The 233,222-nt window shown below is 40.7% G+C and overlaps 8 protein-coding genes and 2 long non-coding RNA genes across 15 annotated transcripts; 4 read left to right on the plus strand and 6 right to left on the minus strand.

The window, feature by feature from the left end:
• Positions 1–14,707: 14,707 nt before the first annotated feature.
• LOC148389476 (uncharacterized) lies at positions 14,708–16,842 on the minus strand. 2 transcript variants are annotated; one of them, XR_015861795.1, is made up of 5 exons: positions 16,682–16,842; positions 16,303–16,361; positions 16,151–16,209; positions 15,252–15,290; positions 14,708–14,880 (listed from the first exon to the last, which is right to left on the minus strand). It is a non-coding gene; the product is annotated as an uncharacterized LOC148389476 (long non-coding RNA). The 2 variants fall into 2 exon arrangements; XR_015861794.1 differs by having other exon boundaries at positions 14,708–15,290.
• Positions 16,843–19,505: 2,663 nt separating this feature from the next.
• On the minus strand, positions 19,506–35,722 carry LOC148389477 (dynein axonemal intermediate chain 2-like). Of its 2 annotated transcripts, XM_088392204.1 has the most exons (14): positions 35,581–35,722; positions 33,781–33,856; positions 33,369–33,476; positions 22,982–23,179; positions 22,742–22,903; positions 22,549–22,670; positions 22,152–22,474; positions 21,966–22,096; positions 21,779–21,901; positions 21,442–21,665; positions 21,203–21,338; positions 20,984–21,130; positions 20,741–20,911; positions 19,506–20,669 (listed from the first exon to the last, which is right to left on the minus strand). In XM_088392204.1, the coding sequence occupies exons 4-14, from the start codon at positions 23,162–23,164 to the stop codon at positions 20,658–20,660; spliced, it is 1,734 nt and encodes a 577-aa protein (XP_088248330.1). In that variant the 5' UTR covers positions 23,165–23,179; positions 33,369–33,476; positions 33,781–33,856; positions 35,581–35,722; the 3' UTR covers positions 19,506–20,657. The 2 variants fall into 2 exon arrangements, with proteins under 2 accessions (XP_088248330.1, XP_088248331.1); XM_088392205.1 differs by lacking the exons at positions 33,369–33,476; positions 33,781–33,856; positions 35,581–35,722 and having other exon boundaries at positions 22,152–22,265; positions 22,332–22,474; positions 22,982–23,249.
• Positions 20,170–22,923, plus strand: LOC148389478 (uncharacterized). Its single transcript, XR_015861755.1, has 2 exons — positions 20,170–20,455; positions 20,529–22,923. It is a non-coding gene; the product is annotated as an uncharacterized LOC148389478 (long non-coding RNA).
• Positions 24,431–38,443, plus strand: lpar1 (lysophosphatidic acid receptor 1). Its single transcript, XM_088392206.1, has 3 exons — positions 24,431–24,740; positions 29,851–30,599; positions 35,634–38,443. The coding sequence occupies exons 2-3, from the start codon at positions 29,861–29,863 to the stop codon at positions 35,948–35,950; spliced, it is 1,056 nt and encodes a 351-aa protein (XP_088248332.1). The 5' UTR covers positions 24,431–24,740; positions 29,851–29,860; the 3' UTR covers positions 35,951–38,443.
• A 2,321-nt stretch (positions 38,444–40,764) lies between these two features.
• Positions 40,765–51,140, minus strand: musk (muscle, skeletal, receptor tyrosine kinase). The gene is made up of 17 exons (XM_088391653.1): positions 50,252–51,140; positions 49,239–49,365; positions 48,706–48,857; positions 48,512–48,639; positions 48,311–48,452; positions 47,829–47,953; positions 46,955–47,114; positions 46,601–46,607; positions 45,660–45,923; positions 45,400–45,593; positions 45,104–45,127; positions 44,934–45,022; positions 43,469–43,643; positions 43,185–43,371; positions 42,936–43,127; positions 42,669–42,817; positions 40,765–41,686 (listed from the first exon to the last, which is right to left on the minus strand). The coding sequence occupies exons 1-17, from the start codon at positions 50,331–50,333 to the stop codon at positions 40,986–40,988; spliced, it is 2,898 nt and encodes a 965-aa protein (XP_088247779.1). The 5' UTR covers positions 50,334–51,140; the 3' UTR covers positions 40,765–40,985.
• Positions 51,141–51,372: 232 nt separating this feature from the next.
• rassf6 (Ras association domain family member 6) lies at positions 51,373–55,380 on the plus strand. 2 transcript variants are annotated; one of them, XM_088391650.1, is made up of 11 exons: positions 51,373–51,508; positions 53,234–53,310; positions 53,384–53,462; positions 53,531–53,691; positions 53,821–53,915; positions 53,987–54,177; positions 54,357–54,458; positions 54,526–54,577; positions 54,677–54,795; positions 54,871–54,968; positions 55,042–55,380. In XM_088391650.1, exons 2-11 carry the CDS (start codon positions 53,240–53,242, stop codon positions 55,067–55,069), a joined length of 996 nt encoding a protein of 331 aa, XP_088247776.1. In that variant the 5' UTR covers positions 51,373–51,508; positions 53,234–53,239; the 3' UTR covers positions 55,070–55,380. The 2 variants fall into 2 exon arrangements, with proteins under 2 accessions (XP_088247776.1, XP_088247775.1); XM_088391649.1 differs by having other exon boundaries at positions 55,070–55,380.
• Positions 55,381–55,397: 17 nt separating this feature from the next.
• On the minus strand, positions 55,398–56,905 carry LOC148389482 (cystatin). The gene is made up of 5 exons (XM_088391652.1): positions 56,764–56,905; positions 56,492–56,680; positions 55,917–56,068; positions 55,719–55,820; positions 55,398–55,621 (listed from the first exon to the last, which is right to left on the minus strand). Exons 2-5 carry the CDS (start codon positions 56,577–56,579, stop codon positions 55,517–55,519), a joined length of 447 nt encoding a protein of 148 aa, XP_088247778.1. The 5' UTR covers positions 56,580–56,680; positions 56,764–56,905; the 3' UTR covers positions 55,398–55,516.
• Positions 56,906–58,573: 1,668 nt separating this feature from the next.
• Positions 58,574–74,813, plus strand: il11ra (interleukin 11 receptor subunit alpha). The gene is made up of 12 exons (XM_088391648.1): positions 58,574–58,708; positions 67,306–67,402; positions 69,308–69,374; positions 69,444–69,610; positions 69,886–70,000; positions 70,087–70,250; positions 70,584–70,747; positions 70,847–70,991; positions 71,252–71,344; positions 72,090–72,192; positions 72,297–72,376; positions 73,230–74,813. Exons 2-11 carry the CDS (start codon positions 67,306–67,308, stop codon positions 72,373–72,375), a joined length of 1,194 nt encoding a protein of 397 aa, XP_088247774.1. The 5' UTR covers positions 58,574–58,708; the 3' UTR covers position 72,376; positions 73,230–74,813.
• Positions 74,814–75,473: 660 nt separating this feature from the next.
• Positions 75,474–77,379, minus strand: tmem267 (transmembrane protein 267). Its single transcript, XM_088391651.1, has 3 exons — positions 77,293–77,379; positions 76,392–76,838; positions 75,474–76,275 (listed from the first exon to the last, which is right to left on the minus strand). The coding sequence occupies exons 2-3, from the start codon at positions 76,773–76,775 to the stop codon at positions 75,940–75,942; spliced, it is 720 nt and encodes a 239-aa protein (XP_088247777.1). The 5' UTR covers positions 76,776–76,838; positions 77,293–77,379; the 3' UTR covers positions 75,474–75,939.
• A 1,203-nt stretch (positions 77,380–78,582) lies between these two features.
• Positions 78,583–226,958, minus strand: cntfr (ciliary neurotrophic factor receptor). Of its 3 annotated transcripts, XM_088391458.1 has the most exons (14): positions 226,741–226,958; positions 211,653–211,729; positions 202,350–202,432; positions 181,565–181,633; positions 165,660–165,700; positions 141,837–141,918; positions 126,274–126,507; positions 94,766–94,883; positions 94,250–94,416; positions 90,334–90,497; positions 82,485–82,553; positions 82,295–82,415; positions 79,784–79,910; positions 78,583–79,718 (listed from the first exon to the last, which is right to left on the minus strand). In XM_088391458.1, coding segments are annotated over exons 6-14 (1,083 nt in total). In that variant the 5' UTR covers positions 165,660–165,700; positions 181,565–181,633; positions 202,350–202,432; positions 211,653–211,729; positions 226,741–226,958; the 3' UTR covers positions 78,583–79,717. The 3 variants fall into 3 exon arrangements, with proteins under 3 accessions (XP_088247584.1, XP_088247582.1, XP_088247583.1); XM_088391456.1 differs by lacking the exons at positions 181,565–181,633; positions 202,350–202,432; positions 211,653–211,729; positions 226,741–226,958 and adding an exon at positions 178,030–178,273; XM_088391457.1 differs by lacking the exons at positions 78,583–79,718; positions 181,565–181,633; positions 202,350–202,432; positions 211,653–211,729; positions 226,741–226,958 and adding an exon at positions 178,030–178,274 and having other exon boundaries at positions 79,783–79,910.
• Between the last annotated feature and the right edge of the window lie 6,264 nt (positions 226,959–233,222).

Here is a 233,222-nt window from a genome sequence, read left to right on the forward strand (position 1 = left end):
ATTAACGATGTATGTTGGACCATACAACGACACACTAACACTAACCCTAACCATTCATACATAAAACAAATACATTCATTTATACGTACATACATTCGTTAATACATAAATAACACACATACATTCATTAATACATACAAACATACGTACAAACATACATACATACAAACATTTTTATGTTTTAATTGGCGAATATAAAAACAAGGAATAAGACGCCGGACACGTTTTAACATAAATGTTTATTAAAAATAATAATATCAAAAGCAAATTTCAAACCAGCAATCTAATGTGAAAGATATATTGGATAACAATATTTAGGTGTATATAGGTACACACGTTATTTAAAAACGACCATAAGTGTTATACTACAATACAAGTGTTTACCAGCTCAGTGGCCTAAGAGGAGAGTGTCCGCCCTGAAACTGGGAGGTTGTGGGTTCAAACCCCTGCCGAGTCATACCAGTGACTATAACAATGGTACCCATTTCTTCCCTGCTTGGCACTCAGTGTAAGGGGTTGAAATGGGGCCCCCCCCTCCTGCTCACTTATACTCCGGTGCGACTTACAGTGCGAAAATTACGGTAAGTTAAAAAATATCAGAGGAAGTGATAAACAACTGAGGTGATTTGGTTGCATAGCACAGCAAAAGCGAGAGCAGGCCTAACACAAACCCTAACCCTAAGCACAGCAAGAGCAAGCCTAACCCTAAGCCTAAGCACAGCAAAAGCGAGAGCAAGCCTAACACAAACCCTAACCCTAAGCACAGCAAGAGCAAGAAAGCCTAAAACAAACCCTAACCCTAACCCTAAGCACAGCAAGAGCAAGCCTAACCCTAAGCACAGCAAAAGCGAGAGCAAGCCTAACACAAACCCTAACCCTAACCCTAAGCACAGCAAGGGCAAGGGCAAGCCTAACCCTAAGCCTAAGCACAGCAAAAGCGAGAGCAAGCCTAACACAAACCCTAACCCTAACCCTAAGCACAGCAAGAGCAAGCCTAACCCTAAGCCTCAGCACAGCAAAAGCGAGAGCAAGCCTAACACAAACCCTAACCCTAACCCTAAGCACAGCAAGAGCAAGCCTAACCCTAAGCCTCAGCACAGCAAAAGCGAGAGCAAGCTTAACACAAACCCTAACCCTAATCAAACAAGAGCAAGCCTAACCCTAAGCACAGCAAAAGCTAGTGCAAGCCTAACACAAACCCTAACCCTAACCCTAACCCTAAGCACAGCAAGAGCAAGCCTAACCCTAAGCCTAAGCACAGCAAAAGTGAGAGCAAGCCTAACACAAACCCTAACCTTAACCCTAAGCACAGCAAGAGCAAGCCTAACCCTAAGCCTAAGCACAGCAAAAGCGAGAGCAAGCCTAACACAAACCCTAACCCTAACCCTAAGCACAGCAAGAGCAAGCCTAACCCTAAGCCTAAGCACAGCAAAAGTGAGAGCAAGCCTAACACAAACCCTAACCCTAACCCTAAGCACAGCAAGAGCAAGCCTAACCCTAAGCCTAAGCACAGCAAAAGCGAGAGCAAGCCTAACACAAACCCTAACCCTAAGCACAGCAAGGGCAAGCCTAACCCTAAGCCTCAGCACAGCAAAAGTGAGAGCAAGCCTGACACAAACCCTAACCCTAACCCTAAGCACAGCAAGAGCAAGCCTAACCCTAAGCACAGCAAAAGCTAGTGCAAGCCTAACACAAACCCTAACCCTAACCCTAAGCACAGCAAGAGCAAGCCTAACCCTAAGCACAGCAAGCTCTTGCTGTGCTTAGGGTTAGGGTTGCTCTTGCTGTGATTAGGGTTAGGGTTAGGGTTTGTGTCAGGCTTGCTCTCACTTTTACTGTGCTTAGGCTTAGGGTTTGGCTTGCTCTTGCTGTGCTTAGGGTTAGGGTTAGGGTTTGTGTCAGGCTTGCTCTCGCTTTTGCTGTGCTTAGGCTTAGGGTTAGGCTTGCTCTTGCTGTGCTTAGGGTTAGGGTTAGGGTTTGTGTCAGGCTTGCTCTCGCTTTTGCTGTGCTTAGGCTTAGGGTTAGGCTTGCTCTTGCTGTGCTTAGGGTTAGGGTTAGGGTTTGTGTCAGGCTTGCTCTCGCTTTTGCTGTGCTTAGGCTTGCTCTTGCTGTGCTTAGGGTTAGGGTTAGGGTTTGTGTTAGGCTTGCTCTCACTTTTGCTGTGCTTAGGCTTAGGGTTAGGCTTGCTCTTGCTGTGCTTAGGGTTAGGGTTAGGGTTAGGGTTTGTGTTAGGCTTGCACTAGCTTTTGCTGTGCTTAGGGTTAGGCTTGCTCTTGTTTGATTAGGGTTAGGGTTAGGGTTTGTGTTAAGCTTGCTCTCGCTTTTGCTGTGCAAGCCTAACACAAACCCTAACCCTAAGCACAGCAAGGGCAAGCCTAACCCTAAGCCTCAGCACAGCAAAAGTGAGAGCAAGCCTGACACAAACCCTAACCCTAACCCTAAGCACAGCAAGAGCAAGCCTAACCCTAAGCCTCAGCACAGCAAAAGCGAGAGCAAGCCTGACACAAACCCTAACCCTAACCCTAGGCACAGCAAGAGCAAGCCTAACCCTAAGCCTAAGCACAGCAAAAGCGAGAGCAAGCCTGACACAAACCCTAACCCTAACCCTAAGCACAGCAAGAGCAAGCCTAACCCTAAGCCTAAGCACAGCAAAAGCGAGTGCAAGCCTAACACAAACCCTAACCCTAACCCTAATCACAGCAAGAGCAAGCCTAACCCTAAGCCTAAGCACAGCAAAAGCGAGAGCAAGCCTGACACAAACCCTAACCCTAACCCTAAGCACAGCAAGGGCAAGCCTAACCCTAAGCCTCAGCACAGCAAAAGCGAGAGCAAGCCTGACACAAACCCTAACCCTAACCCTAAGCACAGCAAGAGCAAGCCTAACCCCAAGCCTAAGCACAGCAAAAGCGAGAGCAAGCCTGACACAAACCCTAACCCTAACCCTAAGCACAGCAAGAGCAAGCCTAACCCTAAGCCTAAGCACAGCAAAAGCGAGAGCAAGCCTAACACAAACCCTAACCCTAACCCTAAGCACAGCAAGGGCAAGCCTAACCCTAAGCCTCAGCACAGCAAAAGCGAGAGCAAGCCTGACACAAACCCTAACCCTAACCCTAAACACAGCAAGAGCAAGCCTAACCCCAAGCCTAAGCACAGCAAAAGCGAGAGCAAGCCTGACACAAACCCTAACCCTAACCCTAGGCACAGCAAGAGCAAGCCTAACCCTAAGCCTAAGCACAGCAAAAGCGAGAGCAAGCCTGACACAAACCCTAACCCTAACCCTAAGCACAGCAAGAGCAAGCCTAACCCTAAGCCTAAGCACAGCAAAAGCGAGAGCAAGCCTGACACAAACCCTAACCCTAACCCTAAGCACAGCAAGAGCAAGCCAAACCCTAAGCCTAAGCACAGTAAAAGTGAGAGCAAGCCTGACACAAACCCTAACCCTAACCCTAATCACAGCAAGAGCAAGCCTAACCCTAAGCACAGCAAAAGCTAGTGCAAGCCTAACACAAACCCTAACCCTAACCCTAAGCACAGCAAGAGCAAGCCTAACCCTAAGCCTAGGCACAGCAAAAGCGAGAGCAAGCCTGACACAAACCCTAACCCTAACCCTAAGCACAGCAAGGGCAAGCCTAACCCTAAGCCTAAGCACAGCAAAAGCGAGAGCAAGCCTGACACAAACCCTAACCCTAACCCTAAGCACAGCAAGAGCAAGCCTAACCCTAAGCCTAAGCACAGCAAAAGCGAGAGCAAGCCTGACACAAACCCTAACCCTAACCCTAAGCACAGCAAGAGCAAGCCTAACCCTAAGCCTAAGCACAGCAAAAGCGAGAGCAAGCCTGACACAAACCCTAACCCTAACCCTAAGCACAGCAAGAGCAAGCCAAACCCTAAGCCTAAGCACAGTAAAAGTGAGAGCAAGCCTGACACAAACCCTAACCCTAACCCTAATCACAGCAAGAGCAAGCCTAACCCTAAGCACAGCAAAAGCTAGTGCAAGCCTAACACAAACCCTAACCCTAAGCACAGCAAGAGCAAGCCTAACCCTAAGCCTAGGCACAGCAAAAGCGAGAGCAAGCCTGACACAAACCCTAACCCTAACCCTAAGCACAGCAAGGGCAAGCCTAACCCTAAGCCTAAGCACAGCAAAAGCGAGAGCAAGCCTGACACAAACCCTAACCCTAACCCTAAGCACAGCAAGAGCAAGCCTAACCCTAAGCCTAAGCACAGCAAAAGCGAGAGCAAGCCTGACACAAACCCTAACCCTAACCCTAAGCACAGCAAGAGCAAGCCTAACCCTAAGCCTAAGCACAGCAAAAGCGAGAGCAAGCCTGACACAAACCCTAACCCTAACCCTAAGCACAGCAAGAGCAAGCCTAACCCTAAGCCTAAGCACAGCAAAAGCGAGAGCAAGCCTGACACAAACCCTAACCCTAACCCTAAGCACAGCAAGAGCAAGCCTAACCCCAAGCCTAAGCACAGCAAAAGCGAGAGCAAGCCTGACACAAACCCTAACCCTAACCCTAAGCACAGCAAGAGCAAGCCTAACCCTAAGCCTAAGCACAGCAAAAGCGAGAGCAAGCCTGACACAAACCCTAACCCTAACCCTAGGCACAGCAAGAGCAAGCCTAACCCTAAGCCTAAGCACAGCAAAAGCGAGAGCAAGCCTGACACAAACCCTAACCCTAACCCTAAGCACAGCAAGAGCAAGCCTAACCCTAAGCCTAAGCACAGCAAAAGCGAGTGCAAGCCTAACACAAACCCTAACCCTAACCCTAATCACAGCAAGAGCAAGCCTAACCCTAAGCCTAAGCACAGCAAAAGCGAGAGCAAGCCTGACACAAACCCTAACCCTAACCCTAAGCACAGCAAGGGCAAGCCTAACCCTAAGCCTCAGCACAGCAAAAGCGAGAGCAAGCCTGACACAAACCCTAACCCTAACCCTAAGCACAGCAAGAGCAAGCCTAACCCCAAGCCTAAGCACAGCAAAAGCGAGAGCAAGCCTGACACAAACCCTAACCCTAACCCTAAGCACAGCAAGAGCAAGCCTAACCCTAAGCCTAAGCACAGCAAAAGCGAGAGCAAGGCTAACACAAACCCTAACCCTAACCCTAAGCACAGCAAGGGCAAGCCTAACCCTAAGCCTCAGCACAGCAAAAGCGAGAGCAAGCCTGACACAAACCCTAACCCTAACCCTAAACACAGCAAGAGCAAGCCTAACCCCAAGCCTAAGCACAGCAAAAGCGAGAGCAAGCCTGACACAAACCCTAACCCTAACCCTAGGCACAGCAAGAGCAAGCCTAACCCTAAGCCTAAGCACAGCAAAAGCGAGAGCAAGCCTGACACAAACCCTAACCCTAACCCTAAGCACAGCAAGAGCAAGCCTAACCCTAAGCCTAAGCACAGCAAAAGCGAGAGCAAGCCTGACACAAACCCTAACCCTAACCCTAAGCACAGCAAGAGCAAGCCAAACCCTAAGCCTAAGCACAGTAAAAGTGAGAGCAAGCCTGACACAAACCCTAACCCTAACCCTAATCACAGCAAGAGCAAGCCTAACCCTAAGCACAGCAAAAGCTAGTGCAAGCCTAACACAAACCCTAACCCTAACCCTAAGCACAGCAAGAGCAAGCCTAACCCTAAGCCTAGGCACAGCAAAAGCGAGAGCAAGCCTGACACAAACCCTAACCCTAACCCTAAGCACAGCAAGGGCAAGCCTAACCCTAAGCCTAAGCACAGCAAAAGCGAGAGCAAGCCTGACACAAACCCTAACCCTAACCCTAAGCACAGCAAGAGCAAGCCTAACCCTAAGCCTAAGCACAGCAAAAGCGAGAGCAAGCCTGACACAAACCCTAACCCTAACCCTAAGCACAGCAAGAGCAAGCCTAACCCTAAGCCTAAGCACAGCAAAAGCGAGAGCAAGCCTGACACAAACCCTAACCCTAACCCTAAGCACAGCAAGAGCAAGCCAAACCCTAAGCCTAAGCACAGTAAAAGTGAGAGCAAGCCTGACACAAACCCTAACCCTAACCCTAATCACAGCAAGAGCAAGCCTAACCCTAAGCACAGCAAAAGCTAGTGCAAGCCTATTACAAACCCTAACCCTAACCCTAAGCACAGCAAGAGCAAGCCTAACCCTAAGCCTAAGCACAGCAAAAGCGAGAGCAAGCCTGACACAAACCCTAACCCTAAGCACAGCAAGGGCAAGCCTAACCCTAAGCCTCAGCACAGCAAAAGCGAGAGCAAGCCTAACACAAACCCTAACCCTAACCCTAAGCACAGCAAGAGCAAGCCTAACCCTAAGCCTAAGCACAGCAAAAGCGAGAGCAAGCCTGACACAAACCCTAACCCTAACCCTAAGCACAGCAAGAGCAAGCCAAACCCTAAGCCTAAGCACAGTAAAAGTGAGAGCAAGCCTGACACAAACCCTAACCCTAACCCTAAGCACAGCAAGGGCAAGCCTAACCCTAAGCCTAAGCACAGCAAAAGCGAGAGCAAGCCTAACACAAACCCTAACCCTAAGCACAGCAAGGGCAAGCCTAACCCTAAGCCTCAGCACAGCAAAAGTGAGAGCAAGCCTGACACAAACCCTAACCCTAACCCTAAGCACAGCAAGAGCAAGCCTAACCCTAAGCACAGCAAAAGCTAGTGCAAGCCTAACACAAACCCTAACCCTAACCCTAAGCACAGCAAGGGCAAGCCTAACCCTAAGCCTCAGCACAGCAAAAGCGAGAGCAAGCCTGACACAAACCCTAACCCTAACCCTAAGCACAGCAAGAGCAAGCCTAACCCCAAGCCTAAGCACAGCAAAAGCGAGAGCAAGCCTGACACAAACCCTAACCCTAACCCTAAGCACAGCAAGAGCAAGCCTAACCCTAAGCCTAAGCACAGCAAAAGCGAGAGCAAGCCTGACACAAACCCTAACCCTAACCCTAAGCACAGCAAGAGCAAGCCTAACCCTAAGCCTAAGCACAGCAAAAGCGAGAGCAAGCCTGACACAAACCCTAACCCTAACCCTAAGCACAGCAAGAGCAAGCCAAACCCTAAGCCTAAGCACAGTAAAAGTGAGAGCAAGCCTGACACAAACCCTAACCCTAACCCTAATCACAGCAAGAGCAAGCCTAACCCTAAGCACAGCAAAAGCTAGTGCAAGCCTAACACAAACCCTAACCCTAACCCTAAGCACAGCAAGAGCAAGCCTAACCCTAAGCCTAAGCACAGCAAAAGCGAGAGCAAGCCTGGCACAAACCCTAACCCTAACCCTAAGCACAGCAAGGGCAAGCCTAACCCTAAGCCTCAGCACAGCAAAAGCGAGAGCAAGCCTGACACAAACCCTAACCCTAAGCACAGCAAGAGCAAGCCTAACCCCAAGCCTAAGCACAGCAAAAGCGAGAGCAAGCCTAACACAAACCCTAACCCTAACCCTAGGCACAGCAAGAGCAAGCCTAACCCTAAGCCTAAGCACAGCAAAAGCGAGAGCAAGCCTGACACAAACCCTAACCCTAACCCTAAGCACAGCAAGAGCAAGCCTAACCCTAAGCCTAAGCACAGCAAAAGCGAGAGCAAGCCTGACACAAACCCTAACCCTAACCCTAATCACAGCAAGAGCAAGCCTAACCCTAAGCACAGCAAAAGCTAGTGCAAGCCTAACACAAACCCTAACCCTAAGCACAGCAAGAGCAAGCCTAACCCTAAGCCTAAGCACAGCAAAAGCGAGAGCAAGCCTGACACAAACCCTAACCCTAACCCTAAGCACAGCAAGGGCAAGCCTAACCCTAAGCCTAAGCACAGCAAAAGCGAGAGCAAGCCTGACACAAACCCTAACCCTAACCCTAAGCACAGCAAGAGCAAGCCTAACCCTAAGCCTAAGCACAGCAAAAGCGAGAGCAAGCCTGACACAAACCCTAACCCTAACCCTAATCACAGCAAGAGCAAGCCTAACCCTAAACACAGCAAAAGCGAGAGCAAGCCTGACACAAACCCTAACCCTAACCCTAAGCACAGCAAGAGCAAGCCTAACCCTAAGCCTAAGCACAGCAAAAGCGAGAGCAAGCCTGACACAAACCCTAACCCTAACCCTAGGCACAGCAAGAGCAAGCCTAACCCCAAGCCTAAGCACAGCAAAAGCGAGAGCAAGCCTGACACAAACCCTAACCCTAACCCTAAGCACAGCAAGAGCAAGCCTAACCCCAAGCCTAAGCACAGCAAAAGCGAGAGCAAGCCTAACACAAACCCTAACCCTAACCCTAGGCACAGCAAGGGCAAGCCTAACCCTAAGCCTCAGCACAGCAAAAGCGAGAGCAAGCCTGACACAAACCCTAACCCTAACCCTAAGCACAGCAAGAGCAAGCCTAACCCCAAGCCTAAGCACAGCAAAAGCGAGAGCAAGCCTGACACAAACCCTAACCCTAACCCTAAGCACAGCAAGAGCAAGCCTAACCCTAAGCCTAAGCACAGCAAAAGCGAGAGCAAGCCTGACACAAACCCTAACCCTAACCCTAAGCACAGCAAGAGCAAGCCTAACCCTAAGCCTAAGCACAGCAAAAGCGAGAGCAAGCCTGACACAAACCCTAACCCTAACCCTAAGCACAGCAAGAGCAAGCCAAACCCTAAGCCTAAGCACAGTAAAAGTGAGAGCAAGCCTGACACAAACCCTAACCCTAACCCTAATCACAGCAAGAGCAAGCCTAACCCTAAGCACAGCAAAAGCTAGTGCAAGCCTAACACAAACCCTAACCCTAACCCTAAGCACAGCAAGAGCAAGCCTAACCCTAAGCCTAAGCACAGCAAAAGCGAGAGCAAGCCTGGCACAAACCCTAACCCTAACCCTAAGCACAGCAAGGGCAAGCCTAACCCTAAGCCTCAGCACAGCAAAAGCGAGAGCAAGCCTGACACAAACCCTAACCCTAAGCACAGCAAGAGCAAGCCTAACCCCAAGCCTAAGCACAGCAAAAGCGAGAGCAAGCCTAACACAAACCCTAACCCTAACCCTAGGCACAGCAAGAGCAAGCCTAACCCTAAGCCTAAGCACAGCAAAAGCGAGAGCAAGCCTGACACAAACCCTAACCCTAACCCTAAGCACAGCAAGAGCAAGCCTAACCCTAAGCCTAAGCACAGCAAAAGCGAGAGCAAGCCTGACACAAACCCTAACCCTAATCACAGCAAGAGCAAGCCTAACCCTAAGCACAGCAAAAGCTAGTGCAAGCCTAACACAAACCCTAACCCTAACCCTAAGCACAGCAAGAGCAAGCCTAACCCTAAGCCTAAGCACAGCAAAAGCGAGAGCAAGCCTGACACAAACCCTAACCCTAACCCTAAGCACAGCAAGGGCAAGCCTAACCCTAAGCCTAAGCACAGCAAAAGCGAGAGCAAGCCTGACACAAACCCTAACCCTAACCCTAAGCACAGCAAGAGCAAGCCTAACCCTAAGCCTAAGCACAGCAAAAGCGAGAGCAAGCCTGACACAAACCCTAACCCTAACCCTAATCACAGCAAGAGCAAGCCTAACCCTAAACACAGCAAAAGCGAGAGCAAGCCTGACACAAACCCTAACCCTAACCCTAAGCACAGCAAGAGCAAGCCTAACCCTAAGCCTAAGCACAGCAAAAGCGAGAGCAAGCCTGACACAAACCCTAACCCTAACCCTAGGCACAGCAAGAGCAAGCCTAACCCCAAGCCTAAGCACAGCAAAAGCGAGAGCAAGCCTGACACAAACCCTAACCCTAACCCTAAGCACAGCAAGAGCAAGCCTAACCCCAAGCCTAAGCACAGCAAAAGCGAGAGCAAGCCTAACACAAACCCTAACCCTAACCCTAGGCACAGCAAGAGCAAGCCTAACCCTAAGCCTAAGCACAGCAAAAGCGAGAGCAAGCCTGACACAAACCCTAACCCTAACCCTAAGCACAGCAAGAGGAAGCCTAACCCTAAGCCTAAGCACAGCAAAAGCGAGAGCAAGCCTGACACAAACCCTAACCCTAACCCTAATCACAGCAAGAGCAAGCCTAACCCTAAGCACAGCAAAAGCTAGTGCAAGCCTAACACAAACCCTAACCCTAACCCTAAGCACAGCAAGAGCAAGCCTAACCCTAAGCCTAAGCACAGCAAAAGCGAGAGCAAGCCTGACACAAACCCTAACCCTAACCCTAAGCACAGCAAGGGCAAGCCTAACCCTAAGCCTAAGCACAGCAAAAGCGAGAGCAAGCCTGACACAAACCCTAACCCTAACCCTAAGCACAGCAAGAGCAAGCCAAACCCTAAGCCTAAGCACAGTAAAAGTGAGAGCAAGCCTGACACAAACCCTAACCCTAACCCTAATCACAGCAAGAGCAAGCCTAACCCTAAGCACAGCAAAAGCTAGTGCAAGCCTATTACAAACCCTAACCCTAACCCTAAGCACAGCAAGAGCAAGCCTAACCCTAAGCCTAAGCACAGCAAAAGCGAGAGCAAGCCTGACACAAACCCTAACCCTAAGCACAGCAAGGGCAAGCCTAACCCTAAGCCTCAGCACAGCAAAAGCGAGAGCAAGCCTGACACAAACCCTAACCCTAACCCTAAGCACAGCAAGAGCAAGCCTAACCCCAAGCCTAAGCACAGCAAAAGCGAGAGCAAGCCTAACACAAACCCTAACCCTAACCCTAGGCACAGCAAGAGCAAGCCTAACCCTAAGCCTAAGCACAGCAAAAGCGAGAGCAAGCCTGACACAAACCCTAACCCTAACCCTAAGCACAGCAAGAGCAAGCCTAACCCTAAGCCTAAGCACAGCAAAAGTGAGAGCAAGCCTGACACAAACCCTAACCCTCAGCACAGCAAAAGCGAGAGCAAGCCTAACACAAACCCTAACCCTAACCCTAAGTACAGCAAGAGCAAGCCTAACCCCAAGCCTAAACACAGCAAAAGCGAGAGCAAGCCTGACACAAACCCTAACCCTAACCCTAAGCACAGAAAGAGCAAGCCTAACCCTAAGCCTAAGCACAGCAAAAGCGAGAGCAAGCCTGACTTAAACCCTAACCCTAACCCTAAGCACAGCAAGAGCAAGCCTAACCCTAAGCCTAAGCACAGCAAAAGCGAGAGCAAGCCTGACACAAACCCTAACCCTAACCCTAAACACAGCAAGAGCAAGCCTAACCCTAAGTCTCAGCACAGCAAAAGCGAGAGCAAGCCTGACACAAACCCTAACCCTAACCCTAAGCACAGCAAGAGCAAGCCTAACCCTAAGCCTCAGCACAGCAAAAGCGAGAGCAAGCCTAACACAAACCCTAACCCTAACCCTAAGCACAGCAAGAGCAAGCCTAACCCTAAGCAGAGCAAAAGTGAGAGCAAGCCTAACACAAACCCTAACCCTAACCCTATGTATTAATGAATGCATGTATGTATGTATGTATGTATGTATTAATGAATGCATGTAATTATTAATGAATGCATGTATGTATTAATGAATGCATGTATGTATTAATGAATGTATGTGTGTTACGTATGTATGCATGTATGTATGTATGTATGTATGTATGTATGTATGTGTGTTATGTATGTATGTATGTATGTATGTATGTATGAATGCACATTCATTCATTAATACATACATGCATTCATTAATACATACATAAATGCATGCATGCATGCATACACACATACATACATACATAAAACACATACATTCATTTATACATACATACATTCATTAATATATACATAACACAGATACATTTACATACATACATACATACATACATACAAACATTTTCAAAAGTCAAAGTCAAATTCAAAGTCAGCTTTATTATCAATTTCTCCACATGCCAAGACACACAAAGAAACCGAAATTTCGTTCCCCGCTATCCCACGGTGACAAGACATGGCCCACAATAGACAATCAAGTAAACAAGTAAACAACAGCGTGCTGAATAAATAATGAATATATAACACAACAATAAATAAGAGGAGCAAAAAGGAGCAAGTGAGCGTACAGCAGACATTCCAGAAAATAGCGCAACAGTGCCGCACTCTACGCAGAAGGTGGTAGCGAGTTCAGGGTCCTAACAGCCTGGAGAATGAAGCTGTTGGCGAGTCTGGTGGTGCGTACAAACATACGTACATACAAACATACATAAAAACATACATACAAACATACGTACAAACATACGTACAAACATACATACAAACATACATTCATACATACATTCATTCATTCATTCATTCATACATGCATTCATTCATTCATACATAACACACATACATTGAATACATACTTACATTCATTAATGCATACATGCATTCATTCATTCATACACAACACACATACATTCATTCATACATAACACACATACATTCATTAATACATACATGCATTCATTCATACATTCATACATAACACATGCATTCATTAAAACATAAATACATTCATTCATTCATTCATTCATTCATTCATACATGCATTCATTCATTCATACATACCACACATACATTCATTACATACTTACATTCATTAATACATACATTCATTAATTCATTCATTCATACATAACACACATACATTCATTAATACATAACACATACATTCATTATTACATACATGCATTCATTCATACATTCATACATAACACATGCATTCATTAAAACATAAATGCATTCATTCATTCATTCATTCCTACATGCATTCATTAATTCATACATGCATTCATTCATTCATTCATACATACCACACATACATTCAACACATACTTACATTCATAAATACATACATGCATTCATTCATTCATACATAACACACACTTCATTCATACATAACGCATACATTCATTAATACATACATGCATTCATTCATACATAACACATGCATTCATTAAAACATAAATGCATTCATTCATTCATTTGTTCATTCATTCATTCATTCGTTCATTCATTCATTCATTCATTCATTCATTCATTCATTCATTCATTCATTCATTCATTCATACATGCATTCATTCATACATGCATTCATTCATTCATTCATTCATTCATTCATTCAGTCATACATAACACACATACATTCATTCATACATAACACATACATTCATTAATACATACATGCATTCATTCATACATTCATATATAACACATGCATTCATTAAAACATAAATGCATTCATGCATTCATTCATTCATTCATACATAACACACATACATTCATTCATACATAACACATACATTCATTAATACATACATGCATTCATTCATACATTCATACATAACACATGCATTCATTAAAACATAAATGCATTCATGCATTCATTCATTCATTCATACATAACACACATACATTCATTCATACATAACACATACATTCATTAATACATACATGCATTCATTCATACATTCATACATAACACATGCATTCATTAAAACATAAATGCATTCATGCATTCATTCATTCATTCATACATAACACACATACATTCATTCATACATAACACATACATTCATTAATACATGCATGCATTCATTCATACATTCATACATAACACATGCATTCATTAAAACATAAATGCATTCATTCATTCATTCATTCATACACACATACATTCAATACATACATACATTCATTAATACATACATACATTCATTAATACATACATGCATTTATTAAAACATACATGTATTCATTCATTCATTCATACATGCATTCATTCATTCATACATGCATTCATTTATTCATACATGCATTCATTAATACATACATTCAGTCATGCATGCATGCATACATACATACATACATACATACATACTTTAATACATACATGCATTCATTAATACATTCATTCATTCATACATACGTACAAACATACGTACAAACATACGTATAAATATACATACATACATACATACATACATACATACATACATACATACATACATACATACATACATACATACATACATACATACATACATACATACATACATACATACATACATACATACATACATACATACATACATACATACATACATACATACGTACATACGTACATACATACGTACATACATACGTACAAACATACGTACAAACATACGTACAAACATACATACAAACATACATACATACATACATACATACATACATACATACATACATACATACATACATACATACATACATACATACATACATACATACATACATACATACATACATACATACATACATACATACATACATACATACATACATACATGCATGCATACATACATTCATAGATTTTGACATTCATTAATACATACATACATACATACATACATACACACATTCATAGATACTGACATTCATTAATACATTCATTCATACATCATACATACATACATACATGCATGCATGCATACATACATACGTACATACATACGTACATACGTACATACATACATACATACATACATACATACATACATACATACATACATACATACATACATACATACATACATACATACATACATACATACATACATACATACATACATACATACATACATACATACATACATACATACATACATACATACATACGTACATACATACGTACATACATACGTACATACAAACATACATACATACATACATTACATACATCGATACATTATCAATACATATATACATTCATTAATACATACATACATTCTTTAATACATACATGCATGTGAATGAATGCATGAATGAGTGTGTGTGTAAGTGAATTACCTACCCTACCTCTCCCTACCCCTAAGCCCTGTCCATCGCGGATTTTCTTTGCTTGAGAAGCACAGCAGTCAGCACAGCATCACAACGGGTGGTCGATCCACATCCTCCCCTCAGCTAGTAAAACAAATAGCTTTTCATCCAAGAATGTCTCCCTGTTTTGGTGCAGACTGTGTGTGCCTGTAAGAACAGACATACATTTCTTGACCTCTTCTCACATAATCAGGTGTGTACATTTACAAGTAATACACAAATGTGATGTGCACGTCATCATATTGCCGAAGTCAGCACAAGAGAGGGAGAGAGGACACCATCATCTTCTTCTGAAAGTAGTTCCTAGTTGCTGCGGTTGGAAGGACAAAACCAAATGTGTGTGAATGTTCAAGATAATACATTTTTTGCAGAGTTCTTTCACTTCCACTTTAACACCTCTTTCGAGAAACAAGCCTTCATCCGACCAATGTGTGAAGTTCGAAGTCAGTGAGTTGTTGATTAACACACATATTACATAGGGAAGTCAAGGCATGCACTTCAGAGACGTAAGTACTTACTATATTTGATCGACACTTGAGTAAACTGAATGGATTTGTCTGCTGGGAAAAAAGTGGAGAGGAAGACAGATCACTACAAGTATTTTTCATGAACACCAAGTACTCCATTTCTCTAACAAAGAATCTGCCGAGCAGACAAGAATGTGCTGAATGTCTCCCCGGTGACAGGTCAAGGTGTAATTTTTCACTCACAGTACAACATTATCTCTGTGGGTTTTTTTACATTATGCACAGTAAGCTTGAAGACGAGGTAAAGGGAGTTGTGGGAACCCGGCAAAAGCTGGGTCGGAGGGAACAAAAAATGGGGAGTGGAAAAAGACTTGAAAGCCGGTGCAGAAAGATCAGTGGAAGGGCGGGAGGTATGGAGTGAAGAGGAATGAGTCAACAGGTTTTTTAAAAAAAGTAAGGTACGTTTGGCAGGAAAGGGTGGGGTGAGAAAAGAGCGAGGGGATATAGAGACAGGAAGGAAAAGGAGGGTTGGATAAAGAGTGGTGGTGCCTGCGTGATGCACGGGAAAGGGAGAAAAATGGAGGAATAAAAAGTGGTATAGAGGATAGCGCTACTGGCCCAGGAGAGAGAAGACGAGATGTGAGGAAGAGGGGGGGGGGGGGGGGGGGGAGACGAGCACTTGGAAGTAATTGGTTCCTCATGTCAACCTGAGCTTAGATGTGGAAAGAAAAGGCACCTCTGTAACATGTTAATGTTTTTTCCACGATGATCTACTAGACGCTACATTAGCATTTTAGCTTAGAGTACAGTAAAAGACTACAGCAGATGTTAGTATCGTGACTAGGATAGAAATGATGCAAAAAAAAATGACCATCCATGTTTGTAGTTTTTCTAACATGTACATGGTACAGGCAAAAGTATTTTAAAAAAGGAATCAAAAATATACGCACATTTGGTCCAGTTCCCTTTGGCATTCCCTCTGGCATATTAGTCATTGTACCAAAGGTTGCTTGGTTAAAAACAAAACAAAAAAAAAACGCCTGTCACAAGGTTGTGGTGTCCTGGATTAAGGGAAATGAGGCCCTTTGATACACCAAAATACCTTCGAGAAATGCCAAGGCTTCTTTATCTACTGAGCCAAATGTCAGATGGCGGAGTAGCCTGCAAATTTGAAAGGATAAAAAAGAAACATGTTCTCATAAGCAACACTTGGAGTTTGCACCATGACTTACATAATCACGACTAGTTTTTAGATGCCAATAAAACTGAAAGTGAAGACAAATAATTAGTGTTGGCTCGTGAGTGAACAATGCGTTCAAAAGAACGAATCTTATCAGTGAACGAGAATGACCGAATCACTTCCTGAAGTGATTCGTTCTTTTTCAGTTCATATGACTTCAACCAGTAGGTGTCGGTAATGCCCATTGAAGCTGGTGCCACCTCACCGTCAAACTAAACGAAGAAGAAAATGACGTACTTACAGTTCACGAACGCATTTCCAGTTCATCGCGAGAACGGATCAGTGAGGGAACGAATCAATGGGTCAACTGCCTTCCTCCCCGTGCATCAACGGATAGTGAACTATGTAAGCCAGAATGTCGATTTACGATTTGCAAGGAAAGAACCACTTCTTTTATGCGCGTTTTCTCCAAGCTAACAGCTAACTTTATTGCATGAAAGGATGCGTCGTTATGCAACAAGGGGGAGATTATGCTTCTCTTTGGGTAATCTTGATTTTATAACACTTATAGTCGTTTTTAAATAACGTGTATGCATATACACGCCGAAATATTGTTATCCAATATATCTACTGCAATTTCACATTGGATTGCTGGTTTGAAATGTACTTTTATTATTATTATTATTGTTATTATTTTAATAAACATTAAAACCTGTTAAAGCTTGTCTGGTGTTTTATTCCTTGTTTTTATTTTTTGGGGCATGAAAATAAAAAAAAGTGTTTTACTTCGTGTAATATGTGTTGGTGTCCCATACAATAAAAAGCAAGTAGTCAAATACACATTCTTGACACGTACAAAAAATGCATAAAGTTATTAGGTACACCTGAAAATGGTGGTGTACCTAATGGAGTGTCCAAGTGACGTCACAGATCAAACAGCCAATCAGAAAGTGGGGGTGAGGGCGGGTGTGGCACTTTTCACTTTCAGTTAAGCTTTGACCATGATATTTCCCTAATAAAGTGGCCTGTTATTAGGTACACTTGAAAATGGCGGTGTACCTAATTGAGTGTCCGTGTGACATCACAGATCAGACAGCCAATCAGAAAGTGGGGGTGAGGGCGGGTGGGGCACGTTTCACTTAAACCAGGGGTGTCCACCTCCAGTCCTCGAGGGGCCGCGTTCCAATATGTTTTCCAAGTGACCCTCGTTAAGCGCACCTGCGTGAAAAGTTTTAGCTTCTTTCACGTTCAGCAGGAGCTAAAACTTTTCCCGCAGGTGCACTTAACGAGGTAATCACACGGACACTCCATTAGGTACACCGCCATTTTCAAGTGTACCTAATGACAGGCCACTTTATTAGGGAAATATTATGGTCAAACGTCAAAGGTGTGAAGCTCTAGTCCTCGGGGCCGCGTTCCAACATGTTTTCCAAGTGACCCTCGTTAAGCGCACCTGCGTGAAAAGTTTTAGCTACTTTTACATTCAGCAGGAGCTAAAACTTTTCCCGCAGGTGCACTTAACGAGGGAATCATACGGACACTTCATTAGGTACACCGCCATTTTCAAGTGTACCTAATAACAGGCCACTTTATTAGGGAAATATCATGGTCAAAGGTCACAGGTGTCAAGCTCTAGTCCTCTGGGCCGCGTTCCAACATGTTTTCCAAGTGACCCTCGTTAAGCGCAGGTGCGTGAAAAGTTTTAGCTTCTTTCACGTTCAAAAGGAGCTAAAAGTTTTCACGCACCTGCACTTAACGAGGGACTCACACGGACACTCCATTAGGTACACCGCCATTTTCAAGTGTACCTAATAACAGGCAACTTTATTAGGGAAATATCACGGTCAAAGGTCACAGGTGTCAAGCTCTAGTCCTCTGGGCCGCGTTCCAACATGTTTTCCAAGTGACCCTCGTTAAGCGCACCTGCGTGAAAAGTTTTTGGTCACTTTCACGTTCCGCAGGAGCTAAAACTTTTCCCGCAGGTGCACTTAACGAGGTAATCACACGGACACTCCATTAGGTACACCACCATTTTCAAGTGTACCTAATAACAGGCCACTTTATTAGGGAATTATCATGGTCAAAGGTCACAGGTGTCAAGCTCTAGTCCTCTGGGCCGCGTTCCAACATGTTTTCCAAGTGACCCTCGTTAAGCGCAGGTGCGTGAAAAGTTTTAGCTTCTTTCACGTTCAAAAGGAGCTAAAAGTTTTCACGCACCTGCACTTAACGAGGGACTCACACGGACACTCCATTAGGTACACCGCCATTTTCAAGTGTACCTAATAACAGGCAACTTTATTAGGGAAATATCATGGTCAAAGGTCACAGGTGTCAAGCTCTAGTCCTCTGGGCCGCGTTCCAACATGTTTTCCAAGTGACCCTCGTTAAGCGCACCTGCGTGAAAAGTTTTTGGTTACTTTCACGTTCCGCAGGAGCTAAAACTTTTCCCGCAGGTGCACTTAACGAGGTAATCAAACGGACACTCCACTAGGTACACCACCATTTTCAAGTGTACCTAATAACAGGCCACTTTATTAGGGAAATATCATGGTCAAAGGTCACAGGTGTCAAACTCTAGTCCTCGGGGCCGCGTTCCAACATGTTTTCCAAGTGACCCTCGTTAAGCGCACCTGCGTGAAAAGTTTTTGGTCACTTTCACGTTCCGCAGGAGCTAAAACTTGGGAATCTTGTAAAACATGTTGGAATGCGGCCCCGAGGACTAGAGCTTGACACCTGTGACCTTTGACCATGATATTTCCCTAATAAAGTGGCCTGTCATTAGGTACACTTGAATGAACTGATTCTAAAGATTCAGTTCACCTAAGAACTGGAATGCACATAACTAATACAAAAGAGTGCAGACACCCATGTGAGGCCAGGTTGAAACAGTCAACTGGTTAGTTACATGGGCTCTTGCTCAGTAAGAACTTGGTTCGATCCCTCGTGAGAGAGTATAACTGAATGTGCAATTACCCCTTAATTCTTTTTTTTTTTTTACCTCGTGTAGTGTACCTATTAAAGTGTCCATGAGGTGTACCTACACATATTGTTATATAAAGCAGTTAACCAAATGTCTGATTGTTGTTTTTATTGGCCAATATAAAAACAAGGAATAAAACACCAGACAAGTTTGAACATGTTTATTAAAAATATTAAAAGTAAATTTCAAACCAGCAATCCAATGTGAAATTGCAGTAGATATTTTGGATAACAATATGTAGGCGTATATATGCATACACGTTATTTAAAAACGACTATTACACGTTATTTAAAAACGACTATAAGTGTTATAAAATCAACATTACCCGAAGAGAAGCATAATATCCCCGTTGTTGCATAACGGCGCATCCCTTCATCCAATAAAGTTAGCCGTTAGCTTGGAGAAAACGCCCATAAAACAAGTGGCGTTTCAGTGAGTGGTTCTTTCCTTGCAAATCGTAAATCGACATTCTGGCTTACATAGTTCACGCCAGGAGGGAGACGCAACAGATTCACTGACTGATCCGTTGATGCTCAGGAAAGAAGGCAGGATTCGCGCCCTCGCTGATCCATTCTCGCGATGAACTGGAAATGCATTCGTGAACGGGAAGTTATGTCATTTTCTTCTTCGTTTTGTTTGACGGCGAGGTGGCACCAGCTTCAATGGGCATTACCGACACCTACTGGTTGAAGTCATAAGAACTGAAACAAGAACGAATCACTTCAGGAAGTGATTCGGTCATTCTCGTTCACTGAAAAGGGGGGGGGGAGACGATTCGTTGAACGATTCGTTTGAACGAATCTTTTGAGTGAACTGATTCTAAAGATTCAAAAGAACTGGAATGCACATCACTACACATAATTGAGTCTGAACACGGAGAGTTCTTTGTCTAATAACTGCAGATAGCCTTGAACTCTTCCTTCCTTCTTCAAGTTTTACTGTCAGGAGTCGAGCAGTAGGTCGGTTTTTCCCTTCTCTGGTGTTTTCCTTTTTTTTTGTATGGGCGTCGCCTCTGCTTGCTCATCTTTGCCACAATATATCAACGACTGTGACAATCATTTCAGTCTTGGACTTCTTGGACTTCCCACGCTCAAGGTACTAAAACTGTCCTTGGAAAGTATTCTCTGAAATGTCTGTCTGACATAAATTGTTTCTGGGTTTGACAAAGAAAATCTGCAATGGAAGAAGACTTCTTGATAATATCTGGTCGAGCGACTTGAGAAATGATGACCATCTTGCTGAGCACCACAAAGTTCTTCTTGGACTCTTGTCGTCATCTGCTGTCTGCTTCTCCGATCTATTTGTAATGCTGTGACAAGAAGATAAAGATGAAGATGGGCTAACAGAATTTTCTACAAATTGATGTCAATGTGGCTCTACCCGCTGTCTGGACTCCCATTGCTTCCTCCTCTGCTCCGAGTCCAACAGATTGTAGAAGTCATACTCAGGTTTCAGGATCAGCTCCTTGAGAGTTTCATCGTCGGTCTCGCCCTCGTCCCCTCCTCTCTGAGCCCTGAGGACCTTTTCGCGCTTCGCCTCACGTTCTAATATCTAAAAAATAAAAATGGAGGCATCACCTTTAGCAAAAACGAATCTTTGCTGTCGACATTTGGCATATCTCACTTCGCTCAGGAGGTCCTGCTCATTGTTCTGTTCGGTGCACAGTCCTGAGGAGATTTTCATGAGCGAGATGACACCCAGCTGAGAACCACAAGCCACCTTGGACCCAGCCTCATGCACCTTGACGGTACACACAGGTTCTTCCCGCACCTGAAATCAACGTCAACAAGATTAAGCGAGAACAAAATACCGTCACAGAAACATGAGAGAACTTCATAACACCTTGAAACTGATCGTGGGGTCGTTCTGCTTAAACAATATGTCCCAGATGTCCAGCCATCCATCCATATTCACGGTGACGAAGACCGAGGGTCTGACAGGACTCCAGCAGGCATCTGTTAGATTTGCATTCTGGTGCCTGATCACAACAAAGACTCATCACTGACCTCTCCCCAAAAGAACCAGAGAATTAAGCAACCAACAATGGTAAAGACAATGACACAGTGAGATTAAAATTGTACTTTGTCCACATGATTGCTGTCTCCTTGATTTCATCTGACCAAATTCGGGCCCCCCAGTCTCCCACAGTTAGGAAGTTCTGGGGAAAGAAAGGGTTCCTCTGGAGGGCATAGACAGGTCCATGGTGGCCATCGTATGTACATATGATCCTCTCAGTCGGAATCTCAGCGGTCCTTTTGCAGGACAAAACTGCCCCCTGTTGTGTCCCCACGATGAACATGTTTGGCTGTAGACACAAAGGGACGGTTTTAGAAAGAGCTTCTGAAGCAACCCGAATTGATCAAGGGTGTGACCTTCTTAACATCCAATACGCTGAAAAGTGGAAGGTCAGGAACTCACCGAGGTAGCGGTGTAGTCCAGAGAAATGGCTCCTAAAGCGTTATCGAGGTCGTCCTTCCTTTTGATGTCTAGAATCAGCCGTTCTATGGGCTTGCTCAGGTAGCGAACATCCCACCACAGAATCTGGTTCAGAAGACTCAGTTGAATGATCCAAATAAAACATTCAGAATGTCATTGCTCTATCAACCTGTCCATCTGTAGATGCAGAGAAGGCTTCATCAGATTCCAACCAGATCGCTTTGTAAACAGGATCTGTGTGACTCTCCTCCAAAGGGGAAACCCCCGTAGCTTGATGGCCAGCACGGGCATCCCATAACACTGAAAGAAACAAAACATCATTGAGGGTCAAAGAACCTCTTTGAGGAGAACTCACTAATCTGTCCATTGCGGCAACCGCTGACAAGAGTGTTCAAGTCTTGAGGGTTGTAAGTCAGACATACGAGTTGAGACGTCGCTTGGAGAACAGCCTGAGGGTAGTTGGGGCTCTCTGGAAAGCAGAGATGGTTATCAACAGATTGTCGCGTGTGATTTTCAATCTGTCCATTTGACCCACCAATGTCCCAGATGTATGAGTCTTTACTCATATCTGCTGTAAATTTCCGCGGGTCGAGGCAGGAGTAAGCAGCCGCTAGTTTTGCGCCTCCTTCAGGTTGCCAAGAAAAACAGGTGATGCTTCGTTTCGCCTTGCTGCGGTCTCTGAGGAAATATTTGATAACGTTTAGAGATGGAAAGTGTCAACTTGGAAAGAGCTCCTTGGAGAACGTAAGTGCCTGTATTTATTGACAATCTCGATAGAAGGGACTTCCTGAAGCTCATCCAACAATTCCTCATTCTTAAAGTACTCTTGGTAGATGTCCACAGCGTTGTTCTGTCCAACACATTGTCCTATAAGCTGAATCACAGAACATTTCGGAATTTGTGGTAGCAAAAATCAGGTGCACATGGATTCATTTGTGAATTTACCTCGCCGAGCACCAGGACGCTATTCATGTAAATTTCATCTTTCTCCACCTTCTTTTTAAAACGAATAGTTTGTTCCATCTCAAGTGAGTTGATATCTTTGGGCCAGCCTCCTTCCACGTGATTTATTCCTTGGTTTTCATGCTCAAATCGATCTGTGTTTACCTGGAAGGAAATATAATCAAGGGGTCTGTTTCAAGAAGTTCTCCAAACATATCTTTTGTGATGATGTGATTTGGTCACCTCATGCTCAGACATTTCATAGCAGCCTTGCACTCCTAGGTCTCTTGTCGTCTTCAGGATGAACTGCGATGCCAGCTTTGGGTTGGGAGGCATATCGACGAGCATCTCCACATGACGATCTGAAAAGAGACACTGACGGCCGAAGTCACTGCGGACCTTCGCGTATTCATGGACGATCTCCATCCCGCTCAGGAATGCCTTCAAAGAAGATCAGAAAGGTAGGAAGGATTGCAATGGAGGAAACCGGGAATTTATGAGCTTCTACTTTTATAATGAAAGGATCACCTTCAAGGGAAAAATGACATCAAACTTGACTAAGCCTTGAACTAAAGGTCAATAAAAAAATGAGGGCACTAATGTCATAGAGATACAAACAGCATGTCAAAGAGAGGAACTATGACATTTGTGATGTCGATTTTTTTCAACGGTAGTTTCAGTTCAAATGCAACGTGAAGAATCGATGGTTTCAGGTGCACAACTTTGAAAAGAGGTTGCAGAACTTTCAAACTAATAAATGTAACATGTCATCTTGTTGTGAGACAAATGAACAGCACATTTTTCCGTGTTTTGTGGCTTTAGCGCTTTTATAATACGCGAGAAGCTGCAGGTTAAAACACCTTAGTAAGTGCTCACAGATGGCGCTCGCTCAGTTGGCAGATGAAAATGGCAAATAGTTTCTCATGGCAAGGAGAAATTCAATATGAGACCATTTTTAGGATCAATGGGACATATACAAGCTGAGCCAGCATAGTCAGACAGGAGGAAATATTTTGATAATATAGAAAAGGTTAATCGGGAAGGAATATAGAGTCTCACTTTTGAGTCCCCCCCTCTAACCCCTCCCCACTCCCTTCCTGTTTCTCTCGTTTAACAAGTTACTGGGAAGAATAAAATCTGTTTCCAATTAAGCACGGGGGGGGGGGGGGGGGGGGGACTCGCAACTGCTGGGCAATTTTAAGGGACGAAATGCTGATTTTGGTGTACTGTAGGAAAAAAAGCAATGCTTGGCTATTTCACTTTTAAGAATATTTAGTTGTATTGTTTTTACTGGAAGCCATTTTAGTTGGATGTTAGCTAGGCCACATGGAGATAAACAACAATTCACACCTAAGTTCGATCCCCGCTGAGGCTCCGCTTAGTCCACAGTATCTCCAGGAGGTACTTTTGTGAGATGACTTGATTTGACTTTTGTGTGACTTTTTCTCATTTATTTCTTGAATCAGTTCTGCACGTTTGCATGCAGACAAATGATCAGATTTCCAAACAGGCAAAATGTTTGTATTTGTTTGCACACATGGCAGCAAACTCCAGTGCGTCAGTTTATTTAGCACTCATTTTCCACAGTCTGTGTGCGCGTCGGTGACGTCATAAGCAGACAACAGGGTCTCTTCCTGGAGCGTGCGCGCGCGCGCAACGTTGAGCGAAAAGCAAGTGAGGGAGGGGGAGAAAGTGAGTCGCAGGGAGCGCGGCGCGCCAGGCACCAGGAGGAGAGCATCAAGCGACTTCATGTGGGAAGGAGAACTGCAACTTTCTGCAGGAAAAACAAGTGCTGCGTGTTTTTCGGGACATACAATGCGACTACTTGGCTTTATGTTGGATTTTGACACCTCGCCACTTTGACAGGAGTGCAACCCGAGTTTGTAAACTCCGTGGGAGGAATTTCGGGTTTTCCCCTACGAATCAAACTTTTGGGGTCTGGACATCCAGGAGCCACTCGGGAAGTAGCATCTTTCTACAACTCTCACTGGGAAAACAAAGTGTAGGTATAAAAATATACTTGATTCATAAAGCGGAAAAAAAACAATTTGATTATTGGGCATTTTTACCTGCCACGTAGACGTGCATTTGGTTCTGATAAAGGCTTGTTTGATAATGGCATAAGCAGATGCCTCAATGTGCCCTGTGCTTTTTTTTTTTTTTTTTTTTATGAGATGACGCTTGTTTGTGCGCAGTTGTGAAGCACAGCAGCGAGCGACTTATTGCGCCACGGAGTCTGGGATCTTGCGTGGATCCAAATAACTGCTCTTAATCATCTAAACAGATTACATTCAGTTGTGTTGGAAATTTAGGAATTTCAGGTCACTGTTTACTTACCACCTAAGACCACAACCCACAGGGGGTCTTTGATGATATTGAAGAGTGTGAAAAGCATTTACACTTTGGCTCGGGGTGAGGGGTCAGTGCTTTTTCAAGATGTTTTAATCATGGAGATTACTTTCACCTCCCCCCTTTCACCTTATAATAATAATTGGCTGTGCTGTCAAGGATTTTCAGTTCTTATTTTCTGCTTGACACTGTGTCGCCACCACAAACCAGCGGCCAAAATATGATGTGAGAGTTTGATGTGAGCTCACTGGTTTCCTTAGCAACCAGAGAAGCTGCACAGACATTAAATCTACTTGAAAAGTCTCACTCAAATAAAACCAAAAGTGACGGGATTATTTTATGTCTGACTTCCGACATTGGTAATCAAACAAAAGTCGCTTGCAAAGACTGATTGTCTCTTCTTGGAAAGAATGTTTTATGTTTCCTTGACTTTTCTTGGGATGACTGTTTTATGTTTCCTGACATGGACTTTGACATCCGTCAGAAGAAAAAAAAAAAAAAGTGGGTCCTTGAAACATCTGTGTTGTGATTATTCCAAGCTTCCTCCTCCTTGCCTAAAGACTTGCATTCCACCCATTCTTCATCTTAGAGTGCAGATTGCTTTCACATTCATGCAGGTAGTAAGCACACAGTAAAAAAAAAAAAATCACAGCTTGTATTTTGGGGCTTAAAACAGTAAGAAAAAAATATTGTTTGCAATTTTACTTAGTGTCTTTAAATTGGGAGGACATTTGTTTCCCCAAACATATCCAACACACTCTTCAGTGTTTTCCTCAGCAGTAAACAAAATTTTTCCAAGAAGCTTTCCAGCAACCTCCAGTATGTCATGATACATGTTTAGAAGCTGACCGATGCCACGCGTGCTCAAAGGAGCCTGAGCCGATGGAAAATGATGACAGCCAAAACGGAGCTTCGCTCTGTGTGGCATCGGATGAGCTTTGCAAAGACGAGCCAACATCATCAGGAGCACGTCTGTGCCTTTCGCTTGAAAATAACCGCCTCCATTTTATAGGTGGAATTAAATTTGGGTGGTGTTCCTTTAAAGATGAGCAAAGGTTTACTGTTAAAGCACATAATGACTGGAAGAAACCCAAGAAAGCACTTTGGTGCTTTCAACTTCTGTCCCAAAGCAGCTGTAAGAGACGCTTTCTGGAAAAAAAGCTTTTTAGAAAATCCAATACTTGAATATGTGAAGTTCTTTGTGATGCGCTTGCTTGCCCTTAGTCTACACCAGAACATGAAAAACCTACGTTGACTGACAGACGGCCTGAGGGGAGCTAATTGGAGCAGCTAGCCAGAAACATTCCATGGTCAATCCCTGACAAGAAGATCCTGGTTGTCTTCTATTTACAGTTTTGCAAAAGGTGTAAGCTCACGATTAGGAGCGATGTCAGCAATCTTGATTGATTCCAGAACTGTCCATGAAATATTTCACTGACTCTTTGAGTTTCTGCTTATGTAATCTCTGGAATCTTCTTTCGAAGACGAGATGACACGCTGACATTACACTACCGATAAAACTGACACGCATAGTGAAGTTTATCTTGACCTGAGGGTGTTTAAATAAGCTGTCTTGTCACAATGTGGCTATTTAGAATGAAAACAATGCAGACGGATTTGGCCGTTTGTCAATCTAACTGGCAATTAGGGTGTGACTGTGTACACTCGCAATTATATTTTGTCTTGTCTTGCAAAGAGCGGGTTTTACTCCAAAGACAACCTCCGTATTTCTTTTGGGCTCTGTAGATTGTCTGGCTTTTACTTTTTACACTTTGCAATTGTAAATCAGATTGCTGTTAGCAATGGTGGGAAAACGAAGCTTCAAATATGCTTCAAGAAGCAGTTGTGTAGTTTTTATTTTAGTACACCTCGAGATGACACTGCATGCCAGCTTTGTGTTTTGTTTTGGAGACTTTTATGGAAAAAAAATGCAAAAGCAGCACTTTCCTCCACTGGGATACTTTTTTTGGCTTGAATCCATTACATTGTGTTGTCATGGGACAACAATGGCAGCCTTGTTAATTGTGTTTCTGCAATGGAGAGTGGCAGAGTAGTTGAAATTGTTTTGCTGAGAAATGTTTTATATGTTATTTAAACACCCTCTGGAATCAATCAATGCAAGTGAGCAGATGAAAGAATCACTTTTAATGGGTCGAATTCTGGGAGGTCTGAATGACAACATGATGTCACCACCGTGTTAGGATATAAAATGCAATCCACGCAATATTTGCCGGTTTCAGCAAGTTGCTCATAGAAACCAAAAAGTGGAAAAGCAAAATGAAAGGGTTCGACGTTGGCTTCTCCAACCCCCCGTCGGTCGGTCGGTCAGATTGCAGCTGTCACCATGATTTCCCAAGATATCTTAGAAAAAAAAAACGGGAAGCTAAATTAAAGGGTTTGTATGATATATGAACGACTGGATGTTTTGGAGAAACTCGACAACACAGCTAGAGACGCTTGACGAACCTGAAGCAAATGATGATTTTACAAACTAGCTAGCTCACACGCTATTTAAAAACTAAACCACGTGTAGTCGTAGTAGCTGGTGGAAGTGTTTTGGGGTATGGTACGATGACGAGAATCCCGTCACGCTGGCAGTCACGCGTGACTCACCTCTGACTCTCAATCCATCCCTTGTGCTGAGCGCTGCCACTAATCAGCGGAGCCTATGTGTGAGTGTGTGTGGTTTCCGCGCACTAGAGAAACTTAGAGAATGAAAAGCTTGTATGTACGTACTGTATATGTGTGTATGTGTGTGTATTCTGGGTTGTTAGACGTCGCCGTTTTTTGGCTTTCTGGAGTGGGGGGAATGCGAACAATGTGCACATTGTGTGAAGGGCAAAGTGGACCGGGAGGGAGGGGGTGAGGAGGGTTGGAGGGGAGGTGTACCATGGAGCAGCAGAGGAAACACAAGGAGAAAGGGAGAAGTTTGAAAGGCAGTGCGCCATTAGATTAGAATTCATTTTTGTAATTTTGTATCGTGTAACAAAAGCTCCCAAGGTGATAAGTAAGTGAGGAGTGAGGCAAAGGGAGCGCAAGGTCACACTAAGCAAATGAAACGGAGAGTCAATGAATGATTGAAGACATATGGCCGAGTTGTCACTCTATGTTAGCCCCTCCGTGACAAGGCGGCTCGGATAGAATTTACAGATTATCCTCACAGTCAAAGGTTCACTTCATTATCATATTGTTTCTTTGTTCAATGGTGACGCCACACACGCAGAAATCTCAAGAGATACGCCGGAACCCAGGGCTCGCGTGTCGTTGTGAACCGTGACCTCTTGACCTTTGGACTTTTCTGTGAGAAGCACCAAAAATGCTCGTCCAATTGGGAGTCGCGCGAAAGGCCATGTTTTACGTGCAAGGACTTTGGATGCTTTGAAAATGACCTCATGCAATTTGTGGGTGGCCCTTTCATTTTTTTTTTGCCTGTCGGGCTCACATGGACACACACACACTTTATTCTTTCTCCCCGCAAAGCCAGACCTTATCACACATTGCTAACAAGCATGCAACGAGTGTGTCGACACAGTGAGCATTTTGTTCTGGGTCTGTCTAACACCTAGGATTCAGAATACACACACACACACACACACACACTTTTCTTAATGTTCCACAATTCCTGTAATGGCACCAAGTGAATCAAAGTGGAAAATGCACTCTGATGATGTCACCTCCTCATCCACTTTAATCCTGACAACTGGCCCGAGACATCTAAAAGCGAAACTGCTCCCTCCAGATACTTAATGGCTAAAGATGACAAGTGGACGAAATGGGCTTTCATCTGCGTTGTCATAGAACCCGCCTCATTATGGATCTATCGGACATTAGGGCTGCCGCTGTCACTCAGACTCTCATTTGAGTGCTTTTAACGGCCAAGCCGCGACTCCCTCTGGAGATGCAACAAGTGCAGTTTACAGGAAGGCTGGATAAAGTATCAAGATCGATATTTACAGAAGGCTAAAATGTGTCAGGAAAAGTTCAGGATGCAATTTGTTCCATTGCGATGAGGCTTTCTGTGTTTTGAAATTCAAATTCTCCCTGAGACTGATCATCCAATAATCTGCATTATTGCGGTTGTAGAATTTATTCAGCAACTGAAATGGGATTTCACATCCATCACAGAATAAAGTTTATTTGATTGATTAGAACTTTTTTGCTATTATTGGTGGACTGCCATGCCTAACACACACACCCGTTTTGGCCGAGGAATACTGGAATATATTCCGCTGCCAGCATTCCCAGCCGGCATATCGGTCAGTACTGTATTGTCTTTGGCTTGCTAATAACTGGGCCACATTTGGATTTTATAATGCAATGTGGGCAAAAAAAATATCCATTCAGGAATTGTGTTATGGTTTTTAAGCTAACCATAAATGTGTTAAATATCAGGAACTTCTTTTACAGTTAATAAGCAACAAACAAGAAGTGTATGAGTTCCATGTCTTTCAATGTGGTCTCATTATGCTGCCTTTTAATTAGCAAAGTATTTACAAAAATGAGTCCAAGAGGGGGGAGGGCTGTTCTTTTTGTTTACAGATGAGTGGAGTTTGGCAATTTGGAAGATCGGTCTCCGCCAAGCTCGGCTGGCGGGTGCGGTAAAAGGGAGTGTCCTAGACAAGTGGTCTAATGAGACACATTTTATTCCTAAGTGTTTGTGGGATGGGGTGGGGGCGAGTATGATATATGTACCATTATGAGATGTTCCACAGCCCCCATATGTCAAATGCAAGGAACTAATTCGATGTGACTCTTCATTTCAGAGGCTTCAGAATGGACGAGGAGCAGTGCTACTACAACGAGACCATCGCCTTCTTCTACAACCGCAGCGGCAAGTACCTAGCGACCGACTGGAACACGGTCAGTCGCTTGGTGATGGGCTTGGGCATCACGGTCTGCATCTTCATCATGCTGGCCAACCTCCTGGTGATGATTGCCATCTACGTCAACCGAAGATTCCATTTCCCCATCTACTACCTGATGGCCAACTTGGCAGCTGCGGACTTCTTTGCCGGATTGGCCTATTTCTACCTGATGTTCAACACGGGACCAAACACGAGGCGTCTGACCGTTTCCACGTGGCTTCTCCGCCAAGGCTTGATCGATACCAGCCTGACGGCCTCGGTGGCGAATCTCCTGGCGATCGCCATCGAACGCCACATCACGGTTTTCCGAATGCAACTGCACACACGCATGAGCAACCGCCGCGTGGTGGTGGTCATCGTTATCATCTGGACCATGTCCATCGTCATGGGAGCCATTCCAAGTGTGGGCTGGAATTGTATCTGTAGTATCAAGTCCTGCTCCAACATGGCGCCGCTTTACAGTAACTCCTACCTGGTCTTTTGGGCTGTCTTTAATTTAGTGACGTTTGTTGTCATGGTGACGCTGTACGCGCACATCTTTGTTTACGTACGCCAAAGGACAATGAGGATGTCACGTCACAGCTCCGGACCACGACGGAACAAAGACACGATGATGTCATTGCTGAAAACCGTGGCGATCGTTTTAGGTAAGCATCATCCTCTCGTTCATATTAATCTGTGGATTGTATAGTTCCTGAATTTACTGAATATGATTTGAACTGACATATTCCATACTCCACACCAGATGATAAATTCTTAAGGCCAGAACTATGTATACAAGACTCACTTTATATTCAATCATAATTATGTTTAGCTACATTTCACTGCTTTGGCATTGTAAATTACCAAGGCTGTACTCTTGAGGGTGCCTGGATTATCTTCCATCTGAGCAGTGTGTAAAGTCTTGACAGTTTTACGTCCAAGCATTCCATGGAGAAAAGGCTCCCACTTTGCAAGGTTCCAAGACTCTTTGCTTGTGCAACAGCTTTTTTAAAATTGGCTACAGTTCGCTAGCAAGCTTAGCAAAAAAAAGTGAATTCAAGTGGTGGGAAAAGCACATGTTGGAAAAGCAGGATGTGTTGGTCCTAGACAAAACATACCAGAGGATTCCATGTGATTTATCTCTGATGTGTTTGCTATCTCATCCTGTTGTCACAACCTCCTAAAACTATGGACACAAGGTGGGAATTTGTTGCTAAGAAATACCAACATCTTACTTAACAACTACACTGTTACCAGAACAATGAGTCCATACTTCTAATCAGGAAGGCTTCCCAAAAATCACACCGCTATGTTCTAAATTCTGATGAGTGACTTCATCTTGACACAGCTTAGGCTGAGGCAGAGAATTTTCCAGAATACGCCCATCACACATTTCTCAATTTCACAAGCAGCGCCGGCAGCCGGACGGCGTCAAAGCACCTTACAGTCTCTTAACAATTTACTGATCCAATCCCGTGTTGAGTTCCTAATGGCTGATTTGAACAAAGCTATAAATCATAATAACCAAGCCAAAAGTAGAACTACTAAAATGCTTTCCAGTCTTTCAAAAAGTTGCCAAAAATGACTCGTTTTGGGCGAAAGATTAAAAATCTGAATATCCCTCCGAGATGTCTTGTCAGGCTTCTCCCATCTGTTGGCCAGACCGCCCTGCTTGTTCCCTTTCAGGATGCCGTAAAGCTGATAGATTTCTGAAGGCAATGAAAGAATGGGAACGTAATAGGCCAAAGTTTGTTTTGCACATTCAAACACATCCATAAGCATAGACATATGCTCTATTTGTGCCCTATCACAACTTTTTTTTTTGGGCTTAATATAGAACTGTGGGATGCCAGATCTGCTTAGTTCTCATCAACTCTAATGCAGCTGTAATGTCGTCCAGTGATGGGAACACAAAACCACTTGATTAGTTTAACCATTGACAGATGAGCTTGTATCCTGTGCGTTCGTACAAAATCACGGGACTGGAAGACATTTTATGACATTTTCAGAGAGGGGGGGGGGGTGCTATTGTATAATCAGCAGGAAAAGGTGGAAATGGTTCAAATGGAATTTGCCATAGGCAGCAAATTCACACAATGACAATGAGGGTTCTCGAAAAACTCATCATGTCAGTTTTGGATCTCAAAGATTTTCAGAGCTCTTCCATTTGATTATCAATGGGCACTATCACTCTAATGGGCAATCGTACTCTAAGTGCATACTGGTCTTATTGTAACTCAGAATTGTGAGTGACACCAACAGAGATGATTCTTTACTCGATTCACTTCTGAGTCAACAAGTCCAACTAAATCCTTTATCCATGTGTGTGGTTTGTGCGTCAGACAAAAGCCATTCAGTGAATGAATTCTCTGGATTGTCTTAGTGTTTGGTGCGTGATCAAATCACAGCATGTGGTGTACCCAACACATTGCACAAGTGTGTGAAACAAATGTGGTGAAATCTGCCGCAGTATCATTAAAGACTTTTAAAGCGTGTCCACTTTCTTAGTGGAGGCGGAACCAATCAGACATGGTAACAAGCAAAAGTCTGCCATCCACTGTCGGAGTGGAAACATGCCTGGTATGCAGCTCACACTGTCACCTGTTGTGTGTGCGTGCGTGCATCTAAGCTCTCATTGCAAAGAATTCCCGTTCACAGTGCGTCTTTTCTAATCAGGCACAATAGTGTCCTTATATGTTCAAGCGTTACATGCGCATTTCCACCACATGCTGTAATCTGGTTAGAAATGTAGCATTAAGAACTTCTAAAACAAATTGTGTACTTTTTTTTTTTTCTTTAGGAGTTGTTCTGTGCTATACTGGAATATCCTAAGTACTATATTGCAGGAAATTCCTGTTCACCGTGTGGCTTTTTTAATCAGGCACAATAGCGTCATTATGGTTTGGGGTTTAAGCATGTCTAAGTTGCTAATTTGCGGCTATAAGATATAAGCTTCTTTGAAATGTATCATTAACGGCTTCCCCAACCAGTTTTACTCATTTCTTTGGCTTTGCTTCACTTTTTTTTTATAGAAACATAGTAATCTTGCAATTTAGGAGCGGCTATTCACTAAAATCTGAAATAAGGGATTACCGTATTTTCCGCACTATAAGGCGCACCTAAAAACCTCCAATTTTCTCAAAATCCGACAGTGCACCTTATAATCAGGTCCGCCTTATATATGGACCGATATTGAGCCACTACAGCAGGCTTATATATGGACAAAGTTTTAAAATGGACCATTCATTGAAGGTGTGCCTTATAATCCGGTGTGCCTTATATATGGACAAAGTTTTAAAATGGGCCATTCATTTAAAGTGCACCTTATAATCCGGTGCACCTTATAGAGCGGAAAATACGGTACTCATTTTGGAGGGGCAGGTGGAACATAATTTACAATATTGTACTACAACATACCATGTCATTGCACTCACCTGATATGGCGGAATGTATATTTTACATGATGGACTTCTGTTGAATGGAGTTGTGGAGAGATTGCCGATGATGAGATTGCTAGAGCTGGTTTGGCCAGAGTGTAAACGCTACAAAAAAATGAGAGAATAGTTGGTTAGACAAATATTATCTGCTTATACTATCCAAGCCATTGCCAGCTAATTCTATTTTGGCCATTTTTTGTTGTTTTTGTTTGAATGAAACTGAAACATTCTTTGTGAGCATCTCAAAGAAGTCACTGTTCACTGTTGTTTTTTAGGCACGCATTTAACATTCATGCTGAAAACGTAGCAATGCTTTGTGATTGTATCTAATCTACAGTGAGTGGAAGAAGTGATGTGGAGAAAGGGAGAGCGAAAAGAAACCACAGAGCCATTTTAGTAGTATACGTACAGAAATGGTTTCTGCTGACTGCTTTATTTCAATGGCATCACGGTCATGACCTCGGATGATTACTGGCTTAGGAAATCTTAGAATGAGATAAACACAGAAAGAGAAGGTTAAGAGGGCTGAACGATTTGGAGAAGGCAGATTGCTGGAAGTAAAGCTTAGCCAGACATTATGTACAATGGACAGATGAAAAACTGTGACTGTGGTCCTGTCTGAGAATCTTATTGCATCAGTTGATGATTATATAAGTGCTGGCGCGTGTTTGGCCGCACATGTGTTTATCTTGTGCCCGTGAATTCATGGAAGGATTTGATGATTAATCCTGACTCATCAATCTTAGTGATCTGATTCATCCCTTGGTATGTACTACGTATGCGAGCTGGAGTTCATTAACACCGAGTACATCGGTCCTGTCTGGATTTGTCGTTGTCCCAAAGCCAGACATGACCTGGGAAATTTCAAAACGCTTTTCCAGACATTTCAAGATTTTCCAGTCACTGCCGAGGCGCCGTGTTTATTTACATTTCTCCGCAGACAGCTCGGCTTCTCCAATTTCTTTCCCCTATAGTTGACGTTTTCGAACAGTGACAAGGCAAAAGGGGTTCACTTCCTCAAGGCGAATGGATTTTTAGCAACTGTCACAATGAGGTCAATTTCTGAGATTTTTTTGTCATCCTTCAGAAGAAGGAAGGCAATTTTGTGTCGGGTGGAGTACCAGTAGCTACATTCCCCTGGATTTACAACGGAAATGAAAGATTTTCATGAGGGGAACCTTTCAGAGATGCAGACTCTTTACTTTTGGGTCATTGATAGTATATTTCAGATTTTGTTTTCCTGAAGGAACGAAGGCTCATTAATTGTGTTATACTATATGCCGAATCTTAACCCTACGGAATAGCATGGTGGGCTAGCAATTAGCCTCACAGTTTCGACACAAGTGTTGCATTCCTGAAGTTCCTATCAGTTAGATGCAGTTCTTTTCATTTACAACTGTTTATCATATCTGCTTGGAGATTTACATTACATCATAGAATGTTTCCAGACCCCACGTGATATTTTTTTGGTGTGACAGTAAAAGCCGTATTTCTTATTCCATTGATATACTAGTTGAATGATGCCAAGGCTTGTCAAGATCAGAGGGGGATGTTGAAACAAACGATTCGAACAGCTTGGCCGTAAGACATTCTGGAAAACGAACAAACTCCAAAGATTCCGCCTGCATTGCTGGGAAGTGAGGTCGAGACCTTTTGCTGCAGCTGCTGCTTGCAAAACCCGACTGGATAGCATGCCTGGCCTTTAAGGAGGTCGCTGTCCTCATATCTTGTCAATACTTTTTTGTCCTTCTGTTTTCAGGGTTTAATGTGCTTGAGTTTAGTCGTAGTTAGCACAATTAGACTCTGTGGACTCAATTCACTGCACTTGACCTTGCCATTCATGAAGAATGAATCAGAGGCAGTCACTGCAGTCACACTTGTCAATGACATGTGCGATGATGAAATTGTACATAACATCATCTGGACACGGGATACACCTAAACTCACTGACGACCCAATTTAGAAAAACAATTGCCTTCAAAGTACCTCTGGGAAAATGAAGCTTCATGAACCAGTTGTATTTTTTGACTCCCCTAGATGGCGCTCTCTGGCCTACATTGGGCTGAAAGCACAGAGTCTTGCCATTTCTTAAATCCCTTTAATAAAACCAACAGTGGCATCTAGAGGAGTAAAAATAAAACTTGTTCACGAAGCAAATTTGAAGCTTCATTTTCCCCATCACAACGTCAAAGTAACTCATAAGTCTTACCTGACTTGTCATCTGCGTGGCTCCACGTTAAACGAATCATCATGTCTTTCCAGGCGCATTCATCATCTGCTGGACACCAGGTCTTGTCATCCTTCTTCTTGACGTCTTCTGCGCCAGCTGCAACGTCCTCACCTATGAAAAGTTCTTCCTGCTTCTCGCCGAGTTCAACTCAGCCATGAACCCCATCATCTACTCTTACCGCGATAAGGAGATGAGCGCCACCTTTAGGCAGATCCTGTGCTGCCAGCGACAGGAGAACATCAACGGGACGGTAGCGGAGGGCTCGGACCGGTCGGCGTCGTCCATCAACCACACGGTGCTCAGCGGCGGCATGCATCACCATCACAACAACGAACATTCAGTGGTGTGAAGATCAAGGTGAATCGTTGAACTCTGTATTTGAAGGTCAAGCAACTCCAAAGGTGGTATGAAGATTGTGGAAGGAAGAGAGACGCTTTAGTGTTGTATCACGGGAGAACACTAATTATGAAGATCCTTATTGACTGAAATGCTGTTTTTATTTTTTGTTTATGATGTTTTTCTATTTGTGTTAAATGAGTTGCTGTTAGCAAGCTATTGCGTCTGTAAAATTACGATAATGCCAGTATGACACGGGCGTCCATTACGATTACTTACCGAGCCAAAATACGTAAGTGAATGCAAGATTTGTATTTGTTGTTAATTTGATATTTAGCAGGATTAGGCAAAACCAATTAGTTTAGGGAGAATGCAAGATTTTTGTCCTTCAGAGTCAGGACCTGCTTCACCTCAGATTTTTAACATTTCGGCCTTGGCAAAGGTCTGAGCTTCTTTCCTAGCCACTCTATTTACAAGATTGGTTTTGTCCATTGTGACTAAAGGGGTTCCATTACATCATTCGTATGTGTTAGGAAGTCATTGCTCAGTGAAACAATAACGTTTCAAGATTGCTTCATCGATTCAATGACTGACCTTTTGGGTCGTAACCAAACTCTTATTTTGATTGTCATCGCCTATGTGTAATTGTTTACTAATTTTATACAACAATAAATCAAATTTGGGGAACCCAGAGTTATGTACAGTAGAAATACCAAGGAGCATCTCCAAATGAGCTTCAGGCTTTCGGCCAACTTTAATACACGAGTCAAATAGCTGCATGAAATCGCATCTTGTTTATTTCCCTTCTAAGGCATTCAAGATAACTTGTTCTCTCCATCTGACCAAAAAAGGGGAGGAAGTTAGTTTACCGCATGCTGGCGAAGAGCAGCCGTGTTACGCAGAGAAAAGGTGAAGGTCACCCTATTAGCGTCGTTAGCCGACATCATATCTTTATCGTTTGTTTTTGTGTCCATGAATCAGAAGAAGGCCGGAGGTCACGCAGCATCTTATCGTCGGTGGGATGAATCATGTAAAGGACAAGCGTGAAATGGATTCTATGAAGGCCTTAAGTTTGAAATTCACAGTAACTGAGGTCCCGCTGATGTCAAATTTCCATTTTAATGAAATCCTTTTATTTGGGGGAAAGGTCGCTCTTATGAGATCACAGTTTGGCTTTGGAAAACACCAGAGCTGAGCTGAGCTAACTTATCCTTTTGACCTGAGATTGAATATCACCCAGCAGTATTGTCAAAGAAAAGTTGAATGTACATAGATGATGAAGATATGAAATGATGGTAAAGTTGATCTTTACTATTCCATTTCAATTGTTTTACCATTCTACAAAATCCCTGCTGTCACTGACAATTTCAATCATGTTTTGATTATAAAGCCACAAGTACAGTTTATTTCATTCAACATTGATCAGGAGACAGGAAAATATGTGAGATCAAAACACTAAAGAGTTTCATATTTCAGAAATAAAATGCCAGCAAGTTTAACATCCTCGTCAGAGTAACTCGGAAGTTGAGGTCTGTATAAAGATTACAGTGTTCTTGTTTTTAGCATCGACCCGAGTCAGACTTTATCATGCATGTAGCACCAGCTGCTTAAAAAAGATTTTTTTTTTTACTTTTTCGAAGACTGTTATTGGTCATTTTGCTATCTCTAAAATTAATAATAAAAAAAAAAACAGTTTCCGTCAATCTTGCTCAACATTCTATCAACTGTGAGTGATATTTCCCTTTTTGATATAATCGTTTACTTCCTCTAAATTATTGCTGAAATGACTTATCCCCTTTTCAATTTATAATGCTTGTCTTCAAGAAATGCCACTTCACCTCCAGCGATTTTACTGTAACTACTCTGCTGTATCGCCACATTATTTCCAAAATGCCTTGAATTGAACAATTTTTGGTTCACAACCAATAATAAATTGTAATTATGCCACTGACCAAAATTGAATCCAAATTGTGCATTCCTGAACCTGATCCTCCATATTTGTAGTCCTGATCAAAATCTAGTCAACCAACAAGATGGATTATATCAATGAGTCCGTATGTGTATATATTTGTACAGTTTGTGTGTATATAAAAAAAATACATTATTCAAATTGAATCACCAAAGGGATTTTTTTTTTTTTTTTACATTTTAACTGCTAAATCCCATTCAAAAGTACTGTAGGGGGTACCTTAATGTCTTATGTAATTAATTTCCTTAATCAATACGAATAATTAAACCAAACAAAATGATGCCTTTGAGAAGCACTTTTTTGATCTAATATGGTTCTTGTGCACTCAACTGTACACTTATCATTTGTACTTTTTGCCCCCCCCCTTATACTGTTTGTTCCAGCATCCAATGAATTACAAAACTGTCTCAAAACAAATAATAGCCTGCATAATAACATGAAAATGACTTCCATACATACTCTTCCCTGTAGGTTTTAATCTAAGTAAATGTCAAGTGGCGTTATCAAAAATAAAAATAAAACCAGAAAAGAAATCTATGAATTGTGTTTTTTCTTTTTAATTCAATTTGTGCCCACTGACGACACTAGAAACCAATGGAGCCAATGGCTGCTGACTTTGGTCAAGCGAAAGAAACCCCTGGACACGTTGCCAGCAATTGAGAAAAGAAACAGAGAGCAGCGTCATGCAAATGGACCAGAACAAGAAATACAGTACGATGGAGGCTGCCAAATGGATCGAGGCATTAAGAACAGCACGAGAGGACATAGCACATTAGCTCTATTGTAGTATCAGGGGAGTCTTTCTTCTCAGATGTTCACACTTGACCAGATGTTGCCAGGTTCATTGGCATTCCACATCCCTTGCCCACAAGAGAGTACTAAGAACCTGTCCAAGGTCCCCATAAGAGATGAAAAACCAGAAAGCGTACGTGTGTGTGTATGTTATGGTATTATGGCTGAGTTACTTTAAATATGCACATGACATTACAATCCTTTCTAATGCCTGACAAGTAAAAACAAGGCTCGGAGTCTTTGGCCGTGAAGGTTACGACACAATATGGGGCGAAGGTGATGTGTGTTTCCCTTAAATAAAATTCTCACTCAATATTGCATTGATCCGACTGATTCAAATAAATGAGTCCAAATTTGATATTTTTATATAAACACACTAAATGTCGCAGCCAGCTGAACAGCCACAAAGCGCAAACAACATTGCAGATGTGTGTGTTCAACACACACTGCCATGTTTATTGTTCCACAAAATTGGAGTGTTAGCCTCCAGTTGACTGATATATGCCTGGCCACTTCCCGTGGCTCCCCAAACGAGCCAATCGGAGGCAGGCGCAGCCACCCAAACGTGTTCCTGTGTGCAGTCACTGAGTGAATGCCGTGTCATATCTTCCTTACAATGTCAATACAGACGCTTTCCTCGCTTCCCAGCATGCTTGCTCCAAGTTCCCCGTTGCATGGGGAGATTTTTATTTCTCCATTCAATATTTGAATTGGCCAACCCAGCAAGTCCAGTTGCCAAGAAAATCTATTAGAAATGTGAAAAACAAGATATGAGAAATGAAGCCGTTAACATGGCTTAGGAATTGCTGAACTTTCGCAGAAGGGTTCCGACATTTTCAACACATAAACCGCATCTGACTTCCTTTGGAACATTGTCCCCGTTTCTATGGAGCGGAGAAGTCGGTCTATTGTACGGCGGGGTGATTTTAATGACAAAACAGGAAGTGATTTTTGGGAACAATTCCTCTAATTGTTTCACAGTGACAGCCGGAGCGATTATAGGAAGGTTAGAGAGTCCATCTAGATCAAGTCTTTTGTTTGCGGGAGCTTATTCCACCGATCGGTTGAGTGACTGATATTCCCGAGTATCATCATGGTAAGCTTAAATGACCCAATTCGGTGATAGAGGAGTCAAAGTGCGGACGGAAAAAAGGAGTAGGAGGGGAGGAAAAAAGTGACGAAAACAATTTAGATCAGGGAGAAGAGGCCAAACTGGACACTGCCATCTCCATATTGTAAACAGTTTACTCTTAACATCCGAAGTCCCAACCCCCTCACTCAAACTCACACACCGCCAAGCTGGACGCACGCCTGCTATGAAATATCACCAAAATATGTCCGTTACAACCCCTTAAAATCATTCCCAGCGGTTTTCTTGTTGGTTTTACTTGCTTCTCCGTCCTCAAATTACTTTCATCAGCATAATGGCTATGAAAATCAAGCCATAGTGTAATTTGTTAGAGTATTATGTGCTTGTCTCAGCATACGTTTCAAATCCCAAATAACGCTGAAAGTAGCTTTTAAATAACGTTTTTGCACACGTGTCATTTGCTGTGGCCGTGTCTGTGTATTTAGAATCTTTTTTCTGTCTTGCCACACGCTTACCACAAAAGCCACACCAGACACAGCGGCACAGACAGGGCCCCTCTGGTTTGCATTTGCTATCTGTGAGGTGTAGCAGAGTGCAGGGAATAGAAGGACTGCTGAAATGAAGGTACTTTAGTCTGAAGTAAGCAAGAAAATTAGAAAAATATTTGTCAGCTGTTTTACTTTTATAGAGTATAAACTTATTTATTTATCGCTGTGCATGGATTTTGGATAGCAGCGGATATGAGGCTTCAAATTTGCTTCATGAACAAGTTTTTTTTTACTTCTCTAGATGGCACTGTCGGTTTTAGAAATGGTAAATCACCGTAGAAAAGGTGCCATCTAGAGGAGTCAAAATACAACTGGTTCATGAAGCACATTTGAAGCTTCATTTGCCCATCATCAGTGCTGGAACGAAAAAACCCAAAACAAAAAGTTGTCCCTAATTTGGTAGTATGAAAAAAACTAAACGCTATATGTAAATGGATTCACATAATTTTATTAAATGTAAAAAGGATTTTTTTCAATTTGCTGTCAATAAAAAGGGTATCACATTAAATGCTTAGTGCTATATATTACAGTATATTATAAAAAAAAACACACAATTCTACACAAAGGTATTTTCAAAATGTTCTAGTTCAATACAGTATCTAACCCATCTTGCAATAGTCGAGGTCAAAGTTAATGAGAAAAAAAAAAATCAACAGTCATCCTCAGCATCATCATTTTCACTCTGCATGTTTTGATGCATCCGCTCCAGAATTCGATGTATACTGTTGAAGCTGGGCCGATCCGATGGGTGTGTGCTCCAACAAAGCCTCATTAGATTATACAGTTCCAGAGGGCAGTTCTCAGGGCAGGAAAGGATATGACCATCCCTGACATAGTAAATGACTTCCTCATGTCCCATGCCATAATACGGCTGCATGCCGTGGGAGAAGATCTCCCATAAGACCACGCCGTAGGCCCAAACATCTGATTCAGTGGTGTAACGGTTATAGAAAATTGACTCTGGGGGCATCCAGCGAATGGGAATGGCGTCGTTTTCATTGGCTTTGTAGTAATCGGCTGAGTAGATGTTCCTGGAGAGGCCAAAGTCTGCAATCTTCACCACCATTTCCTCCCCGACGAGGCAATTTCTCGTGGCAAGGTCCCGGTGGACAAACTTGCGTTCCGATAGGTAGGCCATCCCGGCGGCGATCTGTTTGGATACGGACAGTTGCTCGGGGCAAGTGAGGGACCCCGCTTCCATTTCTGAAGAAAAACTGCGACCAGATACGCTGGCGCGGCTGAGCGTTCGTACGGATCGAGTCGGGGAACGACGACGCAGGAACTCGTTGAGGTCGCCTTGGGCCATGTACTCAAACATCAGGCACATGGGTTTACCCACGGCGCATACGCCTGCGGAATGAAAGCATACAGACTTTGTGTAGTTCGCTTTTGATCATTTGAGCTCAGCGATTTCCCACCACGGAGGTTTGCGAGAACAAACAAGGACACTCGGCCACATAAGCACATTAGTGATGTCATTAATCTCACCGACTGAAGTTATTTTCTCTTCTACGGTATATCACAGAATGGTTTCATTCACGGGGAAAAGGTAAATAAATATTGGGGGTAGACATAAACACAGACAAAACCATCTGTGATGTGTGCCCGTTCATAAATAAACGCAACGCATAGTGGATCTACAGTTTTGCATTAATAGCTCAGGACTGTAAATGCAGCCAATTTATAAATTATCCTTCTGTTCTCCTGGGACTCATTAACTTTTAGGAAATGCAGGAATTTAAAAGAATTCAAAAATGTCTGCGGCATTCTTGGTACACTAATGATAATATTAATAATAATAATAATAATCATGATTATTTTCATGATTATTATTATTATAATTATTACAATAATAGTTATTATAAAAAATGACATTTTGAAAGTTTTCCTTATCAAACATTATTAAAAAATTAAAAAGTTATAAAACATATTGAGACATTGAACAGTTGGACACATGAATTAAAATGAAATAAAGCAAACATTTTAACTGAAGAAATCAATCCTGCTGTGAACGTGTGCATCTAAGTGCTAAAAGTATAATCATGAGGTCATTTCTTGCTTTTTGGAATAAAAGCCTACTGAATAATTGATCAAGTCATCCCCTTGTTGATTTCTAATAGTCTATTGATCCATAGAAGTTAGTATTCACATTAGTATTGAAGTAAAACCAAACAAAACAAGTATTCGAGTGATCATTCCTCACTCCAGAACATTTATTCCTCCTACTTGGAGTTTTCCAAGATCTGGTTTTGCATTTAGCTTTCTGCTTCCCTTTTAAGTGAATACTCTGGCGTTCAGTCCCACAATGAGAAATCCTGGTGTGAATTCTTACCTAGAAGTCGCACGATGTTGGGATGGTCAAACTCAGCCATGAGTGCTGCCTCCCTCTGGAAATCATTTTGCATGTCTGCTGAGGCTTCTTCCTTCAGCATCTTCACAGCCACCATTGTGAAAGGTTCCATCGGTAGCAACCCCGGCGCTCTGCAACAATTACAGACTGTCACTCAAATATGCAAGAACTTCTAGAACCACATTAAGAAGACCAAAAATCTGGTCAGGTTTTGTTTATCACTACAGTGACCTCATAGTTGGATCTTACCTTGCTTGGAAGACTCGCCCAAAAGCTCCCTCTCCAATATCTCGAACATATTGGATATTATTCCTGGGGTACTCAAGAGCCAACAATTTGGAATTGAGAAGCAAAGGAACCCGTTGGTACATAGGGTTGGGGTGCAGTCGGTCCAGTATGAGCTCTGAAGGAAGCGTCGACATTGTTGGGGTCTCCATCGCCCTGCATGGGATGAGTTAGTCAAGAACATATTTTGGAGTCAGGAACATTTTTTTTTACCGCTTTTGTTGCCTCCAATGTTTTCTCCGCCGGCGACATGCAAGAATCACGATGGTGAGGAAGATGGCGGCAGCAACTACGGTCAGGATGATAATGATGACAGACATGGAGTATGCTGGAGATGATGCCGTCGTGGGAGGGAGGTGATGAGGCCCCGCTGGATCCTGCTTAGCCACTGACACATAGCCTAAATAGAATTAATAATAAAATAAAATAAAGATATTCTTATATTGCCTCAGCTGTGTCCACATATGTTGCTGTCCTCAGTTTTTTTTTTGAGTTACCTGATCCTGCGCCTGCTTCCCCACACTGTGGTACAGCGCAATACTCCCAGCGTACGTTGGGATTTGAGGTGTAGCACCACGGCTTGTCGCTGATTCCTCCCGGGTTCCTACAATTGTTATCCGAATTTTTTAACTCTGGAATAGCATCCACGGACAAGCGGTGCTGGTGAGGAGCCTATCGGACAACAGAAAGAATAATCAGACTAATTATTCTATTTTTACGATCTGAGGTAAAATGGAATTACCATACATTTATTTTCCTTTATGTTTGATTAGTCTAGAGACTCAAAAAGAGTCCATATGGGTTTCATAAGACTTAAGAACACACACAAAACAGGTTCAGAGATCAACTTAAGTGGACCTTAGGAGATCTCGTTGGAGCCACTGGGGAAGATTATGTTTTGATAATGGCACAGGTTGTCGAGAGTTTGGCCAACTTAAATATTGAACATATGGCGCTTTGATGCGGCGTGAACAATAGTTAAATATATTACCATTATAAAGCCATAAAGTGCTTTGGCTGCAATAGCTGAATGAGTGAAGTTTCCCGACTATGCCAAAACTGCTAAATCATCATTATACAAAACTAAAAACCTGCAATAAAAAAAAAATCACATTCAACGCTTGGTCATTGAGGAATTGCGGCATTTCAAAAATTGATTATTTCACCCTGCCCTCATCAAATATTATGACGAATCCTAAAAAGATTGCAGACAGATGTAAAACATGACCTCAGAACGTGTCACTGCATGACTCGGGTGACAAGGGGATGAAGGATTGCGAAACGTAATTGGCAGTCGATTCAGTACTGCAAGGGGAACATTTGGGCTACTCCTTAGAAACTCAAAAGAAACACACACGCAACATTGGAAGCACACAAAAGCATCACGGCGTGAAAACTATACACGCAAAACGATTTTCGGAGAATTGCGTCGTGACAACCATGTACGATAACATGTACGTGAGTAAATGAGTGTGTGTTGTAGGTGCGAGATTTGCGTGTGAAAGCTAATTGCTTCCAGAAACAGGAAGTGACAGGACTCTCAGCGCACACACATACACACACACACACTGCACAGGAGAGAAGTAAGAGTTCATCCAAAGAGACTATTTTTACCCAGCAAAGTCATAAAAACATAAAGCAGCTTTTAGCCCATTGGGAGTGTTTGTACATTACACACTTTCTTTTCCGGGAAAGAGCCAGATAGAAAACACAGACGCACACAAATCAGTCTGATGACTCGGATTGGACTAAATTGATTTTAAAGCTTGTTATAAATGTGATACTTTGTATCGCTGGATGACAGAGGTGATTATTTCCATATGCTATCTTGAAGGTATTGCAAAAGAGTTTGACGGCAAAATGTTCACTCAGAATCATCTCCCATCATGTATTGATTACATGCAGGCCGGTATTTACGATTTAAGTATTTCTATTACAGTACACACACTTGCAAATGAGTACCTGTTGGTCCCACGGCTGACAGGGTATCCCTGACCTTGTCACGTTGACGCGACCTTGGTAAAAACGCCCTCTGTCACGGTAACATGTTGCTGTTGGTACACAAAAAGAAAAGTTGTTATTTAAAGTGGTTCGTTTTTCTGATTGTATAATATTAGCATAGCCACACTTACTTGTCATTTGATCTTTCTTGATGTCTGGAATAAAGAAAAATTAAATTAATCATGTCGAATAGGGATGTTGCACTGCGAGTAATTAAATCTTGAATAGTGAATTGATACCGATACCAAGTACCGATACCACTAGTAGTTTCTATAGGTAAAAAATGACGGATAATTCTTATATAGTTTCTGATTTCGATTCCTGATTCGATTTGAGTCCCGATTATAAATTAATCACAAGAGGGCAGCAGCTACAATTTCAAATGTAATTTGCAGCCTGCACATGATGAAATGTTTTAATGACTTACCCACAAAAGGAACCCGAGTGCAGGCATCGGGGTCTGAATGGAGACTCGGTAAAGTTTGACATTTAGGCAACAACAATCGGGGTGTGTTGGAGTCTGCGGCGGGACCGAAGAGTCCAGGCTGGACGGACATGCTGCCGTCTAGTATCGCCCATTCCTTATGACAATACAGCTCCTTCACTGCAAAGCAATGCTCCCTGTAGTAAAAACCCAACAACGATTATAAATCATGTTAAGAATAATTTGGAAAATAAAGCGGCTACCTGCAGACAGCTTTGGGTGCAGGTCCCAAACCTGATGGATTACAATCAGGGAAGGCGCTATGACAGAGGAGAGAACGCACTGCAGGGCCACAGAGTTTCCCGAGTCCTTCAAACTCGGTCCACCAGGTCTGAATCAGGTACTCTTGCATGTCCTCTGGGTCAGACATGGAAGTGTTGAAGAAAACAAGGGAATCTTCCCGTAAAATTGCTCGGCACACATCCCCTCGATACGCGCTGCAGAATCCCGCTACACCCTTGTAGAGTCTGTTAAAAAATCCAAAGGACACATAAAGTCAGTGATTTATTTCATTCCATTATCAGAATTAGAAATAATCTTTGTAGACGAGTAATTCGAACAATTAAATGACATTTTTAAATTTTTGGGCTATTTCTACATTGAGATGATTGTGAACTGCCTGTCCAGCAGTTCTCCCTTTTCTTTTCTTCATCTTACAGACTCCAGATGCGGCCTCCTGGGGAGTCTGGTTAGTTTTGAAATCAAAGCATCAACGTAAAGCTAAAAGACATAAATCTAACAATTCCCACCATGACCGTTATCTCACTAATACCTTTGCCATGACTCTGTCTGAATCCAATGTGCAGATGTGGCAACACACACTGATCACATGACCCCCACCGACTGATCCCCTTTAGTCCTATTTCAAAAACATACTAACGAAGAGAAATACAGTTTCCAAAACAACATCTGTAAATATTTCTGACTAGAATAAGTCTGACTTTAGCCCAAAAATATTTCTCCTCATTTTCTTCACGCTGTCTGCACTTTGACTGTCCACATGTGGTAATTGTGGTCATGTTGCGGTTTAGCGCACTTCACATTCAACTCGCAACCATATGTTGACATCACGAGGAGATCCCCTATCAGTATGTCAATATTACTAAAGCAGACTGGAATCATATTCCCAAACTTTTAGACTTACCTCCATTCTATAGGGAAGTGGCAAAATCCACAAGATGTCGGTTGAAGGAGAACCATCATGGAAAGAAGAGGAAGGAAAGACAAAAGAAGCATTTAGTCTTGCCTGGAAGAGAAAACCAAAAATGATCCTCATCTAGCATAGTGGAAGACTCAAGAACCAGGAAGTGATTGTCTATTGGTCAATGTGTGTGGTCTTTAAGGTGACTGTAACAAATGGTCTGGGAGGAGAAAAAAAAATAAACAGCTGAAGCCACTTTGAGCAGCTAACATAACACAAGCTTGTGAGTTAAATTGTTGACGCTCCTCGGATAAATCCGATTAATTCAAAGATCCAAGTGAAGAATTTAATAGTCACCTGCGACAGTCACTCTGGCCGTGGCTTTGACGGTGTTGGCCCCGGCGCTGTGTCTGTTTGAGGCCAAGCACGTGTAAAGAGCCGGTTTATTCACCGTCACCCTTAGAACCGACAAAACCACTTCTCCGACCAAGGTCTCATCGACTGAAGCACCAGAGATCTTGAAAAGGGTCAACAAATGATTTTACTTTATGCATTCTGTTCTGTGGATGAGCTTGAGCCAACATGGCTGCGATCACTTAAATTAACAGGCTGCCGGGAAATATTTTAACACATGCACATTCAGACACACAAACCATATTTACAAGCATTTCTGGCAAGTCATCAGTTTTTTTTAACAAGCACCCAAGCCTGCCAAAACATTATAATAATGTCTATGTCTGCCCACAATTCCATACTTAATGCTTTTTGCCTTGCTGGCAAATATGATTTTTTTTTTTTAGTTATAAACCTAAACTATGCTCAAATGAGATTACAATTGACAGTGGATAATGAATCATTTCTTTCACTTCAGTCAATAAAAAACAAACTTGTAAAATCTTTCAGAGAAATATTCCACAATATCTGAGCCCATCATTGTTTTGGCTCGGAATGCTCCACCGCATTTGCATTTCATCGTAATTCTTTCCTGACAAGCTAGTGCAAACTCGATATGTACACGATTGGGACATTGAAATTTGCATGACATTGTGAATTACTTTCCAATAGTCACAATGAGCCGGTCATTAAAAAGTGAAAATATTCCCTCACATAAAACTGAGGCTTTAAAATAAGTTGCGACCAGCATGTGTCAATGTGTTAAAATTGGAAACGGGGTTCAAACCAAGCAGACGGGTTTACCGCATTAGTCAGGAGCCCCGTGCAGTACACTCACTGTATTCCCATTTTCTAACCAGGTGATGGTGGGGATTGGATTTCCAGTGGCGTTACACTCCAGAGATATTTGGCTGCCATATGCGACTCTTTTCTCCTTGGGAACTCTTAGGATTCGCGCTGGAGCTGCACAGACAGATCACACATGTACAATTAAAAAAATACGACAAATTATTGGCATGTTGAAATTTTGGTTCCAATAGTAAAAGGAGTAAGCAAAAAAAAAAAAAGATTTATAAATCTGCCTCACAATTTAGAATTGGCATTTTGGCGTTAATGGGCAAATGAAGCTTCAATTGTGCTTCATGAATCAGTTGTACTTTTTCTCTCCTCTAGATGGCTCTCTCTGTTCAACAACTAGCCGATTCTTTCCCACTTCATTTTAACCAACAGTATCATTTAGGTTTCAAAAAAATACAACTGGTTCACGAAGCAAATTCGAAGCTTCATTCTACCCGTGCTTGTGTGGGTTTGAACACTTACCTTGAACTTCAATGGTGACAGGCTTGGAAAATGCCAAACCGAAGCTATTTCTCGCCACACATCGATACTGCCCCGCGTCTTCCTTCTGAATATAATTGATCTTGAGTGCGCCGTAGTCCAGAATATTAACACGATCACTGACCTGTGAGACGTTTACATTAACATGATTACATCCCAAAGACAAAGGTAGGGAACTTTTACCTTAATGAGCTCATCGTCTTTAAGCCAGGTGATGTCTGGTTTTGGGTTACCGAGGGTAACGCAGGGTAGTACTGCTTTGGATTCGACCAAAAGAGTCACATTCGTGGGATGGCGCTTGATTTGTGGCTCTGGTTCAAAAAAAGGACATTTATTTCAGGGATACTAAAAAGGTTCTGCTATCATGGCAGACATACTCATTTTTAACTGCAGCGCTCCACAGCTCTTGGCTGGCTCTCCAATTCCGTTACTGGCAAGGCAGCAGTATTCTCCGTTGTCATTTTCTCTTACGTGAGGGATGAGAAGCATTTGTCCCTGTTCGCGTGTAAGGTACCTGGAGTCGTAGTACCTAATAGGACAGAAAAGGAAAATGAATTACCAATTACGAAATGGCCAATTTCTGTAATCTTTCTCTCAGAGGTGGTTGACTGCTAATGATAATATCCTGATCATTCTCCAAGGCCCCGTTTCCAAGGAAACAGTATTTTCTTTGAAGAACCAAAATATTGTAGTATGTCCGTGAATCCCGTGAGATGGCTGTCAAGTGTTTGTAATGAAAAACAACAGCCACATGTGCATAAAAGGATTCCGCCACATGTTCAGGCGTAAACCCAGAATGGCCATGAAGAACGCACAGACGTCAACAGAAAACGTTTGTATTGGTTCGAACAGCAATGTGACAAGTGGCCGTCTCTTGGATTTTGAAACTTATCAAGATGTTTGAACTTACATTATGGGCTGGTTATTTTTGGTCCATGTGATGTCTGCTGACGGTCGAGATTCTACCTCACAGATGAAGGTCGCATTGTGATCCAGGAGGACATCCACCGTCTCCAATAATGTGACAATACGAGGTGCTAGAAAAAGAGGAAGCACAGTCTTGACTATTAATTATGTCATTTTTATTTTATTTATTATAAATAAAAAAATTAAATAAAATAATAAATAAATATAAATAAATAAATATAAATATTTAAAAAAATAAATATAAATAAATATAAATAAATAAAGTATATAGCTGTGTGGTAATTTACAATCTACCTTGCAGGACATTTCCATTTACCCTGCAGGGGTTTTCCATTTTTGATACATAATCAGTTGTCTTTGACACTGTCATGCAAAACAGAGCGGATTTGTTTTTGTGGCAGAGATTCAGATGTTAGCTTATTGGGAACATGCTTGTTGTGTTCAAACAATCACGCAAAAGAACTGAAATGAGTCAGCGAGTGCAGATTTCAAGTCATCTTAGCAATGTTCGCGCACACTCTTTTGCAATTATCCGTCGTCAAAGAAGCCAATAAAAAGTTCTTTTACGGGACACATTGATTTTATTTGTGGCATTCTTTCAGTCAGAAACATGAAGGTTGGATGGAAGTTATTCATCACAACTAAACTGTAAAATCATGTGAGCATTTTTGCAATTTGCATTTTTAGCAATTTGAAACTGCTTTGATTTTGTTGTTGTCTGGGCTATGTTGGTCAATAAACACCTCCCGCCTTGCCCTTGCAGGATGTGCTGATCAGCAGGTGATCTCAGGGTGACACACACACACACACACATTGGAAGCCTTCAGATAGCAAGCATAGTGCAGCCAAAGAACACCAAATATTTGTTTTGATTTTTGCAGTGATAATCAAGCAAACTAAATGCAATCACCAAGTACGCTGCAGCTATGAACTTGCCAATCACATTTGCTTCCAAAGTCACATTAAAAACATCCAACAAATGTTGGCTCCGCTTACCTCTCTGGATACCATTACTCAACCCGACCAAAACCAGAAGAGAGATAATCTCCAAAACGAAAATGACTCCAACAGTTTTCATCCTGGAAATGAGCCACCCGGGCCCAGTTTGACTTATTCCTAAACGTACGTTTTATATTCCCATCCCCTCTCGTTTCTTCGATATGGCCGTTAGTCGTCAGGCGGCCATGCTTTCCTAGTGACCAGCTCACCCAACGTGTGTTAAAATTTTGAGTGACAGCTGCAGCTGCTTGCTAACCTCACATGCAGAGTTTGGAGCCACACGCAAAGCTCCAAAGGCTTCGCTGTTGCAGAACCGCTGTTTATAAGATTGACTCATCAAGTCAGAACACAAGCACACCAAACAATTGCAATTAGACTTTGCGGGAACAAGAAGACAAAGCGACATATGACGAGAAATGGGACCATGAGCATTTAAACAATAAATGATACTTACATATATGTTTTATTTTGCATATATGTTGCAGGAGGCCTTAGTGTCCACCTGTTGCCCGAAGGAATTTATGCTTGGATTTATTTTAGGAAAGGAATGCCACTTCATTGGCTTTTCATTCTTCTTACGTCACATGTAGTCAACTATTGTTGTACCTTTTTAAGAGATTAGTCAGACTCGTTTTGCACATTGCTGAGATACAGCTTTTCAAGTTTTGTGTCCCGGTGACAAATATTTACCCGATAATATACTGAATATTATTATAATATTCGTGCCTGAGGCTTGTTGTGAATATTGGTATGGAGTAGCAGGCTACTGAGAACAAATGGTCCTCACAATGCCCTCTAGGGTCAAAACATGTTTTAAATTATTTAACCACTGGGTGGTGCTATAGGGCTATTTTTAACTTGTGTCTGTTTTACAATGTAGGGACTTTAATGGCAGGAAATTACTCAACTATGCATTCTTTGTTTAAGTCGTAAAACAAGTATGACTTATATGAATATTGTGTAAATAAGTATACATTTCAATGCAATGTATAAATGACAAGCTATATTTTAATCATGCAAATCAACACACACACACAGTCCACCAAAAAAAAAAAAAAAGCAAGTTGGGTTAGTGGTGCCCTACCTTCCGCCCTACCTTTCTTCCATTTCTCCTCCTCCAATGATTAACCAACTGTTGCATTTTGATACCTGAGCTCCACATGTGCTCCTCGTGCTGCACTCTGGCCCTATCAAAACACACATGGTAGAAGACATCAAACATGAAAGTCATTGGGAGGATAAATTGATCGTCAGGTAGGACTGATTTTTTGTATCACACACCTTTTTTTTGTCTTTTTATATAAAAAGTACTGCACAGGTAATTTACATACACTGATTTTTTGGTTTCGGTTTAGAATCGGTTCTACTTTGAAATAAACAGGTGCTTCCCCCGGATGGATGTTTAAGATGAGATTCTGTCGTTCATACTATTCTTATATTATGTCATATTAAAACTAGTGAGTAACTAAAACTAAAATTAATATTAGGGACTTGTAAGAGAAAGATGATAGGGGCGGGGTAAAGAAACTGGGTGTGTCTCCTTTTACTCGACCTCCTTTCCTGCTTTACAACTCTACACAGCATACACCTTTTATTTCATTGTGGAAAATATTACAGCTGACAATTTGTGATCAGGAATCATTTTGCTTTGTAGTATAATTTATACCTGGCCATTAAAAATAACAAAGCTGTAAAGATGACTTTCTTTTTATGTTTCCTGCCCTGTGCTGGAACACACAAACATTGTTTTGCATAAAGAACAAAAGTTTCACAACTGCTTTTTGATCAACATGTTTGTGACACACACACACACTCACACAGTCAACGTAGGTGGGATCACCATGGGTGTGATATTTTTGCTCCAGGCCTTGAAACCTACTTGTTAAGACTTGACAGAGACCAAGTTCACTCTCACATCATCAACACAAACACAAGGGGGGTGGGAGGGAGAGAAGGCTTTACATGTATATCCTGTAATGCAAATCAATTAACATATTGACTTTCTGTGTGCATTCTATTGGGTACAAAAAAGGATTTATTTAAAAAAAAAATCTGACTTGAAGCTTTTCAGTTTGATACTCTTACTCCCTCTGCTGACATAATAGGGAAGTCAATTCTAGTTAATATACAGATACACTATTATCAAATCAAGTTTACTGCAAAGGGAAAAGTATTTTTATTACTTTGTCCTCAAATGTTCCTTACTCTGGCAAGTTGGCAACACAACTTATCTTCATTTTATAAGTCTCTTTTTTTTCCATATACCGAACATATATATCAAAATCAGTTCCGCCTATTTAATAACAGAATTTTTCACCCATGAGAAAAAATTGTATTACCCAAAAAAATCTGAATAATTATTTCTGTTCATAAATCTTTCCCACAGAATTTCATGCAAAACCAGATTCCCCCCCCCCCCACACTAAAATCAAACAACAGGCCTTTTAAATGTTGCGTGAAATGCACAGTGTGAAAAAGTCAGCCAGATGGTTATTGGCGACAACTAGCAAATACCTGGCATGTTTCTTAGCAGCAAACATGCTGAGACAGCACTGCACAGAAGCCAAACGGCTAAGATGTGTCACCAGTGAGAAAGGCAGAAAGAAAAAAAATAAAGGAACCAATGCAAAGAGACAGCACTGGTGCGAACGATTCCAATGTTGCTGAGGGATAAACAGCGTACACTGTCATCACTGGTTACTGGGTGGAGTACTGTTATTAACTCTCTTCAAGAGAGAGTGACGGCTGGGACGGAGAGAGAGAAGAGAAGAGGATAAATATAACACTAGAACTACACAGACAGAGACTGAGAAGAAATACTTGACACAAAGAGAACAAAGCAGAAGAAATCCAAGAACGGAGGTGGGGGACGTTAAATAGATTTATCCAATGTGAGAATGAATCTATTTATAGGAGCATGTGACGTCCGCAGCGTTTTGATTCTTTTTCCAAGCTCATGTGGGGGTTATTTTTGTGCAGGAGTTGATGCCGTCCGAGATGAATGAGGCAAGTCTTCCTCCGATCATCCAGGCGGGAGATGGGAGGACTTTGTCCAGGTGGGTTGACTCCTAGCAAACAATCGGGAATCCATTTCAAGTTGACCTTTGGACTTTCTATTTTTGTTTTTAGAGCAGAGTTTTTGTCGTTGATAAGCACCTACAACTGCTTCCTCAAGGATCAGATTCAACTTCATCTCAGTTACTCCCAGGTAGAAATTATTTTTTATGCATTGTACTGATACATTCCTGACGCTATTGTTTGTTGATTCTAAATCAGAGTAATGACGACGAAGTGATCGTAGAAGGATTCCTAAATATCTGCTGGGGAATCCGAAGACCTATTCGACTGAAAATCCAGGATGAGAAACAAATGACACCTTTTGCTTCCCTGACCTCACCCGACCCGATCAGCCCAGTCAGCCCGCTTGAAAACAGAAGGTTGAGTAGATTTAAGAGCGTCAAATTCGCCTTTTGTCGTCTCACAGCGCTTTGTGTTAAAGTCCACTTTTTCAAAAGTGCTTGTTCTGTTTACATTCTTCAATGAAATTAACAAACTTGTCTTTTTAGGGGCATGTCAAGATGGGGGGAGTATGTCGACCTCCATCAAATAGATGAGATTGTCGGCACAGCACATGAAACAGAAATTAAAAACCCTCCACCAGGTTTACAATTTTTATTTAATTTTTTATTATTTAGAACTGCAATCCGACTATTTTATGTGTGTATTCCAAAGCGCCTGTATACGAGACCACAACGCTGCGTCCTTCGAGGCAGAAGAGCAACGAGCTGGAGTCTAATTTGTTCCGATGTATGAGCGATGCATCGTTAGTCAAGAGGAGGAATCGTCGAGGCAAGTCGGCGGCGCAAAGAGAGAGAGAGCGACAGCACCGCTTCTCGATCAATGGGCACTTCTACAACTACAAGGTACGTCCCGAGTAAGGTTTCGTACATACACTAATGGGAAAATGAAGCTTCATATATGCTTCATGAACCAGTTTGTGTTTTGGTTTAGATTTTTGTGTGGTTTTCTAATGAATATTTTTTTGAGTGTTAGTAACCAGGGGTCTGCAAGATTGCTCATCCATGTCTCACATTTTTGCTAGACATCCATCTTCACGCCTTCCTTCGGCACAGCCACCAAAGTCCGCATTACGAGTAGTATGACCACAAACCAAGTCATTGGACAGCTACTAAACAAATTCAAGGTGAAATCAGAATTCAGAAAAGCACTTTCCTCACAGATTTTTGACAGAATTCGATTCCCCATCACAGATTGAGAATGGCCCGCAAGAATTTGCACTATACTGCGTTCACCAGAGCGGCGGTAAGGTTTTTTTTTTGTTGTTATACCGATGGAATGTCGAAAACTAAAATCAAAAAGTTCAAATCATGAAAGGCTTGATTGCCTTTTTGTTGTGTGTAGAAAAGAGGAAGATGACCAATAGAGATCAACCGCTGTGGGAACGCATCCTACAGGGTCCCTCTGATGACACCATGAAGATATTTTTGATGGACATGGATGAAGAGGAAGTCAGCAATGATGTGAGTGTGCCGAGTAAAATCACAGAGTAAAAATAAATCACTGATCCCCCCCCCCCCACTGATATAATCTCCAAGGTGGCTCAGTATTTGAACTTGGAGCTTCCTATCTTGGAGCAGGTTCTACTGAATTTGCGAGAAGAGGAGAACAAGGAGATACAAATGGTTATTAGCAAGTTAGTCTCAGATTATTCTTTCCATTTTTTGCACCTGTACCTAAATGTGTAATACTGCAAGAACTAATACTAGATATGTTTTGCGTGTGTATTTCTTCTAGGTATAAAAATCATCACCGAGTCCTGTCCCGAATGCTGAGCAATAAGATTTCACCTCACATTGAGACCAGTGTCTAACACTAAAAAGTGCATAGTAGAAAAAAATAACATGTTTTTTACTTCTTCACTGCATTAGAAATTTTGCTAAAAACTAATCACAGCACTCTCAGTATGAGCTCAAGTTCAAAAATATTTCTTTAAATGTTTCCAAGAGGCTTGCGGTTATAAAAAAAAAAAAGTGTTGTATGTAAAAAAGTGATTTTTGTACATTTTTGCATTTCTAACATAATTAAATGATTCCGACATACAACAACTACCCGCTTCCCTTGATTCGTTATAAACCACGCACTTTATTTATGTGTCGTGTCCTAGTAAGTTGCTCATGACACATGCAACATTTTCAGTCGTCATAGCAAAACGTTAAGATATACAAAAGGGGGGAAAAAAAATTAAGCTTGAATGTTGTTGGCTGGCAGCCTATTGCACTTGCGTGTATGAAGCTCATGTTTGTCGTTGCGGGGGTTGAATGACACCTCAAAGTGGCACGTGAGATGCTGCACAGGAGCAAACAAAAATAAACTAATTAATTAATTTAAAAAAATATATATACACACATATATATATATATATATTTTTTTTTTTTTACTGTACCTTTTTCTCAAGTTTGCAATTGTTCAAGTCATGATTTTCACGCTTGAGGCACTTGGTTTTTCCCAGCACTGCATCAATCTTGTAGTCGATGCCGTTGGTCACCTATCGGGCAGTGAGACAAAAACATTTCATGTTTTCAAAGTGCATCCAAAAAAAAAAAAGATCAACTGCATCAAGAATTCCATCATGCAAGCCAACCTGAGATTGCACAGATGTGATGGCAATCAGCTTGAACAACTTCCTGCCATTTGAATGTGTGTTGAACATGTCGACGGCGTGCTGAGTCGCTGCCTGAACCTCCTGTGATTCTGGACTTCTCTCAGTCCAGCCACCCAATCGAGGTGCTTCTCCTTTGGGCGACAGAACAGACGGAAAAAACTTCATCTTGTACTTCAACTCAACAGCCGCGTAGTCTATCTAATCTACTTTTTTTTCTTTCACCACATTTGGTGCTGAATAGCTGTGATTATTATTCTTCCTAAGAGACTCCCTACCCCAACTCCACTCAGCCAACAGAAATAACAGCTCAGCGATGACAATTTTTTCCCACAGTGCCAAAGCCTCTGAGTCATAATCCTGAGCCAGACTGCATTTTGCCATTGTGTCATACCAATACACCAAGTTTGTGCATGAAAACCCGTCTATGGTGCCTTTTCTTGTTAAAATCAGCCATTCTAGTAATTAATCTTCCCATCGTATTACTTTAGCATCTAATTTATTCAGTTCCTACTTTTACTTTGTATCTTTTTGTCAATTAAATGCCTTTTACTTACTTACTACAATGACTTCCTCCAAAGGTTGATCCCCCACACACATCTGAACAACTGACAGGTAAAAAAACACTGAGAGAAGGAGCGTCATCTTGATGATATATCCACGCACAGATTGTTATTGAACAGGTGAGGTTGAACAACCGATAAATCCCAATCCAGATACCGAACAGATGTTTGTTTTGGGTTCACCTAGAAAAGAAAAAAGAGTACTATTATTGAAATGTAAAGCAAAATAACCACGTTAAAAAGTGAAAATTGTTCCAACAACTTGCCTTTCGAGCCGGGACGAGAAAGTGTGACTTCACCCTCTGAGTGCTGGAACGACAAGTGAGGGTGGGAGAGAGAGAAGTGTGTTGTTTGTGAATGGTGGTGACTTTGCAGAACTTCTTGGCTGGTATGTTTCACGAGTCAGTGGCGACCCACCCACTGGCTGGAAATGATGCCGAGCATGCAGGGATTAAATGGTCGTTAGTGCTTTTAGTACCCGTTTGTGTGTGATGTAGAGGAGAATTAAATGTCAACTATGCTGTGGGTACGTCAACACTGGGTGTTGTTGTTGTTTTAAACATTGGCATGTGCAGTTTGTGTGATGCACGTAACGAACAAAAAAATGGGATGTGGCAAATGCAAGTAGAAATAATAGACTGAAGTTGGATGGGTTGAGGTCAAGGGTCACAGGTTCTCCACTGTCATTTTGACATCATCATAATAGACCATTCCAATGATGGGATTAATTTGGGGTATTTTTGACTAAAATCTACTCCGGACTCTAAATTACAGTTAACCCTGGTTCAACTTTTTACAGCCGTATTTTTCCAAATGTTTGTGTAATGACACAAGAAATACTGCAGGGGTCGCAACATGCATTCAACAGGCGTCAGCCGTAGTAAAGTCGCCCCGTTTAGTTCATTGATAGAAAGTTGAAATTATTGATTCCAGACTCAGGAAAAAGAAAAAAAAAAATATGAAGCATCCAAAAAGAAGAAGTCCAAGACGTGGAGCCACACTACATCTTATAAAACTTAAAAACAATAATTGAGTAATGCAAAAAAAATTGCAAATACTATTTTTGAATTCAAATGCGGATAATACAAACAAACAAGGGGTCATTTGTCTTATTATAGTCTTGTTCACTGCCTAATTTTATCTTTTGAGACGGGCAGTGACTCGCCCCAAATTAAACATCGGTTTTAGATCAAATTTAAAAAAAAGAAAAACTAATTCTTTGGAAGGAGTTGAACGAAACAGTTTCAAGCAAAACAGACAAGTTGCTATTTGTCCCTTTGTGTGTGTCTTGTTCACCGTAATTGCTTTTAACGAGACAGACTGTGACTCATCCAATTTTGAATTATAATCATTCTTTCTTTGAATAGAGTGGAATGCAAAAACGGGTTGATCAAAAATCTTGCTCCACTGACTGATAATGTCAAAATAAACATTTTCTTGACTGCATTAGATTGAGTGCTGTTTTTTTCCAGGTATAAACAAGGATCTTGTTTTTGATAATGGCTTTCAAGTGATGATGTTCTCACATTGTGCAACGGATTAGTATAGAAACAGATCCTGTATCAGTAAGTGAAACAAGCTTGGATCCACATATAGACAGTGACTCATCAAACAGATGGAAATCTATTTTAAATGATACTATGCATTTGTACCGACGACCCAATGATTTATCTATTCTGATTGATGACTTTGCTCAGAAATACATTTGGAACATACAGTAAACAAGTTTGCATGAGGAATGATCATGTGTATTCAATTAGAGGGACGCAATAACATCATCATGTTCTCCCGGGACTTTACTTTTGCAATGTGTTTGTAGCACTTATAAACCTCCAAAAGCTGATATTTTGAACAAAAATCACGACCCTACAGTTGGTTTTTCGGTCACCACTGTCGCTCTCCTCAGACCTGTACCCTGTGTTGTTTTTCCCAGACTCAATATAATCGCTTTACAGTCACACCCCGCCTACTCGTTAAATGATTGACAGCTCGCTCGTCCAATGAGCTTTTTCCCAGCTTGACCGGCCTTCTTCCCTTGCCCCCACCCTCCTGCCCCTTCTCCTCCCCCCTCCTGCTTGTCCTACTCGGTTACCGTGTCGCGCTCGCTCACCTCTCGTCTCTCCGGGAATCCGAAGAACACCTATCGATAGTTCCAAACATGGGAGACGAAATAATAATGTCCGCTTGACTCAAGGGGAGAGATTTTCCAAGGTAAGTTAGTTCATTTCAAACCGTTGAACTAGAGCGCACGGGGGAAAGGGGGGGGGGGGGGGGGGGGGGGGGGGTGTTAGGACATTCGCTAAGCGCGCTGGCTGCATGCGCGTGCGGCTGCCAGAAAGTTTATCCGGCTCACTCTTTGGGACCGCAGGGACATTACTCCGATGTTGTCCGCGTGGGGACGTGTCATGCTACTATCAGATGCGATAAGCAAAAACTTATAATGCATAATAATAATAATAATAATAATAATAATAATAATAATAATAATAATAATAATAATAATAATAATAATAATGCATCCAATCTATATAGCGCTTTTCTGAACATGTTCTACATTAACATTTTATGTCTTATCTAAATCACTGGATAATTGTTTATTATCATTTTATGAGCATAGTATGTGTTTTGCAGTCCAATTGGTGTTTGTTTGTTTAGTAGTAATAAGAGCCTCAAAGAGGGCAGCTTGCTCCCCCCCCCCCCCCCCCCCCCCCCTCTCCACCCGATGATAAACAACATCATACCTGTTCTCATGGGGCGGTTGCCACTAGAGAGAAAATAGATTTGAGACAGTGGTCTAGGCACTACAAATGTGCATTCCTGCAGCCAGTGAAGTGATCAAGGCTTTAAATAGAGTCCAACAGGAATGCAAACAGACCCAAGCCTAGGGGGGCGTCACAGGAGTAGTAGAGTAAAGGTATTTTGCTTAAAATAAGCAGCAATTTGTGCCCCCCTCTTGACTGTCACTCCAATTAGAAAAGGGCATTTTGTGCAAGGATGCTTTAGGGAAGAGAGATGTTGCTCTTCTTCCACTTCAAATCCAGTGTGGAAGTTTTAAAATTTAAGTTTTATGTTTAATGATTACCATGTAGGAGTGCATGATAATGTGCTTCAGATTTATTTTCCATTGTACTTTTCACTTTGCACCTTTCTGGCTAATCAGGAAAAGTACTGTAATCTCTCCTTGGTCCATTTTTGGGAGAAAGCTATGTTTGATCCCTTTATATAACCAGAAAATCTCTTCAGGACAGGTTCTGTTTTTCCACTGTCAAACTAAAAATCCTCACAGATTAGTTCAAAAGAATGAGTTAGATGAAAAAGGAATCAAAATTGATCCTGCCCAAATAAAGTCAATTTTCAATTGAAAAGTATGACTTGATTTTAAATAAAGACTTATATTTCCCATTATAGCATTTCTTTCTTAAAATCATCCGGAAATCAACGACAATTATGATTTCGCGTTTCTGATCGTAAAACGGCCACCAGTGGGCGCCGATACTGCTACCAGCCTCAACCGCAAGTTCCGATACTTCGAAATAAGGCTGTTATCGGTACTCGCCCTTCCCTAGTTTTAAATTTTACCATCCAGTTTGATCATTTTACTGTTACGCAAGTGTACGAGAAATTTACCACTAATAAATAAAACAAAGTATCACGACCAAACGATAAAAATGTTCTTCTCAGTCTCAGTGTCATCAACATTTATAAAGAACTTCACCGCTGTCAAAGGCACGGCAATAAAACGTGTCCTCACAAAAACAAACCTGCAGATTGCAAATCGCCACCTTTCCACTATTCATACACAACTTCTAGTGAGCCAACATTTTCTACTGAAGCACAAAATCATATTTTTTGGCCTGGCTTAGTTATTTTTCACACTCGCTGAATTGCGTTTCAGAGAGGTTCTGGTTCTCGTTTTACTTCAGCTTCCCTTGATAGCCTGTAGACAGCTCTTCCTGGCAGTCCAATCTCTTCTCCAACACTAGCCAAGATACACATAGACATAAACTGTATATGTGTACACATACTGGCTCCATATGGACCTCCTCACAGACTCACATATGGGCACTATACGTTCAGCACATGCGTAGTGACCCAGGGGTTCCGAACGTACTTATAAACACATAATCATACGAGTCTTCATATTCTCTTCTCCGCACATGTGGGCCCTTGGTAATCAATTCAAAATTAGAGCGAAAGCTGCTCCAAGAACTTCGGCGCTGGCTGCCAGCTCCGACTCTGAGGCCATACTTTTCTCGGTATGTGTGTGTTTGTATGAGAGAGGCAGAGAGAGCCAGCTTTTGATATTGAACCAACTTTGAGGGGCCCTACAATGGGGCATTTCTTCTCCACTCTACTTCTTTTTCATCTCGTCTATCGCCACTCAAAAAGTAGAGTGCAGTATTTTTGAGGCAGTACTTTGCATTAAAAATAATAATCTCAAATTCGAAGCGGTTGGTCTCTTTCTAGTCCCGACCTTGCTTCCCGATATTAATTACAGTTCCGACTGCTCCAAGCCACATCGTGAAGCCACCAAAGTGGAGTCTGGTCTTGTGGCTTAGAGTTGTGGCTTCCTTTAAGCTTCACTGACCAATAAAAATAGTGATAGTGTTATGATAATGCTCATGGAATTTTAATTGAAAATAAACGTTTTACCTGCATGAACCTCAGTTCTTTATATTAATCTATTTTATTTGAATGTAATTTTAAGAGTGGGATAATGTCAGTCACCTGGCTTTCGGTATCGGTACTCGTGATACTGCCAACGTACTAGTGGTATCGGGTACTTGGTATCGTATCAGTTGGAATAAAGTGGTATCGAACATGCAAGTTTATCAGCCTTGGACAAAAAGAGAAAACGCTAAAAAAATACTATTCCGCAACCTCGACTTGTGCGGCCACGCTTTCATTTCCCGTCTGCACCCTTACGGACTCATCCTCAATAATTGATAGACTTGTCACTTTCATTTTTGAGTCTGTCGTGACGAAGCAAAACTTATTTCTACGAAGGATCCGTTCTTGAGAAAAACAAGCGGCCGTGAAAAACACGTTTTATGTGAGCTCACGTCGGTGCCGACATCATCGTGTTGGAATGTCTATTGAAGATGAGGATGAACAAGCGCCACCTTTTCAGTGAAATTTGACTGTGACCTTTGACCCAAATTCCATTTCTTTTCTTTTCCTCTCCCTCTCTGTGCTTTTATGCCTCGTGGCTCCCCTGCTGCTGCTGTTTGTTGTTTTTATGGAGCGTTTGTATTTTTCAAGGAGGTTAAAGAGGCCTTATGGAGCATGATGATGATATCAGATTTGGCAGGTACATGACAGAAACTAATAGAAATGATGTTAAGTTAAATGGTAAGTCTTTTCTGTTAGATTACAATCGCCTACAGACAAAGTTTTTTATTTTTTTTTAACGTGTAAAAACACTAACCTGTCATAGCGGGTATAAATCTGTAGCTGCCATGCATGCTTTGCTCCTACTTATTTTGATTATGTGGAATCAAATTTTATTTGGAATTTTATAGTTGTTTCAGAACCACAGCAGTATCTGAAGTCTATCATTTTTGGATTTTTAACAGTTTTCTCGATTGTATGTTGCATGCTAACATTTTCCATATTTTTAATTTTGGGATGATTTACAGTCGGCCGTTTTGTCTTAACTTCACTGTTATATAGCGGGACTGTAGTCTGGAAATGGGCGCCAGCTCTTAGCAACACCTTTCTCTGCCCTCATCACTTACATGGAAATCTAATTAGCGAGATATTTTTCCGGAAGAGGAAACTAAAAAAAAAGAGCTAATCGAGTTTGCTTTACATAAGGACCTGGGGGAAGGGCTCTTATTTGCACAATATTGAATAAACATTTCTTGTTCTGTCAGCTTAACATTAATAATCAAGCGTTGACATTTTTTTTAATCATTCAGAAGTGTTTACATCTCAGAAGTACATGTAATCATAATTTGAGTTACGCAAGCACTCATTGTAAACAAATACCCAATGTCTCAAAGCAGATGTTCATCTTTTATCACTCACTTAGTTACTTCTTGTTCCCTTCCCAGATTCCAGGTGCTTATTCATGGATAATTTATTAACTGTCTTTAAAAATTCAAGTATGGCTTCTTGACACGTGGTGAATAAAAATGGCCTGACTGAAAGTCAAGTGCCTTAACACTCATTGCATATCTGAACACGGATTTAATTTGGCGAGAACATTGTAAATTTTATGACATATATCATCTGTTTTGCGTCACCGCTTATATCAACTCCTGCAAATACGCATCACTTCCTGTTTACTAGAAGTGTTCCAGACAAAGTGCTCGGAGCTGTATGTAAAGGCTTTGTCTGTTGATATAATTAAAAAAATGCTTTTGTGCAGTGTTTACTGTAAATCACCACACTCATTAGTTTGGACTGTGCATTGTCGGTCTTGAAGGTCCTCATACTTTTACGCGTCGTTAAACAGATGCTGATTTATGTTACTGTCTGTTCATCCCATATTTTCTTTTTTTACCGACTTATTTTTCCAATATCAGTTTCTACTCGTAAATTTTCTTCTGTGTACGAGGACGGTCGGTAGCAATGGGCAAAGGCGCGGAATTCCCAGCAGAATGACTCACTCCTCGAGAAATTTGGGGTTACAATGTTCGATGGTCACAATACTTTTGAGTGGGAGGGGATGGGTGGAAAAGGGGGAAGGGGGTGGGGAGCTCTTCCCAATATTTTTCCTTCCTGCTGGAAGAAAATAGCGGAAACTCTGGTAACTGTGTTAAAGGTCTGGGTAAACAATAATAGCTGATTTCAGCGTTAATGATTTTTTAATTGAAATCTGTGTGAATTAGAATCAGAATTTATACAAAAAAAATACAATACAAGTGGTTTGGAATGCCTGTTTGAAATGTGCATTGTTATGAAATGACATTTATCAATTGCTAAATGTGCACATTTTGTGTATATGCATGCATTTTTGATTCTCGGTCTTGTGTAAAACGGCTATCTGCTTTATGTCTCTATAATTGCTTCCAGCAGTTGCGTGGCGCCAGTCAAACGCACTTGGACGCTGCATTTACTTTCTCTCTCTCGCTCGCTCTGCTCTCTCAGGCGATCAGCACAGTGTGGCAAACCAGATTTTTTTTTTTTTTTGTCTGGGTCAGTCAACCTGCTGTCTTATGGACTTGGACTGTGATAAGTGCGCCAATCATCTTATGCAACTGAGCATGTAGGAGTTCATGCAGTTGAGTTATTTTTTTCCGGGTTTTGACAGCAAGCCAAATGTCTTATCTTAATTTGTTGCTTGATTCCGTATCTGGTCATAAATTATAGGGCTAGAAATTGATTGGTTAGATTTGGGCTGGGCGTTTCATTGAAGCTTTGCTGATTTAACCGAGAGCAGATGTGAAAGGTTGTTGGATGTTTAACTAGTTTTAAAATATATTGACAAACGTTGATTAATCTGCACATGATTGGCAAGATTAAATTGTCCTCTTTTCCAAACGCACGTGTGCTTTTTTTTTTTTTTTTTTTGGTGGTGCCCAGATTAGTTATTACAGCTGGCTCCATCTGAATAGAATCCAAACAGTCAAGCCGTGTTGAACTCTATAAAAGTGTGGCAGTTGATTTTCCTCATGGAGACTTTTTTTTTATTTCTATGCTTTCCAGTAGTTAAGTCAAGTCAAGTCAAGTTTATTTGTATAGCCCTAAATCACAAACAGTCTCAAAGGGCTTCATAAGGGCTTATGTTAGTTACTACATTTTAAACATAAGGACTTAGAGGTTAATTGAAAAGTGGACCTAAAGATGGAGCTTTAATGATTCTTGCATGAAGAGAGGAAAGAGCTGCTGCACATTTGTTTAGAACAAAAAGGTCTGCACATTGTCTCGTTTGGCGTGAAAGCAAAAGCGAAGGTGTAAGTCATTTTACGTAACCAAGATCAAGCTACATTAGGAAGCCCGAGAGCAAAACTGACCTTCAAACTTGCAGAAGGAGCTTTGTCAGAAACCATACCACGGGATGTCTTTTGTTTGGACACAATTTCTGGTCCTCAGGTTGTCAGATGGAACAAAATGTCTTGGCCTGTGTGAAAAATACAAAATGAATAAGATTAATAAGTATAATAATATAAAACAAACATCCAGTGGCTACATCCAAAACATGTGGTAGGAAAGAAGGAAAACCAGTTTTCAAAGAATGCAATAAATAAAACAAACCCAATAAGAAGTTCAAGTCACACGCCTACTTTTTTATGCACTAAAAATGTCAATTAATGAACTATTTATTTTTGTGGGTAAGATTTAGCAGTTGTAACTCTCTGAGTTCTTCCTCAGAAATCACTGTTGCGAAAAACTAGCTTGTATATTAAGTATTGGCAACAATGACCAGAAATCAAGTCAACCGCTTCTCAGATGTTAATATTTATCAAGTGTGCACTTCGTTTCAAATTTGAGGTGTGAGCAAAACGGTGGCCAAATCCACATCCAACCCCCCGAGTATGCATTTTGTGAATATCTGGCATATGGTAGCCATCTTGCCCTGGCGGCTGAGCTAAAGGAAATTCCAGTATTGTCGAATTTAGGCCAACATTCTGCCGCAGCGTTCAGTCAGTCACTCAAACAAGCACGAAACCCAAGTCAAGGTTGTGATACACATACCAAATTCTGAAAAGTCATTTGAATAGCTCAATAACAAGCCTCCGGCAGATTGCTTAACATGTCATTATTCCAACTCTGAAAATCTCTTATAGCCACTCTGGTCTTTATCTGCAGATTGGCTAAGTGCTGTGAGTGTATACACATGGTAGCCATTATTTCTTTGTGTGTTTAGTCTTTGGTATTTTTTCACAGATTGTATATGGCACCAACTTTTGGAGAAGACTAAGTGTCCTGTCTTCCATCATACCGAGATTGAAATGATCTTTATTCATTCATAAACATTTGTGTGTTATATTTTAAATGGGTGACTCCAGAGTAAAACGTAAATGTCTGTCAGTAGAGTTGTTGTCGTCTGAAAGAGCCAAATGAATGTGCAGCGGTTGCTATAGCAACTTGGGTAAACACAGGAGCCATTGTAGTGTTGCCCCCGTTAACACGGCGCACATTTTGGCTTGACCCTCAAATCTTGTTGGTTCAGCGCTTGTGCACATTCATGCACGCACACATGCTGCTAGCTGATACCTCAATTTGTCATTTATTTAATCTTGAGTACAAGCTCCCTCATTGACCCAACATAAAAATATATATAAATATATATATAATATATACAGTTAGCTAAACTGGTGTTGAATCAAACAGTTTTTTTTTCAGACTATAAGTCACACCCAGTTTTTTTTTTATACTTTTGTTGCATTTGAGGACCAGCCAAAGTGTTTGCCAACATCCATAAAAAATACTTTAAAAAAAAGAACTTGAAGACAAAGAAAAGCGTAGTCATGGAAACTTCTAGTCATAAAACTCAGATAGTTCACCTTCTTTTCTATCATCTTGTATTCTAGCCCCCATTTCACCCACCTTCTTTTTTTTCCTTCTCTCTTTCAGTCCCTTTCCTGTCTTGCTTTTTTTGCCCTCGTAAAGATGACCGAATGTGCAGTGGCATGCAGCAGCACGAGTGACTCAGGATGTGTGATTGTGCTGCCACACAGACCAACGGTTAAAAGTGTCTACTCCAGAATCAGATTAGTCATCGTGCAAGTGTGCATGCAACTTTTTAGCATGACTTGTTTTTGTCATTAGCCAAGGATTTGTTTTGATCTTTGGGGAAGTATGTACTCCATTCTCTTTCCGCTGCTTATTAAGATTCAGCATGAGCTAATACTTGACCTCTGTCACGATTCCTCAGCTTGGCCTCATTTCTTCAATTGGGGTTCAAACCAATATTTTTTTTCGTAAAGTGTCTTGACCTTTATAGGATCTGTTTTAGGAAAATGGCACTTGGGATTTATTAGGCATATTTTAGACATGGTTATGGCATTCTGGTGATGAAATCCATGGCTGCGGAAAGTTTACTACTGTTTGTTGAGATAGTGAAACGTGACAATTGGGAGAACTGAGTCACAAATCCTGCAGAGAGACAAACAGCCTGTGGAAAGAACTTGAGGAGTTATCAGTGCTCCTTGAGATTGTGAACAAGCAAAGAGCCAAGTCCTAATTGATTGATTCATGAACTTTGCTAGAAGTGGATTTCGTAATGGTCCGAATGTGAATGGCAGACACAGAAGGTCTCACATTTCTCAAGGCTTTCCTCTAGCAGCAAGGTGGCACGGCTGCAAGAGGAGAAGGAATGTAAACATATCAACTTTGAATCTGCTGAGTGTGCTTTGAGAGGTCAGACTGGCAACGTGGTGAATGTAACACCACAATGCCAGAGACGGACAGCACCGTAATGCAAATATTATTTTCAGTTTTTATCAATTTTTCTTCTTGAATTGGATTTTGAGAGTTACGTTGGAGCTATGTTAGAAAAAAAATTGCATACAAGTTACTGCGTGAATATTTAAGTTTCATGTTTCAGTCTTTTCTTTACATAATTGACTAAAAATGCTGATCTTGTGGAATTTTATTTTTAGAATTTTTCAAAAAGATGTTTTGACATATAATACATATGGTTTTGGTTGCAAATTTAAGTTTAATGGGAAAAGTGGTTGACTGGCCTTGGAGCAGGGCTGTCTTCTATTAGTTTCATAGTTTGACTAAAATTGTCACATCAGCAACTTCTAAATTGTTGCTCGCTCAAAATCCAACTCAAAAGAAATATAAAAGTCAAATATTACTATTATGATAAGTCTTAAGTCCTGATGATGATCCCTTGTGTGTCTTTACAGATGCCAGGTCTTTTGTCCAGTCCTGGGAGTCTGACAGTCATCTGGTTTTTATCTTGGTCACTATGTCTCAGTGGTGCCCAGATTTGGACCAATGAAGGTAACAGACACACGCTCCTTCACTTATCGTGAGGACATATTTAAAAATAATTTTGTTAAACGAATAAAAAAAACTCACATGCACATATAAAAAGTATTTGGGTCTATTCTGGGCGCTCAGTTAAAGAGAAAAGAAGACATCTAGCATTTAGAATCAAATAACTGGTTATAATGTATGTTTTTGTCTTTTGGAAAAATACCATAAAAGACACGCATTGTAAAGAAAACATTTTCCCATCGTCTTGCAAAGCCTTCATTTTGTTCACTTTTATGGTTTTCTAAGCATTTTCAGCCCCATTTGAATGTTTTCTTCGGTTAGCGTTTCGCATAAATTCTATTGTCGACGTGGATTTTTTTTTCCCCCTCGTTGGTATTGAGAAATTGTCATGGCACAACTTTTTCTTAGAGATATTTTTCCTCTTTTCTTAACGCCTCCCCAATATTTTTCCTCGCTGTGTCTGTTATCTGATCCAAGCTGAGGTTAAATTATTCATTTCATTAATAAGAATACTGGCCGTAAAACTGTCAGTTTTATTCCCCCTTCCTGTAACCCAACACAACACTTTTTTTTTTTTTATAAACTTTTTCATGAACTGATTTGACCAGCTTTCCTCCACACATATGTTTGTGTGAACGTTTATTTGTGTATGTGAAGGCATGCACTTAAAAGCATGTGCGTGTGCTTTTGTGCGGGTACTTATGCATGCGCCGTGGCTTTTTTTTTTTTTCTTTTTTTGCCAGAGGCAAAATCAGATATGAGTGGAACGCTGTGGGTTTGGGGGAATAATGTGCTTGACTGCCAATAAAACATGAAGACACACATTCGAACCAGACATCTTTGCACTACACACAACTGCAAAAACGAAGGGTCTGACAATATATAAAAAAATAAATCAATATGATCAGAGCTGATAAGCTCCATATTATGCCTGAGCAAATAAGACGCAAGTAGGAAAAACAGGAAACTGAAACTTAGGCCAAATTGTGAGTTAGCAAAAAAAAAAAAAAGTCCTGCAGAGCGGGCACAGAAGTTGTGAATTAATTAAAGTTAGTGTGTGCTTAGCTCTGTACTCCCTGTCAAATATTTTTCCACTTGAGATGTGCTGTAAAAGCCAACGTTCATATCATGTAGCTATCTAAACACGTTTAAACTGCAGTATTTTGGATAAAGCAGTTTTGGAGACCTCGAAAAAGTCAGGCTGCTTTATTGCTAAATGCCGCGAAGGTTGCGTGAGGAAAAATACTCTTTGTGATTTAGGGCAGAAATAATTCAATTATCTTGCACGCTTTGCAGACTTTTTATAAGTTGGACTTATATAAAATCCTCCATCTACTTGAATCAAACAAGTCAGACATTGTCTCAAACGTGGACACATAAAAAGTCTGATGTTGTGACTCGTGAACAGTCCGATCTGTATTCCACCTTTGTGCCAAACAGAAGCAGACCAATAATCAAGTTTTTGTTTGGATAATCATTGATCAAGGAAGAACTCTTCAAAGCTGGTATCTTTAGTAAACCACGAGAGCAGCTCAAGCTAACCAGTGACAATTTCCTTGTGTGCGTTTTATTTTTAAACATACTGAGCCCATAAAGATGATTCTGATTTAATGTTATTCTCATCCAGCTAGTTTATTATTTGTGTCAAAAAGAGTTGATTAATGCTCATGAAATGATTAACCAGACAAGCTTCCAGAGAAGCCGAAACACTCTCAAGCAAGCACGTCAAAGTCGGTTCCAGCTCGGTGCCTGAAGGACCACGAACCTTCTATGGTTATGTTATTGTGTCCACCCCGGTGCAAAGCGTGACACATACATCACATTAATACAGACCACGGCGCCGCAAAATACGAGCGCTCGCGCCTCGGCCAGACAAGCGGCTTTAATATTTTATGTCTGTGTTTGCAGTTTCGGACGTGCAGTACGGGCGCTTGGACTCCAATGTGACACTGGCATGTGGGAAGTCACAAATGAAGTAAGGAATTTTAATCTCTGCTTTTTTTTTTTTTTTTAAATCAAGCTTATTAACACGTTGGCTAATTAGGATACCGGTGGCGTGGCATCTCGACGACAACCAAGCGTTGCCTCGGCACAAAGTGACATCAGATGGATCGTTGGTCCTGCTTCACGTTAACCTTTCGGCCCAGGGCAATTACAGTTGCTATGACAACCACGGGCTCCTCCTTCACTCCATCAAACTCAGACTTGGCCGTAAGTGTTTGACAGTTTTAATCTTTCATCAATAAATTAAACTCAGTTATGTACTTGAAAGATTTGGTCCTCGAGGAAAACTCGTGTTAATTCCATCACAATGACAAAGACTCCATTTCCCGTGACTGTCTCTAAAAGGAAATGGCTCCCTAAGTGGCCCTCCTTCGAGGGAGAGAACTGTTTTCCTCGAACTGCTTATGAAACCTCTTCCACGACTTCAATTATTTCTTTGATAGCAAGTCTGAATGTTCTATCTTTGACTTTTGTTCTTGCAGACCCTCCAGGGCTGCTCAGCATTTCCTGTCAAGTTCCTAATCACACTCATGTTCGCTGCTCTTGGGTAGAATCAGTAAAAACGTTTCTTCCAGTCGAGTACAACGCCTCCCTCAGGTAGAAGTCAGTTACTGCAATCACTTGGCTGCACTGTTTTAGTCTGAATGCAAGTTTTGAGGGGTTTTTGTTGTGTCTCTTTCAAGGGGTAATGGACAAGCCGGGCAGCCTTGCCTGGTGGACCCAGTCCATAAGTACTGCGATGTCGAGCACCCAGCCTTTTGGCAAACGATCCACACGCTTAGAATTACGGCTACGAACGCGCTTGGTTCCGAGACAACGTCTGCCCGCTTTAAGCTAGATAAGCTCTGTAAGTATGCTAAAAAAAAAAAAAATAGGTGGGAAGGTATCTGAGTACTATATAAATCAATTAGAATGTATTAAAAAATGAATAAATAAATGAATGAATAAATAAATAAATAAATAAAAATAAACAATAAAATTTATATATATATGTAAAATAAAAGTCATGTATTTACCATGCACTTTACCACATTTGGCTAATTTGCGTTAAATGAGAGTCAGTTTGACTAAAAGCTTTTTCCGGTGCATGCACTGACGTGCCATTAACGTGTCAAAACAAACCAAAGCGAGATTCCAGGTAAATGGACATTAGCTTATCCAAACACTTTTGTCTTTTCAGTAAAACCCGACCCTCCCGAGTCCCTGTTGGTCAATGAGGTGGAAGGCTTTCCAAAGAGGCTTCTCATCTCATGGAACCTTCCCTCCTCGTGGCCGCTACATGATGCTTTCCCTCTCATGTTTCATGTACGATACAGGCCACAAGGATCTCAGTACTGGTCAGAGGTTAGTCTTTTATATTTTAATTAATAGTTAACCCGGATCAGATCATCAAGTCATATCTTTCAAGTACTTACCATTTGCTGTCCTTTCTTTCTCCATTAGGTTTACACCGAAGACAGTTCAGTGGAGATTTTTGACGCCTTGGTTGGGCACCCCCATCAGATTCAAATCCGAGCCAGGGACGAGCTTGACGCCGATAGCCAGTGGAGTGACTGGACTCCTCTCCTTTACGGTCGGCCCTGGGAAGGTTAGAAAAAGATCATTATTTGTAATTTGATTACCGAAATATTCGGACTATAAGCCGCACCGGACTATAAGGCGCACCAGCTAAAACTTGTGATTCTGGGTTCAAAATTTGCGAAAAAGCCGCAGCTTATAGTCCGAAATTTACGGTATTTGTAAATTTAGCCCAGCATATCATCAGCAATGCAAAAACAACTCGAGTTGAGCAAGCCATGATGTCGACCGCAACTGACACATGTACGTGTTTGTGCGTTCATCCCGCAGCCCCCGCCACGTCTGAACCTCTGGAGGAGAATTTTCCAGACTATCTTTTTCCCTTCAAAACAAAGCCAGAAACATCGACTTCAAAGTCACTTAGTAAGTCTCTCCAAATGATAAACGTGTGGCCATTTGCAATATCAGTTTACGTTTTTCGACATTGATGTGCCAAGATGATTAAAGAAGATTCGTTTGGCGTCAAACTTTGATCGAAGCACATTCTTGTCGCCACGGGTGATCGTTATTACTGGCAAAATAATAAGGCATCATTTACTGTTAGTGCTTACTGTTCAAATGACATCTACATGCAGCCGCCATTGCTTTAGTACATTAAGAACTCATGAAAAGGTAAATGCCGGCAAGCCGTTTGACACACCTGGCACGCTGTTGCCAACATGTGTTAAAAAAAAAAAAAAAAAAAAGTACTCGCTCTATACACGCACTTGGATTTCTAAAGGCACTCAATTGTGGAGAAGTGCATCTGTGAGTGATTAGAGCTTCGAAATGTTTTGTGAACCAGATGCACTCTCTTTGTGTGTTCTTACCCGGGCCGCATCAATCAATCCACTACCGCAAGATTTTTTTTTTTTTTTAAATGTGGATTCCCCTCTCTGTGATTTGTATTTGTGTACTTTGTGCGAGTCTGTTTACTCTTGGCATGTTTTAAATCTGAATGTAAAGTGATGATAGCTTATTTAGAATAATTTATACCCAAAAACGCATTCATGTGTCCCTCTGACAATGCTGTTTTTATTTTACTTCTGCATCTCATCAACATTGGCTGTGTTTTTATTTTTTTTTTAACTTCTACCATTTTTTTTTTCCCCCATGAATTTTTTTCCAGGGCCAGTTCTGCAAGACGACAGTAATTTGGGATTGGTGATTCTGCTGGTTTTGTTTGCCGTGGTTATAGTAGCAACCGTCGTTTCCCTCATCTTTGTGGTGTGGTAAGACATACTTGCAGTTTATTTTATTTTATTTAAATTTATTCCTGCAGTTAGTTTTATTCATTTATTTATTATTTTAAATGCAAATTGCTTTCCATTTGCAGGTTGAGGCAGAGGCGGCGTGAGCATGTGACCAAACAAGAGCTCACCTCTATGGTCAAAATGAAGTCCTTGCCAGTTTGACGTGAGTATCATCCTAAAAAAATTTGTGGCATGTTTTTTTTTCGGGGGTCTAAAGTAGCCTCAGCTGATCCCACCAAACTTTTTGCCAGTGCAAGTATGTCATTGCGTAACCATGACCACCAGGGACAGCGCAGTTTAGAACTCCAAGCACCCATAAAGACAGTAAATACATCAGTTAGATTCTCACTTGTGTACACTGCATTTCATCACTGAGCTGATTTATTGCTCATCGCATTCTTTCCTTCTTAAAATTTGGTAAATATAGCAACAAAGTAGGCTGGCTAAGTCGCATGGCCTAGCTCCGCCCCCCCCCGCCGGCCGGTCATGGTGGTTAGAAATAAAACGCTCAAGCAAATCCCCCATTGCGTGAAACTCAACTTCAGGAATAATCGCTATTATCTTCCTCAATCTCTTTCTGTGCCGTCGCACACGTTTTCCGAACACGATCCCTTCCCACACGTGTGGTTGTGCATTTCCTCAGCTTTGCCCGTTTGGGAGATAGTTGTGGATGGCACAAATGGCCTCTGTGGCTAACATAATTATAAAGTCAATGGGTACGCTCTCTTATTCGAAATCCATTTGCAAAATTACGAGTGTCATGGCTGTGCGGCAAACAAACAAATACACAAAAAAAAAAATACCAATGGACTGAATCCATCTCTTGGCATTCACCGCATTGATTAAACAACATCAAATGAAACATTTGAGCAAATGCCATCCACGTGTCGCTATAAAAAGCACATATGGTCTTGTAAATATGTCCTCCACTCTGTCATTTCCATCTGGCAGTGCTTACTGACATGATATATGGATTTTTTTAATGTGGCGTCCCTTTTCCATTTTCTTCTCTCCAGGTTAAAGTCAAACATCATCTACTCCTCGGCCCGTTCTAGGGCTCCTCCGAAGACTCGGCCGTCATGACAGCACGCCGACGTTCCGTATTCAACTACCCTAGACGAACCGGAATCCGTTTAAGAACTGTGACGACGCAAAGCAAACTCTTTGACATTTCCGCGCAATGCATCTGCAGCACGAGCCTCCTGGTGGGACGTTTCTAATGACCCCTCAGGTTATTTTAGTCGTCATGGGTTATCCGGTCACGTATAGCAGACAGACTCGACGCTGTGAATGAGTGGCAGACTTGATCTGGCACCATTGAAGCGTCAAAGAAGCCTGAAGAAGGGCAGCTGGCAACAAGTGGGCAACTTGTATTGCTTTTTTTATGTTGCATGCTAATATTTTTTTTGTATTCGTCCATCCACGGAGATTTGGGTTGAAATAAAGGAAGAATCAAATAGTCAAATTGTTAACCTAGTTTGCCCAAATGCTTGTATACCTTACAGCTTTGGAGAAACAGGAAAAACAAATACAGGATATTTTCAAGTCCCTTACTTGACTAGTCTTATTGTGGCCGTGTGGTCCGGTGAGATAGCGGTTACCATGGTTACCTAACAAAAGCCAATCTCACGACGCTTGGTGTCCTAAAAGCTTGTGATCTTCGGTAAACAGTAACGAGCGGCGCTCACGAGAAGCCCCAAATACCTCAGTTTGTGTCGTATTTCTTCTTCCATTATCTCGCCTGTGTTTTTGTCATCCAAAAGCTGTGCAGTCATCTGACCGATTGCGTACGATGTCAAGTTAGTAGCGCTTTGACGAATGACCGTGTTCTCTCAAGCTAGCCCCGCATAACACGCACAGATCCAGTTGAAGCTTTGTTTTTGTGAGTTCATCGTATATCACATGTATGTCACAAACCACAGATTAGCTCAGTTCATTGGGAAAATCAAAGGTGTTCAAAAGAATCTGTGTAACTAAGAATTGATGGAAATATTTGAAATTCCAGATGACCACATTTAACTTTTTTTTTTGAGGATATCGGTATTTATGTGCCCAGTATTGTGCTTTTATTTTTGCTGTTATTCTATTGGACTGATCATTCAACATCATTTCATTTTTTGGGGTCAACTTAGAAGGTCCCTGACAATCTAAGAAATATATTTATTGGAGAGGATAGTGTTTGTTCTTTTTCATTAAATTTAAATATCTAGGAAAAATAGATAATTAAAATGTGGAGGGGATTGTTGAGTTAAACTTTTCAATTAGATTTAAACTTAGATTTGTACTGACAACAAACACTTAGGATTTTTTTTTTTCTTGGTGTTAAGACACATATTGTAATAAAATTACATTTTTTGGGGCAAAGTGCAGTATTAGAGACTGTCCATAATTCCATGTGAGTCTTTTCTTAGTCTTTATAGAAACTTTGTTTTCTCTTTATTTTGTGATGCCAGGAGCCTCTTTCAGGCATCCATCCTCAGATGTACATAGTGTCTTTTTTTTGTGGCTTCATTTGTTTGCCAGATATCACCATAAGCTGTTATTTGTGCCCTCCCTACCTTTGTATGTTTCTGTAAAAAAATAAATACTATTTTATCACACCGGCAGTTTTCGGGTGCTTTCTTTAATTCTTCATGGAAAAAGCCGCAACTTGTGCTTCCTGTAGCAAAGTCATATTCCAGATGTTTTTTATTGAGATGAAAATAATAGCGCATTCCCTGTATTATTTTAAGTGTTTTTTTTTTTTTTTTTTTTTTTTTTTTTACAGCAACTAAACAGTGCAAAGCACTGGAAACAAACTTATGTGCAAAAGAGGCTTCAAGTGGATGACTTAAGCAGTGATAAGAGGTTTGGCTAACAACTGTTAGTTTCTGGAAAAACATTATTCTAAGTGCATGTGTCCTTACAAACTGCTCTTCGTAACCAAGTTTGTAAAACTCCAACATGTGACAAATATTTCCAAACATTTTTTTTATATTATAAGAGCAGAAGTGATTACAAAGTCTTATTAAACTATAAGATGCCAAAATGTATAATACAGCAGCACACGATGAAAATAAACATACCGTTTGCATGGATTAATCATCAATTCCACCTTGGTCCTTTGTCGCCCTCTAGTGGAGACAGGATGACATCAGCCTTTTCATGATACTGAAACAAAACAGACGACTTTCTATACAGGTTAAAAATGAGGACAAAATCTAGCCTTATTCAAACCTCTACACAAGGCTAAATATATTTAGTCAAATCGCAATACGAAGTGGAAATCTGTGTTTTAATCGACATTTTCCTCAGCAGTATAACAATAAATAGAAAATAAATATGGTTTAAAATTTCTAATGAAAAATAATTAAACATTAAATTAAAATAATCTATAAATTATATTATGATGTTAACTGGTATTTAAATACACGAGAATTTGCATGTAGACAGTGAAAAAATAATGATTCGACTATGACTACAATAAAGCAAGTGCAATTGAAGCATTCTGAAGTAAGGCGACACTTCAGACATTTTGTTAAAGTAAATATTGGTGAGAGACAGCGTACTTGTGATAATATCAATTAGTCATCACTGGATAAATATCATAAAGGTGAATAAGCAATAACTACCTACAGGATAGGAAAGTAAAAGTTGGCACTCATTTGTTTGGGATTTGGTTCATAGTTTCTCCCTTCCATTAATTTGCCATCCCTTTTGTTGCACCTCACAATCTCCTAACGGAGTCTACACATCGATGGCGACTCCGTGTTTGGTGGAGATGACGTCTCTGGCTCCGGTTAGGTACATGAGCACGGAGCACAGGTGAGGAAGCGTCGCTGTGGTGCTGACGTAAAGCCAGTAGGGGAGCGGCGCCGTGTTCCCCAAGGGACACACCCACAGGCCGCGGCGCACAGCGTCCCGCACGTGATGCGTCGCCATGGATATGAAGAGCATCCACGGCAACGAGCACCAGGCGTCTTTGAGGCGTCCCAGCCACATGAGTAAGCGGAGGGACAGGCAGAGGACGGGAATGAGAGACGAGCAGTGGAGAGGAGGCCGCTGAGGCAAGGAGACGGCGGCCTGCGTGACAAAACGCATTTGTGTATATTAATTTGAATAAGTGGACTAAAAAAAATAAATCACCTTACTTTCCCATCACGACAAAACTAAAATGTTGCTTGTGTGTCAAAAAGCACCTTGAGTGACAGTGAGCCGGCCATGTAGAAATGGTCCAAGTCAATGATGGACGCCAGGAGACCCGCCAGCAGCACCTCATAGACGTCACTTTTCTTCCTGAGCCCGATGACCACAGCCCAGGACCACAACCCCACAACAGCATGGGTCCCGTTGTCCAGGGCGGCGCGCAGCCACAGGTGATGCTGGATGAGCGGAAGCTGCAGGGCGTGGTCCGCCGCCACGCAGAAGACGCCCAGACCCGCCGAAGCCAGCAGGGAGGCGGAGCTGAATGTCTGCAAAAGCGCCTGGGCTTTTTCCGTCTCCACAGCCAGGCTCAGGGGCACGGGGGCGCCCTCTCCCCCCAGCAGTGGGGAAGAGTCCAGCTTGGAGTAGAAACCTTGCATGTTGATTAACAGCTGGGTGGTGGCCAAAGAGTCACCACTGAAGGTCACAAGGACTCTGGCAAACTGCACAAACAAATAAAAATAGTAAATAGGTCTCCTTAGTACTCAGAATCATTACATTATTGATATTATACTGGTACTTTTTTATTCAACGATTTCATTAAATAACCACTGAAGTGACTTAATATAACTATATCATGTTATTAAAAAAAAATCTGATTAATATAAACCCTATTCTATGCACGAAGGCTACAATTAAGGCAGGAATCATGTTTATTAGTCTTGGTAGGACAAGAAACAAAGAGATCTTTTCTAAATGACAGCTCGCACGGAGCTAGCTTGCATTGGGATGCTGCATTGTGTGGGATGACAGCGGCTTGAGCTCCAAAAACATCGAATAACACGGCGATCAAACATGCAATTCGCTCCTCAAACTACATTTAAAATCAAAACATCAATGCATTAAATACAAGTGTGGATTTTACCCCTGAAATTATAACAGCAGAATAACACTCACCCCATCGTCTTGAACTGTGCTGCAAAAACAGGAAACATACACACTCACACAGACGCCAAACCGTTCTTCTTCTTATCTGAAACCACAGTAGGCCGACCATGGATAGAACTCGTGAGCGCTTCTTAGTGGATTGTAAGGATATCGCTTCAGCACCACGGACAGCGCCCTAGCGCTTTTATCCGCGTCGCTCTCGTGGAGTGACAGTTTTATCCAAATATACGCACAAATGCACATTTTGGCTGCATAATTCATTAAAAAACGAATTATTAGTTGTTTTTTAGTGCTTTAAAACTAAATTTCCTTACATTGAATGGGGTTTCTAGCGAAGTAATATTAGCATAACAGCCGTTTTTAGAATGATGTGGTTCTTCTACTTTTATTTTGGTGGCAGCCAAATTTGTACAAATGTTAAGATTTAACGGATAATAAAAACAGTCGTCATAGAAAAGAAAAGGCTGCACTGCACGCCTAAGACAGAAGGAGAGATTGTGTCATTCCTCCATTTATCAATGGAAGGTCAAAGTAGTCATTAGAGCTGAGAGAGGCTGTCAAGCTTTTTGATGGCTTTGCCCTGCACACACACACTAACACAAAACACGACACCACACACACAAGGTAGATATCAAAGGTTAATGTGGGTCACGTCTTGGCCTCTGACAAAGAGCGTGGCTGACCATTTCAATTGCCATTTAATTAAAGCCGGGTCCGGATACAAGGTGAAGGGTTCAATCTTCTGTCTGAACTTGAAATGCGGCCAATAGGAGGGACGAGTGTGACCAACACTGAACAAATGAGGGTGTCACACTCTCTTTACACATTTGGAAGCTAGTGAATAGCTTGTGAATTAATAAAATAAAGGCACAAACATGAATGAATGAATAAACACTCAAGCACGCTCACACCAGCTGACAGCTGTTAGATGGTGTATTGATTTGTCCTCAGTCCCCGTATTGGCTTGCCAGAACTTGTCAGAATAACGAAGAGAGAAGAGCAAGGTACTTTTAAAACGACATACATGCACAAAGAGCATCAAAGGTTAAGAGAGAGCAACCATCTTTTTCCATCTATTGCTTCTCTATCCTTTTTGCTCACAGCTCAATTCCTGAACTGGCCATCAAAAAAAAAAAAAAAAAAAAAACTCAGCACATAATACACGACAAGCTAGGACTTTTTAACTCACCTGAGCAGTCGAACCAAAGACAAATCCGAATGATTCGGTCTGGACAGCTGTTTTGGAGTATGTAAAGAAAATAACTGCTCACAATGTTCAAATGAGACCCGGTGTCGTCATTCATTGTGAAATGGTCACATTTAATGGTTGAAACCTGTCATTGTATATACAGATATAAAAAAGACCCCAGGTACAGGTAACGACATTCTACTGCTAATACATACATTATTTTTTTTATTATTATTATTAAATAATAAACTTTTCTTCAATGTTAAAGTTACATATCATAGTTTACAAAATTGGATCAGAGAAATAAGCCTTTATGAATGTCGGATTAAAAAAAAACTGAACTAAAAGCCTATATGTGTGTTTTGTAGTTGTTTCTCCATAAAATACATAAAAAAACACAATAAAACACATCGGTACTCGTCGGAATAACATAATACCAAGAGTTGATCTTGGCGACTGAAAACTGCAAAAAGACATTTTCTATGCACGTGAAGGCGTCAGAAAGCAAAGTGATTTGTATTATTTTACAGCCATCGATGCCTACCCGAAAAAGAGCCTTATATCTTTGTCAGAAGTAAAAAAAAAGGGCAGCTTTAGACTTTATTCCATATATAGATATATTTGTTTTTGTTTTTACAATCATCGTCCTTCTTGACAGATGCAAGCAAAATGTTTCAACCAAGCAGACAAGTGTTGGTCCTCGCATCCCTGTTGAATTTGGAACACAATTGATATTTTATACTGCAGGGGACGTCGTTGAGTCTTTGGCATGACGGTTTAGCTGTATGGGGGGCACTGGCACAGCGGCTGGGCACAAGCACGTGAGCACATGCTCGACTTTTAGGTGCGCCGATTTTGTTTTTGTTGTGTGAATTCCGCTGTCGTTTCACACACACGAAAACCCGGAATAAAAAAAAAAAGGCAGAGTGGAAAGTCAATACCAGCCGAACAATTTAAATTAAAGCCAGCGGGCAAGTGTTTTCAGCGTTGCTTCTACTGTTGCTGCTGATGAAGACGATGATGAAGATGAGGCCGCGGCTCCTCTTGCGTGTCGACATTAATTGAAACTGCTTCATTGGTGTAGGGGGAGGGGGGGGGCACTGTCCAAGTCATCTTGGCAAGTAAGTCGATGATAAGACAGAAATGATCGATGCACGACATCCTTGGGACTTGTGCAAAAAGAGAAAACAAAGATCCGGCCTCTTCTTCTTCCCCCTCTTCGTCTTCTCCTTATTGACAGTTACATCTAGACAGGAACGCAAAAAAGATGATGGAAAAATATGAAACTTGTGTGTGTGTGTGTTTACTCACTACATGATGAGCAGCACTATCCCAAAGAGAAGAGGCGAGAAGAAGTTGAGAAGTTTGCCAGCTCCGCCCACTGGAGGCTCAGCCTTATGTGGTGCGTTGGATGACGGTATGGGTGAAGTCTTTGTCTCTGTAGAAAAACAAATACACAAACACACCATTTGATTTACTCGTGTATTGCAAGAAAATCCGCACGTTATTCATCCTACAACGGCAGCCAGCTGTTTTTATTCCCTTGGGAATTGACATCTATAACGCTGATTTGACAAATGGACGCTGGAAAAAAAAATAATGATAGCAGGAAGATGCAAAGAGAAAGGAAAACGCATTGCAGTGCAAAATCAATTCTAATCTGCAAGAGCAATCAATAGGAGACTTGTTGAGACAGTTATGAAGTGAACCCGACAAGGAAAATCATATTCCTTTTGGAAGCTGACCAGAACTAATACAGTCCAACTTCTTGTTCGGGTCAAGGAATTACTCGGATTCCCTTTTTTTGTGGCCGCCTTATCGGATGAAAGCGAGCCAAATTGCACAAGGGGAAATTGATTCATGATTCATTTCATCAATATAAGCCACTAAAACTATATATAGTTTAAAAAAGTCTCGTACAAATAATTTTTTGGTGGGTGAGTGGGTGGAGAATATAATTTCCCTCTCCCTCTAATTAATGAGTGTTGTGAAGCAATGAGGAGTCAGGAGATAGCGAGAAGAAGCAGCCAGGTGTGAAATAGAGAACGCAAAAAAAAAAGTGCTTCAAACAGTGGAAGAAACTTCCCGCTTTGCTTTTGAGCGGTGAGACAAAAAAAAAAGTGATGTGAGGATAACCGGATGCAACAAGCCAGAAAAGACTGGCAGGGAGCAGGAGGATCTGGCAATCCACAAGCTGAGCAATGAGGAGGAAATTTGACTTTATAGAGAGAAAAACGTGACGGATTTATGAAGCGTACACAAAGGGGACTTCTCATAAAAAGACTAATCCTTTGTATCATTGTGTGGAGGGGGGGTCCGCAATTATGCTTAGCCTCTTAGTGAGCCATGTTACAGCTTACATAATATTCATCCGTCACCCAATTCATTAAGGTGAGGTCCACTCGTGGAACACCTGTCAATCATGAATACAACTTGAGCTTCCGTTCGAACGACAAGCTTAATTTTAAACATTTTGTCAGATGCAAAAGATGTATTAGTGGGAAAAAAGTGATTCAGAAACTACAAGTGTTGCCATGGTTACCGTGACAGTCATTTAGTTACTGATTAGATGATTTTAAAAGTAACTTAAGGTACTGATTATTTATGATGGGAGTAAAGTATGAGAAATAAAAAGTGACGCCGTCGACTTTCTGTCTGGCTGACGGGGTGCGACTTTTCAAAGGCTGCCCGGCCCAAACGTCTTTTTGCATTCATAGCGCGCGGGCGGACGGGCGGTCGTATTGCCGGGGATGAGATTTCATCTGTCTGTCAGTGCGCCGTCCTTTTTGATGTGAAATGAGAAGCGGAACACGCTGCCAATGTCCCTTCAGCTCCAAGAGGTATAGTATGTGACATACTATTTAAAGCAGCAGGGAAATATCACTGGAAAGGGGTGACAGCGGGTTCAAAGTGGGACATGGGAGAATCCAAAGATTTTTCTCCATTATAATATTTCTATAGTGGACAGAAGCCTTTCTAGAAGTTTCTTTTTTGTTTTGCTGATACACAGATTTAATGGCTCATCCAAAATGTAACGCTTATAAAGAGGCTGACAAGAAGGTGTGTGTGTCCATTGGTTTGCATGTTAGGAGTGTTACAAAAGGCCACCTTATCCCTTTTTCTAGTTTTAAATATGCTCTAACATATTTGTGGTCATATGAAATTTACAGTGTAGTGCTAATAATGGCCTACAGGGGGCAGTGTTACAACGTGAAACCAATGGTCAGGAGGTAGCACACTGATTTTTCAAAGATGCGCATATACTGTGAACATCTATGTAGAAAGATGTCTATGTGTGTGCTTCAGTTTCTTACAATGTCTGTGAACCATTTCTGAACTCTTTCAGAATTTTGTCTTTGTCTAAAAGGTTCAAGTTCGCCTCATGGGAGGGCGTGAGAAGAGAAATAAAAGAATCATTTTGTTCAGAAAGAGCGTGCATTTTTGGGAAGCCCGCCCGTTCTCTCTTTTAAGATGGATGATAAAAGCCTACTGTGAATAAGAAATGTTGCAATGAAACTGAATGGGGAACATTTTCAGAAGGACTGATGGATGTCCTTGCTAATTTATGGTGGCCACACCACACAGTTAAAAATAAAATTCAATCAATAGAGATGGCCATTGTAAACTGGTTGTTTACCACATTTTTGACCCTGGACTTTCTCTGTATTAACAAAAAAAAAAAAAACTCCTGAGGTGCAATGTGAAAAATGATTAATACATAATGCACTCAACCACGTCGAGAATATTGATCCACCAGAAGATTCCAAATCAGGAGAAAAGCTTCAAATGCATGATGTCATCGTGTGATTGATTGAGACATACGTGTGAGATACTCCACATCGGTCGTGGAGGTGGTCTGGACTGGTTCCTCAATCCAAGGTGTGGCGTGCACGGCGACGCTCCAGTCGCTCCATGTTCCGACCTCCGTGTCTTTGGCGGCGACCTGTTGGGCACACGCAAAGTGCTCAATGTTAAGAAAAAAAAAAGGTATATCAAGTAGATGTGAAGGTACCTGGATGATGTATTCCTTCCCGGCATAAGCATCGGTGATGGTGTGAGAGGTGCTCTCAGATAGTTCCACCTGAAACGAAATCAAACGATAACAAGAAGAGAATGAACAGATAGGAACTCCCCAAGATTTGTTTCCGTGGCAACAACAGAGATGATAAGACTTATTACCATCCAGATGCTTCTAATGTTTTTTTTTTTCAGTACACATTCCATATTGTCATTTTTAACTTCCTAGGAAGCTGAATGTACTTTTGAAAGGAGAAGAAATATTGCAACATCATGAACTCTGAAATGTATTTGGCAAAGGGGAATTTACGAGCGCCTGAGCCCACTGGAAGTCACTCTGACAGCTCTTTCCTTCTACGTATAGTGCCAGCCGTAAATTAAAGGCTCAGCGTTGCAATTCTACCTTTAATGTTTTATGGTAGTTATATTAGCTCAGCCGTGCGGGATACAATTTTTATTGAGTGGTTATTTATTTACAACACGTCTTTCATCAGTTTTTTGCGCAGGTGAATCAAACCGCTTGATTTTCTTGCATTTTGAAATTATCAGGGACGATGCAACTCGGCGTGACTGCGAGGCATCAGAGGCTTGAATGTGCGTCACACGCTTGGATTTGATGCTGTGTTGTAATTTACGGTTAGTGCCGCAGTTGTGTGCATGTTTGTTTGCCTTTGGCTTGAGTCTTGACACATTCGAGGAAAAATGGCGCTCGAAAAGGTGCTGACTTTTGCTCTCCTCGAGCCAAATGAAATGATTTAGCGACCAGCCTGCGGCAGTTTCCAGTCGAGGCAAGAAACGCGCACGGACGGCCAAACGAGTGGATTAGAACAAATCCTCACATTTTTGATTGGAAGACATCAACAAGAATTTCATGAGTTGCCTGGACAACATAAGATGTATACAGCAGTGAAAACTCATGAGGGTGTGCACACTTTTGCAACTACATCATTTTCGTTGTTTTTAAATATCCTTCTATTCTTGAGTGTGTGCACACTTATGCAACTACAACATCTTAGTCGTTTTAAAATAGCTTTCTATTCTTGGGGGTGCACACTTACGCAACTACATTATCTTAGTCGTTTCAAAATGTTTTTCTATTCTTTCATACATTAGTAAATTGAAAAAACGGCGCCACGGAGAAAACTGCTGCACTCAAAGAAGAAACACTGAAGAGCATAAACAACTTTTTATAGCAACACGGCCATCGCATTCCACTGTTGTCTCATTCCGATGAGCTCATGGGATAAATCTTTCAACAACCACAGCCTCTCCGAACACTTCTGGAAGTTTTTCCCCCCACTTCCAAATAATCTCTCTCTTATCTCACGATGATGTTGACCCCTCTATTTTCTGCGTGGCCTTGATCTTCAACGGCGTTTCCCTCCCGCCCACGCTTTGTTTGGAAGAACAAGGCCAGACTTTATCTGGCAACCCGAGCGCTATATTTACAGGCTTAATTTATTTAGCGGAATGCGCTAACAACATCATTTGAGCATGCTCACATCTGTGTGCATCTGCGTGTGTGTGACCGTATTTCATGTTATGCCCTGCACACACTGCATATATATATAGTGTGTGTGTGTGAGTGTGTGTGTGCACAATATGCACAAACCAGCGTTTAGCTATGGCCGTTGTTTATACGTCGCCCAAGCAGCGTAACCACGGTGCCTCTTAGCATTTTCTACCAGACAGTGGATGCGGATATTTACACAGAAAGAGATCTCTAAAATAAACACGTGCAAGTGCAGTCACACATGTTTGTTTCCAAGTTAGTTTGGGCAAAAAAAAAAAATAAAGTGTGTCTTAGAATATGCAAGCAAACTAACATTACTGGTTAGGAAATGAGAGGAGAGGGTTTTTTTTTTTCCGCCTACAATTTAAAACAGCTCCCAGGTGTGCTTGGCTTAAATTCTCTCAATGATCAAGAATGATCCGGATCCCGCCAAACATACTAAAAGCGAAAAGTGGCTTGTGAAGCACTCGGCTGGATCGTGCCGGTGACTAACTTCCAGCGTTTGGGCGAATCATCTTGCTCGGCGGTGAGTGGTCCCAGAGGCTAACTGCTTGCTTCTACTGGCAGAAGCCGAAGCTCAGTGTGAAAAATCAAAACATTTTTTTTTCGTGGCGCATGGTCACATACCAGACAGTTTGGTGTCATTTCATAAAATGAGGCAAGGGATTTTATTAGATTGTATAAGTCTACCTAACGTTTGTGCCAAGAAATTTCTAAAGCGAGAGAGTGAAGTGTGTCTGAGTCTGCTGCTGTCCTTGCAAAATAAACAAATACATAAATATAGCTGATCCTTAGCCTGTAAGTTCAAGCGCGTGGCGGAATAAAATCTATTTTCTGTTGTCTGTGCTTGCGTGTCTCTTGGGCTGATCTATTGCGCTAAACAAACAAGCAATTAAGATGGTTAAAGTCATAAAAAGTGGATTTTCACCAATCATACCGAGTGCATACCTAAAGGGAATTGAACATATGTGGCCAAACACAAATGCCTGCCAACACCAACAACAAATATTTATCCATAAAACATCATGTTGACTCGTTCGCTGCACTACTCCCAAGACAGAACATAATAATTATGATGATAAAACAACCGGCTAGATGAATTGACCACCGAATAGTTTGTTTTGACAACAATCTTTAAATATCCTCACTCTGGAGATATCTCTTTATTCCATGCATAAACACCATATGTTTGTTCATCGTCAACAGCATATGTGAGCAGGAATATGGGACAGAGAAGAAGGGGAAGGTGCTTCGTATCTACAAGTTGGCACACCTTCATTGTGATGATGAATACAATCATCAATCCCATCCTTATGGTGAGCTAATACCCTTATGGTGGGCCCAATTATATATATATCTATATATAGATATATATCTATATATACTATATATATCTATATATCTATATAGATATATATCTATATATATCTATATATCTATATAGATATATAGATATATCTTTTTTAAATTTATTTTAATATATATATATATATATATATATATATATATTAGGGAATTAATAATAATTGGGACCACCATATAATATATACTATACATACACTCTGAACTGAGTGGGCGCTATCTATAGATTTCTACACTAGACTCGTCAAACAGTCGATAATAAATTGCATGGAATTGCATTTTTCAGATAGGAGACTATTTTTTTTTTTTTTATGTTAACCCCATATATCATTAGCTTGAGAAACGGAGTAGCTGCAATCCATTGTATATCATCTGTAAGGTATAATATGAGAGAAAACATTTGTTGGCACAATAAAGACGATATGAAATTGGACCTCGGCTATCGTTTGGGATATCATTTAAAATGCATAGGATTCTTGCTCAGATCTACAGTGATGCTCCCTGAAACTTTAACCGGTAGAGAATATATACTGGAAACGTCGACAGCCAAATCTTCTGTCTAGTACATACACACATTCCAAAAGCTTCTACACAAACAGACAAAAGAGGAAATTCCTCCACCTATGAGAATAAAAGTCACCCCCCATTTCCTCACAACCTTTCTTATCTTCTATTTACAGTGATGTTTTCTCATCTTCTATTTACAACCATGTTGTGGAGCTATGGTATATATATATATAAAAAAAAAAGGACCTCAATTAGCCCCTGTTGCATTGTACAGCACAGAACATGCAGTCATCCATGTAATGGCTTGACATAAATTGTAAAGGTCACATGGGGGGGAAGAAAAGGGCAACGTGATAAGATAAACAGTCGGCAAATAAAATTAGGCCGGGAAATTAGAGATCAATTATTTAAAAAGAAAATGAGCAAAGAAGGTAAAATCAAGATGGAGAGCAGAGTGAGGGAGACATGGAGGGAATTGGCGTCGGTGGTCAGATCTAATCCACTGAGCATGTCTGTTGTCCTGGAAAGGAAACCCAATTATATGGCACTTCCACTGGCCCGATGCCGCTCGGTGGGTGTATGTGTGCGTTTACACCGAGAAGCTTGGTCTCATTACGTTGACTGACAGCTCCCATTTTTCCACCGTGCTCTCTTCCCTTATACGAGCGTATACATGCACATGTGTGCGCACACAAACTCCAGGTCCGGGGGATATTTCACTGGATGGTATTTCTCTCGGCTCAAAGCTCTCCGCCCCACCCCCTCTGAAATCACCCAGGCAGCAATTACTGTAAGAGGACGCTAAACTCTCAAGCGGGTCGAAAAACATCTTCACAGCTTGTACGAGTAAGATCAACTGAGGCTTTCAAAACGATTTGGCATTATTATTTTATTTTTTTTGCACGAACCTTTTGATCAAATTTGTCATATTTCCAAATAGCTCCTGTCACATCGGAATCACAGGTTACCCCACAAGGGGCAACATGTACTTTCTTGAAAAGCGGGTCCATAGACCCCAGATGATAAAAAAAATCATCTATTTTCAACCACGTGTTCTGTGAACAGTCAAGGGTGAGCTGGAACTTTTCCCAGCTTACTTGGGAAGTGACGCAAAACAAAAATTAATTTATTCACATAACGCAATATCATAATTTTAGAACTAAGCTACCACCATTTGAAGACACGTCTCAATTGTTTTGACTTTTTAAGTACTTATTGTGATAAGGTTGAATTAAAGATGATTACCGTATTTTGGGGACTATAAAGGTGCACTTAAAATCTTTTTGAAAGAAAAAAATAGACAGTGTACCTTACGTATGGATTTTAAACTAGAGTTGAACAAATTTACTATTCACTCTACGTCTGTTTTTGTTTTCATCTTTATCAGTCGTCAACAGCGATTCCGTGATGGTGGCACTGATAAAAAAAACGTACGATAAAGGTATTAGCAGATAAGACACGATGAGGATCTAAAATTCTGAAAGACAGAAAATGAATACGACAGATTTGAAATAACCTTAAAGACAAACACCAATTTTTTTCTTACTTGAAAGTCTTATATGCGTTTCCAAGCTAAATGATGACGACTGCAACCCGATAGTGTAGTGGGCCCTGATAAACGATGTGTCTGTGCCAGTGTCCTTCTGACGGAATGTTTTCCCCCCAATCAAGGTCTAGACATTTATCATGTGCAGTCATAGATACAGACAGATGCCTTAAGGGCTGGGATGCTTAGATAGCTGGCTTATTGCGCGGATGGACGGATTGGATGGATGACATGCTGATAGCTGAGAGGGGACGATATTTGCAAGTAAAAAAAAAAAAAAAGAAGGAGATGAGGAATGCAATGGAATGGAAAAATATTTGAATGGAATCTATCTGTACTATATATCTATTTCTACGTTACGGTATTATGAAATGTTATTTTAATGCGTATTAGCGTCATATTTAATGACTTTCTCGGTCAGAACATCGCCAATCCATTTAATTAGGGAACGAGACTGCGTTAATTTCCGTTTCTGTTTATTTACTCGTGGAGAGTGACACTCCGTGTTTTTGCTCCATGTTTCCATGCACAAGTCTCGTGTTTTCAGTCGACTGGAGTTCAGCGTCACCCCCCAAAGGGAAATTACCGCATAGCAGATGTAGTTTCATAGCATAAGCGCTTGGAGAAGATTGAGCAATGTGAAATTGTTCTCATCACGCTGACTGGTCCGTTGCTTTTAATTGGTCAGAGAGTTCGAGCTCTACTTCTCCGAGTAGAAAGAGGTCAGAGGAAACGGAACTGGATTCATTGAGCATTTAAAAAGGCGAGCAGATGCGGGGGATGTGTGAAGAGGTTCATGGTTCACTGACAAATAGTCGGATTTACAAATTTAGAAGACAAAATAGTGGAGTGGGAGCCTGACACACAAAAAATATACTTTTCAACCGTTTTCAAGTGATACATTCAGCTTTGAATTTCCTCAGACTTCATCTTTCATCACATTTATCAGCCCATAATGTGAAACACCTTCTGAGTGATGGCCTCGAAACCCGCCCTTTCAAACTCGCCTCTTGTGCTATTTATTATTTTATTTTTGGCTCATGTTCCTCCATATATTTTATCACTATCTTATTTCTATCAATTCTATCTGAGGCTCTCCCGCCGGCCGTCCATTTTTCTTTCAGTTTTATTATTCAAGTTTTTTTTCCGTCACCCGTTTCTAAATTTAATAAGCGCTAGTTTTAATTTGCCGTCCCTCGGTCATTTTTTATGTATCTAACACTCTTTTGATGATTATCTTTTATGTAAGTACTTTTCACCTCTCAGCTCCAAAACATTTTCTGCTTTGTAGATTAAAGCGGATTCACCTCAACACTTAGAGGAAGATCGGATTGGAACGCGATGAAGCATCCAAACCTTCAGACACATTGGACGATGTCGTGTGAGAAAGTCATTCTCACCCAGCTGTCTGTCAAACAAGGTTTAAGTGGTGTCTACAAATCTGTAATTGGCTCAAACACAACATTTGATCTCCGAGATCGGCCTAACTTGCATTCATGTCGGAACTCGGCAATCAAATTAACATCTACTACAAGTGTTGCTTTCAATTTATTTTGAATTAAAAACTCGGATGAGCTGTGTGATCTGATACCTCCTGCACGTCCACTATTCTGCTTTCACAAATAATGAAATCCTTTCTGCAGTTAATTGGAAATGATTCTGCTTCCATCCACCAACAAAGATGAATCATCTATCTCTCAAACTGATTGTGTGCTTTCCACAGGACTAAAAGAATAAATCCGACATCTCATAAAAGTCTAGACAGCCTGAGTATTTTCTGCCTCTTCGAAAAAACTGAAAACCTCCGTCGTCCGTCCAAGACGACCGCGAAAGAGGAAAAGCTCGCACTTTCCAGCTGTCATTGAGGGCAATTTTCAAATCATGTTCCTTTAACCAAACCAAACATTGACTCTACTTTTTGGAACGTTCACGTCATGCATGGCTTCTTATGAGGATCGAGTGGCGCTTGAGTACGCACGTCGGGTTTAATCATCACTTTCCAGCCGCAAATATTCTTTTCATTCTATGAGGGGTGGGGACGAGCTGCGGGGCGAACAACAAAGATCGATAGAGTGAAAATCAAAATGAGCTGGAGGTGGAGATGAGACGACTTGGAAGTACTCGAGATGGGGAATATCACCGCTGTGAGGTCGGCGGGAGCGAGCGTTGAAAGGTAACTGCGGGGGGACTGAAATTGTGCAGGAAAGACAGAGCGAGAGAAAATGTTATTCCGCCTTTCATTGACACACGTGTGTGTATGTGAGCGAGTGTGTAACCCAAGTCCTTAAAACAACACCTACGCAAACCAATGACATGCACGATAATAACGCTGCAACGTTAGCCCGCAGCAGACAGAACTTTTATCTTTGGCGGCCACATATGCTTTTACTCTACGACGGGCCTGAGGGAAAGGGGAGCCCCGCAAAACAAGTTCGATACAGTAACGTGTTCATCCAAGCTGCTATTTGGGGTGACCTTGGATGAAAGCACTTTGAACTGTTGACTTCACAATGGATTGTTTGGTCTCGTTTTGAAAATGGGCTTTCATATGTTTGGATTGTAATGATGAATGGTGAAAGCCATCAATCTTTTTTGCCTAGATTGTCTCAATTTATTATTTTTTTTGTTTATTTTTATTTGGTAAGGGTGAGTAAAATTACAGTAGATAACTGCCCAATTGTCACAAATGAGAAAAAAGTAAATAAATAAAACAAATAAAACAAATTAAGAATAATTAGAAATAATAATAGCTAAAAATTACATCTATTAAAAATAAATTTTACAACATTTAGTTGACCTGGGCTGCCCCAAACCCCCCATGGACATCTTCCACATTACTCTACTGGCTACCATTGGCAATTGTTCAAACTTGGAATCGGCAAATGGCCACAAATGTGTTTTGTAAGTTGTACTTACATGCTGCCACGTCTCCTTGATGAGCGGACGGTATCGGAGAAAGTACTTCAATGGGAAGGTGTCGATGTCGGGCCAGGTGGCGGGACTCTGCCAGGATACCTCCAGCCTTCGTGCGTTGTAACGGATCGGAGTCGCCGTCACACGCTCAGGGGGGTCTGGCTTGACTATGAGGGGAAGGAAAAAAAATCAGGATCGGTAAGAATCGACCCACAATCGTAGTAAGAAATGAGTGACAACATGGCCTTGTGAGCACACAGTCACTACATCACTGTGAAACTTCCTCCATACCAACGTGCGAGATAACATGTGTACTTTATAAAATAAACATGATACACATGTACATAGACGGGCGACTCTGATAAGACCGAGCGAAGGCCACAAAGATGGGGATTTGATCAGCGACAGATAAAAGCGGCAAGGCATGGCGAGATGTTTAATCTCATTGTGACCTTCCATAGTGAAAGTAGAAAGATGAAACCAGACAAAAAGTGCTTTGTTCACCAGAGCAGTTCATAAAAAGATATGAAACGCGCGCCGTTCGGAATCTGCTGAGATGGATGGTTCCGGTGTCCGTTCATCTGGTCTGAAACATTGCGTAGAAGATGGCTGGCTATTGCATTAGTGATGAGTAAAAGGGGAAATGGGGAACCATGATAACCTGGAGCTTTGCCAAGCAGAACAAGCAAACTACCGGCGGATTTATCACAGGGAGCAGCAGGCGGAGCTTAATGAGGCGATCTCAAAGCAAAGAAAAACGCAAAGTCATATTGTAAACAAAGCCCTGCTTAATGTGCGGAAAGAATGTTATGAAGTTGAATTGGGTTTGTTTGACCGTGTTCACATTTCAGTCGCTCTGGATTCGTTTTCATTATCACGTTTATTTTTCGCATTGCACTTTGTAAATGTAGGTCGATATGGATAACTAAGAATAAAATCTCTCTCACTCCTTACCCCGTAGCTTTAACAATATTTTGAAATGATAGCTTCAAACTGCACCAAATGACATCGGGGGCCATGAGTCAAGATCTTCCATCTGCAAAGTCTTTCATGGCTTTTCCCCCGTTCCCATGTTGTAATATTACATATGTACACTCAGCAGACACTTCATTAGAATCACCTTCATCTCGGAGCACTTCATACTGTGCAGTTGTGCACAGACTAAAACCGCAAAAATAAATTATTTTTTTTCATATGAAGGCAGCATAGCGGTTTCAAAGAGGAGATCAGCTTTAAATCCTGAATAAACAAAAAGTATGCCAAAACTTATTTATTAACAGGTGGGTTCGACCTGCTATTCAGACCGGCTATTCAGGAAACTTCCGAAATTCCAGATGGCTACCACGCCTGTGTATAATTTCCCATACTCTTAGATTAACCACAAACTATGATTCCAAAATTGCATTAAATTGTATTTCAAATGCTTACACCACATTAGCATGCAACAAAAATAGTAACATTAATAAAGGTCATTTCAAAAATGCATATCAAACCGGTAGCACTTCAAATAAAACAATAAAATAAATAAATAAAGGTTTTTTTTTCCACATTAAAGAAAATTGTGAATAGGTGAGTTTTTTTCTATTATGGATTATAGTTTCTCCCCCCCAAAATCTGTGCAGAGGCAAATTTACAAATACCAAAAGGCAAATAAAAGTTGGCTAACTCTAGATGTATTTTGTTCAAAAGACACAATTTTAACACGCACGCGGAAAACTGAAAGTCATGCTGTCTGTGTAATATCATCTTATCTCAGAGATCTCTATATTTCAATTCAACTGTCTCTTCTCCTATTACACTCAGGAGCCTCCGGGGATCCAAATGCCTGTGGAGCTGGAGTCATTTGCAATAATTGCAAAGGTCACCTGTGATCTTAATCCTCTGCACATCCACTCCATCTTTAATTTGCACAAAAAATACAAAAAAACATACACCAGCGTATTTCCATAACCGCAGAGGTCGTTTTCCGATATCGGCCTCGGCTTTCCTTTGATTTAAGCAATGCGGGCGAGATGGTTGCCAGATTCTGCACAGCTGCCAGAGGTTATCCTTCACTCTGCTGTCGGACACATAACATAGCAGGTGGTGCTGGGCAACATGCTGCTTTGTGATGCACTGCCATCAGTTACTCACTTCATCCACTCACAAGTGTTTGCATTCACGATTGCCACGGAGTAACTTTACCCGAGTGCTGCAACCTTTGAGACATTGAAGCATTGGACACACACACGCACAAATATCTCATCTAATTTCATTCTAGCGGTGGTCGAATGAACAAGGAGAGTCAAGAGTGGTTTTATTTCCACTCTAAATTAAGAAGTGCATCAGAAAGCATGAAATTGTTTTATTTATTTACGATCTGCCCGGTTTTCCCGTAAAATGAATGTGACTCACGAGTTAAACTGCCAAATAAGAATTTTTAACAATACAGAGCAAATAGAATGGGGCAATGGGGGCGGTCTTAAATTAAAAGTTTCCACTCCAGACATCGATTTGTAAACAGACGGGGAAAAGATTGGAGGAAAAGTGGCAAATCGAGAGGCGTGTTAAAGAATGCAAAGAAAGGAGCAGTGCGGTATTTTCTTATCAGTCAATAGTTAAGGGAAGTATCCCTCTTTCCTCAGCCGAGGCGCTAATCCGGCTAGCATTAGCATTTTCATGAATCCTTCGTCCGGGATTTGGTAGAGCATGTCACTGGCTCAATTTATACAAAAACACACATATACACACAATTTCTGTGTGTGTTTCATACGCCACACACACCCATACCCCGCTCGAAGGAATACAGCGGAATTGAGAAGCGCCACAAGCACTTCCCTTATCTATTTAAGTGGCGCTCATTCCTTCCTTAAAGTGAACACATTTCCTCTTCATTGCCTTCCAGCCAGTCTGCTAAGAATTTTAACAATCCCACTTTTGTGGTTTGACTATCTAGTACTCTTTACACACACAATTTTGGCAAAAAACATTTTTTTTTAATGGAATGGTACAGAAAAGAAGGAAGAAAAGAAAAGCCGACTTATGTCCAGTATAAACATCGCTTGAGCGCAACAAGAGGGATGTAAAGTTTTTGCATTGCTACTTAAATTATCCGCCATCCATTTTCCATAGCACTTATCTCGCTCAGGGTCATGCGGGGCTCTCGCCTATGTGGGCGAAAGGCAGACTAAATCCTGGATTTGTCACCAGTCAATCAAAGGCCAAAGAGCAACTCATTCGCATTCCCACAGCGCCAATAAGTGGGAATTGAAGCGATGCATCCTGCAGAGAAGTTCGGCGTGTAAACCACCATGTCATCAACGACTGCCAATTAAATGAGTGCAATAAAATCTTGGCATGACACACAGTAAGGCTGACTGCGGCAGGAAATCAGATTGCAAAGTGAAAACCGGATTAAATAAAGCATCGCTTTTGTAGGACCTGGATTTTAAAAAAAAGTATTAATCGCAAGTACCGAAAAAAAAAGAGATACTATGTAACTGAGTGAGGGCAAGTAAGTTTCCCATAAATACATTTTGCTGAGTGGAAAAAAAAACAATTCCCTTTTCAGTTTCGTGACATTTAATTGGCCAACTATTTTCATTTCCTTTGCTTTGCCGGCGCTGATCATTGATGCATATGCAACAAAAGGTCCCGAGGGGATGAATAAAAATCAATCATCTGTGGTCAAACAAATGCTTCAGTATCGGTTAAGAGGGTTGGCATCTTCCCTGAGACGACATTCTGGATTTCAATCTTTTTGTTCGGTGCCAACATCTTTGTGGGAAAGATTCTAAACTGTGCCAAATTGGGAAACCATGCACAGTTGGTCATGAATACCTTAAATTGCTACTTTGCTGAGCGGCAATGAATTCCAAAATGCTTTTAACTACCGTTGATGAAAATATCAGAAGACCAAAAAGTTGACTTTTTACTTTACCTATACTGTGCTCCTGAAAAGTGATAGTGGTGGAGGCTTTGCCCAAAGCGTTGATTGTGGTTACGTTGACTTTGTACGGGGAGCTGGAGAAGACCTCTGGAAAACGTACGTGGCAGCGATTCTTATGGATGGCGTCTTTTTGCACCTCCAGCGAACGTTCTTTATGTCTGTAGATAATAAAATAATGACCAAGAATTAGAAACAGGAGCAGGTCATTAAAAAAAAAAAAAAAAAAGCAAACATATGCGACAAGGTCAGGAACAAAAAAAAAAAAAAACGACTTATCTTTCTATCAGTCAACTCCTTATTATCATTTTAATAGAGCCATAATGTTTATACAGTATTAATAAGGTGCACCTGCTGTGCTTTGAGACTGGAGAGAATGAAATATTTAAAAAGATGGACTTTTATGGTCTAATAAGCTAATGGAGGATCATCTGCATTCCAGATTTTTGGAGGTTTTCACTCAACATTTTGGCCTTATTATCATAACACATGTCAATAAAAAGTACTTACTGAACGTCCACTTCGGATGTGGTGGGGATGTAAGTCGAGTGCTGCTGGTGCCAGCTGCAGTAGAAGCCGTTGGGATACGTGTTGGATCGACAAGAGACTATCGGCTCCAGAGGGGAAACTGCAGAAAAAAAAAAGAACAAATGAAATATAATGACTATTAATCACATATAGCTGCGAGGAAGATTTGCTCATTTATTTTCACTTGGCAACATTATCAATGAACTCCTCCAAATTACCGATGAGACAATCTTCTAATTATTATTTTTTTCCATCCAATCAACTCATGTCCCGATACATTTTTTTTTTTTTCTATCCAATCAACATATTAGTGTAGAGAGTACAAGAGTCTCCGGAGCTCAGAACATTACACCGATATGAATGTTGATTAGTTAATTAACAAAGAACTGTACATGCAAATTAAATCGCTTCAAACATGTACGATTAGAAGATGTTGACTGTGTAATGGAAAGTGGTGGGAGGGGTTGAAAAGTTGTGAAGGAGCCAATATTGTATGTGAATAAAAGAAGGATAGTGCAGTGGGAGCGTAACTGATGAATGAAGGAGGTTGTCCAGAAGAAGCGATGTTATGGCAACTCTGGCCTCCCTGGAGATTAGGCTCTTTTCTTCTCAGCAAGTGAAGCACACACTTGTCTACCACTCCCTCTTCCTCCCTGCGGCTCTTTGCCCTTTTTTTTTTCTTCTCCCCCCCAAAGTTATTTCCACTACATCTAAAATACAGTAGTGGCCCTGTGAAGCGTAGATATTATTTGAGTGGCGAAAGGAGATAATTATTTGCCGTAGCTGTAAATTGAACCACAAACCGTCTCATCTGTTTTAAGTGCCGAGAAAATTCATTTCACACTTAGTGCTTCATTAGTCACAATCAGTAAAGTATATTACCGCAAATGGATGATATAAGAGATATTATACAATTTTTTATAGGATACATTAAACATATTGGGCATTACTTGCATAGTTTAATAAAGTCTGATTAAATAAAGGCATAAAAATACGTATTTACGGTTTATTTTAATTTTGGACTATCTCCCAATCAGGTCATTATTTGACTGCCCCCTGCCGCAATTTGAGAAAAAAAAATGTTGCAATCCTTTTCTTTTATATCCTCGGTGAACTTGGAGGTGGCCTGCAAATAATCAAACGAGCATACATTTGTTGATTCAGCTTTTGGCAGCGGTCCAGCCACTTCTATTGTAATATCCCTTGTCAAGGCCAAATCGGTGATACCGCTCTTATATCGGATTACATTAGCCAGTGCAGCTGTACTTAATATAGTGCCAGTGAGCGTCCACCGATAACAGAAGCATTTCACTCCCCATTATGCTCCGTTACAAAAAGACGTCTATTTGTCTTTAAGAACTGCAGGATTTTCTCATGGAATGCAAGACGTGGGAAAAAACGGCACAAATCGACGAGCATTTGTCTTCCCTGTGGTGCTCAAGGGGAGTTCAAAATGTTTTTCCAGAACGGAGGCTTCTAAGGTGTGGCCAGATGATGGCCAGGTGTTTGGTCAAGTCCAGAGGAAATCTATCAACTTATGGCAGCGGCAAAAAAACAAAACAAAAAAAACATCTTTTGCATTGACCTCGATTTCAAGCACAATTATAACTACTTTTTAATACGTGTCTATATTATTGTAACCAACTTTATTTTTATTTTTATTTATTTATTTATTTTTATTTATTTGTATTTACAGTGGTAAAGCGCAGATTAAATTACAGTAGTTATTTAGCAAATTTCATCATAAAAAAGTTCTGATGGAAAACACAACTGATAGAAGGGGGGGGGAGGGTCCCTCAGTAGTTTCTAGTTAGGTTTCATTCCCTGTCACACAGAGTTACCTGTGTTTAAGCAGTCACGGCGGCAACTAATTAACCTGTCAATAGCGTCAACAATGAAGGTGTCAGAGAGGACATCTAATCACACACAATTAATCACAAAGACTAATTGGGGCCATCTTGATCAATTTGTCCCTCATCTGAGAGCTTCAGTCAAAGTTAAAGGAAAAAAAAAATCAGTGTTGGAAACACACACACACACACATTGATCGGCAGGGCAGACAAACACTAAATCTCGTAGATTCGGTACTGCAAGGTATTCCTATAGGCTTTGTGGAATGAGCCCTAATCAATGGAGCCACCTTATTAAGAACTTGGATAAGCCATACTGTATATTTAAAGGCAACCTACCACTATTGAACTCATTCACTGCCATTGACGAGAATAGACACTGAACATTACTTTGCTGGCAGTGAATGAGTCGGAAAAACCCAACCGGTGACACATTCCGTCCATCAGCATATTTTTTTTTTTTCACCTCCACCTTGAAACTTATTGCATTAGCATGGTGCCGCATGTGACAGACATCTGCCGCTCTATGATTCATAAGGGGTCCTTTTGAGCACTGTCTCATCAAAAAGTGGCCGTGAAATGGCACTTTGTGAAACAGCCGCTCGTTTCAGATTCAAATCGATTGCGTTGATGCGCCAATGTGCTTTTGAATGAGAAGACGGAACGGGCCGCAGACACACAATGAGACAAGAATCTCGTTCACGAGCAGATGTGAGACACCCACAACGTTGCTCAACATCACATCTGACCTCAATTCCAAATCCAATAGATGGATTAAAAGTTGTGATGTACTTATTTTCATTAAATTCTTCATTAAAAACTTTGTTGTAGATCAATAAGCGCCTTTTCAAATACATTGAAGGCAAGCTGGGTGTTTCTTTCAAGTAGACGCATTTCGGTCCTTTGAAATACATTTGCTCTTTTTTTTTTTAGCTGGAAAACGGCTTCTCAAAAAAAGATTTTTGTCTATCCAATGGAAATAAAAAATGCTGTATTATTCTGTTTGAAATATCTGTCTGTATTACACATGAAATATGATTCTGTTTTTGTGCTTGTCATTGGACTAGAACAAAAAACTCTGTCTTCTAATATATTACTTTTTTTTGGACACGTCAAACAAATAACCTTGGTTTTCCCTAAAAGCGTCAACAAAAGGTGTTGCTCTTCTCTTCCTCTCTGTGGATGTTAATTCTTATTATACATATTGTACAAACAGTCCGTCATTCAAATCTTGTCGAAAAAGAAGTTTTGACCGCCAAACTTTTTTGGGGGTGAAATCGGCATACCCAACGTGGTCCAGATAAATATGCTATTTGTTAGCATAACGAACCAACAGCGGTCATGCCAGCCCTTCATCCATCCATCCAAAAATGCAATCCATCATCCCGATGGTAAGAGCTGTATTTTTTTGAGCTGCCGAGAGGCCAAACTGATTTAGACAGATGGCATTGGTCTCTATTTGATTCCAAGCCAACACCAATACTCGGCCCGCTTGCATTTTAGATTAGCTAAGTCGTGTGTCATCGGAGAAACAATGATGTAAATCAAACAAAAAAGTCTTAGGAAGAGACACTGAGACGCCACGGTGCCTTTTTGTCCAGACCAGCTGGTGTGACAAAATTATAATACTGAAAGAAGAAATAAAAATAACAAATAAATCCAAATAATAAACAAAATAATAAAAACAAGTGGAAAAGGGAACATTTCGTCAGAATTGCTTCATTTATGGAATAATGACCACACAGTTTCGAAAACGCCTAAATGAAGAAAACGTACATGGTGTAATACACAATTAAAATCCGAAAGGTGGTTAGAGACGCAGAGGTTTGCATCAGCAAGTTCTCCAGGTCAGACGCCAGTAAACCTCCACTCTTATTTTACCCCGCAGCGTCTCTCGTACTCCAACATCGCACGCTCACTTAGCCAGCTGACATCACAAATCTTACTCAAACCCCGATATAACAGCTTATGTTTCGCGGGAAATAAAAACTCTCGGGGCACACGGGTAAACACAATCTCACCTCAAGTGTTTGATGCTAAATTTTTTCTGACGTTTCCAATGATTCCATTTAGTGAAGGTTGTTGATGCTGGGAAATGACCGCATGCAGGGGCGGACTGCTGTAATCCGAAATTTTACCGAAAATTCCTGATGGCCAATTATTATTTCGGTATTTTTTACGACATTTTGTTACAGTTTGTGTGCCGTGAGATTTTTGTAGTATTAAATGTGTGCCTGAATTGAGAAACGGTTGGCAAAAGTTGACAACCTAGCGATCCATTTTCTAATTCTCTTCGAGCGAGGTCACAAGGGTAAGCTGAAGGCCATCTTGAATGACTTGGTGTGAAAAAGAATAATATTATTTTTATGACTTCTTATGGAAAAACTTCAGTTCCCATCCAAACAAATTCAAGGTTTAACAGTCGTGCGGAATGATATCATCTGTGTAGGTCAACTGTTCTCCTTTAAATTTACTATGATTTAATGCTAAATTCTACCGAGAGCACTTGAAGACGATAATATTGCCAGGAAATGAAACGGCAAACTATTTGAAATTCCACAACGCTAAACCTTTCATTTCATACTCAAAATATACTTAACTGGCCCGAGTCGGCTGAAAGAAACTAGTAGCGTTGAATGTCGGAGCTTAGAGGCCGCGCATTCCTTTGTTGTGACTTCATTCTTGCCATATTTGTGTTATTATTTATCTTGACAGCACAGTGAGGATTGCCAAGTGAGTTGCGGGGGGGTAAAAAAAAAAAAACTCGCCACTCGTGAACGATTTGTTCATTTAAAAGTAATCTCCTTAACAAAACTGGGATTTGAACTTTTCAAAGCTACGGCGAAACTTTTCTGGACCTTTATGCACACTTTATTGTTGTTGCTATATGGCTGCCGCAATAAAAGCATAATTCATACCAATAAAAAGTACTGAGGCAAAATATTCTAAGAAGTATGTTTCGTTTTATGTTATTATTATTATTTGATGCTCAAGGAAAGCAACAGAGAAATGACAATTTGGACTTGAATCAAATGGTTCAATGCCGCCTCGGAGCCGGGTTTGATGAAGGATTAGTTAATTATGCATGTCAGAGCAACATTAGACTATTTAAAGTGACTTTCAACTGGGACAGTGTCAAAATGAAAGCAATCTTGGAGGGCCTTGAAAAATAAAGTCATCAGCAGTTGTCATGAGACAGAGAGCATTTATTTCCCTTTAGTCTTCCAGCATTATCTCATAGAAATGAAGTGGAGGATGACAAATACTAAGAGGTGCGGGAAATCCGTATTCTAATAATTCCTGTAAAACAAATTCCTGCAAAAAAATATTAAAAATAAATAAATAATAAGTGTCATCAATGAACAGGTCTATTTTGGGGAATTTTTTGATAGGTATTACTCAGCACTAGACATCATTTCACGGTGCAAAATTGAAATTGACCACTATTAAAATTAAATCAAGTTGAGATGCTTTTTATTTCGCGTGAGGCTCAACTCTCCACCAGCACATTAGCCTGAGGTCTTGTCACCGCTAAGGCCACTGCTGTTTAGCTGTAGCGTCCATGACAGCGAAATGAGTGACAGCCCGGGATTGACCAATCTCAGACGTCAAACTGTCAATCGCCCGAGCGCCAAAGCGCTACCTCTCAGAGGGAGACAGATGAGACGCTCAGGTATAGCAACTGAATCCCTGGCGTCTAAACAGCTGACTCCCTTAAATTTGACTGTCACATCCGAAGCGAGGCAGACAGTGAGAACCGAGAGAATGCGCCGCATCCAAAGCGTGGAGCCCGTTAAGCTCCAGGCCATCATTGTGAATTCAACCAGCTGCTTTGTGCAAAGAGCACTATGTGCTTGTCTTTTTACATACCCCATGTTCACTTTACGGCGTTATGAAAGGTGTCACATCACTGGGGGAGGCACAAAGACTTGTTTCGCACACGCTGAAACCTTTCGATATAAATATATTGGGATAGAGAAGAGCCAGGGCGACTGTCGGGAAGGAAGACTGCAGTTCTAAAGTAGCGACTGCGGGTGATCGAGCACCTTGAAATCTTGACATCGGGAGTGACTGTAATATATTGAACTTGAAGTAGGCGGTCGTGTTAGCAAAGAAAATAGATGGATGTGCCCAGTCGTGGTTTGACATCAATTGTTTCTCGACTTGCCCTGGACAATGAAATGTTCCCAAGTCTATTTATAGAAGTGATAGGAAAAAAGAAGCTTCAAATTTGCTTCATGAAGCAATTTTGTTTCAATGAAGGAGTTTAAGAAATGGCAAGTCAATGGGGGTCATATTTACAAATGGTTCATGAAGCACATTTGAAGCTTCATTTTCCCCACCTTTCATTAATATTTGATCTCATTGTCGCCTTTTTTTTGCCCGTCATTCCTCCCAAGTTCATCTCCCTCATCGGAGAGCTGAGGTGATCTCATTGTATCCCTAGTTTTTTCCCCCTCCCAAGATCATCTCCCTCATCACTGGGTTGTTGTTGGAGAGCTGAGGTGTTGGGACTGTTAAAAATCATCTTTCATTATTTAATTACAGACAGCTTTATTGGAACAGCTTGGCTTGAAGATGGAAATACATCATTACATTTTATCAATGCTGCTCAACTCGAGGGGTGGGGGTGATGCACGGAAAGGGGTTGGGGGGGTCAGATTGGAAGCAAAAAGCAAAGAAGAGAAAAAAGGGGGTTAAATGACAGCCATTGTTGCCTCTTCTTGCTGTCATTCACACTAATGCTATTCATTAGGCTAATTTGACAGGAAAGTCCAAACACACACACACATGTGCACACACGCAAGCTCAGTCCTCTAATGCATATTTACACATGGTACCCCACCCCCACCCCACCCTGTTGCATTCCAAAGGGCAGTGTCAATGACAAGGAACCAGCGCATTACATGGTTGTTTGTTCACTTTATACGCTTGCCTTCAGTGCTATTAGCAACATTCGGAGAAAGTGCGTGCGCGTGAATAAATAAAACCTGCATGGACGCAATTTGTTTTAGGATGATGGGCCACTTGAACGCAGTCATGTTTGTAAATGCCTCTCGTCAATTAAAGGTAAACAAAAAGTTTTTAAACTTGAGCAAGGCAATCAATTTTGAGATTAGGCGGCATGCGGTGCAAAGCTCTGCGTGTGTGTGTGTGAGAGTGAGAGGCTACCCGCAAGAAAATTGCCATCTTTCTTTAGACTAGGTAACAGTGAAATGTAATTGGGCTGAAAATTGAAAAGTGGAGCCATCTCAAAGCCCAGTTGGTGCACTGCATACCAGTGAGTAAAATGTGTGTGCATGTTTGCATCTGTGTGTGTGTGCACCTGTGTTTGTTTGCACATTAAAATCTGAGTGGGATGCCAGTCTAATCCTTGCACAGCCAGACCCCCTAGGATAACAGAATTTACTGCTGAGTGGGTGAGCCACAGAGGATACCAGACATACACACACACACACACACACGCAGAGCCCGATGCCAGCCACCTGAGAGGAAAACGAGGAGTGAAAAAGAGGACATGCGAAGTCTCACTACAATCACACGGCTGGAAAACTCCAAAGCTCTCTAGAGTGTCTTCTGGGCATCTCTCATAATAATCGGGTTTATTCTCATCATATAAATCACGCTTTACATTTCCTGCTACTTTATGAGCATATTCCCATGGGAGTCTGATATGCTATGTAACATTTACTGTTTTATAGGCTTTCAAACAACAGATTTAATAGGACTGAATTAAAAGGCATTTTTCTTACACCTTACTGCTTTTATTTTTTAAGAACTCCGACCTATTAATGGTGAAGTAAACAGGCTCTTGTCGATTTCGATTTATTATTTATAAGTATTTCTTTTTAATTATTACTATTATTATTATGGGTCAAGGTTCACTTTGCATTTTTACGTTACATGACCAAATTACGGCTTCGCTGAGTCAACTATGGCATTTGAGGCTTGGCAAAGCTTCCCTCTGAGTCACTGACGGAAATGAAGCAAAAATGCCCAACAGGAGGGAAGCTTCCTGTTGATGTTGTGTTTCATTTGTAAACGATGCCATGGCGACTGACAGCTCGGGGGCTTCCTTAACACTTAAAATGCAGATGCATTTGAATATGATGACATTTGGACAGCTTTTACTTTCGTGGAAACAGACATTGAGGAACCATGAGTAGACATTGGACCTAATTACTTCTCTGTTCTTGCTGAGACGAATGATACCAGAAGGTTCGAAGCTCATTTTAGACATTATCCACCATTTTTTTTTGCTCTGACATGAATATCCAAATTTAAAAGCTACTTTGGTCATATTTTTTCCACGATGGAATATCATCGACTCTCCACTTCATAGTCCAAGTCCTCCGAGGACGGGGGAGTGGAAACAGGAGAAAAGAGATGGAAAAAGAAAATGCGCTAAATTACATTTTGATTTTGACTAAAGTGTAGTGTGACCCAAGACCACACACACAAGCACACACACAAACGGGCGGTGTGGCATGTGACCTCTCCTGAGAGAAGGTTGTCTAACAGACACACTGATTGATGAATCTGTCACTGCTTGTGTGTCTTTCTTATCAGACCACACCAGCAAGCCTTTCAAGGAGCCAAACAAATCGAAGGTGAGAAGTGAGAAAAGCACTAAGGTGGAAAGAACTTGAGTTTCCCCACCTCCAAGAATATTTAAACTGGATGATTCTGTCTCGCGCTGATCGAGTAGAAAGATCGAGAAGATTCGAGAGGAGGCCCTTTCGTGCTGACACCACATCAATTTATTGTGACATATTCACTCAGGCTGTCATCGGAACGACGACACGGGTGCATCAGCGACCCCCCTTCTCCCTCGAGGATCAAAATTGTTCTCAAACAGCCAACAAGGAAATCCTCCCTGGCAACAAGCATCAGTGAAGGAAGTGATGAGGGGAAATTGACCCCTTAATTGTTCCGAGCCTACAATGCATTTTTCTCATTCACAGCTGACTTTGTTATGGGAACATGTTCCTTTATGGTTCATGAAAGATGAAGCTTCAATGCATCGTTTGTTTCCATAGTAACGCCGAATGGCCCAAACATGCTGTTTTTGTTAACTAGCTTCAAAAGATATATTTCTGACTTACATTTTTGACTCTTAAATGGCTTTTAAAAATAACTACTTGAGGTTCTGGATGGATTTGCATCAAAATATTTTTTACGTTTTAATATAAGTATTTTTTCTTTTTATAGTTTGGTGACATCAAATCCAGCATGCTTGGTTCTCTGAACTCCACAACCGGAACCATCCATGAGTCTATCCACATGAGATTTTATTCCCCAGATGTCCTCCCGATTTTGACTTTGTGTCACCCATTCTCCGAGTTTTCCCTCCCACTGTTTGGCTGTCTCTCCCTCTCAGTCAGTCTCACATTCCGGGCAAGCTTGGCTTCTTTGTCCTGAATGACATCACAGACAGAAGGCCGTGACAGCAAAAGACAGGAGGAATGCAAGCCAAAGAGGTATAGAGAGCATAAAAGATGGTGAGAATAACCAGATGATGGAGAGAAAGTCGGCCTAGGAATGAGAACGTGTGAAAGAGAAAGGACAAAAAAGAGCAAGAGACGGAGAAAGAATTCTATTTATTCAGCAGGGCATGAATGGACTTCACGGAGGACCCCCCCACCACCACCACACACACACACTTCCCACTACTAAGACCATTCCACCCCCTCTTTCTCATGGCCTCTCTCATCCCTTCATCTCTTCCCTCCCTCCCTCTCTGATTCAATGTCTTCTCGCTAATCTCCTTGAGAGGACTCAGACATTCGACCCTCCCCTCCAGCGCTATCCCGAAAAAAAGAAAAAAAAAAGCTTTCACAGAGTTTTTACAAAACTACACTAAACTGACAGAATTGTTATGTTTCATTTTAATGTGCTATTTATGAACGGGGTGAATTGATTGGCAGTTTGGCTAATTAAAACTTCATTTGCAGAGTAATTTTATGGAGCATTTTTTTTTGCAGGTTAATTTGAGGGAACTTAAGCAAGGGTTTAATTATACACTAAAAATATCACACTAGAATGAACAATTGGTTATCATAGAATCAACAGCAACATTTATATTTTGGCTACATTTTTTTGAGAATATTTCTTTTTTTGTAGCTCCGAAACTCCAAGTGTGAAAAAGAAACAACGTATCAGTCTCGCTAAAAGCTAACAAACCGAGACCATTTAAGCAAATGTTTACGTTGACAATTGGCTTAATTTTTCAAAGCGCTTCCCTTTAATGTGATCCCGCAAGCTACCGATTTCAGTCTCCAGTGAAATCATTTGAAAACATCGGTCGGGGGGATACGAGCTGAAGGATATCGCGGCCTTCTGCAGCGGCAAAAAAATGTGCAGGATGTGGAGACGTCCACAACGGCGAAGGCTGGATGAAACTTTAACTTCCAACCACCAAATCACACAAGACAGATTGTTTTCCAATGGCTAGCCCAGCTCGACCGCAGCAAAGTCTGCCAGAATTACAGAGGAGGGAGGAAAAAAAAAAAAAAAAGGGGGAAGGTACAGCAGGAGCCTCAGGGAGAACCAACGCAACTTTTATTTTTCACAATATTACAAACAGGCACACACAACAAAGTCAGCGGCTTTGGATGAACTTCCCCTCACCTCTTGTGACGCGGTGAAATAATTGCAGCCTATTAGAAGAGAGGAGCAAAGTCGGCCAAAGTGATTATGGTGGACCAACTACAGAATGTCGGACGCAAACGGGACTGAAAACGAAAATTATGTGCCTGAATAATGACAAGAGGTCACAAGGCAATACAGCTAGTCCACTTGCATTTACATATTTTATTGAATTTTTAAAATTTTATTTCAAGAAATCAAATTACCAGGGTCTAGAATATTTTTTAAATAGACTATAAATATATCAAAAATTATTATTTTTGGATTTTGCCGACCGTTCAAGTTCCAAAATACCCAAAGGTGTGATTTGTCTTAAAATCCCTCCACCTGTTTCCAGTGATGCTTTGCTGCCTTAAAACGAATAAACTCAAACTTCGTGAGCTCGAGAATAACCGTTTTAATTTTCAGTTTATTCTAAAATGACCTCTACTTCAGCTAGCAAACGGACGAGTCCTAAGAAACCGACCGAGTGGCCGCCCTTGCACACACACACGCGTGAGACAAAGACAGTAGCACTACTCCAGCTGGCCATTAGCGTGTGAGTGATGGTGCGGCATGCTCAAGCTGACTCTGGACTGCATCAGGGCCTGGCAATGCAATAAGAGCAACAAGAAGCGATCACCAAGACAGTCGCTAATAGCTTCCTCTTTCTCCCTGCCTTTTCTATTTTTCCGCCCCACAGGAGCTTTGCTTTGCTATATTTTGCTTTGCGTGGCGTGACAATGCCATATTTGTATTATTTCTAATCCACTTCCCCTCGCGGCTGTTAATTGCTTGGCTTCTCTCACCCCATTCTGTGTTTGTTTTGTAAATCGTTCAACAAGCCCTTGTTGTTATCTTCTCCTAAAAAGTCCCCCCCCTTTATACTTGCCTTCCTGTTTGTGGCGTAGCATCCCATCCCATCCTATTTAGCATGATGGATTAATGTTCTAATCACAACAGCGCATTACCAGTGAAAAGGAGAGTGGAAAAGATGTGATGAGTGGATGGAAGGCACTCAGAGTATGTCGGTCTTTCTTTTACTTTATGGCTTGAAATATTCCGTATTTGGTTTACATTAACACTAAGTGGCCCGGGCTTGAGTTATGGTGCCCCCCCCTCCTCCCTTCCCCTTTGCTGGCTACTCTATTTGTTTTCATGTTTATGGTTTTGAAATATTCATATTTTGTTTTAGACTAATAACGCTAAGTGGTCTGCTTGAATGAGTTATGGTCAGTGCATCCTCTGTTTATGCAAGTATGAGGTTCATCCAACATGCTCACAAACTCACGGTCCATCAAAGGTCATGATGGAGACAAGTTATGGAGATTCATACATATGTACTGATGATGTTCTGTATTTGACATAATATACTTCTCGGGAACAGTGGGTGGGACTTACCGAAGATGTTAAATTGATTCAAATATTTGTCCCGATTGGTAGTTATGAGTCAGAGCAAACTAGGAATTACATGTGGGGTTCCACAGGGGTCCATTCTCGAACCACTTCTATTTAAAATATCTACATGCCGCTTTTTGCTCGGTTGTATAATAAGTATGTTTCTGTGTCATCACATGATTATTTTCTCTTATTTATTGAAATGTAACCATCCAATCAATGAGTCAATGGACCAGAAAGCTTCAATCCGTACAAGGCATCAGTGATTGGCCCCATTGTGTGTTCCCAGAACAAGAACCAAACAAAGTGAATCAGATAAATCCATAATAAATTAATCTGTGGTCAATTTCTGAGCATTTATTTTTCTTTCTTTCCACCTAGTGTATTGGAATAGATCCACATCCCCGCACATAGTAACCATTGTCTCTGTGGCTGAAAATGATGGACAATGTTAACGTAACACCTTCTCGGACTCACGCTATTGAAGTCCAACTTTGTGCCAGATCTCACATCTGGCGTTTACCCTGAGGGTCCTTCTCAGTGGATTTTGACTGACACAAAGCTCAGATCATTGGTTTGCGGAGGACATGAAACCTCTGTTTCTGTTCTACGACAACACCTGCTGACACGTCAGCCAGTGAACTATGTTTACATGCACAAATTATTTGGCTCACTGAAATAGTCCTTACGCCTTCATTTTGTCATACTTATTTGGGAAGTCCAAGTTTTTATGCAGTGGTTGCAATTCAATCTCTGAGACAAGTAAGACTTGAAGCACGTCTTGGAACGTTGTAGGAGAAAACAAAAGCTGGTTGTCATGTAAATTTGTGTTATTAACGTCAGAGAATTTTTTCAGATTGCCAATATGGATACATTTGATCCAGAATCAGTTTTGAAATCGTGACTGTTTTGTTTTATGAGGGCTTAAAAAAAAATCAGCTTTAACAATAAATGTTTGACCCAAAAATTCCTCGTCTATTTGAATCATACTAAAAAAAATGATTCCAAATTGGAAGGTTGCCCTTTTTGCTTGCCTTGGCCAACCTCCAGGAGACAAACTATATGTGAGGTCAAGACTCGCTTTTCCATTTTCAACGTTTGAGTGATGTTGAGAAAAGCATTTATATTCATTTCCTGCATTTCCTTTAGTTCCGCATTTGATATCTCTAAACTGCAGCCAAGCCAGCAGCATTGGACTACTAATGAATCACAACTTCGGGCAGATATAGATGAAAAGTTTTCTAACTTTGGGTACACTTGAGGATTCTAATTTGAATAAGTGAATGAGAAACACGTGAGGACGTTGAAGTAGTTTTAGCGTGCTCTTCTTTTCGGAATCTTTCATTTAGTGGGGGAGAAAAAATGCAGAAAAAGAAACACAATGCTTTTTTTTTTTTTTACAAAAAGCCGACATCGGTAGTGATTCATTCTAAAATGTATCCACTGTGACATTAGTTTTAAATACACTTGTTCCTCATTATAGACACATTAGAGTACATCTGGCATGGAGCGAGCTGGTCTCTGCCTGCTCTTTTATATTAAAAGTACACTGAAGAGAGGAGCTCATTGTTTAGTCTTCATTAATTCACATCCGATAGACTCCAGCAGAGATTTTGAAGCCAACATGAGTTTTAAAAGCTCTTTGTAAGACAAATTCGCAATAGTACATCCGCCTCACGTTTCCGAGGTCGTGGGTTTGAATCCGAGCGGCGGATTTGATAATAACTGCCACTTATGTGCACATGTTCCCAACACATGTTGTCTTTAGTCTGGAATGGATCAATGCGGCTTTGTACCTTAAATGCTCGACAACATCTGTATCACACCATCCGCATGTGTGCTTCATTTGTTTACTTGGGTGTTGCACATCCTTGTGCTTGGAGAAACTATTTCTAGAGCAAGGTCCAAGCCAAGGTCTTATTTTATTTATTTCTGTTTTTCCTGTTTGTTAAGAAGTGTAGGTGATTTTTTTTAAAAATACTTTTTTAGCGAAAAGTGCTAGAATAGCCATCCTAAATTTCCGTAGTTCAAAAAAAAAATTCAACCCGTTCAATAAGAGGCTGAAATAACCGACATATGGTTTCATTTGGTCGAAAATATTACATTTGGTCAGAGCGAGTGCCAAGGCTCACTGCACATCTGCTTTTGTGGTCCAGGGTGAACTACAAAGACTAATATGCCTTTGGGTTTGAATTAATCGAATTTTTAATGAAAAAGTCAGAGATTCAAATATTATTTCCTGCCTTTTTAGTCTGGAGTTTCCCCCGTTCCACCTGTTCCTGCACTTTTGCGGGTGCTACAATTCGATTTAAATTCTAGATCGATATTCCCCGCTGATGGTTTGACCTTACATGTACGTCGATGAAACATCATCCAATGAGGACGTTGCGGTGTTGGCCAAATGTAGATTGGAATGTGACCCGAGTAACCACTCCGTGCTTTGGCACACACCAAAAAACCACTGATGTCACCCAAGAAAAGACGTTTCCATTCCGACCTCAACCGCAAACACGCGTGCACACACACACACACACACACTCGCATTACAGACGCTACACTATGATCACAGGAAACAATCTCAACTCTTTGGAGAGTCCTTGGTCAGAACGGAGCTGCTGTTGATTGTGTGGTTACTTTGAAGGGCAATTTCATCTGGCTCACGGAAACACACGTGTGTGTGTGCGCATGAAACGAGTGTGTGTTTACTTAACAGCGGGGGGTCAGTCACCTGGGGTGTTAGGGAATTTTCTATCCAAATATTCCCGTGTAATTGGAGACATGGCTGTACAGAGCTGACAGTGTATGTGAGCGTGTGGAAAGTTGTCTGCATAACCTGCGAGTGCTTGTCTGTCTGGGTGATGCGAATGTGTGTGTTGATGTGTGTGTGTTCTGAAGGCTGGCGTGAGGCCAATGTAATAGAAGCCCTGTTTGTTTTACAAATGCCTTTTTGGATCTGGCAGGACATGTGCAGGCATACAAGCTTGTCATCAAGGTGGGTGAGTGTTTGCGTTGACTTTCAAGAGGACAACGTCCATCCTGTTGTCCCCCTGAAAAATACAGCCTCAGTTCAGTGCTGATGTTACGAATCCCATGATGATAGTTATTTGATGTTTTGGATCAGAAAAAGTGGCTCATCTATAAATTTGCAAAAAAGCTCTTCAAAATTGTATGCTCTTAAAAAATGACTCTTTCATGTGCTGCCAAGCACCAAGTTCAGATTGCATCCATCCAGACATCCATTTCTAGCTTGCTAGATTTACTCTTGGTCTAGATCAGGGGTGTCAAACAAATTTTTTTGGTGAGCCGCATTGTAGTCATAGCTTCTTTTGGAGGGCCATTAAGACTGTCAACCCAAACAAATGTATGAGCCCCTCATATTATATAAAGTAAAAGCTACAAAACAAACTGACAAATAACTCATTTTCAAATCAGATGAGTAAAAACTGGTCAAATATTAAAAAAAAAAAGATATTAAAAGTGAAGACAATTTGCAATTCTAGTAATGACACGAATTTGATTTCGCGGGCCACATAAAATGATGTGGCGGGCCGTATCTGGCCCCCGGGCCTTGAGTTTGACACCTGTGGTCTAGATTAATTGACAATCTATCTCTCTATTGCTATCTCTATTGCTCTCCCTCTTTCACTGTCTCTCTCTCCATCTATCCATCACCCATTCATCCATTCATCTATCTGAAAGGGATGTGCATGAGTCGATTGAAAACAAGTCTTGTACCGAGCAAATGTTGAAATATCTAAGCCGGGCTCTCCGATGGTACAAATCTCCTGAGAGCAAAGCAATCAATTAAAAACCTATTTCATGACCCAAGCTACAACCCTAAACACAAGCGCATCTTTCAAACAGATTATAAAGTGCCAACAGACTGACCAGCAGGCACAGGTGCCCAAGGTCAAGAGAGAAAACCAACTGATTTCAGTAGTGCTTGCTTGGTCTGAGGAAAATTAAATTGTCTGTGAAGTGAGTAAATTGAGTATAACATGCCAAGATGGGAGCTTATCTGGGAAAAAAGAGACAAAAAATAAAAATCACCATGACACAGTGTATTTTATTTTTTTCTTCGATTTGGCTTACACTTATGACCATCAGGATGTGACAGGTTGCACTTTCTGTTAGCAAAACTTTCCCTTGCCCATGGCTCACAAGTGACAACCACGTTGCAAAATTGCTGCCTGGCAAAACATTTTTCCGGCCTCAACTGCTGTTCTGCACCATCTTAAAAAAAATCTTCATGGCCATCACACAACTCCTGGTTGTTAGGCAACGTCATTTTCTATTTGAAGGCTTCCAATAACCTTAAGTCAGTACAGGTATAGCTTTAGCATTAAAGGATTTTTTTTCATGGTGAGAGTAGAAGACCTTGAGCTCCCGTTTGAAAAAAAATTACTATGAATAGCGCAATCATACGATTGGCTGAAATTTGAAGACAAGAGCTCTTTTCTTTATTAATAAGCAAAGCATTTGCATTAGTATGCAAAACAACCATTTGTGTCCATAAAAAAAAAAATGGCCTTATTGATGGCTATTCATCAACCACAACCTGGCTTTTATGCTTACGATACATTTGCATCACAAAGTGGTTCGTTTTTTTTTTTTTGCCACAAAAGGGTTTCCGCTGGCATAAGTTGAAAGGTTGTTGTGCTTGTTACCCATGCCAAAGGGCATCTTGTGTCTTCGTATGGGGGCATGAGAAAATGCCACTACTCTGTGCGGAGTTGTTTGTGCAAGGCTAAAAAAAAGTCCTGAAAGTAATATAATAATAAAATATTATAATATACTATATATATATATATATATATATATATATATATATATATATATATATATATAAATTAGAAATAAAATATTTTCCATTAAAATTAAGTAAAGTCATTTTCATTTGAAATTGACGTGAATTTAGAATAGAATTTTTCTATTACAGAATTTTGCAACGCTAGTATTAGGATTGATCATAGAATTTTTTTATTATGGAATTTTAGAATGGTTGCTGTCACGCCTGTACATTGTGTCTGTATTCATCTTTTGTGTATCTTCTTCTCAAAAAAAAGAAATAAGAAGTGTACAATGGGAGAACATTTTTTGAGGGGGGCAACAAGGCCAAATGTTCAAATTCACAAATGACACAAAAATCTGGAGAGTTGTTAAATAGAAACCATGGAAGCAGACGGCTGAAATCATGCCGGAAAAGACACGAGAAAAAAGAAAGGGAGCATGGGAAAAATGCATTGAGGGGCTAAGTGAAAAAAGATGGTGCGTTTGATAGGCTTTATGTTGCGCTTGGGTGATGAAATCATGAATGAACGCCTGCTGCGGACCGCTCTTTCAGGATGCGTCCACACATACAACAGATTGTCAGACAAACAAAAAAAAACGCTCCAAAAGTGAGCTGAGCTTTCCTCTTATTGTGTCGCGGAACACACATTCACACACAAATCAAATCCCATCTCGCCATCCTCCCATCGCGCTCTTATGCATCTCTCCCACCCTTTCACCTTCTCTCAAGCTCCCCTCACACTTCTTCATTGCTCTTCACACTAAACGCAAGGTGACAGTCCATAGCCCGAGAGGCAGAGATCAACATGGAACGGGAGGATAGGTGACAGGAAGACTTGAGGGGCGAGCAGACAATTCCCTCAGCGTGAGGAGACGCAATGTGATACGTGACCAAAAGTGTTTGGGCACCAGCGATGTGTTGTAAAAATTACAAAAATGTGTTATATTCTCAACTAGATGTTTGTTCAACACACACAAACAACAAGATTGCTTTACGGGGACTGTTACAAAAATGGAAAGCTCAAATTGCTTTTTGTAACCTTGACACGAGCGATAGGCAAACAAAAAAAAAAACATAAGTAGAACCCAGGAGTGCTCTGAGATCTGCAAACTTGGGTCAGTAAGTGGAACCCAAACACGGTGAAGCTGCATTTAGCTGTTATGCCGCACACAAATGAAATAATCTGTCAACAAAGAGCTGGATAAACTTTGACGAACCCGTGAGATATTTCAACTTTACAAAACAATTTATCTTGCTTTCGAAAGATCTATTAGGGTATAATTCTACAGATGAAAAAAAAATATTTTATAACAGGCAGACCGTATTTCTATATTTCTTGCTCATTTGGTATCGATGTAATAAATATAGTTTATTTCCCCCTCATTTTAGGGTCTAATGCAATATCAAGTTTGTAAAAATGACAAACAGCATGTGCAAATCACAACGGAAAAAAAATGATTTATTTAGCCCATCGAGTAGCCACTGAGATGAGCTCGATTAATTAATTTACGACTGCGGGGAAATACTGAGCTAATACGGTCTGGCTCGCCGCCTCGATTCCAAACTTATTGGTCAGGGTTGACTAACTATGTCAAGTATGTATTTGTCAAAGTCAGGAAACCAATTTTTTATGGACTTCACTTTGTTTGCATCAGGGAAGCATATTTTAAAAGCTTTTGGATGGAATCAGCCGATGAAACAATTGTCACTCGGGAGAGTTGGACGCCGGCGAAAGCCGTTTCCTGATTTATTACCTGCATGGAGTTCATCGGTGCAGGTTGCTATGGAAAAGCGTCTGAGTGCCAATGTTGACACTGGCTATCAAGATCCTACACGCTGCCATTTAACCTGTCAGGGCTGTGATTTAATACAAAGCACAAGTCTGTCGGGGTGAAATTATGGGACTCCGGTAAAGCTTTTCCAGCCGGCAAAAGTCGTGCTGAGGATGGAGATTCCAGCCGCAGGATTAGCGCGCTAAAAAAAAAATAAAACTTGGCCTACCCTGTTACCCTCACATTGTCTGAAACAGATGATGATTTGCCAATGAGTCAAACTGCCGTTGTTTAGCGCCATCTATTGTTAAGGAGGACTTAATATCAGCGACTGGTATCGATACTTGGTATCGTAACTTTTTACTACTGCATTAGCATACATTTGTGACGGACTAGGAGACATAGCATAGGAAGAGAACGCTTGGACTTCATAAAATTCCCTCAACTCATCACCAAGCTCTTAAAGACTGCTAGCACTTATTAACCACATGTCGCTCCTTGACACTTAATGGAAATGAAAGAAACTGAAGATGAGCATTTTAGGGACTCAAGCAACATAACAAATGAAGCCAAAGATTGATGGAAAAGGTCAAACATGCCTGATAAGTGTATTGACATGGGAGCATGCAACAGATGGAATATTAAATTACAGACTTGAAGGACATATTAAATTAGAGAGGGGTGAGGGAGGGGGAAAAAAGGAGGGTGGGGACTTTTTAGAGTGATGTGCTGTCAGATGATGAAGAGCGGATGATGTTCCTTTGATGCATCACAGGAAACCCAAGGCCTCCCCGGTATGCCTACAAACAGGAATCTGTGTTTGTGGCCCTTTTAAGTGTATAGGACATTTGTTTTAATGACACGTATCTAAGGGGCGTTTTACAGCTCTTTGCTATAAAATCGAGGAAAGTCTGCTGCTGCAAGGTCGGCATTGCAAATGAGAATACGCTCACCTGGGTGAATAAAGGTGAAGTAAATGGAAATAAACAAAAATCATACAAACAGGTTTAATGCGGCGCTGCAAATGTTTCTATTATATGGCTTCTATTCACCTGCTAAGCAATAGAAATGATATAAAGAAAATATAAAAAGTGAAAGCAGTGTCTTTAGAAAACAGCATTTTGAAAGGAACCTGGGATTTTATTAAAAGTTCAATTAAAGTAATTGAAACTGTAACTTGTAATACAACACATAACGAGCATAAGCCATGAAGAGCAAATGAAGCTTCAAATGCTTCATGAACCAGTTTTGTTTTTAGTTCTCTATTCAACATTGGACTGAAAGCCATTCATTTAAACCAATAGTGCCATTTAGAGGAATAAAACAACAACTGGTTCATGAAGCAAATTTGAAGCTTCATTTTCTTATCACACTTAAGAAGTTGAAGTTACGGGAATCTCTAATTTCGATTTATTCTTCAACTCCTGGTTGGTTGGTGAGTAGACGCTGCATAAATAGCTCTTACAGTATGTACAAGTATTGTTGCTTTAAATCCTCAAATCCTCTTATCAGACAAATGCAGAGCTCCGAAATGTGTTTTAAGATTTATAAACAACAGCCTGTAAGGTTGAAAGAAACATTGCGGTCGTTTCTGTGAAGTTTAATTAACATGTTTATCTTGCGTTCAGGCTCAGGCGAGATAAGTTGTGTTTATATTCTGATTATTTTCTTTCAGGGACAAATCCATAGTATGATTTGATCTGACAAAATATCAAAAAGGAAACTCAAGCTTTGAATAAGAGCTGTGCAAAAAAACCACAAAAACAATACAACACTCGTACCAAAACTGAAAAACAAATTAATTCCTGGCACAACAAAGAAATGTGCATGGAAAAACTTGTTTAATGATCCGTGGAAAAACAAATAACTCTATGTCAGGGATATTATTTTAATATGATTCTAAACAAACACATTTCACGTACCATCAATTAACGACTGCTGACTTTCTAATGAAAGTCAACTCCACCATTGTCTACAATGTTATTTCAAGCATTCCAAAGGAGATGTGTTGTCTTGCTCATTACTCGGAGATGATAACAGCAAAACAAAATATTGCAGAACCATTTTCAAGGTGTCTGAACCCTAATTGCATTTTTAATAAAATTCTTGGCAGGCATGCGTAGGTGCATGTCTGGCTTCTTTAGGTGCACAAATTACATCTGGAATGTTATTTATGTGTGATTCCTTATGCACACACACACAAACAGAGTCACGGGCTCCAGCTGGTAAACTCTAAAACATGTTGATGTTGAAGCTTCTAATGGCCGTCATTAATCACGTGATATTAAATCACTTTAGAGACGGATGGCGGTGGGCAGCAGGAGAGTGAAATAAAATGGAAAATATGATGAAGGACGAATGTAATGGAGAGTGAAAATGTAGCTAAGAAAGAGGCAAACAGGGAGCAGCAAATTTTAGGGTGGATGCTTCATGTTAATAGAGCGCTCGCAGCAACACTAATCTGTCATTGTCGTCACATGAGAGTTTGAATGACTAAAACCGACAGAGGCCGAGATATTTTTTTTTATTGGAATGTGAAGGAGGAGTCACATTTGAATAAAAATCAATGCAAATAATCATCTAAAGAAAATTTGCAATTTTTGTCATTGTGACTGATACCAAATATAGTTACAGATTAGATTAAAAAAAAAAACAATCGAAGAGAATTCTCTGGCTTTTACATCTCCCTGTTTTGGTTGTCAATTTGTGAGTCAAGGCCAAGTGCAGCGCCCGTATCATTAGTAGTGCGGGCGAGAAAAAACATGCCATTTATAAATACACAACATGCCGGGTAAACACTTTGACCTTGAATGCGACCCAAGCGGAAAGAAAAACCCACGTCAGCACGCTCTACTGCCATCACAACGACTAGCTTCTGTGTAATCTGTGTGTGTTTGTAGGGTGGTCCTAAAAAGTAGGCTTTTTTTTTTTGGGTGGTCTCCAGAAGACAACAAATACAAGACTGTGTGTGTGTGTGTTTGTGTGAGTACATGGCATAACCACGGCGTGAAGGCTAAATGACCGGTTTGGATAATGTCAGGGGAAATTCCCAGGCCAGATTATACATAGATCAATTTTCATGTGGCTTCAGCGGTCGTCGGACGTTACTATGCATTTATCTTTGCTTGTACCTAAGTACACACGCAAGTATGTGCTAGCATAACCATGTTTACGACCTCTTGAATTAGAACTCTTAAATAAACACCAAATTACAGCGTGTTTGTTCTATGTGTCACTGGAGAGTTTTTTTTTTTTTGCACAAAAATGTGAAATATGTTTGAGTCAAATCAATAAGCTAAGTAGTCATTACCATCAAAAGCCTCGTTTTGAATGCTTATTGGAATTCATTCATACAGTGTGTTAACTGCAAGGTAAGGATTAATTGCAGACACCTGCTTTACATTTCGCCATTAGCATTTTAAGCATTTCGCTAAAGCCCTCGCATGGAATGATTTATAATGCGCGCGAGGAGAGCTAAAGCGAGAGAGCAGTTGGGGAAAATGTTAGCAGACAAAAGCAAGGCCAGGTGCAGTGAGGACTGAATGGAAGTGAAGAGGAACGTCAAGGAATTTTTTTTTTAAGAGATGCTTTCACTGTTCAATAAGAAAAGATGGAGTCGAGGCGGCTGCTTCACCACGGGCTCGTGAGACTTTATAATGCATGGAATTGAAATGATTGCTTAAAACCAAATCAAAGGAGATGCGAGCTTTGATTTAGACTGCAACTTTTTTTTATGGCTTTGAATGAGGCACAAGAGCACCAGCAGCAACTTGTAGCGAGCGAACAGGATGAAAGCATCATTGGAAACATTTATGGAGCTAGTGGGCTGCAACCGTGGATATGCTGAAAGTTAGCTTTTGACTTCAAAGTCAGCTCAGAGTACAGAAGAGCCTACGAAGGCCATCATTGCACTCCATTGAAAAAAATCGATGGCTAGAGAAAGGTGAATGCAAAGTCTTTTTCCCTAAGCTCAAGTCTACATTTTGAAGAATAACGCAAGCACGCTATTCACAGGAAAGCTAAATAGCCATTTAGCTAAAGATCAAAAGCGTAATGACACCCCTACATCACATTACCCCAGCGCCTCCTGCCTATGACACCGGAATATAATCGAATAAATTATGTTTCATTTACCCACGAGGCCATTAATCCCACTTTAATGGCTCAGCTTTGCATCTGAATTCCCTTCCAATGGCTTGTAATACCTTTCACCTCTAAGGACACACATCTAAGTAATGTGCTGTGAAAGCCGGATTCACAGGTGTGTTTCCGAAACTCGAGACATTGCCCTTGACATTCCTATTTCCTGCATTATGAATTTTATAATAAGCAACCGGAGAGACTCCAAAGGATTTCAGAAGATATGATAAATTGTTGTCAGGTAAGAGCCTCCCATGAATAATTCTTTTTTTTTTTTTTAAACTGCAGTGGACAGCAGACATTGTCTCCCGGGAAATGGATCTTGAGCCTGGAAACAAGTTAGACCATTGGAATTGAAATCTATAATGACACCAGCGACGAGATCTAATAAGCTTCTCTAATACATTTTCTAAAAGGGTATTTGATGCTCGAGGTGTTGGACAATAGCTGGTCATTAACCTGGAGGTCATTGTATCGAGACGCTGAGGACAAATGTCAGGTTGTAATCTCAAACGACCAAACTGATGAGATGGATGGATACCTTCTCACGGCTTTTATTTCACAAGTCTTGGTCCTATATTTAGTTTATGGATTGCCATTTGAACATAAAACACAATCATATTAATGATGTCACTCACATGAGCTGCAAGATGAGATTAAATGTCAACAAACATCTGACGTTCCTGTTGAAATGAATGAAATCTGTTTCGTGTCACAAAGGTCATTCTGAGTCCAAGCAGCACTTAACAAAGTTAAATATTATTCCCAAAATTCCAAAACATTATTTTTCCATGACTTTATTTCACCTAAGGGAAAATAATTACAAATCCAAACAAATCTGACCTCCGTGGCGTCTTGGAACTTACTGCCTTGATTCTCAAGTGTGTTAAGAAACAAACCTCACGTTTCGTAATCCCAACGGCGTTTGCAAAGAAGACTCATATTTCAAAGTCAAACCGTTTCACCGAGCGTCGGATGAGTGGAAACTGTAAATATCTTCAATGTCAAATTGAGCATGAATGCTTATGTGTTCAGTTGTGGCTTTACATACATCAAAAAAAAAAAATCCCGATGTGTACGTCTGAAAGACTGAATACCTCCCTTGTGTAGTTATTTATCTAATTGCTGAATGCATAAATAATTCCCATTCCTTGCTCCCTGATGGCCATCATTAAGGGTGGAGGGAAACACCCCCAGCTGTGCCGGCATTTGTGCAGATACGCTAATGCCTCTGTATGTTTTTGCTCTCCTTGTACTGATTTGTGCAAACACACCGAAATCACACGTCTAAGCACATCGCAGTCATACCTCAACGCTTTTATAGATCTTCCGAGCATTTATGTCCGAGCCTCTCCTGAACATCAAGATAAGCACTTATCATTTATTGAGGGAGAATAGACAGTGTTCGCTCGTGTGGATATTCGGTACATTTTCACTGTTCGGTGTTATTTAAGTCAAAGTGATTGTCCGATTTGTTCGAGTTATCCGGTTCGGGGTCACAAGTCACAGCATGGGCTGGACTCTACAGAATTTCTGCTGACTAAGGGGAACATGGATGACTACACCTTGGACTGGTTGCCAATCTATCACGGGGTAATTGTAGAGAGAGCATTAGATGGGGATTGATTCGATGCCGGGTTGCTCGGGAGTCACCTAAGTGATTCACGATATGACCAGTGGCTGCCAATCAAATTTCAATTTCAAAAATCCTGGCAAAAAAATACCGATAAGAAACGGTGAGACATTTTCAGATTCATAGCCGATGTCCGACATTACTAATCGCCTCGGAAACGGTTGCAATAATTAGCTTCTTGACTATTGCAACACCGGGAATGGGGATGTTATTGATAATTCTCTCTTCATTTCCCAAAAAGGTATTCACACATTGGTTTTCGCTGAGTCATGAAAATTACAGTACCGGTGGGAAAAGTTGCCCGCAGCAAAAGTTAGGTTAATTATATCCTAATAAGCTTTACAGCGATTATGCAGAAGACTACCAGGGCGAAATAAGATTTAATTCTTTTTTATGTAATGATTAAGTCAACTAGTATGTTCAATGTGATTGGGGGAGCAGAATTATAAGGATTAAAAAAAAAAACTATATTGGGACCCATACAATACATGAGGAGCCTGGGGTCAAAAGTAATTTATAAGACAAAGCTAATCTCTAATTACTGGTGACTAAGGTACTATATTTGTCCGAGCATATCGTGTTTTTCAGACTATAAGAGACTTTTTTTTCCCTCAACAGTGCCCTTTATAATCAGGTGCACCTGGATGTTAAAATAAATTTGGACAATATTTATAAATACTTGTTTGTTTCCCTTAATGTGCACCATATAGTCCAGAAAATACGGTACAGAGAATTTGGGAGAATCTCTCACCATTCAAGTGTAGGTGGTCACAGCACGAAGATTGTCACTATTAGTGTCTTTTCTGAGAAGGTGCTGTCGTTTGAAGTTTTCATTTTCAAGCCGGGGGGGATGTGCCAGGTTCATTTATTATAAAATGTGTGATGCGCGTGCGGTTTGAAATGAAATATGTTTTATTCACTTTCACTGACAAGATATTAAGGAAGTCTCCTATCAAAACACTTCAGGGATATTGAACTAAATATGAGAATTGCTGCCATAAAGAAGGAAAAGTGAGGTAATGACACAAGCGTGTAAGTGAGGAAATTGGCTCCGAGGGTAAATTTTAACAGAGCAGAAGACAGATGGAGGAGAAAAAAAAAGTGGGAATTAATTCTTTTTTTTTATTAATGGGAAATCAGAGTTTGCACGGAGGTGCAGGCAGAGGTGCAGAGTCGCAGTCAACTATTGCACTGCTCTGATGATTTCATTTTCTTCTCTGATGAATGCACTTTACCCGCCGGAGATGTTGGAAAAAAAGCTGGAATATATTTCCCTCAACTTTTCAAACTCAAAAAAAGTGTCTCTGTCTCTGAGCGACCTGTGCATTCATGATGACAGACAGGCACAGCAATTAGCAATAGTCACAGTTATTTATTTTATTTTTTAAGTTCTTGAGTCGAATCCTAACGTTCTAGTACAATCTAGACCAGCATTAGTTCATTAATTAATATTTGTCTCTGTTTTCGTAGATGGAGAATGATATATAATACAAAAAATACCCTTAAAAATCCCACCGGAATTCCGCATTTCACAGAAATATAGTTTCAGCTTTCGAGTAGTAGTAGTTTATTATTATTATCTTTTTCCGTTTCTAAACTTCAGTTCTTCCTAAAAAAAAAATGTAGAAGAAAGTAGGCTCACAGCCAAATTCTGTATCCCGGCTCTGCTTTGGCAATGCCTATCGATCAATTTTCCAAAATTAGATTTGAGTCAGACAGGAAGCCGTCTTCTTTTACAGTCCCTCTATGAGTTGATTGATGGCTATGTCACAGCAATGTGGTCAAGGACTTTAGAATCAGTGGGAAACCAAATGAAAATGATATCTGCAGTTAATTTAAATTTGATCCACGGGTGTTAATGTCTCAAACAGGAGGCTCAGCAGTCACTTTGAGGTGACGAGCTTCACACTCTCCATCGGTGGCAGACTTTGGCGCTGCGCGAGTGCTTTCTTCATTAACACTCGAAAAGTCTATTTAAATTTGTAACATTCATTTTGTTGCACTTGTACTTGATTATGCAAATGACCTTCGCTTAATTGTGTCTCCTCTCAGTTCAGCACAGACAGTGCCATTCTTAAAGGAATCAAAATCACAATTAATCTCCAGTCTTCATTTTTAACGTGTTTTTAGTCATCGAGCTGTCTCTCAAATAGAATCCACAATGTGTTGAGTGGAGTGACACTTCCAAAGATGTTACCTCACCGCGCTATGCTGTCTGATTAGAATTTGTGACATTTGCACTTTCAAAATATGTTCAAACAAACAAGCCTCTTTACACCGGCGCATGAATAGAACAGGTGCGAAGACGTGACTCGATGCAAAAGTGCGCTCGATTGCTCGTTTCTGCACAAACAATAAAAAGAATCATGAAGTTATGATGGAGTCGACTGAAGCTAATGATGGCAATAGGGAGACAGCATCATACGAATCAATCCTCTTAGTAAAATACGCCCCGAACAGACTAGTTGAACAATTTGACATCGCAAAGATCATGTGTGCGAGGGAAACCCGCACAGACACAAACACGCAATCTTGCCAAGACAAACATCTCTATGTTTTTCCACAATAAGCATTGCTCATTTGGACACGGGAGCCATATTTGCAGGGCTCCTTTCATCTGCCCGCCGCTACATGCGTGCGTCCGTGGGTATGACTGCGGGTATGTGCGGGCCGGCGCGTTTGTTTGTGTGATTATCCGGGAGTCCGTGTTTATTTATCCTGCACCCAAGTGAAGTTTTGACTTGTCTCGCCTTCGATCTTTTCTTTCACGTGATGCATTCCAATTCCAATCTGTTTGAGGTGCCGAAAAAAAACCTTAACTAATTTAAAATGAGTTAAGTGAGACTCCGAAATTCATTCTTTCGTAAACACATACCGTATTTTCCGCACTATAAGGCGCACCGGATTATAAGGCGCACTGTTGGCTTTTGAGAAAATTGAGGTTTTTACAGTGCGGAAAATACGGTAAATTGAAATGTCCTTTTTAAAAAAAATAAAAATAAAATTGCTATTTTATTTCAATGAGGATACTAATCAGTAGCTGCAAACGTCTGGTTTTTAATATAATTAATTCATAAAGGTCCATTTCCAGCAATCATCCCTCCAGTGTTCTAATGGTCCATTGTGTTTGCTAATTGTGTTCAAAGGCTAATAGATGATGAGAAAACCCTTGAAAACCCTTGAACACCCTTGTGCAATTATATTAATTTAAATGGAAAAAACTAAATTGTCTGGCTGACCTCAAAGTTTTGATCGGTAGGGTAATTATACCGCAGATTTCTTTGTAGACTCTCGAGTTCTTTGTCGCTCTCTTTCTGCCATTACATCTTTCACTTCCTGTCCATCCCCATGCTGTTCCTTGAGTGCTGCCATCCTTTGGGAACATCCCATTTAGCCACAGTCCAGACTCACAGCTGCCTGGTCCCCGGAGAGTTCACCAACAAGCTGGTGTAATTGAGACTTCTCCGAGTAGAGAGAATTGCCGAAGCTTTCTAGGCTGTTACAGAAAAAAAAAAATCCTTCATTTAACAGAGACACGCTTCTAGTAGGCGTGTGGTAATTGGAATGTTTTTGGTTGGACTTTCAAGTACCTTCAAGGGAGATGCTGAACCCCAAATCCTACAAATGATGTATCGCTAATAGGGAATCATGCGGAAGTCGAAATGGGCAGAGTAAAAAAATAAAAATATTGCATCTAAAGGTTTTTAGAAGTGGTTTATAATCGGAAAAATACGGTGAGCTTTCCGGTTTGAGGGAACGAAACATTAAATAGAACGAATGTGACGGGTTGAGTAAGAGTGGCAGTCACATTTGGAACTTCAATATCCTTTATTTTCTTTCCTTTTCTCGTTTGTTATGTTTTGCTTTTCTCCCAGAAATATATTTGTCTGTCTCAGCCGGTCTGACCGTGCCTGACTTGATTGACGTCAATAAAGAAAAACCCAGCTCTCTGTTGGACTCTGGGCCGGAGGGAATACTTTCTGGTCAGTTCTTTTTTTTTTTCCTCGTATCATTTTTTTCTTTTGACCGCTTTCTCTCGCGTTTGAGACATTTTCGAGACGGCTTACTTTTTAACATTGCCACATTCTTTGCTAAATCCACCCAAATCCTGCTTTATGCCTGCATTATTTTCTGCTTGTCTTCCCCCACCTGAGCTCGACTCTTATTTATTCAGTCATTCCCTGCAGTTGAACCTTCATCTCTACCTAGCGACATTGAACCAAACTATTATTAACGGGAAAATATGTAGGGTTTGTACAAATGAAAGATGAATGAACAAGACACATGCGGGCGAGAAGACTGGAAATAGAGAAGGTCAACAAATAAGATACGGAGATGAAAGTCTCTTCGAGTCTCCTGCAATAACGCATGGACAAGAGATACATTAAATCTATATGAGCGGATGGCTCCAGGAGTACTTTGCTGTCTTTCATGATTTAATGCTATACCATCTATTTTTGAAACAGCAGCATTGAGAGAAGGGGAAAAACAATCTGTCATGCCAGACAACTCCTGATAGCCAACTCATATAAAAAGGCTGAAGCAGAGAATAACCTTTTTCTTGTTTGTTTTTCAAATGTTGATGCTTCCCTCATGGCTTCCCATTGACTTTTTAAACCGGACCCATTTTCTCATTTGTTAGAGTTGTCCGCTACAATAAAATGACGTGTCAGCTTCATTTCCCCTGCATGCGAAGCAAAAAAAAAAAAATGGAGGTCAACAAAATCAGGTGAGAAATGCGTAGTGCAACAGAAAATAGTAGCTATGAATGCACAGCAATATCAAAATAATTATATTTAAAATAATAAATTATATGATTAAACAATATTATATATATCATTATTTAATAATATTATTAAATAATAATATCATCTCAAATTAAAACGTGTCACAAGATAAGACTCAAGAGTCAAATTAATTTCCAAGGTCCACGTACATCCTTCAGGCGGGTATTCTCTCTTTATTGTGATTGAAAGAATAGTGGGCGAAGCATTGGGAGTAATTAAAATGTAAGAGGAGTGCTTCTTGCAAGTAGCCTTGCATGTGGGGCTCGACACTTCCTGGTTTGAACAACAAGTCCCCGATGAGATAGAACTTTACGCGTTCAACCCTCCCTATAGCGATCTGTCGGCAAAGATACAAGACAAATCCATTACCCGGCGATGTAGCACAGATCCCTTGGGTGGCCAAGTGTGTGTGTGCATCTTGCAAAACACAAATACAATCTACCCAGGGAAAGAACATTGAAATCATTTGTGTCTTGGTTTGAAAATTGCCCGTACATTCATTTAACAAGGAAGCTCTAATATTGGAAGTAACCAAAAACTGCTTTATTAGCGGATGATGTGCTGCTAAGGTGACTTTGCCTTCGTGCAATTTAACTGGCAGGTTAACGGACTTCCTCACCGCATGAGCAGCTGACCCGTAAGTTGCTGCTGGTTCACCGCTCAGATGTCCTCCAGGCCAACTATCAGACTATCCAGCAAAAGCTTTGCTGACCGAACGGCGCTGCGCGAGGGGAGATTGTGTGTCCCGCCGACTTGACTGCATGACAGGTCACCGGGGTGAGTAGCTGGATATACGACCCACCGCGGTTGATATTGTGTTAGCTGTGAGGCTGAATAACTGGGTGGGTGCAGCCAAGTGGCGGTGCTATAAATTACGGCGCTGACGTCTGTTGAGGACAGCAATAGATAGAAGAATGAGAGAAATGGCAGGACGGTAATAACTTCCCCCGTTATGACAGCCGGGTATGGTTTATTTCATCAACCAACTGTATTGTTTTATGACCTCTTGCTTATTAAAACGTAATGGACATTTATTGCCGGGACACTCACATTTGATATGAATTGCCACTCTATCGCTCTACCGTGCTTGGGACAAATGGCTGAGTCAGCAATTAATACGGTTAAATATTTGACCTGGAAATACGCACATCCTATTTTAATGGTTATTGATAATTATCGGATTTAAAAATCAATGTTGAGGAGAACAACAATTATTTTCGATTTTAGTACGTTTATATAACATGATTTTTGGTTTGCTGGCAAAAAGTTTGAGGCAAACAGTTCCGAAAGAAGATTGCTTCAAAATAACAAACAGATGGTTCTTTGTTATCCTCTTGATAACACTGTGTGTTAAACATAACAATCCCCCCGGTGTGAGTAATAAACGCGACAAAAAAATGCCGCTACCGTCGTGACGCTAATCACGACAAGTGTAGCCTGTCGAGGTGTCACGATCGCTGTAGCTTTGCTTTTTAGTTGTAGCACCTTTTGTAGATGGCATTTTACAAAAAAAACACAAATAGAATGCTAGCATGACAACAAAAAACACAAATGACCAGGACAACTGCACAATAAGAAAAGAGCAATTACAAAGAACTTGCAACTCTATGAATATCGACAATGCAAATACTACACACACTTGAACTTGAGCCCACCACAAGTGTCATTATGATGCGCCAAATTATGAGTGGTGCAAAGACACTCCACTCTAACTTACTCCTGCCTCATTCATCCTCGGGACATGATGTACCGTCACATAAAATGCTCATCGGTTTAGTATTATTACAGCATTGCGTAATTCATCATTGCCAGTAAGATTAACCCAACTGTCACACTTCCATTCAGGCTCATTCATCACAAATTTGCATGGAAATTTTACAATTGCTCCCCTTGCAAATACCTGGACCATATTCATCGTGTGTGCTTTACGATGCCATATAACTTACCTTTTAATTTCATCACACCTTTTGTATTGTCTTTATGCAAACGATCTTTTTGACCTTGTCCCGAGGCTACTGCTTTATTAGAAACGTCAAAAACAGAAAGAGCGCAATATGCTCATGTGTATATATTCATTCCGCGCCAGGGAAGTGATGAATTAAGATGCCTCAAAGGCTGTCATTTTTTGGCAGTGCTTTGAAATGGCGTGCTAAGATTGATGCTAAACAGATATCAGCGCGTACCCGCTAGTGAAGTAGCACCTGCATAATAATCACAGTGTTCATCAGGGACTTTGTTGAAATTTGTTTTAAAATTCACCCAACTGCTGGTATTGTCTCAATAAAGTTCATTTCAGGTACAAGAGTTACATTGAAAATGATCTCAAGTACATTTTCTTCATATTTTTTTTCGTTTCATTGCGCAATATGGATACTTTCATCTTTTGTTTACCCTCTGCAGAAGCAATAACCAAAGTGCCCTACCGAGATGATTAAGTAGTCATGACTGTTTGGCAGGCAATATTCGGCGGACAATTGTCTGGGTACTTACTGCCGATGCGGAGGTTGATGGTGTCGCGTCTCTCTCCATTCGGGTTCTGAAAGCAGCTGTAGAGTCCGTTGTGGCCCAGGTCCACTTGGGTCAGTATCAGTCTGGGGCCTTCCAGACGATGCTGGGCCTTCACGTCCGTCCCGTTCACCTTCCATGACACCGATGCGTCGTTGTCAAGGGATCCGCATTGCATGGTGACGTCGCTGCCCATTCGCTCATACTGGTTCCTGGCGACTTGAGACACAAAAGAGCAAATATGAATTTTACGTGAAGGATTGCAATTAACACTGTCAGCGTGAATAATGACATCCTAAATCATTTGCAATACAGATCAGTTTTGCGCTAATTGCCGTATTTCGAATTTGCGACTTATTTGTCCGTGTATTATCGTCAAGCATCCCTCAATGGGTTTAAGTGATTGTCGTAAGGAACAAGGTCTCCAGGATTAAGGGATACGTGTGAGCCTAATGGGAGTTTTGGTTACGACGGTGCACTTTAGAGGCCCCTCTTTGTTGATAAGTCCCGCGGGAGCCGTCGGGACCACACGCAAGTGAGGACGTGGGATTAACATTTGAATACTCGGGATCAACAGCTCAACAAAACGCAACAATGAAATATTGATCCCCGTCTTTTCAAAAGTTCTTGTCGAGACAGAAAAGAGAAGACAACTCGAGGTTTTTCAGAGCCCCCCTCCTTTCTCCCCGTGTCCTTTGACATGCCTCTTAACATGGCGGATACAGATGTCAGCCACTGTTTCATGTATATTTCATGTCCCATAACACCCGTATTTATATTTCATGTGAAAAATCCCTGTCCCCATTAACATTAACGAGACAAGATTTGTTATCTCTTTCCCGTTTCCTGTCAGAGTCCCTTGACCTCCCCATCACTTGATTCCTGCCCTTGGAGTCACTTTTTTTTACCCCCCCCATTATCAGCCTTTCTCCACCCTGCCTATCACAGCTGTCTTCCCAATTTGTCAGAGTCGCAGTAAAAAAAAAAAAAAAAGTGCACGTATAAATATGAGTGGCAAGGCTTGCCAATTTGGTTTGATCTCCTGCTCTTCTGTCCAAGAGAGAAAATGTGGTTTTATTTACATAAAAAAAACTTATTTGCATCTTCATAAGAGCAGACTTTGATGTTGAAATTTGATGCAGACGTTGGTTAGTGTCGAAAAAAAAAATCTTTAATACAGCACTGTCACTTTGATACAGACGGACCTTATAAATACTGCCATCTTTTCTAACTTCGGCATTTAATAAAATACAGAACTGTGTTTGAAATTACATCCTGACATCATTAAGACATCTCACCTCCGAGATTCAGACAGGTGTGCCGTGCCATCATTCGCCGTTATCTCGGTTTCTTGTCTTTGTTTCTCGCCTCTGTAAGTTATTCTCACCGCCTTTGGGTTGCCTGCCTTTGTGTTATCATGTTCTCACTCTGTCTTTCTCTTACCTCACCTTCACTCTACCTTCTCCATCATTCTCTCACCTTGAAAGAGCTCAGTCCTCTCTGTATTCTCCTGAAACGTCTGCACCTCTTTATCAAAAATCGTCTAGCGAGAATAATACCAAAACTCGACGCTGACTAACCGATGCACTGATGAATAAACTCGCTCACGCATTTGCCCTCATGCCTCATCACCATACGGGCAAGTCGGCCTAATAACCATAATGGCATTCAGCTCAAGTGCTATTGATCTTTTTGTAATCGACGGGGCATTGTTAGTGGCATAAGAACAATGTTATGAGCTATCAAATGCGAATGAAAATCATTAATGTCCTTCATGAAATCTTCGAGACGGAAACCTTAGTCTAACGCAGATTCTCTTTGAGGAATGTTAGGAACTATACAGCCACACAAAACTGTATTATGTATTAGTTTATATCTATCAATAGTAGAATGGCATAGCTTGAGCTAGATGGCGTATTCCGATATGAATTATGATCGTCACGACACAGAGCCGAAAATTCTCATCGCATTTTTTTATTCTATAATAAATCAAGTTTTTTTGTAAGCACACAATTTTTGTTTGTCCTTGTTCCTCACCGCGAATACGAATTTATAAATTTCGAGTTAGTCTTCCGTCGCTGGCTTCCGACTAATATCTGACTTGTCTGCTAGCTTCAACTTTACTGGAACGAATTGACGGAATGATGTCACATCTCCAGTTAGTGCACGTGTGTCAAACTCAAGGCCCGGGGGCCAGATGTGGCCCGCAAAGACAAAATGTGTATCAAATTGTCTTCACCTTTAAAAATCATCTTTTTAAAATGTTTGAACAGTTTATTAGTCTGATTTGAAAATGACTTATTTATCAGTTTGTGTAGTAGCTTACACTATTATATCATATGAGTTCATAAATGTATTTTGGTTGGTCATAATGGCCGTCCGAAAGAAACCATGACTACAATGTGTCCCACGGCAAAAATGAGTTTGACACCCTTGAGTTAGTGTGTTGTCAAACTTACATTGCAACTATCTACAAAATCTTTTCATCTGTTTTTAATCTGTTGGAGCAATGTACCATATCCTGAACAATCAGTGCCCGCCCCTGCACACAGACTTACGCAGGGCAACAATACCGAGCCCCAAGTGTCTAGTAATATTTGATAGCTTTCACAAATGCCAAATACGGTATATTATGTATGAATTCTACAAGTTCACCCTGGGGTGTTAGCGGGCACTTAATTTTTTTTCAGCCACACGCTGTTCATTGTAGTTTATATGCAGGAGCACTCATGTATTTGCAGAGTGCGGCATTAGCATGTTGTAAGGTCAACGGTGCTCAGACTTGCCGCACATTACAAGCACGTCTACCCAGAGGTTACTTAAAGAACACATAAGCATAGACACAAACAGAGAATAGTTTGTTGCTTATTCATTCAACGTACACTGAGCGATTTTTTTGTATCTGAGCTTTGCAATGCAAAAATATTTTCATTATGGAGAACCAACTGTGTCCCGAAAAAATGTCAAAGCCCCACATGTGCCAGTGTGTGACTCGTTCCATCATTCCGCATCTGTGACTTCACTTGTTTGTGCACGCATGCTTGTTATCAGTGAGTCTCTATAAGAATGCATTGCTAAGTTACGGCGTGAAATTAAATGGCGGTTTGACATTCTGATTTACCATCTAAAGAGCCCCGTTGTGTTAATGTATGTGTGTGTACAGTAGTGTGTAGAGTTACTTGTAGATTCATTGGCGTTCATGTATCAGACGGCGCAGGAGCGTGTCGCGTTCCAATCCGAGCCGTAACTCATGGGAACAGTTATCGGTGAGTCACATTTGTATGCCTAAGGGGAGTCTCGCCTTTTGAAAGTTCAACGGTAAAATATTGGATCAGCTGACATACTGAAATGCAGCCTGCCGGAATGATCAATTTTTGTTTGGAGGATGACATTTTTCACTCAGTCGTTGCACAGAAACACAAGAGTTGATTTTTTTTTTTTAGTCTACTGTTCATTATGGTCTGCTTGATTTTATTTTTCTGGAAGTAGACAGTTCTTGCTGCCACCAAAAATAAAGTAAGCTCAAATTCGCCATACGAATTAATAAACGGGCTTTGTGCAAGCACATTTTATTTCAGCGATTAAACACCATCGTTTTTATTGAACGCTACTTTTGGATGACTGAAAAATATTTCTACAGATAATATAAGGCAGCACTTTTTGTATTTGTGATTACATTTGAGAGAACATGTATGCCCCCCCCCCCTCCCGAAGCAATTTAGATGGAGAGCATGCAAGAAGAGTAGCAGATGTATCAGGGTAGCGAGGAAAACAATTAACAGATGTTTCCAATTATATAAGTTGATTAGAAAACTCAGGCATGCGATATCTTGGGAAAAAAATTCTATATTTATAATCTTGCACACATAAATCGAGGCACGGCTTGCTTAGTTCACCTGTACTTAATTCAAACATGTGATTAAAAAAAAAAAATCCTTTATATGCAGAGCCACGCCTTCGTTCATCAGAATGCAAGTCACGCCCCAAAAAAAAAAAAAAAAGTTGTAACTTGTACATCATCATACTGCCACAAACATTTTTTCTTGCCTCGGTCAGCATGTGGAGCACATTGCACTTTTACAAAAGTACAACACAGCAAAATGCTAAATCTTTCCTGATGATTTGCAAGATGGCCGTCCGATTAACTGCCGGGTGACATAATAAGTAGCGGTGCTAAATTGCTGATGGCGGTTCGGAGACGCGCATATATTAAATCGGCGGTGGAATAGATACTCGCTGATATATCCACGGGCTAGACAGGCGTCAAAACACACGGATGGGATTATGCATGAGAATACGACTGTCCACACCCACAACCTTGTTCCCTCCCATATTACGGCGAGAATTTTTTGGAATGAAGTTATCACATTATCCTCCTGTCTCTTTTTCTCCTCGGAGAGATTAAGAGTCACTCTCGCTCGGCATTTGCCGCTCCTTTCATGTGAGCGCTGAGGCAGCTGCAGCTGTGAAAGTGTTTGTATGCGTGCATGAGTCAGGGCATCAGTGCTCATATAAATCCACTTCCTGTTTCCTGCCATCTTATCTCGGGCCTCAGTGCACAGTCAGGTGTGTGTGTGCGTGTTTGAATCAGTCATTATATGACGCCGCTCATCTCGGAGCCTTGCGAGCAACGACCGGAGTTGACAAGATTCACAAGCAACAAAGTTAATTGAGCCTTGACTTTTTAGAGGCGCCCTGGGAGGAACACGGAGGCAAGGAAAAGAATGGAGAGAGTGTTAGACGGATTGCAAAGATGAAGTCGTTGTTGCGGAAAGAGGAGGGGCAGCACAGGAGGGAGGATGTTGTGAGTGAGCAGTTAATATTTTACAAGCCGGGATTAGAGAGGTCATGAAACGAGGAGCGGAGGAAGAATTCTTGAGAATTAGCTCGGAAGTATGCAGAACCACAAGAGAGAGTCGGACAGCTGGCGTGCACTGCTATGGTCAGGAACGTGTCGTTTTTACAAGCGGGATGGTAAAACAGCAAGAGGTGGAAAACTAGACATCAGACATCGGTGTGCTGAATCGGAGTCTTTAAGTAAAGACTTCAAATTTGCAGTGATTAAGTGAAATAAAAAAAAAACATGGATCACAACACATCATTCAAACTCATTCACTCCCATTGACAGCTGAATATATCAAAGATTAATTTAAATCGAGTTGGCTGCGAATGAGTTAAAGTAAAAGTCCAATCACATCGTTTATGACGCATCACTGAAATGTCTAATATTGAAAAAATTCATCATGTGTTTCCAGCTAACATGGTTAAATGGAGTAATCAGAAAATCTGAAACTTTAATGAAATATGCATGAGAACTCTTCCACTCAGGCATTTGTATTCTTAATACGTCTTGCTGCTTTTAACTGAATCAATATGGACTTGTAGCCTCGAATTTAGTGGTAGGAATTTGATGTTTAAAAAATAAAAAGTGTTTGAAATTCACACTCGCTCAGCACAAATATTCTTCCGTAAAACACAGCTCAATAGTCGTACCTTTACTTTTCCTATTCATTCATCATTTAGGACCACGCTGTTTCCATTCCCTCTGATATGTTCTCAACTCGGATATGAGCTTTAGTGCGGTGATCCATCACCTACATCTTGTTTTTATTTATTTTCAATTTTTTTTTTATTTTGGTCAGATCAGCATTCTGTTAAGCAGACGGGAGTTGTGCAGTTACCAAGCGCAGTCTTAAAACAGCTTTACTATTTTTATTGCTCTCTCTTAAATGCTACAGGATACATTGCCATGCAAATATCATCTTTATAATTAGTTGATTTGGACTCCCCCGTTAGGTAGACTGCATATGCATGATAATTCCCACATAAGCCTGAAGAAACCTCCCTCGCAGTCCTCATCTGATTGGTTAATAATGTGGTTAACATCACCCGAAGTCTTCCCGAGTAGAAGAGTGAAGGTCAGTGCTAATACCAGCTAGCTCATTTATTAGATAGATTGAGGGGAGGGAGGGGTTGGTGGTGGTGGGTAGACATAGAAGGATCAGCGATAGAAGATATTTTCTATCTTCTGATTGAAAAGGGGAAGATTATACGGAAGCTTAGAAGCGGCGTAAACGTTGCAGAGAGCAGCCGTGAAGGAAGTGAACAAGGGGATAAGGAATAACAGAGTGCGATAAGGAACCAAACTGCAGCTGGGAGAGCAGGAATTTCAAAAGCCAAAGCAATCAGCGGCTTAATTAACCCACGGCGATATATGAAGGTGTCGCCGGGTTGGAGATAACATCGGAAAATTTCAATGGCGTCATTGTGAGAATATGCTATGACCTTGACATAATAATTTTAATTGTCGGGTGGGTGGAATACCTGAGGGGAGGGGTGTCAAGCTCATTTTTGTCGTGGGTTAGTATAATTTGCAATTTTAGTCATGACACATAAATTTGATGCACAATTTGCGGGCCGCAGAAAATGATGTGACGGGCCGTATCTGACCCCCGGGCCTTGAGTTTGAGTCGTCTGATTTCCTCTTTAGTGTTCCAAAATCAAAGTGTGTGTTTTGTACAGAAATGATGTGTCCCACACAAAGCACACACAACTTTGAGCATCATTCCCACTCTTGTTTGAGTCCGTGATCAAAAGGGGCCACCATTCCAAATGGGACTTGAGGCTATTTCCCAGTCGCCGCCGAGCCTTAGTGAAATTCAAGAAAGAGCTCTTTTTTTTTCTTCCCTTCTACTCCCTACTCTTGTCGGCGTACCGTGTTTGCAGCGTGACAGTTTCCCAAACAGTCGGCAAAGGTATCAAGGGACCTTCACATGAGTAGCTGAAGAGCTGCAATCAATCATGTGTGACTATTGAAATGTAACGCAGCGGCAATACACACACACACACCTGTGCCCAGAACACGTGGAGTACACTATTTTCCTGCTGCAAAATGTGGCAGCTGTGTGACACAAGCATCAATCAACTCGGAGGTAAGTACATTTTTTTTTTCAATCTACAGATAAAATATGATTATCATTCCGATCCTTAAGGTGTCTATTTTACATTCTGGCATATACAAATACTGTGTTTTCTTGTTTTAAGCAAAATATTTTCTCATACAGCGGGCATTCTTTGAGCTTCAATTTTTTTTTCTGCAATAATTAAACTTTTACTACGTTCTAAAGCAAATGATTCAGATCTAGACATCACCAATACCGTATTTTCCGGACTATAAGCCGCTACTTTTTGCATAAATTTTGAACGCTGCGGCTCACTGTGGCTTATTTATGAATTTAATGATTTTTATGATATTGTAAGAGGATTCGTTTTTATAATACAGGTTATAGAAATGAGCACTTTTAATTTAAAACACCTGCGGCTTATAGTCCGCTGCACCTTATACACTTCACTAATTTTAGCTGTCGCGACTTATAGTCCAGAAATTACGGTACTCTGTATAAAAGCATGTACAGGTAATCACATTTGTGTTTTGGTGTGCGTTTCCGTGCATGCTAACATGACTTTACCCACATGTGTAGACAGAACCGTCTCCCTGTATAGCTTGTTGACATTCCTGTAGCTTGACTTCCCAAACATCTCTCATTCAAAACAGACCTCTTCTCTCTTCCACCAGCTAGGTTCTTTGAGAAAACATCAGAAAGGCATGAGCGTGCACGTTCAGCTTGTCCTCCCGTCAGCACACTTCTGCCCATCCAGTGTTTTCATGAGGAGTCTGAATAGAACATGGAGTGTAATGTACTCGTGCCGTATATTGATAATGAGGCGGGTTGCTTGGTGTTCTCCCCACGGTGCCCGCATAGCAAAGTGCCGTCGCGGCTGGCTGCCACTGATGACAGCCTACGAGACACAATTGTATGGCTTGCGTGGAAATTGCGCTGTGAGTTGAGTTCAATGTAAAGCTATAATTGCTTTAAAAGGTTGACCTAGCTAAAAAGTCTTTCAACCTGCCTCATTAGGCTGCTTTGTATGAAGGAACAAATTGTTCTAGTATCCAATTTAAACTTAGTGATGTAATGACAAAACTTGATGTATCTTAATAAGTGTGTTCCACGATTCTTATGTTTTGGTAATAATTTCCTCGCAGGTCTTTTAAAAGGTCGCTGCACATTATTCCTCTTCATAGTCAAATGAAATGTTTTTCACTACTAAAAATGCATTTGCAACATACCTAGTAGATTATTTAAAAATATCCCAATTATGTTTCTGCGAATGACTTCTAAACTTAAAAATTTTTTTTTAAAAAATAGATGCAGATAAAAAAATAATGCACGCGAAACTGCTGCTGGAAGAAACCAACCTTAAGATGTAATATTGAGTGAGAACATCCAGGTGACCTTTCCGAATATGCATACTGCACATTTTCCTTTAACAGTTTTCAGTTGCTCAGATGCCTGGGCATGTTCATTCATATATTCATAAGCCTTTGCAAACTGTATCTCATTGTTGATGGCATGAATATGTGTTTACTCTGTTAATGACACGTACATTCATACTCCCTGTGCCTGCTGAAGGATGCTATCGTCAATATTTTCTTTATACACACGTGTTTTACTTGCCTGTTGTGATGTGTGTTATTATTTTTTCTTCACACGGTTTCCAGAGGGATTTAATGTGATGTATTTATATTGCATTGGTTTGAATTCTTATACTAAAAAGGGGGAATATGGTTAAAAAATATATATTTACATACATGTTATCATACTATAGGTCAGACCATTCCACTGGCGGAGGTGGAGGGGGGGCTGCAGAGGGCACTGCCACCCATGAAATATGCATGGAGCCCCCCCAGGTGCAAGTTTTCTTGCATTTTTTTTTTCTATTTATTAGGGGGGTGTTTCAATCCAGTCCTAGTGGACTTGATGACCTCCCAAAAATGATTTTGACATGAAGGGGAGAGCGAAACAAAGCAGTTGGCCGAGCATTTCATCACCCATAATTTATAAATCCACGGATAATGTCGGGCTTGGTTTGGAAAACCTCAAACACTCTGACACTAGAATAAATAAGTGCATCCTAAAATGTCCCTTTAAGAAAAAATGGAGGTCTAAAGAACAATGCCGAATGTGAATCAGGGTACTTTTGTTTTATGTGGTGATGTCATGAGTACAAAAAATATCTTGTGTGGTCTAAAATGGAACACACATTAAAAATCCCTTATCGTGGCTTATTTTGCATTAAGAATTGAACATCTTTAGATGTGGTGTGCCCCAAAAACTCTTTTAAGTTTGGAAAACAAATTCCAATCCTTTTATGCAACTTTCAAATTTGGGGCTCTAGTTTAATGTTTCATAACCGGGGGGGTTCAACATATATTAGTCTGTAATTGAAAATTGCTACTTGGGGTTCTAAAAGTCTTCATGCACGCAAGAGACAAATGAATTTTATAAGTCGAAACAAAATGTAACATCTTTCATGCACGCACACTTTGTTCTCTATCAGAAGCAAATTGAGACTACCAGTGACACATTTTCTGATGATATAAATGGGAATTTTGATATTTCTTCTACCACTCCAAAAAAAAAAAAAAAAACAGATGGTCTTTCATTCCACACAAACAGTCAGTCACGCAGTGCAGAAGATGGAAAACAAATGCGTCGTCCTGTGCAAACAAAAAGCTTTTTTTTTCCCGGGAGGGGGGATTTCACATCTCTTTATAATGAAAATAAATTTCAGAAATTGAATTAAATGGAACCGAATCACACAATCACGACTTGCCTGCGTTTCACCAATAGTCCAGCACCGAGCCGAAGCTCAAAGCCGATACTAATTCCCTCATGGATAACCAAAGCTGCAGACTTGTTCTGTAGCAGACAAAGCTACAACAATGAAACACGTGTGGAGGATTTTCTCCCAAACCCAAAAATAAAAATGGCTTTCTAATTTGATACAAGTAGGCAGCTAAAATTCACGCTTGCTCTATTATGGAGTTTGAAGATATTCATCATAATACCTGGGAATTGTTTTGCTGTTTCTTTTTATTCGACGGGTTTGACACCCAAATCCATCCACAGCTACGCTTTTGCCCACGCATTAGTTTGGGATTAGATTCAACCTTTCAGATGAAACCAACTTAATAGAACGAGGGGCCCTCTTACACAAACACATGCACCCTTGCGAGATTACAGAAACACATTGCAGCACGTATGACTGATAGGACGACCCAACTTCAATTCATCACCGCGTGTGTGTTTGTGTACACGCACACGGGACGATATGAGATAGTTAATGTTACCACTCCGAGATGACCGTGTGTGACGAATATGGTTTTTTATCAATGTGACACGGCATACATGATTCCCATAGGAGAGCAGAAGCAGTGCTTCGGGAATTAAGTGCCATGAAGTTCAGCACGATCTAATAATAACCTTTCTGATGCATTGCTTGGATATGTTTTGGCTTGGGATGCTGAGATGGAGAAAATGAAGCTTCAGTTTTGCTTCATGAACCACTTGATGAATATTTTGACACTGTTGGTTAAAGGAATGGAAAGGCAGAACGGAGAGAGCTATCTAGAGGTGTAAATAATGCAACTGGTTCATGAAGCAAATTTGAAGCTTCATTTTTTTCATCACTAATTGAGTCGCATTAAAAAAATGTGTGAGGTACTTATGAAAGTCAAAGCTGAATTTTATTGGAGTTCTTATGTCGGACATCTGTGTCATCAGGTTCACGAACATGGGGGGGGGGGGGGATTTGGATGAGTGAATAGTTTTCAGTTGTACCCATCTCAGAAAGGAAATCAGACTTCAATAAAAAGGGGCTGTCCTTGTCCAATGTCAGAAGAAAGACCTACACGGCATTTGAAGACAGATACGAAAAACGGAAACAAGTACACACTATTCCCTCTGCTTTGTTGTGCAAGGACAAGCAGCATGTTCATAAATGTTTTTTCCTTCCTCTCTCTCTCCCGGTGTTAGTCCAAAGCTTTCCAAATCTTCTCATAAAGTTTTCTAAAGAAAGCCAGCATGGAATAGGTCGGCATTAGCCGAGTGAAAACGACAAGTTTTATTACTTAGCTGCACAATCAAGCGTCATTTGCTTTTAGAATACCCGATGTTGTCGGACGTTATCGTTTTTGCCCGATCCTCGGCTTTGATTGTTCTGTTTTCACTCAGCTCTCTCTTGCACGGTTGCACTGAGCGAGATTTGTCTCCTTTCGCCGCGCATTCGAGTCAAACGGAATGACTTCACTGGAGGGGAATGACAATAAAGTTGAGCTGAATTAAATTAAACTGAAGTTCAATGTGATAAATGACAATCCTCTGCCCCTGATCACTCCCTCCCTCCTTCCCCCCGTACAGCGTGCCACAATCTTTTTCAAATAGATCAAATTAAATGCATATATTTAGAAGCGCTGCGCCATTGAAGGGTCCGAGACCCCTTTTAAGGCTCCGCTGATTCAATTGTGATGACTTGGAACAAAGTTTTACTTCCAAAAACTTTACAGACTTGACTTTGTTTACTGGCTACACTTTGGGAAACACAACACTTGCAACAAGAGTAAATCGGTGACGGTCCTTGCTGTTAGGTATATTTGTCGCTAAATGCTAATATGGGGATAAGCTATAAATTAAGACAAACTTTACAGACTCTCTGCAAATACATATTTAATAAACTGCTGTATTTTTTATGACCCCCAAATTACCTAATTACTTCTGGGATTGGGCCTTCAACTATTAATCGAAAAACAGCCATTAATCAAAAAACTATTAATCGAAAAACAGTTGGTGAACCGAATTCATTCATTTTCACGTTTTTTTATATTTTTATCTTAGTTTTGCACAGCTAAGCTCGAATTAGATTAGCAGAAGTTGACGCTACTCTCCCTGCCGGGCCGGCACCGGACCGACCGCTATCCATCAGGCCGAGAAGTCGGTCAATCAATTGTTTCAGCTCATTCTTGAAATTAATCCAAGCTCCATGCCAACGAGGCATTATCCTGAGTGCTACTCAGGATAATGAGTGTGATCAAGCTTCCCCCCCTGGCACATACATGGCCTGCATATATGAGAATACACACACACGTGCAAGTCCTTGCTCTTATTTACTTCCCCACAACAGCTGTCTGTTTTCTCTGATTGCACGTCAGACGGTGGTTCGATGCTTTGAATAATTAATCACGTTTGGTCGTCTGCATTTGTCTTGTCGAGCGGCACGGATGAATTTTTACTGTACGTTCCCGAATAGTTATAAATATACACGGTTACGTACGAGCTTCCTTTTGCGTTATTCCGCATGAAATATAAATGACGGAACACAACACCAGGCGACTGTAAAAGTTTTTTTTTTTTTTTAAATAGTAATCTTAGCAATAGAGTTTTAAGAAGTAAATTGTTGCCTCGGGAAATATACAACTCTGACCTTCTCGCTTCTCTCCTGTTAATATAAATTCTATTCATATCTTCTACCCTCTGTGAACGCACGTGGATCTAATCTGACTCGGCTATTAAGAAGAACGCTGGAGGTGAAATCTGAAAGCATTAATTCCATTTTGAATACATAATACGACCCATTTGGAAGGGTGGCCACGGTATTAGGGATTCTATGCCACGCCGTGGTGGGAAGTGTCAAAACACTCGTGGAAGAGGGAAAAAAAAACAGCTTCAGCCTGAATACCACAGAATTAGCGCTCCTTTTAGTACCCCGTCTTCACTTCCTTTCACATGACCTCGACATCAGATTGGAAACGTGCAAAAACATGCAGCGATAGCGACGCATGATGTCATAGGCGATAGATCTGCTGTTGACAAGATGAACCGAGAGCGTAGGAGGAGAAGGAAACGACGTGGAGCGAGAAAGTCAAGAAATTAGAGGGACAGCGAGGAGGAAAGAAATTTCAAATACGGGTTACGGAAGGGGTAGGAGGACAATAAGGGAGGGAGGGGGCATGGTTATGAGTGGAAACATTCATCTCTCCATCAGGATCTGGACTTCTATAGAAAATGTGGTCCTGCAGTCACTCGTATGATGTCATCAAGGAAACAGACAGATATGTTAAAACGTTATTCTTGCCGGGGGATGATTTCATTATGTTGAGATACATAAAGAGTTTTTTTTTGAAACAATGATTTAGACACGACTCTAAGAATGATGTTCTCAAAAGTTGCCTGACTTTTGAATGGCATTGAATCTTTCCGAGGATTAAAAACTGGCATTACCCGTCAATGTCATTCTCCAAAATCGAAAAAAAGATCTGCGTCGCCACACAATGGCAAAAATTTGAACACCATCCAAATAAGACTGCGACCTTTGTTGTGAGCACAAAATAATCCCTGCGGCGGCGGTGGCAGACAACTAAAAGGACTGAAATGTGTTTTTTTTTTCCCCCCCCGAGATAATTAGTAAACACAGACACAAATGTTATATTTTTTTTAACCGTATCAAATAACACAAGAGAATCACAACTAAATGTGAATTTTTAGCGAGGATTTTTTCTCTTCGTAATTGCGCAATGTTTGTTTATTTCTACTAATTCAACTCCCATTTGGTATTCTTGTTGTGTTTTGAATTAGTCACTTAAGAAATCCAATACGAAGAATTGGACCGAGTGTTTCTCTGAATTCAAATGAGATTTAGACGATAGTCACAGATGGAATCAGAAGGTAGATACAAGAGACAAAACACGACGACGATAAAAAAGATAAGGCTCGTTTGCGATCAATCTTGTTTCTTCACGCATGAGAGTGAAAAGTTTAGATTCAAAAGAGAGGAATTGCGTCACTATGACAGCATCTAAAACAGCCTTTACTAATTCTCTTTTAAGCATTTTTTAATCCTTTCCTTGCCTCGGTTATTATTTTCCTCTTGCCAGGCACGGCGAGCATTTTTCAAGTCTTGATCGCAAACTCTTTGAAGAGCATCAAAAAAAAAAAAAAAAAAAAAATCAGTGCTCCTAATTGTATCTGTAAAATGTGGAATTCCGCATTTTTGATTAAAGTGGTTGATTACATTCATTCTCCAGTTTAGCAAGTCAAAGAAGCTTTGTTCCGACACATGAATCCAAATTAAAAAAGTCTGTTTACTCGCTTTGCGAGTAATCAAATAACTGGCGGTCCAAATTTACCACACAATGATGTCCATTACTGCTCACTCGAAAAATCCTCGTTAAATCTATTCAGAATTCCGGGATGACGTATTTGCTCAGTTGAGTATGGAGCACAGCACATTATTAAATCTTTTTTTATGGTATAATAAGACAAGGGAGCAGATTTTTTGTGTTTTGATCTAAACTTGGTTCTTGAAAGCTGACAGTCAGTCGTTGTGGTTCATTGGAGCCGCCATTTCTCTGGATGGCTACGCCTACACTAATGGAGTTAACTCTCCAGGGCTCAGGTACCAACAGTGGCAAGGAAAATGAAACAACGCAGGTATTCTCTATATCGAGGCAGTGGTCCGGAGCCCAAAAGTAAAAAAACTCTACAGTGCCAGTTTGTCATTTGCTGTCCAATACTGGCGGGTCTTAAATATATTAATAAGGTGAAATATGAGCATTCATGTCCTTCTTTATTGAGAATGACTAAATAAATATGTGACGATGCAAATCAGGAGGTGTAGGAATGCAAATATGCACGTGTTTTTAGTTTTAAGTTGTAATATCACCAACCACCACTAAATGGCAGGTATGTCTTGGTTACACTGAGTAGGCCTAATGATTTTTGAGGATCTGAAATGATATGCAGGACAATAGTGTCTCCATAATGATGCAATTTTAAGTGAATTTATTTTTGGACAAACTAAGTTCATGCACTTCCTGTTTTGTTTTGTGCTATCCCTTTTGTGGTCATTTTTATGTAAGAGAGCCCTTTGCACTGGAAAAAAAAAACCATCAAGTAGCATTGATGAAAAACGGCGGCCCCTCCAGCATTTAAGTAGCCCATCCTTGCTCTAAAGGAATTCATTTTCTATGCTGCTTATACTTTCAGGGTCAAGGGACTTGAGTTCGAGTTATGTTGGAGTGTGGACCAAAAGAAGAGCACCTGAATCAGTCATGTAGAGAATTTTTTTCCCTCATTCTTAGCGTCGTGGTATTTCTCGTATGATTGATTTGATTTGTGTACCTCTGTGACGTAATAGTGAACTCAGTGACTCCGCCGTCAGCTGACTTCCACTCGGAAATCATCGGCGAACAAGCACCCGCCACTCTTTCCACGAAATCAAGTGACGGATTGACTCCCATGCCAAACACACACAAAGTCATGAGAACTACAAAGACGAGTTTTGTTAATCTACACTTTGCCCCGGTGCCCCTATTCCCTTCTTTCATAAGAATCTCAGCACGCCAACAATTTGCGACATGCTCACGGTCATGAGTTGACCTGACTGGTGTCTTTGTTGAAGAACATTTTGGTGTCGGCCTCAGACAGAAAAAGTTCAACATGACTCAAACTACACGAGAAGATTTCAAATTCGCAGGTGTAACAGTTTTTCTTGTTTTCTTTTCTAATAATAATAATAAAATAAAAAAATTGAACATGTAATGTGTTGCAAACGCAAAATACACAAATATTTGATAGCAAAAAAAAAAAAAAAAGTCTGAGGTCAAAAGGGGGTGAAAAAAATAAATAGCAGCTCAAATGGATACTCACCAAGCTGACTGCGTCTCTGCGCGTAGGCTACCACCACTGCGGCCAGAACTACACAGCACAGCGATGTCACGAGGTTTGCCATCTGTGGACACACCACACAGGAAAATCATCAGCGAGAGAGCACGTGCCAGAGACGACAAAGTGGCTAGCCACCGCGTCCGCCTGTCCGTCTGATTGACTGACACACACGGACGCCTACAACGCCATTGAGGAGATGGCGAGATAGCTTCTTCCTGTCTGTCTGTCTGTCTTTATCTCCTCTCAATGGGATGGTGTCTGCTGTGGAAGTGGCCTTTTCTTACACCTTTTTTTTTTTCTTATTTGAAAAGCTTTTTTTGGTTTCTAATCCCTGTTCAACTCCCTGTTGAGTGTCCTTAAATTGCGTTTTGAAATTGTTGTTTCTGTCTTTGCTTCTCTTTCTCTGTTCATCAGACTAATGGGTTCACCCACTCTGGGATGGGCTATGAACAGAGGCTCTTAAAGGTATAGCACACCATAAACAAAAACAGCCTCCTTGAGGAGCAATGACTCTTTGAGGGCAACTATTATAGTTTTCATTTATTACAACTGAGTTTTATGAGGTTATATTTTTGGATGATTATTGAATTATTCAAGAGGTATTCGTGTAACTTTGCCGGGGAACATAAAAATTGATGTGGATCTGGATTAAAGGCGACAAGTTATTGAAATTTTTAACTCATCCACTACCATTGACAGTTATAGACGTCAAAGATCCGTTTTTGCAGCTATTCTTGTCCACTGGAATTTTACATTTGTTACAGAGGAAGAATTATCTCACTTGGCCTGCCAATGAATGTTGGATGGGAAAAAAAACAGCACATGTCTACATGTGCAGAACAGAGTGAGCATTTTAAATATAGGCGTAGAAAGCAAAGTGAATTTCCTTGTTCTTGGGATGGAGGAGTTGAACTGTTAACAAACTGCTGTCACCTCCCGTTAACATTCTTTGTTCTTTTCTAAATATACAATCTCCTTTTCCACACTATTTCAATGTTACTTAAAATATATATATTGAACACATCTCAATTTGCGGTTTTCTCTTCTCTCACCACACCCATTTTGTTTGTCTTCAATAATCAGCTCTCATCTCGACGCAAACTTGATTTGCTCATAACAAATGCCAGTACTTTGTCACCGTGATCAAATAAACGTCTTGTCTAAACAGATTTCACGTTATCCTGCTTCTAGAAAAGTCGTGACCAGATCTACATAGCGGCTAAGTCTTGACCAAGTCATCGTACTCATCTCAGTTCAACACGATAAAACTGTAAAAATATATATTGACATACAGATCAATCCATTCTGCTTTGTACATTGATTGACAAGGTGACTACTCAATCAGTCTGAAAACAGAGCAGTCAGTGAAAAAAAAACTCAGATTGACTGCTGGAAGGCAAGTACTTAAAGAGCAATACACCAAGGCCAGACGTCTGCATTGAAGTTATGAAGGTCTCATTAAAAGGCTACAATTGAGGTACTAATGTGTTTTTTTGTGTGTTAGGTCCAAAAGTCCAGTCACACTTTGACTTGCAATATATGAGAAGTGAAGGACTCGACTGATTTATTGGTGCCACGTGTTGTTTCCTGGTCCTTTAATCTCTGTCAAGTTTATTAGTGAAATGTCCAAGAAAAATAACACCACCAGACATTGGGGTGGAGGGTCGTAGGGGGCATACTGACAAAAAAAACAACTAGCACCGCGGCGATAAAGCAACCACCCTAGCAGGGGGTTTCCAGAAGGCTTGCAAGTGGAAAGCATGTGTCGCTTGTCCCGGTGATAATAAATAATAAATCAAAATCAACATTTCTGAAGCTAACTATAGAGTTTTTATCTGCTGAGTCAGCATTTAGTGCTCTACCTTAAAGATGGCTAAAATAAAAAGTGATGGGGTCCTCCGTAAAATACTGTCCCCTAAAGATTTCACCATGATGATGCGATGATGTCATTATCTCTGCCAACCCGATAAAATAAGACGACCACCAATCTTTGTCAGACCCAGTTGGGTGTCTTCACGGACAGGTGCAACTAAGAACTTTAAGACTCCTACAGCGACCAGACGATTTTCATGTGAATTCCCAAGATTCAATTCACACTCTGTAAAGTGCATTTCCAGAATTCCATAACCGGAATTCTTGTGGGCCATCTGTGAGTGAAGTTTGCTTAATGGCGTGCGATTGAGATTGGCTGGCGGGGCTGCCAGTTGTGTATGCGTGAATGACTGGCAGCTCATATGTATTTCATCAGAGATGATATCACGGGGAATGACAGAGGGTGAAATTAAAATTGCTTCCCTTGTCAGAGCATCACAATTCCCATATCGGCTCTTCATTCCGTGAGTGTTGGTTTGCCCATCAAAATCCAAACGGTGTGCGTCGGTATGCGCCGGCCCATTTTGAACTGAGGTATTTAAAGCGGCTGTCAGTAAACAATATGATTTCGAAATGTGACAGCTTCAGATTGCTCACATAAAGACAGCCCACAGGCGGTTAGCCGCACAATCGGCCAAACTCAATAGAACCTTCCGCTCGTTTCCTCCCGTTCCCTACATATTTATTTATTCATCTCTTATTGGAGGTAAAAAGGGCTGAATAGGCATGATTCTTTCGGCCGCTTAATTAAAATATATAATTCATCGCTGCATCAAATGATTTCCATGCGTCTTTGCAGAGTCCGATTTGGGATCATTTGCATTTAAATTGGAAAGCCAGGAGGGAAATACACTAGGTGGGCTTTGGTGTGTTTGGAAAGACACAAGGCATTTCTCTCGCCAAGAAATCCACATGACGAAGTCCTTTCTAGAGAATTCCGACTTTGCCATGAAAGGAAATGGAGGAATAGATCCAAAGCTCCCTGAGCAAGTCAGAGACCAAGTAAGACTAAGACAAAGTCAAATGTCCCAGATGCTTTCAGGGAAGAGATTCTTATTTCATCACCCTCAGAAGTGGAAAAATCTCGGCGATTCGAGGGGAGGGGAGGAAACTTCCTGACATCAAAAAAAAAAAGTCTTTGCTAAAGATACAACGTCCTTATTCTCTTTACTTCAAACTGATCCAACTTGAGTAAGTGACTTATTTCTCATGTTTGTCCTTCCTGTGGGCAATTGAGAAGTTCAACTGAAATACTGCAAGACCATGAAAGATGGGCTGGAAATTGTTAGGAGTCAAATTGAAGTTGAATACCGTATTTGCCGGTGTATTGGTCGACCTTTTTCGATCCAAAATCGACCGAAAAAAATCGACCTCGACTTATACACCGAGTCATAAAATTTAACTTCGTATTCATCGCTTCAAATGTGATGGTAACCAAGGCCGTTTCTCATGCATCTCATTGTGCGTTGCACTTAGAAAATTTGAACCGGGCGGCGTGCGCGAGTGCGCGGCCCGCTGGAAGTCGAATGAGGCGCCGCCACCACCTCCGCGGTGCTTATAAACAGCCGATCCGCTCGGCGGGGGCTATTTTCGGCCACTTGGCTCGTGCGCACGGCCTCCCGGATGTGCCGGGCGGGTGCGCGAGCTCGCCGGCCGCTGGAAGTCGAATGAGACGCCGCGACCACCTCCGCGGTGCTTATAAACAGCCGATCCGCTCGGCGGGGGCTATTTTCGGCCACTTGGCTCGTGCGCACGGCCTCCCGGATGTGCCGGGCGGGCGCGCGAGCTCGCCGGCCACTGGAAGTCGAATGAGGCGCCGCCACCACCTCCGCGGTGCTTATAAACAGCCGATCCGCTCGGCGGGGGCTATTTTCGGCCACTTGGCTCGTGCGCACGGCCTCCCGGATGTGCCGGGCGGGTGCGCGAGCTCGCCGGCCGCTGGAAGTCCAATGAGGCGCCGCGATCTCCTCCGCGGTGCTTATAAAGTGCTGATCCGCTCGGCTTGGAGCTATTTCCGGCCTCCCGTTGGTGCCGGGTGGCGTGCGCGAGCTCGCCGGCCGCGATCTCCTCCGCGGTGCTTATAAACAGCCGCATGCGCACGGCCTCCCGGAATTTGAACACATTTCGTCAATAAATTTCGCATATTGAATTTTGAAGTTTAATATAATGCAACAATTGAGCTCGACTTATACAAAGGATATATCATAAAATCGTAAATTTCCGTCGAATTTTAGGGGGTCGACTTATACACCGAGTCGACCTGTACACCGGCAAATACGGTAAGTTGAAAAGTACGGTGCTCCTGTAAGACCGATATACGGTCCGAAAAATCCCGTCTTTTTTTTAACCCAATCAATTTCAACTTTATTACAGCGAGATGTTAGTGTGACAATATGGGAACATTAATGTCCGGGATATTTACTAACAGCAGAAACCACGACAATAAAAAAAAAAAAACCTACATCGCCGTATAATTCCTTTTCCCTTCTGTTACGTCCTGACAGAAATTCCCGCTGGGCCCTAACATACACATTTAAAAACATCTGCACGCACATAATAACATAGTGTTGATTTTGGAACCTCTAATGACATGCTCCCTACTGAATAATAAGACTTCCTCATTCCCACAATGCTTTGCTTTGCTTGGCAGCATTAATTCCCTCATCAATCATTTGCTCCACGAGGGGGAGGAGAACCAGGGCGACTGGCATTTTGGTGGCTCGGCGCTCAGACGCGGGGGTAAACCGAACGAAGTTGGTATTTGGCGGGCGTTGATACTTGGATGACCTTTTTTCACCGGCGTTCTGTTTGTAATTGGTTGCTAAAGACAATGTCAATCTGATCCTTGCTCAGCGTGATAAATTGATCTATTGATTACACATGACTGTGTTCAGCTGGCTGAGATTCTGGAGGACCCAAAAATGTCCGCTATGATGCGTCATGCATGCTTTGGCCACTTGTTGTAGTGGTTGCCGTGGTTTCCCGCATCACACGGTTCTTTTCACCTAATTCATAACATCGGTATGTCAAAAAAATAAAAAAAGGCTGATGGCTTTAAAAAAAAAAAACCTGAATACATTACGGTAATGCATCAGGTGGTAATTCTCCGATGTGCATCTATGTGATTTTTTTTCTTCTTTTTCGGGGTTGTTATTATTCATTTGAGCATGACAGTGGGTGTACTTGTGCATGTGAGAGTGTTTTTGTCTCCACCCAGCCATCTGGACCTCCTTGTACGTCTAGAAGCAGATTTAGGTGGTTCGAAACTTTGGAAAAACACGGTGTTACCTCCAGCCCTCTCACCTCTGAACTCTATAAGTGTATCAAAGCAAAGAAAACAGAACACTTTGTGTGTCGATGTGTGTGCGTGTCTGCGTGTGATTGAACGTGTGTGTGTCAGCATTCTTAAGGCCTATAAGGCTTTGAATGATGGGTGTAGACTCCCCTTTGTGAACAGGGAGCCTCCGGGAGCTGCGCAGCATGTGTGTGTTTGTGTGTGTGTGTGTGCATGTGTGTGTGTGAGGAGCGAGAGAGAGTGTGATGTACGGGCTGTGATGTTCTGAACAGAAGTGTTTTTACAGGGAGTTAATCAGAACCAGAGATGAGGACTTGCCTGCAGAGGATGGAGGGTGCACACACACACAGACACACACAATTTTTGTTGCCCTATGCCGTGTCCAAATTGAATAATGGCGATTTAACCTGCGGTAGCTGCCATTTTTTTTTCCGATTGCTCTACATTTGCTCATTGGGTTGATTGGACTTCACGATTATCAAATCAAATCGATCATTTCTTTCTATCCGTCCATCCACCCACCCACCTTTAAATATATGCGCTCGGACGACCCTAACGCGAGTGTTCCTCATCTCACGATTGAAACTAAAAACGGCGTATTGACTCAACGTGTTTGCAAAGCCATTTAGGTAAATATAGCAGATGGAGTAGCCGCATAGACTGAGCTTACGTTCTTTCCCATAAAAAGGTTACTTGTACGTGTCGAGTCGATCCCAATGAGCATCATGTAGGCATGTTTAAAAGATGAGCGGCCCTCGGGCATAAACCCACGCACACACACACATCTTGTGGACATCTCACACATCGGGCTTGATCTACTGAAAGTTCGTGTGTGCAAACTTGTGTGTGTGCGAGTGGAAGATTTTCTATCGTACTTGATGGAATTTTTTTTTTTTGAATACAGTACCTTGATTTTGAACTCTTAGCAATGAACACCCTCAAGATTCAATTCAAGCCGCCGAGATCTGATCAATGGTCTTGAATCTGAAGAATTGATCAATCGCACCATGTGATGTAATCCCTTCCTTCACCACTTTAAGCTTATTATACTCACTTCATTCATCCGAATCAATACCGACATGCATTCATGGATGACTAACGCGTTATGAGACTCATAAATTGTGTTTCACAACATTACCAAAGAGCTGCGAGCACCTGAACAATAATCACAGGAGGGCATCTAACGTCACACTCGAGCGCTCGGGAAATTTAGAGCCATTTCGCGGCACTACACCTTGCTGACTCAACGCTGATGTCATTTTCCAAGCTCGGCCGTTGTCAAAAAGCAACGTGTCGTTTATTAGCTGGCAATTTTGAAGCAAGCCGTCAGCCGGCCCGTTTTGTCTCCCTCTCTCTGTCAGTGACGTTTTAATTCAACATTTGAACCGTCCGTCTCTCTCGCTCGGTATCCATTTCACTCCTTCTGTCATCATCTTCCCCTCTACCCTTGTCTGCTCGGCGTTCTCAAGCGCTCTCACATCCGTCACGGGTTATTTTTGCTTTTCAGTTATTCCACCTTTTTTGTCTCTTTCTACAATGTCCTCCGGGAAACTCCGATGACAGAGGAACCTTCCTCGGGGGGATCGTTATTATGATGACACAATGGTGACTAAGCAGGGGGCAATGACAAAGCTTCAATGTGCTTCTCTCTCAGTGATTAAATTAGTCTTCTCATCTAACGTGGCGAAATTTCAAATACTTAAATCGTGCCGCTATCGATCCACGTGGTGCGAATCCAACCTGAAAACACGATTCGACTCTTGTGATTCTGTTTCCTTACGAACGCTTCCTCTCACACTATGAAGATACCGCAGATGTTATTAAGCTTAACACAACGAAAAAAAAAAAATTAAGGGAAGAAACAGAAATGCTCAACACGGCCCGAACAAATAAAGTTTAATTTCCGTCAGCCCCAGGTCATTTTCAGGGGGTCGGAATTCTTGGCCGAGTTGTTGAAATTGGCTCCACCTGCGTGATTGTTGAAAGAAGGAAGTCACATTTATTTGTTCATGGTGAGCTCCCAAGTCAGTCACTGTGTGTTTTTTCAAATGAGTAGCTATTTTCGTATAAGTCATTAGTCATACAATTTGAAGAGATTAGAATAAAATCAGTAAATTATGGAGACAAATGCAATGGGGAATCTCAAAGGTAAATTAAACCAGCCGACATCAAAGTGTGTGTGTGTGCACTTCTTGTCGAGCCAAGGACTTGACAGATCTATTAGCATTCTCTTCCCCATTGTCCGCAACCTAAACACAAAATACAAATACAGCGCAAACAAACACACACACACACCTGTACAAGCGTGGCCCGTCCTTTCAATATTCATTAGCGAAGCAATCTGTTATACAGGCATGGCCAAGCGCCGCGCCTGCTGGCCAACCTCCGTGCACACACCTTGCATCCGTTGTGAGAAATATCACATCAAAGCTGCTTGGAAGGTCAACATGAAATAAATCCCAAAGCACAACAGTGGATGGAATAGAATGAGAGGAAGACACAAAAGTAACACACTGCACTTCATTAAAGTTGTTTATCATGGTTAATTGGGACATAAATTGGCTGCTTTGATTAGGATTTTTGTCAGTCGATTAATTTTGTAAAAAACTGTAAAAAATCAGGGAATCCTTTATGTATGTAAAATTGATTAGTTTGATTTATTAACCGTACTGGTTTGTTTGGCTTCATCTGCGGTAATGTGCCATATATTCCGAAAAATACGGTAAGCAAAATAATGAACAAAAATCCAAATTCCAAGCCCCCCAAAAAAATCACTGACAATCCTTGAAAAGCCAGAACATCAAAAGCAAACACTGAAAACACCTGAGCGAGTTCCTGACAAAGTTCATTTTCAGGGAACTAAAAAAGTTTTTCTGAGAAATAAAATGGAACTGTAGAAAATATGACCTTCTTTATATATGACCTTTCCTGTGACAGTCATCCCTTAGTTGTGAGGAACAAAAAAATGGTCGAAGCCAGTTTTATCCATTCAAACACCTTTCAGGAAATTGCCAAGCTAATAATAACGGGGCAGATATTTTTTTTTTTACTAGACTTGTAATAGTTCTGTTGAATCCAGAAACCAACACACTAACATATAAAGAACCGTTTCTTCAACTATGTCAAATTTAATAGAAAATAAATAAAACTAATAACACATGCAGTGTGTTTACATAACTGTTGAATCTTACGTAACAGCACTCGTTCAACATTTCAAATCCTGATACTCACACGGGAGTCGGAATGTCGGGTCTCCCGCAGTGCAAAATATCTATTAAGCCCCTTGAGTGTTCCGTCTGGATGAATTAAGGAAATTTGAAAGAAGATCCAAAGCGTGATAATATAGTGCTTCAACCCACGGGTGGCAAATATTTGCATGTGAAAACAAGAAACTCCGAGATTGACAGTTGACGGAGTTTATAAGACGTCGGGGACGTGTTACACGCCCGCGGAACCAAATCTCGTGAAATGCGTGATTGACTCCGAGAACAACAGATGTAACTCAAAGATCCACCGTGTTCTAACATTGACGGAAGTTCACGTAAGGTCACACTTCGTTACTTACAATGACGGCTTTCAGTTTTAGCATTTCTATCCTTTGGTGAAAACAGACAACAAAAGATGTTTTTAAATACGACGCACGATATTTTCGACTGACGCGCTAACTTACAGGGAAAATAAAAAAAGCCAAAGGCTACGCATGTTAAACGTTTCATTACATTTCCACATTGGTTGCCCGTAATAGCTTTTCACACAATCGACGCCGGAGAGGAAATTAAAAATATGTCAACAAATAAGCGCCGACAAACACACCACTTTACGGAAAAGTAATAATTATCCGAGGCCTCGGTGGTAATTACAAGCCGAGTTAAGTTTGGCCTTACGAATGCTTTTATTTTTTTTAATTCTCTAGGGAAAATCAAAACAATAATTAAACACCTGACAAGATTCCGCCTTTATCATTGCAGAGGCGCAGCTTAAGAGGAGAGTGGAATTAAAACGTGACTACTTCCCAATGACTCATGTTGAAAAAGATTAGTCTTTGTAACCTACTGTTTGCAGTAAGACTCATGTTTCCTATTTTTTCAACTCGCCTGTAATGTCACCGATTTAGACTTTAATGGCGAGGCTTGTTGTTGTATTCATTGTAAGCCGCAAATGGATAAAACTGTCAGCTTAATGTCAGCCGATGGGAGGAGGGACGGGACGAAGCGGTGAGAGCTAATGTGCGAGGAGGAAGGAAAGTAATGGGAGAGGCTGTCATCACTGGCAAAGTGTAAGAATGCCATTCCTCCTTTTTGTAACAAATGACAATGATGAATTATTTCCTGAATACGCTCCAAATTTGATCGGATAAGTCCAAAGTGCAAATGCAAGGAGATTTAACGACTGACTTTCAGCTTCTTTCCATTCTGACACTTATTTACAGGCACTTTTCAATTTGTCTAGCACCCCCAACCATCTCATTTGATTTCCATCCTCCCTAATTCAACGTTTGACAGCTCTTAATGGCTACCTGGCGATGCATTTATAGCTCCTTTGCTGGATTTCCACCCAGCCCTTTAATTTGCCCTCCTCTGCATAGTCACCCATTCCAAATGCTCAATCCAATCCATCCAGCCCCCTCCCCTAGATCATTCAGTTCCTCCACTCTTCATCTGCATCCCTTCATCATCGTCGCCCAGCTCATTCGGCCCTTTCATCATTCCTCCCGCCCTGCGAGATAATACATTTGGAGCTGCAGTCATCTATTGATTCTCTGAACTGAAACGTCTGAAACAAGAGGTAATTTTTTTTTAAAGGAGGCAAAGATTAGACAGAACCTCAGCACTTTTCAAGGTGAGCAGGGGCTCCCCCCACTCAGCTTGTTTTAAAGAAGGCAATGTTGGAATGAGCAATGGCTCGACTTGCTCGAAATACGTCTCCGGCTGTTCTAGTTTGTCTTGCAATCGGTGACGTCCTGACGTGAGAAATGTCGACTGCGGTTTTTGGCAAAACGTTTTGCTTCTGCCGAGGAAGGTATGGAAATAAAAAAATAAAACGAGAAAAAATAAAATAAACTAATAATAATAATTATATAATATAATACGATATAATATAATATAATAAAAAAATGGATGGTGATTTATAAAATTATTTTTGTATTATTCATTTTGTTCGAGCCATGGTGACTTATTGGAATTCAATCCATTCTTCCGTCAAGGCGAGCGGAGGGCCATTTCTTTCGAGAGTCTCGCCGTTTTCTGACAATCTCATATTGCTTGAAGGTAGAGTGAATTATTGTTTGAATAATTGAATTAACACACTGATTCATAGCTGAGCTGTAAAACCCTAATCTTCTCATAAAACCTCTCCCAGTGGCTAGGTTGCTAATCATTGCGGCTCTTTTGGATGTCTTTTCTCTGCGAATTGGCAGCAGTAACGACATTTCGGAGATTTGCTTCGAGTTGAATGGGTTTTGCGAAAAGATAGAGTGGGGGGGGGAGCGATTCGGTGCGGAAGACATGGGAGGCCAAGCCGAGACAAAAGGCGACTAAAGAAAAACCGATAAAAATACTTAACAGGGAAGGAAGGAAATTTGTGACGAGATCATTACATTTCACAGACTAAGAGAGATTTGATTAGCACAAATCAGGAGAGCAGAAAAGTGCACTCGGATTGTAATTTCTTCACATGAGCCGATAAGGCTTTGCAGTAAATCGTTGAGTTTAAGTCTATCGTCGCTTTACGCTCAAGGCCCGAGGCAAACAGCAGGGGGCCTGATTTCATGGTAGCTTTAGCCAAAGGTGGGGACACCTTTAACCCGAAACCCTCTTACAGTCTGGAGTGTTTATGTGCTTACGATCGGAAAATCTTTTTCTTTTTTTCTTTTTGAGGCTTCAGTTAGCTCTGAGCTTCACATTTATTTTATTTCCTCAACCGGCACTCTTCTTGGCCTTTTGACCTCTGGAGGACTGCGGCTTATCTCTTTTTCAGAAATAGGTTAGCAAACAAGACCAGGTTCTGGTTATCCATTAACCATGATTTAAATTCACCTATATATATTTTTTCTTACTTTAAAAATGCAATCTATGAGTTTTGGGGAAATTCAAGACAGTCTGTTTTGCCTAAACGGTACACGGCCAAATTTTGCAGAGCCTTTATGAATCACAGGAGTGTTGCCTGAGAGCATGTAAGCTAAAAATCTCTTTTGGCAAGACAACAGTTCACCTTTGGCTGACTTTCTGCATGAGAGAAGTGGTTCGAACGATGGACGTCTAATTTTATCTATAAAAGTAAAATAAAAACAAACAGATTGCTAAAGTGAGTTTTTAGCAACGAGGCAACAAGGGTTACGCAATATATATTGAAGTTTGTCATTACCATTTTAATTTTACTTTGAAATTTGGTGCTCCAATCACCTTCAAACTTTTGTTGTCTAAAGATGTTTAAGATGAAAAGTTATTGAAACTTTTATTTTGTTGCTATGGCGATGCACCAATGTTGCTGTTTTTAATGATGTGAATATTATTTTAAAGTGTTATCGTCCTATGTGCAAGTACTTTATAGCTGCTCACAGCTCTATTTTTTTTTATTATATTTTATTGCTGCAACTCCATTTTTAACCAAAACAATTACAGCGAATAGTCTGTAGCTGCATTTAGAGCTGAAAACAGCATTCCTTACGAATAAACACTCAAGTTTTGTTTGGTTATGTTTTGCTGTGATTTATTGCACAGTCTCCATAAACAGGCAGTCTAATGGCTGCAAAATATTATAAACACTGTCAGCATTGTGTACAGTCCGACTGGCTCTCACACGCACGCTTATGTGCATTCACTCATTTTCAATCCATACGCCGATGTTGCATCAATACAAAAACACCCCCGGACACACTCGAGCACATCATTTTCTAACGTCAATGATGCTTCAACGCCGGCAGCGAGCGCAGGAAGATAGTAGATCGTAGATAGAGGAGAAGAAAAAAAAATCGATAAATGAAAAGCACTGTATTTATCATGTGCAAAGATTTTTGACAGTCCATTCCATTTTAGTACATCGACTAAGACATTTGCATATGTTTTATTGGGGCATAGAGTACATCGATATCGCCTGTTAACATTGTATATGTCTTTGGAGAGAAGAGAAAGGTTAAATGAGGTCACTGTCCGGCCCTGTAATGGAGCAGTTTGAGGGTCAGCTTCCTTAGCGGCTGAATGAAGTTACGACGATGACTGATGATGACGACGAGACTCAAATGAAGATCGGGCTGCTGCTGCTTCGGTGCGTGTTGCTACAGAATGGCCACGGCAAGGGCAGATCAATACTGATGGAAGGTCATGGTTTCAGTGATTTACTATGGAGCCACCAAGAGATGCTAAATATCTAATTGAATCCGAGCGTAATGGCGGCCGCATGCTGACGTCAAGGACGGAACGTTTTTTTTACTCAAATAATGGACGTCTATTTGTTAGCTATGCTTGTCACCCGATGACATCACACAACTTGGCAGCCAATCATAATCGTTCAAGTGAATTTGAAAAGTATCGCTTTGCATGTCCGACATACTCGACTCAGCTCTTGAAATGAAAAAAGAGAAATGGGCTTGATGTGACCAATGTTCCACTGTCGTCTATACCGCAACATTTAAATAAGTAGCTGCTGGAGGGGCGACGTATTGTAACGCTCCAGAACGACTGTAACATGCCATTTTCCACACCTTTGCAAAAGTGAAGCCTTGGGTATAATAACCAAGGTCCATCCACTTTCTCTACACCGCTTATGCTGTTCAGGGTCACGGAGAGCTGGCGCCGAATTCGGAAAAAGCAGACGACACCTTGGATGGGGTGCATGTTCATCACGGACAGACAACTGTTCACACCATCAGTGACCCATAAGGTCTTTTACACTTTCAGGACTCAGTCCAGCCTCGTTTAAGATTAGACCTAACTCGTAACACATGATCCCTCGAGGCAAGCGTTGCTCATTATTTTCCTCAAAGGTTTCTTCGTAATAGCACATCTAAAGAGGTTCTCATTGGGGGTGTTAAGGAATCACCTGTTAGCTGCTTGGCCAAGAATTAATTTGCTGGCTGGCTATTGTGAATCCTTAATTAATATTTAGGAAACAGTAAATACAATTGGTTTAAGATATGCGTGTTAGTGAGTGTTTGTGTGTCGATGAGGTAAAGGGCTCCTGTGCTGCGGACTGAGACGGGGAGGGGGTGGGGGGGTGTTAGGGGGGGCATTAGTCAGATTTGACCAACAAAGAAACTGTGAGCACACCGCTCTAAGGGATTAGACCAACACTACAGATTTTCATTAGTCCAAAGAGAGGAAGGGGGGTGAAAGCGAGAGAGAGATTAGTTAAGGGATGAGGCGAGATTCAGTCAAATTAAGCATGGGAGGTACTAAGAAACTAGATTAGTCATTTGTCAGCAACTCGTTTGGCGGAGATCCAGATCGGAATTATTGATATGGAAATGCGGTGCGGGCATGAAGTGAAATGATATTGCGCAATATATCATTTAATATTGCTTCCAAATGCTCAATTTGGCTAAGATATATTTGACTTTACCACAAAAGGTGCAAAAAAAAAGCATTCAAGTGTATCAAGAGTCAAAACTGAAAAGCTTCAATATAAAAGGAAGTCGGAGAGAGACAGACAAGCGGTTGGTGTGGTGGGCAGCGATGTAGAACAACAAGTAGCCAGGATTAACCCCTCCATTGCATGAGCGACACACGCGGCGCACACAAATACGCAAAAACACACCCAGGGCCTGGGAAGAAAAGTCCCGCGCCGAACTAATTAGCAACTAAGTCAACTATTCACACAAGAGCAACTGGGGGATTTAGAGAAGTGAGCCGGGCTTGGCCTGAGTTTTATGTATACGCTCCTTTTTGCGGGATTGAGGCAAATCCATACGCATACGTTTATACAACATGGAACTGTGCGAGCGTTTCATTAATGTGTATAAATATTCATCAATTGTTATGTAACATCCGTGGCGGCCTGCCAAAAGCCGTTGCTAGGGGCGACGCCCCACCAAGCGTGGTAGTCAACATGTGACTTCGAGACATCACAGTCACGTAACGGCCAATCACAGCTCGGCTGGCGAATGTCACATGATCAAATTCAGAAAAATGCTGAGAGGTGATTGGATGTTATCTGAGGAGATGTTATGTCATTTTCCTTCAACAGCGAGGGGCAAAATGGTCGCCCACAAATGACTACTAAAACGGTTTGAAATGACGGATTAAAGTTGTTTTCTCTGATGAACAATTGGGTTCATTTTGCAAAGCTATAAAACTCCAATTATGACTTTGCTATCAAATACGATCTTCCCAATTGTCATTTCAGGCGACAATTTGAAAATGGGTTTAAACCGATGAGATGCTCGAGGGGCTGATGAAGCATGACCTGAAATTGAGCTCCATCTTTTGAGTGAAATAACCTTGAAGGCATCGCATGTCATGTTATCCACATTAAAACTTGTCTCGACAAAATAATGTGGACAACATCATCCGGAACAGATGCTGTCCTTTGGCATTTTGCTATTAAGCGAAATTGTCCTAGTTTGTCATTCACTATTTACATTTTAATTATCTCATTATATAACTAACTAGGCAAGACAATATTTACTTTGGGAACAACAGAGAGGGGGGGGGAATAAACATCATTACGTCTGCCTTTGGATCAGATCGGGGATGAAATCTATTTTCAACTGTTAATTCTTATTTGAACTACAGCACACAACACTGGGACATTAAAACAAATTGCTTGGAGATCGCTTTCAGTTGCAGCCATGCTATAAAAGTGTAATTGAATCTACATTTGGAGTTTTGCGGGCCACTTTTAATCTCGCACGCATGTTCTGCCAGGCTAATACGGCGCCACGTTACTGTTGGGTGGAGGCTTTGAATGTGCCACCAGATGTTTTCTTTGTCATAATGTGTTTTTAATCACCCATCCTGAAGTCAGATGCCAGCAGGCAGCTTCCAATCTGATTTGCATCACTTGTGTCCCTTCATCTCTTCTCAGCAGCTGAGAGAACAGGAGGCATCAATCACATTTAACAAGACACCCCTCACATGAACTTGGGTGTCTTCTTTATAGAGTTGGTGAATGCCCGTGTACATTTTGACAGACTACAAGATGGCTTGGATGATGGATTTACACTTCATTATGTCAATCTACAAAACATGCGCTGCATCAAAAATAATGTACAATTTTTTTAGTGTTACAGTTTAATTTGTTTTATTTTACTTTTGAATAATTGTATTTATTTATTTATGTATTTATTTATTTATGCATTTATTTATTTATTTATGCATTTATTTATGTATCTATTTATTTATTCATTCATGGGGGTCATTTTGTTATGGGGTCCATAAATATAATCTGTAAAACCGGAATGATATTCTAATATCTCATCTGTGTCTTTTCACAAACTATCATTTTTATTTCATTGTGGGGTAAAACAAAATATCCCTTCTGTTTTATTCAAGTACTCTTACTCATCTTCTCCTTCATCTTGCTTCCTCATCATCTGCTTTCAAAAAGAATGTCGCCATGCGTTCACCTCCAGACCCCAAGCTCAGATCAGACATGTCAGCACCTCCGTCACACACACGCAAACATATTCCGAGACAGACACAAACACACACATGTGTCAGCACCTTTCACACACATTCAGGTCTGCATGTCACTAGCCGGGTCCACATGGTTCATATAAAAGCCGGTCCGGTAGAGCGAACGAACAGGAGGGAGAGAAAGCAAAGTGGCTGGAGAGTGTTGGAGACAAGGTGAAGGAGATTGGTGAAGAGGGCCAAAAAACACCTCGCAAGAAAATTAAAGCAGGAGTCAAGGGATGGATGGATGGAAAAGGATTTGGAGGATCACCTGCCACTTGAGTGTTGCTTTGTCCATCACAGAAGGCACCTTTGTTTTTATCCCAAGTCTCAGAGGTCTGAGCGGCTGATAGTGATGCACAAGCCATTCCTCTTACTTCTCTCCTACTTAACGCTCTGCGGTCGATAGTCTCTGCTTTAATTGTTTTGGCCCTCTTATCAACTTTAAAGTCCCCCGCTACCATTATTGAGAGAAAGACTATTCCTTATCCTCCCTGGCCTAATTATAAATAAAGTCTTTCACGTTGCATATGAGCAGACACAGATGTCTTTAAATGTTTGGCATTTTCTGTCAGTATAAATCAGACTTGTGAAATGCACGAAACTCAACTAAATTGTAAACAAAGAGTGTTAGCATGAACTAGCAGTTCAATCTTTTCAAATGAGTGTCCTGATTTTTTGTCTTGTTGACAATTTTGACATTTTCTGTCAGTATAAATCAGACTTGTGAAACAGAGTGTTAGCATTAATTAGTATTAGCATTTCAAATGTCCTGATTTTTGCACTATTGACATTTTTATTGTGCTCGCCTTTCCATTTTCTCGAGCATCAATGCGAGATGAAAAAGGCTGCAATCACTTAACAGTCCTTGCCTCTCTTTCAGAATACAAACAAAAAAAAAAACACCAATCGTGGTGGAGCGAGCCAGGCCCTTCAGGATCAACTTGGGCTCTACATCTTGCTCAAGGACACTTTGATTACTGGATAACATTTTCCCTCTGGCTCCCAGAGACTGTAAGATAATACAAAAGCCCTCTTGAGACAAGAGCAGAAGGCTCAGGTGAAAGAGGTTGCACAGAGACAGGAACACAGAGTTGCTCTTTGCTCAGATTATAACACTAAAAAAAAGAGACATTGTATCGCAAAGTGTCGAGAGAGTGCAATAGTGCACTCAAGAAGGCTGACGGCGATAATAACCCCAACGAGGAGGATGCAGCCGACAACACAACCGAGACAGAAAGTAACGAGTTAAAAAAGACGGAGACAGTGCGGGAGAGCAGTGAGAAGGGAAAGAAAGCCGAGCCAGGGAAGTCCAGGAGTCTATACTCGGATCAATGGGTGGCCTGTCCTCTGCTGTGTCTGCATTTCCTCTGGCTCACATAATAAGGCCTTCTCAGTCCCTGGGAGTGCGAGTGTGTGCTTAAAAAGTGCATGTGTGTATTTGTGCGCAGGAGAGAGAATGTCAGTCAAAGAGTAAGTCAATGACCCCTTTGCGCTCAGGTATTTTCTTAATATTAGAGGTCAAGGGGTCATCCTCAGGACCTGCCTCATCAAAGTGGTGCTTATCTTCATTAGTTCCGTTAATCAAACCTGAGTGTGAGGGTATTAAAAGTACGTGTGTCAATGGGCTATTACTGACAAAAATCAGAATATTTCATAATGAGCTTCACGAGTAATTGCTTTGGAAGGGATATTGTATTGCTGTCAGGGCCCTTAATTCATTTCCGTTCAATAATCAATTTCACATTGTACATGTATTTGTTCTAATTATTCTGGATCATTCAGCACAACCAGGAGCAGTTCAGTTGGAAAACTGATTTGAGTTAGCCCCCAGTACTGCCATAATGGTTGAAGTGTCTGGCCAGTGGGATTCTGAATGCAATAAATAGTGAGCGGTTTTGCCTGGCGCATCATTTCTACTGCAAATAGCATTAGCAAAGCATGTTCTTGTTCCTAAACTGTAATCAAAAAACACCCACATTTTTTGGGGTGGCACAACCGATTAACGGCAATCCCATTCATTGCAATGGGGGATTACGCTTTGGGATAAGCGTGCGGCATTAAACACAGAAATCAAGGTACGACTGAAATAGACGTTGACCGCCAACAGTCGTATTTTTATCAGAGTAAATCTATGCAACCTGCTTCTCCGCTCGTTCCAAGGTTAGGACCCACGAGGGAGAAGACGGATCATCTTACACTAATGCATTATGGCTGCAGGAGGACACACGTGCATGGCCCGTCACACACTGTCCCACCCTATCTGACTTTCACTTTGTCTTTCAACACACACACACACACTTGTCCGCTTTTGTGCAACCAGTGAGTCGTCTGCCCGAGGCCTCGAAGCAAAAATAAAATCTGAACCGATCCTTAGCACTAATCAATGGCTGTATCATGTACATGATTTATACAGCATGGTAATCCTATGTTAATTTTTATTTTATTTATACAGTAATTCATATACAATGCTTTTTATTTGCTTTTTTTTCCTTGGAGCGCTTTCTTTGTTGAATGTTAATGCCACGCATAATCCTCGAAATATATTGATCCCTCAAGACTACATAGCATATTTCTTTTTATTTTTTTTAGACCCTTGTGAACTCACAACACTTCATGATTTCCACAGATAATATAAATATAATTCAATTCCATTTTTTTTTTTTTTACATTAGCGTACGTTTGCAGTCGTCCGCTAACTTGTCTCATGTCTCAGTGGTTCCGTCTTGATTAAAGAGATGAAAAATCTCAGGTGACAGCAATTGGAAAAAAATGTCAAAAGAGAAAAAAAGAGCAGGATGAAAAGAAGACAAAGGTATAAAAATAGAGTTGTGTGGGGGGCGGTGAAGAATCATTTACTGGCATATGGTGGGTAAGGTCATCAAAGTTTAAATATTTATTATGGGTGTCAAGTCGAAGCTTTTAGATCTAGAGGAATAAAGTTGCCTTCTTTCCCCGTTTGATGTTTATGTTGTCTGAATTATGTATCAAAACGAATGTTATAAATACATTTATTGTTTTTTTTTTTCTCGTTGTTAAAGGAGGAGCTCGCCATTCCAACTATGCTGTGAGTCATGAAGAAGCACAATTAGGACAAATATTTTTCCTCGATACTGTACCCAAACGATCCCCCAAATGACCCCCCCCCCCCCCTCACGGACTTATTTCCCTCACTGTCTCCCCTCGATTGCTTTCTCCTCTCCACTCACTGCCGGGTGTCCTGTTCCCTCTCTCCCTGGTAGAAGCAGACCTCCTGACGTCTCCATATTGATCATCCCATCTCCCTATCCTGCTATCTCGCACACTCTCTCTGGCACACATTTGCTTTTTGTCACACACACTCACTCTCACACACACACATTCATGCATGCATTAGGGTGACAAGATAAAAGGGTTTGTAGGCCCTGAGGCAAAGACAGATAAACACGAGACCCGAGACTATACAGTGAGCCTTTAAAAAAAAAAAAAACACTTCAATCCTTGGCTACGTATCAAAAAATCGGGCATTTTTTTTTTTTTTCACAAGCTTTGCACCAAATGATTCCGTGACATCAAGTTGTAAAGATCTGCACAATTCCAGTTAAGCGAACTATTTATAATATTTGCCTAAGCAAAAAAAAAAAAAAGAACTTGCCTCTCATTGATTGAAGCTTCTTGTATCTCTACAAAAGACTATTTCAGTCAAGATGTCTCCGAGATATTGTCTTGGGACCAATCAGTTCAGCATATGCAAACAAATTGAAGTCAAGAAATAGGGAAGGTCGGGGATGATGTTTGATCAGCTGCTCTCCACTCCATTACAGTAGACGCTATTGCTGCACGCTATGAAAACACAGAGAGCGGGTTCTTGCAGATATGTGAGACTCTGACAAGCTATTTCATGCCGGCTCCACGCAATAAAATGTGCTGCTCGTGGAATTTTTTTTATCTCTTAGCATGCCTGTATGTCATATCCTCAAATTATCTGGTCAGGTTGTAAACTTGTTCACCACCTATGACATGAATAATTTGTGACAGGTTCTTTCAGGATTAAGATTCGTAAAGTTCATAAGGCTGCAACGATTTTCAGCGCTCTACTACGTGACAAACAGCAATCGTGCCTTATCCATATGCCGATTAGTACTACGTCCAAATCCTTCAGGAGAATGACTAAATCCATTTCCGTTCGACGTACTCCACCCCCCCCTCCCCCTAAATGTGGCAGCATGAGTACCATTCCCTATCCGCTGTGCTTTGGAGCTAAAAGGAGGATGCTGTCACGGATCAATACCTGGTGTGAAAAACGATGTGACTTTCAGATGCTGTGGCCACATCAATCACATTATTACCATTAGCTCATCCCTGCACACCAACACGATTCTCTCTCTCTTTCTTTCTGTCTGCCAGCTCAGCGGATGCCCCTTGTCACAGCTCCTATTTCAGCCTTCTGAAGTTTCCTAATTGATTGCAATTAGAGCCGTTACTAAGCACGGGTGGGGGCTGTGGCAGAATTGCTGAGAGAGGCTCTGTGTGTGTATCTGTGTGTTTATTAGAAAGAACGTGAGAGGAATAGAGAAAGAGAGGGGGAGATCAATGGGTCTGTTGGACTGGCCTGTAAACAAGCGGAGATGGTTAGGCAAATATGGCAGATGGGGGCGGGGCCAGAGTGGGGGGGGAAAAAAATCAGAACGGGGAAGGAAACTGAGCTGGTGCGGTGAGGTCGAGAACTTCCGGCGAATATTGTCCGGCTCACTTCGACAAATGTCTTGTGAGAGTTCGCTTGGCGGTTTACTGTCAGAAGGAGTTGCATCTCAGAACTTGGACCACTTCTGGGGACATCCAGTCAGAGCGGGTCATGTTTCGTGACTCTGTTGCTGGGATGGCCGGCCGGAGCGGTGGCTGGAGTTGTCGGGGCATGTCATGACAATAATCCCAGAACTCGGGGATCTGTGGTGAGGGATAGCTTCTAGTTTAAGGAGTCGGAAAGACCTCGGAGGTCACTAGAGAACGACTTCCGGACAGCTTTGAGGAAATTGTGGTCTACCATTCAGTAGCTCTGGAGGGGGAAGTGGCGCACCGCAGTGTATCGTGGGTTGGGATGCTCTTCACCTCAAGAGTAAAAAAAAAAAAAATCATCCACTTCTTTAAACAGACGGGAGATTGATGAGATAAATAAAGACATTTGGTGAGTAAAGTTGGAGCCAAGATAGATTTGTAATGGAGAGATAAAGAAGGCGGAATGACAAAGAAGAATAACAATGGTGCCAAAGCCTCTTCCATCCTCCGAGCAAACGTAGCCCGATCCTCTTTTTTTTTTTCCTCTCATTTAAATTCCTCTCCTTTGTCATCGCAAGCTCGGCTTTACCCCCGCCAGCCTCGCAAAGGCACACAATCACTGACATTATTCGCACACGCATCCCGACCTCCGACAGCAAGAGGTGAGGCAACCTCACACAAGCGCGCTAATCCCCGTCGATGGATACGCACTTTCAAGCGCTCGCGATGTTTGTTGGGAAGATAGGCTCGGGTTTCCCTCCGGACTAGATTTGTCAATGTGACCCCGGCCGTGCTGCCGTGGCTGTGGAATAGCAAACAGCTAGTCACAGCGTTCAATGTCTTGTCAGCAACATGGCGCCTGGCATGTCAACATTGCAAGTCAATATTGGTACCTTTAATCCTAGCTCTTGGGTAGAATGTATTTATTTCAAGAAAATTAATTGCATTAAAAATAAAATATTAAAAGTTAAATTTGGAATCAACCGTGCAGGCGAGTGACGTGCTGTGTCGTCAAAGTTAGCCGACGGCTGGCTTCATATAATTCATCACTTTATGACTGCCTTGTCAGCAATTCTCGGTCGGGGCGATGGCGACTGGTGTGGATCTTAATTTGGCCTTGTCAGTGTGCACGGGCGTCATGCACACTGTCAACACAGCTCGGGGTTCAGCTGAGAGAGATAGGGCGAGAGTGAGCTCATGTCTGTCCGCATCCTCGGGACTTTGCTCCTCTGGAATGATATGCCTCGTCTTATCACGCCATGTCAACAGTGCTCAGGTCAGAGGTCGCCGTCAGAGATACTTATACTGACTCTGGAACATTGCAAGACCCAGATAAAAAAAAAAAGACTAATATATAATACATAAAATAAAAAAAATATATATAGCACAAATTCCTGTCCAAAATATTGTGTGGCGAGAACGAGACGTATCCCGACAGTGTAACGACCATCATGGTGACATGGCGACACTGAGGGATCAAAGCACGCACTCGCATTACTTGCGACCTCACACACACACAGACAGACACACACAGGCGAGAGACGCAAACTCATAAAGTCGACACATTGAGTCATCTCCAAAACTTTGCCGACTCGAATGCCAATCAAAAAGCTGCAATGGCACATAGAAAGACATAAAGAAATTCTGGGTTTTCCAACGTACTTAGTCTTTGAAGGCAAAATGGGAATTAGTTGGGAAAATGCTCTTTGCGTTAGTCAGATTATCTTCCAGCACCCAACAAGTGGGGTGTCACTCACATGAAATGTTAGGCTTTGGCTTCATGGAGATTCAATTCCTCACTGGGAACTCCAAAATATCCACATGGGTTCACACGAGGTTATGCTTCACCATGTGTCTCTTTTTATATTTAACCAAAATTCTTCATATTAGTACAACTAACTTTATATCTGTGAATTTCCGACTGTAACCTTTACAACTAGACTGAGCTCCAGAAAAATAAATATCTATATATAAAATAAAATATGTAACTAAAATATGTATTTCTGTTCCATTGTGCAGCTGCATATTTATTGCACGCTAACATTTCGCGACTAGTCATAAACCAAAAACTACAGCATTGGCCAGAACTTTCAAAAAGTTTCAACTGAGACTGAACATGCAGACTGCAACTATTTTGTAATGATGAATGGATTTATTTATATGAAACATTTCTGGCTGGACTTGAGCATTGGTATGACCAAACAAACAGTTTGATATAATTAATCGTGTATATTTTCCAATTGCATTGCGATTCTCACCTTTTCTGAAGGCTCAGCGATTAAAACGTCAGTCTCCGTTTTAATGTTACCAAGTCAGTCACGACACGTTTCACCCGTGATTCCCATTAGTGGAACACGGAGAGCCGCAAATTTGGTAAATGCCATTTTTTGCAAAGGTCAGCTGTTATCTTTTGAAACACGCCTTTCCCAAAGTATCGTGAGTGCCTTGTTTTTAACAATCGACTTGAACCCAAATCAGGCCAACCGAGGAAATTACACTTTCCATATATCATTTACATTGCAGTAGCTACATAAGAACTTCATAATGACAAAATCTGACCCAAAAAAAACCCCAAAAAACGGTTATTCTTGTAAAACGTAATGAGTGACATCTGTTAAAGCAATCCTGTAAGTGAATAAACACCAAGCGTAAATGTTCAAAGCATTTCGGCGGTTCCAGACTTCCCTGTATGTAACCTTATAGTCTTGAGCTGCCATTATGAAGGTATGCCATTGGCCTCTGCGGAATCTGGATATATTGCTACATGTGCATCCACTCTGTCTGGGTATTTAGTGGACAGGTGCGTGTATGTGTGTGTGTGTTTTCTGGACAGAGGAACCATAGCCGCCTCTTCACTGAATCCTTTTCAACACCCGCCAGCTCACATACGTGCACACATATGCACATGAAGCCTTGGACCAGAAAAGAGGGGACTAATATGGAGGTGGAGATGGCTGCACCGAGCTAGTTTACCATCAAGCGTTAGCAAGAAGCTCCTCTTGGATCAAATGAACTCTGAGACCTTGAACTGAGCTGTTATCAGCACATGACGATTTTGATTTTGCAACATTTGCATCACACTGATTGCAATTCAAGTTCAACGGCAATGATTAAATCAATTATTAAGTTATCTCTTCAATCTTGTTCAAAGCGCTTATGATCGCATCAATAGACAAAATATGTGATATTGTGCTTTTTATCATTTTGTTATTTTAATTAGATTTTTTTAATGCTAGTATTTCTGAGCATATTCACATAAAAAAAAGAAATTACCTTGGAAAAGATGAAACTTTCGCACAGTCCTCCTCTTCACCCTGTTGAATAAAAAACACAGTCAATTAAATTATATTAAAAAAATGTAAATGATTTCAAAATCTGAAAAATAGGAATTTAGTCTTGCATTTCTAACATGGTTGATATAAATCATTTCCCTCAACACACCTCGTCAGACCCTGAGGTACACCGAATTACAAAAATCCTAAATTCCAACCTGTCCAAAATAATTATTTATAAACCGACGTTTCCATCAGGCTTCTCATTAGGTTGAAACCAAAATGAATGCACGAAGTCTTCTTTCCGCATTCATTTTTCGCTTCCTTCTTTCCATCTGGCTTCCATTCTCTCCACCTGCCCATCAGTCTCCAGCCAGAGACAGGTGAGCCTATTACACGCTTTTCACGCTGTCTGCTGCCACACACACATGTGCAGCCGGCCTCACTTCATGGTAACTTAGCATGCAACACACATCAAGCCAAATCATCCGTGTTGTAAAACGGCTGTTGCTGCAGCCACGTCACAAACTTTGATGAAGCAGTCTGGTGGCGAATATAAATTCCGAAATAACTCCATTATAGCAGAATAGCTGAGGTGTAACTAGAGCGGCTACAAGAGGATAAGATGGGCTGAGCCCTGAAATTGGGCATTTGAGATTTAAGAGGGGGGAATAAATCCAATTCAATAAAAACTCAAATGCTGTCAGTCTGTTTAAAAGTCAAAAGTCGCAGCTATGTTTGGCGAGGAGAATTCCCCGGGGTGCCGCTTTGTTTGGAGGGAGGTGCGAGGACATGTGAGGTCAACGTCCATGGATGGATGGACGGATGAATGGATGAATGGATGGATTCCACCAGTTAGCATACATCCTGTCAGTTTATTGAGGTCTGCATGCCAAATGCTTGTTTTGAAAAATTAGAGGTGTTTTTATACTTGTCATGTGTGCCCATTTCATTTTACAGGCATCTCTGACTGCTCATTTGTTTTCAAAAACCTCCATTTCATCTTCCAGCATGGCAGGAAGGCGGAAAAAAAGCTGCAGGTGGCATACAGACGCTGTGCTGCAGCATCACCATGGGGCTTTCCAACTTCCACATATACAAACACAGACTTGATCAACATAAATGTCTTCCCATGTGCAGATTCATATTCAGCTTGTTCACTTCTTTCAGACTCTTAATTATTATAACTCAGCACTTCTTTAGCAGTTTTCCAATGAGTGGGCATAAAGAAGTCACAAAAGGAACAAAAAAATAATAATGTGCCAATAAAAAACAAACAAGCAAATCCCTCATGCCTTGCATGGAGGTTGACAGCATTCGTTGGCTGGCCTCAAATTATTCCGAGAATATATTATGCAAGAAAGAAATTAAAAATAAGATGAAAAGCCAAATGCAAACGAAATGAGGGATTAAAGTAGATGGGTGCTAATGACCCTTTCAGCGTTTTATAAAAATCAGCCCGAGTAAAATGTGGCTTTTCGAGTAAGACCCGATTGTGGTATTTTGTTGGAGCTTTGCTTCGACGGAGCTTCAATTAAAACCCAGAACTAGAAAGCATTGTTCGATATGCTGTGGCAAAATTGGAAACGGGCCCTTGTTGGCTCAAAGCCAGCGGCGGACGGCCATCTTTTGATCATGCATCCACTAATGCGACATCAGACAACTTGGAGAGGTGCTAATTCAAATGAAATTCAAATGAGCTTCTGCATCTTCACTCGGATCGTTTACATAGATGCACTTTTAAAAAGCAAGAAAAAAAATTTATTAAAAAAACTGACTGACAGTTACACAAATAGCATGAAATTGGAAATAAAGCTATGGAAAAATGTCAACGCGCAAAAACACCTGAGGCTTGTTAGGGCTCGGGATAGGTTGGCTCGACCCGATAAGATAGCCGCCGCCTTATCTGTGACCGTCAGATTGTTCACACACATGCCGCGCAAACACAATCTGAGATTTGAATAAACATGAAGCAAACACGGAGCATCCTTTGGCCACGGTGAGACGATTGGCAGCCGATTGTTTGGGACCACTGAGTCGGATATCGGTACTGAGCTCGCTGCTGTTTATGGATTGTATTCGTGTGGGCGTTGGACACATGCGATAAGGCAGCTAAATAATCAGCTTAAATCTTTCAAGTTTGGTTTAATCAATTTAATCGAGGTGAATATTCTTTTCCTCATTTTATACGGGGGAACCTAAATGGCTGTTTAACCAATCGTAAGTATCGTGACATGATTGTCACGATGCTTGACCTGCAGCATGGCGGCTTTGTCAAGCCCACTGTAGAGGTGGTCTTATTAGAGGATTAGATCATGATGGTGAGAGAGAAAAAAAAAAAAAGGAGAGGGAAGAGGTATCCTGCAGCAGATCATTTGAAGTCCGGCTGGAGCCAATTTGCTGTCAGTAGAGGTTGCGAGGGGTGAGCTGGGAAGGATTTACTGAGAGGCCAAACAGGTTGTTGGGGTAGGGCAAGGTTTATATAAAAAAAAAAAGAAAAAATAATACTATATATATAAAATATCTAAAAATATTAAATATATAGTATATATTTTTTTTTCTCACAAAATTAAATCAATTCTGACTCCCAGAGAAGATGAGCACTTTAGCATTTATAATATAAAACCAATCACCATGACAATCCACCTTCATTACTTTTTCCGTGAATCTGCGACCGAGATTGGATTTTTATTCCCTGGTTTCTTGACGTAATGGCAATGAGAGACAATCTGACCATTCAATGGTCATCAAAAACCATAAATGATAATTAACAACTTTGGCTGCTGGACATTCATTTATCTGAATGGGATCCTCATTAAAAAGAGTGGACAGTATGCCAGGTATATGATTGTGTGTGTGTGTGTTTTGCCGTCATCATATGTGAACCTCCACAATGCACCAAGGGCACACGGTAATAAAACTGTCCCAGAGGCTTCGCTGTCCTTCGCTAATCCAGACCGTCAGCACAATAACGAGCTAGTTACACCGCGGCAACATAATGAAGCAATATGGGGACAAAGTCAACAAAGTCAAACCATGACCCCCCCCCAATTAAGACACATAGAAAAACCAAAAAACATACAGAATCAGATCGGATCCAAAACAAGTGAACTGACATTTTTCCTACAATCGGTCCAAATTGCAATCATTTGGTCCGGACCTTGCCCCACTTTTCACTTTCTCCCCACAGAAATAAATGGTTGTAACCTCCGTCGAATTGTTCCTTGGCACCATTTTTGTCTTTGGAAAAGGTGTCAGGTGAAGCCAAACAATTAATGTACTAGAGATGACTGATGATTTAAGCACCGGTCTTAAAAAAAAAAAAAAAAAAGATCCAAAGTCTTTTTTTTTCCCCAGTTTCTGCTTTGCTGTATTTATCAACATATCTTGCCGCCCTGCATCTCCTAACTTTTCCCTCTCCCCCTCCTTTTGCTCATATCTGTCTAAATGTAATCAAGGACATTTCAGGTTGGTGTAGCATCCTGACCATAAAGATGTTTTACAGCCCCCCCCCTACTCCCGCCCCTCCCCTCTTCAGCATGGCTTGTCCAAACAGATAGGAGAAAAGCCCTCGTGTCAGAGTCACGGTTCAGTGCTTTCTAATTATGTGCTCCCCGTAGGAGCTTGGTCAGAATATTTCATAGAGACCTCTGAGAGCGATAAGACAGAAGGGATTGCTGGACTGAACCAAAAGACTGTGAGATTACTAAACAGTCACCGGGGGGGGGGGATGAAATATCACATTTCGCTTGTGAATTTTCTTTAGTGAAACTTTGTCCGAGCATGACACGATTGTATGATTTGAACTCTTGGCTGATGCACATATTTGCTATCATGCAATAAATGTTTGCCTTTTGGTAATGGTGTCATAATTAAGTGGGCGGGCTTTTTGACCTTGCTAGTCGAGATAAATGTGACCCACATAGAGTGTGTAGCCTCAGGAAGATGAAGTGGCGCACATAGCCTCTTCTCGGGGCTCGTACATGACCGGTGTCATTAATGTTGGTGAGCGGCTGCCAGCGGTAATATTTCCCGCGGTTATTAGACCATCTGGCGACCTGTCATCTCGCTGTCTCTCCTTCTCTACAAGTGCATTTTGTTTTCTTGTTTTTCTTTCGCCCCAATTTATAGGTGCCTTGACATTGAATAGTCTTAAAGGTCATGGATTTCGACTAAAAAAAAAAAAAAATGGGGCGGAAAAAGTTGACCATTGGTCGGGAGAAATTTTGACGAGACCTTCTAAAGTATGGGTGTCAAAGTCAAGGCCCGGGGGCCAGATCTGGCCCGCCAGATTATTTTATATGGCCCAAGTGAAACGACCCTTGGTAAAATCTGTCCAAAAATATTTATCTTGTCTAACAAATAACATTTTGTAACCCTTTCTTACAGTAACTTGAACAATAACTGAATTGCTTTATAAGATGATGCAACAATAAATGACAATAATAGAGGTAAAATAACCACGAATGATACTGACAAGGTAAAAAGACTTTTTTTTTTTTTTTGGATCCACCGTAATAAAGCTGTCAGTGCCTCACAGTAGGAGCGCTGCGCTTAAAAAAAAAAAAAAAATGGTCGGGCTGATTTGATTGGCCATGATTGCTGCCAGCCCATACACCCACTACTAATGTAAATAATTAAATGTTCCCAGTGTCTCACATGTAGGCCTTGTTTTTGTGTCTCATGAGATTAGGGGGCGAGCCGGATAACAATGAAATACACCACACACTCCATTATGTCCTTGGAAATCCATTTAAAGCTTACTTTACATATTTCACGATGCTCCAGGAAGCTCCGATATAGACATGTCATAATCGGAGCTAATTTGACGCGAAAGCAAGCGATCGCTATTGGATTTTGCATTCGCTTCCGTTTTATTTTTTCAACTGAATTAGCAAAGGAAGGTTTTCTACCGTATATAATTGAGCGACGATGTTGGGAAAGTAAATCAGTAGATATTGCTCAGCTCGTGGCGTACATGGTGGTCACTCTAACATTTAGAATGTGTGCTTTGTCAATTAAAGTACCAAGCAGAAGTTTTACTCACAGCCAATTATAAAAGAAATTAAGCCGCTCCTGAACTCTGACTCAGCAGTGTACTTATAACAAGTCAGTAAAGTGTTCTTTTACTTTGGTGTTAATGCTTCTGCTGAAGTGAATATTTGGGATTATTTTAATTAACAAGCCTACAGCCAGTTGGGATGGAGTGCAATCCAAGGCCACCGCTATTGCAGATCATCCCCGGGAGAATATAATATTTCATGGACGGTGGTGAAGTAATATATTGGCACTTTTGGATTTATTCGACTACCAAGAATGACGTTTCGAAAAGTTTGATTCGGTTTTTCCATTAGTGACTGACTTGATTGGCCTCACAAACATGCTAATTTTTGCGTAGCCACATATTTAAGTCAACCGCCTTGTGATGTAACTCAAAACGTCTCACAATTATTCTATCGAATCATGGGAACGGCTTCTCCCGTCATGTCGTCCGCATCGTTTGTAACTTCACCACGGAAAAAGTCATATTGTTTTTACCTCACCCGAGTAAAATCCATCGAGACGGATGACATACGTCGCATTAAGAATCGCCTTTTCTGATTGTCGTAACATAACTGAGCTAGTTAACAGGCACTCTCGCATTTCATACGGGCTGCCATGAAAGGAGGAAATTTGAAGCTCTATTATGTTTAAGTCCACAATTAAAACAAATTGCCTGTAGTAACGGAGAAATGTGCCGACATTTAACTGGTCCCATATGTACTTTAGTTTAAATACTACGGAACGTAATGGCCTCATACCACAACATATATACATATATATTTTTTTTGTTTGCATTCAAATCCGAAAAGGCCTTGAAGAAAACTTTTCCAAACAGAAGGTAAAGCGGGGATCTGTGACACGATTAGCTTCCTCTCATCTTTCTTTCCCACCCTTGCACACACAAAATGTGGAAGCCATTCAATATTTGCCAGGCTTGGAGAGAAGCAATATGTGGGACCATAAAATGCCCATGACCAATAAATATATTAGAAATGTGTTGTGAGGGAATCGAGGAATTTGTCACGGGGAGGGGAAAGGCGAATGCGCGGGAGGAAATTGACGGAGTGTTCAACATGCCGTCACGATGAAATCTAATCTGCTTGCACAAGTACACACATGCTACTAGCAAAACAATTGTTCTTATACCGTGGGGTGCGACTCTCATGGCTGACGGACAATGACATTTATATGACAAACAAATAAAGTATCATAAAAGGAGGGGTTGAGACCCGCGGGTTGTGCACCAATGCGGAGCAATGGGAGGACAGATGGAGTTGTAAATGTTACATCTGGAGGGGGGGAAATGGCAGAAGGCTAGTATGACCGCCGCCTCTGGGCACTGAGCTGATGGGTCGATTGGATTTTAAATGCGGATTTTACAAATATGATGAACTCTTGGGTGGAAGAAAAGAGCGCTCAGCTTCCTGGTTTTGTATCCCGAGATAAAGTTATTTAAGGTTAAATGACCGTACTGCTTGTTTAGTATATTTGCACTGATTTATTTGATACCATTAAAAAAAGGAAAAAATCTCGGAGAGAGTTTTACTTCAGTTATATTTCATTAATTTGAAAATGTTTCTAGAAAATAAAAAGATGGTTGCCAGCCCAACGCATCCATATAAATTAAACCGCCATTTATCCTCAGTGTTGCGCAATACGTGGCCCTGCATTTATCTGCAATGGTATTTTATGGTGGCATAAATTGTTTATTATGACACAGTGTTTACAACTATCAGTTTCTGTTTTCAGACATATATTTATTATTCATAAATGGCTAATCCCCAAGCACATGGAGGCGATGGAATTTGTGACAGCAAGGCAAAGTTTTCAATTAAAAATGACGGGCACTTGGGTGACAGCTCACTGTAATATACGTGAAGATAGTGTGCGGACCTTTTCAAACTGGACCAGGGTCATTCCTGTCTCGGCGATCCAGCTCTCATAATTGTCGTGTTTATTTTCACTCAGTCACCAACCAATCGATTCCTTCCTTTATTTTCGCCGCACGAGCGCCTCGTTCCTTAACTCCTGCCTGTTTTACACGCAGGCACTATTTTATATCCAGGTGTTTATAATGGACTGTAGCTAATTGCTTGAAATGAACTCTCGGTGCCCGTGTTGTGTGAAATATCTGGCTTGTGATTGGCTAAGCTTACAAATCACGCACAGGGGTGACATCGGTTTTCTCTTTACACCCTTTTTCCTTGACTTCTGATCTCTTCTCTGTACTCCTTCCACAAACCCCTGCAAGCAGTGACTACCATATAAAGGATGTTGTTAATATCATTAGACAGACTTCCTCGGAACCCCGGGGCCCGGCCCACTCCCTTTCAGCCATAATCGAGCGTGCAAAGTAACCATCAAAGGAGACATTGCTAATAAACTATCACAGTGGGCTGGAAAAAAAAAAAAAAAAAAAAAGCACCCTCGTAGACTCCTGTGCAGGAAAATAGTCAGTTAAGTAAGGCAAAATAAATGAGTGCATCCTGAGAGGGTGGGTGAAAGAGGAAAGGGGGGGTGTCAATTACCCCTCCAAAAAAAACTTTGTCTAACAAAATTTGGCCACTTACTGTAAGGGGCTTTTGCAAAACATGATGAACTATGGTTAGAGTGCCTCGTTGTCAGCCGCGAGTGCACGCAGAGGAAGACAAAAAAGTGACGTTTTTTTTCCAAGACTGACGCAGATCGAGTTAGTGTGTCTATTTAGAGCGCCTCATGGTCATGGGTTGGACATTTATTTAGTTTTCCACAATCATTTGTTTAGATCTACAGATCGCTGTCTGGTGTGATATTTACGATACTTGATGGACAATGACACAATTGAAATTAATATGATCAGGTGGTGGCTTTTCCGGCTTTCTGCTGTTCTATTTTACATTCAACATCTCTCGACAGGTTGAGCGAGAATCACTATTGTTTCTCCATCCAAACAAATTGGAGGTCAACCAACATCTTAATCCACTTTGGGAGCAGCATTGTGAATTTTCTGTGTTAATGTGGCCATGGCTGAGCCTCTTTTGTCAAGCTTTATCCCTTTCCCTGCATGTGCGACCTAATGGAAATATAAAAGGGAGCATTGATTAGTCTTTAAAGATCAGAATTAAATAGATTAGAAGCTCACCACCCTGGAAAAAAAAAAACTCTACACACACTTGATCAAAGGAAACGGGATGGACAGCGATTGAAATAAATAAAAATGAAAATAAAAACAAAAATAAAAAAATAACCTCATTTCTTCCTAGTGAACCGAAACGTATGATGTTTTTCAATGGACTGAAAGCTTCTCCATTATTGAATTCATGCACTCCCAAAAGTACGTAAACATTTTCTGCAAACCGGTCGGAGTGAAGTAGAGTCTCCAACTCATGGCGTAATAACAAACAAAAACATGAAAATAAATGAGAACGGTCTTGTTCTAGTATCCCCGAGCTGGCCATCTGTGTGAGCAGACTTGAATGACGAAGAAAAAAAAATTGGAACAACTAGAAAGTGGTTGTTGTCGAATGAAGAATAAAAAGTCCAAATTCGCATTGGTGTTTTCAAAAGCTTTTGTTCAAACTCGATATTTCACAGAGGCATCCTCGTGCTAAACTGCAACATAAGATTCCTTGGCAGAATTTGTTCAGTGTGGAAAATGAGACTTGAGCATTCTTGCCTCTCCACTTCAAGCATCTAATTCCCTTCAGTTGATCTTTTGTGCAGGGAACAAGACAAGCGGATACGTCGATAATTGTCATTCAATCTGACGACATCCGTGCGAGAAAAAACGTGGAGAAGAGCCTCGTTGTTTTCGTCTGCGTTGCGTCGGGGTGCTTTGAAAGTGATTTTGATGTTCCGAGACATTTTGTATTTGAAGCGCAAAGTAACACGAGACCGTTCCGCTTTTTTTTTTACGCTTGTATTATGCAAATGGTGATGTTCACATAAACCAAAGAGACAAGACAAGAGGCAACAACCTCATTTCCACTGTTACTCTCATTACTTTTTTGTCTTCCAACACAGTCCCTTCTTTCCCACTTATTCTCTAATGTGCGTTTCAGTAAAATTGAGATCCGCTTCATCGTTGAATCTCTCGTGTTGCCACATCACAATCGCTTCTGCTGTCCTCATGGTGACCCTCTGACTTCTCTTCTCCTGTCCTCCTCAAGGAGTCAATGTCACGTATGTTGACGTAAATGCCCGACAGCCTCTCAGCGACGCAGCACTCATGCGTCCCGGTGTTTGTTCTCATCTTTCAAGCCAGCGCTACGAGTGGCCTTTTTCTCAGCGAGACCTGTCACTTCTTCCTGACCTCTTGACCACCACCTCTCCCCCTCCGTCAATACGGAACCTGCCATCTCTGCCAAAGCTAATGCCTAACTTGTCTCGCAGCCATAGCAAGTGTAAAAATAACACCTTGCAAAAAAAAATCTCAGCAGGGGCGTAGTTAGGCCTATTTTATCAGGGCAGAAGCCTCCTGGGATTTTTTAAGCCACCCCAACTTGAGTTTTTTCTTTTTTTAACCAGATTGGATCAGTGGACTAGTCAATTGACGGTCAACATGCAAAGAGAATCTATCTGTGATGCAAAATGCATCTCCCTAATGAAAGTAAAAGGTTTGTCCATGACAATCAATGAATGGAGGGATAGATGGATGGCTAATGCCTTGCTTGCTTCTTCATCATTTATCCCCGTTTGCTTCCCTCCATACTCTAATGTAGCCCGAAGCTACATTGACACTATTCTGGATCATGGCGGCTAGTGGCTAGCAGCTAGCCACTCAGCAAATGATTTACCAGGCTTGATAAAATATTTGATAACACATTTGAAATGAGTAACGACTCCCTATTCTAAAATAGACAGCAGTGAAAATTAAACAACGTGTGAGCTATTTTCTACAAGCTGCAGGTTGAAGGGAGAAAACGGCAGCACAATGCAACATCTCAGTAATGCATCTTAATTGGGGCTGAATCTGATCATGTCATGTTTTGAAAGCCTTCGGTTCTTATAGATAAAAGCAAACAGCAAGTGGCATCTCCAAACTCAAAGGAAGGAGAGAGGGGGATTGCGAGGAAGCGTGGGAGTTTACATTTGCTTCTGCTTGGAGCCTTTCTTCAGACAAAAGATGGGATAAGTGCAGGTACTCACAATTTCATTCTTATTTCTTTAATGTGACGCACGACCGTGCTCCATTTTGTTCCACCTCTCAGCTAGGGTCAATATTATGGGTGGATTTGAATCGGAAGCTAAAATCCAAACTTTCCGAACTAAAATTCCTTTTAACAATAAGGGCAACCACACGTTTATAAATTTTTAATAAGTCACTGTCACTTCTCTTTGCTTAAGAATAATTTGCTTCACTTATCAACCCTGCCACAAAGTCCATGATCATCCATCTCGTTTTTTTTTTTTTTTTAACTCAGTCACGTCTAGTCCTCCCTTGAATCAATTTCTTCGGTAAACATGATGAGCCAGTGTCGCTTTTTAATAGTCACTTTTAATATGTGTCTGCACAAATGTTGGTAAATGCAAGTATATGGATATGAACATTTACACACTCAGAACTCTCTTTTTCTTATTATGCATCCCTGGACCCCCCCTCCCCTCCTCTCTCTCGCTTTCACACGCTCGCACATACACACACAAAGCCCTCTTCCCGTCTGGTGTTGCTTCCAAGCTAAAACCAAACCATGTGTGAGAGCTACCCTGCGCCGACCTAAACTGTCCAATCAAAAATGGCCGGATTATCTGGAGAGATTCTTTGCAGTCTAGGTGGGTAGGGTCCAAGAAGCAGGGAAAAAAAAAAAAAAGTTTCTTAAACTCAGACTTGAATGCGCTTCTTGGATGCAACATGAGCCAAATTCTGGATTTTCGTTTCCTTTTATTTTTGTTTCTATATGAAGCGCTTTCACTCTCACTTGGCCGAGATGCCTTCAGTTCCCTCTGCCACTTGTTTTGGGACTTTCCTTACAGCCCCTCTCTCATCTCACCCCCCCTCCCATGTCTCCCTCCTTACCCACCAGCAACAAGGCATGAAAACGGCGCTCCATTAGGAGTGCCCGAGCTAAGCCTAGTCTGACACGTCCTGCTTTGATCAGCCGTGAGCCGGGCTAAACACCACACTAAACTCCCAGTCTAGGGAGGAGGCGGGGGAGGAGGGGGAGGGAAAGATGGGACCGCCAAGATTAAAGCAGTGAAAGGAGATTGAGAAAGAGGAGACAATAAAAAAAGAAATAAACATGCTACTCACTACTTTTTTGATATTTTCTGCACATTTTGGTTCTTGCACTTTGACCCAACCCTAAACCCAATCAGACTTTACATGAGTCATTTTTGGAAATCAGCAACAGCACCAGCAAAAGGACAAAAAAAAAAAGCGCTCGTCTTTTTTTTCTCCCGAGGAGTGAAGAGAAAAGGGATTTCCGCTCAGTGCTAATCAATCAGACCGTAATAATGGCTCCCATGCCTAGCTGTCGACTGGAGGGGTCAAGGCATCCCGTGACCCAGCGCCCAAGACCCAGGGGCCAAAGCCCCTCTCAGAATAGCACCCCAGGACACACTCCCCGGGCTAATTGTCCGAGCTAGTGTCGGCCTTTTCAATGCCCCCTCCCCTCTGCACCTTCCACTTTCTCCCTCATTCCTCACTCTTCCCTCTCTTCTTCACAACTCCGCAATCCTCTCACTTTCTAGTCTCCATTCCACTCCGGTGTAAAAGGAGCACGCTGGAGTTGAAAGTCGGAATAGCCAACACCAGCGCAGAGATGGAGTGATGAGGAGGAAGAGTTGGAGCCCGTGGCTCGGGACAGAGAGTTCCAGAGAACCACGGGGAAGAGAACCGACTCTTCCGGGACATTGATAGAACTGTGAGGGGTTCAGCCGCTTATAATGGGCTGGCATCAGTCAGATCCGATTCTATGACTCAGAAGAAGCCTGACCTCATCAACACGTACAAAACGTCAACACGACGAGGAGACGGCACACTCGCACACAAGAGTCCGGAGCAAAGCCCAGTCCGGCTCGGCGCAATGGCATTCCTTTCATTCCAAGCGCACGCTGCTAATTAACAGCATTAGCTCCCACGGGCAGAGGGGAGGGAGGAAGGGAGGGGGGGGGTGAGGCAGGGGCAGATTGATGGAGATGTATCCCAGGGTTGCACCAGCACCACATATTGAATGCCACGCTTGCGCTGCTTCCTTTCTTTCATTCTCACAGTCCCATTCAAGCAAGTCCTTTCTACTCTGTCAGGTCCTGCTCAGACAGCACCGATAAGCGCAGCAGCACACACACACACAAAATCCAAGCACTAATTACAATTTCAGGTTAAAAAAAAGAATCAATTGGCTACTCACAGGGAACCTCCTCTTTATTGCCTGCTTTTCCTGATCTGTCACTCCTTATCCTCTTCCTCCAGTGTGGCAAGGGGTGTGTATTGTGTCAGTCCGATAGAGGAAAGTTGCCGTCTCCTTACGTTGAGCATGTGTGTGAGCGCTTGTGTGGAAGAGAGAGGCGACGTGCGCATCTGTCTCGGTGTCTTGCACTGCTCGGAGTGAGCGAGCTGAGGCTGTTTTAAACAGACTGCTGTCCCCCATGTGACCAGCCCAGCCACAGGCAGGGATACACACACACATATACACTGATGCACACACACTGACACACACACACGCTCGCTCTGTCGCTCTCTCTCTCTTTCTGCTTGCACACAAATCATGTCCACAGTGCACCCCCTAGCCACCATTCACAGTAGTGTAGGGAGCAGCCCAAACATAATGTACCATGAAGACCATGCATTTCCTAGCCAGATGGATGCAAAAAAAAATAAATGCAATTTCAAATATGCACTGATTATGTGCATATATGCAAAATAGGCGCATTTTCGAAATGTGTGTGTATAAAAGAAGCACTAGCAAAAAATAGATATTCTCTATTTTCCCCCAGTGCAAAAGACTCTTGCATAAAAGTTCATTTATTGAAGTAGTGCAGGGGCAACAAAATCATGTCTGAAGTCATCTAGTGGTGAATGTTGATATTACAATTAAAATCTGTTGACCTCTGCATATTCATTTTATTTTTTTACACATATTTTGTCAATATATTTTTAGGGTTTTACTTTTCATGTTTTGGACATTTTTAAGAGCTTTTTTGGAATTGTAAAAAAAAAAACTTAAATACTATTTTTTCCAGCCAGTTGCCCATCCCTTATGCAGATGTACAACATCCAATTTTAAACATGTCTAAATGAATTAGCAATACTCACATTTGCATATATTCTAAAATAGTCTTACTGTGACTTAATAAGCACATACACAAACGTTTTTTTTTTTCTCTCCCCCTGCTGTATTTTGGCGTCTTTACCACAGCTGTGGTTCACACCTGGAAGCGCTGACCTTTTCAGTAATGGAAACCTTTTAAAATTGACCTTCAGCTGCAGGTCTGCCTCCGCTGCAATACGTGTTTAAGGAACAACAGCAAAGGGGAAACAACACACGCGAGGTGTTTCCACTGCAATACCCACTGGCAGGTAAACTTCATTTTCAAAAGGGTCAAAAGTATTTTTTGTATCATTTGACTCCCAGGTGAGGAATAGGATTGCATCATTTTGGGGGAAATTTTCTCCCGCAATAAATTATCTTTAAAATCATAAGGAAAAAAAAACATCCTCAGGACATTTCTGATTGATTCTTGATGTTTTTGTTTTACAATAATCCTCCATTTTTTATATAAACAAGCTCAGAATTGTTAGGCGGACCGGTCGGCCACCCTGCAGACTGGATAGAAGGACAATAGGTGGAATTACAAAATTAATTTAATTTCCCCCATCCTGAGGGCATATTTCCCACGATACACGTAACACCACTACCATGGCAACCTTTGCGTGACAACACTTTGCGATAATGGCAAGAAAAACGGGCAAAGGGATTACTTTGGACCTGCTCTCCACTGATAAACACTTTACACGCTGTATTCAAAATGTCATTCACCTTAAGCCACTGCCAAGTGTCTCGAATTTACTCTGCCGCATTGTCTCGCCGTGATAAGCATGACTACATTGTAAACAATGAGTTATAATGAAGAGGGTTGACATTCGGAAGCCTGATTTAAGATGGAGGCTAATCCCGCTTCCATTCACCAAATGCCACCCTAATCAGTTTATACTTGAAATTAAAAAGGATCATTTACATTAACAGACTCCTAAGTGGTGTTTGTGGATCCATTGTTGACTTTTAAAAGGACTCTTTTTGTCTCTCCTGCTAGCCTGTTGTTTAATGTGAGCAGTCAGTCTTTGCGACTCTCGTTTCTTGCCGAGTTGAATATTTAAATCGTCTTTGTGCGGCTCGCGTCGACAGCCGGGATTCGCGTGAGTATTGACTGTGAAGCACGATGGTCGTGGATGCCGATGGAACTGCTGACGAATAAATTCGGAAGGGTTTCAGGCAATATTATCAGCTCGTATTCGGCTTCCAAGCTACTTTGACAATGTCGATGGACAATGGCCCAAAAACGATCGTTTTTATCACCAGGGGATGGAAATCCAACGTCTGGTGATGTCTGTGCATGCCAGACTTTTGTAATTGACTGCAAATGATTCGCAACCGAGCATTATAAAGTGAACATTTGATTTATACATTTAATTTACGGCCTCTTGTGTCACCCTTTCGGGAGGGACCTTACTTTCTGAGAACAACCCTCATAAAAACATAAGATGAGGTGCTAGTTAGTGTTTTATTGTATTTTAACCACACTATACGAGGGGACATAAAAGTAGTTCCATCAACACTTAGCAAAGAGCATCTTCGAAAAATTTCTTCTCGAAAGTTTAAACCCCCCCTCCGAGAAAATGATAAAACCGTGTTTGCTGTCCATGTGAAGATTCAAGGGTGGAGGATTTCTCCGCACTTGCGTCATCCCCTGTTTGCCCGGCGTTTGGTTAACGCTGTTTATGTGCTGACAAAGAGTGTGTGATAAGACGAGATAGCCCATATATTTGTATTTGGATTGTCTTGGGAGAGATGGATGGAGATAGTGTGTCTGCAAAAGAAAGACTGAGTCAAATAAATATGCATTGCTTATCAGCATGTCTTTGGGTTTTAGCTCGGGTCAGACAGATAGAAGCCGCTGGATGAAACGTAATAACACGTCGTGGGACGCTATGGCAACTGATTCCCCCCAAAATCAGTAACATCATCTGGCCCAGAAGCCTCCATGAGCACTAAGCCAAACATTTACTTGCAGTGATAAGGTGAAGACAAAATGTCAGTGTATTTTATGCGAGGCGTGTTTGCGTGGTGGATTATTTTGCATGCTCAAATTGGAGCTCTTTAGACATGATATCACTGGAGGCTTGGATGTCATCATGTCAAATGTTTGTCTTCATTCTACCATCTGCTTAATGCATGGAGATGAAGACAGGGGCATTTGCTGCATGCAAATTTGATGTTGCTGAAACTGTTTTAATACCGATACTTGTATTTTGTGGTCAAGAGAGTCATTGTTAAAAAATTGCTTCAAAAAATAAAATAAAAAAATAATAATAATAAAATAATATATAATATAAATAATATATTATTTATTATAATAAATAATAAATAAAATAAAATGAAAACATATATATATAATCTTGTACGTATCCAAAAGTTATTCATGCAGTCTACCATCCTTGACATTTTCTTGTAGTAAGAGTAAATTTAAGGCAGAACACCGAATGTGGCTTTCAGGGAGCAATCATACAAGTGGTTCAATCTATTTAAGTGTGTTACACTTACTCTCTTTCGAAGCGCCTCCATTTTCCCCCCCTTCACCTCGATGTATTTCCCCCTGTTTTTTCCCCATAGTTATTTTCCTCTCGTCTAGTCTTACGGTTATCAAAAGTAGTCAAATCAATCTTACCTGTTTGAGATTGTGTCTTGGAGGCTTTGGCTTTAATATCATGCAACTTCTTTCCATTGGGCTGAAGATCTGTGAACACACAAGCCACGATTAAATCAGAGTCAGCATTATTAAATATTTATGCCATTTTAAAGGACATGGGCTATGTTTCAACATTGTGGCCCTTTGCGCTGAGGTTTGACAGGAAATAACTTTCCTGACATTTACTTTTTGACTCCGTATTCTAAATCGCCTTTCCGATGCCGCTCGGTCATTTTGTCTTCAAACATTGCTGAATAATAGCATTCCAATTTTTTTTTAAATATTAGTAGCTCACTTGCCAATAGTATATTCATTCACTTTCTATGAGCAACGGTTGACATTAAAATGGAAAACGCCGGTCGTCTGCCAGTAATCCAGCGGTGCCACGGGCTCCCTAATAAAGTGAAAGACTATCCTGTGAGACAAACACTTGATGTGACACTGCTGAGCTTTTTGGCAGCACATCAGACATCCCGCTGCGTCTTTTAAATTAGAAAGACACAAACAGGTCGCGCAGTCAAAACAACAACGCTCCGACTTTGGAAATAGTGAGGAGTCTTTTCGACGAATGCATCGGAGAGAATGCTGAAAATCGACTGTAGTTAGTTTTATTTATTTTCTGTTTTATTCTTTTTTTTCATCCATTTTTTTTATATATATATATTTTTTTGTCCATTTTTTAGGTTCATTTTTGTCTAAAAAATGTACTGCACGCAAAAAGCCTCACTCTACAAAAATAGCAGCTACAGAACTTCAGAGTCTCCATTTTGCACCAAACCACTAACAAGCCATTAAATACAGAATAGGTCTTCATCAATGGGGACCATCAAAGCCCAAGTGAAATTATGAATAAGATTAGCTTAACGCATGCTGTTTGTCAGCTTCAATTATGCCCGACACGCTAGAAATCTTCTTCGCAATTAGAATTCCAATAAGAATGGAGGAAAAAAACACATCTCGATGTGGAAAGACTGGTAAATATTTGACTCGAAATTGGACATGAAGGAAAATACGGTTTTGGAATGTCCATGTTGAAAGCAGATGCAATTGCGACATTGATTTTACATCTGAAGTAATTGGATAAGGATAGTGTTAGCATAATTTAGATGACGCAACTGTTGCAAAATTCATTTCCATCTCATTATGTGGCACTGATTTGAACTAAAATGATGCATTTGATTAAGATGTCATTATTATTGAAATGTTTCGATTGTTTAAATAAAGCTAATGTGTTGCTCTTGCGTAACAAACGGGGGATACCGGAAGATAATTAGGAGTCAGATGTATTTTCCTTTATCTGAAAGATGACAGCAAATGTAGGATTTAAGCTTCGAATTTTGAACATAAAAGAGAAGCAACAAAAAAAAAAGCAGCTTGCATAATTAAGCAGCAAACAAATGACAACAGCACAATTCTATCAGCTGTCAAAATCAAAGCCGCCGCTCCGATTGTCTTAGTTGGAAAACGAAAAAGGTCTGGTTTCTATTTATATCTTGCAAGAACATCTTTTCGCCCCGGCTCTCCAAGCCAGACGCTCGGTTCAATATCCTGCTGCGTGTTTAGGAATGAAAGGACGCCAGAGATGCAGGGAGACAATTGACGATTGTTAAGATGCGCATATGCCGGTGCACACCTGTTGAAACACACTACAGGATGCACATCATACAAAACAAAGATAGTCCTTTTATTGAAGGACAGGATATAAAATTGGAAAAAAAAATGGTCATAATATATCGCGAGAAGTTTTACTTTTAAAAAAAGGATGCAAGAACACACACACACAAGTTCGACCTTCACGATTTGAAACAACTTTGAGCCATTAATGTGCTTTGGGTAGTTTCCAAAAAGGTAACCTTTTTTTTTTTTTATAGTGCTCATTTCATATGCCTTTGAGTTTTACCTTTGGCATTGTCAACGCTCAGTTGATTGTGCGTCTTTTTTTTTTTTTTTTTTTGGATCACAATGTCATCTTGTCGAAAAACTTGCCTCCCGCTAATGTCGCAGCAAGATGTTGCTATGATTTATGGAGCTTGTTGAAAGCAGCCCAGCAAGACGGTAAACCCCAAATGTCCCCTTGACTTTTATTGGGACTTTGCTTATTCATAGATTGTGCCTCTTTATTCCTCTTCTGTCTGCAACTCATTCCTACTGGATGCTTGTCTGTAGCTCACATGGTGTGTATATACGTATATTATATATATATATATATATATATATATGTATATACTTTTTTTTAAATCATGCTAAGGGGACATGAAGCACACTCTATCAGTCACACTTTTAAATCACAGCCACTGAGTCACATAACATTCTCAACAAGACTCACACTTGGCAGAATGATTTTGATTTGAGAGGCGTGAACTCGAGGAGAGGTGGGAATGTTGTTGGCTTATTTTTTTTTTTTTCTCCGACTGATAACTTTGAGTCATCGCAAAATGAATAGACAGATCTATCTATATATTTTTTTTTTTCAGTTTTTTGGTTTATTGTTTGTTTGTTTGTTGTATGGACTTATATATGGCACTTTAAAGTATTATTTGTTTTGTTTTATCTCTTTTTTTGTTTTGGATGTGTTCGAAATAAGATATCAATCAATCTATCTATCTACTACTATATGCCACGAGATGCACCGTCGCACCACTGTGAGTGAGGTGAATGAAGGAGAATGAAAAAAAATAAGAACAGGTGGGGGGGGAGGTGGAGCAAGTAGGACAACCTCAAAAAATAAAAAATAACACAAAGATGGAAGGCCGAGTAAGAGGTCATGGTGAGAAAAAGCAAAGTCTGTCTTGGGGGAAAGGAATGGGCGGACATGACTTGCCGGAAAGTGCTTGATGAGGGAAAGGCGGTGAGTGAGAGGCGGGAAAAAAAAAAAAAAACAGCAACAGCATCAGACGTAGGAGTACAAATAAGAACCACATATGAATGAGGAGCAGGCTGTGGCAGACGTGACAAAGAGTAAAAGTCAAAGACGTGATTAAATAGATAGGAAGAAAAAGAGAACGATAGATGGAAACAGGCAGGATGCTATAATAGCCGTAGCAATTTTGGAAATGTCAGAAAAAGACGCAGCAGGGCAGAAACAGTAGGTGATTCCATCTGCATAAACGGTTTCATTAATGGCCGGCAACTTCTCTGTTAAGACTCGAACCCTACGGAGACCTCAGCTTTGCATCACACCTCTTATCAAACTGATGAGAAATTGGACGAAATGACTGGAATGGAAAAAGATCCAGCAGTCCTTTTTAAAGGTTGATTATTCCAAGCAGTTTCTTTCAAACATATCGACACAACAATTTCTACCCATCCCAAAAAGAGACGAGTTGGAGTTGATGTAGTTTGAAAGGTGTGACTGTAAAGGAGTGAAGAAGCTTTTTGAAATCTGCCTTAAAGTTTTACACCCACAGTGACCCAAAAAGATAAGACGGAGAAAAGAAAAAAAATACTTTTCTCGCTGAATAGAAAACTAGGACATGATAATCGTCTGGTAGGCCAAATCGTGAAAAGAAATGAAGGTACATAGCGACATCCTAAATTAAATCAGCGCTCCTTCACTCGCAAACTTGACTGTTTTTTTTTTTTCTTTTCTTCCAACCACACATCCGACTCAGCGTGGAACTTCATCTTAGTTTCGGACTCCAACTGAGCACCATCTGTTGAGGTGGATTGACACGACTTTGTTGGTTACGTGCAGAACGCAAGATTGCACCCTAGCCCTGAAAAGACGATAAAAGAAAAACTAAATATAAATTCAGAGTTTGGTTAAATCCCCACAAATGAGGTAAAAAAAATACAGAGAAATGGTGGGTGGTAAATTGTCTCCACAATCCATTGCATATTAAACCCTGAAATAAAGAGAAGGGAAAAGCATTTGACCTAAAGCGAAAAGTTTAACTCACGGAGTTAAAAATGGAACGTTGACGTCTTTCGCTGTCAACGGTAGTGAATGAGTTAATTATGACATGACGCATGAAGCGGATATGTAGCCAGATAAATAATGCCTCGCTGCCTCTGTCGACGACTTCACAGAACAATTAGCATGTGACTCTTATCGCAAGCCAACGCTCTTCGCCAACGCTAATTTGTGCAGCTCAGGAAAATGGAGCTCTGCTTATCTTTTAGTTGTTTGTGGTGCGGAGTTGTAAATAGCCACACTGATACTTTGCAATCGGAACGGGTTAATCATGAAGAATGATACGTGGAGGAATCAATAGATGAGAATATGTCTCGACTTTTTTACAGGAGACCAAAAAAAAAATCCATATTATATTGAAGTGGGATCATCTGTGATTTTACAGCATGATTCTCTCGTTAAGAGCTAAATTGTCACCAAAGGGCCAAGTTGGCTCGTCAGGCAAGGTCTCGGTAACACGCCAACTTTTTGTCATGAAAAGAAAAAACACCCACTGAAGTTTTAATATAAAAGAGTAAGGTCTAGCGCTGCACAAAAGTCAAGAGAGAGATGGTGAAGCAAAACAAAACATAGTGAAAAACAGATTAAACAAGGTGATATTGAGAAAAAAAAAAAAGAACCAACACATTTGAAATGACAGCATATGGGATGTTTGAAATAAGAAGGCTGAAATGAAAGTGGAAAGAAATAAAGAGCAAGATCAGAAGGGGGAAAAAATAAAATAAATAAAATACAAGCTGCCCTTTTAGAGCTTGAGTACAGCATGCTGGTAGATGACTGAGGCAAACTTTCCTGATTACACTCGAAGGAAGGAGGGTTGCCATGGAAACATCTATAACTTTTCAACAATCTTTGCAAAGTCTACTTTAAAGACTGCTTTTTTTTTTTTTTGTCGTGTGAATGGGCTCTTTATTACGTCAATACGTACGATAATTTGCTTCAGCTTTCATACATTTATTCGTCGGCTTAGTTTCAATGTTGAGTGAAGTCAATTGATTGTTGCTAAGGATGTTTTCACACGGCCTTCAGTTATTATGAATGGAACAAAATGTTGTTTTCTGCGTGGTGTCGACGGTTCGGTTAGATTTGAACACAGTAATCCAACTTGGGTGTGCACCAAATAAACTGGTTTGCGTGTTCTGGGTGGGGTTCTAAATGAACCAGCTTCGTTGCGATGAGAAAATGGTCCGAAATGGAATGGTTGGAAGAAGAAACTGGTGAGATTTAGAAAGGCTAAAATCTGCTGACTGTCAAATCTGTCTATTGTGTCTATTTTTTAAAACCAAATTACTGTTCAAAATCTGAACTTTAATTTTTTTTATTACAATTTACTGGATGAATTTGATTTTTGGCAGGAAAATTGAGATGTTTTACCCCCGAGTGAACTTACTTAATGGTCTGGAATTCCTCCTGTTAACGCGAGTGTTAAGTGGGGGCTGTTGACAAAAAAAAAAAAAAAAGTGTGTTCAAGCAACTTCATTGAAGTAAATAGAGGCTTTAAAATAAAAGTTCGCACTGGTTTTTCATTTGATGAGCGATTTCTGGAGATGACAGGAGGTGCAGCGGTTTCCACTCTTGAAGCCCTTCATTAGAGGTGGCTCCCTCGCGCCAGCCTTTGGTTTTAGTTCAAAGGTCAAGCCGTCTAGAGCCTGCTCATTTCGCTCCCCGTGGTTAGATTTGCCCTTTCACACATGTGTGTCATTACACATAACTTGGCCCAAAGACACATTCTTGTTAGTTGGATTCGGTTAAAAGCTGAAAAGTTCATTTTTTTTGTGTTTTCTTTTAAATAACGAAAAAGCCGAAAGTTAGAAACTTTAAATGTTGGTTGTGTTGTATTTGGAAACGAACGCCTTGTTTATGGCTCCGCTTTTAGCCTTTAATACTCAGTTATGTTTCGAGGAGGGTTTGGCTGGAACCAAAATAAAATCAACAAACAACATAGTTGACATTTGAACATTTATATAATTTAGTATGAGAAAGCTAGAAAATCAACATGAAAAAAATGATATATATATATATATATATATATATATATATATATATATATATATATATATATATATATATATATATATATATATATATATATATATAAATATAATCATACAGACGCAAGTCGCTAACTGCGGATTTAGGAATTATTTGCCATACATGCAACATTTCCTTTTAATTAGAGCATTTCTGTGTGAAACGATGAGAAACTGCAGAGATTTACATAAAAATACAAAAAATATAGCTGCTTAGAGAGGCCGACGCCTTTGTTTCTCCACTAATAACCGGCTGGTGCTAGCCAAGCGTTCTCTCTCGTCTCTATTTACTGACAAGCACCAAGCTAACCGCTGCCGAAGTTTGTGTTGATTCAGCTTTTGGTGCTATTTTGTGTTAGCCACACCGCAGTGAGTAATAACTATGTTTGTGTAAGATAGATTGAGAGAGCTGTGGTTGTTGACAGGAATCAGCTTAAGAGACGTACTGGAGCGCTACAAAAGTGAATGACATTCAAGTGGGATTTCTGATGATTTTTTTTTTGTATATAAACCCACAAAAAAATGGTCCTGTTTTGACTAGAGCCAACATCAACCCAAGAGATTTATCAAATTTTCCTGGATACAAAACGATTTCCTGTGCAAACTACGGGATGCCAAGAGTTCAAAATTAAATCGGCCTGCTGACACTCATGGAGCTCATACTGGTGGGACTCTTTAACAATTCATGTACAGCAGTGTAAAATATGCACAGATGGGATGTCAGATTTTGCAAATGAATTTGATTCAAATGGCAGAAGAAAGGCTTGACTTGAAAACATGATTATAATGTTGTATAAAAAAAATTGAGAACAAAGTGATGATCATGTCCGTGTCACTTCCTATTTTCGGAAAACGTGTTATTGCATACATAATACATTTCATCCGAAAGATTTCCCTATCCGTGTTGAGTGAGGCCATTTTTGTTTTTGACTTTAGACTGAAAACATTAAGATAAATCAATCATATAGTTGAAATATAAAATCCAAACGAGCATTTGGGGCACACGAGTGTTTTGAATGGCATCACACCCCTGCTGTGGAGGTTAACGTCGAGGTTGGGGTCTGAGGGAGCGGTGAGAATATTGCGGAAATGAACACGGTAATTGCCTTTTTAGACTGACATGGAACCTGATCTTCCAAATTAATACTCCCTTTTTTTTCCCCTATCCCGCTTCAACTTGACATTGAGTTATGGCACTTTGGAAAATCCGACTTGAAGTAGCAGTTTTAGTTAATTTGTTGACTCAAAACCGCGAGTGAAGCACGCTAAAGTTTGATTATGGGTTCGAATTTTCAAACCGTCATGTTAAAACTATTAAGAAATGATTTGCTTAATTGTGTTATTTGTGTGAAGGTGACATTATTTGGCCACCATATTCTTTTGCTCCTCATCACTTGCCATCCTCAGTCTAACCCCCCCCCCCTCTGCATTCCTCCCTCTAGCAAACCCAGCAAATGTTTAAATTACACGACCAAGTAAGCAAGATTAATTAAAATGATAATCTACGAGCGGAATATATTTCACAGTTAACCGAGCGGCTGTTTGAAATGGCTGCACAGAGTTCTAAAGTCGAAGCAGAGTGTTGACCTATACATCTGTTGAAGTAATTGTCGCCATTAAGCCAATTAAGAACAAACCGCCAGATCGCCCATCACGTGCAAAACGGCCATTTTTCATCAAACAAGTACGTCAAAAAATTCAAACAATATATTTTTAGTTTTGCTCCATGTCACCAATCACGGCCACCGGGTGATCCATTCAGCGCCGGTAAGAGTTAAGGGACGTTGGCGAGTGCTCGATCAAAGTCAATTAGTGGTCGAGTGTGTGTATTCATTGCGTATTTGTATTAGCATGCTCGGTGCGCCTCTCTTTTGTGAGGAAAAGCTTTGCATGAGCATCCTCATTGGCATGCCTCATTTACCTGGCATGAGCAGAATTAATGACTGCCGGTTTGAGGCATGGAGAGAAAAAAGGCGCCACTTGAAAACAGACAGCGGCTGAACAACATACCTCGAGATAAAACTTCGACACAGCACATGCGATATGTTTTCTCCATCACCGAAAAACTTGCCCGTATTTTTTTTTTAAAGAAGAGAATTTCTTGTTCCAGCCTTTTAATAGCACGTTGGAGAGTACACAATAAATGGCTTGGTCCAAACCGGTGTGAAAGGAAACACGGAGTCTGACATTTATATTCCATATCTAAATGAAACCAGACAGGGTCACAGCTATCGTGCGAGGGATAAATTGATTGGGAGTAAACCAATTAAACTTTTACGAGCCAATGACGGCCTTTCACAATTAACTGCTCCTCTCCGTGGTGGGCAAATAATCAAACTGTCAAAGTTTGGTTGCGGTGAAGCAATTTCTCTTTTTTTTTTTTTTTTATTGACAGCACCTAAAGATGGACGTAATGACATATATTGCCACGATGGCAAATGGTGGCTGAAGTGTCAAACCTTAACGAGCGCTTTATGTCATAACATCTCCGAGGAACTTTCTCCGTCGTCAGGATGAATGTTGACCACATGTTATGCGCAAACACAACAAAACGACAGGAGTGTGTTTGTCTTGTCTGGGTTTAGTTGTCGAGCTGCAAGTGGGAAGGAGGGAGAATAATAATTGGGGCAGAGGTAATTAACGTCGGTTGGCTTTAATTGGTATCATTAACATACTGAAGGTCAGACTGCTGAATAGCGAGGGCTTGCAGACATATTGGATTACACACACTCAGGTACACACACTCGAATTTTAGCCGTGATATAACTATTTCGTGCCTCGTGATTGGCTGGGAAGCATTTTAGAGCCCTGTCATCAAAAGTCTTCACCCCCCCTCCCAAAATGACTCGGCAAAAGAGTGATAGTCCTGGACCTTCTGCTGGAGTCATTGCGCAATCTGTTTTGGACACTCTTTATTTCTAAGTGATCCAATCAAGGCTGGCGAGTGAACGCAAAGAGTGAACGGGAGTGCCAAAAAGCACAGATGCTGCTGCGGTAGCGCAGAGAAGCAGGATTGCTTTGAGAGGTTTTAATTTCCCAAAGTACAAGTGAAATGATGATGTTCAACAGAAAAGGCACGCAGAAAAGAAAGAAGAATTACAACGTGAGTGGGAGGCTGATTAACAACCGCTGAGACTTTCCGCTGTCATAGAATAATGAATATCAGTCAGGACGCTATTGCATAATTAATACTCACTCGGCACCCCAGAAGCTACGTGATTCCGCTACTATATCATTTTTTTGCAACTTAAAACTCTTGTTAATATTTCACGATCTAAAGACTAATGGAAATTATTTGGTTAAGCATCAGATATGACGAAGAAGGTTCCATAGCTTGACAAAGGAAGTTCTACATTGAAGTGGTGTTCAAAACGTGGCGGGGATGAAAGAAAAAAAAAAGTCATCTACGACGGAATAAATGGAATGTCATTATGAGTCTTACAATTCCCCCGCCATTAGTTTTTTGGAAAAAGCACTAGGACGGAATGTAAATCATAAATGCACCACGGCTGCATGTTAAAGACATTTCACAGCAGACAGGAATCATTCAGGGTCACAAAAGATAAGAGTTGCTATTGAGCCATGAAGAAAGAAAAAAAAAAAAATCAATCTAGTTTCTATATTTACCTATAAATGCTCTTTAGGAAGCACGTTTCATGATTCATCAAACAAGAAAGTCTGAATCTTAGAATATCCAGTGTTAATTAGGTGCCAAAAGAAGAAAGCTGTTTTTTTTTTTTTTAAAAAAACCCACATGGACACATTTTCTATATATGTGAACACTCGGCGGCAGTGGTGAATAATGGGTAATTGGTCTCGGCAACAGTGCCCGTAGATAGCTTTTAATGAACATTTCACAGACTTTTATAATCCTCTTCATGTATGGGAAAAAAAATATGTTATGTGATGTAGCTTATACCGTATTTTATTGCCTGGTCACGTTCTCCGCTTCTTAACATTAGAGATGTAAATCCGTAATGGCTGCTACACATTCCATTCTAAATTCAGCCATAGGCGACCTTAGCGAGATTGAGATGAAATAACTTTTAAAGAGTGTTGTTTTTCTTTGCTCTTCGACATCCCTGGTTCTTCTTGGCGAGTTTGCCGCGTGGTTTTTACATTGCATCAAATGCAAAGCTTTAGGAATACACCTGCTTGTGGACACAGCCCAAAGGCTTTTCCCGCACGTCGGGATGGTCAACACGCGAAGCTTTCAGAAGGATTTAGCTTGCCGAAAATACGTCATCTGGAATAGACTCGAGGATAAACAGAAGCTTTATGGTGACCCTCCCCTCTTTAAAAATCAACAGACGAAGGACAGTACAAAGTACTTCGACTGGGATCTACGATTAATGCAATCGAACATGACAGATGGCAGATCTTTGAGTTGGCAAAGTAAATCGTACTCAGCGTGAGCCGTTTGTGCCAGTTTGACGTCACACTAATTTATTGCAAACCCAAGATGCACAGTCGGAAATATTTTGTTGCAAAAGTCTTAATTATACTTAAATGCCTAATTAAACACAAATACATAAGATGGTCACAGATGTCCACATATCAGACAACCTCGATGTACCTCACCAGATTTCGGCTCAATGGGTATCAAAGGATTACCGCCACATGGATTTTTTATTTTTTGGCGACACTTTCACTAGGAATATGAGAACAGGCTTGAGCATGGTTGATATTTGAAATTTGAAAAATTGTTATGCTGAGGCGTGTTCTCACTCTTTTGAGCCTCAGCAGCTGGAAAACATGACAAAATTGCACAAGCCCCCAACTTGGACATGAAGTATATAATCGGTGTGTCGCTTATTTACACCAGCTGTCGTTTGTTTAACGAAAAAAAAACCAGATGGGAAGATGAAGCTTCAATTTTGCTTCATGAACCAGTTGTAGTTTTTGACTTGCTTTCTCTGATCTGACGATTTAATTCAAATCAACAGTGAGGAGTCAGAAAATGCAACAACTGCTTCATGAAGCACAATTGAAGCTTCATTTTCCCCATCTCTAAATATAACGGTTTTAATTGAGATCATATACAAACACACAAACAAGCACATTCCTCATAAATGAAGAATCGGAATATGTATTTTGTAGTTTGATAGTTGCTCTATATTATCTTTGGACAATAGCTTAAATACATTTCACGGACTGGGACTGCTAATTGAATTCGCCTATCACCAAGCGTCGCTTGAGTGATGCTTCTGTCATACTCCACTTTCAATTTTCACCAATTGCTAATCAAAGCCTGCAGTAATTAGCTACTAAGTGCTCTTTTAATAGCTACAAAATGATCGCTATGGTCGAGCGAGTGCGCCATCTGCCGCAAATACCTAATCGATATGACTCCATGTCTACGCCTTTTTCTTATTTGTCTGAGAAACGAATGCCTGGAATTTTTTATTTTATTTTTTCACCATCATTCCCATGGACCGCATAGCCCTGACCATGCTTTGGCACAATATTATAGAGCACAAGCTCCTCCATCTGTATAGATAAAGGGATGGCTCAGTCTGAATCGTCTGTGAGCTCCAGTTCACCCCAGGGAGGACGGGGGTTTTCATTCAAATGCAATCCGCACTCTCACCAAGACACATGTACCATCACCTCCATACACCCTTTGTGTATTTGTGTAGTGTTGGCAGACAAAGATGAGAGCTCTCTACTAGCGGGATGTGACCCAGGAGACACACTGTAGGCTGTGTGTGTGCTCCTCGTCTCCAGATCCAGCAGTTGTGTTTGAGACAAATGTAATGCGATGCATTTTTGTCGTATAGTAACACAATAGTATTTGTGCGACTGTTTTTCTAGCCAGTAGATAAACGATCACATGCAGGTACACTATAGAAATGTAAACACAAGCATATGTTCGTCAAAATCCTCCTCATTTTCCGCAACTAAACACAAGGATTCATTATAAAATCATATTTTAAAAAAAAATCTTTCCAACTCTTCCCTTCTTATCCTTTTGTTCTTCAAAGCTCAAACAAAATAATGAGTGCCTACTTGACACCCGGTGAAACAACAGAAGTTACGATGTTCAAAGTCTTTGCAAGTTTTAAGGATTTGCAAACTACCGATGACTTCTTATTTTTCCGTACCGTCATTTAAATATTGCCATTTTAGTATTCAGGTTATTTCTTCTTACAGGGCAGCGTTCACACATTGCCAATATTCTGCACAGCCATGACATCTATCGCAAAAGCATTCACACTTAGTCTGCTCGTGTGTGGTCCATGGTTTCCTAGCTAGTAATCACCGGCTGTTGGTTCCCATTTGTAGCCCTTAATGTCTGAACCACAGAGTGAAAATACTCAGTCACACACACCCGAGCGTAGAATTGGAGCCCATCTGTGACGCTACATGGCTAATTTGTTCACATTTGAAACAATCATAATTCATATTGTTTGATTCCAGCATCAGTCCGTCCATTTTAACATTCCAAGAATGATGGTGGTTCTTAAAGACGTGCTCGAAGTTGATTGTGATCACTCCCACAGCGACGCACACCTCCCTTTCTCAGATCAGCCAGCCTGCACTCGTCTTTTTACAGGAAATACAAGTGATTTTGTATCGGAAGAACATTAGTAGAGAATTCACACCAAGGCGGACATGGTCTACGGTCGCCTCCCCTGCGCTAATGCGCTTCGCCAATTATTCATAAAGTTGCTAAAGTACTTCTCGTTCACTTTTGCTGCCAAGCAATCAATGTAAGAACTCTGGCGAGTCACTGGACATTCATCTCTCTTGCCAGTTCTTTGGTGAGCCATTTGCCTCTGATCCAATGTTACCTCTCAATCCCTTAATTAAAGACTCTCGGTGTGATCTGGATACGAGCATCCACCTTAAATCGTTGTAGGTCAGAGAAGTATTGACGATTTACAAATCCTTTCCAAATCCTTAAGATGAGAAGTGTTGCTTGGATTTAATTGATCTATATATGCATAATAAAATCAAATTGCTTTATAAAGAATATTTCGGAATAATCTTTTAGTACACTTATTTTTACTGAACAAAGTTGTAGTTTTATATTATCAGGGAAATTAATAGTCGCAATTTTATCGTCAGTTTCTCCACTAATGTTTAGAAAATGATTATCCTAGTAGCTGCTTTATGTTCCACGAGTTTTATAACTTCCAGAAAAAACTTTCATAGAATTATTATTATCATTCACTCCATTGTCCTTGTGATATGTACACAAATACGGGATTTATCCTCTGGACATTAATTTCCAAGAGATAATGTTACATTATGAGCTAATCCGCTCTAAGTGCCGGTAGCACTGTCAAGGTAATCTCCATTTTTGGCAAGCTTCAGGCCTGAGCTTGCTGGCCCATATGTCGGGAGGATGGTGCGGCCCAATCGCTTCCTCCAAGGTGCTTCACTCAGCCCAATTACAGTTAGCGTTTAATCAAAATGATAAGCCCACACAATGGAAAATTTTCTGCTGCCATCCTGGCAAATCTCATTTTTCAGGACTCTGTTGTTTGATGTAATAAACTATGGAGAGTCGGGGTGGGAAAAAAGTACCTTTGGATTCTATTTAAATTTTTGAACAGGGAAAATGTTGAATCGGAGCCCCTGTGACATTTGAATGCCTTTGACTGCACTACGTTGTATTAGTTATTTAAAACGCTAATGTTCTTTTCGTCTGCACATTCTGACGCCGGCGGTCCACTAATGCCAACTCGACTGTGGCGCTCGCTCGGTTATCTGCAGCCACACTTTGCTACTTTGTTCGTGGCAGAACAGTGGCTGAAGCTACAAAGGGAGATGTTACAAAGCATCCTTGGCCTCATTTTTTTTTTTTTCTCCTCCTCCCCAACTGTCAGAGTTTGGCTTTCAAACAGTTGCTAGCAGCTAACACTAAGAGACCACAGTATCGTCGTATGCTGGGAGCTCGGGATGCGAATGTCGTTTTGAAGCCGTATAACAAAGAACCCTGCTGACACTGAACTGACAGAAGTGTTGAGTCTGTCAGGTTAAGGCGGATAAATGCAATATTAGACCTTCACTAAGCTCCTACTACTTATGCTTTCAAGAAATGGAAGTATTTATTGATTAGAGTCGACTCGATTAGGAAATATATATATATATATATATATACACACACAGGAGTGTCTCAGAAAATTTGAATATTATGATAAAGTTCGTTATTTTCTGTAATGCAATTAAAAAACACAAATTAAATTAATAAAAGGCTTGCAATATTTCAGTTGATTTGTAATGAATCCAGAATGTATGACCTTTTTGTTTTTTTAATTGCATTACAGAAAATAAAAAACTATCACAATATTCTAATTTTCTGAGACAGTCCTGTATATATATATATATATATATATATATGAATTAATATAAATAAATAAAAACATATCTATACATGAGTATGTGTATCCAAAACCGCCTTAGCAAACATAATTAATTTACAAACTATGACATTAATTCTCTCAAGGCATTTGAGGAGATGTATAAAGTGGACATGGAGGAAATCGTGACATTATTCCAAGTGACACGTCGCTTGTGGTAATGCAGTTGCACTTCTTAGTCTGCTCGAGTAGTTTAACATGCATCGCCATATTCGCTCACAGCTCAGTCAGCCACGCAGCTATTCAACATCCCCCCCGGTGACATATCCATGAATATTTACAGCTCTCACTTCAAGTTTAGTAAAAAGAAAAAAAAATGTTTTTATTCAGTGCTTTGTCCTGGCAGCTTTGTTAGGCTGTGCCATGTTGAGTGGGGGGGGTCACGCAACCAGTGACATCCTTGTGGGTTTTAAACCGAACACACACAATAAGACTAGACGTTCCGTATCTGATAAAAGGTTCCAGAAATAAATTTTGTGGATATTCACATTCATTCGGGTCATTGTGTTCTCAGGGGTTGGAACCGATCACAACACCACTGTTTGGCTTGTCTAAGAAGATGCTTCACCTCTCATCTGAGCAGGCTTCATCAGTTCATGCAGAAAGATCATCTAGGACATAACTACCCTGAGGGGGATCAAATAGTTGATCCTTTAAAATGGAGACACGCCCAAAACAAGATTTGGGTTTTATTCTTTTGAGATGCAAAGTGACAGTCGTTAGGAATTTCCAGCGGAGGGTGGCATCTGTCAATCAACGACGAATCGTACGGGCGGAATCGCCTTTAGTGATCTTGACAAACCTCATCTACATATATTTATAAAAAAGTAACATGAATGTAGTTCAATTTAAATGCAAAACTGGAATGTGCCATTATAAGTATGATAAAAGAACATTTTCATTGACTGATTTGACTGACTATTTAATTAATGGGGAGCACGCTGTCAAGGCTCACCACAATTTGAATCGACTTTTGTTATCATCCGATTTTTCTTTTTTTTTTTTTTTAATGACGGGTGTATTGAAGTGTCTTCCTGCCTTTCTGTTCATGATAATGTGATCTTTCTAACACAAAGCCTGACACCCAGCCATTTAGAGAAAGCCAACAAGCAACATGGGATTTGATACAGCGCAGCTTTTCCGATTTATATTTTCAAAGTTCAGCTTCTGAATCCCAAACATGCTTTTGTTTTTTTATAATTTTACCTGCAAGACCCAAAGATGTCAATTTAACCTCACACTAAACGCAGATTTTCCACGTATTATACCGCATAACTTTGAGATGCAGCACCGAAGGAGGTCTGACAAGATTTTAATTCCCTTCCTTGTGTTTTATTAGTTGTTTTTTTTTTTTTTTTTTTTTACAGAGTGGCCCACCAGAACCAAATCCTGTTGTTGGCTCGCGTGTAAAGTGTGTTTTTTTTTCCCTACGCCACACACGGGGCAATAAGAAGGTTGCTTTAATTGTGCAACCACACCGCACACAAAATTACTAGCTTGCAGAGAACTTGCATGCATTTGTCAAGTGAGTTACAAGAAGTGGTCATTCCATTCAAAACATGTTAAATTAAGTATTTAGTCTCTTTATATAATATATATAGACTCGGTTATGTTAGTGCTTATTTTGTCATGATTATAATCCATTATTGTATAAACATTCGACATGACTCACCCGATACAAAAATATTGCCTCATTGTTGTCAAAGAAGGACATTCAAGGTCTCCTTTTTTTTTTTTTTTAAAGAACTGAAAGCATGTCCTTCACATTTGGAAAAAAACATTCTTTAAAAATAAGGCTTGACAAGCAACAAATAAGATAATTAGAGTTTGTTTACTTCAGTGGAAGATTTCAAACACTTCGTCTTGCCCTTAAATTTCACTTGAAAGTTTGTTGAAGGACGAAATCAAAAGGCTTAAGATGAAACTTGCCCATTTGGTGAGGAAAGAGTACGAAACGTCTCAAGATGAGGCGTTAATTTTTTCCTTGGGAACAAAAGTTTGAATCAGCCTTGTCAGCTTTTGTTGTTGACGTCTTTGTGTCAAATGGGTGCATATGACAGTAGGTGTGTACATGCTGCCAATCTTTTCTCGCCTGCTATTATTCCCCGAGTGTCTGCATGACTGCATTCTTTTTTTCTCAAGTCAAATTTGCATGTGACACATTTCAATCCATCTTGATCTATGGTGCACTAAATAATAACATAATGAAATAATGAAGGCGTACGGCTGCGTTGTCATGACAACCAGTCATAAAAGCATTTCAAAGCAATGACATCTATACATCAACACTGACATTTATTATTATTTATTTAATTAAAAAATATATTTTATCAGAATTTATATATATATTTTTAGATTGGAATATATATATAGGAAATTGTTTTGGGGAGTAAATCTTATGTATTAAAAGTACTACCTGTAGGGGTATCGGTACTCGGTATCGGCATTGGTGTACCACTGAATAATACTCGTACTGGGGAAAAAAAAAATCCTTCCCCAAAATAGACCCAGAAAAGTCCTAAGTGTGCACAGTTGGAAAGATTGCACCTAAAGTGAGTTTCTGATTGCTTTAAAACGATTGCGAGTGGTCTACAAGCGTAAAACGAAGTCGAAAGAGATGGAATGGTGTTAGTTGAAGATTTGTGACATTCACCAATCTACCCTCACCCCTACCCGGACTGGGCAAAAAAAAAACACTCACACCCAGAGATATCAAATCATAATAAATGAATAAAAGGCATTTTCCAGCCTGACAATAAATGACAATCTTTGCAAGTAACGTTCATAAAACAGCAAGCTCAGAAGGCAAGGAGGCATTTCCTTCCACGGCCCGACTGTTACGGTGAAGGATGTCTGTCGAGACTTGGGTCGACTAAAAACTCGAAGCCGCAGGTACATCCACAAACCGAATTGAATGACGTCCATGTAAACTCTCTTGGCTTGCGTTCACTCTGTCAGCTTTGATAGCCCCCTCAAGAGCAAGCACTGGCAATTCGACTTGCAAACACTTTGGCCATATCGGCAGAAATAGACACGCGCACACACTGCTGCTTTTAGAAAGGCTGCACTCAAGTGTTAACCACAAGTCAGGGCAGAAATACTACAATCAATAAAATCACTAACAGAGTGAGGGATGATTAAAGGCAGGAATGGAGAGAGCAGGTGAGGAAGCCAGGAGGATGCAAAAGTCAGTGCGAAAGAAAGCCATGAAAATGTACAAGCAATATTGCCAGAAAAGGTTGACAGTGTCGGCACTTTGCAGTGATGTGTCTATTAGAAATATAAAATAGCCGGGAACGGTCTAAAAGTTGCTATTTTTGCGGGTGATTTCTGTTTTTTAGTCCTAACGTACCTTGATTTATACCCAGAGGCAGGGTGCAACCTAAATCGGTCGCTAGCTGATTGCTAGCCGACTAGAACTCCATTTGAAGTTAATCAAGAGGCACTTTAAAAGGTGTCAGGCATGATATGACTTCCTCCATTCGACACGAGTTTGAAAGTGGTTGATTCTTAAATAAAGTCACAACCGTGGGTTCTAAAAGGGTGTGCGCACTTTTGCAACTATATCATTTCAGTTCTATATACAAATTTTTACTTGCTTTGAAAGCTATGAAAGATGGTCATGTGTTTATATTCTTATATCGCAAAGACTCCATTATCGATATTTGAATGGCAAACTTTAATAGAAACGATTCAATACATTCACATTAATAAATGGTTTTCAATGCCGGCTTTCTTTTTTTTTTTTTTTATGCTCTTCATGCCGGAGCTGAGAAATTAAATTCTTACGCTTCAGATATGGGCCAAATGGAGCGGAGAAGTACTGTTAAAGCTTGCATTGAGAAGCAGTCCTCCAGCTTTACCTATCAGGGGACATTAGTAAAACACGTAATATAATGGTGATAATAAAAACAATGTAGCTCGCACCGGATGAATCCTTTTTATGCCTTTAAGCTCAAATCACGAGGGAGATTTCACAGACAATTGTGAGCCATTAAAAATGTTTGCATGAAGCTCTTTCGGCAAAATGTTGGAGGCATATAAAACGGATCGAGACCCCGGTTGTCACATTGGATTGTATTGCTTTTATATCTTTATCGAGTTGGCTGAAAATGTTTATTGAAAGCACAGAGGCAGCGATTGAAGTGGCCTCACGGCTTAATTATTTTTGTCGCTGCCATTATGTGCCAATTTAATTTGATGTCTTGGGTGAAGCCGACTGCCACCGTGACTCCGTCGGCTGCTATCAGACGAATTAGGAATAATAAAACTCTAACGAATGTATTTATATTGCTCTCAGTTGCGCTTGTTAAAAAACGTTGGTGTCCGTGAAAAATGCATCAATCATTAGTGTCAGATGTCAAATATAATACTGGATGTTAACATCTTGGATTCGCTGGTAGTGACAAATCAGCTTTGAAGAACATTTTGTTTTGTGGAAATGTTGAGCGGGCCAGTACCGATAACGGTACCGATATTAGCTTTAGCTCAAATAATAAATAACAGATTTGACTTATTTCACTGTATCAGTACTCACGAGTGGTCATTTTAGATAGAAATCAGGAATTATTGGAATTTATCATTTAGATTTTATGTATGAACAGCATTGTGGTATCGGTACTTGGTATCGGTGTCTACTCGAGAATTGAGCGCTTCTACCGTAAGAAGTGATTCTCCTAAACACACAACGCATTCCCTCGACAATCTTTCCATTTTAAAACCTCATTCTGAGAATGTTCCTCAGTGGCGATTGCTTTGGGTTTTTGTTTTCCCCCTTCTTCATCCCGCTCAACCTGACTCCACTTGATGGTGCACTCCTTGCATGTCTTCCTTCCTGCTGCCTCATCAGTTCTGAGGCCGCACTTCTTAGGATCCTGTCAACAGTGCTTTGGTGCTAGAACTGATGGGAGCGGCATGCTCTCTCCTGTTCTCAGCATCAGTCATCTGAACACTTCGCCTCAGGAGGGAAATCGATCTCCTGCCAAGTTCAGACGGGAGCGCACGGAGCGAAAGAGATAGGGAGGACGAGAGGGGGGGAATGTGTCCCTGCGTCTGCGGAGCTTCCTAGGTAGAAAACTGTGATAGATCTTCTGTCAAAGCTAAGAGAGTGTCAGTTAAACATTTTAAAAGATGGGGGCTCTTGCAACTCCAGGCAGGCAGTGTTTCACAAAGTCTAATCACGTAAAAGCAGATGGGGACATACTTGATTATGCACAATAGTTTAAAAACCCAGCCTCAGCTAAACTTCCCTTATCTCCGGTATGGAGACTTGGCGGTTGCTCATCACGGTGAAGAATTATTGGAGGGAAACAGAGGGAGTGAGAGGACATCAGTCAATTACGGTATATGTCAGTATTTTTTTTTTTTTTTTTTTTTTTTTTTTTGCAGAGCACCGCCCATTTGTCTTTGTTGGAAAGCAACTTTGATCATTGCACGGCGGCAAATAAGATACACTTCTGACAAATATTGTTCTTATGAAGAGATGATACAGAAAGCCATGGTAATTTGTAAGCTAACCTAAGATTACCGTATTTTCCGCACTATAAGGCGCACCTAAAAACCTCCAATTTTCTCAAAAGCCGACAGTGCGCCTTATAATCCGGTGCGCCTTATATATGGACCGATATTGAGCCACTACAAGGCGTGTCCAAAGTCCGGCCCGTGGGCCAAATATATCTTATATATGGACAAAGTTTTAAAATGGGCCATTCATTGAAGGTGCGCCTTATAATCCATTGCGCCTTATAGTGCGGAAAATACGGTCGTATGTTTAACACCAAAATTAAGTGTCTAAAAACTTTGAATTTCTTTTCTAGTTCTTGCAGTTATTTTTTTTTACAGCTGTCCTCCAACTGTGTATAAAAAGACTGTTTTAAAGTGAAGAAGTATTTTTCTCCCTCACTCCTTTGATGGTAAATCTCCATGCAAATATCGAAGGGAGCCTTTATGAGGGAGCGGCTTAAGCGTAATTCTGCCGCCTTGGACCGTGTCGCTGATCTGGCCACCAAAAAAAATCCGTTATGTTCTGGTTCAGACTCAGCCTATTTCTGTCCTACTTTCTGTTTGTCGTTTGCTCTTCTCCCTTTTTGTGTTCCATCGTGTCCCTCAAATTTATGGAAATACATGACTTTTTGATTCTGTTGTTGCACACAATTTGCACATAGTTGCGCATATATTATTCCGACTTTAAAAGATGCGTTTGTGCGTGAGAAAGAATATCCAGAAGCTAAAATAAAATAATATGTAAATTTGATGCCATCGCTACCTTGCAAAATGCCGGCTGCCATCCAACCATGCCCTGATTCCAAAATTTATACGCCACAGCAGGTGTTTGGAATTTTGCGTGTGAATTTCAAGTGCTCGTCCTGATTATGAATATGAAAATGTGAGTGCTTGTGTATATCGAATGTATATTGCCATTGATTTGGGGAATGCACAGCAGTGGGACTTACCTGGAAGAAGTGAAGTGAATCCGGGGAAAGATGGCTAATTAACAACAGGCGAGGACTGATGGTCTGAGCAGATTCTCCGGTTTCTGGGGAGTTGAGAGGACAAAGATATGGTTGTCAGGATCCATCCATTTGAGTAATAAGGTGAGCGAGCGTGCAGCGTAATGCACGTCTATGGACAACCTTTTATGTCTCTATCTGTTGGACTTCAGGATCTTAAATGGGACCAATGTAATTAAAAAGTTCTGAAGCTAACTACTTTTTAAACTAGTTGACTGCGATACGATTAACGTCATCGATCGAGACTATTGGATGGTAGAAAATGGGCGGGAATATTATACACGACGTTATATCTTCACAGTGGACCACTTAATTATGATATTGAAGTCGTAAACAGTCTGCCTACTGTTTGTACAAGCAATTTTACAAATAATCTTTTCAGAGGAGCTCATTTGATTTTGAATTATCCCCCCCACCTCCCCAGCCACCTAATCAGTATTTTTCTCCAGGCACATTGGCGTAGGAAAACAGAAGTGTATTTTGCTCACATTTCCTGTTTTAATCCCCCTAGCTATGATGTCGAGATACTTGAATCCCCCCAAAAATATTTTTTACCGTTAAAAAATGTTTCTTGTCTCAAAACGTGGAGCACACACAGCAGGGGGATAAAATAGCCTTGGGCAACAATATCGAGCGACAAAATATTAATACACGGGGGGCATCGTCGATCAACAGGTGGAGCAGGAGATTGAAAATGGAAGGCCTTGAGGAGATACTCGAAATGAAATGTATACATTAGACAAGATTATGTTAACACAGAGTATAAATGCTAATTATGGAAGAATGAACACACATGAATTTGATGTCTCTGGCTAAACAGCCCCCAAAAAAAAAAAAAAAATCCCTCATTTGAAGGCTACAGAGCTTCCGAGGCCACACTTGACAAAAAGCCCATTTTGGAAAAAATCTTATATTTGTGCGTTTTGCTTCAGAGCACAAAACTAGCATAGTCGGTGTCACAGCAAGCGAGATGAGGTCCAATCATAGCTGCTGAATGTCAGAGATGTTTTGGAAGCCTTGGGCGGAAATACAGCACAAGCATCAACTGGCTGTCGTCTGCAGCTTGTTAGGAAACATCCAAAGGATTGACAACAAATCCAAGCGGCACACCAGTTAGAAGCCACAGAATTCATTATGTCGTACCAGAGAAGTAAACATTTTTTTTTTTAGGGAATTTTAAAGGGAAACTATTAACTAGCAAAAGCGGGGTTATGGCTGAAGTCAGTTTATTTTTCCGGCTTAAGTGGAATCTTGCAAACTCGGTCAACTTGAATTTAAACTTGAATACATTTTAATGTATTGACTTTTTAACATTTTCCATATACTGCTTCCATGTCTTTCCTCTCAACAGCAAAAAAAAAATTTGAAAAAAAAACCCCTGATTCCCATTTCCTCGTCTGAGAAGCCAGTGAATGGAGTCCAATCAAGTGCCTGATTTATAAAGCCATACAGCCTGATTTATGAAGGCATACCGATTTTTTTTTCCGCCACATTGTGTGAGAACGAGTGAGATGACGAGAGATTCATAGCTAAAGTACTTGTTTTACACCCTTAGAAGCATTTACATGCTTAAAGCCTCGTTCCACTGTGACTTCATATCGCGTCATGGCGTAAGAAGGCACGCACGGATGCAAACTTAAGAGAAAATGACTCACAGATGCGAGGGGGAGCCCTCGTAAATCAAGAATGATTTAGATGTAAAACTGATGTTCGCCCACTTTTACGACCCGGCGTCGCTGAAATACAACGTTGGATTCTTTGCTAGGGGATCTAGAGGGGATGTTCGGGAGAAGCCACAAAATCTTTTTGGAGCGGCTGAATCTATTTCAAGACTACTTTGGAAGTTTCAGTGGTGCTAACGAAAGATGTGAACGATTGTGGATTCTGTTTGATTACTTGAAGGGAAAGCTTATTAAGTGGTACAAGGGGCTAAAATATATATACATAAAATATTATCAAGGAATGTTTTTTGAATTATTCATTATTTTTCTTATCTCATATTGCTTAATTTTAAACAAAATGATATAATTAAAGAGGCGTAGCAGCACAAGGTGGAGCTTAACCCAAACTTTGAAGTGAACGAATTTGATCTTCACGGAAAAAAAATGTTTTTTAGTTTTAATCACATTGGAGTCAAATAAAGATAACGTAGCTTTTTTTTCCTAATATTTGCATTAGCCGCCTGATGGCGAGCCATAAACTGGCTGCTATATACTCGTCATCAGCAATAAAATGGTTGAGTTTTATTATTTTAATATACCTTTGGTCAGTCCCCCTTTCCGCTTGTGCTTTTTGTGTCTTACCACACCCAAACTCTATCCCTCTTGTATTCTCCCACCCTCGTCCATTTCTTCTCTAATTCCCAGCCTCCCTTTCCCACTCTTTTGTCTTAATGTGTGATCTGTTGCTCCTCAGGGTGAAGGTGGGGGGGGCAGATTGATGGTGTTCAAACTTGGCTGTAGTCAACCAGGGCCTGCTCCCTCCCACAATTCTTTCTATCTTCTCCTCTGTGCATTAATTCCAACGCCATACTTCATCGCCATGCTTTCCTCCATCATTCATTGTTCCTTCCTGTCTCGGGCTAGATCGGTTTCTCACACTGGGTTCCATCCTTTTTTTCTGTTTTGGGACCTTGGATTTGTTATTTCCCCGTTTTCCTTCGTCTCTTTTCATGCTTCCACTATGACCATTTTTCCCTTGGTCATAAAAAGGATGCTGCTAAAAAAAAAAAAATGTCGGGCATTTTCTGGACTCCTCATCATTTGAATTCAGTCGCCCTTAATTGCAGCAGCTTTTAAAACTGTCTGTGCGATCCTTTAAATATTTACAAATTAAATTGATCATTACGACTGTATTCCTAACAGCTTAGCACGGTAGAAGAATCCCATTGACAAGCTAATGCCAAATTTATATCATAATTGCAAAAACGCACACAATTAACAGGCTCAAAAACACCCCTACCCAAAAAAAAATAATTTAATATCCCATATTAGCTTTTCTTTAATTACCAGCTGTATATGAAAGTTAATTTACTTGGCAGGCAAAGTGGTGCAAAGTGCTGCGAATGTGCCAAAACAGGATTAATTAAACGATTGCAACAGTGAAAACTGCTGCGGGTGGTCTGACTAAAGTGCATTTTTAGTTTGACAAAGAAAAAAAGCACAACTCTGACTGCTTTGTTTTTTAGCCTTTAGCCTTCCCTTCTGTCTCCAAGGGGTTATTTTTTTTCCTTCCCAGCAATTAAACGCAGATATTGTACACGGACAGCCGGGTGTAAAGGGATTGCCCCGCTGACTCGTCCACACACGAGATGAAGAATTTCTAACAGCGCCGGGATTACCTCTCTGCGGAGTCTCTAAACCTCTTTGAGGAAGCCCAACGGGACTTTCTAAAAATGTCACCAAGAGTTTGGTTCCTTTCATAGCACAAAACAACAGCAAATGCCAAACCGGTGCGCTGAAACTTTTTTGAGTCTTGTTATGAGTCTGCTTTGAGAAGACAGCAAAGACATTTTTTGTTATTTGCTTTTAAGATGGCGTCGCTTGAAGAATGTGAGGTTGATGGATGTTAGTGGAAAATAATCACAAGAGGACATTACGCATTTGTTTACATTGCTTTTAGATTTATTATGAGCTTTCAAAAATTCTTCCTACTCAAATGTGTCTTGAACTTGGAGGTGGCTAATTAAATGACTAAGTGAAAATGATTATTTTAAGCTTATCTGGTTTATATAAAAAAGACTCTGTGCCACGCCGATGATGTTTTCCTCAAAATCTCGCTTCTCCCCTCACCTCATCCCTTTTTTTTTCCTTCGCTCAAGCAATTCTATCCTCGTCTTTCTCCCGGCCCCAATTTCACGACGCATATGTATCGATCGGTTCTGCCACACCTTCTGCACCGTTCCGCTGATCCAATCACTGGCCTGCCACCCCGATGATAGCTTTGTTTACGGCATGATTAGAGTGGCACCCGAAAGGACACGGTGTCTATTTAAATTGTGATTTTATTGCCCTGCAAACCCAGACAAAAAGTATGTTCACCACTTTCTTGCTACCTTTTATTTTAAATTCAGTTTATAAATTGTGTGCAATCGAAAATATTGAATTTTGTTTGGACTATAAGTGATAGAATATGGTTTAAAATGGAATTTGACTTTGAATATTTACTTTGAAATAGTAACTTACATGGATATTTAGAAGATACATATTTCATTTGGATAGGAGAGAGAAAAATCGTGTTGTATGCTAAAGATGAGTCAAAGCAGCGGGTGTTCTGGTTTTAGACCCCTCAGGTGCGTTTCTGCCACTTTTTTTTTTTTTAAAGGCTGAGCAAAAAGCCTCGCGGTGCGCTGATGTTGCTCATTCTCTAATCAGACCCTTTGAACCCGCCTCTGACTTCCCTGCTGCGCAGATAGAAAACCTTATTAATGTTTTGTGTGGTCTTTGTTGTACTGAAATGTATTCTTTTTCTTGCCTCACTTATCTGTTTGTTTTTTTTCAACCAAAAGTCTTTCAAAGTCACGCGTCATTTTTTTTTTTTCTCTTGTTTTGTCCATGAATATATATGAAGTCATTTGGCAACGGGGCATTGTGACAACTGAGTCTAAAGACGAAATGGCATGATTGATATCATCGTTATTAACTGAATCGGATTTGAAACAGAATGTTGTCTTTGGTGTCCATGATAGCCATGGCCAGTGCCGTGATGAAACACTGGATGAGCTGTTCCGCTTCTGTCGTCCAATCTACTACGAAGCCAGAATGGGCATCAGGTCAGTGCCGTGGCCAAAAACATGTTCCAAAAATGACACCATGCGTGTTTCAAAATTGGGCCCAAAGTTAAGTGTTGACTCAAACTGATGCGGTTAGCCTATCTACTAACCCGGCGCAATTGGGATCATGTCTGCCAAATACACAAAATTGTCACGCTGTACATTTTGTATAAATATATGCTGATTAAAGCAATTAGCATGCGAGTTTTGATGAATCAAACCTGAGACGTAATTATATCGAATCAGAATAGCTTCACCGTATGGTGCTTTGAGAAACACGGCGAAAAAAATGACTACCACGGGGATACAAAACGCAAATCCGCCGAGTCGCCTTTTTCAGTACCCCCATTTTCGCAGATGAAAAGAAAACATAAGAAGGAAGGGAGCAAAAAAATAAAAATGACAACCCCATACTGAGCTAACGTCATGGGAGCACAATATGGAATTGGAAAAAGAAAAAGCAAACAGGCATATATTAATACACCACACACAGACCAGCAATATAAGGTGGTGTTGGCAGGGAAGCCAAATAAATCATCGTACGAGTGTCTACAACCTAATATGAAATCAAAAAATATAAAAAAAATATCACCATGCAAGTAAAAAAACAGACAGTCGGACAGCACCCTGTCAAAAATCCCAAATTGCGGAGCAAATCGGAATAAAAGCGTGTTGACTCTACTTTCAAATCCTGACCCAATACTTTAGAGAGAGAGTTCTTGTCAAAACCAAAGAATCGCCCTTTTCTGGTTATTGCAAACCTTCAAATGGCCACTTTTGACATCTCCCACTTGTTAAAAAAAACAAAAAAAACATTGCTAACGTCTCCAAGGCCGAGCCATCAAACCTCATTTTAATATTACGAGCTCACCTGCCTGCAGTGATGTTGCAGAAGAATTTTAATCTCAGCAAGGAGCTTGAATCGGCCCGTTGCCTGTTTAAATGGCCGGTGAAAATGCCCTCTTTAAAGACTTGACGGCGAGAGAAATGAGCTGAGGGAGGCATATGCCCAATATACGCCGTTAGGGTCGGATGCCGATAAAAAGCACATTGTGTCCATAAAATGACAATGAAAATTGGTTCTCGATGAATTCCGAGTATGCCGCTGTGCGCCGCCGTTGAGGATGCGACACTCCTGCCAATATCCAGAGTAGGCTTGAGAACAATTCAGAGGCTTTAGGGGTGCCCTTGGCAAATGAAATCATCTCTTCAAATGTGCGCATAAAAGCCTTTTGCCCTTCTGTCTTCAATCATCCCAAAAAAAATTGCATTTATTTTCAAGATGGTTTTGAGATTTTCCTGATTTTTAACTGTATCGACAGACATGGTTTCGATTCATTATTTTCTGTCTTCAGAACACGAAGCATCATTGTTAAATGTGTTGCCAGCTGCTAGAAAGCCTGTGGGCACCCATAAAATAAAACAATATTGCGCTGTTGAGGTCATTTTTATGGACTGGGGGTAATTTAGTGCGACCCGTTCTGTTGCAGAGTGTATTTCTAAATGAAAGCTCCACCCCCCGTCTCACCCTTCTCCTGTCGTCGAATTAAAATGGTTGTAAAAAGTAACAGAAAGCAAAATGTTTGATAGTCACGGCATCTTCTTAGATTTAGGAGAAACGAGAAGTACACGGAAAAAGACATGAATGTTCAAGAGCGATGGAGGGATCGAGTTTTGGCGTTCACTTTATGAACTCGCCGCAATCTCCTAGCGATAAATCAGGTGCTTTATATTGCCAACAATGCACTTAGCGCTCTGTAAATAAACAAGCCCTTATTGGCTTTTTACTCGATTGACTTGTTTAAATGCATACTTGTTAGATTTTTTTTTTTTTTTTTGGCCAAGATGCAATGAGACTGTGAAGGAAAGAAAACGTTAGCAAGATGTGACTTGAGAAATTGACAAAACTGTTACGTGACAAAATGGCTAAATGAAGTGTTTCAACGTGAATATTAAAGTGGTTAACCGATAGAGATTGTTCCAAAACAGTTTGCACTTAGATTACCATATTTTTTTAATAAGGTGCCGTCTTAATTGTCTATTTTGGGAAATTTCCATTTCACGGCTAAATTTTACTCAATCTTTATTCAACTTTAATTTGGTATTCAAAGATAAGGCGCATCTGATTATAAGGTGCACTCTAAAGAACATTATAAGATTTTATTTGCCGAAAAATACGGTAAATCATAATCCCATATATTGTTTTAATTCTTCATTCATTTGTAAATATAATCTGTACTTGTATTAGGTCCCAAAAAAAAAAAAACATTGGTCATATTTTGTCCTGCTAGTAAAATCGTCTCAGTCTATTCCTTATTACAGACCCCGGCAATAAAATTTGAGGAGTCGAAACTTGCGGTGTAGAAACACGGTGGGAAAAGTTTGACTTCTGACCCGTTCCTCCGGGTCGCAGCAGAGCTAAAGGAGACCTCGGAGAGAAGGATCATGAAACTATTCATATCTTGACAGCGCACTTCCTCGCCGGGCAAGAACCACGGTGCCCCTGCAAACGATTGTTGGAAGGACGTTCCTGGCGGCTTTTAAAAGTCACAGCGGGGATTTTGATGAGATTAAAGCACTACGCTGTTAAAAGTGACTAACTGAAGACATATCAGATTCCACTTTAAAAGTGAGGTGGAGGAGGAAAGGAGCTGCTTTGTATTACGGTAGCAACACGGCTCACATTTACGTTTATAGCGCTTTCATGAATGTGAACGACAGTCATATATATATTTTTTTTTACCCAGGCCTCTTTATGAGAAACACCTGCACGCTTTATAATACAAGCTCTCTTTGTCAATCACTGCCTAATATATTTATAAAGCCCTAAATCCACAAAATCTCCCATTGGTAATATAACATCAGACGCTCCTTTTTAAGTCCGAAAAAGTCCAGCAGTATGAATAATAAAACAAAAGTATGTCACTAGTCTCATGAATGTGCCCCGTGGTTTTATTTAACATTTATTTTAGTCAAATGGTACGCTGAGAAAGTACGCAAGCCACAGTCCATTAAACTCAACAGTAGCAATGTCATCGATAATGGATGTACATCTAGTCTGGGGCGAAATCGACTTTGCCAATTCACCGCTATCTGCCGGAGCAGACTGCGCTCAAACTCTGCAGTGCATATTAGTGATTTACTAAGGCTATTTACAATTCTCCCATTGCTCCCTTTTGCCCACATTGTAACTCAAAACTACATTATAGGTTCAGCCACCTGCTTATCTCAAGTCATAATGAAAGTTTGGGTTCCATCAATTCAAGTAAACTGCTATTTCTCCGAGAGGAGAGGGGAGAAAAAAAAAATGGCTTTAGTTTAATACGGGCACGTGAGTAAAATAACATGCATACACAAACACACACATTGCACTCACGACATAAGCTGACTAGCTAAGTCTTTACTTTTTGATATCAATACTGTATAAGAAGATTGAAATTTGAATCACTATAAAGATAAAGGAAAAATATTCATATTTAATTTAAATCAAATCAAATTAAATTAAATTAAATATACCATCCATATATTATTTTAATTTAATATTAACAAAGATATTATGCATTAAAATCCTAAAAAAAATCCTAATGATTATGTTGAACAACTCATTATCATTATGAAACATAAACAAGGACTTCATTATACCTTTTAAACAATCAAGTCTAACAATCACGTTTATTTTTGTATAAACAACGACCAAACCCCGTTTTCTAAAGTTAGGACGTGACCGAAAAAGTGCTCATTAACATGAGGACCGATTCGCAAAGATGTAACGGCGAGAAGACAAATAATGAATGTTTATTTATTTATTTCGTCCCGACAGGTAAAAAAAGAAAAGCTCATTACTGTGTGTTTATCTCCTCGCTATGCACGTTACACTCTGCTAACCGCATGGCAGTTGCTTTTGAATATCGAGCTCATTAACATTCAAAAAGCCACAGACACAAAAATGTGCCTATGTGAAATTTATACCTGTCCAAAAAAAAACCACTTCCCAAATGGAAATTGTACATAAACAAATTAAAGTTACAAAAACAAAAGTTTGGGTAACACTCGAGACAACCTGATGAGAAATTGTCTAATGGTAGCTTCCAGGTGAATGAGTATTTGGCACGCTATGCCAAATTGTTTCTTTGATATGGTTTGACAGGGAGGAATCGAAAGCGACACAGACTCAATTTAACTTTCCACTCAACTTCAAAAGTTCACAACCAATCAAGTCGAGCAATTCCAACACGAGCGATGAGAACAGCCCCAAGGTCGTCCATTTATATTTGCAAAAAAAAAAAAAAATGAAAGCTGTTGTTTACATGTAGAGTTGGGGAAATTGCAAAAATGTGTTAGAGTCATCTATTAAGTCATTCACTGGCAGCTCTGTGGAAATGAATTTTTGATATCTAAAGCTGTCAATGGTTGTGAACAAATCATGTAACAGCATTTTTTTTTTTTTTATCACGCAATATTAAATTTATTTTTACCTTTTCATTGCTCGACATCCTTCTGACAGCACATTGGAAGCTGAATAATTCCCGCTGTGGATTTTAAGCTCGTCATCCTTGAAAAGACAAAAAAATACAACAAAAAAAAAACATTTTAGTGGCCAATCTAAGCAAGGCTATGGTCTAATTACACTCTTTAGTATTCATGGAAGCTAACAAGCTTCACTAGCTCCATATTTGAAATCTCGAAAGGCCTTTAGCGTGACAAACGAGTAGCAGTCATAGTCAAGTGCTTTTAAATGGACGTAGACGATTGAAGATGGGGAGTCTGCTCGATGGGCCAGTTCCATTTTTTTTTCTCTGATTATTTTCCACACAAGGCCATTTACGCATAAAAGTGAAATTCTGAAAAGGAAATTAGTATTGCGTACTTCTTCACTGGCCAACAGGTCATTCTGATACGCACACACATGCTCAGGCACACACACAAATTTGCACATTTTCAATTTTGGAATGTTATCTTTCAAGTCGGTTAATTGTATTTTTGACTCGAATTTGATTATCCGTGAACTCTGACCTTTTCGTAGATATCCTTGTTGGTCAGATATGAAATTGTTACATGTTTTTTTTTTTTTCCTAACAGGGTTAAGAAAGATAGTGATTCTAATTAGCCTCACTTTATTTTTTTTCCAATCTTAGTTTAGCTAAAACGATCTCTTGCTATTCAGGAAACATGAGGTAGACGCAACATGATGAAATATGCATTTGCTATCTTTTGGGATGTTATTATAACCTTAAAAAAAACATGTTTTTTTAATATAGGACAAATAAAAAAAAAAATCTGACCATGTGTCTTATTAGGCTGCCAAAATTTTATCGTGGTACAAATTGAAATGCTAATGACAGCTATACCCTTGACCCTTTCCTTCTAGGAGCTTGATCGCTAATGATTCTTTTATGATGCTAGAAGAAAAGGGAAAAAAAAAAGGACTTTTATTGTAGCGGGGTTAAAGAGCACCTTTCAGTTCTTCTGAAGAGAGAAAGGATTGAGACTGACAAATGGAAAAAAGGGTTTATCGAGCATTTATCGAGCTTCAAAAGTGTGTACTCTAAAGAAAAAATAATAATGATAATAAAAAAATCAGTAGTTTAACAAACAACTGATTGAAGGTGAACAGCATTGGCTGAACCATTTGAATAATTGCTTCTTGGCACTTAGAGATGATGCCACAGGCAACGGCTTACATCGCTACATTATGTAATCAAGGCAAAATTATGCAAATGATTGTGGTAATGGAGGGTCTGAAAGGCTGTGATAGCAAAAAAAAAAAATATTGCTGCTACTGCTATCCTAATTAAGAAGCTTTAGTGCCGGCATGGTACTTGATGACTGCTATATGGTGATATAACTGGGTATCATCACAAATAGGAACTTAATTAACTTGCTTTGTTTATGTGCTCGTTCGGGTATGATATGATGAAGTTGTTTGGTGCTGTTAAATAATTACTTGTGCTGTTTTTCTGTGTACTCTGTTGTACCTTTGATGACTATAGAAAACTTCGGTATGCGGTTGTGGCTAATATAATGTCTTGAAATGTTTAGATTGGGGCGAGCGGCGGCTATGAAGTCATTCACTCCCATTGATGAGAATAGACGTCCAAAAAATCCTAAAGGAATCCCTGATTAAAATGTGCACGTTAAAATGCCTGCAGGATTTTTTTTTCAATTGTTTTCCAATTCATCAATGAATCTGTTTGTCCAGTAATTTTTGATATTCAGGTAAACACCGTTTAAGCATTTTTAATTATTTCCCCAAGATGCATCTATGTTTGATTATGAACACCTTTAAGTCAAACATTAAATAAGCAAACTATCCATAAAAAGTTATTATGTAATTTTTCCATGTCTTCTTTTTAGAGGTATGATATACTGTAGTCTCAACATTAATGTGATCCAAATGGGGTTTTATTGTCCAGAAACAAATTGCACAGTGTAAAACTATGATGCGGCGACTGTGGTTTAATTATACATTTTAATTTTCTCGCTCATTAATAAGACGGCGTAATGAATTGAGTCGGGTCGGTGGCACAGATTGCCCCATTAATCACGGTAGTAATAATCAAGTAGAATGAATGATAATGACACCTCAAAATATGTCGTTCCACTAAATTACAGATCACCTCTGGCCCAGTCCGCGTTCATCACCAGAAAGGACTGGTTGACCCTGAAACATGCTGCAATGTTCATGTGTGAAGTTTTATTCATTTATTTATTTTATGGCAAACACCCCCGTCCTTCCCGATCCAATTAAACCAATGACACAAAATAATCACGGTGTTTTTGAAATTTCAAAAGAAACCCAACTATAAAAACACTTCCACCAGCTAATAAGGATTTTACGAAATATGTTTCCTTGAATGTAGGCGGCATGAGGTTTAGAAAGAAGTGTATAAAGAAGATTGAAACTCTCCACTGGGAAAGGCGTCTAGAATGGCGACAGGTGGGAACTATTTTGCATTTCGAACGCCCCTGAAAAAAAAAAGAACGCTCATTCGATTGCATTGAGGTAGCAGCATGGGAATAATTAGCACTTCTGTTCCGAGCCATATGCTTGCTGTGTAATCATCATTATTAGCTCTTTTTTCGGGTATACTGCCGAAAAACAAAATACATGACAAGAGGTTTAAATGTTTATAGTTGTAGCAAACAGGTATAAACATATAATTCTAAAAAATATATATAAATATAAAAAAAATCTAAAAATTCTCAACGTGTCAAAGCCATTGTTAGTCTGAAATTATCCGGCAAATCCAAATTAAACACAACTAAAATGGGCACATAAACACTGGTTGACTGCAGTTGTGGCGATCTCCTGCCTCTTAATGAATTAGCGAGCCTCTCCAATCTCTCACAGAGGGCAGCCAATTAACCACAAATATGCGACTACAGACCAATCAGTCTCCCAACTTTGGTCTTCGGGTGCTGTGAGGTAATATAGCTTATCACTTTGAAGGGCGAAAATTTACAACGTGCGTTCGGAGGGGGGGGGGGGAACCGGTGGAACCTGCTGAGAGCTAAAATAAACAGAGTATCGATTTAAAACTGCTTAACTGTCAGGAGGTTAGCGAAGCAAAAAAGGGCAAATGTTTTAGTGAAGGAAGGGGGAAAGACAAAAGAGAGCAGGCAACTCCCCCCCACCTAAAATCATGGTGGAAAGCTAATTAAAGAATTCAAAGCAAGATTTCTTTGGTCTAATTATCGGTGAGCACACTCAGAAGCGATCTTTGCAGATAGATAATCAACGTATAATTGAGGATACGAGGCTGCTGTGAATGAGCAGTGCCCTCTTCTCTCCTCGGAGACGGAATATAATTTTCTCTTATCTGCGCATAATTGGCTCCTTGTACGGCAAAACATAACAAGCACTGATGAAAAATCGACAGGTTTGGTGATTAATATGAAAGGATTTTTTATTCCGCTCCAGGATGGTGAACATATTTAAGAAGAAGTGATGCCTTAAAAAACAGCATCACAGCTTTTTTTTTTTTTATGAACTTTGCTCAGGAAATATCACCTGAAGCAAACGCGAATCCAAGTGAATATGAGTTGAGGAAAAAAAAAAAAAATCAAACGATGACAGTTGAAAAGGGTGGATTATTCATGAAAAGAGGCGAAGAGAGGGAGATTACAAATGTCAAGGGAGCAGAGTCGTTGAGACATGTATAAAGAATGAGGAGAGAAATGTCACCTGGGATAAAGGAATAAAATTCCACCCAGGGGAAGCAGTCAGTAGTAAGAAAAACTGTGAAGGAAGGGGCATTGTTCTCTTCACGGGAGGTCGCGATGACGAGGTCAAAGGGAAGTGGGTTGACCAGGAGAAAAGACGATTATGGGTGAGTGAGGAGTCGCAAGGATAATTGAATAAAACATGGAATACATGTGGAGACGTCAGTACAGCAGTGTCCTGAATATACCCTAATATATATATATATATATATATATGTTGTTGTTTTTTATTTATGTATTTATTTCTATTGTATTTTATTGTATATATATTTTTAATATACCTATACATTTTTTAATATACATTTATGATATATATTTTTAATAATAACAGTTTAGACTAAACAACAGTTGTTTAATCCAAACTAAATATGATGATGACATCAAATTAGGTCTTAGATTTAGATCAGCACTTCCTTTGTCCCATTTTATTTTTTCATTTTTGCAATCAGCTGCCAGACAGTCAATCAGTCCAAAATGGTGTTATTCAAGCAAAGGATAGCTGGATGTCGTATTTTATTGTTCCCTGAGGAAATTGCGACTGAACTGCGAGTTAGTCAACCAGTCAGTTAATCAGTCCATTAAATCAGATTAGACCTGGCTAGTTAAAGAGCTGTCTTCCACACCTCATTTCTCCCCTCATACTCGTCTCACTCATTTAAGGCGAAAAGGGGAGACGCATCAAGTGCAATTGAGCTGGAAAATGGAGAGAGAGAAATTTGAGGCAATATTTTAATAGGTGAGAACATTTCAAAGTCATCGTCCCTTTTTTCTGTGTAACTTTAGTCATCTCAAGTCTTTCCACTCATTACGGCTCCTCGGTATCATTCTTGAAGAAAAGAAAAGCATACTCCTGACACGTCATAATTCCCAAGCTACTTTTTCACGCCTCGTTTCTTTCCATACTCCTCAGGGGCCCACTACGGAAAAATTATTGCCGTCACTCTATAGCATCGGTGTCAAACTCGAGGCCCGGGGGCCAGATGCGGACCCGTCTTATCATTAAGACAGATTTTTCCTCGACTTTGTGTCATGATTAAAATTACAAATTGTCTCCATAAATGACGTGTTATTTACAAAAGTAAACGTTTGTAAGAATTTGTTACATTGACCCTTTTGTGCGTCGAATAATCCTGGGTTGAACATAAATACAAACGCTTGGCAAAGTCCCCGCTCGCGTTTATTGCACAGATATAAATTGTGGCCGTTTTGATGTCGCTTTTTTTTTTCTCAGCGGTCCATCTCACTCACCACTTGAGGTTTTTTTCTCTATCTGTCGTTAATACCACTCAATGCAAAGCTCCCCGTCAATCTCCAATGAAGCCAAGCGGGGTGAAAGTATTCGTGGCGGGAGCCGTCCGAAGCGTTTACGATAATTCTGCGTGATGATTCAAAACTTGACGATGGGCTATGCGAACCTCAAAAAGCGTCTCTTGTAATTTTTTTTCTCATCTAAACCTGTGCTTTCCCGCTCCACCTCAAGATATTTTTGTCTCCCATCAGACTCTATGCTTATTACTTTCAGATATGATGTTTAATAAAAGAAATGAAAAAATGTATATTGAACTGGCCACAGAAGCGGCTGGCGTGAGAAAGAAGATATAATGAAGAGTTATTTTCTGTTGGTGCGCTGGGGGATGAAACACACACACACACACACACACACACACACACACACACACACACACACACACACTTTTTTGTGGGCTCAAGTCAATGAGAATATGTACACGAGAATGTGTGCTCATTTTGGATTCGACTCATTTCCAGTCTTTATGATCGCATCCCAAATGTCACATTGTTACCCTTTCAATTTGCCTTTCAAATAGCATGTGTTTTATGATGAGAATAAAAAAAACCAAAAGGCCAAATCAGAAATTGCCAGTCAGTGAAAACAGAAACAGCGTCAAATGTAATGCTATTCTTTTTACTCGCTTTCCGAAAAAAGCTCCCGCTTTCATTTTTGGTTGTTATTACATAAAAAGCAGGCTTGCTTAATAATATATATTTTTATTCCTATCACCTTTCCCCTTGTTCTATATCCATATGTCTCTCTCTCTAAGAGGATTGTCACTAGTAAATGTCAGAATTCATTGCGCAACATTTAGAAGCCACAAAGTGGTAAAACTAATGTGACATCTTTTTTACCCTCCGTGTACAGACGATTGGGAAACATATTCCCGAATATATGTACAAGCACGCGCAGAATGCTACAGGAGCTAGCGACGAGGGAGTCATTATGCAATGCGCAGTCTATCAAAGTCTTCCCTGGAGCGACTTGAGGCATAATTGATACAGCAAAGGACCTCACTGCCTGAGCTATGGGAACGACCAGGGGGGACTCCTAAATTGCAAGATGCATCGCCGCAACTTGAGGCGGATTCGGCAACGATAAACGTTTCGCTTACATGAAGAAAATCCGAAAGTCTGAAGATAAACCGTATTTTTTTTTTCCATACACATCCTGCAATTCGTAACAACTACACTGCCTATGACCTTTGAACTCTTTAACCGTAGGGAGTGAGCTTTGCTTACGTGTCACGTTCAATTAAGTCTTAAAAAGTTAAGCCGGTTACAGGAATAGAGATTTCAAAAATAATTTCAGCAGCATCAAGGGAATTACAAGGGAGCCGGTTGAAGTCCAAAAAAGTGAAAGAGACAGGAAGGGAGGTTCTTTCCGAAGACATAAAAATGATATATTGAGATAAATAAATAATAAGCGAGCAGGCCTGCAATGTGAGCCAAGGTCAGATTGAGTCAGACTGTTACCATTTCACTGATGTGTTAGAAGTCAAACGTTATTTTACAAACTGCTTTTGCTCAATATAAATAGAGAAAGAAAAAAGAAAAACGGAAGAATTATCGCTACTCATTGATGTAAGAGAAGTTCTGGGTCAAGGCAAAACATTTTTCTTGCTGCCCCCAATAAAAATAAAAAATGGTGTTAACCAGTAAAAGTAGTCAAGGTTAGAGTAACAAGATTAAAATGAAATTCACATAAAATAAATAGAGGTAGAGGAGGCAAGTCGCAAATAGTTTAACTAATGAGAATAATGTGGGATTTTTCAGTTTATTTCTTTTTTTAACTCGAGAGTCGAATTCAAGTTGAATAAATGTGCAAGGTCAAGCGTGACTAAGCAAAAGCGACACATCTGCCGAATTCTGTGTACAACCGCGGGATGTGATGATTTATTGATGCAAACGACTCGGGTGGACAATCACAGAGACATTATTTTTTCTGTATTCAACCAATTTGAAACTTCCCACAATCCAGAGTTTGTTCACTGAAAGGAAAGCGACGAAAAAATCACAAGGTTAGGAGGTCACTGAATAGGCTAATGAGGCCGTATCTCTTTTGCAGTGCCTTCGGAAAAAGCTATTAAATAAAATTAATATTAGTTTTCCACCCTCAGCAGACTTTGATTTGGAATTAATTAATATTAATTCATCCTTCAGCAAGGAGAAGAGTCAAAATTGGCAGAACAAACCCCGGAATGGGGAATATATTACAAGAGTCATGATGATGACGCTTTTAAGAGATAAGTAGACATTTTTAAATGTTTGGGTTATCGATAGTTGACCTAGTTTGTGGTGGTCGGAGTCTCCTGAGTTGAACCTCTTGGTCATCATCAGCAATGTCTGAAGGCACAGGAGCGTCAGAAGAAAATTGCCGAGTTATTGTTGTCTGTTTGTTGTCATTGCCAGTGTTGTGTTTTCTTTTGTGCGTCTTCATTTTTATTTTTTTTCTCACCGGTAAGTACCACTGTGATTTTCTGTTGTTCGTTTTTCTCGGCGCTCGGTTTAGTATTTACTATGATTTTTCTTCTCTTGTCATGTCGACCTTTTTGTCATGTCATTTTTTTCCTCTATTCATTCACGTTGGCAGGCTGCTTTTTTTTTTTTTTTTTTTTTGTTCAGTAAAATCTCTAAAACTTGTTCTACTTTGTTGACTCGTTCGGCTTTTTCCCACACGCACCCGACACTTTGCAGCCAGACTGAAAAGATTTGAAAAAACCACACGGAATAACAGTAATCTCTTTCGCTATGGATTTAGCAGAGCCTATAATAGAGCAGAAATAAATGATGCTGACTCAATGACACTTCAAGACAAAAACAAAAGTGCCAAGATTACATCACGGCCGATAATGTATTAATTGCTTTAAACTATTAAGCACTGATGTGCGTGGATCTAAAAGGCGCACATAGCCGAGAGAAACCTGCTGTGTTGTACCCTTGCGTAGATTCCATGGCGAGGCGTAGTAATCAATAAATAAACAGAGTCAGCTTCAGGCCAGGGACGAGCAACGGGGGGTTCATCCAAGGCCGCCGTGTGTGTTTGTGAACTACTAGAGAGGCGTGATGCTTTGGATTCGTTGGAAGACGGGATGACAATGTGAGGATGGTTAGTAGGACATGAGCGGGCATATTTTAGAGGGTTTTTTTTTTTTTGGGGTCTGGGGGGTAAACAGCTTGTCATCTCGATAAAACACTATAGTAATTAGGAGGGTTAGAAAGTGTAATTGTTTTGATTTAAAATTTAATGTTGATGAAAATGAAGTTGGAAAAATGATGAAATCAACATAACACTTTTCCTGTACTGTTTTTTTTTTTTTTTGCAGTTAAAAGCAACACCCACAAGATTGAATCTTCCTGTGGTGCCACATCTGAAAATTCGAAAGGTGTCTTAAGAGGAAAAAAAACAAGCTCATAAAAACAGAAAAGTGCTCACAGAGATGAAAGTCTAGTGATGGAACAAAACAGAGCATCGACACATGAATATGATTAGTTGAGATCCATTAGTTGTGTTGTTTGATTCATCTTCACCCCAGTGTTTTTATTCAGTTTTGTTTTTTTTGCTTTTTTTTTGGAGTACGGAAAAATAATGATGATAACAAATAAATATATCATTTGATGTTTTGGGTGAAAGACTTATTCAGGCGTGTAAAGCAGTAAAAATAAGGATAATGGGGGTAAAAAAAAAAAGAGTCAGTATTAAAAACACATCAACCGTGCCGTTTCAACATGAAATTTCTCATGACTTAAAACTGAGTATTTCTTACCACTGTTTTAAACAATTAGCACCAGTTACCCCATCCAACTTGGTTAATTAGCCAGTCACGGTGCTAACAAGGATGCTAACGGTCATTATAAAACATTCAACCAACGAGGTCGGCTGTTCCAACGGTTTTCTCTCCTTTAGCCCTTGAGAACTTTGGAGGGAGACGCATATTTAAGTGAAATCATGGCCATTTCTTGCCCTGGGCTTTGTCTGAATGCCACGGGCATACATATTTCATATTCAGTCTTTGTGGAAGGACAGCAGTCCTCCAAGGAAATACTGAAAACAGATTTCATCACATCTTGTGCCTGTTGGTCAAAACATCCCATGGGGCAAAAAAAGTACTCCGGGTAGACTTTTTCACCCCGCGTCCATAATAACTCCAATATCAGTTAGGATTTGTGGACTGAGATTATGTTTAAAACTGAATAAATTACAACTGCACGACAACCCGAACCTGCAATTAGACCTTGAATGAGAATACGAAAATAAAAGACAGGCGGAATATGTGATTAAAATGACTCCCTGAAGTCTATTCCATCCGACCATGAATAATAACAATAATAAAAATACAAAAATCTAATTAAAAGTTAGTTTGAGAAGGGAATGTGAACAAAAGAGTCCCTCGGGTCAAAAAAGTCATAATTGATCTGGAAATGCTTTTGTCCTCGAAAAAATGAACCTTGTGAGCACATACGAGTCACTTTAGTCACTTCTGAATGCGCATTAGGAATTTTGTACCTCAAGGATACACAAGGATAGATAAAATCAACACAACCATGTATCATGTACACGCCAGGCATAAGAATCGTCCGGAATCAATAACTAACGGTACAGTATATTGATTATGAAGGTCGGGTCGTTGATATTCATTATGAGGCAGTATCCGAGGCATGATGAGGATTCTGCTTGACGTGTATCAGGTCACACAAGAGGTGGGGGCCGGGGTCACGGTTTTTGTTCTTGCCAACATTTCGAGAAAATTGGGTTTGTGTTAACTTCCGTTCACACTCCATGCTTGCTTTCCAATTACAATTTAGCTCTCTGTAAATAATTGCTTTGTATGTCCGCTGTTCTACTTCCTCATCTGTATTTTATTTTTTTCCCCTTTTCCATAAATTGGTTCCAAAATTAAAAACCTTGCTTACAAATCATCCGGCCTTGTCTTTCCGAGAGTCGTACAATGCTATTATCTTAAAAGTAATTGCAGGCAATTAGAGATTATTGCTCTATTAAGACTTCTCATCGCCAGGCTCTCACAAAGACAGATTACACACGCGTTCGTACTTTGTCATCACGTTGATAAATCGGTCAGCGAAACAACGCAGAGGAATTAAAAATCATTATATGATAATAGATACAGAACAAACTCATGACCCCATTGTGTTTTAGTATTTTTTTATCACCGTGTCATTATTTGATGTCCTGCAATGTGCTAGCAGGTTAATAATTGTTATGTTAGTTTAACAGATGATAGCATATTAGTATTGCATTATTTCTTATTTGAAATGAACTGAAGCTTAAGATCTGGACACATGGATGAAATTGATATAATAATTTTCAATTTTTATATTGTGGTTGCCATCTTGCTATAATGTTAGCATTCAAACTCAGCATGTAATCTCTTAAAATGTGCGCCAGTGAAATTTTCTGCACGCAGATCAACCAGTCGGTTCGAACCCACAAGTCTTTTAGCTTTTCCTCTGCTCAACTTCTAATGATGCATTTTAATGATGACCAGTGGTTGCGTGAGTGTGTTCAGTTGAGCCACTGAATAAATTATTCGATTTAATTGAAGGCACAGCAAAAAGGTGCTTTGAGGGCGATCACACGCTCAGTACAGTCAAAGTGTAATTAAAAGTTAGCGTTAACTTCTTTTCGGGTTCTCTTTGTGGTGTGTTGAATGTGTCCTTGTGTACTTAGATTTTAATTTGATTTCAAATATCAAAATGCGGACGAAGTAATTAGGCAAGCTGCGGTGGCGTCGTCAAAAAGCTAACAAACATTTGTGACTACAGCGTACAAGATCTGCATCAAACCTTTACAAGCGAGAGTCCACCGGAAAAAGAATTAATTACCAGGCGGGCTATGTTTGCTAGCATCGTTTCTCAAATGAAGGACATGTGCTTATGTAAGCGTGTCACATCCATTCATGAACGGCGGAAAACACGGCTCCTCGCTCTCGCATGCGTGTCGCTCAATATAATGAGCTTGATAACGCTTCTCCAGCAAAACATTAATTTAATTTGACCGGCGGACACACATTACTCCTATAACTCATTTGTCCAACCTTGCATAGAATACTAAATATAAGGATAGAACAGAAGGGGGTGTGTATGCTTTGTTTTTGCAGCTCTGTAGGAATATGGTACGTTCCAGTAACGCTACTGAGTAGCGGTACCGCTAGTTGTTTTGATATGTAAAATTTCATTATAACAAAAAATGTTAAGATTGACTTAAGTATCGGTAGCTGGTATCGGCAACCTCCGAAAGTGCCTCGATACCTTAAAATAAGGTCGATATCGGATACCTGGTATCGGTGCTCTCTTCATTCTTAGACTAATAGCTATACTGTAAATAAGATCTTTCACTTTTATTCTCAGACTTCCTTTTATACTTTCTTAAATTTTGTATGTTAGGAAGGGAGCAGCTATCCGAATTTCGTTGTACAACTCAGTTGTAAAATGACAATAAAGGGCATTCTATTCTATTCTATTCTACTTAATCATAACATCTTACAAAACTCTACTCCAATTTATTTATTTTTTTGTCGCTTAAGATATATCACAGCAGCCAATGTGCGGCAAGTTCGATTTGACCCCCGGGTACGTAAACCGTGAAAAATAATCAAAGAGGATTTTCTGAAGACGACACCGCGTTTAATGCGACGGTATGTGTTAAACGAAGTACATTCAAAACAAACACGTCTCACAAAGCCTCACGGATGACAGCTTACACTCCAGTGTTAAGATGAAGGTGACGTCTTACTGCCCTGATGTGCCATCATGGTCGCTCCTTGCGGTATTTTTAATCCTAAAGGAAAACGTAAAAAGCCAATGCGACAATATTGGACCGTTTCAACTGCCTCATATTGCAACAACATCTTCCCTCTCTCTTCTAAACTCCCCGAATACTGTCAATCACCTAAAGTGAATGCGACTCATATTGACAGATGATGCGTGTATCCATCAACGGTACAGCACGGCAGCTCAGGACTTAAATGCCAGTTATCTTAACGGATGGACTGTCAAAGCACAAAAAAGTAAAACTCTGAGTTAAGTGCTGTTATGTGTAGAAAGTCCAGCAGGATAAAAGTGTTAAAAATACATACAGTGGTTCAAGAAAGCCAACTCTATGGAATATTATACCCCAAAAAAATTATTTTGCAAACGTATGTTACTGTTGTAATGAATATTTTAAAATTGTAGGCCCTTGTCGAGTGACCTAAAGCTATCGAAACGTGACCCATTGCAGAGCCGCACCTGTGTCGAAGCGTTACTTTTCACACCTTGCCTCATCGAGATTTGTATTCACTTTGTAATATTTTCGCCCTTCTTCTCGGAGCCGCACGTTCCATCCAAATGCGTCGCACTTGTAGTCGATTACGAGAGTTGATGTCATACTGTGTCCTCAAAATGGCTTGTAAAATCGCAGCTTGTGTGGCGGGTGGAAAGTGACGTTTTTAATGACTGACTGAGAGAGTTCTTAAAAGAAAAAAGTTTACAAGGCAATTTTCCCCGAGCACATTGAGCACCGCGTAAAAATATTTCCACATCTGTTGTACTCAACTTTTCCTCACATAGCGTCAGTCTACCTGCTTCTTTAGCCAGCGGAGCATGTGATTGGCCGGCGTTAACGGTCTTTAGTGTAATACAGCAGCATCCTTCTCAGATTTGCATGAACGTATGAAATCCAGTGAGAAATTGAGAATTGAGGGGGATTAAGACTAATAAAGTTACGGGTCATGATGGAATAAGTACCGGACGGACTATCTCGACTTAACCAGGTCTTTCTGACACATTTTCAACCTTAGAATCATTCTGGGGTGATTTCTAATATCACACATGATCTGTTTTCATTTTTACATTATCAATCAATAATGCTAGTTGCACTAAATTCATTTTGTTTTTACTTGTTTATCACTTCACTGGTTCTTTTATCTCAAACAAAATATTTTAGGTTGCATTACCTAATTAATTAAGGAATAAAAATAATTCTAAAAAAATTGTTGAGATAAAAGAACCAGTGAAATGCAACCTAAAATATTTTGTTTGAGATAAAAGAACCAGTGACGTAATCAGTAATGCTAATTATTTGCTGTGTCGTCATTGTCCCCATGTTAAATACGGTATTGAATCTGAGAATGTTGGAAAAATGGGCTTCAAGTTAAGGTGACAGAAAAGTTCTGGTTTCTTCTGTGATGTTCTCGCGCCAGTCTCTACTTAAAATCTCCAGTAAATGACTCAACATTGACATCATGAGATGTTAAAATGTCCTCACATGGCATGAATTACAAGGTGTGCACCTGGGAGCAGTTAGTTTATTTTAGTTGTAGGCTCACTTGAGACTATAAATGTGTTTGCATGTGTGTTGTCATTTTGGATGCTCCGAACGGCAACATATCACTTTTAATTAACGGAGCCCAGTCATTGATTGCTATTCTTTTTTTTTTTTTTTCATCAGTACAATGTCACCTGGCTCATTGAGGACAACTTGTCACAGTTAGTCTCGTTTTACAAGGCGACATTGACAGAACACTAAAAGAAGATGAATGTTGTGAAAGTGGAGACAAGTTAGAAGAAAGGTTGTTAACCCTTTGTTCATCCTCGTGATTCTAAACTGATTTAATTGCTGCATTGGCTGAGTTTACATGATTTGAGTTTTTTTTTTTTTTTTTTTCTGGGGCACGTTTACATGTGACTTTTCATTTAAAACTTTTTTCTTTTCTTCTTCCGCTTAGGTGTATTATAGAGTATGCTGTTGAACTGGGAGTGACATCTAGAGAAGTCACAACTGGTTCATGAAGCACGTTTGAAGCTTCATTTTCAAATCGCTAGCATTTGGAGTTTGAGTTGATTTGAATGGAAACAAAATATAAATAGATTATAAAGACGAAATGCTCTAGACTCTAGAAATAAATACTTATTAAATAAATTGTACATTTAAGAATTTAAGGACATTTATATTGAGAATGAGCTAGGATGAAAAACAATACAGAAAACCCGGAGCAGTAATGGGCCTCCTGGGTTTAGATGTATTTCTCTTTTTGGTGACAAAGACGTATCCTTGTTGAGCATTCACAAACACTCACCATAATCTATTTCTAATGGGATGTAATTTAGAGGTCAGGTCGTGTCTGTGCCTTCTAATCAACTTGTTAAATCACACTCGCATTCAAAACACATTCAAAATATAAATGCCTTATGATAATTAGGCTTCCTGCTGCAACAGACTGTCCTGACTGACCTTGGTGATTAGAACAATTTGAACTCACTTAAGTGTGTTGAAACATATTCACAAAGTGTTCTTTGAATTGGTCTTTGAAAGCAACAGGTAACCCCCCTCCAATCAGCTCGTTTCATTCCAACTTTGATAAAACACACAAATGCCTTTTCTCCTTCAATAAAACACACCCAATGTGAAAACAATCTCAAATTGGCACCTTTCTGTGATTGAATCACAGATCTGTTGGAAATACTTGCAAATATAAATTGACAAATAAAAGAAAATGCTAATATAAATTGACAATAAAATGATTGGTTCTTGGGAAATAAGTCAATTTGCTCGAAGAATATATTCAATTAAATGTTCAACAGTTTTGGGACCGAATTTGTAAAACAATCGTGTCGGAGAGTCAATCACAATTTCTCAGTTAAATGAGTCGGGAAGACATGCATGAACGATCACCTGAGTGACTCGATACACTTTATTTCACCGCATAATTTCAAATGTGCCAGTTGCGGCGCGCAGCTGTTGAGAGGAACAAGCTGTTTTTTGCCGTTTTTTATTTGTGGTTTTGGGCTGTGAGATTACCGAGATGATTGGGGTTGTTCATCCCCCCGCAGTCATTACGGCATTTAAGCACACTGGCAGATGTTTTTGTCGGAGTGATGAACTCACCAAAATTCAAATAAGTCGGATTTCGGGGAGATTACGCACTTTATACATTCGTCGTAATAGGCTAAATTGGAAATTGGTTCATTTTGTGGCATGAATGTAATACTTGGAAAGCACAAAAAAAATAAATCACAAAATGTAAGGTGACTTACAATAGTTTGGCTTACCGTGTCAAATGAGATTTTTCTTTCTTGACTGGTGACACGACCAACGTTCTTGCCACGGGCTCAGAGGTGTCTAGACTTCGCAAATGGCCGACGGAGGCCACAAAGCGGGATGCAGCTGGAAATTCACAACCAGGTGCAGTGATGATGAAAGGCTGCGAACTCCAGATGGCAGACATCACGCAGAGATTTTTCCTCATCACACAGCATGGCGGTCAGGCAAGGGACAGCGCTGACAAGAGTGACAACTCGATCAGGACAAAAGCCTGCAATGACAAAAAAAAAAAAGTTAAATTAATACCCCAGAGAGTAGCTATGACAAGAACCCAAAGAAAGTTCATACTGTAACTCGGGCTGCTCTATTAAATGGTATTTGAAAATGAACATCACCTCTTTGCCTTCTTGCTCATACATAACTTAAGTGATGGAACTGAAGATAAGTCGGACATGTTCAAAGGTAATCGAAACCAGAAGAAAGGCATTGCGCAACATCGCCGAGAGAATGACACTGCGACGAGATCAGGTCTTGAATATGTAATAAGGACTTGATGGATGGTTGGCCCACAGCGATCTTCTACGTGTGTATGCTTTTAATTAAATGTATTGAAAGTTAAAGAACAAAAAAAAAATAAACACTGATGACTTAAAACTAGATTTCAAAATCTCCACCAAGGCCAACAGTGTCAATGGTGCCAATAAAATCTTTATGGGGAATATCTATAAAGTATTCAGCTATGGAGCCCAGAGACAAAACCTGAAGTACGGCTTTTACTTTGTGATCCAGAACAAAAGAGAAATTTAAATCTCCTTTCTCGGACGGACTGTCAGTCATTCATCCATACAGCTGTCAACGTTCCTCACCCCGCACTTTCTTCATAGAAATTTTGCATGCAGATGAATGAAGCAGACAAGAATGGACAACTGCATTTAAGATAGACGGGTTGTCAAAAAAAAAATAGAACCTTAGTTGACCTTTTCAAAAGCAGACAGCGCAAGGAAGCATCACTGTCTTTTAGTCAATTCTGAGGTGACAGCAGTATTCAAATATAAATTCACTGTGTGTGTGTATGTGTGTATTTCTGGACCTGAAATCAGGTTTCCAGACGGTGCAGTGATAACCTCGTTTCAGAAATTCAAGGAACCAGGCCAAATCCAAAAATGGCAACAATACCACTTTTCCCAGGGTATTATATTTGGCCAATTTTTCAGTATCACTGCAATCCCAAAAATACTGGACTCATATGGTGCTTCGATGGGAAAGCTTTGACCTGGGAAACTTCGAAATCCACACAATTATTTAGGTTCTCAGCTAATACAAAAAATGTGACTGCAAACCACAATTATTCAACTGTTTTGTCCCGCACTGATTTATGGTGTTCCTCAGGGTTCAATTCCGGGGGCCCTGATATTCATCTTTGAGTTTTTACCTCTCTAAACTTGGTTATGATTCAAAATCAAAACCACAGTTTCTCTCGAGTAACCTTCATTGTCAACATTAAAAAAATGGAAATCACCGTATTTGAATTATATCTTTGAAAATGAAAGGGTCAAAAATGAAGGTTGCCTTGGTGCCATGCTATTGTCTTTTCACTCGACCGCCGCAGAGCCAAGGTTTTCCTCAAGGATTTGATTTTGTTTCTTCCGCTTGATTTGAGTCTCTCCCCTGTGCCCTCCGGCAAACTGTCGTGAATGGATTCTCTTTGTCACTCTCCCACAGAGCTGGAAATAGTGAATCATTATATGGACCATTGTTGTTCAATACACAGTCTCCCCAAATTGAGGGAATCTTGCAGACTATTTGTCATCTGTCTCTTTGCTGCCTCTTTTTAGATAGTTTCCTACGGGACTGTCTGCTCCAGGCAGACAGCTGTTACTCATCCGATTTCCACGTAATTGTCTCAAAGTTCTGCCAATACAAAGAAAACAATGTTCCGTTTTTGATGGACACTGTCAGCGAGTATCATTCAAGACAAGTTCATTTATTTCACTTTCATAATAAATCATCATCCTGTTCACATTTTCAAACCGCGAGACCAAAATGTACGAATAATAGGTGTATGATTTTATAATATAATGGTAATATTACAATATACAGTTTCAACACTGAATGGAAGACTAATTATAGACTAAATGAGCAAAATGGAGTGTAAAGAATAGGACAAAGCACTTGGGCTCTATTTTCAGCTTCCTTTGACACCTCTGGCTGATATTTTTTCTCAAGTTTCGAGGTTTCATTAAGGAGGTCAAATAAATGTGCTGTACGTGGTAGTGTTACTTTATAAATCAATGCACCTGCCCAGTCTTAGAAAGCAAACAATGAAGTCCATCCCGACCTCTGTCTCACCTTTCTAGCTGAGACTAATAGTTGTGATTTGTCTCCAGTCACCACAACAGAGGTTTCTCGTATTTCGGGCTGTTTTGTCCCAATTTGAATGCTGTGCAGCAACAAAGACCAAGAGGAACCAAGAGACAAAACTTCCATTATCTTGATGGCCTTTCCGAAAATAAATCAGACCGCCGCCAAGTCGTCTCTGACAATTATTATAAAAGAGTTGAAAAGCCAAATGTATCTTGTGTTGTTATGTTTACATGCTTGTCTCTTTTGTCTGTGTCTTGTTCGAGTGGAGCGCTGACAAGCTAGCTAATTAGCTGGGTTGGGGTTAAATTTGTCACAAACAAGACTTATGGTGCCATTTTGTTTTCAGCGTGTCGGAGAAGAAGAAATCAAACTGCTATTATTCTATTTTAAAGGATAATGATAATAGTGGGGGAAGAAATGGTTCACCACAAAATAATCTCATGCAGTTAAATGATATTATTGAGAAGTCATTTTCATTGCCGTGATGTGTAAAGATGATCCGGTGGTTAATTATAGGTCACGGGGTAATGATGACTAATGACAGTTCCTTCCCACCAAAATTAAAAGTCGAAAAGGAAACTTTCAAAATGGTAGGTACCTCCGCTTTGTCACACCTGCCCATTCGATTTTCCTTTTCGGATTATGAATAATATTTCATCTTACAATGTGGGAAAATCTTCATACTGATATTTGGATATCTCACAAAATCCCAATAAATACACATGAAGACCCACAAAAAAAAACCACAATTAGCATCCGACATATATTCCCTAGCTACCAACACCATCACACACCCACTTGGAACATCAGCAACCATTTTTGGGTCAGCCTCCAAAAATAATACGCCCTTCACCATTTCGTCCGCCCTCCCGTGTTTGAGAAGTTACCTTGAGGATGACATTGTTGTGCTGTCCCTCACGATGGGTCTGGTCGGCCGGGTGTTTGCAAGCTATTCACTCGACACAATACAAGGCCCTGTTAGTCTATTTGCTCTCTCCTCCATCCCATAGAGCCGCCCTATGCTGCTATAATGACTCAATTCCCTCCCGCTGCAATGGTTGCCCTTTAGGAATCAATAAAGTTAATCTTAAGTTGCCTTACTTTATCTTGCTTTGGATCGCACACTCATTAAGATATGCCACTTTGACCATATGAGGGCTCAAGGGAAGTTGTTCGGTTTGCTCAAAAAAAAAAGAATGTCATAGGCTTAGCTTTATCTGCTGACAGCGTCTAATAAAGATAATTCTATTGCTCCACTATTGTCAAGATCTCCCAACAGATCAGTCTGATATGACAATAAGGTTAATATAAAACAAGGAAATACTCTTAAAGAGATTTAGCGTGTCATTTTTTTGTTTCAGGTCACCACTGTCTCATTTATTTAAATTTCAGCTTCACGTTGGTTTCCCGTTAGGATCACTGTCCTTATATATTATTGTTATAACGTTTCCTCAGATGATCCATCAGAGTAATATGCCAGGAAGGCTAATTAACCTCCCCCGAAATGTGTCAACCTATCAGCATGATTAGCGTCTTTTGGGTTGCAACGCCGTGCCGAGGCGCCTCGCTGGGGTCGCTCGAACTTTAGCCCCGCTGTCTTTGTGCGGAGCAGAAGAGCCGAATCTCAAAGCTCCGACCTCCCGAGAAAAGTCATAGAACGCCTCCTTGGTTTGCCTTGTTAGCTGACGAGGGGCGACTAGCCTGGAGCTTTAAAAGCTTTAATGAGGAGAAGGCCTCGTTAGCCCCGTGTGAGTGCTAAGCGAGTCCGGGCGACACGTAGTCATAATTAGCCTTTTGTACTTTGTTTGATACCACAATAATTTTGCGTAATGCAACATTAGAAGCGACAGCGCCGCACAGCTTGACTCATCATCATCCTCCGCAGCATTTATTTGTACAGCGTCCTCCGACAGCAATGTAATTACTCCGCTGCAACCGCGCACAGAACAGATGCCAACGAGAGTCATAAAAAAAAACGACTTCAAAGGTTCATTTATACCGAGTAAGATTTCGCTCGAGAAGAAGCGGTATTGTTTCTGAATCTGCGAAGAGTCAAATCGAAAGATATTTTTAAATACATTTGAATTGTGGCCTTGTGAAAACAAAGAGGACAATTTTGCCCATTTTCATTGTCGAGTGTTAATATAAAGCTCTTTGGATGGATGTCAGTCAAAATTCAAGTGGACTTTGAAGCCAGCATGAGAAGTCTGTTCTATTACCTTCATACGGATGAAATTGTGTCACGCTGGATTTCGCTTTTAAGAGGACGGAAATAGCATAGCTCGGCAGATAAAGTGGCAATCTCGTAATTGTCCGACAGAGTTGAAGCGTCCTTGAGCAAGACATCAAGGCCTAGTTGCTCCAGATGAGCAGGTTGCCGCCACTAAATGAGGGCATGAGGAGAGATTGCAGAGCTCCGAGTGTCATTAGTGTTCGGAAGGTGCGATAGAAATGGCATCGGCTCATTTATGTTGTAAACCGATGTGGAAACATTGTCTGCTTGGCTTATTTTGAGAGTGAGAAAGATGGGAGGGATTCACGGCACGTTGTGTGATGGAAGATTTGAGAGGAACACAGAGGAAACCTGCGTTTGAGTTTCTTCCAAAGCAAAAGCCTGGGAGAAAAAGCGACTGCCATGGATTTATTTATTTCAAAGTGCAATGTCAAAATAATCTTAAAAGATTAGAGTCAATCTCAGTGATTCACAAATTGTCTGATGGCAGGTTTTCATATTTTTGCGATCATATTCTGGGTATATTTTTAGTTTAAGATATAAAGTAGAAACATTTTTATTTTTTTTTTACTATTCATGGAAGATCTTGATCCTAAAGATAGCGAGAATAGAAAGATTGCCAGATGCGGATTGGATAAAAAGTTTTTATCTAGCGGTGAGAAAATGAAGCTTCAAATGTGCTTCATGAACCAGTTGTACTTCTCTAGTTTAAATAAAGGGGCTTTAAAAATTGCCATCTTAAAGAGTCAACAAATATTTAACTTTCCTCTCATTAGATCGTTTTCTTTTCATCGTGCCCCTTAAATGGTTCCTATTGCATATATCGGTCTTGTTATGCCGTTCGCTGCTATCCCGGTGATTAAAGTTGACCCCCAAAACTCTCGAGTCATTTTCATTTCTATTTCACCGTCAACCGAGATAAGGTATATACGGGCATTTGTGATGCAGTGAAATGTCCCGCTCCTTAAAATGCCTGTCATCATTTCAAGGCGACGGCAATAAATCACGGGGTAAAGAGAGGCGGTAATGGGCTCCCTATGGTAATCATAGGGTGAACCTTCCCTGTAAATAAGCTTATAAATCGTTCATATTGAGAAGAGGGGATAAAAGCAATCAAATCCTCTTCCCACTCCATCGATGTGTAATGTCTTTCTTGTGGAAAAAATAATATACATTTTTTTTTTCCATTAGAGTGGTTGTTGTTGTTGACAGTTTACAGCTTGGAAAGCTGAAACAACAGGGAGGGGGTGGGGGATTTGGGTTGTATTTATTTTCACAGTAAGCGACAGAGGCTCCGTGTTTGCAAAACATTTTCTCTGCCAAATTGTCACGGGGCAAAATACAAAGATGCCACCGGGAGGATCTAGTGGCGCTTTTGCAGGATTGTTGAGCCGTAGTCAAGATAATCGGAACAGCGCTACGAGGATTTGATCGACAATTGAAGTAATGTAACTGAATTAAAAACATAAAACTCCTGCCAATCTTTTTTCCAATAAATACATTTAGTATGGGGAAAAAATATTTTTGATAGCTAGTCCTTTAATGGCAGATACTAACCAAGACATTTCCTTAAATTTCTATCAAATGTATTTTCTGATATCTGTATTTTCTGAAGTCATATTTAACAGTGACACATAAGCTACTGTTTATATTATTTTCATCTTCGGTCCACTTGCCGAGTTATCCATCAAATGCGGTAATTGATAAAGATACGCCATTAATATGTTCACGGCTAATTAAAAAGCAATTTGCCATCTGTCGATGAAATACATCTTGGAACACACGCTGACGACGGCAGCCCCCCCCCCCCCCCCCCCCCTTCATACATGGTGCCAAATAAAGTTATGAGCATCCAAAACAATGGCGCCACCTCTTGAAATGACTTCTTTTTTT

The sequence above is a fragment of the Syngnathus floridae genome, chromosome 12, assembly GCF_059516105.1.
Source record: "Syngnathus floridae isolate MCC-2025c chromosome 12, RoL_Sflo_1.0, whole genome shotgun sequence".
Lineage (NCBI taxonomy): Eukaryota > Metazoa > Chordata > Actinopteri > Syngnathiformes > Syngnathidae > Syngnathus > Syngnathus floridae.

Bases quoted from the DNA above. Each gene is read 5' to 3' on its own strand.
- LOC148389477 (XM_088392204.1), bottom strand. From the start codon at position 23,164: ATGGAGATCGTCCATGAATACGCGAAGGTCCGCAGTGACTTCGGCCGT. The intron at 22,904-22,981 runs GTGACCAAATCA...ATTTCCTTCCAG, and splicing joins ATGAAATGTCTGAGCATGAG to GTAAACACAGATCGATTTGA. The intron at 21,131-21,202 runs GTGTTATGAAGT...CGTTGATTTCAG, and splicing joins ACCCCACGATCAGTTTCAAG to GTGCGGGAAGAACCTGTGTG.
- lpar1 (XM_088392206.1), top strand. From the start codon at position 29,861: ATGGACGAGGAGCAGTGCTACTACAACGAGACCATCGCCTTCTTCTAC. The intron at 30,600-35,633 runs GTAAGCATCATC...ATGTCTTTCCAG, and splicing joins AACCGTGGCGATCGTTTTAG to GCGCATTCATCATCTGCTGG.
- musk (XM_088391653.1), bottom strand. From the start codon at position 50,333: ATGAAAACTGTTGGAGTCATTTTCGTTTTGGAGATTATCTCTCTTCTG. The intron at 47,115-47,828 runs GTGAGTGTACTG...ACCCTTTTCAAG, and splicing joins GGTTAGAAAATGGGAATACA to ATCTCTGGTGCTTCAGTCGA. The intron at 43,644-44,933 runs GTACTCATTTGC...GTTGTCCGATAG, and splicing joins GTCAGCCGTGGGACCAACAG to GCTCCTCACCAGCACCGCTT.
- rassf6 (XM_088391649.1), top strand. From the start codon at position 53,240: ATGCCGTCCGAGATGAATGAGGCAAGTCTTCCTCCGATCATCCAGGCG. The intron at 54,459-54,525 runs GTGAAATCAGAA...TCCCCATCACAG, and splicing joins AGCTACTAAACAAATTCAAG to ATTGAGAATGGCCCGCAAGA. The intron at 54,969-55,069 runs GTTAGTCTCAGA...TATTTCTTCTAG, and splicing joins ATACAAATGGTTATTAGCAA to GTATAAAAATCATCACCGAG.
- LOC148389482 (XM_088391652.1), bottom strand. From the start codon at position 56,579: ATGACGCTCCTTCTCTCAGTGTTTTTTTACCTGTCAGTTGTTCAGATG. The intron at 56,069-56,491 runs GTAAGTAAAAGG...TGTCGCCCAAAG, and splicing joins GGAGGAAGTCATTGTAGTAA to GAGAAGCACCTCGATTGGGT. The intron at 55,622-55,718 runs GTACAGTAAAAA...GCTCCTGTGCAG, and splicing joins ATTGCAAACTTGAGAAAAAG to CATCTCACGTGCCACTTTGA.
- il11ra (XM_088391648.1), top strand. From the start codon at position 67,306: ATGCCAGGTCTTTTGTCCAGTCCTGGGAGTCTGACAGTCATCTGGTTT. The intron at 67,403-69,307 runs GTAACAGACACA...CTGTGTTTGCAG, and splicing joins CCAGATTTGGACCAATGAAG to TTTCGGACGTGCAGTACGGG. The intron at 69,611-69,885 runs GTAAGTGTTTGA...TTGTTCTTGCAG, and splicing joins CATCAAACTCAGACTTGGCC to ACCCTCCAGGGCTGCTCAGC.
- tmem267 (XM_088391651.1), bottom strand. From the start codon at position 76,775: ATGCAAGGTTTCTACTCCAAGCTGGACTCTTCCCCACTGCTGGGGGGA. The intron at 76,276-76,391 runs GTGCTTTTTGAC...TTTGTCACGCAG, and splicing joins CCGGCTCACTGTCACTCAAG to GCCGCCGTCTCCTTGCCTCA.
- cntfr (XM_088391458.1), bottom strand. From the start codon at position 141,918: ATGGCAAACCTCGTGACATCGCTGTGCTGTGTAGTTCTGGCCGCAGTG. The intron at 94,884-126,273 runs GTAAGTACCCAG...TTTTTTCTGCAG, and splicing joins CATCAACCTCCGCATCGGCA to TTTCCCCTCTGGAGCCGATA. The intron at 94,417-94,765 runs GTAAGTACTTTT...TATTATCTACAG, and splicing joins ACATCCGAAGTGGACGTTCA to ACATAAAGAACGTTCGCTGG.